The 265,141-nt window shown below is 42.1% G+C and overlaps 3 protein-coding genes, 1 long non-coding RNA gene and 1 other non-coding gene across 11 annotated transcripts; 3 read left to right on the top strand and 2 right to left on the bottom strand.

Moving 5' to 3' along the window:
- Nucleotides 1-1,026: 1,026 nt before the first annotated feature.
- LOC129023585 (U8 small nucleolar RNA) lies at nt 1,027-1,154 on the bottom strand. The gene has a single exon (XR_008496851.1). It is a non-coding gene; the product is annotated as a U8 small nucleolar RNA (small nucleolar RNA).
- A 114,657-nt stretch (nt 1,155-115,811) lies between these two features.
- TARBP1 (TAR (HIV-1) RNA binding protein 1) lies at nt 115,812-206,497 on the top strand. Of its 6 annotated transcripts, none has more exons than XM_054482589.2 (30): nt 115,812-116,818; nt 122,205-122,302; nt 123,761-123,830; nt 127,370-127,518; nt 129,315-129,367; nt 131,198-131,295; nt 134,698-134,833; nt 135,775-135,871; nt 137,270-137,359; nt 144,224-144,362; nt 146,206-146,305; nt 147,817-147,989; nt 157,444-157,541; nt 163,996-164,157; nt 167,291-167,505; nt 167,916-168,177; nt 168,268-168,456; nt 169,837-170,027; nt 170,215-170,286; nt 171,794-171,914; nt 176,759-176,869; nt 178,995-179,144; nt 186,616-186,702; nt 191,053-191,249; nt 197,729-197,810; nt 199,786-199,957; nt 204,048-204,239; nt 204,399-204,523; nt 205,334-205,470; nt 206,087-206,497. In XM_054482589.2, exons 1-30 carry the CDS (start codon nt 115,888-115,890, stop codon nt 206,253-206,255), a joined length of 4,866 nt encoding a protein of 1,621 aa, XP_054338564.1. In that variant the 5' UTR covers nt 115,812-115,887; the 3' UTR covers nt 206,256-206,497. The 6 variants fall into 6 exon arrangements, 4 of the variants coding, with proteins under 4 accessions (XP_054338564.1, XP_063527077.1, XP_063527079.1 ...); XM_063671007.1 differs by having other exon boundaries at nt 115,831-116,818; nt 146,209-146,305; XM_063671009.1 differs by lacking the exon at nt 170,215-170,286 and having other exon boundaries at nt 115,831-116,818.
- Nucleotides 206,498-213,477: 6,980 nt separating this feature from the next.
- On the bottom strand, nt 213,478-224,093 carry LOC129033692 (cytochrome c oxidase assembly factor 6 homolog). 2 transcript variants are annotated; one of them, XM_063671025.1, is made up of 3 exons: nt 223,777-224,093; nt 223,417-223,577; nt 213,478-214,090 (listed from the first exon to the last, which is right to left on the bottom strand). In XM_063671025.1, exons 1-3 carry the CDS (start codon nt 223,868-223,870, stop codon nt 213,995-213,997), a joined length of 351 nt encoding a protein of 116 aa, XP_063527095.1. In that variant the 5' UTR covers nt 223,871-224,093; the 3' UTR covers nt 213,478-213,994. The 2 variants fall into 2 exon arrangements, with proteins under 2 accessions (XP_063527095.1, XP_063527097.1); XM_063671027.1 differs by having other exon boundaries at nt 223,943-224,076.
- LOC129033698 (uncharacterized) lies at nt 224,089-224,810 on the top strand. The gene is made up of 2 exons (XR_008501653.2): nt 224,089-224,308; nt 224,567-224,810. It is a non-coding gene; the product is annotated as an uncharacterized LOC129033698 (long non-coding RNA).
- A 15,841-nt stretch (nt 224,811-240,651) lies between these two features.
- Nucleotides 240,652-241,141, top strand: LOC129033704 (small ribosomal subunit protein uS19-like). Its single transcript, XM_054482618.2, has one exon. It carries the CDS (start codon nt 240,666-240,668, stop codon nt 241,101-241,103), a length of 438 nt encoding a protein of 145 aa, XP_054338593.1. The 5' UTR covers nt 240,652-240,665; the 3' UTR covers nt 241,104-241,141.
- The last annotated feature ends 24,000 nt before the right edge of the window (nt 241,142-265,141 follow it).

The following is a 265,141-nucleotide window of genomic DNA, read 5'->3' on the forward strand; positions in this document are numbered from 1 at the left end:
TCTACCTCGGGAGAGAATGCTGAGGGTAGCAGCCATGAGGTGGGGCTGGCCAGGCAGGATAGAGAAAGAGCAGAGCTCAGCGGATCTAAAATTAAGGGGGCTTTGGGATGTTGAGCAAACACAGGGACCCCACAAATGCTGTTCAGCCAGGACAGAGGGTCCGCACAGACAGACCTGGATCAAAAAAAAAAAAAAAAAAAACAGAAAGAAGCAGTCAGAGGGCATATGGTAACCACATCAGAGTCCCAATCAGAAGGGTGATGTGTCTTGAGATGCTTTTACAGGTGCAGAGTTTAGGGGGATTTAAGATAAAGCAGGAGAAAGTAGGCAGGAAGCAGTTCTTGTGGCATAGGATGGTGACTGCTTTGCTCAGGCTCAGCCTGCAACAGTGGTGGGACTTGATTCTGATTGCTGGGTCACAGGTGGGTGCTGCTGCCATCTGATCAGTCACTGTGGTCTTCTACCTTCTGGCATGGGAAGAGACAGAGGGCGGTGCGGGTAGGGCAAGACTCACTTAACAGCTCCTTGGGTGGTCTTAAGAGCACGTTAGCAGCAGTTCTTTGTGTTTTGAAAGATTCTGCTAAGTGGACATAGTACAGTGTCATGGTTAAAGGCCTGACTGCTTTCAAATCCCAGCTCCACCATGGCTTAGCTGTGTGTCCTTGGAAATACATTTTGTTCTTTTATCTTTTTTTTTTTTTTTTTTTTTTTTGAGATGGAGTCTCACTCTGTTGCCCAGGCTGGAGTTCAGTGGCACGATCTCGGATCACTGCAAGCTCTGCCTCCCGGGTTCACGCCATTCTCCTGCCTCAGCCTCCCGAGTAGCTGGGACTACAGGCGCCTGCCACCATGCTCGGCTAATTTTTTGTATTTTTTGTAGAGATGGGGTTTCACCATGTTAGCCAGGATGGTCTCGATCTCCTGACCTCGTGATCCGCCTGCCTCGGCCTCCCAAAGTGTTGGGATTACAGGTGTGAGCCACGGCGCCTGGCCTACTTTTTGTTCTTTAAGAGATTGTCAGGAAGAATCAGATAGAAGCAATCAGGGTGTGTGAGACCTGATTATGAAGCAGACATTAATCATATCATGTGACTCCAATCATCAGGTCCTAATACTGTCCTCCAAACACAGGTAAGGATTATCCCACCTGACAATGGATAAGTTCTTTGATGTCTCTAAACCTCAGTCTTCTCATCTGTAGGATGGGAAAAATAATAGTACCTGTTTCTTAAATTCATTGTGAGGGTTAAATGAAGCAATGTGCAAAGTCTCCTTGAGTCTGTGATATTATATATGTGGGGTCTTATTATTTATCCCAAAGCAGGAAGCATCAGAGTTCTGGGAAGGTGACTTAACCTCACCTGCTCTTCGTCTCACACAGCCTTCCCACTCAGGTCTTCTGTGGATAGAGTTCCTCTGAGAGTATTTTTTTTTTTTTTTTTTTTTTTACCAGATGGAAACTTGCTCTGTCATCCAGGCTGGAGTGCAATGGCATGATCTCAGCTCACTGCAGCCTCTGCCTTCTGGGTTTAAGCGATTCTCCAGCCTCAGCCTCCTGAGTAGCTGGGACTATAGGCACATGCCACCACACATGGCTAAGTTTTGTATTTTTAGTAGAGACAGGATTTCGCCATGTTGCCCAGGCTGGTCTTGAACTCCCGAACTCAAAGCAATCCACCTGCCTTGGCCTCCCAAAGTGCTGGGATTACAGGCGTGAACCACAGCGCCTGGCCAATCTTCTTTGAACGCCTATTTAACACCCTCAAGCTTCAGAGACCCCTCTCCAGACCCCTACTTGGTGGAACCCATCCCTTCCACTTCCAGTGGTAATGGATTTCTGGTTCTCTGTCCTGTTTGTGCTCTGCAGACTCTGCTCTAAGTCTTCAGTTGCAAGTCTGCATGCCTCTGCTCTGTTCAGGCTCCTACAAGCCCCACTGTGGGGAGCTCTGGTCCCTTTTTGGCTATGGGGAAGAGAAGCAAGAAAGGGCACCATGTTCTAGGAGTCAGAGAGAGTTGGTTTGGAGAATTTTAAGGCTGCTTTAGTTTTGGTTCTGTCTCTCCCTAGCAGCAAGGGCTAAGGTCAGTTTTATGCTAAATTAACTAAATGTATATTTCACTCATCACACCCTAGCTATGGAGGAACACTAATGCTTATATTATAGAATTATGAGCATGAAAACACTCTGCAAACTCTTAAGTAACATAAAAATGCTGACTTTTATTGTCTAACTTGGGATTTTCTACCCGAGCTTTGCTTTAGTGATGAAGTTGGGAACCTCCTTTTCTTACACAACATTTTTACAACTATCAAGACGACTGATTAACTCTTCTCTGACCACCTGAAATATGTATCCAACACAGTTCTTCCGAATCCTGAGCTCGTCCTGAGGACGCCGCCTTTTCTGTGAGCTGCTTCTCATGGCTTTGGTGCAGTTATAAGTCACTGGGTCACGTTTCTGCACTGCCTTGCAGATATGCTCTACTCAAGTTTGCCATGAGGTCCACAGCGGGAGCCAGGAGGTCAAAGGCACCAGAAGAGACCACAGCCTTCCTCCTAGCAAGGCTGGGAAGACCTGCCAGGCTAGCTGCCCTTTACTTTAGTCCCCATAGAAAGGCCACCAGAGACAAAGTCTGAATATAGAAACAGAAGGAGGCTGGTTCCTTTGGGCACATCTGACAAGAGATTGGAAATACTTCTACTAATTGGGGGCCTATACAAATGAGTGTCTCATTTCAATGTGTGGTCAAGATTCAATGTAAGATTGCTAAGATGGGAGCTATGGCCTACCTGCCTTGTCTTCCTTAAGCCATAATAAATGCGTTTATAAGACACCATGGGGGCATAGGGAAGATATAGTCACTCTGCCAGGAGAGAGGTAGCAAGGGGGAGGGGTTCATAGAGGAAGAGACACTGAAACTCCTTTGCTTTGGGTTCCCAGGTCCCACCATGAAGGTTCACATCCGCCCCAGTCCCCAGGCTAACCCAAGCATGAAGTGGACTTTTGAGGGACCTCTTCCAGTCCCAAGATCATCTTGTAGCTCTGAGTTCCCTTGTGGCTCCCTGGGTTTCCTTCCCTGCCAAGCCCCAGGGCTACTGTCCTTAGGAAAGTCTTCTAGGTGGCTCCAGGCCCCTAGATCACACCTCTCAGCTACTTCTTCCCTCTCTGGACCCATGTTGGGCAAGTCCATCGGACAGGACTGTGCCTTGGCCCACGCCTAAGCTCTATTTGGTTGCCCGGTCCCCACATCCTTAGGTCTCTTCTAGGACTGGAGATCTACCATAAGCCCCAGTACAGTGAAGAGGACTCTGCTGCTTGCCTTGTTTTCTGCCCAGCATCTCCTAGGGGATGGAGTTCTGTCCAGGTTCCCTGTCACCATACCACGCCTTCCTGTTGAGTCTCTGCTACCTCATCTTGGGCTCCATGATGCCAACCACTTTCTGGACTGTGTCTGAGACTCTTGGAGCTTAGGATGCTGCACCTCATCCCAGCCCATCATCTCCCAAATCAGATTTTGCCACCAAATCAGTTGAACCAGTGCCTGTCCCTTCCTAGTAAACAAGTTTGGTGCCACTGTATAAGTCAGGGCTCTCCAGAGCCTGACTAATATACAGAACCAATAGGATAGAGAAAGAGAGAGACCGATTTTAAGGAATTGGCTAATGTGATTGTGGAGACTGGAAAGTCTAACATCTGTAGAGCAGGCCAGCATGCTGGAATTTTGTTGTGGAGTTCATGCTGCAGTCTTCAGTCTGAAAATCTGCAGGCTAGAAACTTAAGCAGGACATTTATGCTGTAAACTTGAGGTCCCGTTCCTTCTTCTTCAGGAAACCTCAGTCTTTGTTTTAAAGGTCCTCAGCTGACTGGATGAGGGTAATTTGCTTTACTTGAAGTCTACTGGTCTAAATATTACATTTTAAAATACTTTCAAGGCAACATCTAGACTGGTGTTTGGCCAACTGGGCACCATAGCCTAGCCAAGTTGACACATAACATTAACCATTATGGCCACTTTCCAAGTTTCCTTTTCCATCCCCAGACAATGACGCCTCTACCAGTTGTGATGCTTTCAAGGGCAAAAATCACAGAAAATCCTACTCAAATAGGCTTAAACTATAAAGAGAACTTAATGGCTCTGGGAACTAATAAAATCTACAGTCAGGTAGGCCCTAGGTCTGACTTGCTTAAGGTTTAAGCATCTTCTTTCTCTGATTCTCGTGTCTGTACCTTCACTGTGTTGATACTATCTTCAGGCAGGCTTCCCTCCTGCTTACAAGATGATGCACTTTCTCTTTCACATCCAAGAGGAAAGAGGGCAAAGCATTCCTTCTAGAACAAGTCCCAAGCTTCCCTCTGATTGGCTCAGTCCTGACATCATCATTGTGGGCAAGGAAAAGCTCTGCTCTGATTGGCTCAGGTCTGCCCATGCCCTAACCAATCCCAGGGCAAAGGCATGGGATTGCCCTGACTAGCATCTAGTTAGGAGTCTTTCCCTGCAATTGGGAGTAGGATCAGTCCCACCACAATAAACGGCTGCTGCACAGTGGCTGAGGAATGGACTGGATGTTGGGAGATAAACTTAGTACTCCACATCAGCCTCCAAAGCAGGGCTGCCTGGAAAGAAGGGTGTTCCCTGTGTGGATATCAGGGCAGTATCAGTACAGCATGGCGGAGTGGGGTCGTGGCTAGTGGACATGTGCTCACTTCAGATGTCCTTGTCCCTGATCTGTTTGCCCCTCCCTCTGACACTGAGGGAGTGCTCACCTCAACAGGATTAAACTCCTAGCAGCTGGCTTTACAACTGCGGGATTTGGGATGTTGCTGGGAGCCACCCAGAGCTGAGGTGCATGATTCACGCTGTTCTGATTAGTGGCTTGGCAGGGACAAAGAATGAAGGAGGAAGGTGGCTTAGAGACAAGTTGGGGCAGCCCAGAAGAGGGGGTTCTTTGAGATTTTGATCTGTAGTTTGTTTTTGTTTAAAAAACCAACAACTGAGGTGGGAAGACTCACATCTTAACAAGTTGTAAAATGCCTCCTCCACCCCATCCTCTGTCTAGGCCTCTTCCCTCTTTACTGTGCTGCCACTGCAGTCTCTGGCACAGGCACGTCACACAGAAAGCCAAGGGAGGGAGGGTGATGCAGCCTTGCCGAAAAGCACACCGGTTCCTCGTGCACAGTGAGATGGGAGCGCACGGCCTGTTGGTGTGGGCGGCCCCGGCGCCGCCTCGTACACTAGGTGTTACCATCAGTCTTTGAACAAGGGCCATCCACTGTCTGAGCAGACACACGCCAGGTACCTGTGTACCACGTTGGAACTGAGAAAGACCACGAGAAAAAAAACAACAACCCAGCAGAGCTTTTTGTGGCCTCAGTATCACTCTGGGCGAGTGAGAGAGGCATTTGGGGACCAAACATGGCTGGGATTAAACGAGGGCGTTGCTACCTCAACAGGTACATAATTCTAAATTGTGCGAGGGGAAAAAGTCATCCTGTTGACTCCGAACAAAATGATTTATGGTTTACAAAGCTGTTTTGCCTCTGTCGGGTCATTTAATCCTCATAACTGCCTCTAAGAAACACTTTTACAGAACAGAAAACTGAGGCAAAGCTGAGCGACTTGCTTTAAATTATATATAGTTATAAAGTGAAGCTGATCTAACTCTAATCCCATTTTCTTCTTTTTGCTATTTGAGAGTTACATTTTTTTTTTTTTGGCCCTATCAGTACAGGGAATATTAGTTAAGACGTGCCATGGAATGGATTATACAAATCCCCCAAACCCCTTTGCTTACAGACGGGTTTATACTCATTCTTCATGCTTAGCTTGCTAATGTAGGAGTCACATGTTACTGTTGTCTTTATTCTCCTGGTTTAATCAGGAAAACGAGCCAGAAGAGCTGAAATGATTAGCTTGGGATCGTTAGAAGAGGAAAGAATTTATATTCACAGTGACTGTATTTCTAGTCCATTGATTAGGTAATTTTGCTTTTATGAATCAATTGTCATGATTGCTATGCTGAATAAAATGTGGAATTGCGATCACAAAGAAAACATAAATTATTTAGTTTTAAAATACATACTATCTATGCATGGGCCTAAATAGTCAATGGAATATTTCTATTTCCTCTTCCTGATTTTTATTTAGGTTTCCTCAAGGGGCACTCACATAGGTCCCTCAGTTCTCCTGTGGCAGGTAGCAGTGTGATTCAACAACATGCAATGTCCTGCCATGTGACATTATTAATTAACTCTCATTGACAGCCCCGTTGTACATGCAGGTTGATTATTCAAATTCAATACAGTGTGGTTTAGGGGAAACATCAGAGACTACACATACCTTGAATCTGGGGCTCCAATTCCGAAGGCAAGGTGATTTCTAGAAATATGTATGATCACCTTTGGAGAGTCTAGTAACAAATGCACCAGCAAACTCATCTCTTATTAATGTGTTAATTTTTTTTCCCTAGGGTATATAAAGGTCATTTCATAAATTGCACATTTCACACTGATTAATCTTCATGGATTATCTCTTGCTATAGCAAATATGATAATGTCCAACAATTGCAATTAATAATCATGGAACTTTACTTCATGAGAGGATGTTTTGAAAGCCAAATAATCACTGTTAAGAGGATAGCAGAAAATTGGATAGGGCAGAATAGAAGTGGAAGAAAGAGGAGCGAATAGAGAAACACATAGAAATGGATGTAGTGCTTAGGATACTCAAACATTGAAAGGTCTGGGTTTAGGAATTAAAAACAAAGGAGGTATTTGGCTTAACCACTATGGGATTTTTCTTTTTTCTTTGATTTTTTTTTTTTTGAGACAGAGTCTCATCCTGTCGCCCAGGCTGGAGTGCAATGGCACAATCTTGGCTCACTGCAACCTCTGCCTCCCAGGTTCAAGCGATTCTCCTGCCTCAGCCTCCTGAGTAGCTGGGATTACAGGCACGTGCCATGATGCCCAGCTAATTTTTTGTATCTTTAGTAGAGACAGAGTTTCACCACGTTGAACAGGCTGGTCTCGAACTTCTGACCTCGTGATCTGCCTGCCCTTGGCCTCCCAAAGTGCTGGGATTACAGGCGTAAACCCCGCGCCTAGCCACTGCTATGGGATTTTAAGGATTCTAGATATAAAATATTTCATGGATTAAGTCATTTGACAAACATCTATTGTGTGCCTCCTATGTGTGTGGTACTGGAGGTTTTAGATTATTATGATCCAACGGTCTTATAGCCTACTGCAAAAGGACGAGAGAGAGAGAGAGAGAGAGAGTTGATGAACACGAAGGAAAAGGAGAAAGAGAAGGAGAAAGAAAAAGCAGAAATGAAAGTAGCAGCAGCAGCCAATGTCAGCAAAATCCCCATTGCAAGCCCTCATTTTTCCCAAGCAAAATACGTATAATGTTTCTGAACTAACACTTTCCCCAATTTTCTTCGGCAAAGGTTAGTCAATCATGAACACAAGCATAATATGAAAGTTCTTCTCTCCAGCAGGTACCGCGAGAAACGCAAGTTAAGATTCACATTCTGTTCCCAAAGAATGTAGAGCCTATTTGGCAATTTCAAGCTAATGCACACTCAATTATGAATCCAGTGTGAGATAGCACGCACGCAGGTGTGGAGCGGTAGGATTTGGATTAGGGGTGCATGGTAGTTACAGAGGGGAGTGAAAGGGAAAAGGAGGTTTTCATGGAGAAGACAGACTCAAGTGAGATCTGAGAGGAGGGACATGAGCGGCGGGACAAAGAGACAGAAATTAGCATCCTATATTTTGGGACGCAAGAAGGACTGTCTACATGATGGGAAGTAAATAGGAAAAGATGAAACTTCCAGGGGCCCAGAAACTCATGCACAGGGAGGGGCCAAGAATTCAGTGTGGCCCATGATGAAAGTGGCAAGTCAGGCAGCTGACCCTGGAACAAGGTGGGGATAGGGTTAAGGCTGCCAACAGGCCAGTAAGATAACTCAATTCTGAGCAACTGGACCAGGATGGCTGCAGAGAAGGAGCAGATGAGACATTTCAAAGAAGGGGCTGATACGACTCAGAATCTGACCTGTTTAAGGGCATGGACAAGAAGGGGGCTTCAACGATGACTCCAGGGTTGCAAATGTGGGTCATTTATGAGAATGGAAGAACCACCCAATCTTGGAAGAAGTCTAAATGCCTAGATGAGCATATAAGAATGACTTGCTGTTATGCCGGGACATGCCGCAAAGCAGAAGAAGATCTTCCTCTCCTCCCCCTACCTCCAGGGTTGGGCAAGAATGGTAGTGGGTGATGTTAAAGAACATCAGACAGGAAATGGACCAGGTTGCCGAGGGTCCAGGTCGGGCTGAGCAGAGCTGGGGCCGAGGAGTTCTGGGTCGAGGAGACTGAGAGTCCAGACTGGAGGACGAAGATGAACACAGCAACTAAGCAGAGTAGATTTCATGGTCAGCAGCCCAAACAGAAGTTTCCTTGGTGCTCAGGATGTGTGTGTAGAGGAGTCTTTTGGTTATGTAGTCTGTAGATCCATTTTTGTATTTGTGCTGTCCAAGCAGTGCTTTTCCATTCATTCCTCCACTGACTCACGCATTCGACACACGTGATTTATCATTCACATGCACCAGGCACTTTGCTGGGTGCCAGGGCAAAAAGAAAGAAGCCAGGCCCTCAAGAAGCTCCCAGCCTACACAGGAGGGCACAGATACACAGACTTTCAGAACTCAAGACAGAAGCAGTAAGTCCAAGAAAACTATCTGAAATAACCACTTGGGATATTTTCTCAGAAATTAACCAAAGGGATGTTGTGTTGAACTGGGATTGAAGAGGGTCAAGAGCTCAGAGCTCTTCCCTTGGGAATTCTCAGCAGGAGGAGCAAAAGCAGAGGGTGGCAGGATTGAGGGTTAGAAACATGTGTCAGTGTATCCGAGAATCCAGGGCTGTTGTCACAGCAGTTTGAGGAGGCTGAGCAGACCCTACAGGAATCCGGTGTGGCCTCTGAGAGGCTAAGATACAGAGCACAGGCTTTTTGAATTGAAGGGTAAAATTGAGCAAACGAGAACTGGCTCATTTTTATTTTCATCAATCAGGACCCTTTTAAATCCTATTTCATGGGTATATAGTAATGTCACGAAATGCAGATTTTATTTTCATCAATTGATGCCATAGAGAGAGAGGACTCCAGAGAGTAAGCTCACATCTCCCTGCAGAGGTTCCTGGCTGCGGGCCAGATACCATTCTTTAAGAACCAAGCGTCAAGTAAAGGCAAGCTCTCCAGCAATTCTGCTTCCTGCGGACAAGGAGAAAACAAGGAAGGCCCTGAGAGAAGAACTTTCCCTGGTGGTGGAGACTTGAGCTCCATTCAGCAGCTTAGATGTTCCCCCTGTCTCTCCAGCATGACTGCCAGGCTCTTACCAGCTTGGAAAGGAGCCAGGAGATGGGTGCCCCCTCCTCTAGGGCCAGTCCTTAGGTCTATGATAACACTGTGACATTTCATCCCTGACACTTCTGCCTGACTTCGCCTCTACCCCCACCCAGAGATATCCCTGAGTCCTAGATGCATTGCTGTAGGCTTAGGGAGAGGTGCAGGAAAAGGAATGAAGCTTAGCAAGGTTGCTAACAGCCCAGGTTTGGGCATTAAAAAAAATGGATTGGAATTATGTGTCCACAACGTGATTCACTATTTAATCCTGGACAAGTTAGTTTCTGAGTCTCTGTTCCCTTTGTAGACTGGGCATAAGCTGGTACCAGTCTCATAGGGACTTTGTACATATTGAATGAGATGAGTTATGTAAATTGTGTCGTACTGTGTCTGCTGCCTAGGAAATGCTCACTGCACGATCCTTGGTATTATTAAGAATGTAGCTCTCCATGTTGTATGTGAGTTCGAGGACTAAGCAGCGTTGCCTATACCCTTCTTTCCTTCTCTCCCCTGGCAACTCAACTCAAATACCCATTGCTGAAATGGTAACTTCATTAATAGGTTGAATGATCTATGAAGAATGTCTACTGTACAGAATAGTTTTCACTTTGCTGCCTTGTCTTCCTGCTAATTTTCTGGTTAATCTGGCAATTTGAACAAGAATATACTCCCTCCTTCCCCCACCCCCCCACGGCGCGTGCGCGCTCACACACACACACACACACACACACACACACACACACACACACACACCGGAAGATGGACGTGTGGGCAGCTGGAGAGGTGGGGTCATGGCAGACCAGAGGTCAATGCTGCCCTGTAGGAGAGCCCACAGAAGAAAGAGGCTCTTTGCCAAAGGAGATTTTTATTTTACTGTCTCCAAAAGGTAAGAGAACCCTTCCAATATTTTTTTTTTCTTTTTGCTTACCGTCTCACAATTTAAACATAGGACACTGAATGGTCAGAACCTTGGCCCACCCCCAAGTGCCCGGGACCTGTTGCCAGAACCAGGAGTTTGAGTTCCTGCCCAGTAGGCTTGTAACCTGAACTTTCTGTTTCTAAACTCCCGGTTCTTAGTAGCCGGCGCAAATTCTGGGCCACAAAATTCTGAGAATTATTGCACTTGTCAGCTGCTAAGTCACATGCCCTTCAGCCTGGTCCCTGCTAGTGGGATAATAGTACTTTTGTTAAAGCCTATGAATTTCACTGTCACATAAAAATGGGTATCCCTAATAATACCATCCAAGGCTTGCCATAATCACCCAGAAATATACCGTCAGGCCTGTCATAATTAATCAATTTTCAGGATCCCCCAGGGTCTCCAAGTACAATGACTGGTAGCAAATTAATAGAGACTTTGGATCATCCCATTTAACTTCATCAGGAAACTGACCCCATGATGAAAATTTAGTTTAATTAGGATAATAGCTCATATTTAAAGAGTGCCTCAAAGCAAAAGAAGCCCACAGATTTTTGTCTCTTAATTTTCAAAGCAGTGCCACATATCACTTAGAGCCAACTTCTAGGGAACAGGCACATTTATCCCCATTTTATGGATGAGAAAACCTAGCTACATGTGAACAAGAACAAGGACTACAGAGCTAGGGGCTGAGAGCATGAGTCCGGCGATCCAGATCACACTGGATTTGCTTAGTGTATGTCTGTGAACTATGAGCAGCACAAAAATATATACGGACTGACATTTTTGAGCACATATTTAATGAATAGGGTATCCTGTGTACATGGCAAAGCCATAAATAGATATCAGAAGTGGAATGTCAGAGTGGACAAATATAGTCTATAGCTTGTGCTCAGCAATGCTAGACGCCCCCACAGAGCCCCATGCTGGTCTGTTTGGAAGCCTTTTTTTTTTTTTTAGGTTCAGTTCCATGATAGTACAAAGAGCCTTCTGTTATGGTCTCAACACTACTATTTATACCCTGTGACCCATTAAGCACTGATTCCTTGGTTGGGGTTCACCCAACATCTCAAGAGAAAAAAAAAGAGGGAAAAAATAGCCTGACTGGAAAAAAAAAAAGTAGTTCTCATTTACAATACTTGAGTCAAGAATTTGGAAACATGACCCCAGCCAAAGCTTTCCGAGCCATCGTATCAAATGTTGTTATTTTTGGGTAGCTTGAAAATAAGGCTGGTTGAGGAGTGGATAAGGAGCCTCAGTGGCTATGGCAGGAAGAGGGGTAGGACGGGTGAGGGATGACAGGGAGGGGGTCTGTTGGAGAAGGTCCCGCCTGGGCCTGGGGATGTCAGCTGCTGGGCTGGCCCCAGAGCCTCCTGGGGAGGAATGGGAGAACTTCACCTGGGAGTGGATGTGAGATGTCACCTTGGCCCTCTATGTTTCCCAGAGGTACCTTGGCACTGTTGCCCTTCCAAGTACCCGGGGTAAAGACATTCAGTTAAGTTCAACCTTCCCGCCCCCGGTTTGTTTTTATTTCAATAGACAACATTGTCCATGACAGTGAATTGCCTCTCCCTGTTTGGGAAAGTTGCCTGCCCGTGATATTTTTATGCTCTGTCTGCAGTGGGTGAAAGGGAATCCTGGCTTAAGATATCACCGGTAGGGTAATGCACTCCTCCAGCCCCACAAAGTTGTGACCACGTCAGAACTGAGACACTGCCCATCTTTGGAAATACAACTCACTCGCTCTGTTCTCCCTTCCATCTCGATGTGTTCAAACACACACATGTGTGCACTCACACATACACACACACGCATGCATGCACACACGTGTGCACACACACACAGTGGGCTCAGAGGCCAGATGGCTATCTGCTGTGTCATGGACCTTTAATACATATTTGAGAATTATTCTGGAGGAGCATGAGGGAAAACTAAGATATCAAATAGACTTTCCAGAGAATATAGAGACAGGAAGCCTAAACTCGATTCTTGCATTATTCACATGCCCTCAGAGTTACCTTAGATGAAAAAGTCTTTAAAATATTTAGACTCAATTCCTCTTTGTAAAAAAAAATCAATGTCTAACTGCCTATGAACTCTGCAAAATATGAGATTGTCTATTCTTGGCACAAGGTTCAGGTTTTTGTGCCTTGCAGACTTTGCTTCTAACTGACCCGGCCACACGGTCCTCTGTGTATCCACCCAGCCTTCCCGTAGAAATTTCACCTGTCCTGTAATCAGCACGAATACTAAATTCTTCATCCAGCTTTCTGCAGGCCCCCAAGTGCAGACGGACAGTCTCCCACCTCTAGACACTCACTGTACCTTTTGCTACTTAGCACATTCATGCTTTTTACCTTTTAAAGGGTGTGTTTCCCATCCTTATAAGAGACGATGAAATCCCAAAAGACAAAAACTATTCTGTCCACCGCTGATGTCTCTCAGGTTGTTCCCACAGTCCCTTGCCTTGATTGGCATTTGCATTATGTGGGCCAGTCCCAGTGCCAGCCAGGACCGTGGTCATGTCGAAAGAAGCTGCCCCACTCATGGGTTCAGCTGAGAGGAGCCCAGCCTGCTCCAATGGGCAATAAACAAAGACCACGAGTGGGATGAAACCAGGATGGAGGCTCACAGCATAGCGCTGGAACACAAAATATAGCATCTCACCTAATTGACAGGGAGTCACAAGAAGCCTTGCTGAGTAAATAAATGTTTGAGTTGGGACTGGAGGCTGAGGAGGAGTGACATGGTTTGGCTGTGTCCCCACCCAAATCTCATCTTGAATTGTAGCTCCCATAATCCCCTTGTGTCGTGGGAGGGACCCGGTGGGAGTTAATTGAATCATGGGGGCAGGTTCTTCCCATGTTGTTCTCCTGATAGTGAATAAGCCTTATGAGAAGTGATGGTTTTACAAAAGGGAGCTCCCGTGCAGATGCTCTCTTGCCTGTCACCGTGTAAAACGTGACTTTGTTCCTCATTCACCTTCCACCATAATTGTGAGGCCTCCCCAGCTATGTGGAACTGTGAGTCCATTAAACTTCCTTTCTTTATACGTTACCCAGTCTTGGGTATGTCTTTATTACCAATGTGAGAACAGACTAATACAGGGAGTTAACTGGTCAACCAAATGATTGGCAGAGGTGTGCAGGCAGAGAGAGGATCTGCTCCAAGCCAGACACACACTCTAGAAAGGAAAACAAATGTGTTAGATTGGATAAGAGAAAATAAAGGAAATTGGTAAGAGATGGATTGGGAAAGGAGCAATCCTAAATTTTGGATGTTCTTATCAGCCAAATTAAGGAGTTTTACTCTAATTTAAGGACAATGGAAAACTATTGTGTTAAGTAGAAGGGAGAGTCTAGGTTGCTTGTGTCCAAAGTAATGTAATTAACATTGTGCTCTATAGTGTTTGTAAATGGATAAATGAATATTTATCATCAGTTAACCATAGCAGAGGACCCTGGTGACTCCTGCTCCAATGTGTTAGTTTATGTTATATTTTTCCATTTGAGAATCTTCCAAAATGTGTCAGCGTAAACAAAAGTTATCTTTCTGTCAAGAACTTAATTCCTCATCAAAGTACGTATAGTATGAATGGACAAGCATATTCACTTGTACCTGAAGAACCATGAGTTGCCCCCTCTCTTAAAAAGTATCTTTCTCATTTCCCTTTGATAGATAAACTTGGCTCTTTTCATTAGCCTTCTAGAACTTTGAGTAGAGCCATGAATCTATAATCTCTGGTACAGAATGATCAAACATTTTTCAACACATACTAGAAAAGATATTATGAATTTAATCTACAGCCATTTTTAGCAAGTAATATGGTTTTCTGCCTTCATAATGGGAAGTGTGGTCTCGGGCCACATGTATAGTGAAGGTTGACTAACAGCCATATTCCTCAGAGAGCATGTAGTTTGTCCTCATAGTGGTACTAGGTGTATTGCAATTTTATGTAAATACAATTTTCAGGAGATTCTATCTCCTTGACCCAGATACTTCTTCTCCAATACTAGTTTGTCCCATTTTCCTAGGAATTTTGTCTTGCATTTGGCTCTTTTGACTGATTCTTGGTGGTCTGTGTATAGTTTGAATAGTACAACTCTTAAGACACAAGATATTGGCCAGATGCAGTGGCTGACACCTGTAATCCCAATACATTGGGAGGCCAAGGTAGGAGGATTGCTTGAGGCAAGACATTCAAGACCAATCTGGGCAACATAGGGGGAAACTCTGTCTCTACAAAAAATAAAAACGATAGGAAGGGAATGGTGACACATACCTGTAGTCCCAGCTACTTGGGAGGCTGAGGTGGGAGGATTGCTTGAGTCCAGGGGTTGGAGGCTGCAGTGAGCCATGACCATACCACTGCATTCCAACCTCAGTAATGTTTGAGTTTGGAGACCCTGTCTCTAAACAACAACAAGAAGAGATATGAGATGTTGGTACCTTATAAATTGTTTCTTTCATAGATGATAGGAAAAAAGAAGCTTACTATTTTTATTCCCATCTAGAATAATTATACTGGAACTGTATCTGCACATGCAAGAAAAAAAGCCTTTATGTTGTTGGTACATGTGAATTACTACTATGGAAGGAAGACATATAAATCTTCATCTATGCCTCTCCCTCCTGATAACATCTAGCGTCAAGAGTTGGTTTCTGCCCAATGCAGCGGAAAGTCAGATGGCTGAAAGGAAGGAAAGATCACAGGTACTCTCTACAGCAGCTGTGTGATGACGAGATCTGCTTAAGGCTGTGTCTGGAGATTCTGGAGACTCAGGAGAGGCTGTAGGTCTTAGCCTCTAACCTCTAATTTGGAAACACCTGCCACTACTTGATGTCAGTAAGGTCTGGGGCAACCCCCAGGAGATGTCTAGCCTAACTCTAAAATCTTTTTTATTCCTGAAGCATCCTTTCTGAAACATGCATTTTTTCCAATTTAATTGATCTAGGTAGAAGAAAGGCTGACCCTAGCAAAGATAAGACTTATTTCTTCTAAAAAGAAAAAAGTTGTATGCAACTCCCAAGAACGCTTCCTTCTGCAGCATTGGGAGAGAGAGGTGGAAGTCACTGGTGTCCCTGCCCCCTCACAGTCCCCCTGCCCATGTGCTCCTGTGCCCTGGAAGGACTCCTTGTGCTGAGTGGCACATTATACGGGTTCAGGAGGCACAGCACAGGCAGCCATTGGGTTTCTGAGCCAGAGAGGAAGGTGTATTCCTCAGATGCAGCCACCAGGAGGGCATTTCTGCCACCGTTGTTTTCTCAGGCCCAGGTACATCACTAGCATATGGATACATTCATCCCACACTCCTGCTCTTTTCTGTCTGTTCCTCCGCAGAAGCTAATATCCATTTCCTCTTTCCCCTGATCCCTGTCCCTGTCCCTGTTGTCCCGCTCCACAAATACTCACAGATGAGGGGTCCAGATGAAGGACTTTCCATACCCACAGGCAATCACTGTCCTTGTGACCTAGCCTGTGATTCCTGTAAGAGTCACCTAAAATTCCAGGTGATATTCGTAAAACATAAGCTAAAATTGTTCATGCAAGCCAAATAATAATGCCAGCCCCAGGTCTTATCATAACTGCACTCAGAAGAAATTAGGCTTGCCCTTGTAGAGTCCTATAGGCCAGTGCATCTCAAACTTTTAGGAGCCTGTGAAAATCCAGATTCCGAGTCAGCAGGTCCAGGGTGGGGCCTGAGAGTCTATGTTTTCAACAAGCTTGTGGGCCACGCTGGTGCTGCTGGTCTGAGCATTACCCTTTCAGTGGGAAGGTATAGATCTCCAGCTCCTGGGAAGCCTGTGTCAGATCTGATTTGACCCTATATGCTCAGTGCTTGGCACTGTACCTGGCACTGTGCCACGTATGTGTGTGTGTGTGTTGGGGTGTGGAAGGAAGGGAGAAAGGAAGAAAAGAAAGAGAGGTGAAAAGAGAGAGTGAAGGTGTAAGTTTTCCATTGAGTAAATCTTTTCTGTTCTTGATATTTACCACCTATTAAAAACCAAGACAGGCACAGGTGAGGCAGAGGTGCAGTAAGGCTAGTGGAAGCTTCTTAAAAGATAATGTCTTCCCAGCATATTCGTAGATGTGCGTGTGGCCCTCAAGGCTTGCTTCCGAATTGGCACGTCCCTGTGCGGATGCCAGCGTTCTCTCAAAGTTGGGGGAGCTATGGCATACTCACAGGCACTGGTCACTGAAGAGAGGACACATTTAAATCATAGGCTGCTTTTATCTCGAGCTCACTGACCAAGTGGCTCCAGGTCTGGGGAACATTTGAGGAACAGCACTTTCTTTAGGAAGTGGTAGGACTTTTCTGTTTGCAGAATTTGTATGAAAGCCTAAAGACTCTCAGATATTTTCATCTCTGCTCCTCCTAATGTATAAGACAAGGCTAAAATGCTTGATCTACAAAATGCATCTTGCCAACAGCCAGCAATGGAGACTCTCCTCTACCATGGTAGCTTTCCTCTTTTCTTTTCTTTTTTTTTTTTTGAGATGGAGTCTTGCTCTGTCGCCCAGGCTGGAGTGTAGTGGCATGATCTTCACTCACTGCAACCTCCTGGGTTCAAGCGATTCTCCTGCCTCAGCCTCCTAAGTGGCTGGGATTACAGGCGTGTGCCACCACGCCCAGCTAATTTTTGTATTTTTAGTAGAGACGGGGTTTCACCATGTTGGTCAGGCTGGTCTCGAACTCCTAACCTCGTGATCTGCCCATCTCGGCGTCCCAAAGTGCTGGGATTACAGGTGTGAACCAGCACGCCCGGCCGCTTTCCTCTTAAAGACTGCACAGAGCCAGGAAGGCGGTGGGGGAATAGACGTGTTACATAAACAATTAGGTGTTATGCCTGTTCGCAAATTATGTGAACTTTTGCTAAAATTGTTATTTTATTGTTTTCAGAAAAAAAATTGCATTCTAAATAAATCATATATTTTTATTATAAAATTAACCTGGCCAGGCATGGTGGTGCATGCATAGTCCTAACATTCAGGAGGCTGTGGGAGGATTGCCTGAGCCTGTTCAGGGTTACAGTGAGCTGTGATTGAACCACTGCACTCCAGCCTGGACAACAGAGCGAGACCCTGTCCCTGTTTCTAAAAAAAGAAAAAAAGAAATTAATCTAATCCAAAACCATTTTAAAAATAGAAAAAAACAAAAACAAAAAGGGAAAAAAGTCATTCCAATACATTAATGTTTACTACGTTAAACACAACTTCTAAGAATATTTAGCTATATTTTCTTCGTCTTTTTTTCTGTGTGTTTTTTCATGTGTATACTAATTTTTACATAATCATGACATGTGATATGTGTAATTTTATATGGTACTTTTAAAATTTAACAATGTATCTGTCAGAAGAATTTCCCGTCTGTCATAAGTATTTATGATACCTTCAAAACCATCATTTTCACTTTCTTCATGATTGTCCATTCAATGGCTGTCTCAAAGTTTATTAACTGAGTCACTAATGCAGTTGTGTATTAGGTCTTTAGGTTGTTTTGAAGGTTTTACAAATATAATTGTGCTAAAAATGTAATTTTGGAAGTGCCTGTTTGTACATGCATATAGAGATTTAGATTATCCTAACCAGCTTGAAATCCAAAACAGATACATTGATCCAGATTTTTAAAACAGATGTGTAACAGGCAACATAATAAAAGCATTCAACAAATGGTCTCTATGAAACAAACAGGGAATAGACAAAGTTGAGGCTCCTCAGCCTCTGCTAAGGAGAAAGGATGAAGCGGCCAGGGCCCAGGCTGCAGAGGGATTTGAGGTCCGAGAGGCCAGGGGAGTGACCACTCACCACACTCGGCAACCAGTTGACCCATAACTTCTCCCTGTGTGCCAGCCTCCTCATGGAAACTGGGTAGCAGTACCTACCTCGAAGGGTTTAGTAAGGGTGAATGAAATACACAAAAGCACTTGGGACAATGCCTGTTCCAATGTGAGCTCTCAATAAAAGTTAGAAAACACAGCCGGGCACGGTGGCTCACGCCTGTAATCCCAGCACTTTGGGAGGCCAAGGCGGGAGGATCACTTGAGGTCAGGAGTTCCAGACCAGCCTGACCAACATGGCGAAACTCTGTCTCTACTAAAATACAAAAATTAGCCTGGCATGATGGCAGGTGCCTGTAATCATAGCTACTTGGGAGGCTGAGATGGGAGAATCGCTTGAACCTGGGAGATGGTGGTTGCCGTGAGCCGAGATCGCACCACTGCACCCTAGCCTGGGCGGCTAAGCAACTCCGTCTCAGGAAAAAAAAAAAAAAAAAGTTAGAAAACACCATGGTGGGCAGGCGTGGTGGCTCATGCCTGTAATCCCAGCACTTTGGGAGGCTGAGGCTGGTGGATCATGAGGTCAAGAGATTGAGACCATCCTGGCCAACATGGTGAAACTCCGTCTCTACGAAGAATACAAAAATTAGCTGGGTGTGGTGGCATGAGCCTGTACTCCCAGCTACTCAGGAGCCTGAGGCAGAAGAATTGCTTGAACCTGGGAGGCAGAGGCTGCGGTGAGCCAAGATCGTACCACTGCACTCCAGCCTGGTGACAGAGCGAGACTCCATCTCAGAAAAAAAAAAAAGAAAACACCATGGATCATGGTGTGGCCGGGTGCGGTGGCTCACGCCTGTAATCCCAGCACTTTGGGAGGCCAAGGCAGCTGGATCACTTGAGGTCAGGAGTTCAAGACCAGCCTGGCCAACATGGTGAAACCCCATCTTTACTAAAAATACAAAAAAAAAAAAATAGCCAGGCATTGTGGTGGGTGCCTGTAATCCCAGCTACTTGGGAGGCTGAGGGAGGAGAATTGCTTGAACCTGGGAGGCAGAGATTGCAGTGAGCCAAGATCACGCCACTGCACTCCAGCCTGGGCGATGAAGCAAGATTCCATCTCAAAAAAAAAAAAAAAAAAAAGGAGGAAAACACTGTGGTGCCAGCATTCACAGTGGTCAGGGAAGCTGCTCCTGCCTTTATTTGTGGGGGCCTGGGGCACAGATGCTATGTGTGTAGATATTAAAAAGATAAACAAAGAAAATAAACCGCTAAGTATGTTCCATCCTTCCATCTTGACAAATATTCTTTTATCACAAAAGGTACAAAATACGTGTAAAGCTGTGATATAATGGATGTAAAATATGACAAGAATTAGCAAAATCTCAAGGAGAAAAGAGTCTGATCATTTGTGAGCCTGTCTGGGATGTTATTCAGCTAGCAATGTTTGGATGAGTAATAAGAATAAACACATATAAATTCATTAAATCTCATATATTTATTAATACAATTTATTTTCTTGCCTTCCTTTCAGAAAAATCACTGATTATATTCTTACAATCAAAATTTTCACACAGTCTGTGTTCCATTGATAGCAATAATCTAACAGATTGAAAATAAATGTAATTATATTAAAATATACACAATTTGAGTGCATTTTCATCAATATGTAAATCAATGTTAATATAAAAAACTAAAGATTTAATTATTTTTGATGTCTCAAAATGTTCTTTTTCCTCTCAAATATTCAAAATTATCCATTATAACCAAAATGGAAATTAATAAGTATCAAAAATTAGAATAAAATTATTTAAACAGATCTGAAGAGTTTTTAATCCTTAAATGATTTAATTACATTTTATTGCATATTTTTATGAAAAGAAAACGATTTGTAATTCTAGCAAAGTCCATTTAGTTGCTAATGTAAAGAACTGATTTTGTACTTCACACATATTATATCTACAACTATATTTATGTATAAAGGTAAGAGAAATAGGAGTTATGTACTATTACAAAATGTTAGCCACAGTGTGTGTGAACTATTGCATCTACTGTGTGCAATATTTTAGTACCTCTGGAATCCTGAATTAGAATGGGAAGAGAAGTGAGAAAACGAACTCTTGGCTCTATTGGGAAATAGTTCTTTATTATGCAAGAATCTGTCACATCCTTGCTGTATGATAGGAAGACTCTCACAAGGTAGTGAGTTTGTCTTTTCTTATCAGCACTTCTGATGCTCACATCCTCTCCACACTCTAAAGTGGTGTGCATTTCTGAAGTCAACAGCAGGTTGCACAGACACCTCAGTAGTTGGATACGGTTGCCTTTTTTTGCAAAGGCAAGATGCAAGGACAGGCAATGTGAGGAAACGTCCCTGGGGCCTGAGCAGCATTGCCCAAAGAGTGGATGTTGAGATTGCAGGTTGCTGTGGCTGCACTGAACGCTGGGGCTCAAGTGATGGGGTGTCTGTGTGCACGTTAATAAGTGCATGTGTGTATGCCTGTGTGATGTCTAGGGGCTATTTAAAGTGTGAGAACTGGCTCAGGGCCTCCCTTGCCCTGAAGGCAACACTACAGAAAATAAACAAGTGTTACTATGGACAAATATTTATTGGGATTATTTTTTCTGCAGTGCACAAATCCTTCTTACAAATATCATTATCCAGATTTTTTTTCGCTTGTTGACTTTGAATCTATTCTGAGTGTTTCTCAGTTCCTTACCCATCTTAAATGACTTGACTTTTAAACATTGAGCCTATGTCAGTTTTGACATCCATTTGTTACAGAAAATAGAAGAGAGAGGGATCCCTCCTTTCTCATCACCAGGGCCAATTCCAAATTTGACAGCCCATCCTAAAACAGGGCTGCATATCTGGAGAGAAGTCTCATGATACGGAACAGAGGGGCGAAAGCCCAGAGGAGGAGAAATAGGTTGAAATGCAACTCAGAGTCCCCGCTGCGTTCATTAAGAATCTCTTTGAATCACGATGCTTTTTTCATGATCTTTGGAGCTGCTGAGTTTTGCTTCCTACCAGAAGCCTCCAGCCGTTTGTCAGGGACAAGACTCCAATAAAATAAGGGGAAAGTGTGGTTGAATAGGAGGCAGTTGTTTCTGCAGCCCAGGTGGTGGTATAATGATATCATTGTCTGTAGGTCTGGGACTCTGGGCCCTGGGGCAGAGGCAGGGCGGCAACCTGAGCTGCCTGGCAGAGATGTCAGAATCCGCAGAGGTGAGCCCACCAGCCGGGAGTGGTCATTTGTCCAGTTGTCTATGAAAGAGTATCAGGTAATGCACTAACCCTGAATTCTTCCAGTAAAATCACCACCTTTTTCTCTAGAAGTTTTTTATATTGCTGATCTTTGATTTCTAGATAGACTACACCGGTTTTTTTTTTTTTTTTTTTTTTTTTAAGATAGAGTCTCACTCTGTTGCTCAGTTGTTGCTCAGGCTGGAGTGCAGAGGCATGATCTCAGCTCACTGCAACCTCCACCTCCTGGGTTCAAGTGATTCTCCTGCCTCAGCCTCCCGAGTAGCTGGGAATACAGGCATGCATCACCACGCCTGGCCTGTATTTTTAGTAGAGACGGGGGTTGGCCATGTTGGCCAGGCTGGTCTTCAACTCCTGACCTCGTGATCTGCCTGCCTCAGCCTCCCTAAGTGCTGGGATTACAGGCATGAGCCACCGTGCCCGTCCAGCTCACACTGTATTTTTAAAAGCCCTCTCTCTACCCTGGATTTAGTCCACTGTCTGAATGTCATCATTTCAAAATCATAATTTTCCTTCTTATTGGGTTAAGGCAGTGACTTCATTTGCAGTCTACCTTAGGTTATAAATTCTCCTCTCCAAAGTACGTTTTAGGGTAGGGTCTCAATATACTATCTGTTGCTTTATATATATTATGATTAAATAACTACTTTCTATAACATCAATATATATTTATTTCAGGAATATAAAGGTTGTTGGGAAGGCAGGGAGAAGGGAAAGAGAATAAATCTGTGGTCCAACTGGGAGATGATAAATCACCTCCACAAATCTTTCTGGAGAGCCCACTACATATTTGATGCTGTTGCGGTGCTGGGATCAGGGGTGTGTCTTCTCCCCAAGCTGCTCATAATCTAGTTGGGAAGGCAAACCAAGCTCACAGATAATTGTCATTTAAGGGAGACTAAGGTGAAGTTATTAAAGAAATACGGTCCAAACACTGTTTACAGCTATTTGTACGGATCAAGCAACATTTCCTGGCAAAAGTGTTTGAAGAGAAGTGAATGAGCATGGTCCCAGAGGCCAGAAAACACAGAGGGCCAAGAAGCAGCACACTTTGATCTCAGCCACATTGGATACAGCTTGGGAGGCGAGGCTGAGACATGTGCACTTCATTTGGTAGGCAGTGGGGAGCATGCAGTTTTTAAGCACGGAGAGGATATGATAAGAGCTTCATTTAGGAAGATAAATCTGGCAGCAATGTGTATGACAGATTAAAGTCAAAGAGGTAGGAGATAAAGAGGCCTGTCAGAAGTTATTATGGCATCTTTGCATAGAAGAAATGAGGGTCTGAGCTGAGAGGAAAAAAATAGGACAGTGAGCCAAGGCCTCCTGGGTTTACTTGTAGGGATATACCCTGTCAAGACCTAATGATGCTCCTGTTCCTGCCTGTGTCTGCTTGTGTGTTTCACATGCATACATTTCAAGCATGTCTTTTGCCCATTATGCCTGGCCCATGTAAATAACATGGTCAGCAGGTCTTGGGTCCCAGGTTAGGTCGCTCATAGGCATTGCTGGGATAGTAGAATGGTCAAGCGAAGGCTTGGACTAGAAATACAGCCCCATTGTTGGCTGAAGGTATAGGCGAATCCCATAACACGGTAATGAACACCCCAGAACATTCTGGTGGACTGAAAAGGAAAAGAAAACAATACACATATGGCAGTGTCAAAAACCATGTGGGCAGGAAAACCAAATCCTGGGAAACATTTAATACCACATTCTACATGAGGCCCCACTCTGCCAGTCGGGAGGAGGAGGCCAGCCCAGAGATACTGAACACACTTCTGTGTTTTGCTGGATCCCTGGAAATCAGAGTCTGAGGCTGCAGTGTGCAAGCCAAGATGTTTATTGGAGAGTGCTTTGGGGTCCACATCTGTCGGGGTGAAGGATGCAGAATTGGGGGAAAAAGAGAGGTTGAACCATGAAACAGGTGCAACAGAGACCTCGCCCAATCCCTGGGGAGCTCTGGATTGAGATTGGCCCTTCCCAGTTGGCCCCAATTAGGGCTAGCAGGCAGGGCCTTTGTATTCTGCATTGACCAATTACTGAAGTTGGGGGGGGGGGTCCTCCCAGGAAGGGGGATTAACCCCAGCCAGGTGGCTCCCATTAGCCAAGGGCAAGGCCTAGAGAGGGTCTCAGCTGTGAACACTCAGCAGCCAACTCTCCTTTGCAGCAGAGAGAATGAGGGCCCTGTGGAGAGTTCTTCGGAGAGATCTGAGGGCACTGTGGCATCCAATTACGTCATCTACTTTCTGGGGATGGGCTTTGTCTCTTTTGAGAATCTTGGGAAAGAGGCCAGCAGAGGGAATGTTATTACCTAGAGCTCTGCCCTTCTCAAAGCTGAAGGACTGTGCAAAGCCAGCATCTGGGGGGCGTGAGGTGACAAGGCCAGGGAATCTGAGCTGGACAGCCTAGGGAAAGGTCGCTGAGGGTGGTGGCAGGGGTGAGGGCCTGCGGCCAGGCAGCTTGGTCTTCAGCCTGCCACTTACTAGCAATGTGACCTTGGGCAAATTGCTTCATCTTTGTCCCTCAGTTTCTTCTTTTGTCAAACAGGGACAAAAATAGTTCTTACCTCATAGAATTGTTGTGAGACTAAATGAGATAATGCATGCAAAGTGCTTACTGCTAGCCCATAATAAGTAGGGCCCAGTTGAGGGTGGCTGCTAGTATCATTCTCTATTGTTCAAAATTATAATGAAATAGGTTGCCTAACTCGGAGAAGGGCCTTAGACAAATACTGGGAGCCAGAGTCCTAATCCAAGAGGTTGGAAAGATAGGAAAATTGGAGCAAACACAGAAGCAAAAGGTGTGTGTTCGTGCAGAGGAGCCTCAACAAATACCCAAGAGAAAGGCTGATGTTCCATTGACTTTGATGATGTGTTTTCCACCAGATAATATAGCAGAAGCAGCCTCATTTTCAAAAGCCAAGAGGAAAACAGAACACCTTCTTGTTGAGAAAGTTACTGTGTTCTTTATTTTACTCTATTCCTTTAGTTGGATTTAATCACAAACTTCTCCTTCCCACTGAGTTTTCTTTATCTTGGATTCCAAGTCCTGGCTTTGCCACCCACCATCTGTGGGCCTTGGGGAAGTCACATCACCTTTCTGACTCTTGATTTCCTCATCTATAAAATCAGATGAATAATGCCTGGTCGTATTTGGTGGTTGTGAGATTCCGATGAGAAATTATATCTGGAAATCATTTGCAAACTGTAAGACGCAAGACCAATGTCGCTATCATTAGGATTGTTCTGCCGATTGTTTTTTTGCTTTTCTGGATGTAAGGCTCGTAATCAACAGAGGCTGGAGTGGAAAGCCACAGTAATGAACAAGAAGGCTATGGGAAAACTGGGGTGAAAACGGTCTCTATAGTAGCTTTCCCGTCTGAGTGAGGAACTCCAGCTGGCCCGCAGCCCCGGTTCCCGCTCGTGCCTCTCCCTCCACACCTCCCTGCAAGCTGAGGGAGTGGGCTCCAGCCTTGGCCAGCCCAGAAAGGGGCTCCCACAGTGCAGCGGTGGGCTGAAGGGCTCCTCAAGTGCCACCAAAGTAGGAGCCCAGGCAGAGGAGGCGCCGAGAGCGAGCGAGGGCTGTGAGGACTGCCAGCACGCTGTCACCTCTCAATACTATGTTTTGTCCCTTCATGAATAAAAGGTCTGTTTCATGCCAGACCCAGTTTGAGGCCTTTAAGATAGAGGGAAATATAAGATATCATAAGATATCATCCATTCTGTCAAGGTATTCATGACACATCTGTTTGGTTATATGAATTAAATTCTATTTCCATAGGTAGCAAAAGAGGTCCACAGGTTCACCCACACTCCATCCCCCAGTCCCCAGACTATCTAGATAAAGCCCTCTTGGGAACATGAGGCTCCTGCCAGGTGTCTGTCATCCCGAATTATTGCCATTTGGGGTATGGCAGACATCTCACCTGCGGGGTGGTGATACCCAAGTGTGACACACACTCACACACAGGTTTAACATCCTAATTAAATTGGAGTTGGAGAGTGGAGTCATCTTATGAGCATAAATGTTAACCTTTAATGGATTTTAATTTATTAATCTTTCTTTTTTGAAAAGTTTTTTTCTGGTCTAGTTAAAAAAAAATTGTCTTTTGGCCCAGCACGGTGGCTCACGCCTGTAATCCCAACACTTTGGGAGGTCGAGGTGGGCAGATCACGAGGTCAAGAGATCGAGACTATCCTGGCCAACATGGTGAAACCCCATCTCTACTAAAAATACAAAAATTTTAGCTGGGCGTGGTGGCATGCGCTTGTAGTCCCAGCTACTTGGGAGGCTGAGGCAAGAGAATTGCTTGAACCCAGAAGGCAGAGGTTGCAGTGAGCCAAGATCGTGCCACTGCACTCCAGCCTGGTGACAGAGCAAGACTCCATCTCAAAAAAAAAAAAAAAAAAAAAAAGTCTTTCTTCTGCTCCGTGGTCAAAAAGTTTGAGAGGTTTCCTTCTGAGATTTAAGTCTGAAATCTAATTAGTATTGATGTCTAGGGAGTATGAAGTAGGGATCTAATATCTTTTCCTCCATATGTATATGTATTTTTAACATAAAGGACATTTCCAAAATGATAGGAAATATGAATGTGTTGGGAGAAAGAAAAAAACAAACAGATTTGGGTTAGAGATTATAGGAGGTTAAGAAGACTAGGTCAGTCCTCAGAGTTGATTAGGATGAAACCTTTCAGGCCAAGGGGTAATGATGTCATTTTCTTACTCCTCTGCCCCTCTTGGCATGTGTCATTTTTATTTTAATTCAGCTTCCATATTGATTGCATGAGTCCATGATCCAAGCTGGGTCATAGTGGTGAAGAGGAGCAGTTAAATAATAACCATGCTATCAATTTGTTCATTTGCCTTAAAAATGCCTATTGAGCATCTGGTACTGGTATATAACAAGGGATAAGTGTAATTTCTGCCCTCATGGAACTTGCCCTCTAAATATCAGCACACAAATGCAGTGTAGTTTCATAAATAGATGTGAGCATCACATATTCATGAAATTATCATAGTTAACAAAGTTACTCTCATATATGATCCCCGTTTCTATGTCTAATTGAGGCTCAGGGACTTGTCCAAGGTAACACAGCGAATTAGCATTGAGTGAGAACTAGAACCTAGATTTTTCTTTTAGTTCAGGGTTTTTTCAACTTTTCTGTTTCCCAGCATAATCTCAATTTGCTGATGGCTTTTATTGTACAATTAAATCTCCTGCTTTATTAAATCTGTCTCTATTTATCTACCAATCAACCTCTCATTCATCTATCCATTTATCTGTCCATTTATCTATTCATTTTTCTATACATTCATTTATCTCTGTATTATCTGACCATCTACTTCCCTATCTGGGTAGATGGAGTTGGTGGTGAAAAAAGTATCGGAAAAGATTTGAGGCTACCTGAATTCAGCTAGATCCCAGGCTTATTCCTAGCTAGTTGCCTAACATTAAGCCAGTTACCCTGTATATTTGCAAATCAGTTTTCACATCTATGAAATGAAGATTTTGGACCAATTTTTTTTTTTTTTTTTTTTTTTTTTTTGAGATGGAGTTTCACTCTTGTTGCCCAGGCTGGAGTGCAATGGCGCAATCTCAGTTCACCGCAACCTCTGCCTCCTGGGTTCAAGCAATTCTCCTGCCTCAGCCTCCCGAGTAGCTGGGATTACAGGCATGTGCCACCATGTCTGGCTAATTTTTTGTATTTTTAGTAGAGACAGGATTTTTCCATGTTGGTCAGCCTGGTCTCGAGCTCCTGACCTCAGGTGATCTACTCGCCTCGGCCTCCCAAAGTGCTGGGATTACAGGCATGAGCCAACACGCCTGGCCATACCAAATGTTTTTTTAAAGTGTGATCTGGGTCTAATATGATGTCTAAGTTCATTTTGTGCTGCTGTAACAGAATAACTGAGACTAGGTGATTTAACTCATGGTTCTGGGGGTTGGCAAGTTCAAGACTGAGGGGCTGCATCCGGTGAGGTCCTTCTTGCTGTGTCATCCCCTGGTTGAAGGCAAAAAGGCAGAGCGTGTGCATGAGAGAGAGAGAGAGAGAGACAGACAGAAGGAAAGGAATTTGAACTCATCCTTTTATCAGGACCCAAATCCCTCCAAAGTGAACCCACTCCAGCAATAACAGCATTAATTCATTCATGAAGACAAAGCCCTCACAGCCTGATCACCTCCTTAAGGTCTAATCTCTCAACACTATTGCTTTGGGGACTCAGTTTCCAACACATAAACTTTGGGGGACATATTCAAACCATGGTACATGATTTCATATTAACTTGATTTTTCAAAGTATTGTCTCTGTTAATACTCCTTTAATTCACTAATAGGTAACTTCACATTTGTACACCTGTTGTCTACAGCTAACTCCCAGGCCCCTTCTCTGTTCTATTGATTAGGCTTCTTTGATTGCAACTAAGAAAAACACAATTTAGGCTTGGCGTGGTGGCTCATGCCTGTAATCCCAGCACTTTAGGAGGCTGAGGCGGGTAGATCACTTGAGGTCAGGAGTTCAAGACCAGCCTGGCTAACATGGCAAAACCCCATCTCTACTAAAAATACAAAAATTAGCTGGGTGTGGTGGTGCACGTCTGTAGTCTCAACTATTCAGGAGGCTGAGGGACAAGAATTGCTTGAACCCTGGGGTGGAGTTTGCAGTGAGCCAAGCTCATACCACTGCACTCCAGCCTGGGCAACAGAGCGAGACTCCATCAAAATAAAATAAAATAAAACTCAAACTCACTTATACAAGCACAAGACTCTATTGGCTTATATAGTTGGAAGTACTGGGTTGATCAGAATTGAAGCAGTAACTAATAGAACCAGGGCCTCTGGACTGGAACTAGGAATTCTAAGTGAGCATATCTCATCTCTATCTGTATTTTATGATTTTCTGCTTCTCTTTATTTATAGAGCTCATTCTCCTCTACTGCAGAAAGGCTTTGCCCACACAACAGAAATATGGCTCCTGGCCTCTCCAGCTAAGCAACTCCAGTAGAAAAATTCCTTCTCATGTTGTGTGTACATCAGTACAAAGGGAAGGATTCTGGCCATTCTCTACGTATGATTGGGACGTTGGATGATTCTGGAGAGGGTTCCTGTAAGCTACAGCCCCAGTACAAACCTGTAGAATACGGGAAGGAAAGTTCTCCCTCAAAAAGGATGCTGAAGAGCAATAGTTTTTAAAAATATTCTTTACTACCATTAATCAAATAATAAGGGGCTTATGGGCAGAAATATCAGCAGGGGAAAATTAAGGCAGAGTAATTGTTAGGATTACAGACCCTGGAAACGCTTTCCTGGGTGAATTCCAGCCTCACACTTATAAGCTGTGGGACCAAATTACAAGACCTTTTTAAGCCTCACTTATTTCACCTACAAAAAAAGAGACCAATGTTCCCTATGTCAGTAAATTACCATGAGGATTAAATTGATATAAAATGCCAAGCACAAAGTAATGATTAGAACGGTTGGCTATTGCTGCTTCTATCACTATATTGCTATTAGTATTAAGATCATACAACAGGTACATAGTAAATGCTAGAGTCTGAACTAAAGCAATGCCCCCTGATGCCTGACCTAAAGCACTTCCTACTACAGTGTGAATTAGAGCAGGTGAGCATTGGAGAGCAGCAGGTAAAACAGTAGCAGAGGTGAGTTAAGCAGGATTATGCTGCTGACATTTCTAGATCCTTGCCAGAGGCCAAGTGTCCAGTGACCTCTTCTTTATTTCTTACTTTATAATTACTATTATCACCCATTTTATAGAAGAGGAAACTGAGGCCTAGAATGATTAACTTGCTAGCAGGGGCACCCACCTAGGAGGCAGTGGAAGCTCTCCTTTAGGACCTTGCTGAGGCATTAGTAGAATAAGCAGGTTCCTTAGTGCTCTGGCTAGACAGGATGAACGCTTGTTTCTTTTGTCACTGCACTTGCCTAGTGGGCTGTCCAGCTCATGGTTGGCACTCAGTCTTTTCAAAGAACAAATGTCAGCCATGACAACTGATGAGGAAGAAAGCAGAAAAACGTAGAACTCAGACTCCACCAAGGTGTATGTTAGTTTGAAGTTATAGATAAGTTTCCCTCAAATAAATGTCACTATAGCCACTATTTTGTGAATTAGATGCCGCACTTCCACGCAAACTTGGAACTGATTTTTGTTGCAAGAATGAACTTAGATCTACCTAAGACTTCGCCATTCTCATTTTATACAATCCAGAAATTTCAAAATAATAAGTATATGCTAGGTCATCTGTAGACCTGTTTCTCTTTGTTACTCAACCCCACCTTCTAACAGTCTGCTCTGAATTTCTGTAGGCTGTATCATTCTGTACCTGCAGGAGAGCGGTGACTCAGCCTGTGGAATAACTCCCTTTCCCTCATTATGACATGTCACCTTTATTTCATTGCTGTGGCATGTTTCTTGCCCTGTGGCTGAAAAACAAGGCAACCCAGTCAGGAAACCAAAGCAGATTCTCTACTTCTGAGTCAAAGCGTGAGGTCTGCCAATCTAGACCTAGAAGACATGCTCTTACACTTTGCTTAATCCTCCAAGGAAGTTGTTTTTCTCTTCCTCAACCCCATCCCTTCCCTCCCTCCAAGCCCCCAAGAAGGCATAACTATGGAACTATTTTTACCGGAAAAATCCAGGGGACGAGATATTTTAGGTTGCATTTATCAAAACAGTGAATGTTCAGATTGTTGGCTTATTTAAACATTAAATATTTGTTTCTGCAAGGATTGATTTATCTGCTGTTGGTAGCACTGGGTTACACGCTAGGATTCTATGAGTTACACACTAGGTTTCTATGACTGCATTGCCGCTGGATTGTCAGGCTCTCTGTGGTCACGGAGACAGCCTGGATAATGAATGAATAGAAATGTCAGGGCTTTGAGATTTTCGAGCCCCCTTTCCTTATCTGGAAATGGGGATTAAAAAATAACTCCTTTTAGGGTTGTTGTAAATGAGAATATATGTAAAGTACATGTAAGAAGATATCTCTTATCTATATCAAAGTAATCTTTCCTATTGACTTGCTGTGTAACCCTCACCACGATACTGGTTTCTGCCTTAATTGTCCCAAATGATAAAACAGAGATAATTATATTTGCCTCTAAATCATGTTTTCAAAAACTTGAACTAATGAAAATATAAATTAGTATAAATTTTCTGGAGGCAATTTAGTTTTATCTATCAAAAAAATTATATATATATATATGCATGTGTGTGTATATATCTCCTTTAATACAATTTTACTTTAGGAATTTGTTATAAAAAACTAATCAGATATTATTCCTAAGTATGTTAATCATGACATTGTTTATAATATGAACAATTACAACAACCTACAAATCCTACAATAGAAGATTGGTTAGGTAAATTATTACACATCATTATATAAAAGAATATCATTTATGCAGTCAGTAAAAATCATGTTGTGGAATAATATTTATTTTTATGGCAAATGTGTGTTCTGTAAACAGCAAACAGCCAAAAGGATACACTGGTATTTTTAATAAATAAGAAATGCACATACATATGTGGAAAAAAACACTGGAAGTCACACACTGAAACATTCATCATAATGCTCTTTGGCTGAAATCCAAGTGACTTTTGCTGTCTTCTTTTGTGCTTTTCTGTGTTTTACAAGTTTTCTTTATTTCTCTAATTAGAAAAAAAGATCTTAAAATATGCTGTTAAGCAAATCTCATTTTCAAATGAGCATTATAGTTTAATCCATTATCTCTACCTTTAAAATGCTTTAGAACTACTTAGACAAAACTTTGCAGGCTGGGCGTGGTGGCTCATGCCTGTAATCCCACACTTTGGGAGGCCGAGGCGGGCAGATCACAAGGTCAGGAGTTCAAGACCAGCCTGGCCAACATGGTGAAACACTGTCTCTACTAAAATCACAAAAATTAGCTGAGTGTGGTGGCGTGCACCTGTAATCCCAGCTGCTGGGGAAGCTGAGGCAGGAGAATTGCTTGAACCCCGGAGGCAGAGGTTGCAGTGAGCCAAGATTGTGCCATTGCACTCCAGCCTGGGCAACAAGAGCGAAACTCCATCTCAAAAAAAAAAAAAAAAAAAAAAAACTTTGTAAATGTAGGCATTGAAACAAAGCTGAAAGGAAACAGCTCAAAATGTTGACAACGCTACCTGCGTGTCATGGTTCATAGGTGATTTCATGTTTGCATGTTATATTTTGTGTTTTCAAAGTGTCTACACTCTGCATGTATAACTTTTATACAGCAGAAAAGTGCTAGTAAAATGTCTGTTGAATAATTATTATTTATAAAGAGCAATATTTTCTGAATGTCTTCTGTGAAAGCCACTTTATTCAGGCTTTTATCTTAGCTGAATTTAGTTTATCTTGCACTCAGTTTAACTGGCTCAAAGAAAGCCCCTGTTTCTCAGTTGCACACTGCCTATTTTGAACAAAACCAAATTTCTTTTTAAAATATTTCATTCCTACTTAGGGTCATTTTAATTTGCAATACCGAGTTGTTCAAAGCTCAAGCCCCAAGATGCCTGAGGGAACACAGCGCTCAAGCACAGCCAGCCAAACCGGAGGAAGGCCTGAAAACCTTCCAGGCCCGTCTGGCCTCGTGGGATTGTCAGATGGATTCTAGATCAAAGGGGTTTCGGTAAATGCATTAACTCTAGGCTCTTGCTTTCCCCTAAGCCTGGGATCCACTGGATGCTTGCCCATTTGGGCTGAGACCTATGGTGGCTGTTTTTGGAGCAAGGGTATCTTGAGGTCACATCTAAAGCACTGATTTTTATGTCTGGTAAAACAACCAGAATGTGTTTACTAACATGAATGATAATTCCAAGGTCAATTCTGGGTTTCTAGCAAAAGAAAAAAAAAATCATTCATATTCAGGATAGGTATAAAGAGTAAACAAAGTTATAGGTCTAGTGCTGAAACTCCCTGTGTGGTAACTACTCTACAGATGCCTCTCTATGACCCCTCTTCAATGCACACCCCATCCTCTCACCAACAAACTGGATCTTATCCTGGACATACGATGGGCAAATAAATTTGGGACCAGATAACGTTTGCCCCCATCTTTTTTCTTTTATTAAAGGACAAGAGTTACTTTTAGTTTTTGAGGAATCTTTATACTATTTTCTTTTTTTTTGAGACGGAGTCTCGCTCTGTCGCCCAAACCGGAACACAGTGGTGCGATCTCGGCTCACTGCAGCCTCTTCCTTCTGGGTTCAAGTGGGATTACAGGTGCACGCCACCACGCCTGGCTAATTTTTTTGTATTTTTAGCAGAGACGAGGTTTCACCATGTTGACCAGGCTGGTCTTGAACTCTAGACCTCAAGCTATCAGCCTCTCTTGGCCTCCCGAAGTGCTGGGAGTACAGCTGTGAGCCACTGTGCCTGGCCTCAGAAGTTACTTTTATATTCAAAAAAGACTCTTACTGACAGATGTGAGCAATGATAATGTGTTCTTAGAATAAACACCACCACAGATTTTTTTAAAATGAAAAGCAATAAAACTAACAAAGTATTTCAGCTGGTGGTACCACAGGGAACTCGGTTGTTCAGGCCAGAAATCTGGGAGTCACACTGGCCTTCCCCCTCTCCTTCAACCCCATCTCTAATTCCAAATCATCGCTTAGTTTTCTCTAGACCATTCCCTTCTCCAGTTGCCTACTGGTGTCCTAGCCTGGTTCTCATGACAGCCTAGCTTGGCCCCCTGTATCTGCGTGCAGGGGGACCTTTGCCCTTTTCCTAGAGTAGACCTGGTGGAATGCAGACCTAACTACTTCATTCCTGCTTAAATCCTTTCCTGACTTGGGTAAAACCTGAGCTCCTGGACATGACATTTGGAGACCTCAGGGATGTAGCCTTCCCATATCTCTCTAGCCCCTCTACCACTCTACTGCCCACCTCCAACCTCAGCAACACCTGAACTTCCCGTAGCTCCCTGTACCCCAGTGGGGCTGGGCCCATAAGTGCACAGTGAAATTGCAGTGCCTCTTGTTCAAAACACAGATTCAAAGCTAAAATTACCAAGAATTTCAAAATGGCAACCACAATGCATTAAACCGCAAGCACAGGGCCTGTGTGCATTCTCAGGCCACACATATATGGCCCTCAGGTGTCTTCACTTCTGCTCTCCTGCCCCTCCAGTGCTTTGCCTAGAATGTCCTGCGCAGTCTCAACTCCTACTCTCTCCTCTTTCTCCATCAGCTGTAAGAATCACTTGGCTCAGGGATTGGTGCCCAGAAGTCTCCCCAACTTCCCTTTCCATGACCTCAGGCCTGGAGCTGGGGTGGGGATTCCTGCTCAGTACTCTCTCTAGACCAGCAATTCCCAAAGGGTGATCCCTTTGGATCACCATCTACTACATAAGCACCTGGGATGGTTGTTAAAAATAAATCTGACTGGGTATGGTGGCTCACACCTGTAGTCCCAGCAGTTTGGGAGGCCAAACAGGGAGAATCATTTGAGGTCAGGAGTTCATCACTAGCCTAGGAAACATAGCGAAACCCCGTCTCTACAAAACATTAAAAAATTAGCCAGGCATGGCTGTGCATGCCTGTCGTCCCAGCTACTCGGGAGGCTGAGGAAGAGGATGGCTTGAACCCGGGAGGTGGAGGTTACAGTGAGCTGAGATCACACCACTGCACTCCAGCCTGAGTGACAGAGCAAGACCCCGTCTCTAAAATAGAAATAAATAAATGAGAATGAATCTGAATCTCAGGGGACAGGGCCTAGGCCTCTGCCCTTTAAAAGGTCATCCATAGAGCTCTTCGCATGCTGAGATTTGAGAATGAGTGTGCATAGCACACAGGCTCCTCGTCAGGGTCTGTGCTCCATTCTTTTGCTTTCTTCACATCTAGCACCATGCCAGGCAGGCAGGCGCTTGCTTGATGTCCACGCCTACCTGTGGGATGCAGCTAGCCTCTTCCAGCTTGAAGTCTGGTTTCAGAATCCCACCTGTACTTCTTGATGACAATCCTGCGTCCTCACGGGGAGTTAATGCATCTCTGCATGTCCGCAATGGCTGGGCCACCGGGGGTCCCCAAGAGTGACCCGTGGGGTTGGCACTTCCTGGATGGGGCCGCCAGCTGGTCTGTGCTGGGTCCTTGGCTTCCATTATCCTGCACCCTGAAGTGAAACTCAGCTTGTGCCTTGGCTTCCTGGGAGCTCCAGAAGGGAGGAGAGAGAGGACACTCTCTCCATAGCTGTGTGTGTGACAGGGCATCTCATTTTCTCCGAGGCTGAGAGCCCTCGTGTGAGTCTCCAGGCAGGCTGCGGGCCAAGGAGACTGCAAACGGTGCCACAAGGCCCAACACTGGCAGCATTTCCTCAGCTGTCTCCCTCTTCTTCTTCAACGAAGAGATGGCATCAGGAAATGAACTAAAAACCCGGGGGCCTGGCTCTGGCTCGTGTCAGGCCCAGAGAGAGTGAGAGGCAGCAGTGAGTTCAGCTGTGGCCGTGTTTGCCCTGGTCCTGGCCCCAGGGCTGGGAGTGTTGATCATAGAATCCAGGGAGTTGTGCCCCAAGCCCAGAGCCAGCCCAGTCCCTGTCCCCTCCAAGCCTGGGAGGCAAAGCAGCACCCACAATGCTGTGCTGGCTGTCTCTTGCACAATGGGTGCAGGCTGCCTCCTGCCCAAGGCCCCAACACAGGGTGCTGGGCATTTCCTTCTGCTGGGCTTAGGGCTTCCTGACCTCAAGGGGAAGAGTCTACCTGGGGGTGGTGGGTGTGCAGAGGGAGAGCAATTGGCCTGAAATGTTTGGCCACCATTCATTCCTGTCTTCCCTGGTAGAGTGCCAGTGCTGGCAGGTGCAGCTCAGTGATCAAACACTCATTCCGCTGCAAGAGTTTCCTCTAGGCTGGGCTCACCCTTGGCTTAGCCCTGAGGTCCCAGCCGGCCACACTCCCAAGACCAGCCCACAGCCCTCCTGGATCAATGAACGTCTCCATGAGCAGGCCAGCAGGGGCCCTTGGGTCTCCCCACTGCCCTCCTGCAAGGCATCAAGGGTCCCCTTGAGCAGCAGCCTCTCTTTTTTTATTTTTTGAGATGGAGTTTCACTTTTGTTGCCCAGGCTGATGTGCAATGGTGCGATTTCGGCTCATTGCAACTTCTGCCTCCTGGGTTTAAGCGATTGTCCTGCCTCAGCCTCCCAAGTAGCTGGGATTACAGGCATGCGCCACCATGCCTAGCTAAGTTTTTGTATTTTTAGTAGAGATGGGGTTTCACTATGTTGGCCAGGCTGGTCTCAAACTCCTGACCTCAGGTGATCCACCCACCTCAGCCTCCCAAAGTGCTGGGATTACAGGCGTGAGCCACTGCACCCGGCTGAACAGCAGCCTCTCTTGTCCCTATTTGGAGGTGTAAGCACCAGAAACTAGAGGACAGCTTCACAAAAACTTGGTCCTCTCCCTCCTGTTTTGATTAGATCCAAAGTGCTTTCACTCTGTTTCAAAAATATTTTTGGTTTATTTATGGCTGTTGTTTCAAAGATGAGCTCTTTCTAATTAAGGGCATGATCAGATTAGGACCCCATGCCAGCCAAACTAGGCAAAACGTCTGGGCCTCCAGGAAGCCGGTACAGGGAGGAGAGCGCTGCGGTTCCCTCAGCATGAAGGAGGATAGGTTGCCCCATGGACCATTAAGCAATTGTCTGGGAGCCAGTTGTCTGGTGGTCTGTGTATGGTTGCCTGAGTAAGCAGATGTCTCACAGATCAGGAGATAATCAAGCCACTTACATATCTAGTGCTTCAGCCATGCACAGTCTCTCACTATCCCCCTGAAGTTTTCCTTAATCGTGACCATCATCACCCAATAATCATAGCTTAAATTCATGGAGTGCTTGATATGCGCAAGGCATGGTGTGCAAGGCACGGTCTGGAGACTTATAGGGTTTCATTAAACGCCATAATAACCCAGAAGTGTTGCGGTTGTTAGCACTATTGATAAATGGGGTGACTGAGGCTTGGAGGTGGGGGTAACCAGTCCAAAGTCAGACAGATGGGAAGGTTTAGACTGCACCCGATGCTGCAGCCATAGTGAACCTTGGCAGGTACTGTTCCCTTAGTGGGTCTCACCACAGGCCCCTTCCCTTGTGCACCCTGCTCAGTTAGCAGAAGAAGCAATCAGTCCTCCGCCACCCTGTAGCCCTGCCTCAGCTGTCTGTAGCATTTCTGCCACCTATGGTTTTACACACACACACACACACACAGAGATAGAGAAAGAGACAGATATATATATTATATATATTTATATATATACACACAGGTATATATATATATACCTATATATGATATATATACATATACATATATATGTGTGTATACATATCATATATACAGGTATATACATATATATGTATATACATACTATATATACAGGTATATACATACTATATATACAGGTATATACATATATGTATATATATACTATATATACAGGTATATACATATATGTATATATATACTATATATACAGGTATATACATATATGTATATATATACTATATATACAGGTATATACATATATGTATATATATACTATATATACAGGTATATATATATGTATATATATACACATATATACATATATGTATATGTAGATATAGCTATAGATATATACAGGTATATATAGATATATAGATATATACACAGGTATATATATATGTGTGTGTGTATATATCTATATATATACACACCAGTGTGCGTATATATCTATATATCTATATATATATGATTTGGTCTTTGCCCTGGTTCCTGACACAGAACTCCTAAAACCCTTGGAATGTCCTGAGTGATGGGAGTGCCTTTTGTTATTGATAATAAGCCTTTTTGGTACACCTGGGTTTAGGCTGATGAGATGCTCACAGGGGTTACCCAAGCATCATCCACCCCACCTCCAGAGAGAGGAGGGGGGCTGGGAGTTGCATTCAACCACCAATGGCCAGTGATTGCATCAATGATAACTACCTAATGAAACTGCTATGAAAAACTCTAAAGGAGCTGGGCACCTGGCTCACCCCTGTAATCCCAGCACTTTGAGAGGCCAAAGCAGGAGGATCATTTGAGCCCAGAAGTTTGAGACCAGCCTGGACAACACAGAGAGACTGTGTCTCTACAAATAATTTTTAAAAATTAGCCAGATGTGGTGTCATGTGCTTGTAGTCCCAACTACTCAGGAGGCTGAGGCAAGAGGATCACCAGAGCCTAGGAGATCAAGGCTGCACTGAGCCGTGATCATGCCACTACACTCCAGTCCGGGCAACAGAGCAAGACTTTGTCTCAAAAACAAACACACACACACACAAACAAAAAGCCCAAAACAACTCTAAACCATGGAGTTTGAGGAGCTTCCAGGTTGCTGAAGACATCTGCCGGCAGCGAGGGTGGTGTGCCCCGTCTCCATGGGGACAGAGGCTCTCCTGTGCTCAGAACCTTCCAGACCTCATTCTCTGTACCTCTTCATCTGGCTGCTCGTTTGTATCCTTTATAATAAACTGTAATGTAAGTATAGCATTTTCCTGAGGTTCATGTTCATAGTGAATTACTGAACCTGATGGGGGCTCGAAAGTTGGCTGGGCAGAAGTCTAAGTAGCTTGCTGTTTTTGTCTGTTTGGGTTGCTATACAAAACCTCAGACCGGGTAATTTATGAACAACAGAAATGTATTGCTCATTCTTCTGAGGCTGGCAAGTCCAAGACGAAGGTGCCAGCAGATTCAATGTCTGGTGAGGGCTTTTTCCTCATAAACGGCAGCTTCTATGTGTCCTCTCATGGCTGAAGGGGTGAATGAGCTGCTTCTAGCCTCTTTCCTAAGAGTCCCATTCATAAGGACTCCACCCTCATGACCCAATCCCCACACAAAGACCCCACCTCTTAACACTATTGCAGTGGGGAATAGGTCAACATGGATTTCAGAAGAACACAAACATTCACACCATAGCACATGGGACCCTGTTTGTGCCTGGCATCTGAAATGGGAGCTGTTTTGTTGGGCTGAGCCCTTAATCTGAGGGGTCTGGGCTCAATCCGGGTAGTTAGTGTCAGAAATGAATTGACTTGTAGGACACCCAGATGGTGTTGGAGAATCTGAGAACTGATTGGTTGTTGTTGGAAAAACCACCACACCCCTCTACTGAACTGTGAGCTTCACAGGTCCAGAGTGGGACTGGAGTTGCTGTTTCAAGAACATCAGGCCGGGCGCAGTGGCTCACACCTGTAATCCCAGCACTTTGGAAGGCTGAGGCGTGTGGATCACCTGAGGTCAGGAGTTCCAGACCAGCCTGACCAATGTGGTGTAACCTCGTCTCTACTAAAAATACAAAAATTAGCTGGGTGTGGTGGCGGGCGCCTGTAATCCCAGCTACTTGAGCAGCTGAGGCAGGAGAATCGCTTGAACCCAGGAGGTGGAGGTTGCAGTAAGCTGAGATTGCACCACTGCACTCCAGCCTGAGCAGCAAGAGTGAAACTCTGTCTCAAAAAAAACAAAAACAAACAAACAAAAAAAAGAACATCAGGGGTCGGCACAGTGCCACAGTGCCACAGTGCCTGCCACACCATAGGTGCTGATTTGACCCATTGATCAGCAATTTCAGGCTCTTAGTCTCCAGGTTTGGTTCCCGAAATGTCTTCCTCTTCAGTTGAGTTAATGAAACAGATATGTCCTGGGTTGGTCATGGGAAACATGGTCTTCAAGTGACGGGTGTTAGTGAGTTTCAGGGCACAACGCCTAAGGTCACATCGATTGTTGGTGACATAACAAGGACCCATCACCTCAGTCTCAGGACTGGGACGCAGTCCCTCAACCTCACTGCCTTTCAGCTTTCCAAAGTGTCCTTCCTTATTTGAAGTCACAGCGGTTCCATAGCACCAACACAGAATCACGTCGCCGTGAAGCTGTAGCAGCGTGCCTTCGGACACCTGATGAAAATGGTCTCCTGCTGTGTGTCATCCCCATTCCAGACTCCGAGTTGGATACTTTTTTCCCCATAAGGCGGTATAATTGACCCTTACATGCAGGCTTTCCCCTCCCACTGAATGTTGTGTATCTCAGGCCTATGAGACTCAAATCCTCTCTCCTCTGAAGATGCACAGAGCTCAAGGCAGGTTGGGAGGGAGATGGTTCCAGAAAGGCCCTTGCTGCTGTCAGCAGCTTCCAGGGCAGAGACGATTCACTGGGGTGGGCAGTTCCTGAGCATGGAGGCCAGCTGGGTATCCATCCTCAGCTCCTTCCTCTCCTGGAAATGACTTCTTCAAAAGGGTCTGTGTCAGCCTTGCTGGTGGGGAGGCCTGCTCTGAGCCTCTGGGGTTGTTGGAAGGTGGAGCGGGGGTGGGGGAGGGGTGAGGAGGAGGCCTGGAAAGCTGCCATCGGAGTGCGGCTGGTGACAGCAAGAATCTATCAATCTTGCCTGCAGAGCCAAATATGGTGCTGGGGCTCAATAGGTAATAAACAATGGTCACATTGCAGGCTGGACAAGGAGAGACATTACAGATGAGACGGAGGGCAGGCCTGATGTCACCACGTGTGCGGTCCTGGCTGGTGCTGACTGCACCGCCCCTCCCGGCTCACCCCAGGGTGCAAGGAGTCCATATTTGTCCTTGTTGAGTCCACATGTGTTTTCATTTATTTTTTTAAATTTTTTGTACAGACAGGGTCCCGCTGTATTGCCCAGGCTGGTCTCAAACCCTGGCCTCAAGCAATCCTCCTGCCTCAGCCTCCCAAAGTGCTGGGATTGCAGTCGTGAGTCACTGCGCAGGCCCTCACATATGTTTTTCCTTGTTGTGCTCAAAAGGGGGAAACTGAGTCCTGCTTTTCATGTTGAAGGTGTATTCTTGGCGCTGTGCCATAGCTCCTAGGCTCTCAGAGGCATGGCATGGATTGAGCCCTGTCTCACTGTCTTCACTTGCTTTCGGTAGCATCATCTGCTCATTGCCAGACTCTTAGCAGTGATGAGAGCACATATTATTACTGGAAATGGCCAGAACTGGCAAGTTTTTTTTAGCATAAATGGTTTAAGCACACATTATTAAAATCTCAGTTTTAGCTATTCCAGGATAGCTGTTTGTAGAGAGCTGGGGAACACGCAGACCTGAGGACAGCTTGGCTGGAGAGGCAAACAGTTGCACATAAACGTCTGAGAAGGAGCACTATGTTTTCTAGCCCAGGGCCAAATAGTCAGCAAGTCAAGGATGTGAGGCAGGGGCCCGGGAAGACGTCAGTGGTGTCTTTCTGCACAATAGCTTCACGCATTGGCTTCACCAATAGGGTGAGATCTATTCCTTTTTCTTGTGCGTCTGTGTGTATTGGGGCTTTTTCTTAACAATCAGATTTACCTGGAGCTCGTGTCTCATATAATCACACAGAAAAATGGCAGTGGGGGAGGTAGCATCACATCCTGCTGAGAAGAGCACAGGACTCTGATCCAGAAAGAATGGACTTCGAACCCCAGCTGTGCCCAAGATCAACCGTGAGACCTTAGAGCAGTCAACTAACTCATTGAGCTTCATCTGCTTGTCCATACAACGGGGGACTCCCGTCTGCTCAGCAGGGCATTGTGAGAATCAGAAATAGCTCTCGAAAGAGCCCAACATAGTAGGTTTTCAACAGAATATAGTTGCTCTTGAAGCGAACGTGGGTTCTTCTAAACTGAAATGATTAACTGCCTGGAGGTGGTTAATGGCTAGGAACTCTGCTTACCCCTGCTGTACATTTTTGTGGTTCAGAGCTCTTTCCAACAGGCTGTGGCTTTAAAAATGCAGATAGCTCCTGCTAAAGAGATAAAGCTTTCCTGAGGAAGCTAAAGGGCATCCTGTTCTGATTAGCACTGACTCTGTCTGGACTGTAATGCCTGCGCCTGCGTCAGTCACAGAATGCTGAGCAGGGATCCGGAGGCTGCTTTGAAATGTGATTGCAGGCCTGACCATGAGACTAGAATACATCACTATCATTCTGTCGGTCATCCTCAAGGAAAATCCACTAAAGGTTTCAGAAAAAAAGCCTGGGCAGGGGTCTGCAGCCTGCCACGTGGGAGCCTGAAGTAGGGATGGCCAAGATGCATCTCCTGGGCTGCCCTGGAAGTGACAAGCTTCCCGGTGTGTCAGGACAATGTGGCTGCCACACGGTGCAGGGAGGGATAGTTGCCATATGCAGGCCACATCGACCGTGCATGCTGATCTGACCCAGTGTTGTTTACTCTGCAATCACTGTCTGAATGAAAAATCAGGAGATCCATGCACATTTGCTTCACGTTGTTCGGGATGGAAAAATCCTCATCCTTTGTCCACGAAGAAAAATATCTGTGAGGCCATCAGTCTAAGCTTTAAAGGTCGTGGAGGGAAAAGGTACCAGCGCTGTCTAACTCTGCTGGACCAAATCCGTGAGGGGAATGAGGTAAAAATGGGAAATGAATCAGGACATCTAAAAAGAGAGGCAAACCATTATTAATGCAAGAGTGGGACTCAACCTAAAATTCTACTTATTAGCCTTCATTGTAGGCTTGCAATTCATATGTCTCCCACAATGAAGCTACATTAAGAATAGTAGATTAAATAAATAAATAAAGAGTAATGGAAGAATGTGATGATTGCCATTTATCACCCATAAAGATCCACGTTTCTATTCTGTGGAAAAAAATCAGTGATCTAAATATTAACCAGTAGCGCACATTACAAACACTTACTTATATATTATGATCACCATAAAGTCATTACAACAGAAATAAAAACTGTTTTTTATTTTAACTATTAATATTCATCAAATGTTAATGAAAATACCTAACAAATAATTATGAAAAACACATTGCTTAAGTAATAAAGATGAAAGAGATGATAATCGTTGTGAATATTTAATCTGCAAAATAAAGAACATACCATTAATAAGACTTAATTATGTCATTAAATATTTAACTTTACTTTCTCTACTAAATTTTGCTTGCATTTTGCATATTTTAAATGTAAAAAGCTTCTTAATAAGATTTGCAGTTTCAGCAACATAAAATGCCCGACCATTTAAGTTTGACTTACTGTCTTCATCAAATTGGTCAAACATCATTTTATTTATCATTAAGTGAAATGAACAACCCTCTTTGCTGTTTATTACAAGTTACGCTTTATCCATAAGGGGAGTTTAATAATTGATTCCAGGTTTATACACACAAAAATGATGTTTTATAACGGTGAAGAAAATAAATTGCTTTCCTTTTCCATTTTTTTTTTCAGTATCACACAATCTCCTACATTCCCTACTGTTTGTGTAGGAGAATATAGATCTGATTTGACCTTAGCGTGCTGTAGAATAAGTTCTACACCATTCACAATTAAATCCATTCAGTTCCTCACAATTGACCCCCATCACTTATAACTCTGGCTTCGGAGAAATCTCATTTCTTTGGTTTAAGATCAAAGAGAGTTGGCCGGGTATAGTGGCTCCTGCCTGTTAATACCAGCACTTTGGGAGGTTGAGGCAGGAGGATTGCTTGAGGCCAGGAGTTTGAGACCTGCCTGGGCAACATAGCAAGACCGACCCTGTCGCTACAAAAAATTTAAAAATTAGCCCACTGTGGTGGCGTGTGTCTGTAGTCCCAGCTGCTCAGGGAGGCTGAGGTGGCAGGATCACCTGAGCCCAGGAATTCAAGGCTGCAGTGATCTGTGATCACGCCACTGTGCTCCAGCCTGGGTGACAGAGCGAGAACTTGTCTCTGAAAAAAGATGACAGAGGCCGGGCATGGTGGCTCACGCCTGTTTTCCCAGCACTTTGGGAGGCTGAGGCGGGTGGATCACTTGAGGTCAGGAGTTCGAGACCAGCCTGGCCAACATGGTGAAACCCCATCTCTACTAAAAATACAAACATTAGCCGGGCATGGTGGCGCATGCCTGTAATCCCAGCTACTCGGGAGGCTGAGGCACGAGAATTGCTTGAACACGAGAGATGGAGGTTGCAGTGAGCTGAGACTGCACCACTGCACTCCAGCCTGGGCAACAGAGCACGACTCGGCCTAAAAAAATAAAATAAAATGACAGAGAGCAAGTTAGATTCCTACTACTGCCGATCCGCAGTCAAGGGTAGTCTCAGATCTCTCGAACTTACGTCAACACAAAGCCAGGGTCTCCCTCTCAGGTGTCCAACATGGGGCCTGGCTGTCTCTCCCACTGTCTCCTCCCACCCCCCTTTGGGACCTGGGCCTCGGATGACCAGAAGCTGGGTGGGCGGAGCACAGGTACTCTGAGGCAGCGTCAGGCATCTCTGTGCATTGGGACAGGCAAAGCTTTCTCATCTGTGAATCTGCATCTTCTGCATTCCTGGTGAGGCAGCCGAGGCAGTGGGGTAAATGCCCATGCTAGCCTTGTCCTTTGCTGGCTAAGACATAAAGACCTCTTTGTTGGAAGCAGAAGGAGAATCCTGACATGACTGCTGCTTGGGCAGTACCTCAACCTGGCTCTGAGGGCTAAGGGGGGCAGCTGGACAAGGTGCAGGTTGGCCCAGGCCTGAGGGCCTCTCTCAGGATACAGGAAACTTCAGAGCTAAAACCAAGGATGGTTCCAGACAATGCTGGAGGGCTGGTCACCCCTACAGTGTCTCTGATCTGTGAGGCTCACAACAGTCCTGGATGAGACCTGGAGGGGCAGACCAAGTGGAAGACAAAGAAGTCTGTTTGAAAAGGCCTCTTCCTGCCCTGGCAACGGCTGGAAAGAACAGGAAAAGGCAGGGGGAAAGCCTGAAGTCCCAAGGAGAAATACAATGTTTCCGTCCTTGGGCATGGACAGGGGTCTGGAGCTCGGTGCTTCATCCGTTTGGGAATTCCATTACCTAGTCTCCAGGGCTCTCTGGCGGCTTGAGCCCCCAGATGCTCTGGTGGAGGCTGTGGGCCGCTCCTCCACCCTCCTCCCGCCTGGCTGTCGGCCGCTGCTGCCTGTGCAGGAGGCTCATCGCTATGCCAGGGCTGTAGGTCTGCTCAAAGCTTCCCAGTCACCAGAAACATGTTCCTCTGGGGCTGCCTTTCCCACTTGGCTGGCGGTGCCTGACTTGCATGTGAAACCGGCCCTTGGGGGCAGTAGGCTGGCGTGTCAACCTCTCAATGCTAGACCAACAGACCCGGCCAGACTCTCAAGGCAGCCTCAGCCTGCCCTTTCTTCAGAAGAACACATGGGGTCTTTTTAGAAGAGCCATTGTGAGAGATGCTAAAATTTCAACTTTGTAAGAACCAACAATGACCAGAATAATAATGGGGCACATCTCCCTGATGCTACATGCTTTCACTTGTCTTAGAAGGGAGCTTTTTCTCTTTTTGTTTTTTGAGACAGTTTTACTCTGTTGCCCCAGGCTGGAGTACAGTGGCGCAATCTCGGCTCTCACTGCAACATCCACCTCCTGGGTTCAAGCGATTCTCCTGCTTCAGCCTCCCACGTAGCTGGGATTACAGGTGTGCGCCACCATGCCCAGCTAATTCTTGTATTTTTAGTAGAGACGGGGTTTCACCATGTTGGCCAGGCTGGTCTCAAACTCCTGACCTCCGGTGTTCGGCCCTCCTAGACCTCCCAAAGTGCTGGGATTACAGGTATGAGGCATTGCACCCGGCCGAAGGGAGCCAATTTTTGTGACATCTGTGGTTTCCCACTGTGCCTTGAGCTGCAGAAGCCAGGCAGGCCCCAGGGCTGCTGGTCCACTGGTGGTGTTGGAGGTGCTGCTAGAGGGGCTCGGCCCCTGCAGTGTTAAATGCACAGGCTGAAGCTCATCTTGTCAATCATCAAGATGCTGATTGAATGTCCCCAGGGGATTCCGAGACTGGGCCTTGTGACTTTAGGTGCTGTTGAAGGTCTGATCACTCCTGCACACAGCCTGCCATTTCCCAGGGATTTAAGGGTCTGCTTGGGACTGCCACTTCCACATTGTCCTCCTTGGTCTCCCCGCTGAGCTGGGGCTTCTTCTCCAGGGTCTCCTGCCACTCTGCATAAATCCATCACTGCTCTTACTCCTGGAAGAGCAGGTGACCCTTGAACAAATGGGGGTTAGGGGCACCAACCCCTTAACAGCAGAAAATCCACATATAACTTTTGCCTTTCTCAGAACTTAACTACTAGTAGTCTATTTTGACCAGAAGCCTTGCTGATAACATAAACAGTTGATTAACATGCATTTTGTATGTTCTAGGTATTAGACACTATTCTCATAAGAAAGTGAGCTAGAGAAAAGAAAATCATAAAGAAGAGAAAATATACTCGCTCATCATGAAGTGGAAGCGGATCATCTTAAAGGTCTTCATTCTTGGTGTCTTCATGTCAAGTAGGCTGAGGAGGAGGAGGGGGAGGAGGAGGAGGAGGGGGAGGAGGAGGAGGAGGGGGAGGAGGAGGAGGGGGAGGAGGAGGAGGAGGGGGAGGAGGAGGACGGGGAGGAGGGGGAGGGGGAGGGGGAGGAGGGGGAGGGGGAGGAGGGGGAGGGGAGGGGGAGGGGAGGAGGGGGAGGGGGAGGGGGAGGGGAGGAGGGGGAGGGGAGGAAGGGGAGGGGGAGGGGGAGGGGGAGGAGGGGGAGGAGGGGGAGGGGGAGGGGGAGGAGGGGGAGGAGGGGGAGGGGGAGGGGAAGGAGGACGGAGAGGAGGAGGGGGAGGAGGGGAAGGAGGAGGGGGAGGAGGGGGAGGTAGAGGGGAAGGAGGATGGGGAGGAGGAGGGGGAGGAGGGGGAGGGGGAGGGATTGGGGATTGGTCTTGCCATCTCAGGGTGGCGGAGGCAAAAGAAAATCCAGGTATAAGTGGACCGTGCAGCTGTAACTTGTGTTGTTCAAGGATCAACTGTGTAGACTTTTCTCCTTCTCTAGACATGGGACTTCAAGATAGAATGGACCCTCTGTCATCATTTTTGCATCTCCAACAGCCACAACAGTGCTTTATATACAGAAAATGACCAATAAATACCTATCAAATGCATTGAGTAATGGAGAATGCCTTTCCCTCCTTTGAATCACAGCTTAAGGGATTACCTCTTCCAGGAAGCCTTTTGGGTTCACGGAGGGCACCTTCACCTTTCAGTATAATCCTAACCCTCTCTTGTTTTTGAAAAGAGTTAATGGGGCATAATTAATAGTCATATCTAATAGTTACTAAGCACTTACGACCTGCCAGGCTGTGTTGTAAGCACTTTACTTGCATTCCTTTACTTGGTTCTGATAATAATCTGCTGAATTAAGTTATATTACTATCATTCCCACTTTGCAGATGATGAAACTGAGGCACAGAGAGGTTAAAAAACTTATTTAAGGCTGGGCATGGTGGCTCACACACCCGTAATCCCAGCACTTCGGGAGGCTGAGGTGGGAGGATCACCTGAGGTCAGGAGTTTGAGGCCAGCCTGGCCAACATGGCGAAATCCCGTCTCTACTAAAAATACAAAAATTAGCCAGGTGTGGTGGTGCATGCCTGTAATCCCACTGCTCTGGAGGCTGAGGCAGGAGAATCACTTAAACCCGGGAGGCAGAGCTTGTGGTGAGCCAAGATAGCATCACTGTACTCCAGCCTGGATGACAGAGTGAGACTCCATCTCAAAAGAAAAAAAGAAACTAACTTAAGTTGACATATGGCCAAAGTGGAGAAAGGATGAAACCCACCCAGTCTGACTTTAGGCCTGCTTACGCATGCTGTCCTGCTGTCTCTGAGTTTTATTTGGGCTGCATATTGAATAAATGACTAAAAATCTAGAGCGGTGGTGACAGAACTTTCTAGTATGCAGAAATGTTTTATATCTGAAATGTCCAATCAGTAGCCACTAGCCTTATGTGGTCACTGAGCACCCGAAATGTGGCTAGTGTTTCTGAGAAAGTAAATTTTCGAATTTTAATTAATGCAAATTTAAATAGCCACATGAGTTTAGTGGCTACTGTATGGGACAATGCCACTCTAGGAGAGAGAGGGTCTATTTTAAAAATTTTAATTATTATGGGTACATAATAGTTGTCTATATTTATGGGGTATATACAATGTTTTCATATAGGCCTATGATGTGTAATAATCAAATCAGGGTAATTGGGGTATCCATCACCTATCATTTCTTTGTGCTAGGAACGTTTCAATTCCATTTTAAAATATACAATAAATTATTGTTAACTATAGTCACCCTACTGTGCTACCAAATACTAGATCTTATTTATAAGGAAGGACATATTTTAATTTTCTTCTCTAAACATCTTACCATGTAGCCCATTGTCATCAAAAGAAGGACCCTTTCTGAATGGCTGAATATTAGTATCTCTCTGTATTGGGGAAACATCCAGTGATCAGCCTGGAGTGAATAAGTGAAACAAACTCAATCTTAGTCCTTGAAGTTTCCTTTCTACTCAAGTGGCTTTCTGAGTACATGAAAAATGTACAATTCTAGTTTCTTCACTCACAGAGGCCTGGAGAAGATTAGGTGCTCAACGGAAGTCTGGCGAACTAGAGCTGGGATAAGGGACAGGAAGGAGCTTCCCTTATCAATGCTAGACCTGGTCTTGGGCATTCTCTTATTCCATCCCCAAAACAATTGAGGGACCCACCTTCAATTGTAAAATAGGATTCCCATCTCACAGCTGAGGAAAACTCAGAAAGGTTAAGAAACTCCTTCAGAGAGAGGCACTCAGAAAGAGAGCTGTGGTTTCAGCTGGGTTTGTGTGATTCCAGTGGCCATGGATTGTGGTTGGAGGATGAGGGGTCACTGTCCAATGGTAAAGGGAGGTACTCGAGGCTGAACATCTGTTCAAAGAGTGAGTGTGTGAAATTATCGCTCCCATAGTGATGCAAGGCACGTGGTTAGAGTCAGTGCCTGAGCCAGAGACCTGTTTCCTTCCTTCCTTCCTTCTTTCCATTTTCCCTCCCTTTCCTTGGCCCTCCCTTCCTCCCTCCTTCCCTCCCTCTTGCTTTCTATCTCTTTCTCTCTCTCTTTCCCTCTCTCTCTCTCATACACATAACACACATAATAATAAATCCAGATTTCAAAGATTCAGAATGAAAGGGTATAAAATATCTCATCAATAATCTCTGAATTGATTTTGTTGAAATGATCATATTTTGGATATACCAGGGTTAAATAACATGACACAGAAATTATATTAAAGTTTATTTAACCTGCTTCTTTACTTTTTGGATGTGACTACTAGAATATTGTAAATTCCATAGTGGGCCAGGTGAGGTGGTTCACGCCTGTAATCCCAGTGCTTTGGGAGACCGAGGTGGAAAGATCGCTCGAGGCCAGGATTTTGAGACCATCCATCTCTATAAAAAATTTAAAAATTAGCTGGGTGTGATGTCTCACACCTGTAGTCCCAGCTACTTGGGAGGCTGAGGTGGGAGGATCGCTAGAGCCCAGGAGTTCAAGGCTTCAGTGAGCTATGATTGACTCACTGCACTCCAGCCTAGGTGACAAAGTGAAACCCTGTCTCTATAGAAATAATAATAAACAAATAAATTGCATCGTGGCTCACATTATATTTCTATTGGACAGACTGGTCTACAGGATTGCGTGTATGAGTCTGCATGAAACACCAATGACTTGTCAAAACTCTCCTCAGCCTGAGCAAATGATTTCATCCCATTAATACCCACACTGAAACAAAGTGAAACTGGCTAAGTACGCACAGACTTCGGCCTCTGCCTGGTCCGTGGCCCCTCTTGGGCATGATGCTCAGGACACCAGCTGGAATTGCTCACATTTTTTCCCTCTGCACACAGAGTACTTGAAGCTCTGTCATTTCTTTGCCTTGAATGGCACTAGCATTTCTTTCTTGAGCAAGGTGCTTCGTCATTCCTCTGAGGAAGGCAGGTGATGAAACCGTGACACAGAAAAATGGCCAGCTCCCTCCAAGGCCATTCCCAAAGGCCATGGCCGAGCTGAGCCAAGCATGCCATCTACCATGAAGCTGACCACCCTCAACTGCCTGGACATTCTTTTCTGGCTAACGATCTTACGGCAGGTGGACAGATTCAACACACAGGCTTCCAGGGGAAAGGATGGTGATGTCTGATAGTCTCTGACCCCTCCCATGATCATAGTGTTCAACCCTCCCTGGGCTCAGTGACTTATTTCCTCCTCTTGGAGGTGGGAAGTGCTATAGTATTCCTCTTTGATTATTTAAAAGTGGTATATGCCTTTTACTCTTTCCTCTTTATATCCAGCCCTCTCCTTTCTTTGTGCTGCTTTTACACCAGTTTCCATAGTAACAACCTCTATTGTATCCCTGACTGAGAAGAGAAATCATGCAGATGTTCGAAGGGATACAACACCTTCCAGCAGCTATTTTGATGCACTGGCTCCTTATCTCCCTCACTATTTTTCTCGTCCTTCTCATCTCCTTACTGCTACCCCTTCCTCCAAATACTTACGAACCCATCCCAAGCTCCCTGTCTCCCCAGTGTGAGCCTGGGGGAGTGGGCAGGGAGAATGAGAGTGCTGGCAGAGGAGGGAGAGGCCTCATTATGAATCTTAATCTTTCAGGTGGCTTCAGACAGAATGACAGGCACCAGTCCCAGACAGGACACGCACAACACAAAAGCTATGGGAGGTAGAATCAAAAGTACCAGAGCCCAAGAGCCGTGGAAGATGGCTCTCCTATTGCCATCAGACAAGCACCCTTACCTGAATGCTTGCAGAATAAACAGACTAAACAGACTGCCTGAACTATCTGTGCCACCAACCCCACCCCGCTCGCCCCTGCCCCAGCCTCATGAATAGCTCCTGCACCATATCTGTGAGTTTGAAGGTCTGTCTTCCTTCTATGCATTTCCCTTGGAGAGATCAGCCACCTTTTCTGATGGGCAGGGCAGAGATGGAAATACAGCACACACACACACACACACACACACATACACACACACCAGGGCTTTGAAGACCTGCAACAACAGAGTTGCCCACCTTTCCTCCAGCAGCCAGGCTCAGGCGGCCACCTGGGAAGGCAGGAGGAATGGGGGTTCATCAGTCATCTCCCGAAATTGTTTGATGAGTTCTTTGCACCATTCCTCCTTGGAACTGGACATGATTCTTTTGATTACACAAGCCTGACAGCCGATCATAATAACCATGTAACTGAAGAGAACCTATTCCTGTCCAGCGGCATTATTTGTTCACCTAAAGCAAAGCCTGAGCTATATTTAGCATATGATGTCAGCGGGTTGTTTGGATTCTTGGAAATTGGCAGGAAGCCACCTCTCACATGATATATGAAATCACTGATAAATGCTTCTTTTCACCAAAAGAAAAACAGCTTAATAAATGTGGCCCTTTTCTGCTTTCATCTTCCCTCCCTTCCCTTGGCCCTCCCTCCCTCCCTCCCTCTCCTGCACCCTCCTTCCTTCCAGCCAGCCCCTCTCCCTCCACTGCCTCCCACCCCTGCCACATCTGGGATTTGTCTTTCTGTGGCACAGCTCAGCAGAGCCTGTGAAGTGGAAATGAGTTGCTCAGTATCACAGATCAAAATGAGGCTGTTGGGATGCTCAGGATGTTTTTTTCCTCTCCTCAAGCCTGGAAGGCTGCCAAAGTGCTCGTGAATCAGACGCACATGCACAAAAAGGCAAATCTATACGGCAGTGGCTTTATGGGGCCTGGTATTGACGGCGTAGCACTAGCTCTGGGTTGCTGTTTTGCAGGCGAGAATGGGAAATAGATAGTGATTCAGGACTGCCATTAAGTGTGGAAACAGCTCCTGTACAGATTGTGTGTAATAAACCCAGCACAGAGAGAAGCTGTAAGAAGCTCTGGATTTGCTGCCCTGGATCAGCCACGAGGCCCATCATATTCAAGCTCCCGATAGGTGTGGTGGTTAATACCTGGTGCTCTATCTTCCCCATCCGGCACTGAGTCCATTATACTAAAGCTGTCAGAGGGGTTGGAAGGGGTTGTGTGTGTGGAATTAAATTAATTCTTGCCCTCCTGTGGAGATCAGTTTATATGGCCTGAAGCACAAGATTTAATTACCCTTATCTTAGCTCGTGTAAAAACCAACGTCATTATTGATCATGGATTCACGAGGTCCCTTTCACAATCAGCTGTAACATTTAACTCAGTGACCCCCTGCAGGCCACGGGAAATGGGCGAGCAGCAGCTCCCAGTGGTGGTTTATTGACATTTATTTGTCCTCAGCTTCATCCAGTGGCCTCCTGTCTGCCACTGGAAGATACTGTGAAGACAAGAGAGGGGCTTGTTTCCGCCCTTTAGTATCTTGGATACCTTCATGATTGTCCCTTCTAACACAGGCTCTGTCAAGGCCAAGCAATCCTGGCATGGGTGATATCAGCCGGCCTATGAGGGACCTGCAGAGTTTCAAAAACAGCACCGTGACACTGACTGCAACTGGCCTTTCTCCCACATCCACACATGCGCAGAGCTAGCTCGTCTTCATCCTGGATGGGAGAGAAAAACAAAAAGGAAGGAGGAGGGAGGGAGAGCAAACCATGTCTGTATTCTTGATGTAACTGCCTCGATTTTTTACTGGGATGAGGAATGGATGCAGCAATGAATAGACAGGTGAACAGACAAACAGGTGAATGGACGGATGCTTACATTAATTAATCAACAGTGAGAAATCCCACAAAATGAACACTGGTTGTAGGAAAAAGCTGTTCTTCCAACCAGTCTTCTAATTAGCATTCATCTGGGTCTCTATATAGAAACTGCAGATGAGCGGAGGGCTGTATTTTAATTGGAATTATTTTTTTTTCTTGCTTAAAATGAGGGGTATTGGACCCGGATGCCCTGTTAGATCCCTTTCAGCCTCTGAAATTATAAGGTTCTGTAATTCTGTGATTCTGCAACTTTATGAATCACTCAGGGTAAATTAACTTTTTTCTGGAAAGTAACTGTCCTCCTCTTCCCCTCGGTGCAGCGAGCGAGCTCTGCTCTGAGCTAGGGTCCTATCCTCAGACATGGATGCTTCTGGAATCCTTCCTGCATGGGGGATTGAGACTTCTCTGGGACCTGAAGAGCCAATAAATACTCCTCTTCTGGATGGACATTTGTCCTCACCAAGAACACAGCTCATCTGGGCTCTCTGGAGGGCCAGGATAGTGTTTATAATGATGATGACAATTTCTGTTTTATGCAAAGAACAATTCTTTTAGCCTAAGCTGCTCAAGAAGTTTGCCATCATTTCTATCAGCCCCAGATCTCACATAGAATAGCACCATCGCATCTGGCAGAGCACCACGTGACAGGGACAAATAACTCACTCGCCCATCTCTGGGCCAGGGCTGGCCCACAGTTTCCCTGGCACTGGGCTGCAATCACAGTCTGTCTCATCACATTACCTCGGAGGAGGTGCAGGAAGCCCAGGCAAGGTCGGGAGAGAGATGGAGAAAGTTGAAAGATTTAGTATTCTCACAGTTGCCTGGGAGAACACAGCACAGCGTGCAGGGCCATATGGGGAAGCCTCGGGGTGGGTCAGGAGCCAGAGGGAGAGTGGGACAGCGGCAGGAGCCTTTAGTGTGGTTTCCATGGGAAGGAAAAGCAAGGCAGGGTGTGCAGGCTCAGGACCAGCTAGGTATGTTTGCAAGTGGCACCCCTGCGAAATTCACCTTTACTGTGACTGTTAGAGTGTAGACTTTAACGTTATCTGAGGACTCCAGATGTCTGTGGGTATATTAGCCAAGGTTCTCCAGAGAAACAGAATCAATAGAATGCATGTGCAGAGCAGAGGGATAGGGGAAGAGAGGGAGAGAGAGAGAGATTTTAAGGAATTGGCTCACATTATTACAGAGGCTGAAAAGTCCAAAATCTCCAGCAGGCTGGAGACCCAGGGAGGAGATGATGTTGCGGTTCAAGTTAGAAGACCGTCCACTGGCAGAATTCTCTTCCTAGGGTCAGGCTTGGCTCTACTGGAGCCTTCAGTTGATTGGATGAGGCCCACCTGCATCATGGAGGGCCACCTGCTTTGCTTAAAGCCTGCTGATTTAAATGTTAATCTCTTTCAGAAACACTCCCACAGAAACATTCAGAATAATGTTAGACCACACATCCAGGCACCACAGCCCAGCCAACTTGACACGTAAAGTTAACCATTGCAACGGGTGAGTCACAATTGGCTTAGGTTGGCTAATAGGGCCTTAGGTGGATGTCAACGCATCACTTTACAGAAATTAAAAGCATGGTTAATACCGAGTCATTGATTCCTTACAGGGGTAGCTCTTGTGGGGCAGGATCTGTGACAGGGCCTCACTTCCCAATACCTTCACCCAGGTGACTTCACGCTTCCCTTGGGAAGGCACCTTGTAGCTTACAAAATGCACTCACTTCCACTATCTGATTATCTGATTCTCCCAACAGCCGGCAAGGTCAGCCTTATTATCCTCATCTCAGAGACATGAGAACATGCATGGGGAGGTGAGGTGACTTGGACAACTTGCGAGTGAAGGAAGTCAGACTGGATTCCATCTTCACATTCCAAATGCCAGGAGCTGGCATGCAGTGAGCGATTGCCTGTGTCAGGCACACTTTCTGTGCTTCTTTTGTACTAACTTGATTTTTCAGAACAACTCAATGAAGGAGCCATTACTGTTTAACAGGCAGGGAAACTGAGGCACTCTCAGTGTATCACACAAGGTGGGCTGGCATCTGGGGCCAGCTTGGAGTCCAGAATCTTCATCACCTCGCTCCTGCCTCCCACACAGCCCGGGCAATGCCCTGTCCCCCCATCCCCAACCCCAGCACACTGCCGCCTACCCACACCTCTTAGCCTATCTTCGGAGACTGTTAGCAATCACCCTTTGAGCACGTGTAACTGAGGGATAGCATAAAGATTTGGAAATGGAAAACAGAGAAATCCTCAAAGTGGAACAAACTCTCAGAATGACGCTGGGGCTCCCCAAAGCAAGCACCACCTCCTCAAACAACCTGTCTAGGCGTGGTCCCAGTTGACCCAGCTTATCAGGAGGGGCTCCAGATGCAGCTTCCCTGTGGAGCATCTCTGGTCTGAAAGCAGGGTCCCTTTTTGTTGTCCTCGCATTACACACTGGGCCCTGCTATTGCCTTTGTAATGATCTGCCCAACATGGGAAACACATTCATTCAAGAAACATTTGCTGAGTTCCAGGCACTGTGCTGGGGGCCAAGAACTGAGAGACGGAGGAAGGTAGCCCTGGCCTCAAGGCAGTCTCAGGCTAACCAAAGAGACAGACCTGCCAACAAGGTAGTACCAACCCGATGGCCGTACCAACCTGATGACCAGGCAGCTGGCCCTGCCTCCCCATTAAGGCCTCCAGAAAGCACCCTGGACCCACAGAGTGAGGCACCATCAGCTCTGCCTAAGGGATGCTGGCAGTTCTGTGGGGAGAGAGAAGGTGGCCTAGAGCTGAAAGACAGTCCACAGATGCAAGAAGGGGCAAGGGCAGCTGGCAGAGGGAACAGCACGTGCAAAGACACGGAGGCATGAGAGCATTTAGTTTTGCTCAGCTGGAGCACACAGCATGTGGAGCCAGGGCCAGAAAGACACCAAAGGCATTCAGGCTAGGTGGTAAACAGCCTGAGGGCCCACCAAAGAGCTTGGATCTGTTCTTCTAAAAACACCCTTCCTGGCCCTTGTGCAATCTTGCCATTGTTTCAGAAGCCTTGCGAACAATGTGTGAAGGTCTCTGCAATCCTCCAGGGAGTTACAGAGTCCTGGGAAGGAGCCTGGGGCTGGATGTTGACTCCTGACCTCCAGGAATTTATAATCTAGGTGAGAGCAAGATTAAGTATGTGAAATATTAGCGGCCATCCTGGGAGAAAAATGAAATGTCAGGCAGTGTGGCCAGGATAGTTAAGTGCAGTGAGAGGTGGTGAAGGGATGGGATTAGGGTGCTTCCATGTGCAGATTAATAAATCAGAAAAAGTTCTTGCTTCCTGCTTCTAAACTGGGCAAAGCCCTCACCACTGGCCTCTCTGTGAGACCCTGTAGTTTTATTCTTAGAGGATTTTCCAAGCACAGCCTCATCAGCTCTCTTCAGCGTGGAGGCTATTTTTTCCTTTTGGCCAGTACCTATTAACTTACCCTTCTCCCAGAATTTCACCTTCCTCAGCTGAACCTGATCTGTTCCCCCAATGCATTAAGTCCATCCAGGGTTTCAGACCCTCCTACTTTTGGGGTTTGCCTAAAACCACCCCAATTCCTCTCCATAATGCAGGCTGGGGGATAAAGATATTCTAATAAACGCTTGGATGATGGAGATGTCAAGTGTGAGATTTTCTGTTTAAAGGAGCTCTCTGTTTCTGCCAAAGCTGGCAATTTATTATGAATTCCTTTGAATGCACTTGTTTGTACCTGGTGGAGATTCCCTTGAAGTGTGGATCAGTGTTTCCTGTGTTGTTGCTTCAGAGCAAAGTGGTGTCTTTGTGTGTGTCTATTACAAACACATTAACCACACGTGTGTCCCATCTTCTCCCTTACACCACGCAGCTAGGGTGATTGAAACACGACATTTTATACTCAAAAGCAAATTACAGCAAGGAATTAGTGTGAAATTACTATCCTCCTCTCAGAGTTCCTTTTTAAAAGTCAGCAGCAGCGCTCAGGATGAAAGTTGGCCTGTCAAACAAGTCCATTCAAGCTTGCAATTCCGCTGTCATTTGCCCGACGGGCTTGTGATAAAGAGCACGGGAAAAAAAATCTGCCAAAAATAGTGCCACTGAGAAACCTAAACCACGGCAAACTCAAGGGCCAACACCACCCGCTGCACAGCCCTCTCGGATAGGACGGCCGCCTCACGGGCTTGTTCTGACAGAGATGTCGTGTTCCAGGGTGTGTGACCTCAGATTTCAGCACCAGAAAGACTTGGAGAGGAAGGCCCTGGAAGAGCTGCCTCTGTGAATCCCCGAAGAAAGGGAAGGGAGAACAAAGTTTATGCTGAACATCTTGACTTCCCAAACAGCATGTTGAGGCAGCCCCACGGCGGACAGGTTTTGCAGCAGGCCTGGGATTCACCCGGGACTGCCGCAGCCCGGAGATTCATCTAGAAAGAATATAACAAGTCTCCTTCTCCCTGGTGCCCATGTTACTCCCTGTTGCTACTCTTTCCGAGCCTTCAGTTCCCTGGGTGGTACCCTCAAGTGTGAAAGAGGGAGTGCCCCTTGGAAGCTGGGGCACGATTTAGGCCCAGGAGAAAATGGAAGCAAATCCATCAACCGGTGAGCTGTTAAAGAGGCCATGCGCCTGGTAGCAAGAGCTCTGGATCAAAGGACATGTGCGTGCATCCCATTCCTGGCTGTCTTGCCAGCCCTCAGGGGAGGTGGGCAGGCCGACTTCCCAGCTCTGTGCCTCTGCTCCCAGAAGGAAGACAGGAGACCTCTCCTGCCAGTTCACTGTGAGGGTTAATGCTCTGAGAAGCGACAGGACATGTCTGTATACAGATTCTGACTTCGCTGTTTCAGCTCATATTTATCATGCTCCTGGGGGTGCCCTTTGACCATCCTAACCACCCTGACAGATAGGTATCCTGAGCTCCAGTTTATAGGTGAGACCATCGAGTCTCAGAAAGGTTAACTAACCTGCCCCAGTTAACACTGCTGGGAGGTGGCTGAGCCAATAATGAAATCCAGGTCTTTGGGTTCTAAGTCCAGTGCCTGCTATAAAAGGAATTTCTCCAGCCTGTTTCAGAGGCAGTGGCTGCCGTGCAAATGCAATCTGTTTTCACCTCCAACACGTCACATCTCTGGGCAGAGATTTTGTTCCCACCTTTGTTGTTGTTCTGATGTCCCACCACGCATTTGCTGTGAGGAACAACTTGCATCATGAACCAGATTTTAAAGTTGTTGCAAATATTTATCTAGCAACCATAAAACCTGATTTGTGTTTTGTTTATTAGCATGCCAAATGAAGCCACGGAAGGGGCTGTGAGGATTGCAATGTGGTACACATTTCTGGGTAAAAGGTTCTTAGAGGGGCCACAGCTAAAAGGCAATCTATTGTTTAATAGGCCCCAATGACAACCACAATAATCAATGTAGTTATTATCATGATTGTCGTCACTGCTAGATCTTACATCTTTGTGGCACTCTGATCACTAGCTAATCAGGGCATTCACCTGGGCCTGGCTTGCCCTATTCTCACTGTCTGTCTTTTTTTTGTCACTCATCACAGACTCCTGCAAGCAGAGTAACCCTTGGGGAGGTTTCCCCCGGGACCCTTTTTCTGGCATGCTTAAACAGCTGTCACACTGTCCCAGTTGTTTTTCAAGAAGAAAGTCCCCAGGGTTTTACTGAGGCAGACTTGAACTTGACCTCGTCGTGTTGATTGGTTCACTTTTGCTTCCCCCTGGAAAGAGGGGTGCCAAACCCTGGGTGCCCATGGGTGGATCCTGGCAGCCTTCTACGTTACAGCTCATCACCTGTTTTTTTCTACCCAGAACATGCGTTTGGACATGTAAGGATTTCAGTGGTTCCTGCAAAGCAAACTTCTCTGGAGGAGCCCGAGAGACCTCTTCTGTACAGAACAGGCTTACACCCCATAGGCAGTCTGTCAGCAACACATTTTAAAGGGGAGCACATAGGTAATGCATTAGGTAGGGTGGTGTGAGGAAGGGGATCATTCAGCACTTGGTCCTGAATGTTATTTGCCAGGTACTTTTAAATAACTTCTGTTAGCTATTACTCCTAAACATCCTTAGGGAGTGGGTAGGAATTGTCCTCCTTTTGAGAATAAAGAAACCAAGAGACAAACGTCTTCAGGGACACATCCAAGAAGGAAGAAGAGCTGAGAGCCTTTAGTAGTGAGGGTTACCCTTAGCTACCGTCCTCTGTCCTCCTTGGCCCCATGGGCACCCAGCAAACACACTGTGGGGGACGAATTCTGGAGTGCGGCTTTCATCCAGGAATTGTCTAAAACACTAACTCACTGAGAGATGGGATCTCAGTCATTCTCACACAGCAAACGCAGGCTGAAAGAAGTAAGCTATCCGCAGCAAATCACAGGATGAATTAGCGCCCGATAAGCAGGGAGAAAGAAGGCTTCTTCCTCCCCATCCACTCCCTGGGCCAGCTTTGAAGAAAGATATATTTTTAAATGCAAGCCTCGTAGAGAAAATGTTCCCTAGCACGTCCCCATAGCCTACTAATGGGGCAGTTGTTGGCAGCCAGTACCATCAGCCCATGCTCAGGATTGTGTTTGCAATTTTTATTTCTATTCTCGGCCCCTGGTATATGATAGGGGTTGCTGTCCCTGGAGACTTCAGGGCACTGATGAAAAAGATTTCAGTAGGTTCTTGCCTTGCTCTCAATTCAAGACTGATTTTGTTCAGACTTTGGGCCTGTAGGCCTGAGGTCATTTACTGAGTTAGTAACCGTTTTTTTTGTTTGTTTGTTTGTTTTTGTTTTTTTTTTAATTATTATTCTTCACACAGACTCCACGTAAACTGCCCGATGCTTCCCAGAAGGCTGGCGGCCCCTGCATCGCCCTGAACTGAAGAGGAGCTGAAGTCACAGAAAGCCAGCCACTACTCGATTGCCCAAGAAGCAGCCGTCGCACTGGCCCAGCTTCACAGCGGCTCTCGAGTGCTGAGAAAACCCACTGGAAGGGCTTCCTTTCCCTACTCTGCACATGAGAATAGCCATTCCTGTGTCAGTTTTGCTTCTTTCTGGGCACTCTGATTAGGATTTATTTCCTTAGCTAGAGAAAATAAAGGGACCTTACAAGGCCTAATTAGAGCGACTCCTCTCTGATGTGTTCAAGACACCCTGCTGAATTGGACTGGCGAGTCCCTGTGTATTGTTATTATTGTTGTTTTAAAGAAGCCATTTCTGACCAGGGTGGCTGAAGGAGACGCCCTTTGTCGGCCTCTCATAGTCCTGGCCCTCGCCAAGGGAACTGTTCCTGAACTGCTGTGTTTATTTGAGTTATGTAATATAAACAGCTCCAAGGAGATGGGCTCCTCCACTTTTGTTTTTAGACTCAGCCTCCAGTTGCCCTCTGCAGAGCTTGTCGCTTGGGTGGTTTCCTCCAGCATTCTTTGCTTTGCTGCTGGAGAACAAAATAGCCCTGCCTTGACCCTTCTCGGGGACCAGCCCTTTCCTTCCAATGGCCCAGCAGTGAAAGTGAGGGGCAGCTTATGCTAACCTCTGCCAGGGCTTGAGGGCCCGTCCAAACTCAACAAAGAGGAATTGGGGGTGGGTATGACTTTCCCTGTGACTTCTTCACTGATACGTTTCCTCTAAGTCCAGAGCATCCCCAGAACATTTCAAACATAATCCCACTTTGTATACGTATTCACACCTGACTTTTCAGGGGTGCATCCGGTGTGTAAAACCCATGACTATTGTTAGGAAGGTAAGTTCAAAAGATGTGGTAGATACCAGCCCCGCATTACTTTACTATTCACATCTGCTGAAATCACACATTTTCAAGGCATGTCCTTGCTAATTAGAGCAAGCTCATGGTTTAGCCCCCTAATGGCTCCACACAACAGAGAAACACTAAATCTTTTCTCTCAGAGTCTGGCTTGGCACAATGGCATCCGAGGTACAGTGGGATTATAACACATTTTTAGCAATAGGTTTCTTAAAACAACTCTCGAAGTGTTGAGTCTCTTATTCCTTCATTTACATGGTTGTCTTAAAGCAGATAACAAATAGTTTCAGAAGAGTTATTAACTCTGAAATTTCTTATTGCAGGTTCCATCTCCTTCTATAGAATTTCATTTTGCAACATTCCCTCTCGCTCTCGAATCACCCCAACACACATGCTCATTATCTCATTATCTATCAGGGTCACCCAGCAACCCTGGGGTAAGAAAGATGTCCTTTTCATCTCTTTAGAACTGTGAGTCTGGCGGAGAGGGGATTAGAGAGGTGGGAGGCACAGAGGTTTGGAGAAGCAGGTCCCTGGAGGCCCAAACAGCACGAATGACCTTGAATGGAGCAAGGGGGAGAATCTGCCAGCCACATTTATTTTCCCATCGGATTCCCGGAAAACTTACAAAATATCTATATTACAGCAATGAGAAGGACCCAAATAGAATTGGAGATTTTTGTATTAAGAAATACTTCAAGATCTACCAGTCGGAGCCCAGTTGGGGCCGCCAACAAAGCCACACAGTGTCCTCTTGTCTCTTACAGCCTTTTAGAATCTCTATGTATTTTTCGAGCAGCAGCAGCAGCAGCTTCCAACTCTTGCACATTCGCTAATTTGCCAAGTCCGCAAAGCTGCCCTGCTGTCTCTTTCTGCATTTCCCTCTTTCAAGGTCAAACTCCAGTGCACCTCAAACTTCCAGTGCTTTCCAGTGTGGTATGAGCCTCTGCCTGCAGGGCCCCTCCCCTGAAGGGCGGGAGTCACGGGGGGCCAGGATCCTTGTGAGGAGCCCAGAGGAAATCTGTGCAGGCCTTGACTTTCTCACACATATTTCAGATGTGCAGGGGTGTGATTGTAAACAGCATCTTCAGAGCCGGCCTCCCCACCCGTGTCCTGTTCGTATCACCCTAGGGGTTCCAGTAATAGGGCGTAAAAGCAAACAAAGAAAAACAGTAATCTGGTGTTCCAATTGCATTTTTTGTTTTTAGAAAATGTTAATGATAGGTTATTTGATTACCCTAGGTTTGGCCCCACGCGCTCTTGATTAAGCACATCTGGTATTTAGTAACAATATAAGTAGCAGGAGTTTTTTTGGCACTTGAAAAGCAGCTCATCCAATGTTGCCATGCAGTTTGGAAACTCGTCAGTGAGGCCAGCCAAACTTGTGGAGATACAAGACTTTTTCTGCAGGCTGGGCAGCTGGCCAGAACAGCTAAAAAATGTGAATTGGCTAAGAACTGCTGCCACGCAAACACTTCTGGAAATTTCTGTGCTTGGGCCTGCCAAATCCATTATGCACAACATGAATTACAAGAGTTTCTATCTCTCCAAGCAGTTGCTTTTTGAGCTTAATTCTCCTATACGCTTTATGAAACGCCACACACACAACCAAAAATGAGAAAAACACCCCCAAATCCACTACCATCCTTTTTTTTTCTGTCTTTTTCCATTTGGGTTGCCAAGCTCACAGCTTTTCCTGAATTAGGAGAAATAGCCTCAAACTTTGGTTTGAATTACATTAAATCTAAATGTGGGAGGCAATTGTGCTTCCTGGAAATTCTAGAAAGGAAGGATGTTTCGCATCAAAGAGACAGCCTAATATCTAGGTAGGAAAAACAATAAAATGCAACAAAAGAGCTTGGAAGGGGAAAAACATATACGCCCTGTTCATGTCCAGCCGTTGGGATTTTGGCCTTGCGGGAAGATTTTGCTCAGACTAGAAAGAAACCCTGTGAGCGGAACGTGCCTGTCTTGTGCTTGAGACTACGGCCCTGCTTCGAGATGCACTGAGCCCGATGTCTTGGGTTTCTAGTCACATCCCTGCAGACTGTCAACCACATGGGCCATTTTGGAAGCAGGGTGTGCCAAGCAGGTCAAAGGGAGAGCATGCAGGAAAGACAGCCAGTCCTTCCAGTCCAATCCTGCTTCTTCCCATGCCTTCCCTCCCTTCCAGGGCTGAGAAAGGTTTGCATCATGTATTTTCTGAATCCAAATTGAAACTTGTCTTTTGCTGGTGATTCAGATGTGCAGGATTACTCAGACTCTGCCTAGGATTGTTTTGAAGGGCCTGCAGCTCCACTCCTATTCTCCAGAAGCACTGGAATGACATTATTCATAGGGCACACATAATAGCTAATATGAGATAATCACATTAGCACATTCTGAGACATAAAGTACAGCTAAATCCTTCCAATTCCCACTAGGTGTAATGCTGTCTTGACACACAGCCTTTTTCATGATAACCGTAAGGTCACTTCTCCATCATCCCTCCCCGATCCCTTTATTTTCTGGAGTATCTTTTGTCTTAGATACTCCTGTCAATTTCAGCCAATCAAAACTGACGTATTCTAAGAGCTAAGGGTGCCATTCCATCAAGTTGCTACTCGAGCTTGCTTCTCAGTTTCTCTCTCTGTTGGGAGAAAGGCTGTGTTTGCAGGTGGCCATCCTCCCAGGGCATGGCAGAGCCCAGTACGGCAGAAATGTCATGGGATTTGGCATCAGGTTCTGGCTTGGACACTTGTAACTTTGTGTCCTCACTTCTAAAATGGGAACAGGAACGCCTTCCTCACAGCACAGTCATGAGGAACCACATGTAATGATAATTATGCAACTGCTTTGCAAACAGTAAAGCAATATACGAATACGGCTTGTCATTATTATCTTGCAAGGCCTAATTGTAGAAATCTGACCACTTATGTTACTGTGAACATGATATAGAGAGTGTGGGTCAAGACAGTCAGTGCCGGTGCAGAATGCAATGTGGGAATGTATTACAGCTGACAATGCCAAGTGATTGTTGATTTCTGCAGCTGATGCAGGTTGACCTCTCTCAAGAATAATTTTTAAAGTGTGTCACTTGCTCCTCTCTTTCTTTCTCTGTCTGACTTTCTGTCTCTGCCTCTCTGTCTCTCTCTGCCTCTCTGTCTCTCTTTCTCTGTCTGTCTCTTTCTTTCTGTGTTTCTCTGTCTCTCTTCCCCTCTCTCTGTCTCTCTCTGTCTCTGCCTGTTTCTCTTTCTCTGTGCCTCATTGTCTCTCTCTGTCTCTGTCTCTCTCTCTCTCTCTCTCTCTGTGTGTGTGTGTGTGCGTGTGTGTAGGTGTGTGTGTCTTTCTCTCTCTTTTCCTTCAGGAAATCAATTGGTAGAAATCACTATTCATATGCCAGTTTACTGTATTGACCTAAGAATGAAGGTGAGGTCACCAGTGCTAATTAAATTTCCTTTCCCATAGTGAACTGTATCCCAGAACTGGAGTTCACACTAAGCAGTTAAACAGGTTTGGGCATTCGAAAAAAAAAAAAATGCTGGGGCCCCAAGAAAGCACTCTTGGCCTCATTTCTATTTGGCTCACATTGCCTGTCCTGTTCTTGGCTTAAATTTGGATCACAGGACACATTTTCTCATTTTCCTTTTCTCATGTTCCTGGATCTTTGTTGTAGAATTGTAGGAAACACAGAGTCAGGAGAGTCAGCCAAAAAGTATTTCTCCCCTCCCTGGAAGGTCTCGGGCCCTGCTCAGACACCACATGCGCAGGGCCGACTGCATTCCCACGGCGACAGCCTCCTGGCTAGCATCATGACTGTTGTTTTCCTCGCGGTGGCCATAGCTTTTGGATTTTACATTCAGATTGGTTCAAGGGGCTTTTTACTTTCTCTGTTTGAAGGAAGCCATCCTCTTGATCCCCAGTCAGCGTGGCGTCCTCTCAGCAACCGCTCCTGGTCTTGCTTTGACTCCTGTGCTCCCGGGCTGCCGAGAACACATCTGGAGCTTTTAAATCAGGGTGAGTCCCAGCCACTGAGGAAACACTGAATAAAAAGGCCACCGCTGAGGAGCTGCAGGGGCACAGACGGAGCCTGGGAGCAGGGCTGACCATGGGGAAGAAGGGGAGGTGGGGAAGAAGGGGAGATGGGGAAGAAGGCCCGGCCACCTCCACTGCTGCAGCCACAGCGACAACAGTCAACAGTGACAGGCCCTGCCAGCCACACACTGCAGAGTCTGTGGCTCTCCCTGTTAAGAGCAGTCGGCGCTGACGTTCAGCGAGGTCATGAGGATACTCACAGAACTTTCTGGAATAAGGGTCAGGCTGCAAAGCATTCCCCAGACATTGTAACATCCGGCCAGTCACTCGTGGCATTTAGCTTTTAGGTTCATCTCTGTGAATAATCATCACAAATATTTACTGAGCATCCTTCATCTCCTGGAAGCCTCGTGGATTATCTTGCTGAATCCTCACCACAGTAGCCCGCTGAGGGAGGTGCTATCATCGTCCCTGTTTTTCAAGGGAGAGAACCAAGATTTGGGCAGGTGCAGTGACCTGGGGCGGTGTGGGGGGTGGGGGTGGGGTCTATTTCTGGCAGTCCTCCTTACCCTCATCCTGATTTAATAATGCTGTTTCTGCGTTTACTGCAAAATGGGCTCCCCCAGGGGTTACCCACAGAGACACATTTTCTCTTTTCTCCTCCACTCATGAGCTCAGCTGCGTGCTACATTATCTGCCTTGTCTTCCCAGGCGTATTTTAACTTCTGCAGAGCAGACTGAAACTATGTCCACCAGGCCAGGGCTTTCATTGCACCCACCCAACTCTCTCCTGTCCCTGCCCCTACCTCATCCTATCAGCTAGCCGTCACAACAGCAACCGGAAAATCCCACACTTTCATTAATAAAGCTAATATTAGAAAGAATCACTAAAAGTTAAGCTTTAGGGTCAAATCCATTGATAAGTGTTTAATACACTGACCATTTCATCTGACATTTTTTTTTAATTTTAAAATTAATTGTTTATTGTTTATTTTTTAGAGACAGGGTCTCACTCCAGAGTGGAGTATAGTGGTGCAAACATAGCTCACTGCAGCCTCCAACTCCTGGGCTCAAACAATCTCCTTGCTTCAGCCTCCCAAGTAGCTGGGACTACAGGTACATGCCACCATACCTGACTAATTTTTGTTGTTGTTGTTGTTTTTTTTTTTTAGGGACAGGGTCTTGCTATGTTGCCCAAGCTGATCTTGAACTCCTGGCCTCAAGCAATCCTAATAGTTCGGTCTCCCAAATTGCTGAGATTATGGGTACAAGCCACTGCACCTGGACTTCTTCTGACATTATAAAGCAAAGAGTATTTTCAAGAGCTGATGCTACTTGTGCATATTCCATATTTGCTGAGCGCCTACTGTTGTGCTTACTGTGTCCCCACTAAGTGCCAGGCACAGTTTTCAGCACTGCTTTAAAGTGTCTACAAGCTTAGAAAGAGCATAGGCATCTCTTGAAATCCAGTGTTCTAGGGAAAGTTTTTCCTGTGGTTTTGCACAGAACCCACCACTTCCTGTCCAAGTGGGAGAGAAATTAAAAATGCCTTCTTGGAATAACTATCTGATGTGTCTAAATACGATTGCTGATGTTAGCAACAGGACCTTCCTATTAGCAATTGGTTGGGCAACTGTATGTGTGAGGCAGGGAGAGAAAGAGGAAGAAAATACAGCTCTTACTATTGTTTCCAAATGGCAAGACTGGTTTTCCTACTACCTACTAACCAGTGTAGTTATTAGTGTTACATATCACCTCTGCATCTTATTTATGTAATATTCCAAGAAGCTAAAAAAAAAAACAACACTTTTTTTTTTTTTTTTTTTTTTTTACAAATCTTAGATTTTATGGACACTTGCTAAATTACGTTGAGTAGCCACCCCTTCCTAGATCATAACTGCTGTGTAACAAATTGTCATACATTTAGCAGTTTAAAACACTACACATTTACTCACAGCTTCCATGGGCCACGAGTGTGGGGATGAGTGACTGGGTCCTCTGCTCAGGGTCTCTTACAAGTCTCCATCAATGTTTCAGTTGGGGCTGGGGTCTCATCTGAGGCTCAGGGTCCTCACTCAAGGTCACAGGGCAGAATTCATTTATTTCAATCTACAGATCTCATGGCAGCTTGCTTTTTCAAAGACAGCAAGGGAGAGAGTGAATCTGCTGCTTTTAGTGTCTGACCTCTCAATCTTCTTTTAAATGGCTCATCTGATTAGGGCAGACCCACCCACGATATCTCTCTTTTGATTAACTTACAGTCAACTCATTAGAGATCCTAATTACATCCGCAAAAATCCCCTCACCTTTGCCTGATAATGTAACATCACCATGGGGGCAATATCCCATCACTTTTGCCATATACTATTGGCTAGAAGCAAATTAAGGTCCTGCTACCACTCAAGGGGAGGGGATTACACAAGGGCATGGGACATCAGGGGTCATCTTCGAATTCTGGCAACCAGAATAAGCTACCTGTGGATAGAAGTGTTGTCATACGTATTTTTTGTTCAGTCATTATGCTTAGCAGAGAAATAGGCACACAGCAGAAAAATAACTGGTACGGAGAATTTAGTGATTGGAAATGAATTAATATTTTTAAGACACAAAGTTTCTTGCAGAGCACACTCTGAAAAAGGTCATTTTTTTACCCCTCAATATGTCTTAATGGGTTGAGGTAGAGAGAAGCGTGGATAGGTATCAATCACAAGAGCACACAGGCTAAAAAAAAGAAAAAATGAGCTGGGACATCTAAGTTCAACTTCCACTTCCTGCTATGCAAGCTGGCTGACCTTTTCCTATCTGGAAAGTGGGAGAAGTAGTTCCTGTCCTCCCTTACAGGGCTGCTGAGCAGGCAGAATGAGATGATGGGCTGAGAGGGCTTGGAAAGAACAAACTGTGGGTACAAAAGTCTTATTGTCCTGGCCCGGATTGCTAAGGAGATGGTGGTTAATAATATGCTGCTATCTCGTAAGGTAAATGCGTGATCACATAGCCAAGAGTCGCCTTTTTTTTCTAATGATCACAGTAAGACCTTCTGGAGAGACAGTCCAAGTCTCTCCAGTACAATGGAAAATTGCATTTTCTATGCACACATCCGAGGGGAAAGTGACCCCTCCAACGTTCTTCTCAGTTTTACCCCAAAGTTGAGCTCTGGGTCAAAAATCTCTCAAGCAGCCTCCACAGCTGACTTCCACAGTCCCTGTGTGTCTCTGCAAGGAACACAAAGGAAGTGAGATAGTGGAAAGTCTGGGGCCATCTTCTGTCACACGAGAATTCCCTCTCAGTTAGCCGGGGTGTGCAGCTGCACAGAAGGAAGGCAGCCATGCAGCTCCAGTCCAGGCTGGGAGAGAGCTTTGTAGATCCATCTCCCACTGAGCAGGCCTCCCTCCTGCAAGGAGAGACTCTACCGATAATGTGTTAAGATCAGATTAATGCAGGAAATACACATGAAATAAATAATAACAGTGTAATAACAGTGGCTGTCATTGCAATGGTTATTTCTGTTAAAAATATGAGATCTACACTACAGATTTCTTAGGATAATTTTGCCCTTACTTAAAAGAGACTGACAGATGTACTTTATAAAAATGAAAATAATTTAACAAATAAAGAATTGGAGAATATTGACTCACCACTCATTTTCCTTGTTTAATCATTGCCTTTTTTTTTTTTTTTTTTTTTTTTACTTAGAAACAGCAAGTAAGTTTGTTTTTGTTTTTTTAAAAAAACAGATAGGGAAATTCTACCCTCCCCATCTCTTACCCTCTCCTCAGTTCCCTCCAAGCTGCCATTATCGACAAGGCTGTGCTTGGGTTCTAAATTCTCCAGGAAACAACATTATTTAAATGTCACTCTGGGGCTGTTGTCGTGAAAAGAAAACAAGGGTTTTAAATGATATGGAAGCCAGCTCGGTTTATGATTTGCACACCTCAAAGCTTTAGGTTAATGGAAACATCCCAACACCACTATCCCACGGTGATGTTGCTGACTCTTCAGAAAGAACATTCACTTAAGAGAGAGAGAACCTGCATTCTTTCTCTCGTATTCCTGCATCAAGCTAAACATGCATTCTAGAACATGAAGCAGTTTGAGAAAACCACCTTGCTTTTGAGTTACACGTCTAATATTTTTGCATTTGAGATGCTTAACATACAACTTATGTGAGACAGGGACACCTATAAACATGGCAAGGTAAGAAACAGAAAGCGTAAGAACTGCTTGGTCTGAACTATGGACTTTCTTGGAATTTTTAAATGAGGGGCTCTTGTTTTTAAAAGCCATGTTGACAAACTGATACTATATTTTTAGCATGCCTTGAATAGAAAACATGCAAGATATGTGAACAATATATTTCCAAATATGTCACATATTTATAAAACACAGTAAATGCATGACAGATTGAGTAGGCTATGTGGAAAAAATAACAGCTGTGGTACACCCTATTTCTTAGCAAATTCATACACAACAAATGACATTCATGTCCAATGTTTTCCAAAATCTATTTTTAACCATTTTAGAAAAAGAGTTAGAGAATGAAGACAAAAGTTTGCAAAAGAAAAATCAGAAGATGAGTGTAAATTTAAGTGACATGTCATGTAATTATCATGTATAAAACTAGCTCTGAATTTTTCCCAGCATGCAGCTGTTTGATGGAAATGATATTAAATGAAGCATTAAAAGTGATCTGCATTTTTAGGTGGGCTGGAATGTCGTATATGAGGGAAAGCATATAGAAAGCTCCAGAATATAAAACATACAGTATATGTGCCAATGATGTGAAGATTTACTTTGATGGGGTAGAGTTTGCATCAAAGGTCAATGAGAAACATGGTTTGCAGCAACAAAGACAAGATCAAGTTCGGCATTGAGAAAGCTCCTAGAAGTCAGACCAGGGATGCTCTGATTTAAATCTTGTGCCATCGAGGTCCATGGTCACTTCTGAAGCAGGGAGTGAGCGTGGGAAATCGTGTTTTTAAGGTGATGGTTTTAGTAGCTATGGATACGATAGGGGCAAGTAACCTTTAAGGATAATGGTGTGAATCCTTTAATTCTGCAATATAGATCTGTGAGATTTACAAATCATTTCCAAAACCTTAATCTTATTTGAGTCATAGAACAACCCTGTAAAGCAGACAAGAAAAATGTAATCATGGCCGGGCATGGTGGCTCACACCTGTAATCCCAGCACTTTGGGAGGCTGAGGTGGGCGGATCACTTGGGGTGAGGAGTTCCAGACCAGCCTGGCCAATAGGGTGAAACCCCATCTCTACTAAAAATGCAAAAATTAGATGGGCATGGTGGCACGTGCCTGTAGTCCCAGCTACTTGGGAGGCTGAGACAAGAGAATCGCTTGAACCGGGGAGGCAACGTTGCAGTGAGCCAAGATCGCACCACTGCACTCCAGCCTGGGAGACAGTGAGACTCCATCTCAAAAAAAAAGATTTAATTATTTGTACCTTCCTCACAAAGAAACCAAGCACTTGTGACTTCTTCGGGGACACAAAAAAAGGCAGGTCCAGTCCTAATAACCAAGTTATTTGTTTACTTAGGTGATATCTAGGAGAGATGGGATTTCAGGTATTTTTGGCTTCCTCTTCTTTTTAGTTTTTCCCCCTGAATTTTCTACAATGAACAAATATTATTTTATAACCATAAAAATGGCATTAAATATTATTGCTTCAAAAAAGGGAAGAAATTCTCATCCTCATGCCTTCAAGCCCAGCTATTTCTCAGCTCCTTACTTAAAACTGGAATTGACTTCCCTGTGCCATCCATTCCTAGCTTCTGCCCCAGGCAGGAGGAGCTGGACTCAAAGAATATACGACTCTATTCACCAGGCCAAGCTGCTGAAAGGTAACATAGAATGGACAGGGCTATGAGTCTGGAGAACTGAATTTGCATCTTAATTTCTACAGAATGGGAAATTCCTTCATTTTCTTGCACCCTTGTTTCCTGTTCTGTATCCTTTCTGCCCAACAGGAAGTGTTTCAAGATGCTGAAGCAAACATTGCCTTATCAAAGAAAGGTGATACTAAAGCTACATTTTCATGGGAGACTATTACAATTTCAAAATACTACAGTTGAGTGTTGTGTTTAGCCTTGGCCTGATCAGAGGGAGACTTTGGGCAGCAGGAATGTGGGGAGGGGAAGAGAGGCTGGGTGGGTATGAGGGATGCTAGAAATCGAGGTGTGTCCCTTGAGTTGAAATTGAACTAATCAGCAGGCAGCCTAAGTTTTCCCTGACCCTTCCCTTATGAGCTCTGCTCCAATGGGATGTTCCTGACTAATGGGCATGCCATAGAAACTTAAGCAAGGAGGCCTTCTCATCTAGCGGCCTAGATAATCATAGATGGCCTGCTTCCTTGAACTTGGGCGAGCAACTTGGCCTCTCAATTTCCCACTTTCTCTACCTGTAAATAAATTATCTTACTGGGAGGTGGGGGATAACTGAAATCAAATTTCTAAAGGATTTTTAACTCCTTAGAATTCACCAGTTTTAACCTTGGGGTGGGGGGCCCTGGATCCCTTTGAGAATCTAATGATATCTATGAGCCCTTCTCCCAGAAAAATATGTACATACCCATCAGCTTTTCATGTAATTTACAAGGTTTATAAAGCTTATCTGTAAACTTCTCATAGGCTGAAAGCAAAATAAAACCTACCTTAAAAGAAAAGCGCAATAAACATATAAAATATTAATAGTGTGTCATTTCTACCCTGTAACTGCCATCTTTGTGGGCTTGATTGACAAGTCTATTGCCCTATGTTATCATAGTTATGCTCATTTTATTATTATTAAAAATAGCTTGGTTATCTTTGTTGGTGCTCATTCCACCCCCATACCACCTTTTTTTGGCGGGTTGCAAGGGGAACGTTTGAATATTTTCTACTTTGAAGGCTTTGGAACCAAGGATGTATTTGCTATTGGTCTTTTGTCTAGGACAACATAGATTCCTTCCATCTAGGTATAATCTTGTAAATAAGTAAGAATATGCATAATTGAATTGAGTTTTTAAAATGAGTTCTTTATTGCTCTTGGACAGTTAAAATTGCTATGCCTGAGAGAAAAAATGAAAAGTGGCCCCGCCAACACATTACAGGAGACACTTAACATAAGCATTCAATCCATGACTGATTAAAATTTGTGTAATTATTATTCTTATTATTTATTCTAAAATAACTGAAAAGCAGCGGTCTTGAAGAAAGAAGTTTTTAAAAAGTGATATTTTACGCATAGGTTTAAAAGGAATCAGCCCATTTATTCAATAATGAAAAAGATCATTATTTTCACATTCCCACCTAATGTCTTCTGTTTTCTTCCATCATTATTTAGCTCAGCTGGGAATTAGGCATATTCTTTAGTTATGCTTTAAAAAAAGAACTGGTCTTATGAAATAGCAATATCTTTCCTAGACAACTGGCTATACTCCACATGGAGACACCTGAGTGCATAATGTTTTTTTTTTGTACAATGTATAGGTTTGCAGCACACCAGAATCTGGGGTTTTCTCTCTCTCTCTCTCTGTATATATATATATATATATACACACACACACACACACGCACACACGTATTTTTTCCCTTTACTATCTTCTATAAAAGGATTCTGCTATTGATTGCAACTGACTGAGCTGCTTGAGTTGATATCTAAGCAACGCTAACCCAGATAGGGATTAGCATTACATCAGCCGTCAGGCGAGGGAAACTGGCAGCCTGCCAGCCTGTAAAAACGGAACGCGTTTGCGTCACTGTTCCCTTGGTGATGCTTCTTGGAGCCTTGTCAGCTGTCCCCTGAGGTTGTTTCCTTAATATGTCAACAGACATTCCTGAATCTTTAATGCTGAATAGCTCTTTTCCTTTTCCAAAAACACTTAGGTGACCAAGCAGCTCATGTGTCCTGTTGCTATGATCTTTGAAAATGTATTTCTTTCATGAAATAGGTGTTTGTTCTATTCAAAACATTTGAGGGGATTTAAGAAGGTTTAGATTTCTGCTTCTCCATGTTAAAGGACCTATTTTTGCAGAAACAGGGCAGCCAGCTTAGAGCTGAGAGCTGCCTCTCTGCTTTTATCATTCTTAGGAAAAGCCCTTATTCCCTCACCAGCTTACCCAAACCCTCCAATTATCCTGTTACAGTGTGACATTCATTGAACAAAACGGTCGGTTGAAAGACCCGACTGGAATTTGCCCCCATTTATGACTTGCTCTCTGACCTGATCTGAGAATGCCTGTCCACTGCTCACTGCAAGCCACCAACAAGAAAGACTTGTCAACCGTTGCCCATGTGAAATCTCTTTCCTCCTTTTCCCGGCATCTTTATTCACTGTCCCAGTAGCTTGAGCTCCATGTTCATCTTGGCATATTTTACATTGAAAAGTACCATCTGCAAGGAGCAAAGGGAGCCTCGAACTCAAGTTCCTTCCTTCTCTCTCAGCAAGAACACGTAATGCGTGGTAGTTGAGGTGTTTTCCCTGTGCACACCCCTCCAGACTGTTATGCAGTTGCTACAGCAGTTAATCACAGTCAATGGTTTAAGCAGCTTCAATGTGCAGATGAGTCATTTGGGTTTTGGGGGGTTATTAAATGCGGAGTGGGGGTGTTATTAAATGCACTTAATCCCTAGTGACCATCATGAGTGACTGAGAAAAGAGCCACTGTCCCGAGTGAGCTTGAGAGCTGGACTCCACCATCCAAGGGGCACCGTTGGTGGAGTCTTGTCCTTTGGTGCTTTTGTGGCCAGCAAATCTGCCTTCGGGCTGGGACTCCCAAGACTGCTGCTTCCTCACTCTGCCAGCTGCTGTAACCATCGCTATTTCTGTTCCACAATTCATGTGCCCCCAGTGCCCTTCCCCTGGAGCTCTTGCATCAGCCTCTCTGAAGAAGGTTCTCTCCCATGAACCCCGGAAGAATGGAAACAGAGTTGCCCAGAAGTAGAGAGATTCAGAATTGCTGGGTTTCAGAGTTGAAAAAACGTTTAAAGTGAAACCTAAGCTTCTCATTTCACTTGAAAAATAAAAATCTGGACCAGGCCCGATGGCAAACGCCTGTAATCCCAGCACTTTGGGAGGCCAAGGTGGGCAGATCACCTGAGGTCAGGAGTTCGAGACCAGCCTGGCCAACATGATGAAACCCCATCTCTACTAAAAATATAAAAATTAGCCAGGCGTGGTGGTGCATGCCTGTAATCCCAGCTACTCGGGAGGCTGAGGCAGGAGAACTGCTTGAACCCAAAAGACAGAGGTTATAGTGAGCCAACACAGTGCCATTGCACTCCAGCCTAGGTGACAGAGTGAGACTCTGCCTCAAAAAAAAAAAAAAAAAGAAAGAAAGAAAGAAAGAAAAAGAAAAGAAAAGAAAAAGAAAAAGAAAAATCTGAAGTCCAGAGAAGTCCAATGACTTCACAGGTGCGGCCAAGTTGGCATCAGACCTGGGGCCAGAACCCATGTCCCTGCACTGGCCCTTGCCCTGTTCAGTACAGCAGCCCATGAGTGTCCAGGGGTAGGGCAGGGCTGGGCAGACTGTGGGCCCCATTGCCCTGTCCAGTGGAGCGAAAAGCTCTAGGACCAGCAAGCTGCGTGCAGCATGAGGGTGAGCAGTAATCATGGGGTGCACTTCTAGGGGAGTCGCCTGAGCACAGCTCAATTTTTTCCCCTTAGCTGAGTGCCCACAAGAGAGCTCTTTTCTCTCTACTCCACTTAGACTCCACCTAGCTGAGGCATGCTGTTCCTAAGGTGGCATGCATCCCGTGGCAGGAATGGAGAGGCAGCAAGGGGCAGGCCAAAAGAGAACCTGGACTGTCCTGGGGACAGCATTTAACTAGAATTACTCTCTTTTCCGTGGGACCCAGGAGGGAAAAATAGTATAGGCACATGCAAAGAGGTGGGAAGGAGCCTTTGAGCCTAACATACAGCCTACACATCCTGAGTATGGTCTCCTCACTTTTCTCTTCTCCCAAACTCCATGGGTGCCCCGTGGGCGGAGATACTGAATGACTGGCTGAGCTGGGCAACTATGGTTCAGAGCAAAATCTCTGGGTTAGACCCCTTGAGTTTCGCTTGGTTGCTATGTGATGTTGGGCAAGCATTTATCCTCTCTAAGCCTCGGTTTCCTCATCTATAAAATGGAGATAATATTATTTATTTTAAGGAATGTCATAAGGATTAAATGAGATAAATTCTATAGTGTGTTTGGCAAAGTGCCTGGCACAATAGTGATTAGTACACCTTAGTCACTGCAATTGTTATCACTTACAGAACAGCTTTTGGAGAGAGTTCCTAATGCAGTTTATAAATACACATCTTTTCAGTGATCAGGTGGGAAGGCATGAGCAATCAATATACCAGCTTGGTGAACAACAAGGGAAGCTGCAGACATGGCGGACAGCTTGGTGGAAACAACACAAACTACCTAGCCCCTGACAAAGCTGCATAGCAACCTCAATCCCATGTAAGGGTTAGAGCCAGCCCACCCTTGCCAGGGAGCCCACAAGTCTATTTTTAATGGCCTACAACCCTAGCTCTGGGCACTTGGTTCTAACATGCAGTGTAACGATCGGAGGTAGCTGTGGCAAAAGAGATAAAAGAAGCACAAAATTAATAATGGTTAGCATATTCACAGCACATTGCCATTTAGGCAGGGCTTTAATGATCTCTGCAGGGTAGCCAGTGTAGTGTTTCTTACCATCACATTTTTATAGATGAAAAACAAATCCTCAGGCTCAGGGACTTGTCTCAGACTGAAGAGCAAATAACCATTGGGAATTAGGCCTCAACTCTCCTCCCTCGAAATCTTCCTCCCTCACCACATGTTACACTGCCAAACATACACAGGCTTACACACACAGGTGCTCACATATATGCATGTGTGCACACACACGTACAAGCACACTCATACACATGCATAGACACGTGCTTAAAAACATGTGTGCACACACACATACAGACGCACCCATACACATACATAGACACATGCACACACGTGCATGCATGCACAAGTACACTCACACACCTACCTACACACAAGCACACACACGGTGAGTGACAATGGGCATGAGGTATACGCACTGGCAAGTGCTAGGTCTGTGCTGCTGTTACTGGTGGCAGGTACCCGAGTTATTGCAAGGTACCTGTGGCGAATCCCTACGGGTTTGCAGCAACTTCAGTTCTTGCCTTCTCAGAAGAAAGAATTCGACTGAGGAACATGAAGTAGAAGGAGAGGCCGAGGCAAGTTTCAGAGCAGGAGGGAAAGTTTATTAAAAAGCTTTAGAAGAGTAAGGAAAGGAAAGAAAGGAAAGAAAAGAAGGGGCTGGGCGGGGTGGCTCGCGCCTGTAATCCTGGCACTTTGGGAGGCTAGGTGGGCGGATCACCTGAGATCAGGAGTTTGAGATCAGCCTGGTCAACATGGAGAAACCCCGTCTCTACTAAAAATACAAATATTAGCCAAGTGTGGCGGGGGGCACCTGTGGTGCTTGGGAGGCTGAGGCAGGAGAATCGCTTGAACCTGGGAGGCGGAGGTTGCAGGGAGCCGAGATGGCACCACTGCACTCCATCCTTGGCGACAGAGTGAGACTCTATCTCAAAAAAAACAAAAAGCACAACTCGGAAGAAGGCCAAGCAGGTGAGTTGAGAAATCAAGTGCTCAGCTTGCCTCTTGACTTTGGGTTTTATGCGTGGGCATACTTCCGGGATCTTGCTGGGAAGCTGGTGATCAGTTTCAGGCATTTGCTATCTATTAGGAGACAGCCTTTCCCTGGCACGAGCTGTGACTAATTATTACTTTAGAGAAATGGTTAACAGCCACCTGCCCATCACCTGATGGTCGCGCTGCACTCCTGGTGTATGTCTGTGGGGCCCTCGCCTGCCCTGTCACACTTGACTAGCTACCTACTGTGACACTACACTTGTTCTAGCTCCCTGGGATTCTTCAATGGGGTGGTTGCACAGCCTCCCTGGCCCTCACTGAGGATCCCATACACCAGTTCACTAACCAGAGCTTTGGCTTCCCTCAAGGGTCTGGGGCTGAGGGCCTGGACACAAGAAAGACTGGGACATCCTCCTTCATGTTTCCCAGTGTTTCTGTTGCCATCGTGAAAACAGCGTGCTGATTTGGGAACCAACCTTTCTCTCTCAGGCTTTGGAATGAGTCATTTGGCAAATAGCTTCATGTGGGAATTACAAATCTCTCATGTCACCTATGGAAATCCTAGTCTTTAGAAACCACAGTGGGGTCTTTCTGTCTTTCCATTCTCCTCACTCCTGCGGTGGCTGCAGGGATGTGGAATCACATATCTCAACTGCGTGACACACGTCCAGTCGGCATGCAGTAGCATACATTTAGTTCAGCTGGGAGGCGGCTGGGAGGTGCCATTTCTGCTGCTAACCCAATTTCTCTACTATCGGGGGCAACCTTTCCTCTCCTGCCTCTGACTCAACAAACCAATTTTAGATTTGGCCAGCTGACGCCCAGAGCGAGCTAGGGATCTGCCACAATGCTCATCTCTGCGTTTCCTCTGGTGCCAAGAGAAAGACTTTATTTGGGAATACTTGGGACATATTTTGAGGGAAAATTTTCTTGCTGTGAGTTCCATACAGGTTTTGGGGGTTTCTTTTATTCTTTGGAGGATAAAAATCATTACAATAAAACCATCAATCTTTTTATGCCTGTGATATGTATGTTCTTTTCATGGTTGATTTATTGAACATTTTCCCAAGAGACAAGAAAGTAGCTCATAATTTTTTAATAGCAAACTTCCATCCCAGTGACTGCCACACACATGAATTCACTCCAGACGTATTTATTGAGCACCTTCTGTAGTTCAGGTACTGTTCAGGGAGCTGAGGATATGGCAGTGAATGGCACAGACACAGTTCTTGTCTTTAGGAAATTTATATTCCAGGAATAGCTAAAAATAAATTTTATAGATAGGTCATAGACCAAAACCAGAATTAAGGTCAATCCATGAAGCATCACTTGAACTTGATGGCCTATTTTTATTCATACATTTTAAAGTGTTGTTATCAAATCACTTATTGGTGACTCGAAGGCGGGGACTGCGGCTAAGAATTGAGTCCTTAGAAGAGGACTGAGAAGCTAACATAATTTAGATAGTTCATTTTTTCTTTCTTTTTTTCCTTTTCCTTTTTTTTTTTTTTTTTGAGATGGAGTCTCTCTCTGTCACCAGGCTGGAGCGCAGTGGCACAATCTCGGCCCACTGCAACTTCCAGCTCCCTGGTTCAAGCGATTCTCCTGCCTCAGCCTCTGGAGTAGCTGGGATTACAGGCACACGCCACCATGCCCAGCTAATTTTTGTATTTTTAGTAGAGACAGGGTTTCACCATGTTGGCCAGGATGGTCTCGATCTTCTGACCTCATGATCTGCCTGCCTCGGCCTCCCAAAGTGCTGGGATTACAGTCGTGAGCCACTGCGCCCAGCCCAGATAGTTCATTTTTTTCTTTAGGGATGTAGAGAACAACTATTTATAAACTACTTATTTTTGTAAATCTGGCCTCTAGTTGATTTTAATTGGTGGCTCATTCATTGACTCATTCATTTATCTATTGAATGCTGTGGTGGGCCAGGCACTATGCTCTGTGTGAAAACACAAAGTATAATGGTCCCTGTCCTCAAGGAACTCATAATCTTGTAAGGAAAGTAGACATGGAGACAATTGGATTGTTGTGGTGCAGCCTGTGTTAAATAATATATGTGAGGTGGGGGTAATCAGCTCCACCGGCATGGGCAAGGGGAGGACAGACTTTTCCAGGGCGGAGATGACTTGTGAACTGTGTCTTTAAAGACACCTACAAATCTAATAAGAGCCAGTGCCTTGTCTCCATTCATTTCTCTTCAACCTTTGTCCTATGGCTGCTGTAAGGGATTTGGCCACATTATCCGGCCACCAACAAACAACGAAACCAGCCCTTCTATTGAGTAAGCTACTTAGTATTCTATTTTGTGCAATCAGAGATTAAATTCCAAATTCACTGACACTGAAGATGAAACGGCTAATTATACACAGTAATTGCATTTAAAATCCATGCCTTTGAATGACTGATGAAATCTTTTTTAAAGGCTCCTGAAACTCAGTGCACTCAGCAACTGTCTGTGGTTAAGGGGTAGTATATTTTCAGTTTTGTCATGTGTAGGCACAGCTTCCTAAGCACGTCCTTTCCTTGAATTCAGTCTGTGCATTTAAAGGAATACTTTTGCTACCCTTGATCTGTACTTCACAGTCATTCATCTGACGTAAATCAGAAAAAGAGAAGTGTATAGGTGCATACAGGTGCATATAAGTGCATATAAGTGTATATGTACCTTTAAGGAAAGAAAGTGAGACAGACAAGGTGAAAAGTATTAGGCTGGCTGTAGTAAACAGTCCTCAATGTACATGTGTATTAAAACATCACATTGCGGCCAGGTGCGATGGCTCACGCCTATAATCCCAGCACTCTGGGAGGCCGAGGTGGGTGGATCACATCAGGAGTTCGAGACCAGCCTGACCAAACATGGTAAAACCCCGTCTCTACTAAAAATACAAAAATTAGCTGGGAGTGGTGGTGTGCGCCTGTAATCCCAGCTACTCAGGAGGCTGAGGCCGGAGAATCACTGGAACCCAGGAGGCAGAGGTTGCAGTGAGCCGAGATCGCGCCACTGCACGCCAGCCTGGGCAACAGAGCAAGACTCTGTCTCAAAAACAGAAACAAAAACATCACATTGTATACTTTACATATATATATTTTTTATAAAAATAAACAATTTTTTAAAGATAAAAAGAAAGCTGGGTGCGGTGGCTCATGCCTGTAAACCCAGCACTTTGGGAGTTCAAGGCCGGCAGATCACTTAAGGTCAGGAGTTTGAGACCAGCCTGGCCAACATGTTGAAACCTTGGCTCTACTAAAAATACAAAAATTAGTTGGTCGTAGTGGTGGGCACTTGTAATCCCAGTTACTCGGGAAGCTGAGGCAGGAGAGTCGCTGGAACACAGGAGGCAGAGGTTGCAGTGAGCAGAGATTGCACCACTGAACTCTAGCCCAGGCGACAGAGCAAGACAGCAGCTCAAAAAAAAAAAAAAAGAAAAAGAAAAGAAAAAGAAATAGTAAGATAACATAAGTGTAAGTATAGATTCTAGTAAGATAACATGAATTGATAATAATTGTATAATTGTGTGATAACATTATAGTAAATTTTATTTTTAAAGTTTTCTATATAATATTTTTAAATGTATAATTTAAACTTTTAGAATTTATAGTGTTTTAAATATATACTTGAGACTCTGCAGTGTTCTTACTCATCACTTGAGTCATTAGTTATGAAAATGTATTCAGTCATTTATTGGAATTTATTCATTGAATCCATTATTCATTATAAACACCTGGGGAAATGGAAGGTACATCGTCCTTACCTATTGTTTTTGCCTAAGCCCATGCTTCTGCTGTGGAATGCAACTCAGAACATGGCTGTGTTTTCGAAGGGCATTCAGTTTAGTTTTCTCCCAACTTTATTGCTAGTTGAGGCTTCTGGAACTGTTTCAATTGGATGCAAAATGAAGGAAGTTGTGTCAGATGAATCATTTCACTGTGTGTTGCTTTACAGAATCACTTCCCCTGCATAATTAATAAAAGATTGACAGGAAGAATGTCCCCGGAATAATTAGCAGGCAGTTTCCGAATGGGAACTTTTGTTTTTCTCATGGTTCAGTCAAACTGAGCACCTAGTTTTTGCCATTTGAGGATTTTTGACAGAGACAGAGGCAACCTTAGAACCACTGCAAAGCTGGTTTTTGTTAGAACACAGCACATGTATTTATGGAGCAACAATTCCCAGTCCTCCTTACCATAAAAACACCATGGAAAATCTTCAGGGTGACCTCCTGCAAGAGGCCCTGCCCAACTGCTAAAGCTGCCTCTCCAGAGTCCCTTGTTCCTCACACTGGTTTTGCATTTTGTAGCTCTGACTCGCATCTTTGTAATGAGGTGAAGTTTCTAGCTTCTAGGTAAATAAGTCAGGCACTGCAAAGTCAAGTGGCATAAAGTATTTTTGTCTTGTCTTTGCATAAAATGGCATGAAAATGTTTTCAGAGACAATGCCAAGAGTCCTAAATCCTGCTTGGTGAAAAAACACTTAGAGCTCACACTACATCCAATAGCTTTGAACCCTACAAACTAATCTGGGGACAACAAACTCAGTTGCTCGTTGGGTGAAAATGCCGATCTGATTAGCAACCCTTGTTTTTTCTTACTGTGGTTTTAATAATTTTGCTTTTAAACTACTTTTGTTCCTTTTTGCAATTATCTTTTCATATGTGTTTTATTTCAGCAGGATAATGTTTTCCGACTCAACTGTCAGACTGGTATACATTGCAAGTTGATTTTAGAATCCTGATAATCTTGGCCGGGTTCCGGTGGCTCACGCCTGTAATCCCAGCACTTTGGGAGGCCAAGGCAGGTGGATCACCCGAGGTCAGGAGTTCAAGACCAGTCTTGCCAACATGGTGAAACCCCATCTCTACTAAAAATACAAAAATTAGCTGGGTGTGGTGGCATACTCCTGTAGTCCCAGCTACTCTGGAGGCTGAGGCAGGGGAATCACTTGAACCCAGGAGGCGGAGATTGCAGTGAGACGAGATGGTGCCACTGCACTCAAGCCTGGGCAACAGAGCAAGACTCTGTCTCAAACAACAACAACAACAACAACAAAAAAGAATCCTGCTAATCTTGTTAATATTAAAAATAAAACTCTGGCACTAATCAGGTTTGTGACCCCCTGCAAGTCAGCCGAATGCTTTGAACCTCAGTTTTCCCAAGTGTAAAATGAGGGATTTGCACTAGAATATTTCTAGTTCCCTTCAGTGCCTACACTCTGTGATTCTGAAGCATGCCTGGGTTGGGTTTGAGCAGAACTGTTCACAGATTTCTTGTTGAGGTCACTGAGGGCTCCCTGTCTGTACTGTCCCCTCCAGTGCTACCCTCCCTCTCTCCTGTCTCCATCTCTCCTCCACCTCTATCTAGGAGCTCAACACCCAGCCTTTCATGGGTCTGCTCCCTGTAGCCCAAGAGCTAAGACCCACAGGCCACATGGAGGAGGCCCACCTTCTCAGTGGGGAACTCTGGGTTGCCACTGGGCCATCCTCAGCTTGACCCTGATTTGTACCCCCCGACCCACCCCCCAGCACCTAGGGAACCTCATTCCAGCAAGATGAGACTCTGCATCTTCTGAGATGAAAACAAATTCAGTGGTCTTCCAACTTCCACCTAGGAACCCTGAGACCAGAAGACATAAATACACCTCTCTGGCCAGAGGTGAGAGATTTCTTTGAAAACTGGTGTTAGATTTTAAAAGCTCATGGAAAGTTTGCATTTCATTCCATACTAGACCAATTTGTTTTCATATAAAAATGTTGTTTTTTAAAAAAATGGAGAAGCTAACCAACAAGTAACTCTAAAGCTCCAGGAAATGTGCTAAGTTTGCCCATGGCTGGGAATACTTTTAGATCCCCATCGCCCCTCCTCTGCCCCCATCCCTTTCAGGATCTGCCTCTTTGAACATGTATTCCAGTTTGAGAAACATGGAAAGAGAGCAAGGAACCATTTGTGCAGCTGAAAGAAGGACTAGTTGCATTTCTTTTTTTTTTTTTTTTTTGATACGGAGTCTCACTCTGTCACCCAGGCTGGAGTGCAGTGGCGCGATCTCGGCTCACTGCAAGCTCCGCCTCCCCGGTTCGCGCCATTCTCCTGCCTCAGCCTCCCAAGTAGCTGGGACTACAGGCACCCGCCACCACGCCCAGCTAATTTTTTTTTTTTTTTTTTTTTTTTGTATTTTTAGTAGAGATGGAGTTTCACCGTGTTAGCCAGGATGGTCTCAATCTCCTGACCTCGTGATCCACCCACCTCGGCCTCCCAAAGTGCTGGGATTACAGGCGTGAGCCAACGCGCCCGGCCCCTAGTTGCATTTCTTGAGACTCATGGAATCCTCCTTTTTTTTTGGAGATGGAGTCTTGCTTTGTCACCGAGGCTGGAGTGCAGTGGCATGACCTAGGCTCATTGCAATCTCTGCTTCCCAGGTTCAAGCGATTCTCCTGCCTCAGCCTCCCGAGTAGCTGGGATAACAGGCACACGCCACCACACCCAGCTAAGTTTTTTTTGTATTTTTAGTAGAGACGGAGTTTCACCATGTTGGTCAGGCTGGTCTCAAACTCCTGACCTCAGATGATCTGCCTGCCTCGGCCTCCCAAAGTGCTGAGACAACAGGTGTGAGCCACCGCACCCAGCCTCCCCTTCTTATATAGGTGCATTTTACGTGCATTTAATGATACATGTACATTTTAGTGATTTTTTTTTTCTTTAACCACTTGGTAGGGAGGGGAGCACTCTGAGGGGGTGCTTTGGGGCACATGAAGTTTCTCATTTTCTTCCAGGCCATGCGAGGTGTTGGGGTGGCCGGCTTTGCGGGGGCTCTGGGCTGCTCCAGATGAGTCAGATCCATCCCTGCCCAGGGTTTCTTCTCACCTGGGACACTGGGGTATTCTGTTCATCTCTCCCAGTGCTTATTAACTTTTTCGACCTTGTTGGAAACTTTGCTATTTTCACAGTCTGTGGAACTGAAACTTTATGTTTCACAATTTACATGGCGAATTTTATGTATTTATGATTATTCTATCACATGTCTACCAGGGTTTTGTTTGGTTTTTGGCCCTGGGAAGGAAGGGGAAGCACTGCCCTCTGGACAGTCAGCCCAGATCTCCCGTTGGGTGGGGTCTGAGGGAGGGACTGTCCATTTGAATACTGAGGAGACAGCAAATACTGCAGAGCAGGGGGCCGCTGTGGAGTTAGATGAAGATATATCTGAGAATATAGTAATTTGAAATTGGTCTTTCACAAGGCACCATCTCAGCTTCAGTGAGAATGGCTATTATCAAAAAGAGAAAACTAACAAATGCTGGCAAAGATAAGGAGAAACGGGAACCCTCATATACTGTAAACAGTTTGGAGGTTCCTCAAAAACCTAAAAATAGAACTACCATATGATCCAGCAATCGCGTTGCTGGGAATATATTTAAAAGAAAGGAAATCAATATATCGAAGAGATACCTGCATTTCCATGTTTATTGAGGTACTATGCACAATAACCAAAATATAGAATCGACTTAAGTGTCCCTCAAAGGATGAATAAAGGAAATGTAGTATACATACACCATGGAATATTATTTAGACATAAAACGGAATGAAATCCTGTTATTTGCAGTAACGTGGATGGAGCTGGAGGACATTAAGAAAAATAGACCAGGCTTAGAAAGACAAATAATACATGCTCTCGCTCACATATGGGAGCAAAAAATTTTGATCTCTTGGAGGTAGAGAGTAGAATGGTGGTTATCTGAGGCTGGGAAGCATAGTGGGGAGGGTGGTATTAAGAAGGGTTGGTTAGGCCGGGCACGGTGGCTCACACCTGGAATCCCAGCACTTTGGAAGGCCGAGGCAGGTGGATCCCTTGAGGTCAGGAGTTCGAGACCAGCCTGGCCAACATGGTGAATCACCACCTCTACCAAAAATACAAAAATTAACCAGGCGTGGTGGTGGGCACCTGTAATCGCAGCTTCTCAGGAGGCTGAGGCAAGAGAATCACTTGAACCTTGGAGGCAGAGGTCGCAGTGCATTGAGATGGCACCACTGCACTCCAGCTTGGGCGATAGAGCGAGACTCAGTCTCAAACAAACAAACAAACAAAAAGCAAGAAGGGCTGGTTGGGGACTGGAGGGAGGTGAGGAAGGTTAATGGGTACAAAAAGATAGAAAGAGTAATACCTACAACCTACTATTTGATAGCATGAACAGGGTGACTATAGTCAATAATAACTTAATTGTACATTTTTTTCCCCCGAGATGGAGTTTCACTCTTGTTGCCCAGGCTGGAGTGCACTGGCGCGATCTCAGCACACTGAAACCTCCGCTTCCCGGATTCAAGCAATTCTCCTGCCTCAGCCTCTTGAGCAGCTGGGATTACAGGCGTCTGCCACCACGCTCGGCTAATTTTTTGTATTTTTAATAGAGATGGAGTTTCATCATGTTGGCCAGGCTGGTCTTGAACTCCCGATCTCAGGTGATCCACCCACCTCGGCCTCCCAAAGTGCTGGGATTACAGGCATGCGCCACCATGTCTAGCCAATTGTATATTTTAAAATGAAAAAAGGCTGGGCGTGGTGGCTCGCGTCTGTAATCCCAGCACTTTGGGAGACCAAGGCGTGTGGATCACTTGAGGTCAGGAGTTCGAGACCAGCCTGACCAACACGGTGAAGCCCCGTCTCTACCAAAAATACAAAAATTAGACAGGCATGGTGATGTGCACTTGTAGTCCCAGCTACTTAGGAGGCTGAGGCAGGAGAATTGCTTGAACCTGGAAGGTGGAAGTTGCAGTGAGCAGAGATCACGCCACTGCACTCCAGCCTGGGTGACACAGTGAGGCTCCATCTCAAAATAAATAAATAAATTAATTAATTAAATAAAATGAAAAAAGAAGAGTTGGTTAATTGGTACAAACATTCTGTTAGATAGAAGGAATAAGATCTAGTGTTCAATAGCACCGTAAAGAAAGGCCGGGTGCCGTGGCTCATGCCTGTAATCCCAGCACTTTGGGAGGCTGAGGCGGGTGGATCATGAGGTCAGGAGTTCAAGACCAACCTGGCCAAGATGGAGGAACCCCGTCTCTGCTAAAAATACAAAAATTAGCCGGGCGTGGTGGTGCGTGCCTGTAGTCCCTGCTACTCGGGAGGCTGAGGTAGGAGAATCACTTGAACCCAGTGGGCGGAGGTTTCAGTGAGCTGAGATGGCGCCACTGCACTCCAGCCTGGGCGACAGAGTGAGACTCTGTCTCAAAATAAATAAATACATAAATAAAATTAAAAATAAATAAATAAAAATACCACTGTAGAGTGACTAAACAATTATTTATTGTATATTTCGAAATAGCTAGAAGGGAGAAGATTTGGAATGTTCTCAACACAAAGAAATAATAAATGTTTGAGGTGACGGATATTCCAATTACCCAGATTTCATCATTACACTTCGTATGCGTGTATCAAGAAAAAAGAGCAATTAAAAAAAGAAATTGGTATTTCAGATCAAAGCCAAGTGTGGCCCTAGCTGCACCCCAGCACCCTCAGCTGCTCAGTTACAGCAGCGTGCTATAAGGGTCCTACCTCACCAGGGGGTGTGGGAGCACTTGGACTGATTTTATGTCAGGACATGAGTGCTAAGTATTATTACAGTAATATGAAGAGAGCCACTATTAGCATTTGTAAGCCCCAGGGATACTTGAAAATCAGAAACTCACAGAGGTGCTGGGAATGGCTGCCTGAGAGCTGGGAAACCTAGTTACTTATGCGCCATCACCAAGCTGCCAGCACTGAACTCATCATGGTGCAGAGAATTTGGATTGCATCAGCCTGAAAGGGGGCTGGGGATCTAGAAGGGGTGTCTTTTTCTATGTGTTTATTTAGTCAACAAATATCGACTGAGTGTCAGCATTTGCTCCTGGCAGTGGGTGAAGGTAACCTCTGATGCAGCCAGCCTCCAGGGAGGGAGGGATAAGCCTGAGGGTGGGGCTGTTGGGGAGCTGGCAAGAAGCTGAAAGGCTTGTGGGGCAGATGGACAGAAAAGCATTTTGTGAAATGAATGAATAAGTGAATAAAAAAGGCCAGCAGGTAGACGGTCTAAATAGGGCTGGGGTAGATCCAGGATAGTTAGGGGCAGAAAACCCATGGGAAATCACTGGGTGGGAGAGTGTGCAGCCTCAGAGGTACAGCACACGTGGTGGAAGTCCCGGGTGTAGACCCGGGTTATTCAAAAGAATCCAGCTGCACAAAAAGGCAGGGAGAACAGGGCAAGGCCAGGCTCTGGGAAATAAGCTGGCCCAAGTAGCTTTTTTTGTTTGTTTGTTTTTGTTTTTTTGAGACGAAGTTTCGCTCTTGTTGCCCAGGCTGGAGTACAATGGCACGATCTCGGCTCACCGCAACCTCCACCTCCTGGGTTCAAGCAATTCTCCTGCCTCAGCCTCCCAAGTAGCTGGGATTACAGGCATGTGCCTCCGTGCCCGGCTAATTTTGTATTTTTAGTAGAGACGGGGTTTCATCATGTTGGTCAGGCTGGTCTCGAACTCCCCACCTCAGGTGATCTGCCCACCTCGGCCTCCCAAAGTGCTGGGATTACAAGCGTGAGCCACCGCGCCCAGCCCCAAGTAGCTTTTCTAAGCAACAATGTCAAATCCTCTGTTCACCCACCCAGTCCCATAAACCTCCCACTCTGCAGCCTGATCTTCTCTCCTCTGCTTTCCCAGCAGCAGATTTTGGGACCTAGTCTTCCATCTCCATTCCAGCTCCATGTGTTATAAGTAGTTTCTCATTTAACCCTCATGTCAACAACTTGGTTGTTGGCACTGGCCAGGCTTTCAGATGAGGAACCTAGGCTCAGAGAGGTTAAGTACTTTGCCCAAAGTCACACGGCTAGTAAATATGAGAACTAGGATTCACTCATTATTAAGAAGCTTCATCTCGGCCAGGTGCGGTGGCACACACTTGTAATCCCAGCACTTTGGGAGGCTGAGGCAGGCAGATCACAAGGTCAAGAGATTGAGACCATCCTGGCCAATATGGTGAGACCCCATCTCTACTAAAAATACAAAAATTGGCTGGGCGTGGTGGCGCGTGGAGGCTGAGGCAGGAGAATTGGTTGAACCCGGGAGGCGGAGCTTGCAGTGAGCCGAGATTACACCACTGCACTCCAGCCTGGTGACAGAGCGAGACTCCATCTCAAAAAAAAAAAAAAAAAAAAAAGCTTCATCTCAATGACTTCCCAATCCCTCCCAACTCGGAGGTTCTGTGTGTCTATGGAATGCCTTGGTGAAAGGAAAGAACACAAGCTTTGAAGTCAGACATACCTGGTCTGAAGTGGGACATACCTGGTCTGACTTCAAAGCCTGTGTTCTTTCTCTTTCACCAGGGCATCCTATAGACTGACAGAACCTCCAAGTTGGGAGGGATTGGGAGGTCATTGAGATGAATCTTCTAAATAATGAGTGATTCAGTTTTCCAGCACTCTCCATAAGCTGAAAGCTGGAATATGTGGCTGTGTTCTTGCTTAGTCAAGTGGCAAACAAGGGCAGAAAGAAAGAGGAAGAGAGGGAAGGAAGAAGGAAAGGAATGAAGAAGGGTGGAAGGGAGAGAACAAAAGTTCAGCTTCAATGAACGTATCGTATTTTGAATTTTTTTGATGGAACAGTCTAGAAAGAGTTATTTTAGTTTCACCATGCCTGAACATCTTGCAATTTATGTTTAGCTTTCTTTTTTTTTCTTTGTCCTGGTCTCTTTACCTTAACTTGGCAATGTGCTCTTTTCTTCCCAGGCAAGACTTTGCCTCCTTATGATAAAGGTTCTAATTTGCTTCCTAGTAATAATGCTCCTCCACCACATCTCCCATGTGGCCCAATGTCAGGATCAGCCCAGGGGAGCACCCACCTTGGCCTGCCCAGGCTCCTGAGCAAGACTAAACCAGAAAGCAGGTAGAAAATAGGCTGCACGCACCTCCGCAGCTGATTTAGGGAAGCGTAGGACCTTCCTGGTATCTGGTACCTTAGGGAAACATATCCAATAGCATGAAGTTGAAATCGGTTGCAATTAGGTGAACTGGTTACATCATGCGCGATGTGAGGAAAACAGCCCTGCAGACCTTGAGTAGCAGTAACACTGTCTAAATCAAGTTTGTTCAACCCGCGGCCCAACACAAATTCAGAAACTTTCTTAAAACACGATGAGATTTTTTTGCAATTTTTTTTTTAAGCTCATCAGCTGTCGTTAGTGTTAGTGTATTTTATATGTGGCCCAAGACAGTTCTTCTTCTTCCAGAGTGGCCCAGGAAAGCCAAAAGACTGGACACCCCTAATCTAAGTCTTTTGCAGATTTTGCGGATTTGAGGGCTTTTGTTGTGTTTATCTTGGGGCCTCTCTGGAGTTCCAGGTCAGTAGGGTCGGGGGGGAAGCCTGCAGGCAACAACTTCCAAGGAACCCTGGGAGCGGGGCGGGGAGGGGGGTGGTGGGACAGGACCAGCACTGCAGATGGGCACCTCCTCGTGCCTAGAAATATGTGAAGCAGCACAGGGCTCTAAGAGCACAAGAAGACATGCTTCCTGCCCTCTGGTGACTTAGGATCTAGGCCAAGGACCAATTAGAAGACAATTAAGGACTTAACTGTGAGAGAAATCAACTCTAAGGGTAATAGGAATTTGCAAATAGAAAAGACTTCCGTGGCTGTGGATTGGAAAGATTCGAGGAAGGACTTGAAGCCCGGGAAGGATTTGGGTGGAGTGGAAAGAAGGGCACCAGGGCAGGGTTAAGGGAGTAGAGGAGGCAGAAAGACGGAAAGTCCTCATTAGGGTGCAACAAATCAAAATAGAAAATAGCCTGTAATCCCAGCTGCTCGGGAGGCTGAGGTGGGAGAATCGCTTGAACCTGGGAGGCAGAGGTTGCAGTGAGCTGAGATGGCACCATTGCACTCCAGCCTGGGCGAAACAGCAAGACTCTATAAAAAAAAAAACAATAAAAAAAAATAGGAAATAACGACACTTTACACTCATCACAGTTCTCCAAAGTAATTTTTATATATTGTCTCCTGTAATTTTCACAATGCGTTTGGGAATATACAACCCTCTTCTCTGGGCATAGCTGGTTGGGGTGAGGGTGGGACATCTGACTTCAAGTGGACCATTACGTCTCTCCCACTCCCACTGGACTTTTGGATTTGCAAGCTGAGGGAGGTTCAAATTATCATCTTAAAAGAATTGTTTTATTTCCATAGGTTTTTGGGGAACAGGCGGTTTTTGTTGTTGTTGTTGTTGTTGTTTGTTTGTTTATTTGTTTTTTGAGACGGAGTCTCACTCTGTTGCCAAGCTGGAGCACAGTTGCGCCATCTCAGCTCACTGCAACCTCCTCCTCCCAGGTTCAAGCAATTCCCCCGCCTCAGCCTCCTGAGTAGCTGGGACTACAGGTGTGCACCACCACGCCCGGCTAGTTTTTTGTATTTTAGTAGAGACGGGGTTTCACCCTGTTGGCCAGGATTGTCTTAATCTCCTGACCTCGTGATCTGCCCGCCTCAGCCTACCAGAGTGCTGGGATTACAGGCGTGAGCCACTGCGGCCGGCCATGAGTAAGTTCTTTAGTGGTGATTTGTGAGATTTTGGTGCACCCATCACCCAAGCAGTATATATTGAAGAGGGAGGTTCAAATTAGTTTCTTCCAGGCGGCTAAAGCTGTAGGAGGCAAAGTTTGGAAGAATGGAAAAAGTAGAGGCACCTGGTCTAATGGAAGGGAGAGAGAGAGGAATGGAAGAAGAAGCTTGTGTTCAGATATTCAGAGGGGGGCAGGAAAGAAAAATAAAGATCTGCCAATGTTAGAATCTAGGGCCAAGTTGGATTGAGACATCCCACAATTCTTACACCAAAGACCCATTTTTACTGAGTCATGTTGAGTTTCTCCTTTCAATAAAAACATTCCTAACTAATACACACCTTGTCTCATTTCATTATGCAATAGTCCTTCTAACAAGATTAGTTTCATCATTTCCCTTTTATGGGCCACTTAGGTTTCAAGAAAGAAATGAGACTCAGTGAGAAATGTGCCCAAATCATCATTAACTGGTATGTGATTGAATCTTGATTCAAATCCAGATCTGATTTCAAAGCCCAGGGTCTTCAACTGCTCCCCCATAGCACTGTCTTCATTTCTTAGGAGTGCCAGGAACAAAGCACTGCAAACTGGGTGGCTTGAAACAACACAAGTTTATTGTCTCACAGTTCTGGAGACTAGAAATCTGAGATAAAGGTGTCAGCAGGACCCGCTCCCTCTGAAACCTGCAGGGGAGGGTCCTTCCTTGCCTCTTTTAGCTTCTGGTGATGCCGATAACCCTAGGTGCTCCTTGACTTGTAGCTGCAGCACTTCAATCTCTGTCTTCCCATGGCCTGCCCCCTCCTGTGTCTGTGTCTCAGCATCTCTCCTCCTTTAGTAAGTGCACCAGTCATATTGAATTAAGGGCCCTCTCTACTCCAGCATACCTCATCTTAACTTGGCTACATCTGCAAAGATCCTGTGTCCAAATAAGGTCATGTTGACAGGTACTGAGGTTAGGACTTCAGCATTTCTTCTTGGGAAACACAATGCAACCCATCATGTGGTTCCAGAGAATGAAATCTAACTGAAAAAAGAACTGAGGCCAAAAGATGCAGCGAATTACCCAGGTGGCTGAGCCAGTAAGTGGTCAGCCAGAGCTCACACTAGCTCTCTCTCTCTCTCTCTCTCTCTCTCCCTCTGCTCTGTTCTCTTTCATGTTATGGCTGGGATAGTATGGTGAAAGGAAGACATCTTGGACCCCCCAAATCACTAAGGAAAACTCAAGCCCAGAACTGCTTAGGACGAACCTGCCTCCCATTCTATTCACAGTCACTCCTCTGCTCCCGAGATAGATGCATATCTGATTTCCCTCCTTTGGAAAGGCTAATCAGAAACTCAAAAGAATGGATCACCTGTCTGTGACCTGGCAGTTCCCTCCCACTTTGAGTCTTCCTGCCTTGCTTCAAGTTGTCCCACCTTTCCAGACTGAACCAATGTACTTCTTACATATATTGATTGATGTCTCATGTCTCCCTAAATGTATAAAACCAAGCGGTGCCCTGATCACCTTGGGCACATGTCATCAGGACTTCCTGAGGCCGTGTCACGGGCATGTCCTCAACCTTGGCAAAATAAACTTTCCAAATTAACTGAGACCTAGCTCAAATTTTTGGGGTTCACAGTGTATTAGTCTGTTCTCATGCTGCTAATGAAGACATATCCGAGACTGGGTAATTTATAAAGGAAAAAGGGTTAATGGACTCACAGTTCCACCTAGCTGAGGAGGCCTCACAATCATGGCAGAAGGCAAAGGAGGAGCAGTCACATCTTACATGGCAGCAGGCAAGAGAGAGCTTGTGTAGGGGAACTCCCATTTATAAAACCATCAGATCTCATGAGACTTATTCACTGTCACAAGAATAGCATGGAAAGACCTACCCCCATGATTCAATTACCTCCCACTGGGTCCTTCCCATGACACATGGGAATTATGGGAGCTACAATTCAAGATGAGATTTGCATGGGGACACAGCCAACCCATATCAGATAGGTAAAGATACCTTATAGGCATAGGAGAAAGGTCACAGAAAATAATATAAATTTGAGATGTTTTGACAAAAAGCAGATATTTAAATCTTTGATGAGCTTGCTAAAACAGAGCATAAAGAAGCTAAAAGGACAATGGGAACAAGGAGTGAGGAAAAAAGAGGAGCTAGCAATCAAAATACAGCAATTGGTTTATTCAGTTGTTCATTCATCCCATTATTAAATGGGCACAGTGGAGTGTCACTCATCTAGTAAATTTTCAGTGTGTGGTGGCCATTATAAATGTGTATTTGTGTGTTTAAATGCATGGGTGACATTTGTTTTCTCCTGTCCTCTGTTATACGTCTTTGGATAATTCCAAAAGATGACTTGGCTTTATAGTCTTGCAAGAACTAAGATTTTTGGCCTGAAGCTTAGTCTTGGCCATCAGTAGTAAATTTAAAACTAACATCCCTCAGGAAGTACTAGAATTAGCTAAACAAGGGAAGGAAAAAATGGATAAAGTCAGTGACTAATAATAGTACAGATAATGTGACAATTCAGTTCATCTCTGGAAACTCCTAGCAAACAGTCATCTCCAAAATACCCTTCATATTTTCATTAACAGGCCTTGGTTAAGTGTCCATCACCTTCGAGATCTCCATAGTCACTTTATTCTCCAGAAAGCAACAGAACAACCAGCTAATGGCAGAGGGAATTCCATGAGAACATGGATTATTACATCATCTGGACTTAGGAAACTTATGGTATTTTTAGGGGATATAATCTAGGAACCTCCAGAAAAAGTGAGGATGTGTTACAAAATCCTGGATTAAGCACCAGGTGCTTAAAATGAAACACCTTTCCTGTTCCCGAATTTTCTCTCCCTTTTCCTTTCTGACCCTAATGGCTCATTTTTTTAATCTCCTCCCCCAGTGCCCAGGACTGCATTACCCACTTCCTGGAGCCCAGAGCCTCGAACTTTTGGAGGCATGCCCACACCCTGACATTATATCAGGCATGTTCACATGTACCCACCTCCCACATGAACAGGTAACTAATAAGAGCTGAGTTCCAGCATGGTTGGTATGTTAGCACACTACACTTTTAGACTTTTGATTAGACATGTATTAACTTAACATATTTTCTTTTTATATGTTAATAACAATAAAGTACCCTCTTGAAAAAATTAATACATTGGCATTCCTTAGTTTGGACTTCACCCTCTGACCTACCTGTCCTGGCTGACCTCTCACTACAGACAAGGCACATTTGTAGATAAGTGAGTCTCTCTCTGTCTCTCTCTCAATATCAAATAATATTTAGAGAGGCAGTTATTAATTAATCAAGGGCTTATTATCCAGTTTGAACTGGGGCCAGGTTCTTGATTTTCTCCTTTGTTACTTTCTCCCAGCCTTGTGGATGTTGGGGCCACCACTGCCAGCCAGCAAGGGAAGAAAGTGATTACTTTTTTACATAGCAGTCATAGGAGTTCAAATGCTAATTCTTTTTTTCTTTCTTTCTTTTTTTTTTTGAGATGGAGTCTCATTCTGTCACCCAGGCTGGAGTGTAGTGGTGCGATCTTGACTCACTGCAACCTATGCTTCCTGGGTTCAAGTGAGTCTACTGCCTCAGCCTCCTGACTACTTGGGATTACAGGCATGTGCCACGACACCTGGCTAATTTTTTTTTTTTTTTTTTTGTATTTTTTGTAGAGATGGGGTTTCACCATGTTGCCCAGGCTGGTCTCGAACTCCTGACCTCAAGTGATCCACGTGCCTTGGCCTCCCAAAGTGCTGGGATTACAGGCATGAGCCACCGCGCCCGGCCCCAAACATAAATTCTTTCAAGGTCTTTCAATAGTCACCATACCTGGATCCTTCCTAATTCCTCTAATTCCACTAATTAAACTGGATTATCTCAAGCTAATCATATACAGGATCTTAATGATTTAAAACAAAACAAAACACTCTCTACCTGGCCATGCCATGTGAAGGACATTTGATCCTCTATCCTGGCGTGTGTGTGTGTGTCAGAGAGAGAGAGAGGTGTCATCTAACATACCCTCTACATGTATATGAACAATCTTTGGAGGTGCACAAATAGGCTAGCCCAGTGACCTGCCTCGCAAGAATGCTTTGAGGAGTTACTAGTTACAGGATATAAGATACTACAGAAACCTAAATTGTTTCTGAAAATGCTAAACAATAAGACATTTCTCAAAAGGGCCTCAGTCCCTTCAGTATTTTACAGGAATTCCAACTCTAGCAGCTTTACACAGGCATTATCACTTAATTACCAATAAAAATCTCACTAGCAACTTCCATAACTTCATTTGCAAATGAATATGCATACCTCCTAAATCATTCCCTCCTTTTCTCTCTCTCTCTCCCCAAGTTATTCCCTGACTGGCTCTGAGAGACTCCACAGCAGCTGGGGTTTGTAGAGGCCCCCCATTTCCAGGTGTCCTTCCAGACCAGCATGCACTCCGGGACATGTCAATACCACGTTGATGGAATTGTGCCTGATTCCCACTCAAACCCATCCATCCCTCCTGGTATTGGTGGGGGTCGACACATGACAGAAACCTGGCTCCATTTGCTTGAAAGGTTCACAAACCATAGTGAACTTTTTTGTTTGGTTTTGTTTTGTTTGGCTCTGTTGCCAGCCTGGAGTACAGTGGCGCGATCTCGGCTCACTGCAACCTCTGCCTCCCGGGTTCAAGCGATTCTCTTGCCTCAGCCTCCCAAATAGCTGGGACTACAGGCGCGTGCCACTTTGCCCACCTAATTTTTGTAGTTTTAGTAGAGACGGGGTTTCACCATGTTGGCCAGGATGGTTTCCATCTCTTGACCTCATGATCCGCCCACCTTGGTCTCCCAAAGTGCTGTGATTACAGGCATGAGTCACCATGCCCGGCCCCCATAGTGAACTTCTTGTGATCCAAGGCTAAGTTTCCAGTATGTAATGAAAACTGAAACCTGGTTTTGAGTTTCCAAATTCACACAGAGCCAGTCATGATGGAAGATGTGTGAGGTAGCAAGGGTGAGCAGCACCACGGCACAACCAAGACACTCAGCACTTGGTTCTATTTCTAGCTCTGCCACCTCCTTGCTATGTGGCCCGAGGCTGGTCACCTGCTCTCACTTAGTTACCTTTCCCTAGTATTGGGGGAGAGCGGAGCTTTTTACCTTATCATTCCAGGACCTGAGGATGTGTATGCTGAAACAGTAGCATTTCTCTGAATCTCTTTGAATTACAGTGCACATATCTTCAGGATATCAGAGACATCCCATCCGTACCAACATGTGCCTTCTTTTCCTAGTCATTTTTCTTCAACTATTCCCGTTTGAGCTGGGCTAAGAGAACAACAGTCTGGACTCATTCCTTAGGTGCATTGTTGGTCTTCTCACAGACTTAAATATATACATCTGTCCCACTTTTAGAGAAAATAGGAACAAAATCTATTACATGTATTTTAGGCCCTCTATCTGAATTCTGAAGTCTTTCTCTGACTTCTTTTTCAGCTTCAGCTTTTGATTTCAGGCACATTCACACCTGTTTAGCTTTCAACTTACAGAGAATGCTGGAAAAGAGATTCATGCATTATTTAGAGCATTCATCTAAATGCCCTCCCAGATCCCTTCTAACTCCATGAGGTCCCATGAGTCTGTGAAATGCATGGGCAAAGGAAGAGGAACTGAGGCTTTGAAATCAGATATACCTAGTTCCAATTCCTAGTTCTCAAGTTTACTAGTTGTGTGACTTTGGGTGAGCTGCTTAACCTCATAGGAGCCTAGGGTCCTCATCTAAAAACCTGGGCCAGTGCCAACTACCAAGCCATGACTGTGAGGATTAAATGAGACATTACTTCCATAAAAACATGGAACAGAGTGTGAGGCATACAGCAGGTGCCAAGGTAGATATTAGATCCTGCTTTTCATTACTGGTGCAAGTTTCTAATGGGTCAAACATGTAGGCTGTTGTATATTTGAATATTACTTCAGTCTTCACTTCCACGGTTTTATTTCAAAAAGAGAAAGAAAGAAGGAAATAAACAGTAACCGTCAGAGGCCCTTCGGAAATCATCACCCATCCATTGAAATGTGCTTTCCATTCAAAAACTACCTTATTAATTATTCATTGCCTTTGGAACTGAAAATGAGAACAGAGCTTAAGACCCAGAGTTGGACAAGAACAGTGTTCCAACTGCTTGATTTCTGTCATTTCCTGGTATCTACGCAGTACATCCCAAATCTGAGATTTGCAGTTTTGGGAGTCGAGCGAACTTTAGGCTTGATGATCAGTCAGGTTTAGTCAGGTTTAGCCAATGCCCTGGAATGACTGTTCTCTTTACTTTCATTTCCACTCCCGGCACCGCATTTCTGGGGGATTGTTTCACTGCATGGGTGGCCCCAGTCCCTTGGCCTTCAGCCTTATGGCTCATTCCACCGCTCTGGGCAAGCCATAACCACCCGAACATGCAAGTCTTTCTTTCGTGTCCCAGTGGCATGAGTAACATCATTAACTCTTCAGGGCTAAGGTTTGGGATTAGGTAAAAATCTTACATCCCCCTGTGTTTGCAGTCAGAACACCAGAGTAACAGAGTGTTTGCGGGGCTTGTTTTCACGCCAGAAATGAGGTTGCCCTGACACACAATCCTTGAGATGTTTTTTCCCTAACGATTGTACTTCACCGAGATCGTGGGTTACAAAATGGAAGCTCAGTGCTTCCTGCTTCGAGTTCCAGTAGAACAAACGTGCAAGAGACTCCTCGGCTTGGAAACTCTTCAAACCAGGGAAAGGCTGCTGATGTGTCCCCAGGAGGGGAAGGGCAGGAGGAGCACAGTTGTGCAGGGGGGTGCACAACTTTAGGAAGATGACCTTCCTAAAGTGTAAAAAGGCTGGGGAAAGACACATTTCCCAAGGCCTGGGGCCAGTGCGGGCACAAACGCGAGGCTGGCACACGTGCATTGCGGATTCCGTACGCCATCTGGTGGCTTCAGGCTGACATTGGGCGCACCATCCGGGCTTTTACCCCATTGACAGACTTCATAGAAGGAACCCATTGTGGGCGTTTAAGTTCTGCTGGAAGTGATCACCAGGGCCCCCAAAGGAAGACACCAAGGGCCAGATGTTCCGAATTCCACTCCTTATTCTACAACTGGATACTGAAAACCTCAGGTTCTCTTTGACAAGGGGGCACTGATCCTTCCTTCAGGACCAGCCTTCCTATCACACAGCAACATGAGCACTCGGCTCTGGGCAGTCTGGCCCCTCTGTGCCTTGCTTTCCACATCATGGCGCCACATGATGGGCCACAGGAGTCTTCCCTTTGCCCCTACCTGGAAGGCGTGTATTCCCTTCCAGCCTTGTGAATCCCACAGTTCTCAAGGCTCAGTCCACAGGCATCTTTATATCCTTAGAATATTTGCCTCATATTTTGTTCATACTAGTGTTTCCAAAGTGTGTTCCAAAAATGATGGTGTTATTAATCAGAATTGTATCTCTTTTTGAAAAGGCATTCAACGTTTGGGAAAGTCAGGGTTACGCAAAGGTTGAACAGACCTGATTGCAGGATATCTCAGGAGCATGACACATACTGAGAATGTAGTGGATTTCTAAGAAGGAACTACAGTTTGCTATAGTTTCTAAACTTGTTTGACATCAAAACCTTCCTCCTATCTCCACCTTTGAAATGTATCTTGCAAATATCGCATTTAATAGAACAATTTTAAGGAAAAATAGCATCCTGTTCACTTGACCCAAGATTATGTAGCTATCTTTTTAAAACTGGAAGACATCTGCATTCGTTTGCTAGGGCTATTATATTGCCTCACAGTTGTGGATGCTGAAGGTCCAAGACCAATGTGTTGGCAGGGTTGATTTCTTCTGAGGCCCCTCTCCTTGGCTTATAGATGGTCGCCTTCTCTCTGTGTTACCACAAGGTCTTCCCTCTGTGCCTATCTGTGTCCTAGTTGCCTTCTCTTTTTCTCCATTATTTCTTCTTCTTCTCCTTCTTCTCCTTCTCCTTCTTCTCCTTCTTCTCCTTCTCCTTCTTCTTTTTCTTTTTTGAGATGGGGGTCTCACTATGTTGCCCAGGCTGGTCTCAAACTCCTGAGCTCAAGTGATCCTTCTGCCTCAGCCTCCCAAAGTGCTGAGATTACAGGAATGAGCCACTGTGCCCAGTCCTAATTTTCTCTTCTTATAAGGACATCGGTCATATTGGGTTAGGACCCACCAACATGACCTCATTTTACCTTAATCACCCTTTTAATGTCCCTATGTCCAACTACAGTTACATTCAGAGGTACTAGGGGTTAGGACTTTAACAAAGGAATTTTGGGGAGCCACAATTCAGCCCGTAACAACATCTTATTTTTGTATCTGTAGGGTAAAATGTATGCGTCAATGGAAAATTATGCATTATTTAGAGCAGGTTGGCAAACTACAACCAGTGAGCCAGATCCAGCTGGCCACCTGTGTTTGTAAATAAAGTTTATTGGCACACAGCAGCATTCACCCTTCACATATTGTCTAAGATTACTTGCATGTTCAATGGCAGTTGAGTATCTGTACAAAAACCATATGGCTTGCAAAACCAAAAACATTTACAATCTAGCCCTTTATAGGAAAAGGTCTAGAACCCACCCACCCTTCAGGGTTATCTAATTTTGATCCTATAGGGGCTCTGCACCTTTCACGGCCTTTGAGCTATTTTACAACTCAATAAGTTGTAGATCATGGATAACAATGCAAAACAATCCTTGACCACAGACAAGAAGCAGCCAGTTTTGCCTCAGTTTACTTATTCCTTTCAGTATCCTTATCAATAAATGTGTGTCTTCTTTGGATTATCTTTTGAACTGGCTGTAGCATCTTGCAGTTTCCTCATTATTAATGAATTGAATAAATCTTTAACTTTCTTTTTTTAGTATCTGTACGAGTCATAATTTTACCTTTGTTTTGAAAAAGTGTCCTTTAAAATATCAATGTTAGGTTTCTTGAGTGTGATAATGGCATTGGGATTATAAAAGACAATGTTTTTGCTCTTAGGAGTACATATTAAGGCACTTAAGGTGTGTCACGCACATCCACGTGAAGAGAGTCCACCAACAGGCTTTGTGTGAGCAACAAGGCTGTTCACGTGACAAGGTGAAGTGTCATCATCCTTACAATTTGTTTTCAAATGGTTCGGCATATATGAATACAAATGTGTGTGTGTCTGTACATACTCACACATACATCACATATATAGGAGGAAAGACGGAGAAAGAGAAGGAAAATTGGTAAACTATAAACAACTAGTGAATCTAGGTGAAGTATGGTGCCCTTGAATGGTGTGTTATTCATTGAACTTTTCCATACGTTTGACAATTTTCAAAGTAAAAAACAGGGCAAGGGGGGATAAGTTTATGTCATATTCCTCATTAAGCGTGTTGTCAGCTTCATGTCCTATTCTTCTAGATGTTTTTCCAGTACTTCAGAGATTAGCCAATTATAGATGTTTGTTAGTAGTCTGACTTTTTGCAGTGGGTACTGCAAGTAAGAAAAAGTAAATGATTGGGAGGCCGAGGCCGGCCAATTGCTTGAGTCCAGGAGTTCGAGACCAGCCTAGGCAACATGGAGAAACCTCAGGTCTACAAAAAATAAAACAAAATTAGCTGGGTATGGTGGCATATGCTTGTAGTCCCAGCTACTAGGGAGGCTGAGGTGGGTGGATGGCTTGAGCCCAGGAGATCGAGGCTGCAGTGAGCTGTGATCTTGCGACTGCACTCCAGCATGTCTCAAAAAAAAAAAAAAAAAAAAAAAAGAAAGGAAATGACACATGAAACATTAATGTTTCTACTGTCGCATGGCTCAATTTCTTCTAGAATTCTTAATAGTAACAAGCAAAGAAGATGTTAAAGTAGAATTTTTTTTTAAGCTAGTTATATCCTATTCCTAAAGAATGCTCTTTAAAAAATAAAATCTTATGGCCGGGTGTGGTGGCTCACACCTGTAATCCCAGCACTTTGGGAGGCCTAGGCTGGCAGATCACCTGAGGCCAGGAGTTCAAGACCAACCTGGCCAATATGGTGAAACCCTGCCTCTACTTAAAAAATACAAAAATTAGCCAGGTGTGGTAGCGGGTGCCTGTAGTCCCAGCTACTCAGGAGGCTGAGGAAGAGGAATCGCTGGAACCCAGGAGGCGGAGGTTGCAGTCAGCTGAGATCACGCCACTGCACTCCAGCCTGGGTGACAGAGTGTGACTCCATCTCAAAAAAAAAAAAAAAAGAAGAAGAGAAAAGAGAGAGAGAGGAAAGAAAGAAAGAGAGAAAGAAAGGAAGGGAAGGGAGATCTTTTAGGACAAACTCTGGACGTGAGGACCTCTTACACGGTGCTCATGTTCAAGCTTAAGGCGTTGCTTTTTGTAGTGTGTTTGGGGTGGAGGTGGAGGTTAAAGTTTGTGTCCCTCAATGACTGTATAGTTTTGCACACCCTCCCCACCCCACCCCAGCTTGACATCATGGTCTTAATACAGTTAGAGACCTCATTCGTTGCAATTTGACTGCTGCTTGAGCCGGAACTGTAAGATTCAAGCTCTTTGCATACTTAGAGGTATGAATAGTGCGGTAACAATGAGGAAAGAAAGTAAGCTAAATTCTCAAACATTGTGTCATTTAGCATGAAGGTTTAAGATTGAAACTTTCTGCCTGAGGGAAGCAGAAAAAAAATGAGTTTGTACAGAATGCTTCCTGTTTCTGAATGTAAAAGGCACACTAAAAATAGCTAAAGGGACTGAGTCGCCTAGAGGCTTCTTGAGTTGCCCAGTGGGAGTTCCTGCTCGGAGAGGCTGTCCTTCAAAACTGCTGCTGGGAACAGCCCTGAGACCGTTGGTGTGTGATGCAGAGCTCTCCTGGGTGGATTTCATTTGGTCACAAGGAAGCAGGAGATGAAGCAGATGGAGATGTTTCTTCATGGAAGGATCCCCTAGGGGAAGAAATGTTTTACCTCTGACAGAGGCTGACAGTCCAGAAGGTAGAGGCACATTGTGGGCTCAGAGACCAGATCTTGCTGAAATCAGGGTCAACCAATCACAAACGGGCACTAACCTCAAAGAAAGAGTCCTTTCTTTCCATGGCCACTGACACGGTGTCATTTAAGACCTTGATTTTTTCTTGTCTGGGCTATTGCCACAGCCTCCTCTCTAGGCCCTCTGTCTCCAGTTTCCCCTCCTTCTCCAGTTCATCCTACATATGGACTCTGGTGGGATTTTTCTGTAGCCTAATTTAGTTCAGGTGCTTCTGTCTATGTTTAACTTAACTTAATTTTTTAACAAATCAGACAACCAACTAACCAACCAATTTACCAAGCAAGCAAGCAAACAAAAACCCTCCAGTGGGTCTTCATCTTTTATTGACTTGACCTAAGCACCTTACCCAGTCCTGTTAACTAGTTCTGTCTTTTTAATCACATCAGTCACCACTTATTTATTTACTCCACTGAAAGCTGCAGACAGAGGGGTGGGGGGCATTTTCCTGTCTCTTTGGGGTGTCAGAGACTGTCATATTTAGGTTTCTGAACCCCCATAGTTTTAGTATAGTGTAATTCCCAGAATCAGGATTCAAGAAAAAGCCTTTGAGGGTATATTTACAAAATAATTGCAGGCAGGGCCTTGGCTATCTGCATACCCATATCCATAGCAGCATTATTCATAATAGTCAAAAGGTGGAAGCAATTCAAGAGTTCACTGATGGATGAATGGATACACAAAACATGGCACACATACGATGAAATATCATTCAGCCTTAGGAAGAAAGGAAGTTCGGATGCATGCTACAACATGGATGAACCTTGAGGACATTACATTAAGTGAAATAAGCCAGTCACAAAAGGGCAAATACTGTGTGATTCTACTAATATGAGGTACCTAGGGGAGTCATATTCATAGAGGAGAGAGAAAGTGGTCACCAGGGGCTGGGGAAGTGGGGAATCAGGAGTCAGTTTTTAATAGGCAGAGAGTTTCAATTTTGCAAGATGGTTGCACAACAATATGAATGTACTTAATGCCACTGACCTGTTCCCTTAAACATGGTTAAGATGGTAAATTTTAAGTTATGTGTATTTTACTAATTTTTTTTTTTAAAGAAGAAAAGAAGGAATAACCCTGGAATGTTGAATCAAGGAGTTGGTGAATGATTTCTGCTACACATTTGGGATCCTACTCTTTCGACCTAATGGTTATACTTTTGAACATGCAAATCAAAGCAATCACCATTCCCTCTTCCCCTCAAACAACCCTACAGTCGCTTCCCACCTAGAATGAGTCTGATATTCATGGCTGATTGTCCTACTGGGCCTGGGATGCCCACCTGTCCCGCCTCCTCTGTCAACTCCATTCGTTTGGCCTTCCCCACTCACCTTCTTCCCTCCTCCCACCTGCCTTGGGGTTTCCACATAGTTTCCCCTGGGGGTGGGGGAGGCTTTTTACTCAATTCTAGTCTAGTTGACTCCCTCTTTCTGTAGATATTAACTGACATACTATTACAGGAAAGGGGTCCCGATCCAGACCCCAAGAAAGGGTTCTTGGGTTTCGCACAAGAAAGAATTCAAGGCATGTCCATGAAGTGAAAGCACGTTTATTAGAAAAGTGAAGGAATAAAGAATTGCGACTCTGTAGACAGAGCAGCCCTGAGGGTTGCTGGTTGCCCATTTTTATGGTTATTTCTTGATGATATGCTAAACAAGGGGTGGATTATTCATGGATCCCCTTTTTAGAGCATCTAGGGTAACTTCCTGATGTTGCCATGGCATTTGTAAACTGTTGTGGTGCTGGTGGGACTGTATTAGTGAGGACAACCAGAGGTCACTCTCATCGCCCTCTTGGTTTTGGCCAGCTTATTTACTGCAACCTGTTTTATCAGCAAGGTCTCTATCACCTGTGTCTTGTGCTGACCTCCTATCTCATCCTGTGACTTAGAACGCCTTCACCATCTGGGAACGCAGCCCAGTAGGTCTCAGCCTCATTTTACCCAGCCCCTACTCAAGATAAAGTTGCTCTGGTTCAAACACCTCTGAAAATACCATTGATCAGAGAAGCCAGTCCTACTGCACAGACTGGGGTGAAGCATCATCATAGGCTCTCAGCACGTTCTTTGCTTCTTTTGCATAGCGGTTGTTATAAAATCATTAATTTGGCCAGGCACGGTGGCTCATGCCTGTAATCCCAGGACTTTGGGAGGCTGAGGTGGGCAGATCACCTGAAGTCAGGAGTTCGAGACCAGCCTGGCCAATATGGTGAAACCCTGTCTCTACTAAAAATGCAAAAATTAACCAGGCCTAGTGACAGGCACCTGTAACCCCAGTTATTTGGGAGGCTGAGGCAGGAGAATTGTTTGAACCCCAGAGGTAGAGGTTGCAGTGAGCCGAGATTGCTCCACTGCCCTCCAGCCTGGGTGACAGAGTCTCCCTGTGTCTCAAATAAATAAATAAAAATAAAATTATTAATTTTCCATAAAATTATTGGACTATTCTACAGACTGAATGTTGTGTCCCCTCACATTCACATGTCAAAATCTTAACCCTCAAGTGGGGCCTTTGGGAGGTAATCAGGTCATAAAGGCAGAGCCCTCATAAATGGGATTAGTGCCCTTATATTAAAAAAAACCCAGAGAGCTGCCTTGCCCCTTCTGCTGTGTGAGAATACACTGAAAAGTCAGCCCTCTGCAACCTAGAAGAGGGCCCTCACCAGACACCAAATGTGTCACTGCTCTGATCTAGGATTTCCCAGCCTCCAGAACTGTGGAAAATAGATTTCTGTTGTTTATAAGTGACCCAGTCTATGATATTGTCTTCTAGCAGCCAAACAGACAAAGATAAGCTAGACTGTAAGCTCCCTGGGGAGGCCAGGGATAGTGACTGCCCCAATATAGTACCTGGAGCATCACAGGCATGCCAATATCCGCTGGATCTCACATTGTTCTTACCGATCTTGACACTTTTTTACATCTTCAGGGGCATGAAAAGTGCTAAGAACCTAGGCAACGTAAATTCATTTGAGTGTAGCCATTGGATGGCCCCTGGCACAAAAAAAGGGGGCAAAGTTATTAGCAGCAACAAGCTCTTCAAAAACCACCGCTGGCTGGGCGTGGTGGCTCACGCCTGTAATCCCAGCACTTTGGGAAGGCGAGGCGGGTGGGTCACCTGAGGTCAGGAGTTCGAGACCAGCCTGACCAACATGGAGAAACCCTGTCTCTATTAAAAATACAAAATTAGCTGGGCATGGTGGTTCATGCCTGTAATCCCAGCTACTCAGGAGACTGAGGCAGGAGAATCGCTTGAACCCGGGAGGCGGAGGTTGCAGTGAGCCAAGATTGTACCATTGCACTCCAGCCTGGGCAATAAGAGCAAAACTCCGTCTCAAAACAAACAAACAAACAAACCCACCACTACAGTTCCCAACTGGTGGGCATCAGTATTTATAGAGAACTGTGGTTGAGTGCTAAACTGCATAGCCCTGCTCATTCATATAGACATTAATATTTTTCGTAGTGTCATCTCTAGCTATGAAAAGAAATTGCCCAAAGAATACTAGATTTGGTGCTAGTGTACTGATACCTAGATTTTCAAACTGAATGCAAATAAGATCAAGGACTATTTCTTTTACTTCCTTTACAGCCAAACCCAGCATTTTGCTCCTCCTAGCAAAAGGAATTGGGTGGGGACGATGGGGCAGTACATTTTGCAATAACTTACTATTATCATTCTCTCACTGTTTCTTTGTCCTTTAACACTTTTGCTTACACAGCCCCCCTCCCTCACTCCACCTACCCCCAAAGTCTTCTTGGTCTAGTTTCAGGTCTCCTGCTGGTAAGACGCTCAGGCTTTTTGTGTTCTTATCTGCTGCCAGATAAGGGGTGGGATGCTCTGTGTGTATCTCTCTCTCTCTCTCTCTCTCTGTGTGTTTGTTTGTGTGTGTGTGTGTGTGTGTGTGTGTGTGTAAAGGAGTGAGGAGGAGGTCTTCAATTTTGAGGATGGAGGAGGGAAACAGGAAGAGGTTTCTTCCAAGGTTTAGTCTCTGGGTAAAGTATCTAAGAAACAATTCATCCTTTCACATTGAAAAAACCTACCTCCTGCTGGTATATCTCCTTTATGGCCTTATGCTACGCACCTGGCTGTCTCCTTCCCATGCCTGGCTCACATGACAAGCTCCCTTCTTTTTCCTGAGCCTGGGTAGGTGCTGGCACAGGGAAAGGGGGAGGAAGATAAACCTGCCCTGTCACGGGGCTTTTGTGAAATGCACAGGGCGTATACAGAAGACAGAGGTGGAAATCCACCTTGACTAATTGACTGCTAGATTGAAAAAAGTTAAATAGTTAAATAGCACCTATTTCCTACAGACTCAGAAACATTGAAGTATTTATTAGCTGATGGGAGCAACACTGAACTTAAAAAATGAAACCACTCATCATTAGAAAGATATGAGATTACCCGCTTGAACCTGGGAGGCAGAGGTTGTGGTGAGCCGAGATCACGCCACTGCACTCCAGCCTGGTCAACAGAGCGAGACTCCGTCTCAAACCCAGCTTAAAAACACACCAGTCTGGCCAGGCGAGGTGGCTCATGCCTGTAATCCCAGCACTTTGGGAGGCCGAGGCATGCGGATCACCTGAGGTTGGGAGTTCGAGACCAGGCTGACCAACATGGAGAAACCCCATCTCTACTAAAAATACAGACACACACAAAATTAGCTGGGTGTGGTGGCGCATGCCTATAATCCCAGCTACTTAGGAGACTGAGGTAGGAGAATCACTTGAATCTGGGAGGCGGAGGTTGCGGTGAGCCAAGATTGCGCCATTGCACTCTAGCCTGGGCAACAAGAGCAAAACTCTGTCTCAAAATAATAATAATAATAGTAACAATAATACATAAAAATAAAAAAATAAAAACACATCAATCTTTAAACTGAACATCTCCACACTTTCAGCAAAGATGTCTTTTCCTTTTCACTTTATGGCATTTGATAAACAATGTTTTCAGAAGAACTTAAAAGTTTGGGAACTCTTGTGTAGTAGAATTCTTCAGAAAAACAGAACCAATAAGATGTATGCATATATAGAAAGAGATTTGTTATAAGGAATTGGCCCACGCGATTATGGAGGCTGGCAAGTCCAAATGTGCACTATTGGCTGGCAGCCTGGAGACCCAGGAGAGCTAACAGTGCAGATGAAGTTCAAAGGCTGTCTACTGGTGGAATTCCTCTTTGCTTGGGAGGCTGATCTTTCTGTTCTATTCACATTTTCAACTGATTGCATGAGGCCCACCCACGCTATGGAGGGCAATCTGTCTTACTTAGAGTTCGCCAGTGTAGTGTTACTGTCATCCTAAAACATCCTCACTTACAAAGAAAGAACCCAGCAGACAACATGTTTAAGTGGGAAGAAAACATAGATGCCACACTGCAGGAGAACTAGGACAAAGCCTGCAAACTGCCTTGCAGAGGTGACTGATGCCAATGGCATCTGTTTTGTGAGGTGTAAGCCACTTTCACCCTAACTAAGTAGAAAAAAAAAACCCCAAAACCCATACACTACCTCAAGCGGGAAACGTTGAAAACTGTTTCAGTAGCTCACCTTAAGAGCCTGTCACACCCTCCTGAGGAATAAGCAACATCTGCTTAATAGGCAGTCAGTGCCCTCTGGCTCTGAGTCCTGGCACAAAAATTTAAAACTCTTTGCCAGACCCTCTCTACAGATACCTACTTACAAAGTAGGGAAAGGGAATTCCCAGTATTCCAGGAAAAGCTATTAGTACCTCCGTAGCTCCAGTTATTGGTGATGATTTGATTGGCCTGATATGTCCAAGTCTCTGGCTAAATGGAGCAGGTAAAACCTGTTTGGAAGCGCTTTCTCTAGACTTCAATTGCTTATCAGTGGGCTAGCAAAATAAAGACAGCCGGTAATGGATTTCACCTCCTTCTTTATTGCAAATGCAGGTATTAAAGACCCCTCTGGCATGCTCACACTGGCGAGAACTCCTTGGGCTTCAACTTCTCCCCGCAGTGATGTGCTGCCTTCTATGGCATCACAATTCATCATTTAATAGGAATCCTTGTGTGACTGAATCTATTGCCATCTCTTTCCTCTGTCAGAAGCAGAAGAGTGAGCAATTCTGACAGTGGCAGAGAGCCTGAGAATTCTGATTTTGCCTCAGAAGCAGGCTGGATGGGCAGGCTTAATCCTGCACTCTCTGCCTGACAAACCCTTATGGATTTGACTGAAGACTAAAGAAGCAAGACCCAGGACCGGAAGGAGCTTCCATGGATTACCTTACAGATATTGACACGGTGCAGCCCACTTAAACATAGGTTTTTTTTTTTTTGGTTTGTTTGCAGAAAAGCAAAAAAAAAAAAAAAAGGAAATGAAAGTAGCTAGTAGCAGGAGTAAGAACTTTTTTTTTCTTTTTAAAATGCTTTTAGATTGTGTTTAAAAGACAAACTGATGGGAAATTTGGTGACTCCAATTGTTCATAGCAGTTTTACTGGAGTCTCAGGCGACACACACAGAAGCCGTATATGAGCATGGTCTTGGAGACACCATGACAGTGGGCGGGCCACCCTTTCCTCCCTTTAGTTAGTCCAGTGAACCTCTAAGTAGTCCGTGCTTCTCTTTATGTCCCTCAGCCAAAGAGCAAGGCCGACCAAGCCACGGTGACACAGTATCTACATATAATGGAATGATTTGCTGAATGTTGAAAGGATGGCTTATCCCAATACTTAACTATTTTCCCTCCTTTCCTTGGCAATTTGCTATGCATGTCTGCCACGTGAGTGGGGAACATGTGAGTAAGACCAGCAGTTCTCAATCCACTTGTGGAACCTTAAAAAAATATATAGACGATTGTGCCCTGTACTCAGAGTTTCTAGATGAATTGGTCTGGGGTGAGGCCCAGGCATTCAGTGTGAACATGTGTCTCCCAGTGATTAAAGATTTCTGGTGATTCTATTTGCTTTCTGTTTCTTTATAGGTCTAAACGATCAAGTCTGGGCAACAGTGAATGTCAGTTTCAAGGCAGAAATTATGGTGGCAATCAGTCAGGAAGAGGCCCCTAACCCTGGTAAGAGTGAGGTGGTCAAAACTAATGGAGCTAGCAGGACTAAACGATAAGCAACTGGGTGGGAGTACTGTACCAGACAGAAATATAGAAAACTCAACAAGGGAAGCTTGAACAAACAGGGACTTATTTTTCTCATATTATAGACTATCAAGAAATAGATATTTGCTAGCATTGGTTGAATGGCTTCAAGGAACCCAGGTTCCCTCTGCGTTTTCTCCCCTGCAACTTTTCGTGTGGTGTTTGTCATCTTGTGCTTGTTCTCTCATGGGTTCAAGTTGGCAGCTATAAGTCCAGAGAGCACTCTGTGATCAGGCAGGAAGGAACAGAGGAGAACTGTGGCAACAATGGTTTCTTTCCTTTTATCAGAAGCAAAAGCTTTCCCAGACACATCCCTAGCAGACTGCTGCTTATGTCTCATTGTCCAAGAGTAGGACACAGACAGCACCCATTACCCAACTTGTAATGATGGTTGGACAAGCAGGGAACAGGCCTGTCCTGTTTGCTGCCTAAACATAAGCCATTGGCCAAGGGCCAGTATGTTGCCATCCTGAGCAAAAAGAGGGTTTGACAGCAAGGGAGAAGGGAGGATGGTTGTGGGGTTAATAATGAATGGTGTCTGCCACAGATCCCCACTGGGAATTTGAGTTTTCTAGATATCACGCTTACCATAAACGTGTTAATAATTCTGCAGCTGCATTTTTCCACGGAGGTTCTCTGAGGGCTTTCAGGGGGAACATCACAAGGCAAAAATTTCAGACAGAGCCTATCAAGAATCTCCTTCCCTTTCTTAGAGCCTTAAACAGCTGAAAGCTATAGCTGAAGTCTTGCTATGTAATTGCTATTTCCTTTCTTTTTATACTTGTTTTCCACTTTGTAACTATGAACATTTAGTTGAAAGGATGGAAAAAGCACACTGCACTGACAACAGCACCATCTAATGTCCAGAGAAATGTCAGCTTCTGAACAGATGCTAGTGTTTGGTTATGCAACTGCCTGTGCATTCCGGACCATGAATGCATGCAAGATTTGTGCATTTAAGAAGTATCTTTTCAGTGGGGTTGGAGCTTTGTGTACCTCTCTCAGGTCAACATTGTCATCATTCATTACATAGTCCTATAGCCCTCACAGTGCCATGGCGCCCTTGCCCAGTGCTTCCCTCATGGTATTACAAAAGACTGTTAAGCACCTGCAGTGTGTGCCTTGAAAATCCCAAACCGTGAGTCCATGCAAATACTCTTTTTATTTTGTAGAGACAGGGTCTCACTCTGTTACCCAGGCTGGAATGCAGTGGTGTAATCACAGCTCACTGCAGCCTCAATCTCCTAGGCTCAAGTGATCCTTTTGCCTCAGGCTTCCAAGTAGCTGGGACTATAGGCACATACCACCACACCCAGCTTTCTTTTTTTTTTTTTTTTTTTTGGTAGAGACAGGGTCTCCCTATGTTGCCCCGGCTGGCCTCAAATTCCTGGCCTCAAGGGATTTTCCTGCCTCTGCCTCACAGTGCTGGGATTACAGGTAAGAGCCACCATGCCTGGCCCCATGCAAACACTCGTGAGGGAAGGAGATATTTGAGAGAATATTTATCTGGATCAGCTTCCCTGACTCATGCTTTCTATTTCCCTTTTACTCTTGCTCCTTTCTCCATTACCCTTACTAAGAAGGAAGCAGTGTCCATTTCAAGTTCGGAAAGTGAGAAGAGTCAGAATTAAAGTCAGAGATGCAGCAGAGCAATCGCATCTATAGGTGCACCATTTCAGATCAGAAGGAAATAAAAAGATAGCCATTTTTAGACACCTTATGGTGAGTTTTAAAATATAAGGTGTAGACAATAACACCTCTACATTCGAAGTTTGTTGGAACCAGTGTAGTCAGAGCTGTGGGATCCAGAGGTGGAGGAGGGATCTCAGGGCAGAAAATGACTCCTTGGAGGCCCCTGCTGGACATTCCCATCCAGGATGACAAAGGCACAGGCTTCTTTTTTATTTGATTTGATTTGATTTTTATTTTTGAGACGGAGTTTTGCTCTTGTTGCCCAGGCTGAAGTGCAATGGCGCGATCTTGGCTCACCGCAACCTTTGCCTCCTGGGTTCAAGCGATTCTCCTGTCTCAGCCTCCCGAGTAGCTGGGATTACAGGCACATGTCACCATGCCCGGCTAATTTTTGCATTTTTAGTAGAGACGGGGTTTCATTATATTGGTCAGGCTGGTCTCGAACTCCTGACCTCAGGTGATCTGCATGCCTCGGCCTCCCAAAGTGCTGGGATTACAGGCATGAGCCACCGTGCCCAGAGCACAGGCCTCTTTTTAAAAACTGTACATATTTGTTGCCCGAGGAAACAGAGGATGCGGCTGATTTTGGGTGTAAGGCAGCAGTCCTCAACCTTTTTGGCACCGGGGACCAGGTTTCGTGGAAGACAATTTTTCCATGGAGCGGGGAAGGTGGGGGTGGCTGCTGATTTGATAGGAGGCGGAGCTCAGGTGGTAAGAGAATCTAAGGCCACTGCTGATTTGATAGGAGGTGGAGCTCAGGTGGTAATGCCCACTCGCCTGCAGCTCACCTTCTCCTGTGCAGTCTGGGTCCTAACAGGTCACGGAGGGGTAGCGGTTCATGGCCCAGGGGTTAGGGACCCCTGGTGTAAGGGATACGTGAGCTAGACTGAAGTAACTAAACTCTACTACTTTAAAGGGAGAAAAACTCAGACACTCGTCCGTAGTACACCTGCTTTTGATGTTAAAATAACAGTTACAACCCTAATTCATCTATGGATGAAGCAGGAAAATTGCAAGGAATGAGGAAAGAAAACTATTCTAAATCCTATTCACATATGGCTTCCAATGCAACTATTCATCTCCATGAGGATGCGGAGGGGTAGCTGGCTGTTCACACGCTGGACCTCCTCTGTGTATCAAAGCTGCGTATTGTTTCATGTTGAACCAGACCACAACGATTTCAGCTTGCAAATGTTCATGTTTCAAGGGTAATTATGTCACTAGAAATTTTCCAGCTGATTAACTTAGAATTCTATCACTATAAAATGCTGAATTTTTATTCATCCAGGTTAAGTACTTATTGAGTAACTAACATGCTTCTGGTAATAATGTTGATATTTAGTATACAAATGAATTAAAGCAAAATCCCAATTTTTTTGCGGGGGGGGACATTGTTTTTTTTTGAGATGGAGTCTCACTCTGTCGCCCAGGCTGGAGTGCAGTGGCGCAATCTCAGCTCACTGCAACCTCCGCCTCCAGGTCCAAGGGATTCTCCTGCCTCAGCCTCCTGAGTAGCTGGGACTACAGGCGCATGCCACCATGCCCGGCTAAGTTTTTGTATTTTTAGTAGAGACGGGGTTTCACCATGTTGGGCAGGCTGGTCTCGAACTCTTGACCTCAAATGATCCGCCCACCTCGGCTTCCCAAAGTGCTGGGATTACAAGCGTGAGCCACCGCGCCCAGCCAAAATCCCAGTTCTTAAGGGGCACATAAGTAGTTGCAGAAACTACACCTCCATCCATTCATACAACCATAATTTACTGAGTACCTACTATGTGCTAGACATCTACGATCTAGAATTTCTACAGGCAGTACACCGGACGTGGCAATTGTATATTTTTCTTTTTGGATGTTTTGGAGGTATTGCAGAAAAGTGCACAGCCTTTGAGTCAGACAGCTCTGCTGCTTTTTTCATCCTGTGATATCAGTGCAAGTAACTGAACCTCTCCTATCTTCAGTTTCCTCACCTGTAAAATAAGAAAAGTAAAAACACTTCGTTTATGAGTTGTTTTGAGGGTGAAGTGCAATAATATATACAGATAGATATTACCATGTCTGGTCTTCAATAAGTGTGGTAACGATTAGCCATTATTATTACTACAATTAAAAGTTTGAGGAAGGCTGGGCGCAGTGGCTTATGCCTATAACACTTTGGGAGGCTGAGGTGGGCAGATCACTTGAAGTCAGGAGTTCAAGACCAGCCTGGCCAACATGGTGAAACCCCATCTCTACTAAAAATACAAAAATTAGCTGGGTGTGGTAGTGCACGCCTGTAATCCCAGCTACTCAGGAGGCTGAGGCAGGAGAATTGTTTGAATCCGGGAGGCAGAGGTTGCAGTGAGCTGAGATTGTGCCACTGCCCTGTAGCTTGGGCAACAGAGTGAGACTTCGTCTCAAAAAAAAAAAAAAAAAACTTTGGAGAATACAGAAATAGAAGTAAGTTATGACCAGGGGCATTATGAATGGCTTCTTAGAGAGATGCCTTAAAATTTGGGTCTTCATAGAGGAGGAGATGGCTATTCACTCAGTAAGTATTACTGGGCTGGGCGCAGTGGCTCACGCCTGTAATCCCAGCACTTTGGGAGGCCCAGGCAGGTGGATCTCCTGAGGTCAGGAGTTCGAGACCAGCCTGGCAAACCTGGTGAAACTCCGTCTCTACTAAAAATACAAAAATTAGCTGGGCGTGGTGGTGGGTGCCTGTAATCCCAGCTACTCTGGAGGCTGAGGCAGGAGAATCACTTGAACCCTGGAGGCGGAGGTTGCAGTGAGCTGAGATTGCGCCATTGCACTCTAGCCTGGGTGACAGGGCGAGACTCCATCTACAAAAAAAAAAAAAAAAAAAAAAAAAAAAAGCGTTACTGAAGTGTGATATGTCTGAGATGAGGTAGTGGCATGAGTATAATAACAGACAAAACCTCATACCCCATGCCTAGCCCTCAAATTGCTTAGAGGGGAGGAGTAGGGGGCAGAGAAATAACCTGCAATTGCAACACAGTGTGACCATTGATGTGTTAGTGACATGCCAGGATGTTTGGGGAATTTGAAAGAGGGTCACCTAATTTAACTGGGGTGTTAGTGGCAGGAGAAAGGTATTAAGAAATGACTTTCTGGAGAGATAACATTTGAACTTTGTCTTGAAAGAAAAAAAAAGTCAGGTGGAGAATGGGTAAGCGCTTTCCAAAAGAGAGAAGGGCTTTTGAAAAAACGCAAAGAAAAGTGAGAGCACACATGTTTTAGGGACTTCAAAATTAAGGTGTAAATGGGGCTTGTCAGGAGTGTGAAGATGGAGAATTAGGCAGGCGTTCCATCTTGAGGCATCTTGGATGACATGCTAAGAAACTCAACCATGATTCTGAGGGCTCTGGGTAGCCAATGATGTAATTTTAGGAAGATCATCCTAGTACCAATATGGAGTATGTATTACATTACCAGGGGCACTAGGAATGGCTTCTTAGAGAGATGCCTTGAAATTTGGGTCTTCATAAAGGAGTAGGAGATGGCTATTCACTCGATAAGCGTTACTTAAATGTGATATAGCTGGGAGTGGGGTAGGTGGTGATTGCTATTATCTTGGCAAGAAATGAGGAGGGTCTAAAACTAAGGTTTTAGTGGGGCACAGAGAGGAGGGATCACCGAGAGATTTAGAAAGTTGCGTGGAAACTTTGAGGAGTGATTGCATGTGAGAATCAAGTAGGAAGTGTATTGGTTCCCAGGTTTTTGACTTGGGCAACTTGGGAATGATCGCCATTTCCCTAAACAGGGAATTCCTGGGAAGAAGAACATCGGTGGGGAGTAATGATGCTGGGGGACGGGATGAAGGGAATGAGGTTAGATTTGTAAAAGTGGAGACTGAGAATGATGTCCTGAATAATATTCAAATGAAGACGTGTGGTAGGCAGTTGGAGAAATAGGTTTCGAGCTACCTCCTAAGGATAAGTCTCAGGAGAGAGACCTAGGCTGGAGATATAGATTTTTTTTATCATTAGCATGTAAATGGTAATCAGATCTATAGTGTTAATGAAGTTATTCAGAGAAAATTTACAGATTGAGGAGAAGAGAGACCTGAAGATAAAACCCTAGAAATATCGCTATGGACAGGTCAGGAAGAAAAATAAGATGCTGAAAGAAAGGGAGAAGAAACAGCTGAGGAAGCAGAGAAAAGAAAGAACAGGACGAAGTCATCGATGAAAACCAGAGTGAGATAGTGTTTCAAGAAATAGGAAATACTCCAGAGTCCATTCAGGTAAGAACGAAAAAGGGCAGCTCTGGCAATTAGGAATCGCTGCCCACATTGGTGAATCAGAAAAGTGGTGTTGTGGGAAATATCCCGGGAGAGAAGACAGTGCAAACATGTTGTGGGCAAGGAGGAGAGTTCCACATGCCTGACATGGGGCAGAGAAGGGGAAATCAGGCTATGAGGCCAGCTGGCTTTTCCCCAATCCCAATAAGTCTCCAATGCCGTGCTCTGCAGTTGGGCTTTATTCTGAAGGCAACAGAGAATAAAACACATAGGCCAACTTGTTTTTATTTTTTTTTAGTATAAGTCATTTTTCAAGATTGAGGTAAACTTTTTTTTTTTTTTTTTTTTTTTTTTTTTTTGAGACCAAGTCTCACTCTGTCGCCAGGCTGGAGTGCAGTGGTGTGATCTTGGCTCACTGCAACCTCTGCCTCCTGGGTTCAAGCGATTCTCCTGCCTCAGCCTCCCGAGTAGCTGGGATTACAGGTGTGCACCACCACGCCTGGCTAATTTTTTTGTATTTCAGTAGAGATGGGGTTTCACCATGTTGGCCAGGATGGTCTCAATCTCCTGACCTCGTGATCCACCTGCCTCGGCCTCCCAAAGTGCTGGGATTACAGGCGTGAGCCACTGCGCCTGGCTGATTGAGGTAAATTTTCTGCAGAGTGAAATGCATAGATCTTAAGGGTTCAGTTCAAGGAGTCTTGACAAATGTGTAACAACACCCTGATCAACATAAAATATTTTCATCACCCCAGAAAGTTCCCTTGTGCCCAATTCTAGTCAAATCTCTACTCCCTATATGCAACTACTGTTCTCATTTCTATCCTTCAGATTACTTTTGTCTATTCTTGGATTTCATATAAATGAAATCACAAGGATGTAAACTTTGTGACTGGCTTCTTTTGTTTAACATCTTGTTTCTGAGACTTATCCATGTTGAGCGGATTAGCAATTCATTGTCTTATTGCTGGGAGCATTATTATATAGATAGATCACAATTTTTTATTCATTCTTCTATTTGATGCACATGTAGGTTGTTACCTAACACCTACCAGGTGTTATAGCTTTTGGCTATAACGAATAATGTTGTCAAAAACATTCTTCTGCAAGCTTTTTTTTTTTTTGAAACATGTTTCCATTTATTTTAGGTAATTACCTGGGGGTGAAATCGCTGAATCATAAAGTAGCTATATTATAACTTTATGAGAAACAGTTTCTAAAGTGACTGTACCATTTTCATGCCCACCAGTAATGTATGAGAATTCCAGTTGCTCCATACCCTTGGTCTTTGCCATTTAGTGTTTTCGAGCTTTTAAATGTTAGCCATTCTCATCAGTATGAAGTGGTATCTCATTGTGGGTTTAATTTGCATTTCTCTGATGACTAATGATGTTGAACACTTTTCCAAGTGCTTATCATTTGTGTATCTTCATTTGTTAAGTGCTCAAGACATTTGCCCATTTATATTTGTTAGATATATGTGGAGAGAAATGATAGTTTTCTGCCCATTTTATGTTGAAGGTAATTGATATTTACTGACACATGTTAAAAGGGCTTAAAATAGAACCATTTATGCATTTTGTCAATGAAAAACGGAATGACTGAAATATGAAAAAAGTCTTGCCTGTGTAATGTCAGATAACCTTAAAGTCAGATAACTTTATATAAAAATAACTGTAAATTTAAATAACTAATTTTTGTCTTATACATTATGTTATTATATGTCAAGCTCTTTGAAGTTGGGACCCTGTTTTCTCTATTGACTAAGGGGCAGATCTTTATGTTTAGTAGCGAAGAAAACTCCATGTCACTGATCCAGTTTGTCTCAAATTGAGCCAGGAACCAAATCCGCACCATGCATGCTGAGGTGAGGTTTTCTGTTTCTCTGTTTAGCAATGGATGCTGTCAGAAATACAGAAAAGACAGACACAGGGACTATTTTTGAGTTTGCACATGGGAGCACATGCATTGTGTGGGAGGCTGTGCATCCTGGAGTCATCTTGGGCACTTGGTTGTGAGGGCTGGCGTGGGCATCTTGGTTTTAGCTGAATCCTAGCACATTGCTATAGGTACCTCTAAGGCAGGAGAATAGGGCCTGGAGGCAGGGAACCTAAAAACTCCCGAGAACCAAATCAGGTAGAAACACTTCAACTATGACAGGAAATATCCTCTTCATTTACATAGGGAGTACACCAAGTAAATAACTTTGTAACTTCATTTTATCCTCTTCATTTACGTAGTGTGTACACCAAGTAACCAATTGAAACCTCTATTGGTATTTAAACCCCAGACAATTCTGTAACCAGCCCCCCTTGAGGGGCTTGCTCGGGTCTGCCCCCACCCTGTGGAGTGTACTTTTTCAATAAATCTCTGCTTTTGTGGCTTCATTCTGTCTTTGCTTTGTTTGTGCGTTTTGTCCAATTCTTGGACCTGGACACCATCCACCAGTAACACTTCTCACTCCTGGCCTTACGTCTAAATCATTCTTGTGTTTTCATGACTTATTTTTAACGCAGATGTCCAGAACCAATTTCAGACCTACTGTGTCAGTCTCTTTGTGGATGGTGCCCAGCATGCAACGTTTGGAAAATAACCTAAAGTGATTCTGCTGTGCACCTTCTGTGAACTGGTTTATGCTCACAGGCACGCCTGATTTAGGATCCCGGGCAGACCAACCCCCAATCATGAATCGATGAAGCTGCTGTAGATACTACATTAACTTTAACGAGGGCCTCGTTTCTCCTAAAAATAGGAGACCAGGTGGGTTCTATCTAGGCAGGGTTGGTGGCAGGGACCCAAGGGACGCTGAGCTGGACCAAGCCGGGCTGGGATCCCCCTCTCTGCGGCCGCGCGCCCGGCTCCGTCGGCGCACGCGCACGCAGGGGCCGGCCGGTCCTGTGCGCACGCATCGCGCACGCCTGCGCCTTCCTTTGGGAGCCCGGGCCGGTGGCGCGGGCGCTCGGCAAATGGAGTGGGTGCTCGCGGAAGCGCTGCTCTCGCAGAGCCGGGATCCCCGGGCCCTGCTTGGGGCGCTGTGCCAAGGGGAGGCATCCGCGGAGCGCGTGGAGACGCTGCGCTTCCTTCTGCAGCGGCTCGAGGACGAGGAGGCGCGCGGGAGCGGGGGCGCAGGCGCGCTCCCGGAGGCGGCGCGCGAGGTGGCTGCAGGGTACCTCGTGCCACTGCTGCGGAGCCTGCGCCGACGCCCCGAGGGCGGCCCGGACCCCAGTCTACAGCCTCGCCACCGCCGGCGCGTGCTGAGGGCGGCGGGCGCGGCCCTGCATTCGTGCGTCCGCCTGGCCGGGCGTCCGCAGCTGGCGGCCGCGCTGGCTGAGGAGGCGCTGCGCGATCTGCTCGCCGGGTGGCGCGCGCCTGGCGCCGAGGCTGCCGTGGAAGTGCTCGCAGCCGTCGGGCCCTGTTTGCGGCCCCGCGACGACGGGCCGCTGCTGGAGCGCGTGGCGGGGGCCGCCGTCGCCTTGGCGCTGGGCGGGGGCGGGGACGGGGATGAGGCCGGGCCTGCCGAGGACGCGGCGGCGCTGGTGGCCGGGCGACTGCTGCCAGTGCTGGTCCAATGCGGCGGGGCGGCGCTGTGGGCCGTGTGGGGCGGGCTGGCCGCGCCCGGGGTGTCCCCGGGGTCCGGCCGCGTAGAGGAGAAGCTGTTGGTCCTGAGCGCCCTGGCCGAGAAGCTGCTGCCCGAGCCCGGCGGCGACCGCGCCCGCGGCGCGCGCGAGGCGGGCCCGGACGCCCGGCGCTGCTGGCGCTTCTGGAGGACGGTGCAGGCGGGGCTGGGCCAGGCGGACGCCCTGACGCGCAAGCGAGCGCGCTACCTGCTGCAGAGGGCGGTAGAGGTATCGGCGGAGCTGGGGGCCGACTGCACCTGCGGGCCCCAGGAAGGAAACGGTACCTGCCTCTTTGCCCCCCAGCCTAGTGCTGCCTACTTGGCTGCCCCGGAGGGGAGCCTTCCTGCTTCCGAAAACTAGCTTATCGGGGTCGTCACTCCGATCCATGCAGAATTTGGTTTTTCCGGGTTGCTCCCCTAAAGCCTGAAAACCTTTGGAACCCCTTCTCGTGGGTGTTCTCTGAAGTCACAAATCACTGCAGTTGGGAACGTTCTGACCCGGAGCCGGCGGAATACAGCACCCGTGGAATAGTTTAGGAAGATGATGGAGCCCGTGCAAGATTTTACAGACCAAAATCTGCACTGTATCATGGTAGATTCATCCCAATAGAAACGGTTGATATCTATCAAGTTGAAAGAAAAATTATTTGTTATTTATCTGTACTGACCAGTGAATTGAGTCTTGAGTGTTAGAATTAAGTCAATAGAGGCTATCACACTCTTGAAATTTACCCTGGTAATTAGGAACAGGATTTACTAATATTTGTTAAACATGTTTCTTAAGTCGACCTTTTGAGTGTATTTTTGCCATTGATTTAATAGAATGAATCAGATTTTATTTTTTAACTTTTTGAGCTGTGCTCCCTACTATGTGCAAGAGTAATGAAACAGCAAGGCCTTCAAGTTGTTATGTTACTGTTGATTGGTTTGACTTCAGTCATGTTAAATTTGCGTTTAAACTATCAAAGTACAAAGTAGATTGACTCAAAATTGTCTCAAGAGAATATTTCTACTTTTTCAACGGTAGCTGACCATTTATTACAGGTAAAGGATTTTTGTTTGGCTGAAGTTGTGAGGTTATATTTTCAAGTAATTTTAAAACATTAGATAGTAAATATTTGAACAGTCCACAGATGGGTGTGATCATCCCTGAGAGTTTTCACTGGAAAACATTTTAAAAATCATCAAAAGTTAAAACATTCATTTATTTGCATGAGTTAGTTATTCTGCAGTTGGTTTTTTTCTTTGTTTGTTTGTTTTTTGTTTTTTTTTTGTTTTTTTATGGCGTTTCGCTCTTGCTGCCCAGGCTGGAATGCAATGGCACAATTTCCGCTCACCGCAACCTCCACTTCCTGGGTTCAAGCGGTTCTCCTGCCTCAGCCTCCAGAGTAGCTGGGATTACAGGCATGCGCCACCACGCCCGACTAATTTTGTATTTTTAGTAGAGATGGGGTTTCACCATGTTGGTCAGGCTGGCCTCAAACTCCCCACCTCAGGTGATCTGCCCGCCTTGGCCTCCCAAAGCGCTGGGATTACAGGCGTGAGCCACCGCGCCCGGCCAGTTATTTTGCAGTTTTAAGGATAAGCAATGGTGTTTCCATGCTTCCTGCAACTCCCATTTCTCTGTTACAGAAAGCAAATCCTGTGGCCTCTTAACGGAATATTTTAGGATTTACCCCTGTGTCTTGACATAGTATATCTTGGTTATATCATAAAATATATTGTCACAGTTAAAATGTTGGTTAAATGTGTGTTCAGCATTTATAAAATTATGACTGTAAATGCTGCTCACAGGTGATCTGTGTAGGAAACTGATCATTTTTCTCTTCCTGCAAGTTTTTCATATGATTTTGACATTTTAAAATGTGTTCGGTTCTTTCTATACTTACCATGAATTCCTCCTTAAATTCTTAACCAGTTGACTAAATCTTTCCTCTACAAAATCAGATCATCAGAGGTTTTCCTGAAGAAGTTTCTCCCAGAGTCCCCTTACATGCCCAGATGTGGCAGGTTTCTCCCTGTGCCTGGTGCACAGACCTCACGCTTACCCCGGGATTCCCTTCACCCGGGTGTTCTGTTGAATCTCATTTCCTGTAGTTCATATCTTTCTCTTTTTTGCTTTACTCACTTGTGTCAGTGCAGTGCATTCTCTAGCAGTTTCCTGAAATAGGATTTTTTTAAGGTCTTGTTTGTCTGATAATTCCATCAAATGCTCCTTTATGTCTGCCATCATGTTTTTCTCTCATTTCCATTTGACACTTTTGGAGTTTCTCTCCTGAAAATCCCCATCTGCTCATCTGTTTATTCATATTGTTTACCTTTTCCACAAGATCCTTTAGCATATCAATTATAGTTATCTGCAAGTTCGATACCTGGACCATCTAAGTTTGGCTTTGTTTTCTGTTGTAGTGTTTGGCTATGGAGTCGCTTTTTTTAATGTCTCACTATAATAACAGTAGAGATGGAAGTAAATATTTCTGCCTAGGGATAGGCACCCTTACTTTGTGGCGTTGAGTTAGTCTAGTTTGTAGTTGAGCTGGGTTTGGCGTTGGTTGCTGTATTTGTTTTCAGTGCCCTTTACAAACTTTTCCCAGATTTTGTGGCTACTTGCTTAGCTGAAGCCTGGAATCTCGAAAGGTTTTTCTCCAGCCTGGGAGGCCTGTGCCACCGATGGAGGTCTTCAGCCAAGGCTTCATCCCTCCCTCAGGAGTAGACTGCTAATGCTTGTTCCCTGGTGCAAGAGATGAGGCAGGGGCTTTTCATTTCTTCCATTGCAGGCTTGTATTAGGCCCCATGTGTCTGAGCATCAGCATTCCTGCTCTTTCGCTATCTCTGCTCCCTCTCCAGTGGCAATAATCATTGCCTCCAACTTAGGGGTGCATTTAGTTTCATGGTCCTAACCTGTGGCAGCTGCATTCTGCGTGTGTGTCTGTGGTAGGTCTTGGGTGTAGCGTCCTGCCCTCATCCAGCACCTGCAGACCAGCTTTGTATCAGTGCAGGATATCTGGCAGTAGGGGGTTTCCTTCCCCTTCCACAGCATAAGATGCATTCGCCAAGTATCAGTGCCGGTGAAGGGAGCAGGTTCTATCCCTGCCCTAGAGGCAGCCAACTTTTGCTTGTATCAAGGCAGGGACAAGGGTGAGAGTGTGGGAGGGTTTCCTGCCCCTCCACAAGGGGCAGACAGCTTTGGCCTCCTGTCGGAGAAGGGTCCAGGGGGCAGGCACGTTTTGGCAGTTGATCACCATCTTGTACTCCTGCAGGGCATGGCTAGGCCTCTCTAGTTAGTCCTGCTGCCCTGGGTGGCTGCGCCTCTGAAGATCTCCTGCCCTGGCCACAGTGTCTCTCGAGAGCACCGGGGCAGGCTTGAAGAAAAGAGCTGGTGAATGGATGTGGACTCCCTCAGCAAGCTGTCAGGCTAGCCCACCTTGGTCTTTAAAAACTTGTCAAAATGCCATTTTTAAAACTGCTTTTTGGGTGACCATGTGTTGCTCCTGTGCCAGAGGTAGAACAGATAAGTGGCCTTTCCATTCTTGGAACGGCTTCCTTCCTTTTAGAATTCAGACCACCTGGTTGCATTGTGACCTCAGCTCTGATGCTCCCACCACCCGCCGCACAACAGTTTAGGATTTTGTAGATTTTTCAGACTTTCCTCTTTGTATGACAGTAACGATCTCCTATGGTTTTCTATATCCTAATCAGCAGCTGAAACCATACATATCTAAATGCTTTTATTTTGTCCTCATATTTCACTGATGGTTTGACTGAGGGTAGAATTCGAGCCTGGAAGATATTTCCATGCAAAATTTTAAAGGTATCGATCTATTGTCCCAGAAGCTAGAGCTTCCATTATTGCTGTTGAGAAATCTGAAACCATTCTGAATCCTGTTTATTCATACAGGAACTGTTTTTCTCTATGGAAGTGTGTAGGATCAGTGGCTCTAGCATTCTGAAATTTCACAGCTTTGATAGGGGTCTATTTTCATCCTTGTGCTGGGCACTTCCTGGACCTGTGCATCTGGAAATCATGTTCTTCAGTTCTGGGAAATTTTCTAGAATATTTTGTGGATTATTTCGTCCCTTTCTGTTTTCTGTTCTTTTTTTAGATATTGAACTTCCTGGACTTTCTTGAAAGCATCTTTTCTCTCCTAAGGATTTTCTATGATTTTGGATTGAGTTTTTTTGTTTTTTTTTTAATGTCCCCTTTTGTGTGTGTGTGTGTGTGTGTGTGTGTGTGTGTGTTTTAGAGACAAATCCTCTCTCTTGCCCAGGCTAGGGTGCAGTGGCATGATTATAGCTCACTGTAACTTCAAAATACTGGGCTCAAGTGATCCTCTCATCTCAGCCTCCGGAGAAGCTGGTACGATAGGTGTGCACCACCATGCCCTGATAATTTTTTAAATTTCTTTGTAGAGACAGGGTCTTGCTATGTTGTACCAGGCTGGTCTCAAGCTCCTGGCCTCAAGCAATCCTCCTGCCTCAGCCTCCCAAAGTGTTGGGATTACAGGCATGAGCCACCATGCCTGGTCAGAATGTCCCCTTTTTAATAATATCCTGTTCTTATAATACTACTGTCTTCTTAAGATATTACTGAAAGCTCTTTTAAAAGTTTTCTTCTCCCTGTGTAATTTTGTTTTCTCCAATTTCCTCTTCCCACTCCATTTGTTTTGGTCTTGATCTTTAGTGTAGAGGTTTCCCCAGCTGTCTGATGATTCTTACATCTCTATTTATGTTTAAGGATAAGAAATCAAAATTGGGTTTAAAGCTCTAAGCCCGTGAGTGGTGCTGTTGACTGAACTTCACCATAAGGTGATTTGGCCAAGCCATTTCATTAGGGAATCTTTGATATATTTTCAGATCTTTCCTCCTGGGCTGGCCAGATTCTGTAGAGAACATCTTCCAGTTGCCTGATGCATAGTGAGGGCCTGGCCAGCATTCTGGGACCTGAGGGGGCAGGTAGAGAGGAGTCTCAGCACCCAGGGTGCACACGTGTTCGCTGAATCCCCTTTGTCAGTAGGACTAATGTCTGCTGTGTCCTGGCATTCAGAGACCCACTATTTTACCTTCTCCAGAAAAGCAATTCTAGTCTTTTTCCTGTTCAGGACATAGGAAAGGGGCCTGGGGATGTGACTGTTTCTTAAACACTGAACACATCCTCTTTGGTTTAGCCTCACTTTTCACTCCACTTACCAGAGTAACTTTTGCAGCCACTTCCTTTGGTTCCGGGGGATTTTGCAGCATAAATCAAATTGTTTCCTGGCTTTCCCTTTGTCAACTTAAAATTCTCATGACTTGAGTCAACTTGGTTTTCATCTGATTTTCAGATTCTGTATTTTATTGCTGTTGTCTGCCCCCTATGTTCTCCATTCTTTTGGGGTTTTGCCCTTGAAAAATCCTTTACTGTTATAGTGAGATTCTTAGGGAGAGAAAGTAGAGTTTATATGTGCAAATCTGCCATTTTTACCCAGAACTCCAAAACAGTAATCTTAGTGTAAAAAAATTATCTCCCTCTGAGATTCCCAAGCCCCCTATCCAGGCTCTGATACGGGGCACCTCCATTATTAGAGAATCCATTTGGTAATAGTGGCATTATTTTAAGAACTGCTGTCGTTGAGAAACTTATGAAATTTGCAAAAGGAAGAACTAATTTTCTTTTTTAAACCATATCAGGCCCAAGTCTGTTTTGGTGGTCTGAGAAGAAAAAAGATGAGCTTCTAAAGTTTTGGGAAAATTATATTTTAATTATGGAGACTTTAGAAGGAAATCAGGTAAGTGTTTTTCTATTTTAGCAAATCCTACAGTAGATAACAATTTTTCTTTTTTAAAAACACTCATTAAAAGCAATACAAAAAGACTAACTCAGATATAGCTGGTGATGATAGAATCCAAGTATACTTTGTTTTCTGGCATAAATGCAACTTAAGAGTGTAAGTTGTTTCAGGAAGTTAAAGAATACTTTCAGTTGACATAAATTATTCAAAAATTTGATCTTCCCTTGCCATTCTAAAACTTTAACGTTTATCAGTATCAGTATCACCCAAATGGCTTATTATAAAGTATAAATTGCCATGCCCTGTCCTCAGACTTTCTGGTTCAGTAGGTCGGGGTGGGGCCTGGGACTTTTGAGGTTTTTTTTTTTTTTTTTTTTTTTGAGACAGAGTCTTGCTTTCTCGCCCAGGCTGGGGTTCAGCGGCATGATCTCAGCTCACTGCAACATCCGCCTCCTGGGTTCAAGTGATTCTCCTGCCTCAGCCTCCCAAGTAGCTGGGACTGCAGCCACGACACTGGCTAATTTTTGTGTTTTTAGTAGAGATGGGGTTCCACCATGTTGGCCAGGCTGGTCTTGAACTCCTGACCTCAAGTAATCCACCCGCCTTGGCCTCCCAAAGCGCTGGGATTACAGGCGTGAGCCACCGCACCCGGCCAGGACTTTGAGTTTTTTACAAGTTCCCAGGTAATATGTATGCTGCTGTTCTGGGAACTACACTTTGAGAACCATGGTTTCCATTCTGCAGGTTGGGGACCACAGAGGTGCCAGCCATCTGTGGAGTCATTGTGAGGTGTCAATCCAAATGTGCACCAAACCTTGTTTGTGGACTTGAAGTAAATAATTACTTACATGTGCTAAATGTGTATAGATGCAAGGATGAGGAGTAAAGAAAAAGCATTTCTAAATTCAAATTAACTTTTATGGTTTTCTTTAATCAGTAGATCCATAAAACCCCCATTAGTTATTTAGAAACCCAAATTTATCCATATTTTGAAGGATATGTAAATTAAACTCAAGCAAACGTGTCAGCAACTTTGGCTACATGGTATTAAGAACATGGAACTCCGAATTGGCCCTTCTAAGCGTGTGCAGCCATGAACAACTTGAGTGACTAGAGAAAACATTTCAGTGTTTTTTTTCTGTTTGTAATATCTTAGTATTGGCAGTCCTACCTGCCTCCCAGCACAGTTGAGGATTCTATGACATGATTTATGATAATCACTATATAAATGGTAGACTTTAATGTAGCTATAATGTGGTTATGTTCATTAGCTTTGCCATACTCAGTCTTACATACCTGAATCATACTATTGTTTGAAAAACTGGATAAATCAGGCTCTTTCTACATATGTTTTATAGAAACGGAAGAGCTACTGTTAAATAAAGAGATGAAAATTGCCTGACATTTTTCAAGATGCATTTTCATTTCGTATGATTTTTTTGCTCTTATTTTTAGATACATGTTATAAAGCCAGTTTTACCAAAGGTAAACAATCTGTTTGAATATGCGGTGTCAGAGGAAAACGGTAATAATTACTTTTATTTGATTTTTTAATAACATTTATGGTTTTCCCCCGATTTTGTAACTAATTCCTGTTCATTGTAGAGAATTTTGAAAAACTATAAAAGCGTACAGAAGAAAATATAATCATCTTGTAATTCTGCCACCAAGAGATAACAGCTGTTACCATTCCAGATGCACACCTTCTGGATCATGTTGTTCATGTTTATCTCACTTAGCATAATAACTATATCCATCTACTCATATCCTTAAATCGTCTTTAAGAGCACAATTTTGGGCCAGGTGTGGTGGCTCATGCCTGTAATCTCAGCAGTTTGGGAGGCAGAGGTGGGCGGATCACCTGAGGTCAGGAGTTCAAGACCAGCCTGGCCAACATAGTGAAACTCCGTCTCTACTAAAAATACAAAAATTAGCCAGGCATGGTGGTGCGTGCCTGTAGTCCCAGCTACTCGAGAGGCTGAGGCAGGAGAATCGCTCGAATCCAGGAGGCGGAGGTTGCAGTGAGCTGAGATCACGCCGCTGCACTCCAGCCTGGTGACAGAGCAAGACTTCGTCTCAAAAAAAAAAAAAAAAAAAAAAGAACACAATTTAAAATAGCCACAGAATTTTCTACAATTAAGAGATATGGTTAATTTTTTAAACCGTTGATGATGGAAAATTTCAGACATTTATAGAATGAGAAGAGCATGTGTGACGCACTTACCACCCTCTTTAATAACGATCCTCTCACTGCCAGCCTTGCTTAGTGTATCCTATGTAGCCTTCCCTGTTCCCTTCTCACTAAATGGTTTTGAAGCACATCCCTAGATAGCCTATCATTTTATCTGTGAATATTTCAGCACATTTCTTTAAAAGATAAGGACTCATCGATACGGTTTCAATGATGACATAGTCTGTGGTTTTAATAATTGCTCTTTTTATTTTGTTTTTGAGATGTGGAGTCTTGCAATCTGTTGCCCAGGCTGGAGTGCAGTGGGATGATCTCGGCTCACTGCAACCTCTGCCTCCCGGGTTCAAGCAGTTTTTTTGCCTCAGCCTCCCAAGCAGCTGAGATTACAGGCATGCGCCACCACACCTGGCTAATTTTTGTATTTTTAGTAGAGACGGGGTTTTGCCGTGTTGGCCAGGCTGGTCTCAAACTCCTAACCTCAGGTGATCCACCTGCCTCAGCCTCCCAAAGTGCTGGGATTACAGGCATGAGCCACCGTGCCTGGCCAATAATCACTCTTTGATGTGAATATATCTTTTTAACTGGTTTCCATTCTTATTCACTTAGTATATCTTTTCCAGTGTTTCTTAAGTTTTCAGTTATTGTTCTGTATCTTGTACTTCTTAGGAAGAGAAAATTCCGGAATATAATTTTAAATATGTTTATAAGCCCTTGGTCACTATATTATGAGAGCTTTTTAGGAGATACACAATGAAGCTGGAGCTTCCTAAATGTATTTTATAAAATTAAGTTTAGATTAATGAAATAGCTAAATGCAGCCCAATAGTGTTTTGGCCTGTGTTCATAGGAATGATGAAATGCCACATTATTGTGTTTACACATGAGAATTAACCTAGGTAAATGGTTTTTAGTGCCTACTCTAGATAATTAGAATTTAATAGTTTGACCCCTTAGGAATTGAGCTTTATTCAGCTGATTGCTGTAGTTGTTTTCTGATACACTGGGATTTTTCACAGACCATAAGCATCTACAGTTGCACCTGGGGCTAGAATTTAATTGAATCTTGTTGTGACTTCACTTATGCATTTACCATTAAAACGATGCTCTTATTACCACATTTTGCCCACAGCTCTTGAGAAACCAAATCAAATAGCAGTGACTGATTTTGAAAAATTACCATTGCCAAAGAGTTGAACAAGCATCTTGGTATAAATTACAAATAATGGATTAATTTATTTATAGAATGTCATGAGTTAAAAATGCTGAGTATTTTTCTCTAATAGAATTAAAAGATATTTCAAAAGAGTTAGAAAAATATCTCTAAGATATTTATTTATTCCATGTTTTTGATTTGCTCACTCATTTATATATTTACTGAATAAATATTTACTTAGTGTCCAGTACATGCTATCAGGTTGGTGCGAAAGTCATTGCGGTTTTTGTCTTTTTTTTTTTTTTTTGTAATGGCAAAAACTGCAACGACTTTTGCACCAACCTAGTAATTATTGAGGGTAAAATGGTGAGAGAGATGTGGTATTTTTCAACTGACTTTTGTGTTTTCCATGAAAAAATAGTTTTGATCGTAAGATATATGAGGGGAACAGACAAGGGACTGATGAAATGGACTCAAGGGTGAGTGGGGTAGTCAGGGAAGGCCTGTCTTACGATGACATCTAAGCTGAGTCCAGGCTGAGGAGGCACCACCTGGGACACAAGCCCTGAGATGGGAGCAGCTGTAGGAGGCAGAACAGAAGGACCAGCAGGGCTGCAGCAGAGTTGGTGTGTGGAGTGGGGGATGAGGTTGGAGTGGCAGTCAAGGTCAGTTCATGCCTTGTTTGGACTTCATTTTAAGAACAATGAGGAGATGTTGAAGGATTTTAAGCAGAGGCTTGACAATTTCATATTTCTGTGTGAAAAATGGATTGAAGTGGGATAAGAGAAGAATTGGTTGAAACTATTCCAAATCTGAAGTTCCAACCTGCATGCATGGGGTAACATTTAATTTTTGTACACTGTAGCAGTTACAGCATTCGTTTACACTCTTTCTTATTTTTTCAAGACAGAGTCTCACTCTGTTGCCCAGGCAGGAGTGCAGTGGCGGGGTCTGGGCTCACTCTAACCTCTGCCTCCCAAGTTCAAGGGTTCAAGTGATTCTCGTGTCTCAGCCCCTCCCCCACCAGTAGCTGGGCTTACAGGCATGCACCACCACGCCTGGCTGATTTCTGTGTTTTTAGTAGAGATGGAGTTTTGCCATGTTGGCCAGGCTGGTCTCAAACTCCTGGCCTCATGTGATCCATCTGGCTCGGCCTCCCAAAGTGCTTGGATTACAGGCATGAGCCACCATGCCTGGCCCATTTACAGTCTTTCAAAATTAAGCTGCCTGAATACGGAATACTGAATACCAAAATTATTTTGGTAAACATACTCGGATGTGACTAAAAACAGTCTGGGTGCGGTGGCTCATACCTGTAATCCCAGTGCTTTGGCAGGCCGAGGATGGAGGATCACTTGAACTCAGGAGTTTGAGACCAACCTGGGCAACATTCTGAGACCATGTTTCTAAAAAATATTTTAAAAATTGTCTGGGCGTGGTTTGCATACCTGTAGTCCTACTAGGAAACTACTCAGGAAGCTGAGGCAGGAGGATCGCTTGAGTCCTGGAATTTGAAGCTGCAGTGAGCTAGAATTTTGCAACTGCACTGCAGTCTGGGTGACATAGTGAGAACCTGTCTCTCAAAAAACAGTAACAAAAACTTTTTTGTAGTGTTATAATGAAGTTATTGTGTTTGTTTGTACATTATTTATGAGTATGTAGTCTTGATGGTGAAATGAAGACAGAATCAGATGTCAACATTAGATGTTTGTTTCCACAGGATGTTGGCTCTTTCACTCATCCTGGCATATGTGTATTTATAAAAGAATGTTTGAAAGTGAAAACAAAATCCTGACCAAAGAAGGTGTTATCCATTTTTTGGAGCTGTATGAAACAAAGATTCTTCCATTTTCACCAGAATTTTCTGAGGTAATGACACCCTATCCCCTTCCTTGCTTCCATTGTTGAAAGGTGAGAGGTAAAAATACACTAGGATTCTGTATCAGCAAGTAACATTTTGTAGATTTGCATCCAACAAATCACATTTCTCTAAACCCAGCTTTCCTATTTGGAAAAAGCTTATGTTGTTTCTCAACAAGCCAAACGGTAGAACTGCCTGTATTATTACCATTGTGAAAAAGTAGTTGTATATTATCGATATTCAGAACAGCATTAAATCAAGAATCGTAAGCATAAGTCAAGTTTTCACTATATGAAAACTGGTATAGAAGCTATCAGATGATGCTGTTCTCACTGTTCTGAGCCACTGATGACTGTTATTTGTTTAGTGATGCTACTGCCCCAGTTCTGACTCAATGAATTGCTGTTGTCTACTATATTGAAATAGAGATTGCCTTCTAAGCAATATTTATTAGAATCTATACTTCCATTTGTCAGAAACTACGTGAGGCAGAGACAGTGGGAGTTATAGCTGTGATTTTAAGTTCTATGGTGCCATGTGAGTCCCATGATGACTTCCTTAGGTAGAGTAATCTACCTCTGATTTAGAGGTAACCTAAGTCAATTTTTTTCTTCTTTTTCTTGCAATAGCTGTTTTTTTTTTTGAGATGGCGTCTCATGCCTGTCACCCAGACTGGAGTGCAGTGGCGTGATCTTGGCTCACTGCAACCTCCGCTTCCCAGGTTCAAGGGATCCCCCTGCCTCAGCCTCCTGAGTAGCTGGGATTACAGGTGGGTGCCACCACACCTGGCTAATTTTTGTATTTTTAGTGGAGATGGAGTTCCACCATGTTGGCTAGGCTGGTCTCGAACTCCTGGCCTCAAGTGATCCACCTGCCTTGGCCTCCCAAAGTGCTGGGATTACAGGCGTGAACCACTGTGCCCGGCTTCTTCTTCTTTTTTTTTTTTAAAAGAATGTTTGAATTTATTTCTCAGATAGTGATATATATTTTTTTTTTTTTTTGAGGCAGAGTCTCACTCTGTTGCCCAGGCTGGAGTGCAGTGTCGTGATCTCGGCTCACTGCAGCCTCTGCCTCCCAGATTTAAGGGATTCTTATGCCTCAGCCTCCCAAGTAGCTGGGACTACAGGTGCACGCCACCATGCCTGGCTCAGTTTTGTAATTTTAGTAGAGACAGGGTTTTGCCATGTTGGCCAGGCTGGTCTCAAAATCCTGGCCTCAAGGGATCTGCCCACCTCAGCCTCCCAAAGTGCTGGGATTACAGGTGTGAGCCACTGCACCAGCTTAAGTCAGTTTTTTCTAATTATTTTAATATATGCTATGGTATATTGATAGGCATCATGTTTCTACATTCTATTATTTCTGCACTTCATGTAAGCTTGCTTTTCTGACCAGTATCTAATAGTAATTTTTGAGTATAATTTTTTCCTCTTTATCCTCTAGGCATAGGGTCTTAAATTTTCTCTTGAGTATCTTTTTGGTTTTCCTGTCATTACCTTTATTTTCTAGCATATGTTTCTTCTTTGGCTTCCTTCCTTCTTTCTTGACCCAACACATGAACTCTCTTTTTAGCATGGCATAAATTTTAATCAGGTGGGAAAATTCTGTACTTACTTTGTTTTTCTGGTAGAATTAAGCTTCCCCTCCAGGACCAGCACTAAATTTAGCCTGCAGCATAAGAGATCAGCTTTCTTATAGCAGGTCTTCTGTAAGCCTGTGTAGGATGTTCAATCAGGGAAGCTGACTTCAAAATTGCATTTACAACTAAGTTTCAATTACATGTCTTTTTTTTTTTTTTTTTTTTTAGTTTATTATTGGACCATTAATGGATGCACTTTCAGAGAGCTCTCTGTATAGCAGGTAAAGAGACATTATGTTATGATGTATTTGATACATACATTTCATGTTAGGAGACATGACCAGATTGTTTCATGCATTTGGCACATACAGTATGTTGCTGAATAGACAGTCGAGTTTTTCTTATCATGTGGTCCTTTTTCTATTTGTTATTCTTCTTGCATTCTGATTTGCATCAAGTGTTTCTCCTTTGTTTTTTCTTGTTTCCTTTTTCTGCCTTGAGCTCCTCTATTCTTGGGCTGTTGGAAACTATGTCTTCTACAGCACACTTTCTTCTCCCTACTGCTGCTTCCTGCTCTCTTGGAAGTTGTAATGACTTTGACTAACCAACACTTTAAACTTATTTTCCTTTTTCTTTTAACTTAGTTTTACACTTAGAGAAAAGTCTTGAGAAGTTGTAATGATTTTGACTAACCAACACTTTAAACTTATTTTCCTTTTTCTTATAACTTAGTTTTACACTTACAGAAAAGTCTTGAGAATAATCCAAAGAATTCTCATTTCTCTTTCACCCATATTCCCTGAGTGTTAAGGTTTTACTGCATTTGCTTGATCGTTGCCTCTCCCTGTGTGTGCATCTTTCTTAGCTTTGTCTACTGACCAGACTTACTCATTTATATCTGTTTGAGTGCCTGTCTGTCCGCCATCCATCCATCCATCCAATCCATCCATCCAATCCATCCATCCATCCATCCATCCGTTCACCCATCCATCCATATTAAGAACCATGAATTCACACCAGGACGTCCAGTTTTAGTTCAGTACTGCAAGGTTCATTCTAACCTTTTCCTTTCCGTATCTGGCAGTGGCTGCTGTTATTCATCCTGTCTCTACTTATAGGCCATAGTTGTGTTTTGAAAAGGTTGACAGTGAGAAGTTTGTCAGGATTGTACCTTAGCCTCATTTTTTTGAGCAGCATTTATGACTCTTGAATTCTATCTTCAAAAATTCCCCCTGCTCTTGAAATTGTGTTATCTTTCTAATATTAACTAAATTTATAGTTCTGTCTTGCTGTTCAGTATGCCCTCTAAACAGAACTACCTCCCCCCACCAGCCAATTTCTTGAAACATTTTTAATTAGTCTGTGCCACGTTATATTAATATTTAGTCCTGTTTAATAATATTGAAAGAGCATAGCAACACTTGATTTGCCAATTATTTTTGGTTTTCAGATAACTCATTACTATTGAATAGTTTTCTGAAGCAATTAGACAGCTGGAGAGCAGTAAAACCAATGAAAAGATCTTGGTGTTTTCTAAGAGTTGACAAACACATTTATTATGAAATGCCTTCAGTTTTCTAGCACTCTGATGTGTTCAATTAGCAGATAATGTTCCTGGAAGAAACATGTAGCAGAAAAAATGTGACTTTAGTAGATGTTAACAATTAAATGCTCTTGCAAAAGTAATTTATTACTAATATATGTCTTTGCTATGAATGTTACTTCTTTTGTTTTAGACCTAAAGATTTAAAGTTATTGGATTACGTGTTGGGAACAATAAAATATAATTTAAAATTATCATTTCAGGCTCTTATTTTTTATGATACTATTTAGCAAGATTCATATATGTGGAAGGGAAAGTCATAAAAAGGAAATCCTTAGTAAAGTAGGTTATTAACTCATGTCCATTTTCCTACAAGGTCCTGATGTTTCTGTAATCAGAAAGATTCTCAGAATTTTACTGAAAAATGAAATGCAGGTTCAGAAAAATAAGACTGTCTGATTGTTTTATTGTTGAAAGACTTTTGGGCCATGGTCCATTTAGGCTAGTTTTAGTGTAATCAGTTGTAAATAAATGTTAAATGTTTGTTTTCCCCACTCTCTGTTTGTAGGTCCCCAGGCCAGCCGATAGGAAGCTGTTCTCCATTGGGACTGAAATTACAGAAGTTTTTAGTCACTTATATTTCTCTTCTTCCAGAAGAAATAAAGAGTATGTGTCAGTAAAGGGTTTTTTTTTTAAATGCTTTAGCTTACAGTTTCTTTTTTTTTTTTAGCAAATTGGTTATAAACACCATCAACTATTATAATAAATATTTTCAAAATGGTTTCCTTTTCCAGGATATGCATATTTTCTCAGAATTATACAGTATCTTTTTTGAGTACACGCTTTAGTCATTGTGTATGACATATTACCAGTATTGGCATGAGTAGCATGGAGGTAATTTTAGAAGGTGTGCTGCAATTTAGCCATCGTTTCTAATTGTCTACTATTCAGTTTCAAGAATTGGTAAAATATATTCAAGAAATAGGGAACCTTGTAAACAGAATACTCATTGTGGCAAGTTGTCCCTTTATAGATATTAACTTAGAAAGATAAGAAAGAAAAAATAAGCCAGGTGCAATGGCTCCCACCTGGAATCCCAGCACTTTGGGAGGCCGAGGCAGGCAGATCACCTGAGGTCAGGAGTTCAAGACCAACCTGGCCAGCACAGTGAAACTCTGTCTTCACTAAAAATACAAAAATTATCCGGGCATGATGGTGTGTACCTGTAGTCCCAGCTACTTGGGAGGCTGAAGCAGGAGAATCACTTGAACCCAGGAGGCGGTGGTTGCAGTTAGCCGAGATTGTGCCAGTGTACTCTAGCCTGGGTGACAGAGCAAGACTGTCTCAAAAAAAAAAAAACACTTGTTTCAGGTAAGACCTTGTCCTAGAACCATCCCCCATCTTCAGGTTGGAGATGTATTGTTCATTCTAATGAGGTAGGTGGAAAGCACAGCACAAAAGCACTGTGATTTTTGTTTGCTGAGCAGCAGCAGGACCTACTCTGCTTTGTGAGTCCTTGTGTTACTCCCACCTTTGTGATTTATAAAGTGAGCCTAGGTATGAAATACGTATTTTTTTCTTTTGTATTTAATCTGGCAAATAGGATGACAAGATGGCCAATGGTAATGTCTATTCAAACGTCAGAAAAAAGGGAAAATATGGTCTATATATCATGACTTTAAATTTATAGAAAATTGATTGTTTTGATTACTTTTTCTTTGAAAAAATGAGTTAATGGGGAAGGTGGGGAAGATAACTGTTAGAGTCATTCTTTTTTTTTTTTTTTGAGATGGAGTCTTGCTCTGTCGTCAGGCTGGAGTGCAGTGGTGCGATCTCAGCTCACTGCAGCCTCCGCCTCCTGGGTTCAAGTGATTCTCCTGCCTCAGCCTCCCAAGTAGCTGGGACTACAGGCATGCACCACCACGCCCAGCTAATTTTTGTATTCTTAGTGGAGACAGGGTTTCACCGTGTTGGCCAGTATGGTCTCGATCTTTTGACCTCGTGATCTGCCCACCTCGGCCTCCCAAAATGCTGGGATTACAGGCGTGAGCCACCATACACAGCCTAGAGTCATTCTTTAGTTTGGTAGATTTCAGGAGTTTAATTAAGCATCTGGGCTGCAGCCATATGGGGATGAATTTGTCAGCCACATTGCTGCCTTACATGTCAGTAGCACACGTGAGTGAGGTGATGTCAGTCAGGGCTTCCTAGAATTTGAGAGCCAGGTGTTTGTGGTCCAAGACCAGGCATATCACAGATGCTTGGTAAATATGTTGAGTCAATGTGAAATAGAAACTTGGCCATTGCCATCTTCCTAGTGTCATGAGTGAAGTGTTAGGCAAAAGATGGGATTTACCGAATTTAGTTAGTGCAAATGGAAGAAAGAAAAATTGAGGCCAGGGAGTTCAAAAAGCGCAGTTAAAACATTAGTCATTTTTCAGTCACCAGTTTTCAGTGAATGTCTTCTGTGTATTCTGAATGTCTTTTGTGCTAGGTATTTCGAAAGATACAAAATCCGCATAATATCCTTTTAGGAGCTTCTGAGGATTTCTTGAAAGTCATTCTACAACTATGTGAGAAAACAGACATTTTCACTAACTGCATGAGCTGAGGGTCCTTGACAAATCACACATTAGCAGAGAGGACAGAATGAAGCACTATCCCTTTGTATCTCAAAATAGAAATATAAATGATCGTAATTAAATCCAAGGTAGTCAAGAAACAGCCTAGGAGAAAGATGTTACTGTTTGCAGATACTAGAGGCCACTAACCATCAATACTTCCCAATACTTCCTATCCTGTTTTTCCTTCACATCTCAAGTAGAAGAATGGCTTCTAATCATAAACAATTTTATCTTTTACCGGCCGGGTGTGGTGGCTGACGCCTGTAATCTCAGCACTTTGGGAGGCTGAGGCGGGCAGATCACCTGAGGTCGGGAGTTTGAGACCAGCCCGCCAACATGGCCAAACCCCGTCTCTACTAAAAATACAAAAATTAGCCGGGCGTGGTGGCACATACCTATAATCCCAGCTACTCAGGAGGCTGAGGCAGGAGAATCGCTTGAACCCAGGAGGCGGAGGTTGTAGTAGTAAGCCAAGATCAAGCCACTGCACTTCAGCCTGGGCAACAGAGTGAGACTCTGTCTCAAAAAGAAAAAAATTACCTTTTAAAAAAATACAGCTTCATGGGTATCAGAATCCCTATAGTATAGTAGAATACTTATCTTACTAAAATAGGAGTGAAATTAGATTAACTTTTACAACACCTTTATTGAGATAGAATTCACCCGTTTAAACCATTTGATTTAGTGGTGTTTAGTGTATTCACAAAGTTGTACAGCTATTACCACTGTCTAATTCCTGAATATTTTGATCACCCTCAAAAAGAAACCCCAGGTGTGTTAATAGTCGCTTCTCATTCTCTTCTACCCGTAGCTCCTGGCAGCCACTGATCCTCTTTGTCTCTATAGATTTGCATATTCTCAACATTTCATGTCAGTGGAATCATACGATACGTGGCTTTTTGTGTCTGGCTTCTTTCACTAGCATAGTGTTTTCAAGGTTTATCCGTGTTGTGGCATGTATCAGCATTTCATTCCTTTTTGTGGCTGAATAGTATTTCACTGTATAGATATTTCACATTTTGTTCATTCATTCATTGGTAGATATTTGGATTATTTTCACTTTTAACTATTTGAGTAATGCTGTTATGAATGTTCATGTACAAGTTTCTGTATGAACACATCTTCAGTTCTCTTGGATAGATACCTAGAAGTAGAATTGCCGGATCATGTGGTCCTTCTGTTTAAGTTTTGGAGGAACTGCCATACTGTTTTCCACAGCGGCTGCACCGTTTTACATTCCCACCAGCATTGTGTGAGGGTTCTGGGTTCTCCACATCCTCCCCAACTCTGAGTATTGTCTGTCCTTTAGATTATAGCCATCCAAGTGTGTGGGAAGTGGAGCCTCACTGTGGTTTTGACTTGTATTTCCCTAATATCTAATGGTGTTGAGCTTCTTTTCATGTGCTTATTGGCAACAGTGATAATTTAAAACTTTTTCTTTCAGGTAGCTTCCTATTGAAGTTTATTCGGAAGATGACAAGTAGGCATTGGTGTGCTGTTCCCATTTTGTTTCTATCTAAGGCTTTGGCAAATGTCCCAAGATATAAGGCCCTGGGTATAGATGGGCTTCTTGCTCTCAGGTAATTTACTCTGTATGTGTACTTGTATGGTTATTTGCCATGACTTTCCATCAATATATATATTTTCTCCTCTGCTTTAGTCTACAGTAAATGGATATAGTTAATATTGTCATTGGGATGTTTGGGCTCTTAATTTTACATAAGAAAAAAATTAAAAAATGTATTATTCATATAGTTGAACTTATTTTGTTTTACAAATTACTAGTTTAAATGTGTACTGAAGTATGTGCTGTTGAATTTTGACCTCTTTAAATAAGGCCAGTAAGTTTTTTTTTAAATTACATTCATAAGTAGAAAGCTAAAGATAAAATATCAAACAATAATATTTAATAGAAAGTATTTAAAAAATATTGGTAAAAAGGAATTTTGAGGAGATGAAAAAAAGAAAAAGTATTTCAGTAAATATAAGCTTTTTTAAAAGCATCTTCATTTATGGTTTTTTTTTTTTTTGAGCTGGAGTCTCGCTCTGTCACCCAGGCTGGAGTGCAGTGGTGCGATCTCGGCTCACTGCAACCTCTGCCTTCTGGATTCAAGCGATTCTCGTGTCTTAGCCTCCTAAGTAGCTGGGATTACAGGTGTGCGCCATTACTCCCGACTACTTTTTGTATTTTCAGTAGAGACAAGATTTCACCATGTTGGCCAGGCTGGTCTCAAACTCCTGACCTCAGGTGACCTGTCCGCCTCAATCTCTCAAGGTGCTGGGATTACAGGTGTGAGCCACTGTGCCCGGCCTATAGTCTTATTTTTAAAAGAGACTTGTTTTATAGTAAAATTGAGCTCTAATAGAGGCCATAATGGGAAATAACAGCTTTGAAATTCTGCAGACTTTCTGCATTAGAAAGTGTAATTGTTATAAATCAACTTAATTTGTGTTGATAATCACAAATTATCAGAATTGTCTTTGGGAATACGGAACTGCATTTTTTGTGTTTCGATGTCAGGGATGTTATTCATTGCACTATGATCACACATCAGATTCTCCTGAGAGGGGCAGCCCAATGCTACCTTCTTCAAACAGCTATGAATTTGCTAGATGTGGTAAGTTTCTCTTTTGTTACTTCCATTTACAAGTCTTTCTTAGTAAGTGGATGTACAGAAATGAGTTAACATAGCAGACCTATGATACTACCATTAGAAAGGCCTGCTTGTAAGGTTGGTCCTTGGCTGGCACTGGGACCTTGGATTTTGGGAGGATTTACACTATCCTAACTGCTAAGAGTGGCTTATTGTATCTAAAGTGTTTGTTCAATGTGGTTTATGCTGAAAACCTGCTTTCTTTCTGGGAGTCTGGAATTTCAGTATGTATGAGGCAAAAGGTGCCTGCATGAGCAGGTCCCAGGAAAAGCCCGAGGCACTGAGTCTCTATTGAGCTTCCCTGGTAGACAGACTTTCACTGTCACCACTTGTTGCTGGGGGAGCTAAGCGTGTCCTGGGTGGCCCACTGGGAGAGGACTCTTGGAGCTTATGCCTCGTTCCCTCTATACATTTCCCCTCATCTTCGCCTGTATCGACATTCAAGTAATATATATGGTGTGTATTCTGTGCTTTTTACAAAGCCTCAGTAAATATTGCTTACTACAGGGGTCAGCAAACTGTTTCTGTGCAGTGCCAGGTAGCAAACATTTTTTAAGCTTTGCAGCTGGCTTCATGATCTGTGTTGCAACTTCTGAACTAAATAAACAGGCATTGGCTATGTTCCAAAAAAGCTATTTACAAAACAGGCCGTGAGTAGTTTTTGCCAATGCCTGGCCTAGATAGAGCAAGGTATCTTAATTCAAGATGCACAACCTTAAGGGAATGAAAGACCTAGGTGGTTTTCTTAGGGGGTCATTTGTATGTCATTGAAAATAATCACTTTTTTTTTTTTTTTTTTTTTTTGAGACAGAGTTTTGCTCTTGTCTCCCAGACTAGAGTGCGATGGCGCAATCTTGGCTCAATGCAACCTCCGCCTCCCAGGTTCAAGTGGTTCTCCTGCCTCAGCCTCCCAAGTAGCTGGGATTACAGGCACCTGCCACTACACCTGGCTAATTTTTGTATTTTTAGTAGAGACGGGGGTTTTGCCATATTGGCCAGGCTGGCCTCGAACTCCTGACCTCAGGTGATCCACCTGCCTCGGGCTCCCAATGTGCTGGGATTACAGGCGTGAGCCACCGCGCCTGTCCTTACATTTTGATTGAAAGTAATTTCTTCTTATAGAAGAAATTTTTTTTTTTTTTAAAGATTGTGACCGTCTTTAAGATAGTAACCTCAATTTTAAGTTAACGTGGTATCTTTATGTTAAAAGTTGAATAATATTTTCTTTTTATTTGCTTTCTTTTGATTTAGCTAATGATAACCTACTTTAAATAGTAGAATTGGTTGCCTTCACAGTGGTTTTAGTTTATTCAATTAAACATTTTAATGAGTAATTTTTAAAACCTTTCCTGCCGTGCCCAGGAGAAAGTGTCACTTTCTGATGTCTCAACTTTTCTCATGTCTCTGAGACAAGAGGAATCCTTAGGACGAGGAACTTCATTGTGGACAGAGGTGAGATCGAAGATAATTTAATAAAGTCTTTGAAAACTATAAAAAATGGTTTTCTGAATGAATTTCTTAGTAGCCATTTATATAAAATATAATGATTGCTTTGTTATCTGTCAATAGAGACTTTGAAATATTGTATATTTGCTTTGAGTGGACTTAACTAATTCTGCTAAGATGCTTATGGAGAGGTGGGAGAGAGGAAAATGTTTGCTAAGATGCTTATGGAGAGGCGGGAGAGAGGAAAATGTCTGCTAAGATGCTTATGGAGAGGTGGGAGAGAGGAAAATGTTTGCAGTAGAGATAGACCTGTTTAGAAGAAAAGATATTGCTAGTGGGCAGATCTCAACTCTGGATGAGATGCATTAGGAATAATGACGATGTTAGGCTCAAACACAGTAAGTGACACAAACTTCTCTCTTTTTTCTGTCATTGAATGGCCCGTTCCTCCACCCAGTTGTTCAGTCCTACGTTTTCATAATTCTGAGTTTGTCCTGACTTTTTACATCCAATTCATCATGAAACCCTCCTGTCTCATAAACATCTTTCTTCTTCTCCATGCCGCACTGTGGCTCTAGCTCAGACCCTCCTCATGTGAAGCTTCTTCCCTTGTGATGATGTCTTGCTGATGTCGCGTCCCTGGCCTCCAGACCTCTTACTGTGCCACCCTTTTCCTCAGGACTCTTCAGGGCCAGCCTTCTCCCTCTTTTTGTAAACCACGGGGTTTAGTTTATACAACTAACTTCAGTGCTTATTTGTTATTTATGTGGTTGAGTTCTGATCTTTGTCCCCTCTGGGTTATATAGTTTTTGAGAAATGAAGAAGGGGCAAATTGTGGCCTTTAAAAAATAGAATTTCGTTTTATTTTCTTGATCACAATGCATCTAATTATGTGGAATTTGAAAAATATAGAAACATATAAAGAAAATAAAAATCATCTGTAATGCCTAGCATCAAACTAAATTCATATTTTTTGGTTTAGTTTTTAATTCTTTTTCCCTATGAATATACGTATTCTCTTACTTGCTTTCTCATTATAGATAAGTATATGTGTATTTAAAATAATACATATGATCTTTCTAAATATAGATTAAACTGTTTTAAATTTTATTTTTTTGTATTCACATATATGAGCATTTTAGCATGTTAAGTAATTTTTCAATATGTAGTAAAAATGCAGTTGATTGTATCTTTTAAAATTTATTGAATTAGTTCCTTTTCTTGGACTTTGTTTCAAAGTTTTTGCTTTTATAAATAACACTGGGCTGGGCACAGTGGCACTTTGGGAGGCTGAGGTGGGCAGATCACTTGAGGCCAGGAGTTCGAGACCAGCCTGGCCAGCATGGCGAAACCCCATCTCTACTAAAAGTACAAAAATTATCCGGGCATGGTGGTGTGTGCCTGTAGTCTCAGCTACTTGGGAGGCTGAGACAGGAGAATTGCTTGAATCCGGGAGGCAGAGGTTGCAGTGAGCTGAGATCATGCCACTGCACTCCAGCATGCACGACAGAGTGAGGCCCTGTCTCAAAAAGTAAATAACATTGGGAGGAACTTATTCCTATATGTTTTTATTTATACCTGTTTTTTAGGATAAATTCATAAAATTGAATTTGCTGTATTTCAGTAATTTTAAGGTTCTTGATACAGATTGAGAGAGGTTTCAAAGTATGACAGTGGACATCCACTTTATCTACAGTGATACAATACCAAATGTATCAGCATGTTAAATTCTTTGCCACTTTGGTAGATAAAACACAGCATTTGGTGACTTTGTTTGCATTACTCTGATCACTGTTTTTTAAAACATTTTTTCATGTCTTTGTAGTATTTCTTTTGTGAATTGTCTATTATTGTCCTTTCCCCATTTTGTTTTGGGATTTTAGTGTTTTTTTTTTTTTCTTTTTTACTTGATTTGTAAGTGCTCTTTTTATATTAAGGGTATTGACAAGTTGTTATACCTACTGCAAATAATTTTTTTTTAGTTCCTTTTTAAAAAATTTAGCTTTGCTTGCTGAATGGGTAATGAATTTACGTGATTTGAAGATTAAAACTACTGGTCAGAAGTGTCTTTATTTCTGTTTTGCTCTTCTGTCTTGCCTTGATCCTTATCCTACCCCACCCCATCCCCAAACAAAGGTGTTTTTGATATAGACTCTGCTTACTACCTTGCAAGTTTTCATTAAAATGTATATTCATAGTGATTTCTTTATCTCAGTAGGCAAAGACCCTTCTTAGTCTTTTTTTGTAAAGTAAAGCTTGTATAGTATTTTGTAAAGTAAAGCTTGCATAGTATTCCATCTGGTGGTTGTACCATTGTTTATTCAACTTCCCCCATTGCCGAACTGTTGAGTTGTCTAGTCTTGTGGCTTTTACAGACAATGCCACAATAAATGAATAGTCTGCAGGTACATCTGCAGAATGGAGTCCTAGAATTGGGATTGCTGGTCAGAGGTTGGGTGTGTAATCTTTCTGGGGATTGCCCAGTTTCCCTCCGTAGTTTCCTATGGCTGCTGTAATAAATTACCACTAGCTTGGTGGCTTAAAATAACATACATTTATTCCCTTATAGTTCTGGAGGCCAGAAGTCTGCAATCCGTTTCACTCGTCTGTAATTAAGATTCTGGCTGGCCTGTGCTTCCTTGTAGGGGCAAGTCCGCTTCCTCATCTTCTGGAGCTGTATTGCTTGGATTTCTCGGCTCATGGTCTTTTCTCCATCTTCAAAACCAGCAGCCTGGCATCTCGAGATCTCTGCTTCGTCTTCATATCACATTCTTCTCTTCTGTTTCTGTGGCCAAATCTGCCTCTGCCTTCCTTTTATGAGGACACTTAGGGTTACATTGGGCCCCCTCAAATAATCCAGCATAATGTCCCCATCTGAGAATACTTAATCTGCAAAGCTCCTTTTGCTGCATAAGGTAACATTCACAGGTTCCGGGATTAGGACCTCGGTATCTTTGCGGCCTACATAGGGTTGCAGGAGTTTCACAGGGTATGATAGTGCCTGTTGGGAAGCAGGATTTTTTACCACTCTGAAGGATGGGAAAGGGCATTTCAGTGTAATTTTAATTTATCATTCTCTTATAATTTGTAAGTTCAGGCATCTTTTCAGTTTCATTTTGATTTTTGATTTTGTTTAGTTTTTTCCCGGTAGCTTTTTACTTATGAAAATTTAAAAAATTCTTAGAAGAGTATAATGAACTCTCATGTACCCATCATCCATCATCTACCATTGCTGCTCATGGCCGGTCTTCTTTGACCTGGACCTCCTACTCTCCGTTCCTCTCCCAATTATTTTGAATCAAATCCTATCAAATCTTATTTTTCATCTATAAATGTTTGAATATGTACTGCTAAAAGATAAGGAGTTTAAAGGGCTTAAAAAATAAGCCTTTATCACACCTAAAAAAACTAACAGTGTTTTTAAAATTTATTTTCTTTCTGTTTGGTCAGATGTCCAATTTTGTTTGTTCAGGTATTCAAATAAGGCCTATTCACTGCAGCTAGTAGGCATAGCTTTAAAATTGTGGACTCCAATCCAGCTGGAATTTATTTTGTTGTATGAGTTGTGAGGTTTAAAAGAGAAAATTCATGTAAAAAAGCTTTAGGCTACCGTTAGCCCATATTTAATATAAATATCTAGTATTACTAATGTCTTTTCGCCCTGGTTTAAGGAGTGAGGCATTTGCCTGTTGTATTGTTTATTTGTTTTTAAGGAGCCAGCTCTTAGATTTCTTTATCTGTTCCCCTTGATTTTTCAGTTCTGTAGTGCATCAGTGTCTGTTTTCATCTTTGACTCTCTTTTCGTTTGTTTTGCCTGTCTCCTAATGTCTTGGAGTCATTTATTGAGAACTATGTATTGCACATCTCCCACAGGCCAACCACTGTGCTGAGTGTTAGGAATACAGTGGTCAGTGAGAGAAACATGTTGACCACCCTCAGGAAGCTTATAGTTGGTGGTTTATAGCTGAATGCAGATTTCAATTCTTTTTTTGTTTGAAAGCACTTACATATATATATATGTGTGTGTGTGTGTAGATTTGACTGTATCCTATAACTTTTGTTACGTAGTGTTCTCATTATTATCTAATTATCTAGTTACTATGTTAAGTCATGTAAAATCATTGATATTCAGTCATTTTAAACCTATAGAAATGGCGTTTTCATGTAGCTCACCCTAAATAGTTTTTTAATTAATAGACTTTATTTTTTGAAACAGTGTTTGGTTTCCAGAAAAATTAAGCAGAAAGTGCAGAGAGTTCCAGCCAGGCATAGTGGTTCATGCCTGTAATCCCAGCACTTTGGGAGGCCCAGGTGGGCAGATGGCTTGAGCTCAGGAGTTCGAGACCAGCCTTGGTAACATAGCGAGACCCTGTCTCAGTATATTTTAAAAATAAAGTAATAATTTAAAAAAAATCACACAAAAAAAGTACGGAGAGTTTCCACATACTCCCACACCACTCTTCCCATCCCTACACACAATTTCCCCTGTTGTTAACGTTTTGTATTAGTGTGGTTCATTTGTTACAATTGATGACCCCCATATTGATTACTATTAATGACTAAAGGTCATAGTTTACATTAGGGTTCACTCTTCACATTGTACATTCCATGGGCTTTGACAGACTTGTCATACAGAATAGTCTCACTGCCCCCAGAAATTCTCTGTGCTCTGCCTGTTCATCCCTCCTTTCCCCCAAACCTTGGCAGCTTGATCTTTTTATTCTCTGTAGTTTTGTCTTTTCCATAATGCCACATAGTTGGAATCATACAGGACCCGGCCTTTTCAGATTGGCTCTTTCCCTTAGTAATATGCACTTAAGGTTCATTCCTGTGTTTTCATGGCTTGATAGCTCATTTTTTTTTTAGTGCTTACTAAGACTTCATTATCTGGATGTACCACAGTTTATTTATCCATTCACTTACTGAAGGACACCTTGGTTGCTTCCAGGTTTTGGCAGTTGTGAGTAAGACTACTATAAACATCTTTGTGCAGGTTTTTGTGTGGATATAACTTTTCAACTATTTGGCTAAATACCAAGGAGCACAGTTGCCAGATTGAGTGGTAAGATTATGTTTAGTTTTATGAGAAATTGCCAAGCTGCCTTTCGAACCATACTATTTTACATTCCCACCAGCAAAGAATGAGAGTTCTTACTGCCCCACATTCTCTTCAGCATTTGGTTTGTCAGCGTTCTGGATTTTAGCCACTCCAGTAGCTATATAGTGGTGTTTTATTGTTTTAATTCCAAATCCCTGAAAATAGATGATACTGAGCATTTTGTATATGCTGTTTACCATCTGTATGTCTTCTTTGGTGAGGTATCCAGTTCTTTTGCACATTTTTAAATTAGGTTGTGTGTTTTCTTACGGTGAGGTTTTAAAAGTTCTTTGAATACTTTGGATACCAGTCCTTTATCAGATATGTGTTTTGCAAATATTTTCTCCCAGTCTGTGGCTTGTCCTCTCATTCTCTTTATGTGTCCAAATAGATTTTTGAGACTTGTATTTTAATGGGGAATCAAGGGAGCCTGCCTACCCAGAGACTGCCATTTAGATGTCATTTTAAACCATAAGTCTGACATGAAAAGTCTTTGAAGGGAAAATATTCTGAATTTTGTGACAGATTTGATAGAGGGAAAGAAAAAAATCAAATATGAATTAGAGTTTGGTTGTCAAAAATAATTTTGGTACAGCAGAATCATGCCTGTGGAAATACAAGATTTGAAAAGCCTCACGTATTTTGTAGCAATAATTAGGCAATGTAGTCTGGCCAGTTTTAGAGGAATGCAAAGAAAAGTGTATACTGTTAAAAGATAAATACCGGCTGACCTCGCTGTTAGACAATAATATCTTAAGATTATCCGACTTGATAAAGACCTACACAGAACAACCTCCTTTAGCGTCATTGACTTGCTCACTCATTGTACCTGTGTGGTGTCTTTTAGTCCTGACCACTTCGTTCATCCAGTCATTCATCAGTTTTGTCTTTGGTCAGGTGATGTATTCTTCCTTTGCTTCCTTATAGTAAACTTTGGGTAACCCTAATGGACACAAAAAATAATTTTTCAAAAATGCTTACTTTTTAGAAAGACTCATTTCATAATTATTTTCTTCATATTTAAACTCAGTTATTGAATTTGCTTATTAAGACAGATACTATAAAAAGGAAATTGAGAACATATTTAGATTTTAAAACAAAAGTTTCACCATTACACGTGACCAAAGATGAGTTGTGAAATTATGTGACTTTTATTTGCAAACCTTCTAAGAGATGTAATGGAGAAGACCTTGGACAGTGTTTCTCTTTTAAATTAATACACAGTATTTTAATATGCACGTATGATAGAAAATAAACTTGTGAGGAGGGTAGGAACTTGGATTATAACTTAAATTTCAAATTCTACATTCTCTCAAAGATAAAACTTCTTGTTTTAGCATGTGAAGCTGGAAGAAGTTTTAGTTGAAGGTTGTAATTTGTTTTATGTAATGCATTATTTTTTATAGCGATCTTTACCTCATTGAAGTGTACATTTTATATAAGGTACGTTAGAAATTCTTGCCTGTTAATGAAGTTTATACATTCTTTGAAGGAGATTAGAAAACACACACACACACACACACGTGTATATATATATATCACATATATATATCACACGCATACATATACATATACATGCATATATATATACACATAGTTTTTTTGTTTTTACTGTCTGTGGAACTCAAGTATGATAGTAAATGGTTTGTTACTTTATATTCAATTATTTAAATTTGGTTTATTGTGAAAGAAAGAAAATTGGCTTAAGGAGATTAGAAACCCTTTGTTTGGTTAGGTTTTTAAAATAAAGTAGTAACTGTTTTCTTTTCCAGCTGTGTGACTGGCTACGTGTTAATGAAAGCTATTTTAAGCCATCCCCAACGTGTAGCTCCATTGGACTTCACAAGACATCTTTAAATGCTTATGTGAAGAGCCTTGTTCAAGAGTATGTTAAGTCATCTGCTTGGGAAAGTAAGTCTGCAATCATTTTTATGGATTGATATAACCAAAATATTTTCAAAGAACTTTTAACTAGTTTTTCAGACTGAGAGTCAGGCTTTATGAAATATATGATGATTTATTGATGCCAAACTTGTATTTCAGTAAAATAATGTGGAAAAAAAAGTAAAGATACTGTCTCCTAACTTGCATTAATACTTTATCTGTTCTGAGACTTGAGATTTTAAATTATGTTTAAGGAAGCTAATAAGTTGCCAGAGTTAAGAAGTGGACACAAAGTTATTTATTTATTCTACAGTTACTGTGTCCTTGTGAACTAGATACTGCAGATATGGTTTTGGAGCCTCTGTAGTGGAAATATGTGCATTGGAAATATGTGTTTATCTTTTTCGTTTTTAAAGCACATTTAGTATGAACTGATTATGGAAAACAATTTTAAACAAAAGCTGTGTTTAAAAGGATAGTTTTTTTAGTTTCTTTTTCAGCAGATACTTTGCAACATCAATTTTACAAAGATCCTTTCTTTGAGGAAATATATAAGACAACATTAGAGAAGCACTCTTAACAGATTCATTAATTAGGATTCTTTTTACATTCCTAATGCTTCCTTTTCATTAAAGTCATTGGTGATAATTTAGAAAAATTGCATCTTCGAATTTAACATGTCTTAAATTTCCTAGCTTTGTCTCACACAAAGTCATTTTCATCTCCTGATTTCTTTAATCTGACATGGAATAGGTCTTAAATGATCAGATAATTATCCTTCCAAAATGCATGAGTTTATTCTTCTTGGAACATTTCTCTTTTGTGTTTTAGTCTTTTTTGTCTGTCTGTGTCTAGTAAATGTCCTATGCTGTTACATTGGAAGATTATTTGAAGTAAATATGTTAGTCTCTATTAAAGTAGACATAAACTGGGGGATCAGATAGAGGCCTGAGAGACCATGCATGGCCTTTGTGTCTTCATTCATTTAATCTCATTTCTGGTCACATTTTAGGGAACACTCGTCTCAGCTGAAATACTAGAATTGCCTCTTACGGAGTTACCTTGCATCTACTCTTGCTTCGTCTACAATATCTTTTCTACATGGTACCTAGATAAATCTTTTCAAAATATAAATTTTGATCTTAGACATTTTTCCTCCACTTCTTTGTATATATTCCCTTTAACCTTCAGTGGCTTTCTATTGCGTTTAGGGCAGAGACAAAGGTCCTCTGCATGGCTTGCAAGGTTTCCCGGTCTCTCCCTGCCTGTTATGCCACTTCAGTTTTTGCTACTCCCTGTCACTTAGTGCACACATGAGCATCCTTCTGTTTTCTGGAATATGGTATGCCTTCTTCTGCCAGAAGACCTTTGATGTGCTCTTCCTTCTGTCTAGAAAGTTCTTGTGTCCCTTCATCTTTCCTCTTGAGTCGTCACACTCAGCCCAATTGTCATTTCTTCAGGGAAACTTCCTCTTACTCTCTGGATGAGGGCACGTCTTCCTAGTGTAGACTCCACTAGCACCGTGTACTTCTCCTTCGTAGCCCTCACTGTAATTGCAGTTTTCTATGTATTCTTTGATAATGCTTTTCTCCTGTACTCTAAATTCCATGAGCACAGGAAACACTGTGTCTGCAGCACCCAGGTAATTGCATGGCATGTAGCAGGCACACAAATTTCTTTTTTGTTCATGTTGAAATAGATATGTATAATAATGAGCCATGCTCTAGGGTGTTCTACTGTAGTTCATCTCAGTTGTATTTCTCTCATAATTTAATATTAATAAGGCATAATCGTTTAGTGGGTTTTTTTGAAGCATCATCCTTGAAGGATTTTGTTAATGCTTTGCAAACCTTAACTGTTGTTATTTAAGCAGGAGAAAACTGCTTTATGCCTGATTGGTTTGAAGCCAAGCTTGTTTCTCTGATGGTCTTGCTGGCTGTGGATGTGGAAGGAATGAAGACTCAATATGGGTAATTGTTTCTATAATTGAAAAGAAAGCCTATTTAAAAAAATCCTGATGAGAATTATGATGTGTATTCAGATTTTTGAATGATTGAAGTGAGTTGATCACAAGGTATCAAGGGAGATTACTAGAACATTAACAGTATACCGAAGAAATGTTTAAAGTTAATAACAAATAGGAATAAGGGCATATTAGTGCTTTTAAATTGGTAAATTAAATGTTAATCTTAACAATTTAATGTTAATTAGATGGCCAGGCACAGTAGCTCATACCTGTAATCCCAGCACTTTGGGAGGCCAAGACAGGCAGATCACCTGAGGTCAGGAGTTTGAGGCCAGACTGGCCAACATGGTGAAACCCTGTCTCTACTAAAAATACAACAATCAGCCGGGCGTGGTGGTGCATGTCTGTAGTCCCAACTACTAGAGAGGCTAAGGCGGGAAGATCACTGAACTGGGTGGTGGTGGTTGCAGTGAGCCAAGATTGCACCCTTGCACTCCAGCCTGGACCACAGAGTGAGACTCCGTCTGAAAAAAATTTAATGTTAAATTAGAGAAGATTAAAAAACCATATACAATAATCACTGGTTTTATATCAGAATATTAGAAATAGATTACAAGATTCCAGTATAAGTTTAGGTAAAGAGATTTACTGGATTTGACTCCTTTGTAAAATACATAATTAAAAAAAACGGTAATAAAGATAAAACACTCTTATTTATATTTTGTGAGAATGGAAGCAGGTCGATTTTCACTAGATTATAGTTTTGCAATAAGCAGCATCATTAGGTAGATCAGGTAGGATATTTGCATGACATACAGTTAATTTGATTTACATCAGATCTCTTTTCTAGACAAAGATTTTGTACCGAAGTTGGTTATCCAGTCTGGGAAAATAAGTGAGACCCCGTCTCTACAAAAATTAAAAAATTAGCCGGACATGGTGGCTCACACCTGTGGTCCCAGCTACTTAGGAGGCTGATGTGGGAAGATTACTTGAGCCTGGGAGGTTGAGGCCACAGTGAGCTGTGATCACACCACAGCACTCCAGCCTGGGTGACAGAGTGAGACCCCATCTCAAAAAAAAAAAAAAAAAAAAGTTGGTTAACAGTTTTTAATAAATCCTTAGGTGTTTTTTTTTTTTTTTTTGGATTTTTAAAAACATGTTCTAGTTCCTTGACTAACTTATGTTTGTTTTGGTTTTATATTTTTGAATTATGGAAGCAGGGTCTCATCAATTTAATTTACACATAAATTGGGTATAGGATTTCCTTCCTGCTGGTGCCTGGCATTGAGGACAGTGGTTCTTCCCTGTGCTTTCTTTAGTGAGTCGCCACCCTCACGGGAAAGCACGGACCGGAAGATGAGTCCTCATAGCTGCTGGTTGTCTGGGTCTTTCGTGAGAGTAACTTTGTCTAATTGGATCCATTAGCTAACCAGTTTTCACCCAATTATAGGTGGGAAGCAATTCGCTTATGCTTTTGAAATGGTTGATGTTGGCATGTCTTTTAATGTCTAGCGGAAAGCAGAGAACAGAGAATGTATTGCGGATATTCTTAGACCCTCTTCTGGATGTGCTTATGAAGTTTGGTACCAATGCCTACATGCCCTTGCTGAAGACTGACAGATGCCTTCAGTTGCTGTTGAAGCTGTTGAACACATGCAGGTTGAAAGGTTCTAGTGCCCAAGATGGTGAGGATAAGTTGTTTCTCTTGGTATCTTGCTTGATATAGCATTGGTATTTAGAGTTCTAGAGAGGAAACTTCTGTCTTTTTAAAATAAAAAGAAAACTTTTTATGTAATTTAGAAATTATATATATTTAAGAAATTATATAATTATGTATTAAGAAATTATATAATTTAAGAAAAATATTTATTGAGTATCTCCCAGTGGTGCTGGGGATACAGTGGTGAAGGAGCAACCATCTGTTCTCGTGAGTTGACATTCTAGTGGTTTACATGTGTTGGTTACTATAATGTAATTTCATTTGCTTTTTAAAAAAATTTATGCATGCTTATTGATTTCTAGAACATTTAAAATGATCACTATTTTGTATATGTTTAAGCAGGATCCATTTCTGATTGCCACTCTGCTAAAGCATGAGAATGGCAGTAATTTTATAATTACTTGTTTTAAAATATGTTCATCTCTGAGTACCTTTTAAGCAGAAAATACTTCACAGAGAAAGTTAGTGATAATAGTAGAAGCATTGAGCTCTTTCTTCTCTCCTTAAACTAAGGTATGTAAAATAGCAGTTGAAAACCCGTAGACATCAGAGATGAGAGTAGTGACAGGTGAACCTCCCAGTCCTTCCTGACCAGTCTCGTTTGCAGTTTTAGAAATTTCCTATTTAAAAATTCTAGAGGAGCATTAGTATTAGGTTGAACCTGAGAATAGAATTGATACGATTATATTTTAATATATGCTTATGAAATATCCTGTTTTTTTGATAATGATAGTAGCAGAACCAAATGCTATGAAAATACAGTAACTTTTTATAAGACTTTCAACTCCTTAAGGGCATACATTTGAATTCACTGGAGCTGTCCGACTATTTACTCCTATGCTCAGTGCTTTCAGTGTAGAACTGGGTCACATGTGCCCTTGAAAAAGTGCCATAATTTTGGATACAAACAAAAGAATGTGTGATATGTAAGTTATATATAAGTTAGGATGCAAAGTAATTAAACACCTGTGTACTCACATGCAACCTAAGAACGAATTTACCTGTTTAGTGCCCTCTTGTTACTCTTTGTCTGCCTATTTTGAATTTTATTACATCCATGAATTTTAGAAAAGGATTTTAGCGCATGTATAGATATTCCTCAAGAAGATATTATTTTTTAAACTACTTTATTGATATATAATTGATGTGTTAAAGGCTTTACATATTTAATGTATGCAACTCGATGAGTCTGGGGATAGGTGTACACCCCTGAAACCATCACCACCATCAAGGCCATAGATGTATCCTGCACCTCCCAAAGTTTTCCTCCCGCTCCTATTATTATTACTATTTGTAATAAGAAGACTTAACCTAAGATCTGGCCTCTTATCAAGTATGAGTTAGAGATAGAAACTTGGGAGCCATTAACATACAGGTGGTATTTAAAGTCATGAGACTGGATGAGAGTGTTAGGGGAGCAAGCGTAGACAGAGAAGGGGTCCAAGTACCTTGGGGACATCAATGTCCAGAGGTTAGGGAGGTGAAGATGAACAGCAGAGGATACCTAAGGGAATTTACAGCCAGAGAAGAGGAAAACCAGGAAGCCAGCGAAGAACGTGTTTCCAGGAGGAGGGCAGGATCCCACACCAGAGGCTGCTGATGCCCTGACAGAAGGACTGGGAATTGACCATCCAATTTAGCAACATGGAAATCAGTGGCGACCTCGACAGAAGCAATTTGGGGCAGTGGTGGGGGCCACTCAGGGAGAAAAATGAAAATAGTGAGTAAAATAGCAAGTTTTTTATGTAGAGCAGCAGAGAAATGGGGCCGTTGGTGGTGAGGAACAAGAAGTTGTTTTTGTTTCCTTAAGAGGTGAATATAACCATGTTTATGTGCTGATGGAAATAATTTCATTGAGGGAAGGTTTGAAGACATAAAGGGGTGGTATTTGCTGACTGGCATCCAAGCATAGGTGAGAGTATATGGAATCCAGGGCACAAGTGGTTCTAGAAGGTTCTAGAAGGAGCACTGATAGAGGTAGGTGCAGGTAGTGGGTGGATATAGGAGGTCGTAGAAGTTCTTTTCTAATTTATTCTGTTTTTTTTAAGGAAAGAGGAGATAGAGTGAGGGTGGGGGTGGAAGTGTTGGCAGTGTGAAGACAGGGTATAAGCATCTGTCTGGGAAAGAGGCTCTGTGAGTGCTCTAAGGCAGTTCTCTAGGATTGCTGGGTTTGCTGAGCACGCCCTTGAGGTTGCGATCGTGAATTCACAGTGACGGTAGTCCAGACGGCTGTTTTCCTCCAGCCTGTGATGTGCAATACCACTTTACTGTGCCTAATCAGATGAGATTCAGGGATTGTCATTCTGCAGATAACAGTTTTTATAAAATGATGTTTCCATGATTATATGTTTAATCTGAAATAACTGTATAAGGTTTACTTTTAAATTTGAGGAAACATACTTTTAGTTACAATATAGCTTCCCTTTCATTACACTGGATTATATGAGCCTTCAATAATTATGACTGCTTCTGTCCTCACTACTGGCTGAATTTGTCACTTTGGTGGGTCTGGTCTTCTTTGCTGAGTCTCGCTTTTTTCGTGGGAGTAATCTCTTGTCTATTGAACTTTTCTTCCTGACATAGCTTTTTATACATAGTTAGTTTTATGCATAGATAGTTTTATACATAAAGTAAAATTTACATTTTCACTATATTTAAGTGTACAGTTCTGTGACATAGAGTGCGTTCACACTGTTGTGCAGCCTTCACCATCATCCATCTCCAATTTTCCTCTTCCTGAACTGGAACTCTGTACCTGTGAAACCCTAATTCCCCATTTTCCTCTTTCCCCAGGCCCTGGCAATCACCATTCTATTTTCTGTCTCTATGAGTTTGACTCCTCTGGGTACCTCCTAGAAGTGGAATCACACAGCATTTGTCCTTTTGTGTCTGACTTATTTTTATTTCACTGAACATTGTGTCTTCTGGGTCCATCCATGTTGTAGCATGTATCATGCTTTGATTCCTTCTAAAGGCCAAATAATATTCTGTTGTTTGGCTAGATTATAATTGGTTATCCATTCATCTGTTGATGAACAATTGGATTTTTTTCACCTTCTCTTTTGTGAATAATGCTACTGTGAACATGGGTGTACAAATGTCTGAGTCTCTGCTTTCAATTCTCTTGGAAGTGGAATTTCTGCATCATATGGTAATTCTGTTTAATTTTTTGAGGAACTGCCATACACTTTTCCACAGTGGCTGCACCATTTTACATTTTCACCAGTAGTGCACAAGGGTTCCAGTTTTTCCATATCCTCTCCAACACTCGTTAATGGGCTTTTAAAAATAATAGCCATCCTAATGGGTATAAAGTGCTACTTCATCATGATTTTGACTGTGATTGCTTTTTGACTAATTCTGGTACCACTTCTTTTGGGACTCAGTTTACTACTATAAATTATATGAGGCATAGACTAGGAAACCAAACCATAATTTTTTTTTTTTTGAGACGGAGTTTCGCTCTTGTTGCCCAGGCTGGAGTGCAATGGTGCGATCTCGGCTCACCGCAACCTTTGTCTCCCAGGTTCAAGTGATTGTCCTGCCTCAGCCTCCTGAGTAGCTGAGATTACAGGCATGCGCCACCATGCCTGGCTAATTTTGTATTTTTATTAGAGACAGGGTTTCTGCATGTTGGTCAGGCTGGTCTCGAACTCCCAACCTTAGGTAATCTGCCTGCCTCGGCCTCCCAAAGTGCTAGGATTACAGGCATGAGTCATTGTAACTGGCCCCAAACCATGATTTTTATTCTGGCTTGAACTTTTGCCCACAGTTTGTATATTGTGACAGGGTGTTAAATTCAGAGATGTGGTAGTGACCAGGGAATGTGCCTTGAGGGTGAGATACAGGCTCTTCTGTATTGCGGTGATTAAGAGGAGCCACTGGGGTTGGGATGATAATATTGGATGCCTTGAAGGCAGCTACTTTTCTTCAAGTCTTTTTGTTCTCTCTTCTCCAAGGCCTAAGCTTTCCCTTGAAATCTCAAATTTATTTTAATTGAATGGGTTTGATTATATATGAGGAAGGTAAATCTATTTTATGCTATTAATGTAAGTTTGATATTTAAGGAGTTGACTATATATATAGGAGAAAGAAAAGGCAGAAAGAGTAGTATGGAATATGGAAGACAAGAGTATTCTGTTTTTCCCATATTCATTGGTTATAGTTTTTAATTTTTTAATAAAGGCTTTTACTTTCCAATCATTTGCTGGTGGCTTCTTGACCTGGCAAGTGACTTATGAGATACTCCAGAGGCTATATAATATAGCCCCTGGGTAACATGAAAATTTAAAATTAATTTTTAATGTATGTAATCTCTTAATGAACACTTCTCAGAGTGATAGATACAGCATTTTATGAAGTGTCTATTAAATCTTCTGCCAAGTTAGTTCTTTGTCAGATATGTGGTTTGCACATATTTTCTTCTTGTCTGCAGCTTATCTTTTCATTTTCTCAACAGTGTCCTTTGCAGAGCCAAAGTTTTTATTCTGATGAAATCCAGTTTATTTTTGTTTTGTTTTATGGATAGTGCAGTAGGTATTACGACTGAGAACTCTGCCTTAGCCCCAGGTCATATAGGATTTTTCTCCTTCATTTATTATTTTACTTTTAGACTTACGATTTTTTCAGGGTTAATTTCTAAGGCGTAAGGTTTAGGTCAAGGTTAGTTTTTTTGCCTTTGCTGGTGTAGTTGTACCAGCACCATTTGTTGGAGAGACTGAGTATCCTTTTTCTGTTGAATTGTTTTGTACTTTTGTCAAAAATTAATTGGCCGTGATGGAAACAATCCAAAGTAGATGGGTAGATGAATGGATAATATGTGGTTTATGCATACTCAGCCATAAAAAGCAATGAAGTAGTAATACATGTTACAACATGGGTAAACCTTGAAAACATTATCTTAAGGGAAAGGTGATCACTAAAGACCACGTATTATATGATCTCATTTAAATGAAATGTCTGGAATAGGCAAATCTACAGAGACAGAAAGTAGATTGGGGTTGCTTAGGGCTGGGAGAAAATAGGGGTTAAGGGCCCAATGATTTAAAGGGTATGAGGTTTCTCTTTGAGGTGATGAAATGTTCTAATATTGACTGTGATGATGGTTGTCCATATCTGTGACTATACAAGAAACTATTGAATTAGATACCTTTAATGGGGGAATTGAATGCTCTGTGAATTCTATCTCAAAAAATTGTTTACAAATAATTAATTTGGCTGTATTTGTGTTGATGTAATTCTGGACTCTTCTGTTCTTTTGATCTAAGTGTTTATTCCTTTGCCAATACCACAAGGTTTTGGTTACTGTAGATTTATAATAAGTCTTAAAACAGGTAGTGTGGTTCTTTTGAATTCTTTTTTGTCCAAAAATATTTTTGGCTATTCTAGTTCCTTTACCTTTCCATATAAATTATATCATCAACTTATATGTACCTACAAAAAAAAAGTCCTGCTGGGATCTTGACTGGAATTGCATTAAATGCATAGATCAGTTTGTGGAGAATTGCTTTCTTGTGCTGAAACTTTTAATGCATGAATATGGTATTTCCGTACATTTATTTATTTATTTATTTATTTATTTATTTATTTATTTAGAGACAGGGTCTTACTTTGTCACCCAGGCTGGAGTACAGTGGTGCAATCTCAGCTCACTGCAGCCTCCACCTCCCATGTTCAAGCAATCCTGCTGCCTCAGCCCCCCAAGTAGGTGGGACTGCAGGCGCTCACCACCATGCCTGGTTAATTTTTGTATTTTTAGTAGAGATGGGGTTTCGCCGTGTTGTCCAGTCTGGTCTCAAACTCCTGACCTCAGGTATCTGCCCACCTCAGCCTCCCAGAGTGCTGGGATTACAGGTATGAGCCACCGCGCCTGGCCTGTCTCTGCATTTACTTAGGTTGTCTGTGATTTTTTTCATCAGTTTTATAGTTTTCAGCATATAGATCTTACACAGGTTTTGTAAGATTTATAACTATTTCTTTTGAGGGGAAGCTGTTGTAAATGATAGTTTTTAAAATTTCAATTTTTAACTGTATGTTACTAGTATATAGAAATATGATTGATTTTGGTATGTTGACCTTGTGTCCTGTGACCTTGCTGAAGGACGTAATTCTAGGAGTTTGTTTGTTTGAAGGTTCCTTGGGATTTTCTTTGTAGACAATCATGTCATCTGTGAATAGGGGCAGTAGAATTGTCTGTAGTATTCCCTTACCCTTTTAATGCCTGTCGGGTCTGTAGTGTTAGCTCTGTCTTTTTATTCCTAATAGTGATAATTTGTGTGTGTGTGTGTGTGTGTGTGTGTGTGTGTGCTTACTCATGTGCACTCTCTCTCTGCCCCTGTCTCTGGCTTGCTAGTGGTTTATCATTTTACTGACCTTTTCAAAGAACCAGCTTTTGGTTTCATTGATTTTTTTATAGATTTTTTTTGGTCAATTTCATTGATTTCTGTTGTTTGGTTCTTTCTGCTTGCGTTTGGTTTATTTTGCCTTTTTTTCCTTTTAGTGTTAAGGCAGAAGCATAGATTGTTGATTTTAGACCTTACTTGTTTTCTGAAATGACAGTGCTATTAATTTTCCTCCAAGTGTTGCTTTAACTATATCCCACAAATTTTGGCATGTTGCATTTTCAGCTCAAAATATTTTCTAACTTTCCTTGAAGCTTTCTCTTTGACCCATGAATTATTTAGAACATCTTTGGAGACTTTCCTATTATCTTTCTGTTACTGCTTTCTAATTTAATTACATTGTGGTCACAGAGCATATGTCATATTATTTCAGTTTTTAAAATTGTTTTAAGTTTATGTGGAATATGGCCTATCTTGGTGAATGTTTCATGTACTCTGGAAAAGAATATTATTTTACTAGTGGCTGACGTGTTCAATAAATGTCAGTTATATCCAAGAGTTTTCATGGTGTTTTTTAGTTCCATATCCTTGCTGATTTTCTGTTTATTCCTTGTATCTATTACTGAGAGAGGAACCTTGAAATCTCTGTTGCCCAGGCTGGAGTGCAATGGTGTGATCTTGGCTCACTGCAACCTTCGCCTCCTGGGTTCAAGTGATTCTCCTGCCTCAGTCTACCGAGTAGCTGGGATTACAGGTGCCTGCCATCATGCCTGGCTAATTTTTGTATTTTTAGTAGAAATGAGGTTTCACCATGTTGGCCAGGTTAGTCTCGAACTCTTGACCTCAGGTGATTCACCCACCTTGGCCTCCCAAAGTCCTAAGATTACAGGCGTGAGCCACCACACTGGGCCTTTGTTTTTCATTTCTCTCTTTCCTCTTTTGGGCAGTTTGAACATTATTTAGTATTCCATTTAAATTCAGCCTTTTTTTTTTTTTGTGGTTGCCTTAGGATTGCAGTACATATACTTTGTACAGTCTGTTTGAAATTAATATTTACCACTTGAAGTGAATATGGAAACCTCCCTTCTGATAGGGCCCTTCCCCATCTCCCCTATCTATGGTAGTTGTCTTATGTTTACATTTGTTGAAAACCCTACAAGACAACGTTATAATTTTTGCTTTTAACCAACAAATAAATTTTAAAGAACTCAAGAGAAAAGGGCCTGTTATATTTACTTAGATGTTTACAGGTCTCTTTTGCTCTTCCTTTGTTCCTGATATTCCAAATTTCCCTATGGCATCATGTCCTTTTTGTTCAAAAAAACTTCTTTTAGCATTTCTTTTGGAACACATTTGTTGCAATGAATTCTCTTAGTTTCCCTCATCTGAGAATATCTTTATTTCCCCTTCATTTCTGAAGGATATTTTTTCTGGATATAAAATCCTGGTTTGATAGATCTTATCTTTCATCAGTTTAAAAGTGCTGTTCCATTTGCCTCTGGTTTCTCGTGAGAACTCCATAGTAGTCAGGTTGTTCTTTGGCAATGTCATTTGTCTCTGTTTTCAAGATTGTTTTTTCATCAAGCTTGTTTTTAGCAGTTTGGTTGCCCTTTGTCTGGGCATGAATTTCTTTGGATGTATCCTTTTAGATTTCCCTGAAACTTCTTGAATCTGTAGGTTTATACCCTTTATCAGATTTGGAAGGTTTTCAGCCGTGTCTTTATTCAGATACTTCTTCAGCCCCACTGTCTTTCTCTTTTCCTTCTGGGGCTGTGATGGCATGAAAAAATAAGATCGTTGTTATTATCCCACAGATCTCTAGTTCTGCTTCTTTTTTCAACCAGTTTTCTCTCTGTTGTTCAGACGTCATATTTTTGTTGATCTGTTTTCAAGTTCACTGACTCCTCTCGCATCTCCTTTGTTATTCATCCCATTCAGTGAATTTATTTCAGTTATTGTACTTTGCAATTTTAAAGTTTCTATTTGGTTTTTCTATATATCTTCTGTTTCTTTGCTGAGGATTTCTAGTTTCCATTTCCTTCAAGATTGTCATTGATTGCTTGCTAAAGCATTTTTATTAGAGCTGCTTTAATGATTTTTGTCAAACGATTCTAACACCCAAGTCATCTTGTTGGTGTTATCTCTAGATTTTTTTTTTCCATATCAGCTGGGGTTTTCCTGGTTCTTCATATGTTTAGTAATTTTGGATTATATCCTAGCTGTTTTGAATATTGTAATATGAAACTCTGAATCTTGTTTAAATCCTGTGGAGAATGTTGATACTGTTGTCCAGTACACAGTCAACCTGGTTAGGTTGAGGCCTCGCATTCTGACTTAGCTTCTGTGGGTGCTGCTTCTGCTGTCAGTTTTGTCTTCACCTCCTTTGCCATGCTCTTTGGACCCATGCCACATGCATTCCATCTGTTGGCCGCTCTGGGAACTGGCCAGTGGGCAACTCTGTTCATTCAGTCCTGAAAGTCTGTGCTGTGCTGATTAGCATCAGATCCGTGCATGTGCAGCTTGGAGGTGAGCCCAGGAGTTCATAAACAGCTTTCCGACGCCGCTTTCCTGCATCCCTCCTTCTCTGGAATCCAGTACTCACTGTCTGCTCTCCTGGAGTTCTCTTGTTTCATTCCCTGACCAGAAAGCTGGCCCCCATTCTGCTGCCCACCTTGTTGACTGCTTCTGCATCTGGTTATAATTGGGAGGAGGACCAGAGGGAGAAACATTAGTAAACTCACCACTGTTCAGTATTACTTCTCTCTGAATCCACCTGCTATTTTTTCCTTGTAGAGTTTTCAAATAGCTCCTTCATGCATTCTGTCTAGGTTTTCTAGCTGTGTTCAGTGGTGGAGGGAAGAGTGTCCCTGATCCAGCCTACCCACAACTGGAACTCCTAAGTGACTTAAGATTAAGCATAGCTTTCCCCATGGGGTGAATGATTATTATATTATTGCAATTTATTTTTGGCAAATGATTCACGTGCTTAGCCCAGTTGTACATTTACTGGAATATCTGGTGTGTTTTGTACCAAAGAACTGCTATCATTTTAGTTGCATGCTTCTTTCCCCCATACAGATGAGGTGTCTACTGTTCTTCAGAACTTTGTCATGTCTACTACAGAGAGCATTTCTGAATTTATTCTCAGAAGACTTACTATGAATGAGCTAAATAGTGTAAGTATTCATTGGAATAACTTTGTTTTTCATTTCTTTCATTCTTTTCACCAATATTTGAGTGATCACTGACACTGTATTAAATTGAAAAGAAAAATTAATTTTCTCAAGAAGCAGTCTTAGGAAGCAGCAAAAAAAACCTTAGACTTTGGAGTCTCCTAGTTCCAATTCCGTCTGTATTGTTAGCTATGACCTTGGGCAAGTTACATAGGTCTTCTGAGCCTCACTCCATTTACATCCAAGGGTTCAAATGATGTAACATATTTGAAGTACTCACACATTCAATGCATTTTGGGGCCCATATCCCGAGATTCTGATGTGGCAGCTTTGAGACCAGACCCTGAGTGGGGTTGCGTGTGTGTTAAAGCTCCATCAGTGATTCTTAAATACAATTAGGTTTTAGGTATAGAGGATGCTCTGTGACTGTAGCTGTCTTCTCCATCTCTAGACTGTACATAATTTGTTCTTTGGGACATCTAAACAAGCTTTTCCCCTGAAAGAATACCTTGAAAATACCAGTTCTTATATGAATGTCTGTTAATTTTTTGTTTGTTTGTTTAAAATCTCTAGGGACAAATGTTGAAATGATTTGAATGCTTACATTGCCAATAAAATGAGAAAACATTCTTACTTTAAAAACTTTTATTTAAATACCCATTAAATATTAATACATTTGTTTGATAGCTTACGCAGGTATGAAAATATAAAAATACAAGTATTCAACTGAAAGACTTGAGATTTTATTATAGAAAGGCAAGGAAACTATTATGAAAATCTCTTTGGAGTGGGGAATATTTATCTGTATCTTCCTTAATTTTTATCAAGCAGTCATTAATATGAATTCTAGTACACCTAAATTTTTAGGAAGGCATTTATTTATTTTTAATTTCTGTGGGTACAGAGTCAGTGTATGTATTTAACCAAGAAGTCATTTAAATATCTAAGTAACTTTAAAATTTAAGTTTTGCTCCAATACCACTTTTTATCCTCAGTATTATTTTTACCTTTTTGTATGAGAAATTTCCAAACATATATAAAAGAAGTTTAATGACCCTCCCTTGTGCTTATATGATGACCCATTATATAACATGTTTTTGTTTGTTTGGATTTTGAAGCTAAAAATAACTTAAAGGGAGAGCTTGATGTTATTTTATCTTTTAGATGCAAAGATTTTAAAAAATAATTCCATATATGATAGTTTTAAGTTGTTTTGAAAGAGCCATTCTTTAATAAATTAATTAGAATTCCCACTTAAGTACGTTTGTTTAGTAGCTTAGAGTTTAATAAAATTCTTTTCCCACACTTTCCCCTGTCAGCAGTGTGCTGGTCAGTGTTTAATGACTGACTCTCCAGGGGAAAAAAGAGCCTGCCTCTGTAGTATTTACTAATTTCCACAGCCGATTTCAACCTGCCAATGTGAGGCCACTGAATTGGAAAAAGAGGTGATCTTTGGTCTTTGCGATGCTGGTTGGGTCTGCTGCTACGCCACTGCCTCTCTTATTTCACAGAGGAAATAATGGCTGTCAGGCAGGAATGCTCTCAATTTCCAGTTGCCAGATGTATTTACGCTATACGCTTACCCACACGTGAATTCATCCTCCCTGTCTTCCCTTTGTTACAAGAGAGTAAGGAAATTGGGATTTCATCCGTCTCCATTTTCTTAAGCACTTTACACTATTGATTGTCTTCTTTCTTTCTTGTGTTTTCAACTACTACTTTTCTCCTGAATTCTTTTCATGAGCATTTTAACAGGTTTAAGCGTCCCTCATTTTATTTATTTATTTATTTTTTATTTTTCTGAGACGGAGTCTCGCTTTGTCACCCAGGCTGTGGTACAGTGGCACGATCTCGGCCCACTGCAACCTCCACCTCCCGGGTTCAAGCAGTCTCCTGCCTCAGCCTCCCGAGTAGCTGGTATTACAGGCAAGCACCACCGTGCCCGGCTGATTTTTGTATTTTTAGTAGAGACGGAGTTTCACTATGTTGGTCAGGCTGGTTTTGAACCCCTGACCTCAGGTGATCTGCCTGCCTTGACCTCCCAAAGTGCTGGGTTTACAGGCGTGAGCCACTGCACCCAGCCAGGGATCCCTCATTTTTTAAAAAATTTTATTATTATTATACATTAAGTTTTAGGGTACATGTGCACAACGTGCAGGTTTATTACATATGTATACATGTGCCATGTTGGTGTGCTGCACCCATTAACTCATCATTTAGCATTAGGTATATCTCCTAATGCTATCCCTCCCCGCCCCCACCCCACAACAGTCCCTAGTGTGTGATGTTCCCCTTCCTGTGTCCATGTGTTCTCATTGTTCAGTTCCCACCTATGAGTGTGAACATGCGGTGTTTGGTTTTTTGTCCTTGCGATAGTTTGCTGAGAATGATGGTTTCCAGTTTCATCCATGTCCCTACAAAGGACATGAACTCATCATTTTTTATGGCTGCATAGTATTCCATTATGTATATGTGCCACATTTTCTTAATCCAGTCTATCATTGTTGGACATTTGGGTTGGTTCCAAGTCTTTGCTATTGTGAATAGTGCCACTATAAACATACGTGTGCAAAACTAGAAAATCTAGAAGAAATGGATAAATTCCTCGACACATACATCCTCCCAAGACTAAACCAGGAAGAAGTTGAATCTCAGAATAGACCAATAACAGGCTCTGAAATTGAGGCAATAATCAATAGCTTACCAACCAAAAAAAGTCCAGGACCAGATGGATTCACAGCCAAATTCTACCAGAGGTACAAAGAGGAGCTGGTACCATTCCTTCTGAAACCATTCCAGTCAATAGAAAAAGAGGGAATCCTCCCTAACTCATTTTATGAGGCCAGCATCATCCTGATACCAAAGCCTGGCAGAGACACAATCAAAAAAGAGAATTTTAGACCAATATCCTTGATGAACATCGATGCAAAAATCCTCAATAAAATACTGGCAAACCGAATCCAGCAGCACATCAAAAAGCTTATCCACCATGATCAAGTGGGCTTCATCCCTGGGATGCAAGGCTGGTTCAACATACGCAAATCAATAAATGCAATCCAGCATATAAACAGAACCAAAGACAAAAACCACATGATTATCTCAATAGATGCAGAAAAGGCCTTTGACAAAATTCAGCAACCCTTCATGCTAAAAACTCTCAGTAAATTAGGTATTGATGGGACGTATCTCAAAATAATAAGAGCTATCTATGACAAACCCACAGCCAATATCATACTGAATGGGCAAAAACTGGAAGCATTCCCTTTGAAAACGGGCACAAGATAGGAATGCCCTCTCTCACCAACATAGTGTTGGAAGTTCTGGCCAGGGCAATCAGGCAGGAGAAGGAAATAAAGGATATTCAATTAGGAAAAGAGGAAGTCAAATTGTCCCTGTTTGCAGATGACATGGTTGTATATCTAGAAAACCCAATCATCTCAGCCCAAAATCTCCTCAAGCTGGTAAGCAACTTCAGCAAAGTCTCAGGATACAAAATCAATGTACGAAAATCGCAAGCATTCTTATACACCAATAACAGACAAACAGAGCCAAATCATGAGTGAACTCCCATTCACAATTGCTTCAAAGAGAATAAAATACCTAGGAATCCAACTTACAAGGGATGTGAAGGACCTCTTCAAGGAGAACTACAAACCACTGCTCAATTAAATAGGATACAAACAAATGGAAGAACATTCCATGCTCATGGGTAGGAAGAATCCATATCGTAAAAATGGCCATACTGCCCGAGGTAATTTCTAGATTCAGTGCCATCACCATCAAGCTACCAATGACTTTCTTCACAGAACTGGAAAAAACTACTTTAAAGTTCATATGGAACCAAAAAGCCCTCATCGCCAAGTCAATCCTAAGCCAAAAGAACAAAGCTGGAGGCATCATGCTACCTGACTTCAAACTATACTACAAGGCTACAGTAACCAAAACAGCATGGTACTAGTACCAAAACAGAGATATAGACCAATGGAACAGAACAGAACCCTCAGAAATAATGCCGCATATCTACAACTATCTGATCTTTGACAAACCTGAGAAAAATAAGCAATGGGGAAAGGATTCCCTATTTAATAAATGGTGCTGGGAAAACTGGCTAGCCATATGTAGAAAGCTGAAACTGGATCCCTTCCTTATACCTTATACAAAAATTAATTCAAGATGGATTAAAGACTTACATGTTAGACCTAAAACCATAAAAACCCTAGAAGGAAACCTAGGCATTACCATTCAGGAGATAGGCATGGGCAAGGTCTTCATGTCTAAAACACCAAAAGCAATGGCAACAAAAGCCAAAATTGATAAATGGGATCTAATTAAACTAAAGAGCTTCTGCACAGCAAAAGAAACTACCATCAGAGTGAACAGGCAACCTACAGAATGGGAGAAAATTTTTGCAACCTACTCATCTGACAAAGAGCTAATATCCAGAATCTACAATGAACTCAAATTTACAAGAAAAAAACAAACAACCCCATCAAAAAGTGGGCGAAGAATATGAACAGACACTTCTCAAAAGAAGACATTTATGCAGCCAAAAAACACATGAAAAAATGCTCATCATCACTGGCCATCAGAGAAATGCAAATCAAAACCACAATGAGATACCATCTCACACCAGTTAGAGTGGCGATCATTAAAAAGTCAGCAAACAACAGGTGCTGGAGAGGATGTGGAGAAATAGGAACACTTTTACACTGTTGGTGGGACTGTAAACTAGTTCAACCATTGTGGAAGTCAGTGTGGCGATTCCTCAGGGATCTAGAACTAGAAATACCATTTGATCCAGCCATCCCATTACTGGGTATATACCCAAAGGGTCCATCATTTTAAAAGAACCCTCTCTCAATTTCATGTTCCCTTCTAGCACCCTATGTCCTTCTGTTTAAGCAGACTCAATTTAATTCTAATTTGACTTTTATCTTTGTTACAACACAGAAATGACTCTCACTAAAGTTGTCAGCGACTCTTCTCCATAAACTTAATGGATACTTTCTAAACTGTATTTTTCTTTATTCTTTAGTTCCAGTGAACACTGGTGACCACCTCCCCCTTGAAACACTGCTTAACTTCTATGATGTCATTCTCTCATGCTTCTCCTGCCCCAGCGCCTGCATCTTTCTGGCCATTATTTCCATTTCTTCTTTGAATGTCCATTCTCTGCTCCCTAACCTTTGAAGCCAGAGCTCTTTAAAGCTTGTCCCTGACCCCTTCTTTTCTCATTCTCTCCCCTGTCAGTTGATGATCTCATCTACATCCCCAGCTTCAGTTCTGCCAGGGACCCTCAAATCTCTGTCTCCACCTCAGACCACCCTTCTGAGCTTAACGCCCATAGTCGCTTGCTCTATGATGGTGTCAGTCGAATTTCTCACACTGTTCAAAACTGACTCCCTCATCATAAGTCCTAAAGGAGGTTCTCCAGGTTACAGTCTCAGTGAATATCCCACCATCCTGCCAGTTTCTTAAGCCAAAAACTTAGGAATCCTCCCTGGCACCTTCATCCCTCACTCTTGCCCTTTTGTTCAGTCTTGTAATCGTTACCTTCTATCTGCACTGTATCCCAGCACCGGCAAAGTGCTTGGCGTCCAGTGGTTGCTCAGTAAAAACTGATTAAATTACTTCCTGTGTGCTTTCTACGTGCCATAGGAGGCCTCTTCTGGTATAGTAATAATATATTAATATAGTAATAATTTCTCCCATTGATTCCTTCAGAAACCCTGTGATGGATAAATATTACTATCTATATTATGGACGAGGACAAGGTTAGGCAGTGACTGTGCGTTCAGCACAATTATGGCACATTTCACAATTAAGTCATCCATCTCCCCACCTGGATTATGAGATCTTAACATAATAAGGCTTAGTAATGAAGAGTTAAATAACTTGTCCTATGTCACAGGGCTAGCGCATAGTAGAGCTGAACCCATTTTTTTCTGGGTTTGTGAGTCAAAAAGTTTGCATTTAATGCTGTCCCTCTTACTGGCTCTGAGCTATTGGGCAAGTTGTTTAACCTCTCTGAAACTTAGTCGTCTTATGAAAGTGGGGCAGTGATCTTTTTTGTGAGAAGTGATTTTTGTAAACAGTGGCAGTAGTCATTGCAATAACCGTTACCAGTATTATTTATGATGTACTAGCCCTGGGACGTAAGAATTGGTAGATGGTAATTTCTGCCATCTAAGGTCTCCCTCATAGGTGGGGAGACAGATGACTCAATTGTGAAATGCACCATAATTGTGCTAAATGCACAGTCACTGTGCAAGCACAGAGAAGGAAGTCCTTAGCTCTGCGTGGGAGGTTATGGAAGGCTGCTTGGAGAAAAGAACTTATTTTCTCATCAGTGTCTTGTTGTGGTCCTTTAAGTAAACTTTTCCTGCCTGAAGGCTTGTAGTTTTGTGAAAATCATGGACCTTGCTTGTACCCTTAAGTGTTTTAATCCTTGTCTTAGGTTTCAGATCTGGACCGTTGCCATTTATACCTGATGGTGTTAACTGAGCTTATAAATCTGCATTTGAAGGTTGGGTGGAAAAGGGGTAACCCTATTTGGAGAGTTATTTCTCTTTTGAAAAATGCGTCCATTCAGCATCTTCAAGAGATGGACAGTGGACAGGTAAGCCTCTTTGATTCAAGGTTTGTAGTTATCTTGAATAAGGCATCCAGGGAATACATACTCAGTTCTTATACACTATTTTGATACCATACAAAGCGTTAACTAAAATTCAGTTTTAAAATAGTACCCTCTGGTGATAAGATGTGGTTAAGATTGATACTCTTTTTTTTTTTTGGAGATGGAGTCTCGCTGTGTCACCCAGGCTGGGGTGCAGTGGCACCATCTTGGCTCACTGCAACCTCCACCTCCTGGGTTCAAGTGATTCTCCTGCCTCAGCCTCCTGAGTAGCTGGGATTACAGGTGTGTGCCACCATTGCTGGCTAATTTTTCTATTTTTTAGTGGAGACGGGTTTTACCATGTTAACCAGGCTAGTCTCGAACTCCTGACCTCGTGATCCGCCTGCCTCGGCCTCCCAAAGTGCTGGGATTACAGGTGGTACTCTTAATATAATATTAAACATGTAAGAGGCATAGATCTTAAAATCATTTAGATACAGACATTTCATCTGTACTAGGTCTTTTGTCCAAACGTGTCCAGTAAAGGACATTTTATAGTCTGACATCATTGCCCTCCATGCTTGGCTTCCTACCTCATTTTTCAGCCTAGCTGTCCACTGTCCACTGCCTTTCCCCCTCCTTCCCACAGTGCCGTGACGTTGCAGCCACTCTAGGCTACTTAGAGTTTTACAAATCACAAGCGTGTGTCCTATCTTCCTCATGGAGGCTGTCATTCAGTCTGGTCCCTCCATGGAGAATGAGTGCCCTCTCCTCCAGCATACACTTGGCAGCATCTGGTCTCCCCTTTTATGGACCAACTGGAATCTCTTTTCTCTTAGAGGTCTTCTTCGATTAGTATCTCACTCTCTTTCATCTTCCTGTCGCTCTTTATGCCTCATTTATAGTGTGTATTTCCATCTTTCTTGTTTTTGGAGTAATGTATGCATATATATCTTTTCTATATATATATATTTTTTTTTGAAACAGAGTCTCGCTCTGTCACTCAGACCGAGTGCAGTGGTGTGATCTTGGCTCACTGCAGTCTCAGCCTCCTGGGTTCAAGCAATTCTCCTATCTCAACCTCCCGAGTAGCTGGGACTGCCACCATGCCCGGCTAATTTTTGTATTTTTAGTAAAGATGGGGTTTTGCCATGTTGGCCAGGGTGGTCTCGAACTCTTGACTTCAAGCAATTTGCCTGTCTCAGCCTCCTGAAGTTCTGGGATTGTAGGTGTGAGCCGTGAGCCACCACGCCTGGCCTCAAGGCATAGCTTTTTTTTTTTTTTTTTGGAGATGGAGTTTCGCTCTTTTGCCAAGGCTGGAGTGCAGTGGTGCAATTGGTTCAGTGCAACCTCAGCCCCCCAGGTTCAAGCGATTCTCCTGCCTCAGCCTCCCGAGTAGCTGGGATTGTAGGTGCCCGCCACCATGCCTGGCTAATTTTTGTATTTTTAGTAGAGATGGAGTTTCACCATGTTGGCCAGGCTGGTTTCAAACTCCTGACCTAGGTGATCCACCCTCCTTGGCCTCCCAAAATGCTGGGATTACAGGCGTGAGCCACCACGCCTGGCCAAGGCATATCTTAAACATGGCACAATAAGGCTTAGTAATGAAGAGCACAGGCTTTGGAGTTAGGGTTGCTGGGTTTGAATTCTGGCTTTATTTTTGCTAACTGTGTGACCTACATTATTTAACCCCTCTGTGCCTCATTTACTGCACCTGCAAAATGGGGATTATAGAGCTGATGTGGGAATTAAAGAAAGCTCATACATGTTAAGTCTTTAGAACTGTACCTGGCAGATAGAAAGTCCTCAATAAAAGTTAGCCATTTTCACTTAACATGTGGTAAGAGTTTAATTAGTTGAACTCAATCAGTCTAACTAGTCTGGGCTACTAAGAAAAACAAGAAGGTACTCGATTGCTTTAATAATTTAATTTAATTCTAGGAGGAAATGATAAAGATGATGATTAATATTTCAGCATCCTGTCTAGTACCTATTAGTTTGTTAGTGTTATGGAAGAACATTGGGAGTTCTAAATATACAACCAAACCATGAACCATGCCACAGTAACTCTTATTCTTAAAAATCGGCTTCCTTTAGTAATTCACCGAATTACATTAAGGTTAGCAGGGACCATAGTTGGCTCAAAGGTAACACTAAATTCTATTTCATATGTTGGCAGTGTCGATACTTAAAATTTTTCTGTAGAGATGGTTGATTTATTTTTGGAGAGTGAGAGAGGGGTATGGAATAAGTAGAAATTTCCTTTCTGATACAGATATTACTGGTTAGCAGTATTTGAGGGAACTGCTGTAATCTCTCAGTGCTGTTGTTTTCTGTGTCTGACTTCTTGCCTGCACTCCTAGCTTGGTGAGAGATTGTTGATTTTCTCTTTAAGTATAGACCAGGTTGTCTTGGCTACCCTCCTTTCCTCCATGTAGAGTTCCAAGTGTTTTACATGCAGTAACCCATTTGCTTAATCTTCACAATAACCCCGTGAAGTAGATTCTGTTACTGTCCCCATTTTACAGATGAGAAAACTAAGGTGTAGTATGTCTATTCATACTGGTAGTAGCACAGAGCTAGGATTCAGACCTGGGCTTTGTGGTTCCTGAGTCCAGCTCTTAACTGCTGGGCTATGTGACTTCTCCAAAAGTAGCGTGCAGCTGATTGAAGGAATTATTTGTAACCTGGAGCCTTTTATTTATTTATTTTTTTTACCATGTTTCAGCAGACAGTTAAAATAAGGCTCACCCATAGGAACGCTGCATGCAAATGTGTATGCGAGTAGGAGAAAGGTCGAGAAGGACTTACTCACACACAGCTTTGGGTTCTGTACGTAGTGAATCTGTCATGTACTAGTTCCAGGTACCTGTTTACCAAATGAAAAGATCCCATTGTTGTCTTAATCTAAATTGCTGAGTTCTTATTGCTACTTTAAAACTGTTCACTGCCAATCTATAGAGAAGCAGTGGAAGTGAATGTTGTGTGTTGGATTTCCTTTTATTTCTCCTGATATTCAGGAGGAGGCAGGAAGAGGGAAAAGGAGAGCTTGAGCTATCCATAAACTGGCAACTGAGGTCCTTACTGATTAAGACTTGCGCCTATTAAATAAAACATTGTCACATTTCCTTTTCAGGAGCCAACACTTGGAAGTCAGATTCAGAGAGTGGTGAGCATGGCTGCCTTGGCCATGGTGTGTGAAGCCATAGACCAGAAGCCTGAGCTGCAGCTGGACTCTCTCCATGCTGGGCCCCTGGAAAGCTTCCTTTCCTCTCTTCAGCTCAATCAGACGCTGCAGAAGCCCCACGCAGAGGAGCAGAGCAGTTATGCTCACCCCTCGGAGTGCAGCAGGTACAGGGAAGGTTAAGGCTTAAAAATCCGTTTATGTTGTTGTCATCGTGGGTTCATGATTGCGCAACGTTGCTTATAAAGTTATAGAATTTTGGAGCTGAAGCTCCATTCAGGATGAAAGTGTGGTATAACATTATTCATCTCTGTTACTGGAGACTTGCTGACTTTTCTGCATCTAGTTTTCACTGAATCATTTAAGATGAGCAAAAGTACCTACTTTCAGAGAAGTTAGAAAATTAAGGTTTATGTGGTTTCCCTAGTTTTTGGTAGATAGGCTGTTTGATAATGACCATTTATATCTGTAAACCACCCCCCCCCCCCCCACCTTTAGAAAGGATAGTGTGCTACGTGCAAAAGACGTGAAGGCAAATTGGGGAAGTATGGCCTAGTAACTTTATTTTTTATTTCAGTGTTTTGGAAGAATCGTCATCTTCCCAAGGATGGGGAAAAATAGTTGCACAATATATTCATGATCAATGGGTGTGCCTCTCTTTCCTGTTGAAAAAATATCACACCCTTATACCAACCACCGGGAGTGAAATTCTGGAACCGTTTCTACCTTCCGTTCAAATGCCAATAAGGACTTTGCAGTCTGCACTAGAAGCCCTCACAGTTCTTTCTTCTGATCAAGTTTTACCAGTGTTCCATTGCTTGAAAGTGTTGGTTCCCAAGGTAAGATAGAGTGAAACATGAATTGAACAGTAACTATAGGAGTGGCGATCAAGTTTCTGAAATAAGTATGTATTTTTTTTTTCCTACCAGCTTCTGACTTCCTCTGAATCACTCTGCATAGAGTCTTTTGACATGGCTTGGAAAATTATATCTTCTTTAAGCAACACTCAGCTGATATTCTGGCCTAATTTAAAAGCTTTTGTTCAGTTTGTTTTTGATAACAAAGTTCTTACCATTGCTGCCAAAATCAAGGGCCAGGCATATTTCAAAATAAAAGAGGTAACTAACTTTCTTTTCTTTTTGCTTTTCTTTTCATGTGTGTGAGCTTCAGCACATGAGGAACATGAGAGTTATATTCGTAGTTAGATTTCTGGTTCTTTATTCCTTCAGTCAAAAATATTTTTGAACCTTCTTAAATATCAAGAGTAAGAATGAGAAAATCTGACAGATGTAGAAGAGAAGGTACAAAACGGTAGCCTGGAGCCACATCTGCCTCAGAAATGGTTTGTTTGGTTCATACAGTGTTTAAAATTTTGATTACCTGGCAACTTATAATTGTTGGGAAATCTGGCCAGGCGCGGTGGCTCATGCCTGTGATCCCACCACTTTGAGAGGCCAAGGCGGGCGGATCACCTGAGGTCAGGAGTTCGAAACAAGCCTGGCCAACGTGGCAAAACCCCGTCTCTACTAAAAATACAAAAATTAGCTGGGTGTGGTGGCGCACGCCTGTAATCCCAGCTACTCAGGAGGCTGAGGCAGGAGAATTGCTTGAACCCAGGAGGCGGAGGTTGCAGTGAGCTGAGATCACGCCACTGCACTCCAGCCTGGGCAACAGAGCAAGACTCTGTCTCAAAAAAAAAAAAAAAAAAAAAAAAAAAGTTGAGAAATCTGTATGAAAAACTGGATTTCTTGGAAATGAGGTAATCTAGCAACACTGGTCATTCCTCCATGACAGTGTAATTGATTGCTGGGTTGAGTAGGAGTTGGCATGCTCTTTCCACAATTGGTCTCATTTCACCGGGATACTTGAAGGCAAATGTCAGGCGCCATTTGTCATTGCACTTTGGCTGAGGTTTGTGTGTGTGTGTGTAGAGAAATATTTTTCTGACTGTAACCCTTGTCAGAAGGTCTTGCTGGTTTCTGGAGGTATTTTCGTTTGCAGCCACTGAGATAGGAACATACCAAGGTGGAATTCCAGTGTACCTCCTCATCCCCAGGGGAACAGGGAGAGTCAGATTCCGTTATTTCTCTGCAGCCCTGTGCTGCCTTTCTTGGTCCTTTTCTGCCCCACAGTACATAGTTAGAGACGCTGGTCTTTGCTGCCTCAGCCAAAGGAAGGCCACTGGCAAAATGCAAACAAAGGAAGCTGAACGTGTGTGTGGTGAGGTGTTTTCCTCTTTGATTCTGCTGCTTTGGCAGTTGTTTCTCTTGAAGTGTCCTGGATGAATATCACTATCAGTAAAATTTTATTTATTTTTATTATCAAGAGATGAAAGAGCATTCTGATTATTGATCATCTTGCAAAGTTATTCTAACAGTAATGAATTTAACAGTTTTTAGACTATTCATGATTATGTTGAAACTAAGTAACAGTTTTTAGCAGCACTGATTTTTTTAAAACTAAATCAAGGATAAAATGACCATTGTATTTTATTCCAGATTATGTACAAGATAATTGAAATGTCTGCCATAAAGACTGGAGTCTTCAATACACTGATAAGTTACTGCTGTCAGTCTTGGATAGTGTCTGCTTCAAATGTGTCCCAAGGATCTTTATCAAGTGCTAAAAATTATAGCGAACTTATCCTTGAGGCTTGTATATTTGGAACTGTGTTTAGGCGTGATCAAAGGTAAAAGATGCTATTATTTCAACTGGTCATAACTTGTATTAAGTGCCTACTTGGGTATAGAATTATGTCTTTGTTTTGAGGCTTTCAATTAAAAGAATATAAATTATTAGTTAACTTTAACCTTGGGGATTTAATTTTTTTTCTATTTAAAACCTGTTGTTCTTTATCAAATGTTTTTTATGGAAAGACTTGTTCAGGATGTACAGACCTTCATAGAAAACCTTGGACATGACTGTGCGGCAAATATTGTTATGGAAAAGTAAGTATGGTAGATTTTCTCTGTCTTCACATAAATGAGATATTAAAAATTTAACATCATATGACATTCTGTATTTGCTAAATTTAATAAGTGACATCTAATATATTAATAAGATGGGATGAACCTTCAAAAGTATGTTAGAAATTATAGTCCCTTGCTAATATATTGTCTTTACATCTTTCAGTATTCACTAGAATTTGATAAAATTTTAAAAGTTTTTAGTGCAGACTCCAGCATAAACAAGGAAATGACTATGGAGAGCTTAAAGCCCCTGTCTTTCTTTTGCGGGGATGGGATGATCATCAGCACAGACACTTTATTCTCCAGTCCTTTTTTTGGCAGTAAAGTTTAATATGAAATTAAAATTCACCATTTAACAAGTTGGTATGTTACACACAAAAATAGAATTACTCTTGGAACAGACTCTAAAGTTTTTGGTTTTTTAAAAACTCTATTGAGGTATGATTGACATGTAAAAAGCTGTACATAGTTAATATGTACAACTTGATGAGTGTGGGGATAGGCCCTAAAGTTTTGATTTCTGGGATAAAACTATTTTTATCTAACCACTGAATTAATTTTTTTGGAGCTTGTCAAATAGCTTTTTTTCAAGTTTTATTTTTTCACATGGCTTTCAAAAATGTGTATGTGTGTTTATAGAGATGATTAAAATAGCATTGTATCATTCACTCTCATTTTAGAGTTTAGGACATCAAATGATTATAATATTTAGTTATCATAAAGTATTTATTATTCTGAAAGCCCTAACTATGTTTTAAATCATCTGTCACTCCTCATTAAATATGTACATTTTTTTCATTGTTTTTAGTTATTTTTTCTTGGCTGGCTTAGTGTGGCAATAAAAGTCAATTTTTCTAGTTGGTGGTTGCCAAATAATTTGATTTTGATTTCTACTAGACAGTTACTTTGTTGTTAAATTAAAATATTTATTCACATTATAACAATTATAATGGAATGTGAACATACTGACGATTTCACTTAATTTATCTTTCCACATTTGGCTACTGAAAATGCCGGGTGTTGAGAGCACACAGTGCTTCCTGAGTTTGCCCCTCAGTTGGAGAATGTGCACCGATAGTGCATGGTAGAGACAGGCCATTGACGTGTTTGATGTGTATTCATGCCCCTGAGTGAATGGAGGTATCTGTGGTCCTCTTTCAGGGACAGGCTCATGAGCTGTGATCTGTTTTGTCCACAGATACGGTATTATTGAACTAGGTTCAGCAGCGTGTGCATTGATTCTCCAGAAATCTGAATGAATTTGTGCTCATTCATACTTTCTGTATAGACCCTCCTTGTAATATATTCATTTGTTATCTTCTGTTATCTATTCTAAATTAAAAAGTATTGTCATTAAGTATGGACCTATTTAATTTTAGAAAACTTTGAGAGGTTTTGATCATGTAATGATATTTGAAACTAATATTTGATGTTATTTTTCTGTTTTCAAAATGTATTAACATAATGTATCATTTAATTTTTTTAGTACTAAGAGAGAAGACCATTATGTGAGAATTTGTGCTATCAAATTCCTGTGTTTATTAGATGGCTCCAATATGTCCCACAAGTTGTTTATGGAGGATCTTGCAATCAAGCTATTAGATAAAGTAAGTGTATTTTACTTTAAATTATCTTTGTTTTTAACAGTCAGAGGTCAACATTTGCTCTTTATGTTGCTAGAATATGTACTTCTAAATATCTTTTGTCAGGAGAAAACACAAAGTTTATGTTCTGTATTTTTAATTCAGTCTTGATTAGGGCTGGTCACACTGTAGCTCACGCCTGTAATCCTAGCACTTTGGGAGGCTGAGGCAGCAGAATTGTTTGAGGCCAGGAGTTTGCGACCAGCTGGGGCAACATAGTGAGACCTTGTCTCTACAAAAAGAAAAAAAGAAAAAAAATCTTGGTTAGTAATTGTCCAACTCAAGTTTGGTTTTAGAGAACAATAATGGTAATGTTTTTCCTGTACCATCTGTACTTCACTCTGTATTTTCCAGTGCCAGTCAAACCTGGTTATGTTTTTTGTTTGTTCGTTTGTTTTTTCTTTTTTTGAGACAGTCTTTCTCTGTCGCCCACGCTGGAGTGCAATGGCATGATCTCGGATCTCGGCTCACTGCAACCTCCGCCTCCCCGGTTCAAGTGATTCTCCTGCCTCAGCCACCCAAGTAGCTGGGATTATAGGCACCCACCACTATGCCCAGTGAATTTTTTTTTTTTTGAGATGGAGTTTTGCTCTTGTTGCCCAGGCTGGAGTGCAAAGGCGCGATCTTGGCTCATTGCAACCTCTGCCTCCTGGATTCAAGCGATTCTCCTGTCTCAGCCTCCCGAGTAGCTGGGATTACAGACATGCGCCACCATGCCCGGCTAATTTTGTATTTTTAGTAGAGACAGGGTTTCTCCATGTTGGTCAGGCTGGTCTCGAACTCCCGACCTCAGATGATCCACCCTCCTTGGCCTCCCAAAGTGCTGGGATTACAGGCATGAGCCACTGCGCCTGGCCTAATTTTTGTATTTTTAGTAGAGACAGGGTTTCACCATGTTGGCCAGGATGGTCTCGAACTCCTGGCCTCAGGTGATCCTCTTGCCTTGGCCTCCCAAAGTGCTGGGATTAGAGGTGTGAGCTACTGTGCTTGGCCCCAGTTATGTTTAGAGTGCTATATTCGTATATTGCTTTCTGTAAGAAATGGAATGAAAAAGTAAAAACTGAGAAAATGGCATCAAATGTTAGGAATTGATTGCTGTGATTTGAGAGCCCATGAAAGATTACCCCAGGATTTGCTTCCATTGTAATATATTGTTATTTCTAGATCTGGGTGTGTGATGTTTGTCTAAGATTGATGAAAATTCCTTATTTATTCAGATAAAAACAATCCAGTTAGGTTGTTTTTGAGCCTGCTAAATCATTTCTAAATGAACACTCTAGTGTCTGAAGAACAGGTTTAATAAATCTGGGGACAAGTTAGATAGGAAGGGGTAGAGTTGAGCATGGTGCTCTGTTCCCCATGTAATGTTTAAATGACAGATACAGTTACCTGGCATTTAAAGCCGAGGTCAGCGGAGTGCCTGGTCTGCTTTCTGACCTTGGTGTGGATGTATGGATGACTACAGAACTCATGGAAGTCCATCTGCTAAAACAGCAGTATTCATCATACTCTTATTTTCTGAAGGTAGCAGGTCAGCTTTATTATATAAAACCTTGGAAATATTTTTTATGCAACAATTCCCTCTCTGTAGTGTTGGAGTCAAGGAAGATGGCCCAGAGGAAATAGTATGTTATTGATTTTCTAGAAGATGAGTAGAGTTTAAAGTGATGGGAGCTGGAGACGGGTATTCTATCAGAACAAAAATACATGTTATAATATATATTTCGCTATTTAGATAAGGGGTCAGGGCTAGACATGGTGGCTTACGCCTGTAATCCTTGCACTTTGGGAGGCCAAGGCAGGAGGATTGCTTGAGGTCAGTAGTTTGAAACCAGCCTGGGCAACACAGTGAGTGAGACTATGTCTCTAAAAAAAAAAAAAAAAATTTGAGAAAAAAGAGAGAGGGGTCAGGAGGGTCTAATCAGGTGACATTTGGGCTGAGCTCTGGATGAATTAAGGAGGACACCTGGAGAGGATGCTGTCCGGAGACCAAGCGAGGAAAGGAGGTGCTGTGGAGGACAAGGAGGTTGCAGGCCGGCCATTAGATTCAGCTGTCTCGGTCACCTCGACAAAGGCGTTTTGTGGTGGGATGAGAATCTAAGTAGAAACAGTTCAGAAGAAAATGGGAGTTTAGCGAGTGGAGACAGTGAGTATAGAGTCTCTTAGGAGTTTGCCCTAGAAAAGGGGGAATAAAAGGGGTCGTTCCTGGAGAGTCGAACCTGGAGTTAAAGAAGGGGCTTTTTAAAGATGGGAGATAATTAGAGCGTGTTTGTATGTAGAGAGGGAAAAATGACAGGGAGAGGCCGGCAATAATCACATAGGCAAAATACTAGCCACTTGTACCCACTGGGATGGCTATCAAGAAAACAAACTAAAAATAATGAGCATTGGTGAGGATGTAGCAAAATTGGAACCCTCATGCATCACTAATGGGAATACAGAACGGTGCAGCTGCTTTGGAAAACGGACTTGAAAAAGCAAAATGCTTGTCTAGAGCAGTAATTCTTAAAGTGTGGTCTCTGGATCAGCAACATCAGCATCCCTGGGAACTTGTTAGAAATGCATATTCCTAGGCCCTGTCCCCAGTCTACTGAATCAGAAGCTCTGGGGGTGGTGCCCAGCACTCTGTTTTAATGAGCCCTTGTGATTCTGGAGCTGATACAGTTTAAGAACTGTTGGTCTAGCAATAATGAAGGCCCAGATACAGCTGGAATACATATTTTTAAATGTTTAATTTTTGTGAGTCTATAGTAGGTGTATATATTTATGGGGTATATGAGATATTTTGATATAGGCATACCATGTGTAATAATTACATCAGGTAAATGAGATATCTGTCACCTCAAGCATTTATCCTTTATGTTACAAACAATCCAGTTATACTGTTAGTTATTTTAAAATGTACAATAACTTACTGTAGACTGTAGCCACCCTGTTGTACTATCAAATACTAGATCTTATTCATTCTAAATATATTTTTATACTCATTAGCCATCCCCACACCCTCCCCCTACCACCACTACCCCTCCCAGCCTCTGTGGCAACCATCATTCTGTTTTCTGTCTCCATGAGTTCAATCGTTTTATTTTTTAGCTCCCACAAGTAAGTGAAAACATGCAAAGTTTGTCTTTTTGTGCCTGGCTTATTTCACCGAACATAATGACCTCCAGTTCCATCCATGTTGTTGCAGATGACAGGATCTCATTCTTTTTTATGGCTGAATAGTACTCCATTGTGTGGAATACATATTTTTAATGAAGTCATTTGTGGCTGGTGATTTTTACTTTCTTCAGTAGTACCTGGCCATGAGTTAAACAGACTAGTAGAGAAAAGATATTCTGAGTAAAGGAGCACACTGAGTGGAACAAGTAGAAAGACAGAAGAAGATTCTGAGCTGAAAGGGAATTTTAGAATTCTCAACTTCCAGTTGAGGGTGGTGACTTGGTGAGGTCCTAAGGGCAGCTTTCTTGACATGAAGATGCTTCTCCTGAATGCATGAATGATCCACCCTACTGATTCCATTTTTAGCTGCATTGAGGTTGAGCAGTATGTGAAACCTAAACACACCTATATCAGAAGAAAATTTCTTAAGAGAAATTATATGGAGATTATGAGATTTTAAACATCATTGGGAGTCATTAAAATCTGTATTAATCTAGCTATCGTCATGAAACTTTATGTACACTAAAATGCAGAGAACTAGATTATGGAAGAAGAAAGGTCAGAGAAGTTATGAAGTAGATGAGGATCATCTGCATTATGTGAAAATGGTTTTGGAGGTGGTGAATGACTTCACCTTTAAGACATTTGAGAATGTTGACATACTCTTCAGTGCCATCTTGCTTTATGGCCAAAGCACTAATAGTTACGGTGATAAAAGCAAACCTTGCAGCTGGCTGAATTTAGGCGGCACAAGCCATGAAAAGCCAGGGAGAGCTCTCTGTTACTAGGAAAGGCTCAGTGCCACCATTTTTTTGTGTCTAGAGACACGTCATGCGTAGAGATGCCTTGCACTGTCCATGTACTGGGGTGGCTTCTGTCTTAGTGGTGTTTGCATCAGACTGTAGATACCAGTATTCCAAATGTGAATATGACACGGGGGCACAAGGTGAGAAGTGCCTGTGAGGTACATGGTAATATGTGGCCATGTATGTCCTGTATCTCAATCTCTTTTCGCCCCTGGAACCCATAGCTCCCAGTTTTTTGGCCCCCTTCTAATTTTAAAAACACTTAGCCAGGCGCCATGGCTCATGCCTGTAATCCTAGCACTTTGGGAGGCTGAGGCGGGTGGAACACCTGAGGTCAGGAGCTCGAGGCCAGCCTGGCCAACATGGTGAAACCCCATCTCTACTAAAAATACAGAAGTTAGCCGGGTGTGTTGGCATGCGCCTGTAATCCCAGCTACTCGGGAGGCTGAGGCAGGAGAATTGCTGGAACTCGGGAGGTGGAGGTTGCAGTGAGCTGAGATCACGCCACTGCACTCCAGCCTGGGCAACAGAGTGAGACTCCATCTCAAACAAACAAACAAACAAACAAAAAACATATTAGTTAAAAGCAACTAAGTTCAGTGTTTGAAGTGTTTTGTTTAAAAAATTTTTTATTTTTCTTAATCACTCAGCCCAAAATGTCAATGTTTGAAATATTTTAAGGTGCCATTCTTTTTCTCGTCCTCCTAACTGCTTTTTGGGGGAACAAAAAGCCCTTGTGCCTAATTTAAGCCTCTTACATTTCAAGTTGTCATTGATTTTTTCATTAATCACAAATTCAATAGATAATTTAATATCGACTCCCTCCCTTCTCCTTTCCAGGATGAATTAGTGTCCAAGTCCAAAAAACGCTACTATGTGAATTCTCTACAACACAGAGTGAAAAACCGAGTGTGGCAGACTCTGCTGGTACTTTTCCCTAGACTTGATCAGGTATCATATTTTTATTATATTTGTACCTTTGAAGCATATGATTTCATGACTGAACTATTTTGCAGAAACTATCATATACTGTTTTAAAATTGAAAAAGATAATGTTTAAAATTTATTCTGCAGTTCTTAAAATTGAAGTCATTCAAAAGTTTTTATTAACAAAGAGAATACCAAGGCAAGTAGGTATTGTAGAAATAAGTTAGAAGTGGGTTTACATGACCCCATTTAATATTTTTTCCCTTCAGTATTTTAATGTGACATTTTAACTGTTTAAAGTCTGATTTGCCATTTGATTAGAAAATGCAAATACTTAACTCCCAATTTTCTGTAGCTACTTTATTTTGGAGTGTTACACTGTTTTGGATTATCTGTACTGTAGAAACCAGGCAAATTGTATCATTTAGGATGGGAATATTGTTTCACATGGTGGATTTCCTTGCCCTTGACTTCATGAATAGTGTGACCATATAAACCAGCTTAAGGAAAGACCAAGTATCTTACAACAAAGTATCTTCATCCAAAGTTACCTTTTCTCTTCCCTGAGGAGGCAAGAAACAGTTGAATGGACCATCTGATTTTTCTAACCATCTTTGCTTAATATTCCTGTTGAGAAAATAGATCATCATTATGAGAAAGTGATGGTATATAACTCATGCAATTTTTAAAAACATTTTTCAATGCAAAAAACATCCTTCAGACATTAAAATTTCCTACTGTCCTGCCTACCTTCTTTTAAATGTGAGAGAATTAAAAAATATATATACTAGCCTCTTTCTTTACAATCTTATGAAGTCTTATATCTGTGAGAGAGAAATATTTCAGTAACAGTGTAAGTTTATAAGTATATTAAAATAAAACTATTTGGAATAATTTAAGAGGAAATAGCTTAAAGAATTGCTTCTGGGGAGTAGTTTTGATGGATGTTGGGGTGGGGGAGGTTGCTATTTTTCATCATAGGTCTTTTAGTATTATTTGATTTAAAGTATGTCATTAAACATAAGGATGCATTTAAAAAGGAAACATTTTAGACATGCTCAACTAGATTACTGAAAGCATTTTTTTCTTAGAATGGAGAGGGTCTCCTAGAGAGAAGGGTAATGTTGGAGAGGGTGGGGAAATGTCTGAGCAGGCACACCTGCAAGGAAAAGGAAAGCTAGCAGTCTGTTATGGAGCTCAGAGTTGTAAACTGTTATATCTTATGGTTTTGTTTAACCCTCATAATAGTCTTCCAAGGTAGGCCATACATATTCTCATTTTGCACTAAGAGCACTGCAGTTGAGAGAGGTTAGGTGTCCTGCCTGAGAGGTTGCACAGCTAGTGGCAAATGATAGAGGCGGAATTCAAAATGAAGCCTAACTACAAAATGTATGCTCCACTTTATGACACTATCTCAGGGCTTAAAATGAGCCCTTCTGCTCTTTTTCTACTAAGTAGAAATTCTTGTAAGGTAGATTTTTCTTCTTTAAAATAAAGAAATGTACATAATACATATTACTTTTATATGCTTATATAAGTAGATATTGTTTTTCACCTGCTACTTAGATAGGTTCCGTCCCCCGATAGAAATACAGTTTTGAAGAGGGAAAGATGAATTTGGAGCTCAAGGTCTTAGCCAGAGAACAGTGCGGTAGTTGTGGGGCAACACAGACCATGAGGGCAGGAGGACGACGAGCCTGAACAGAGGGCTCAGTGGCCCGAGACCTGCCCCTCTGGGATGCTGTTTCCCGCCTGCTGACTTCAGTCTCTGTACCATCCCTTGTTACAAGGTTTAAGCCCTGGCATCTTGGCAGATCTTGATTTGAACCTGAATTCTTCCACTTGCTAGGTATGTGACTTTGGGAAGGTTATTCAGCTTTTCTGAGTCTTTTCCTTTCCCTGTAAAAATACAGGTGATGAATAACCTTCCTTATAGATAGAACTGATGTCCAGGTAAATTATAAAGTACTGAATGAAGGTACTTCATCATTATATTTTAATCAGTAGTTTTTAGAGTCCTTGCTTGGAGAGCTGTAGATCCAGTAAATTACTTACGATAAAAACTTTAAGCTATTTTATTTTAAATGGAGACTATTTTTAAATTAAAATGAATAACTGTAACTGTTTAATTGTGAACTTTTTTTCTCAGAATTTCTTGAATGGAATTATTGACAGGATTTTCCAGGCTGGTTTCACCAACAATCAAGCATCCATAAAATATTTTATAGAATGGATTATTATATTGATTCTTCATAAATTCCCTCAGTTTCTTCCAAAGTTCTGGGATTGTTTTTCTTATGTAAGTAAAGAATATTTTTTATATATTTTTAAGCTAAGACATGATTTTGACAATGCTGGGAGATTTGTTTCACTTAAATAGTTGTTTTTGACTCTCAGTTGCCTTAATGTATTGACATCATAAGTTATGTTTTGCAAGATCTGAATTAATTCAGAAGACAGAAATCCCTGGCATTCATTTTGAATATTTCATAGTTTTTGAGAGCTGTTCTGTTCAACAAAATAAAGATGGAAAAGGCGTTTGTCATTAAGAAGTAAGGGAAATAGGTGCATTCTATATTCTTATTTACCAAGCAATGTCTTTGTGTGATCTTAGGAACATGAACGATGAGGGATTTATTGCATTCCTTAAAATTAAAAAAAGGTTTTGGGAGATTTGAAACATAATGTAGAAAGAATAGAAGTAATATCAATTCATTTCCTTTCTTGTTTCGTCTGTACCCTCACACACTCCCCTAATCGCTTTCCAACTTTTCTCGTATATTGAAAATCATTTTTAAGGAATTGATACTAAAATTAGTGATAAGAGTTTATCATTGCTGGCTTCCTGACAAAGAGCAAATTGTTTCCAAGAATCAGTTCTAAATCTTGAATTCTTTCTTTTGGTTCCCAAATTCACCTTTCCCTTTCATAATAGATGATCTTGTCTTCTACTTTATGTGAAAATGGAGGTGACTTCCTCAAAATATCTCTTTCTCCATTTCTTCCTATTTCAGGAAAGATATCCTTATTCTTTTTTTTTCACATCTATCCCCTGTGACCTGTTTGTGTCTCCTTAGGGACCTCACCGAATTCTTCACGCTTGTTCTGTTGACTTTTCCTCCACCCAGCTATCATCCAGTGTCTTCCTTTCTTTACAGTTAAACTTCAATGTGTGATCTTTGCCTTCCTCAAATCACTACGGTCCACTCTATTTTCAACAGTGATACATCAAGGATTTCATCTGAGCTGCAGACAGACTTTCTCTTTTACTCCATGCTCCCCACTTTAATTTCACGCCTTCCCGTTGATGGTAGCTTTCTCCACAGCTGATCCTCACACTGCGGTCAACTTCATAATTCCCTTCCTGTTGTGCTGATAACTTCTCTATTTCCTTCACGTGCTTGCTTCTCTCTCCCAACCCTTATGCTTGGTTTTATCTGAAGAGTCGCTGGTTAGCCTGTCTGCTTCTGTTTCTGCACTTCCTTAGCATAGTAAAGCCCATCTCGGCCAGTCCCTGCTTCTCCAGCCACCCGCAGGGCCTTTCCATAATCACTTCAAACTTCACCCTGTGTTAAACTAAACTGGTAATAGCATCTGGCCCTGAAATTGGCTCCCCTTTCTGATGTCTTTCATTCTCCCAGTCTCCTAGCTTAAAACCTGGGTGTCACCATAAGCAGCAGAAACAGCAGCCTCACCATAATCCTCAAAGATAGGTTGGAGTTTTTACCCTTATGAAGAAAACAACGATTAAGTCAGTCGTCACACCACTAAGAAATGACAATGCTTTGGCCAGGCGTGGTGGCTCATGCCTGTAATCCCAACACTTTTAGAGACTGAGGTGGGAGAATTACTTGAGGTCAGGAGTTTGAGACCAGCCTGACCAACATGTGGTCCCAGGTACTTGGGAGGCTGAGGTAGGAGAATAGCTTGAACCCAGGGAGGCAGAGGTTGCAATGAGCCGAGATCGCGCCACTTGCACTACAGATGGCATCAAAGTGAGACTCCATCTCAAAATTTTCACCTCTTCCCAGGCTCCTCTGGCTCATCTTCATGTTCCTATAATGAAGAAACAGATTCTGTTATTTTCCTTGAATTGCTTTTTAGATCCATAGCTTTATTAACGTAGTTTGTTCATGTCAACTCTCAAATGGGTTAGTGCTGCCCCAGGAATTCTCACAAAGGGCAGGTTGGTTCTGGTGTACCCCCAAAACTTCTGGTGCTCCCATCCACAGTAGTGCCAGTTGTTACTTTTATTTGCTTAGCTCAGCCTCTCACTTGTCATTAGACCTTGTATATTCTCTTCAAATCTGATTTTACCTGTGGACATTAGTCAGAGTTTTTGATGTAGGCAAAGGAAGGTTTTGCTGATGGAATCAAAACGGGATTCAAAAAAGCTAGTGGGGAAGAAGGGAGTAGTAGGTAGCTTACAGAACGCCGGGAAGGCTACAGAATCAGACCTGGAAAATTGGCAGGAACAGGGGAGGCTCAGTGGCTTCCAGAAGTGCAGCCACAGGCAGGCCAGAGAGAGCTGGTTCACTGGGGACATTACCCCACTGGACACACAGTGCCTTCAGCAGGGCTTTGCTGTAGCCAGCTGTATACCTGCTGTCTCTGCTGCCTGCAGTGGAGGAGGGTTTTCTGTGAGCTCTGCTCCTCTTAAGTTTTAAGTTCTCAATTTAGAAATCATAACTGGGGTCTTTGGAACCAGGTCAGGTGCCTTCTTGTTAGTGGCAAGGAGGCTGGGAAGATGAATACCTGGCATTTTTCAGTGTCCCCCAACACTCATAAGATGGAAGAATTCCCTAAACTTGGAAGGGGATTCAGGATAGATATCAAAGAAAAGGGCAGTTGTCCACTACACCCTTTTCCTCCTTTATTCAAAGCAAATTACCTTAACCTTTATTTTTTAGGGAAAATAACAGTTGCCACTTAGGAATACGTATATCTTCTCTAGAGCAATCAGACAAATCTGCCTATGTCAGTATCCATCTGAGATTTCTTCCTTTTACCATAAAGGAGTAGAATCTTCTCCAGTGCCAGAGTAATTCTTCCACTGGGTCTTTGGCCCTCTTCCCTCCTGTCTTCTCAGACATTTGTTGCTATCAGCCTGTCTTCTATCCTCAGTCTCTCCTTAGCCAAATGGTCCCATTGGCTTTTCAGCAGGCTCGAGTTGCATCCATTTTCTGTGGATATTTACACCGGATGTTTTCTCGTCCCTCTCCTATAATCACCCTTGCTCTCTACTATTTCATCGTCAGACTTCCTGAAAGAGGTGCCTGTGTTCCAGAGGTTTAGTTTTTTTTAAATTTACTAATTTTATTTATTTTTTTGAGATGGAGTCTCGCTCTGTCGCCCAGGCTGGAGTGCAGTGGTGCGATCTCAGCTCACTGCAACCTCTGCCTCCCGGCTTTAAGCAATTCTCTTGCCTCAGCCTCCTGAGTAGCTGGGACTACAGGTGTGCACCACCATGCCCAGCTAATTTTTGTATTTTTAGTAGAGATGGGGTTTTACCATGTTGGCCAGGCTGGTCTTGAACTCCTGACCTCAGGTGATCTGCCTGCTTCGGCCTCCCAAAGTGCTGGGATTACAGGCATGAGCCACCGCGCCCAGCCTTATTTTTTCACATCCTTCCCAACCCACTCTTGAATCCATGGTAGACCAGCTTCCAGTTCAGTCACTTCTCAGAAGACACTGTTGCAGGAGTCAAGAGTGACTGACTGACGAGTCGGTGGTCAGCCTTCGTCTTCTTCTGTCAGCCACATGCATGCTGCTGACCATTTTCTTATTCTTGGTTCTAGTGACACACACTTTTCTGGTTCCTCCTGCCCTCTTTTCTGTGTCCTTTCCAGGCTTTTCCTTCCCTGCCCACCTCTTAAACGGTGGTGCTTCTCTAGGGCTAGGTTTTTTTTTTTATTATTATTTTCTTATTTTTGTAGTCAGTCTTATCTGTGTTGTGGATTCACATATTACCTGATGTGAATGACTTACTCATTAGTATTTGTATGCCACACATCTTCCCCTGACTCTAGATCAGGGGTTGGCAGGCTACAGCCAAATTTGGCCTGGCAGAGTTATATTGGAACACAGCCATGCCCATGCATTTTCATATTGTCTGTGGCTGTGTTTGTGCTAACATGGCAGAGTTGAACAGTTGCAACAGAGACTGTGTGGCCCGCAAAGCTGTGTTTTTATGTATTGCTTGGCCCTTTACAGAACAAGTTTTCTGACCCTTGCTGTAGACGTTTTCCTTGTAGATGATTTTCCCTTAGACTAAATCGCCTAAAACGTAGATGTGTAATACTGAGTGCCTTATTTTTTGCCTCAAACTTGATCTTCTTCCTACTGTAGTGAATACCACCACTATCTATACAGTTGCACAAACCAGAAACCTTGACACTTTCCATGCTCTGTATCTGATTTGTGACCAGGTCCTGATCTTTCTGCCTGAATATTTCTGAGTTCTCTCTCATCTGTCTCTGCCATTGTATCTCAGTTGATGCTACTGTCATCCTTGCAGTGGTTCCCTCACTGGGCTGCCTACATCCACTCTTGGCTCTGTTTCCATCTGCTCTCCACCCTGAAGCCCAGGCAGGGTTTCCATGGTGAGAATTTCAACAGGTGACCCCACCTGCTGAAGACAGTGTCTTACGTCGTCTCAGGATGAAGACTATGCTCCTTGGAGTGTCCCGTAAGGCTTGCGTGATCTTAGGCCTCTTTGCTCTCTAGTCTCTCTGTGTGGTCCATTCTCAATTCACTACACCAGGCACACTGATTGTCTGTTTTCCGTTGCTAGAACTCTCCAAAGCTTAATGGTGTAAACAATGTGTTTTGTTTTGTTTTGTTTTTGAAACGGAGTTTCGTTCTTGTCACCCAAGCTAGAGTGCAATGGCACAATCTTGGCTCACTGCAACCTCTGCCTCCCGGGTTCAAGCGATTCTCCTGCTTCAGCCTCCTGAGTAGCCGGGATTACAGGTGCATGCCACCACACCCGGCTAAATAATTTTTGTATTTTTAGTATAGATGGGGTTTCGCCATGTTGCCTCGGCCTCCCAAAGTGCTGGGATTACAGGCGTGAGCCACTGCCTTTTTTTCATGATGTGTGTGTTGTCTGGGCCTGGCTGGGCAGTTTGCTCCTTGTGGTGTCTGCTGGGGCTGGGACTTCCAAATGGCTCCTTCGCTCACATATTTGTCACCTCAGCTGCAATGGCAGGAGCAGCTCTGGTGGCTGGGCATCGCTCCCACTCCGTGTCTCCAGCAGGGTAGCGGGACCTCTTTATATTCAGTTCTCCAAGAATGAGCATTCCAGCGGGTTGGGGGTCGAGGGGGCGCGGGCGGGTCATGTCCTGACGTGCAAGTGCTCATCCAACCTCTGGATGCATCAGGCTTGCTAATGTTCACCAGCCAAAGCAAATCACATGACCATCCCTGCTGGGGTGGAAGGGGCCTACATCGGGCATGTGTAGGGAGGGTTGGTTGACCGGAGGTCACCCGAGATAACTGAGTACCACACTGACCTTTTCAGTCTTTCCTGCTTATCACCAGTCCTTTTGGTTTCAGGCTATTGCACATGTTGTGCCCTTTACACAAAATGGTCTTCTTTCTTCTCTTTATCTAGATAACTCTCTCTCCCTTCACATCTCAGTTCACGTGTCTTCTTTATTTGTTTTTGAAACAGTCTTGCTCTGTCACCTGGCGATTATAGATCACTGCAGCCTTGAACAACTGGGCTCAAATGATCCTCCCGCCTCAGCCCCCTAGGTAGCTGGGACTACAAGCACCTGCCACCACGCCTGGCCAATTTTTTTTTTTTAATTTTTATAGAGATGAGGTCTTGTTATGTTGCCTGGGCTGGTCATGAGCCACTGCACCTGGCCCATATTGTCTTTTTTTTTTTTTTTTTTTTTTTTTTTTGAGACGGAGTCTGTCTCTGTCACCCAGGCTGGAGTGCAGTGGTGTGATCTCGGCTCACTGCAACCTCCATCTCCTGGGTTCAAGTGATTCTCCTGCCTCAGCCTCCCAGGTAACTGGGATTACAGGCACCCACCGCCATGCCCAGCTAATTTTTGTATTTTTAGTAGAGACATGGTTTTACCATACTGGCCAGGCTGGTATCGAACTCCTGACATTGTGATCTACCTGCCTCGGCCTCCCAAAGTGCTGGGATTACACGCATGAGCCACAGCGCCCGGGCCCATATTGTCATTCTTAAAGGAAGTTACCTCCCCGAGTATTTAGATCCCCTTATTTTAGGTTTTCATAGCACATAAATAGTACTGCTTACAGTTAGAATTTTAATCTGATTTGATTTTTATCTTCTGCAGTAGATTTTTAAGTTACAGGAACTTGTTTCTATAGTAACTGTCATGTAAAAGACATTCAGTAACTGTTAATTAAATAAAGGAATTAAATAATCATCTGATTTGCCTCTTGGATTGGTTTCCAAACTGGTCTACCTGCTTATATGCTCTTTTCTTTCCAATCTGTCTGGCATTTATCAGTTTATTATCACTAAAATAATGTATTATTCCAAAACCACTATGATTATAGAATAATAATAGTTTCAGATTCCAGTTGAACAGTCTTTTTAAAAAATTTTCCCTAAGATAGCTGATTAAGTCTTCTATAGGTTTTCCGCTATAGCTTTGTAAAGCCTCTACAATATGATTCCATTTAACTTTTGAGCCTTATCTCCATCACTCCCTGCCAAACTGGCTTTGTCTCCTCTTGCTGCCTTTCTCTTAAGTTTGCCTCTGTGTCTTTGTTCTTATTCACTTATCTCTTCTCTAACCTTCCTGCTCCTTCTCCAGGCCAGTCCTTCCCATCCTGAAGGCCTCGCCTCTCCTGAAGTGAGCATGCCCTTGGCTCTGCCACGTATAATCAACCCTTGGTATCCATGGGGGATTGGTTCCAGGCCCCCCACAGATGCCAAAACCTGAGGATGCTCAAGTCCTTTATTTAAAATGGCATAGTAGTTGCACGTAACTGACGTGTATCCTCCCATATACTTTAATAATCTTAGATTACTTATAATGTCTAGTACAATGTACATGCTATGTAAATCTCTGTTATACAGTTTTAAATTTTATTTTCATTACTTTTTAATTGCGTTGTGTTTTTTAAATTTTTTATTTCTTTAAATATTTTTCATCCACGGTTGGTTGAACTCATAGATGCAGAACTCGTGCATACAGAGGGCACACTGTACTTTATTTTATTTTATTTTATTTTTGAGACAGGGTCTTACTCTGTTGCCCATGCTGAAGTGCAGTGGCACGATCTCAGCTAACTGCAACCTCTGCCTCCTGGGTTCAGGCAATTATTCCACCTCAGCCTCCGCAGTAGCTGGGACTACAGGTGCGTGCTACCACGCCCAGCGAATTTTTGTATTTTTTGGTAGAGACAGTTTCACCATGTTGGCCAAGCTGATCTCAAACCCCTGGCCTCAAATGATCCACCCACCTCAGCCTCCCAAAGTGTTGGGATTATAGGCGTGAGCCACTGTGCCCCGCTGTACTTAGAGTTGAGTTATTCGGTACTTCATGTGACCTCCTGATTTTTGTGTGCACTAGCATTTGGCTCTAGGAAATTATTTCCTTTGCTTTCCGTCCTGTGCCTGCTGCCGGAGCCCCCTTCCCACCCAGACCCTGGGCTGTTCCAGGGAAGAGGCCGCCTCCCATCCTGGGCCCTCATAGAGTCCAGCCTGGCACTTACACATGCATGGCTCACAGTAAGCTTTGAATGAATATTTGTTTGTCTGATTATTTTTTCAGGGTGAAGAAAATCTTAAAACAAGCATTTGTACATTTTTAGCAGTTTTATCACATTTGGACATTATTACTCAAAATATTCCAGAAAAGGTGAGTTTAAGTTGTTTGTAAGAATTTAAACTTGACTATAGAAAAGAATTGTGTGTATTTGTACCAATTTTTTATATGTAGAGCATTCCTGTGATTTTTGCAATTTTTCCCTTTCCTTTCCACTGCCCTGCTAATGTGCACATGTGTTAGACACAAATACCCAGTAAATGGGAATTACCCATTTACATGCAAACGCACTGAGGTGTGCTTGAGTACATACCAAATTTATAGACAAATTACTGAGTAAGTTTTTGTTGATACTTGTATAAAATTAATAATTATTTATAATTCTTAGGATTAGGATTACTTAGGATTCTTTAAACAGGACTTCCCTTACCTTCTTTGACTGAATGGTAGTTATTTAACAAATGCTCGTGCAAAGAAACTTAGGGCCAGACTATTAAAAGCTGTTGGGTAATTGAAGGTGATATAAAATGACTATCATCATTTGGAGTGTGCAGTACAGTTACTTCATGTTTCTCAGGTTTAGAACAATTTCCCCAGTAAGTTCTCACACAGATAAGCAGAAATCATAACTAATTTTGGTTAATCACTGTGGCAACTGTTGAAGAATTTAGGAGAACCTGCCAGTAAGATTTGGAATAAGATTCTATATTATTGCATCCACAGAAAAGAATGTACTGATATACTATAAACTCTAGGAGAAAACTTAATTGAAATAGTGTTATTAAGTGTTGAAAGTGCCATAAAAATATAAGGGAAAATAAGCTTTCCTAGAATTTTTCAGTGTTCTAGTTTTTAAACAGTGATATGATTTTTATTAACCTATTTCATCCATTCTAAGACAGGCCTTTCTCCACACTGCATTTTAACCTCTAAAATCATGGTAACACTTTTAAATTGATGGTGTCTTCCAGTATGTATCAGCCAGATGGCAGTGTGTTACAGTTCCAGGAAAACTCATTCACATCTTCCCTAAGATCAAGAAGGCTCTGACATCAGATAAGATCAAATGTTGTCTTTCTGTTTTAAATATGTGCAGGAAAGAGATTTGCTTACAATCTATTGAGAAAGCTAAAACAGAGCAGACGTTGTCCTGTTGCAGGGTAGATGAATAGCCTAAGAATAGTTTAGACAAATTCTGAAAATGAATTTACCTTAGAAGATGTTCATGTTAGATCTGGTAAAAATAACATGTTATTTTTCCGTCAAGCCCTTTTTGTACTTGCTGTTTATTACATATTTTAGATTTATTTTTTATTTTCGAAACATCCAAAAAGGAACGCTAATTAGTAGAATGGAATAATTTCCATTTCAACACCTTAGGAAAAAAAAAAACTGACTTGACATACCTAAGAAAAGGCCAAACTGATTTACTTTGTCAGTCTCTTCATTTCTGATACGTAAAGTCCATTGTTACCTAGATAAATATAGGGTTGATTTCTTGGAAGCAGTCACTTAAGACTTTCCATTTTCTTCAGAGCGTCTTACTTAACCTGCATATGGGATCTGTACTGAGCAATTAGAGATTCAAAACAATTGTCACACACGACAGAGGTTGTAACCGCCCAATAGGTTCACCTTTTCTGCCGCCTACACAGAGCTGATTTATTAAGACAGGAATTGCAATAGAGAAAGAGTACACAGAGCTGCTTGTGCAGGAGACTGGAGTCATTATTACTCAAATAGATCTCCCTGAGCATTCGGGGATCAGAGTTTTTAAGGATAATTTGGTGGGAGGGGGAAGGCCAGTGAGTCAAGGGTGTTGATTGGTTGGGTCGGAGATGAAATCATAGGGAATTGAGGTGTCCTTTTGTGCTCAGTCAGTTCCAGGGTGGGGGCCACGAGATCAGATGAGCCAGTTAATCGATGTGGGTGGTGCTAGCTGATCCATCGAGTGCAGGTCTGCAAAATATCTCAAGCACTGACATAGGAGCAGTTTAGGGAGGGTCAGAATCTTGTAGCTTCCAGCTACATGACTTCTAAACCATAATTTCTAATCTTGAGGCTAATTTGTTAGTCCTACAAAGGAAATCTAGTCCCCAGACAAGAAGGGGGTTTGTCTTGGGAAAGGGCTGTTATCATCTTTGTTTTAAACTATAAGCTAAACTAAGTTCCTCCCAAAGTTTGTTGAGCCTACACCCAGGAATGAACAAGGACAGCTTGCAGGTTAGAAGCAAGATGGAGTTGGTTAGGTCAGATTTCTTTCCCCACCTCAGTTACAATTTTGCAAAGGCGATATCAGAATCAGAGCACCGAGTGTTCCTATAAAAGGAAAAAAAAAACCTTTCTTAATTATGCTCATAGTTGTGTATTGTACTGTCAGCTTGCTCATTGTATAAAATGAGCAGACATGAGAATTCACGAGCAGAGCTTTTTACACTGATACGTATGAAAGCATCATTTACGTCCTGAAAGCCCCAGCCGAGCGATCGCTGGCAGCACCAACATTTTTGAGTGTGGGCTCCATAGGAAGCACTGTTTTCTCTATTGAGAATTATAGTGGGTTTTTTTCATTTACGAGTAATGTATACCTAGCTCCAAGATCTTGGTTGCTAACACCATTCTCCAATAAAACGAACCAGGGATCGCTGGAGAAATAGCTGGTTCTAAAACTAGGGCAGAAAGTATACAAGATGAGCCTGGAGCATCTTGTGGAGTCAGAAAGCAAGGCAGAGCTTTATACATACACACAGTGATGTGAGATGGGCATGCAGAGGGAAGGTGTTCCCAGTGGCTAAAGCTGAAACAGTGTGAGCAACAAAATAAAGTAGTATTGGATCACAACCCAAAGAATAAAATAAGTATCCTTGAGCCCACACCAATATAAATAAATGATTGAATCAATAAATGAGTCCAGGCACGGTGGCTCATGCCTGCAATCCCGCACTTTGGGAGGCCAAGGCAGGCAGATCACGTGAGGTCAGGAGTTCGAGACCAGCCTGGCCAACATGGTGAAACCCTGTCTCTACTAAAAATACAAAAATTAGCCAGGCATGGTGGCTCATGCCTATAATCCCAGCTACTTGGGAGGCGAGGCAGGAGAATCGCTTGAACCCGGGAGGCAGAAATTGCAATGAGCCGAGATCGCGCTACTGCACTCCGGCCTGGGCGACAGAGCAAGACTCCGTTTAAAAAAAAAAAAAAAAGGGATGGACAAGACAAATCTCTTGTAAAAAAAATTACAAGTAATTTTTATAGAAGCTCTGCCCTGAGGGAGGGGGAGCGTGACTTCTCACTCCTCCAGTGTGGGCTGCACAAGTGACTTCCTTCCAAATGGGATCGTTATAACAAAAGACTATAACAAGGGCTATGGGAGTTATAAGACAGGAATTGTGGACAAAAACCAGTGTATATCATAACATCACACCTTGTAATGTTGACAGTACAGTCACTGACCTTTGATAAATGTTGATGACATGTTGAGTAAAGGAATGAGAGAAAGAGGATTGTTTATATCTGTTTTTATCCTTCTCAGAGAAACTTTGGGTAACTGAAGTGTTTGATCAGCCATGCTGATGCCTTTGGTAAACTATTGTGTGAATATGGTTGTTTTGAATTGGTCAGTAGAAACTGGGCTGCCAGGTGCAACCGGTAAGCATTTCCACGCGAGCCTTAGGGGAGAAGTGCAGTTGGTGGGAGCATCAAAATAGCTTCTGATATTTCGTTAAAAGTTTGGGTCCATCTGGTTCCTTCAGTAGTATATGTCACTTCCTTTGACCTTCAGTGTCCATTGAACCATGTGATTTTAGAAAGCAAGGGATTGCTTGAAATCTCTGGGCTGTGAAGACTAAAGTTCACAGGAAAAGACTAGAAGGAAATTTAAACAGTTTTATTATTTTCCCCCTCACTTCTTAATTTTCCTGCCACTACTCAGTACTGTGTGGGTCCAGGATCACCATTAGGGAAGACGGAGTAGCTCAGAAATCAGTAGCAAGGAGGACAGCACTTTGTGTGGTATCTTGCTCTAGGAGCATTTTCAAGCCATCAGAAGTGGGACTCTTGAAGACTATTTCTGACTTTTTCAGCACAAATTAAGATAATAAGTGATGGAGGCTCCATTTGAAAAACACTGTGGTTGCATAATGGCTAGCATAAAACGTACTTTTTTCAAGTTAACTCAAGTACTAGAGTATGGGGGTGGGGGGAAATGTACCGCAGCGTTAATGAAAACTAGAGCTGAGAGAATGTGTTTTCCTTGAGTAAATTGCAAATGCCAGTGCGCCGCATTTGTCCAGGAGGGAAGAATGAGGGGCCCTGGTAGCAAAGCTAGTGGAAGAAGTTTTACTAGGAGCAGTTGTATCATTCGTGTACTTTTTTTGTGTCATACAAGTGAGAGTAAAATGGTCCGTGTCTGTGTTTTGAGGAATTTTTTGCCTTTCTTTTCAGAAACTAATTCTGAAGCAAGCCCTTATTGTTGTGCTGCAGTGGTGTTTCAATCACAATTTTAGTGTTCGACTGTATGCTTTAGTTGCTCTTAAGAAACTCTGGACTGTGTGTAAAGTGTTAAGTGTTGAAGAATTTGATGCCCTGACTCCTGTGATTGAATCCAGCCTCCATCAAGTGGAAAGCATGCACGGAGCAGGGTAAGGAACCCTCGTCGCCCTCGTCACCCTTATCGCCCTCACTCTCCTCCAGCAGGGCCCACAGGGAGGGGGCGGTGCCCATGCCGCGTCAGCTTCTCCTTCCATATCCTCCTGCTGCCGTCCTGGAGCATCGAGGGCTCGGACTGGGCCAGGCGTAAGCAGCTCACTTTGGGGTGTAGTTAATTACAGTTCATTGTCAGCTCCACCTTGACCTCTTATTGCCCTTTTATCCTCAATCCTTTATTGTACAAATAATCTTTTACATACTTGTACATGTTTTTCTTCAGTATAGCTAAATGTCATCCTCTGTTGTTTGAGAACTGCTTAGAAGTGGCACGACCTGACTTTAAAGACATACTCTTAATCTCTCAGCTCTACTAGTTATAGCTAAAGGCTTTTTTCTTTTCTAAGAGAACTCTCCTATTCCGCAGACAAAATCATACATGGAAGCTCAGTATCAAGCAAGTGACGTAGATGGGGTGAGGGAGCGGTGCAGGACCCAGTGTCTGTGAAGCCCCCACGGTGGTTCCCATGTCTGCCTCTCTTTCCCCGCACCTCTCAGGGTGCAGAAGCAGGCTGCAGTGTCATAAGCATCTCCAGGTCTCTGCGCTTGTTTCCTCATCTCTGAGGTGGTGCTGTTTTGCCTTTTTATTATTATCATAGATTATTGCCATCCAAGAATTCTGGATTTTTTTTTTTAATTTTAGAGACACAGGTAATATCAACCAACATAAAAGATTTTTCATCTTAAAAGCTGAAAAAGCACCCACTAATTTATATACACAAATGTTTAAGTGTTGGAAGCAGCATAATAGGCAAATGAAATAGCATTTGGAAATAGCATTCTAACATGTAGAAGTCTTGGCCGTGACCATTAAGTTATTTGTACATGGTACAAATAAGACTGAGTCATTGTGTAGCTTCATATGGGGCTGGGGCGAGGGTACCTCCCTGGCCACAATGTAGCTTTCTACCTCCCTTCACTTTTGATGCATTTGTTGAAAAGAGGCATTTGGGCATTAAGTGGGTAAGGGAGGTTTTAGGGGCTTGGGAGAAAGATATTTGATAAATACAAATAAATACTAAAATGGAGAAAAGAGAAAAGTGAATAGCATGAGATAAAACAGGGGAATAGCAGGAGAGAAAGAGAGTTAGCTGTCGGGAGATGGGTTCCAGAGGGGGGACAGAGAGCAGAGATGGGAATGGATTCCTGGTACATCGTGCACAGTTCTGTGTACTGGAGAATGACCTCCCTGTGCCTGGCCCAGCAAAGGCTGGTCATCAAAATTAGTCATTCAGTGTAGCATTGCCAGGGACCCCTAAAATTCCAACTGTCCTCTGAAAACTAAAAATCTTGATCTTTTCAAGGGACCTTAAATGTCTTATTTCTCCTTGGTGTATGGTGTATTTCCTATTATTTGGTGAACACATGGCTGAGTTTACATGTGTAGATTTGAACATTAATATTTCTCAGGATCGCATTTGCATTATCGTGCAATAATCCAAACTCAAGCTACCAAAGTTGCTCCTAATCATATTTTATTATGTAATTTAATGAACTTACGTGCTACTTGGTTTGATGGTTAGAGATAGGTAACCAGGGGACAGCGGGTATAGTTACCGCATAGACTTTCAGCCCTTCCTTAATGGAAGGGAGTTTGAGGGAATTGCCATAATTTAACATGCAGATAGGCATTTGTCAGCTTGTAGTTTTCTCTATGATTAGATGGTGAGTGATTATTTGGTATTGAGACATTTTGATCCTGGTTGTTGATCTTATTCTAAGTTTCTTGGTAGCTGTGTTTTGATTTCTAAAAGCAATTGGCTTCACTCATATTTTTTATTAAGCAATAAAACGCGCTTTAAAAAAATAACTTAAAAAATCTCAGTACCAGGTAGGAGATATAGCCAATCAAAATAAGGCATCCGGCTGGGTGCAGTGGCTCACGCCTGTAATCCCAGCACTTTGGGAGGCCAAGGCAGGCGGATCGCCTGAGGTCAGGAGTTCGAGACCAGCCTGGCCAACATGGTGAAACCCTGTCTGTCTCTACTAAAAATACAAAAATTAGCTGGGCATGGTGGCAGGCGCCTGTAATCTCAGCTACTCAGGAGGCTGAGGCGGGAGAATCTCTTGAACCTGGGAGGTGGAGGTTGCAGTGAGCTGAGATCGCGCCACTGCACTCCAGCCTCGGCAACAGAGCAAGACTCTGTCTCAAAAATAAATAAACAAATAAATAAGGCACCCTGGGCATTAAGCCACCTCTATTCTGTGATTGCATACCTCCTTGGGATTGGCTTGTGACAGGCACAAGGCCAGGTGCTGGGGGTTAGCCAGGTAGATGAGCCTCTTTCTTCATGTGACTCACAGTCAAATGGGAATAGACATCAAGTAATCAGAGCAATTTTTAGAAGTTTTAAAATAAATCACAGAAAAGTAAATGTGGTGATGAGGAAATACAGACTATTCAGTCTGGGTGGTTTAGGGAAAGCCTTTCTAAGTAACATGATGTTTACATTAAAATCTAAAGCATGACTAGGAGCTAGGTCAATGAAGACTGAAGGAAAGAGATTTCTGTGCAGAAGACGCTGTGTTTGGGAACGGCCAGCCCCACTTGATTTGCCCAGAGCTTTAACTAAAGCAAGCTTGGTCTGGCTGAGGGAGGCAACAGAGTAGTCACAAGATGGAGGGAGCCAGGGCCGGGCTTGGGTTGATGTTGAGTGAATTGGGAAGCCAGCAAAAAGTGAAACTTGAGAATGACATCATCCAGTTTTCTTTTGCATTAAAGTGTGAAGAGCAGATCGGAGGTGAGCAAGACAGAGTGGGAGGAAAACTGTGATTTAGATTAGTATGAGATTATTAGAGGGACAGAGAAATGGACAGGCTTTGAGGTAAGGTAAATAAGAGCCTAAAGTACTTACTGGATTTATCAAGAACCATTCGATAGCATAATTAGGGGATTGAAACCAAATTAAAATAGGTACAAGAGGGGGCCAGGTGCAGTGGCTCTCGCCTGTAATCCCAGCACTTTGGGAGGCCGAGGTGAGTGGATTGCTTGAGCCCAGGAGTTCAAGATCAGCCTGGGCAACATGGCAAAACCCTGTTCTCTATAAAAATAATAATAAAAAAAAAGTTAGCAGGGTATGGTGGCATGCACCTGTAGTCCCAGCACCTCGGGAGGCTGAGGTGAGAGAATCACCTGAGCCCAAGAAGTTGAGGCTGCAGTGAGCGGAGATTGCACCACTGCATTCCAGCCTGGCAACCGAGTGAGACCCTGTCTCAAAAAAAAAAAAAAAAAAAAAAAAAAAGTCCAAATGCGGATAGGATGATACATTAACATATATTACATCAGAGTGGTAGGTTTATTGGTGTCTATAATTTTCTTTACCTGAATATTTGAAATATTTAAAATATTTCATGTCTTTAACTTTTCAAAAAATGGGTGATAAGGAGGGTGAGACACAGTCAACTGATTTAGAAAATTCTCTCAAAAAATAGTATATTAGAAAGTTCAAAAGCTGATGGTGGAGGTGCTGTCAAAAGAGGGCTTCTGTTTCATTTTTGGTAACAGTAGTTGTTTTTAAGTGATATTCATAGGAAGTTGAACAGTGCAGAAAGGCATCAAATAAAAACAAGACAGTCTCCTTCCTCCTCCTACCAAAGGTGAAACTCCAGTAAACTTGCTTTTCTTTTTATTATTATTATTATTATTATACTTTAAGTTTTAGGGTACATGTGCACAATGTGCAGGTTAGTTACATATGTATACATGTGCCATGCTGGTGTGCTGCACCCGTTAACTCGCCATTTAGCATTAGGTATATCTCCTAATGCTATCCCACCACCCTAACAGTCCCCAGAGTGTGATGTTCCCCTTCCTGGGTCCATGTGGTCTCATTGTTCAATTCCCATCTATGAGTGAGAACATGCGGTGTTTGGTTTTTTGTCCTTGCGATAGTTTACTGAGAATGATGATTTCCAATTTCATCCATGTCCTACAAAGGACATGAACTCATCATTTTTTATGGCTGCATAGTATTCCATGGTGTATATGTGCCACATTTTCTTAATCCAGTCTATCATTGTTGGACATTTGGGGTGGTTCCAAGTCTTTGCTATTGTGAATAGTGCCGCAATAAACATACGTGTGCATGTGTCTTTATAGCAGCATGATTTATAGTCCTTTGGGTATATACCCAGTAATGGGATGGCTGGGTCAAATGGTATTTCTAGTTCTAGATCCCTGAGGAATCGCCACACTGACTTCCACAATGGTTGAACTAGTTTACAGTCCCACCAACAGTGTAAAAGTGTTCCTATTTCTCCACATCCTCTCCAGCACCTGTTGTTTCCTGACTTTTTAATGATCGCCATTCTAACTGGTGTGAGATGGTATCTCATTGTGGTTTTGATTTGCATTTCTCTGATGGCCAGTGATGATGAGCATTTTTTCATGTGTCTTTTGGCTGTATAAATGTCTTCTTTTGAGAAGTGTCTGTTCATATCCTTTGCCCACTTTTTGATGGGGTTGTTTGTTTTTTTCTTGTACAAAATCAATGTACAAAAATCACAAGCATTCTTATACACCAGTAACAGACAAACAGCCAAATTGTGAGTGAACTCCCATTCACAATTGCTTCAAAGAGAATAAAATACTTAGGAATCCAACTTACAAGGGACGTGAAGGACCTCTTCAAGGAGAACTACAAACCACTGCTCAATGAAATAAAAGAGGATACAAACAAATGGAAGAACATTCCATGCTCATGGGTAGGAAGAATCAATATCCTGAAAATGGCCATACTGCCCAAGGTAATTTATAGATTCAATGCCGTCCCCATCAAGCTACCAATGACTTTCTTCACAGAATTGGAAAAAACTACTTTAAAGTTCATATGGAACCAAAAAAGAGCCCACATCGCCAAGTCAATCCTAAGCCAAAAGAACAAAGCTGGAGGCATCACGCTACCTGACTTCAAACTATACTACAAGGCTACAGTAACCAAAACAGCATGGTACTGGTACCAAAACAGAGATATAGATCAATGGAACAGAATAGAGCCCTCAGAAATAATGCCACATATCTACAACTATCTGATCTTTGACAAACCTGAGAAAAATAAGCAATGGGGAAAGGATTCCCTATTTAGTAAATGGTGCTGGGAAAACTGGCTAGCCATACGTAGAAAGCTGAAACTGGATCCCTTCCTTACACCTTATACAAAAATTAATTCAAGATGGATTAAAGACTTAAACGTTAGACCTAAAACCATAAAAACCCTAGAAGAAAACCTAGGCAATACCATTCAGGACATAGGCATGGGCAAGGACTTCATGTCTAAAACACCAAAAGCAATGGCAACAAAAGCCAAAATTGACAAATGGGATCTAATTAAACTAAAAAGCTTCTGCACAGCAAAAGAAACTACCATCAGAGTGAACAGGCAACCTACAGAATAGGAGAAAATTTTTGCAACCTACTCATCTGACAAAGGGCTAATATCCAGAATCTACAATGAACTCCAACAAATTTACAAGAAAAAAACTTGCTTTTCTTTTAACAGATACCTAATATTCCATTTGCCTTAGGTTATCGCTTGAGTCCACTACTGATGGACACTTTAATAAGGTTTTGTTTTGTTTTTTAAGACTAGATATAAAAGCCCTTTTGAAAAGGCTGAAGGAAAGGCTAGGATAGAGAAGAGGGGAAATGCAGAAGTTGGGAGAGATAGGGCAAAACCCAGGGGAATGGGATCTGCTGGGGGCAGGGTATTGCCATTTGAAGAAAGACTCTTGACAGTGAAGGAGAAAAGAGGACAGGTGAGTAAGGAGGTGGCAGGATGAAGAAAGATCTCTCACTCCTGTCTCCTGTGATGTGTGACGCATGGCTGTCTGCTGATAGTGAGAGGGTCGGGGAGGGCATAGGCACTCCAGGGAGTGAAGAAGATACATTGGCCAAGGCAGGAGCGTGATCTTGCCAGAAAAATGTCTTGAAATTGCTGCTTAGTTTATGGGTTGATGATCATGAATTTTATCTGAAACCTGCCTGCCATATTGTATAACTTTTATCCCTACCTTTTTTGCCTTTTAAGACGTAAACTTGACAACAGATGTTTTAAAAATTTAAACCCTGCTCATAGTAAATTTGTTTGGTTTGTGAAAGTAGGTACAGCTTGACTGCATGGTATGAGTCTTTGGAGTAGAAAAAGTGTCTTTTATGTAATGGTTTTCTCTCCTGGAAAAAAGAGTTTTCTGCCAGACATAGGTTTAAGGTTCCATTTCAAAATGTGAAATTTAGTAAGTGTCAGTTTTTAAAGTATGTATTGATCTTGGAGAGGTGTGTATAAATCTTAGGATAAAGTTCATAAAATTTTCTGTTCCTTCTCAACTCTGCAGCCCCCCTTTAAGATACTGAATTGATTCTCCCCTCACCAGAGTTGTTTCATTTGTCTGTGGCTCATACCATATTTTTAATCCTTAGGAATGCCAAGAAGAATTGGCAACGCATTCAAGAGCATTTCTTTTTTGCAACATTTCACCCACTCGAGGATTACTGTCTAGAGGTGAGTAGAGAATATCATTTGTAAATTCTCTACTGTATCTTTAATCCTGATGCTTCCTTTCTGCTTTTGTTGAAGGGTTGTGATTAGGGTAAAGTTATTGTCTTACTTACAAACATCACCTTAACATTTTAAAGTTCTAAGTTTAACTTTGTCACTTTATGCAGATGACTTGCTTTCATTTCACTCTTAAGCAGTGAAAATTGGCTAGTCATTTTCACTTTCTATTTCTCAGGCAGTGTCTGGCTTGTAAACAATGGAAGGGAATATTTAACTCTAAACAGAAATCTGTTCTGACATTAAAAGGAAATGAGTGAGAACATTTGTGCAGGTGAGATTTCATTGTACTGAAGCCCATTGTTAATGAAAGAACAAAAAGATATACTCTTTTGTTAATGGCAATTTTTAGGTTCTGGGTAATGAAAATTGTATAGGAGATGATACATCACCTCAGTGACTGTAACAAAATGTGCTTATATAATTTTAAGAACCATAAACATGCTTATTATAACATGTAAATTAATTCAATATGTAAATCAGTAGACATTGCATAAATTATGTTACCTTTTCCCTTTTTCAACTGTAATTATAATGTGCCACTCTTGAATTTAAATCATTGACATAGGGCTTTTCCTCTGAAGAACTTATAAGTTATTGGTAACTTAAGCTACTGTACATAAGCAATTTTTTTGGTGGATTACTAAGATTATTGATAAACTGATCTTTAAAAAAGTATAGATCTATATATTGCAAGATATGCATCTTAGAACACTAATGTGTATTTTCTGCTGCTTCACTGCAAATATCATTTAGGATTTTTCAAAGATTTTAATATGCTCTGCTCTGTGTCCTTTAGCGCCCAGAATGCTTTGTCCGGCATCTTTCTGCAGGACTCCTCTAGTCACTCTATAGTGTTAAGTCAACCTTTTTCTATTCAGTCCTCCAACAGGAGTAAGTCCTTTGCCTCCCTCCTGCCCTCCCTCATCCTTACGTTTGACCACCTCACTCTCATATGTTTTATGATTTATTCTCCAGTCATGAAATGAAGTAAAAGTGTATGTGTAAATAAAATAATGGGGCTTAATTGTTCACAGGAACTGTATCTCTTCATGTATTTGGAGCTGTACTTAGTGCCCCCTTAATCAACATGTAGTCGTGATCATTGTGCCAGTTTAAGTTTGCACAGATATAGCTAGCATGAAGAAAACCATATTCATTCTAAAACCTTTCATGAAGACATGTGCATTGCTGCTAAGGGTATTGTTTCATTTTTAAGTTGCCTGTTACTTGGACCTCTGCTTCCTATGTACTTTTTTCACTGTTGGTTGTTTTTATGGTTCAGTTCTTTTAATAGGTAAGAAAAGCAAAGGAGGATCGCTTATGCGATGACTGTTTACAGTGGTGTCAGACTATGCCGTTTTCATGAACACTTTAATATGCTGTTGTAATCTGATTTTATCCTCTTCTTACAAATGAGGAAGTTGAAGCCAAGAAAGGCTGAATCACTTGCCTAACGTCACACAACTAATTATATTAGTCAAACCAGAATTCAGATTCTAAATTTATCTAATGGGTATGAGAGTGAAAGGCTTATCATGAAAAGAGCTTGAACTTGATTGCCTTTGGAGGTATTTAGTTGTCAGTAAATTGCACTTTCCAAATACTGTCCATCGTTAGAACTGATGACTTCTGAAACACTGTTTTTATGAGTCACATACTGGTTTATTACACACAGTTAGAAGTACCGGAGTACAAGTTCTGCCTCCCCTCAGGGATTCCCTAAATTAATCCCCTAATTTCTGAGAAGATGAGAAATATATATAGACAGTTGCTATAAGATATAAATGAAAGTATATAGTTTGAGCAGATGTAATAGTTTGGAGAATATATCATTAATAATTAAGTTGTATTTTCCATGTTATATATTTCTTTGTTATTTTTAAGGGAAGAAATTTAGATTTTATAATTCTCTTTTCAGACCATATTTTACATCCTTCCACGCCTTTCAGGCCTTATTGAAGATGAGTGGATCACCATTGATAAATTTACCAGATTCACTGATGTTCCTTTAGATGCGGGATTTCAGTGGTACCTTTCTCAAACTCAACTTAGTAAACTAAAACCAGGTGACTGGTCTCAGCAAGACATAGGTAAAAAATAATTTTCATTTTATTTTTTCCCCTTGTTGATCTGGTTAGATTTTTTTGATTTAAGTTACTAAGGACAGGTAGTTAATAATAATATCACTTTCATTGACATGGTGAACTCTGCCTTTCCACTTAGGGAAAAGACAGTGAAAAAGTGTGGTATAACTTTGACTAACACTTTTAGTGAAAGTTAGCTTTAAAGCTATTTAAAAAAAAAAGCCAAAGAAAGCCCGATCTGCTTTATATAAAGCTGATGGCCAGTGGCCTCCCTTTTAAGTAGTATTGTTCATTAACACTCATTGCTTTTCTACTGTATATTTCTGTAAAAATAAACATTTCCAAAAGGACCAAATGATGAAATCTCTTTTTTTGTCCTTCGTAGGAATAAAGCAGAGCTCTTGATTCTGGTCCCCTCTTGGTTGGTTGGACGTCGCTTCGTGTTATCCCTTCTCCTCTGTCTCACCCTTCCCTGTACACAGACTCCTTTCCACCAGCTTCCTCTGGGACCCACATTCCTCTCCTCCCCCTCCCACTCCCTCTCCTCCCCCTCCCACTCCCTCTCCTCCCTCTCCTCCCCCTCTCCGTTTCCCCCTCCTCCCCCTTCCCTACTCCCTTCTCCCCCTCCCTTCCCTCTCCCCATTCCCCTCCCGTCCCCCTCCCCTCCTCCTCCTCCTCCTCCCTCCTCCTCCTCCTCCCTCCTCCTCCTCCTCCTCCTCCCTCCTCCTCCTCCTCCTCCTCTTCCCCTTCACAGTCAAGCTGTCCTAAAAACCCAAGGATCAGGTTCCCTAACTCAATTTAAAAATGACAGCTAACCGTCTTAATGACCGTAGGCTATCTTCTTTCTGTCAGCCAATTACCACCTTTGAAACATCTTTCAGGAAATTAGAAATTTTCTTTCAGTTTCCTTTACACAGTCCGAGTGGACAGATGGATGCTGCCCTCAGATTGCACCTGCCCTTTCTGTGCCACGTGTTTGCTGGTCTCCCACCATCCTGCCTTTCCTCCTCACTCTGACGCTTCTCGCTCTGAGTCCCTCACATGCCCCTGACATCAATGCTTCTCCAAACTTTTCATGTCTTCAGGACTCACATGTGACTTGTTGAAAATTCAGATTCCATGTCCCACCCTTAGATTTTTTTTTCTTTTTTTTAAAGGCCAATTATGGGTCTGGAACCACCCTTAGTTTAATTCAGTATCTCTGGAGGAGAGTTCTGGGAAAATGCAATTTTTTCAGGCCTCTGGATGGTTCACTAATGTGTTTTAAGACATACTGTCCTAAATGTATTCATTCAACAAAGATTGATTGATTGTCTCCTGCATGTTAGACATGAGACCCAGTCCCTGCCTCATAGAGCCCACGTTCTTACAGAGGAGACAACAGGGAACACGTACCTAACACAGTGTCTGGTAGTAGAAGTACCGTGAAAAAACAAAGCAGGGTGAAGAGAGGGACGGAGGGTGAGAAAGACCTTTCTAAGGAGTTGACATTGAGCAGAGACCCCAAGGAAGTACGGGAAAGGCAAGGCAAAGTCTGTCGCGGCGAGAGCTTTACTGGAAAAGGAAAAGCAACTGTGAAGATTCTAGAGCAAAGGACAGTGACAGGAGGCACTTCCCAGTGCGGTTGGGTAGAGCCTGGGAGGAGAGGGAAGAGAGATGGCGTTGTAGACAGCTGTCCAGTTCTGCGTAAAGCGGAGCAGGGAGATACAGCATTACTGGAATGGCAGAATGGCTAACGAGGTCTGTCTGTTCTGCCTGTTTTTAGTAAAGAGGGGCATGTTGTAATAGGGTTTCCATGCTGAGGCTTAAATGTTAGTATCCCCCTAATTTTTTTTCTTTTTTATAAAAGTTTTACTTCATTTTTAATTGACAAATAATAAGTGTACATATTTATGGGGTATAGTGTGATGTTTTCATGCATATATACATTGTGTAATGGTCAAATCAGGATAATTAGCATATCTGTCACCTCTCACGTTTGTGATGAGAACATGGAAAATCCTCTCTTCTAGCTATTCGGAAGTATACATACATTATTGTTACCTATAGTCATCTTACTGTGTACTAGAACACAAGAGCTTATTCCTGACTGACTAACTTTGTACCCTCTGACCAACCTCTCCTCCTGCCACTGAAGGTTTTCACTGGCCCAGTCTTCTTCTCACTCTTCATGTTCTCCCAGAACACATTTATTAATGTCCCCAACTTGAAACTACCGCCTGTGTAACTATAACTTTCAAATCCTTATCTGCTGCCCAGCCTCTGTCCTGAACAGACTGGACATTAGCACCGGGATATTCCTTAAGCTCTTGAAATATCACCATATCCAAATTCAGTTTGCCTTTCTGCCCAAAAGTGCCTGCTCTGTATGCCCTATTAATGGTATCGCTCAATCATCATGGAAATCATTCTTGTCCTGTTTTTGCTCTTGCCACATCCGTTACCCAGTCTTGGTGATTTCACTTCCCAAAGCTGCCTCCTCTTCCTCTTCTTTAGCCCCTCTTGCCTTGTCTTCATTTAGACTGGCATTGTCTTTACCTGGACTAGTACAAAAGCCCCTTAATGGTTTCTAGCCTTCACATAGCTATTAAAAGAGATTTTTCTAAAACACACAGCAGTACTGTTACTCTCCTTAAAATTTTTTAATGGCTTTCATCTGTGGAATAATTTTTTTTTCTTTGAGACGGAGTCTCGCTCTGTCTCTCAGGCTGCAGGCTGGAGTGCAGTGGCACGATCTCAGCTCACTGCAATGTCTGCCTCATGGGTTCAAGTGATTCTCGTGTCTCAGCCTCCCTAGTAGCTGGGATTACAGGCGTCCACCACCACGCCTGGGTAATGTTTGTATTTTTAGTGGAAATGGGGTTTCGCTGTGTTGGCCAGGCTGGCCTCAAACTCCTGACCTCAGGTGATCCTCCCGCCTTGGCCTCCCAAAGTGTTGGGATTATAGGCATCCACCACCACGCCTGGCTAATGTTTGTATTTTTAGTAGAGTTGGGGTTTTGCCATGTTGGCCAGGCTGGTCTCAAACTCCTGACCTCAGGTAATCCTCCCACCTTGGCCTCCCAAAGTGCTGGGATTACAGGCATGAGCCACCATGCCTGGCCAATAGAATAAATTCTGTATCATTGTATGCAAAGCCCTTTGGTTTGAGCCATCTCCCTTCACTCCATTGCAGGCCGTGCACTAAACCAAGGTACTTGCTGCTGCCTGAAGCATGTTGCGCCTACATCCCATGCATGTGCACATGCTGTATCTACTGTCTGCTTTGCAAACTTTACCTTCCTTCCCGTGAGCCTTCCGGGGTCTTACCCTTTGCTTCTCCCTCCCCTAGACATTAGTAACCCCTTTCTGTGTGAGCATTACTTTCACTGTTGTACTGTGTTACAGTTATTTGCATGTCTGTCCTATCCTAAGTGAACTAAGTGCTCCTTGATTGCTCAGAAAGCAGTTTGGAGTAGGACAGAGTTGAGGAAGAGCCTGAGAGGTAGAGTCTCAGTCCTGTACTACAGAGATGAAAACACTGCAGTCAGATAAGCTAGTAACGTTCTGTGTCCTCATCACTTTTGTCAAGAGATAACTGCTTTATACAACATCCTCCATTTTAGAAAAGTTACTCCAAGCACTTGTAAAATTATTTTAGATATTTTTATTATATTGTTTTCAGAAATACAGTCTTTCCATAGAAAATCCCAATCTAATATACTGTTGTTTGTAAGATACATCAGTATTTTATGTACTTCCAAGGAAAAAAATGTTACCAAACTATGATACTCTGGATTCTAAGATGTGTCTCAATTTCAGATATGCTAAAATGTGAAAAAATGTGTATCTCATGTTTCCATGTTTCTCATGTTTCCATAATTATCATAATATATTGGTTAGTAAAGCTGATTTTGAAAACTTAAAATTACTACTACAAATGGGAATTGTGTCTGAATCCAACTGAAGTTTTTTAGTTAATGCTTTGTTAAATCTCATTCTAAATTATCTCATTCTAAATTATTTCACATTCTTAAAAATACATATACATGTATACATAAATGTATAGAGATTCAGATTTATTTATATGTGGGATTGTTTTCTTTTTCCTTCCCAGGTAGTAATTTGGTCGAAGCAGATAACCAAGCGGAGTGGACCGATGTTCAGAAGAAGATTATCCCGTGGAACAGTCGTGTTCCTGACTTAGACCTGGAGCTCCTGTTTCAGGATCGTGCTGCCAGACTTGGAAAGTCAATTAGTAGACTCATCGTCGTGGCCTCGCTCATTGACAAACCGACCAATTTAGGAGGTAAAGTTGGAGTTTTCCGGGAGCTTTGCCTGAAAGCTTTTGGTCTTCAACATTTTTTAATTAATCCACTGCCACGGGAGCTTCAAAGGAATGTATGCGACATGTTGAGCTTAGCATTGTGTTGGGAACAATCTTAATGATTCCAGGTGTTCTGTGCAGGACTGTGCAGGACCTGTGAGGTATTTGGGGCTTCAGTGCTCGTTATTGGCAGCCTTCAGTGTATCAGCGACAAACAGTTTCAGCACCTCAGTGTCTCTGCAGAACAGTGGCTTCCTCTAGTGGAGGTGGGTGGAAAGTAATTTATTATTAAAGTTCTTAAAACAAGCCCGCACATGTACCCGTGAACCTAAAATAAAAGTTTTAAAAAAAGTTTGTATTTGTAAAAATATTTTGTAGTGCTCTATCTTTGTGTATTAGTCCTTTTGCATAATTTATAATAGTACAGTCTTTAATAATTTAAGAACAGTGTTTAAAAATAACATACAGCTCACTTCTGTTTTTCTACTTATTTTTTTATAGGTCACATTTTTAGAAATCATCAATAATGTAGAATTCTGTGCAGTAAAACATATCCTGTTACAGCCCACTCTTGATTTAGGAATAATTCTTAGAAATTTGTATCATGTTAGCCAGGTGTGGTGGCTCACGCCTGTAATCCCAGCACTTTGGGGGGCCAAGGCGGGCGGATCACGAACTCAGGAGATCGAGACCGTCCTGGCTAACACAGTGAAACCCCATCTCTACTAAAAAATTTAAAAAAAAAAAAATTAGCTGGGCATGGTGGTGGGCACCTGTAGTCCCAGCTGCTTGGGAGGCTGAGGCAGGAGAATGGCGTGAGCCTGGGAGGCGGAGCTTGCAGTGAGCCAAGATCACGCCACTGCACTCCAGCCTGGGCGACACAGCAAGACTCCACCTCAAAAAAAAAAAAAAAGAAATTTATGTCATGTTGGGAGAGTTCTTTTTTATAACGTATAATTCTGTCCTTTTTCTTTTAAAAAGGGTTAAGTTTAGGTTAATATGTTGTTTAACTCTAATTTACTCCAAGCAGGGCTATAACTGAATGAATATTCTGTTCTTTTTAAACTAATATTCAGGTAAAACCACCTCAGCTAATTGATTATCTGCAGCAGAAGAAAACAGAAGGTTATACCATCATTGGAGTGGAACAAACTGCCAAAAGTTTAGACTTAACCCAATATTGCTTTCCTGAGAAATCTCTACTCTTGTTGGGGTAAGAAGCTTCTCGTGTCCATAGTATATTCTCTGAGCCCCAGACTACTGGAAGATGTTACCTTGTTTTTTTTTTTTGAGATGGAGTCTCACTGTAGCCCAGGCTGGAGTGTAGTGGCACAATCTCGGCTCACTACAACCTCTGCCTCATGGGCTCAAGCAATTCTCAGGCCTCAGCCTCCCAAGTAGCTGGGATTACAGGCATGCTCCACCAGACCCAGGGTTTCACCATGTTGGCCAGGCTGGTCTCGAACTCCTGACCTCAAGTGATCCTCCTGCCTTGGCCTCCATGGTAAGATTACAGGCATGAGCCACCGTGCCTGCCTAGAAGATGTTACCTTTCTGTTTTACAGTTTACCCTGACTCCTGCTCATACCTGCACTTTTCTTTGATTTGTAACATTTATAAGAAGCCCCCTGGGCTTTCCTTTTATTTCATCTCTCTGGCATGGCCAGCTGAACATGGAATTGACCCATCAGTCTTTTTTTTACACTCTTATTTATTTCCCAGCACTACAGACTTCATTTGTTAATGTTTCTTTTAGTAACATTCAGAATATCAAAGAGAAAAATTGTTTGTTACAGGAAAACTAACCTTTCTTCCATTTTCTTCCTCAGAAATGAACGTGAGGGAATTCCAGCAAATCTGATCCAGCAGTTGGACGTTTGTGTGGAAATTCCTCAACAGGGCATTATCCGTTCCCTGAACGTCCACGTGAGTGGAGCCCTGCTGATCTGGGAGTACACCAGGCAGCAGCTGCTCTCACACGGAGATAACAAGCCATGATGTGCCTTCCTCAGTGAACCGCTGGTGCTGTTCAAACTTTTTTTAAAAAAACTATTTGAACTAAAGAAACAGATTCTGAAATTTATTGTGATAATTTGTATTTCTTTTTTCTTGCAATTTAATGCCAAAAGTTTGCCATGTGCCTTAAACATATTACTATATATTTTCCCCTTTAATAGACACTTTTTGTTAAATTGTATTCTTCCTTTAATAAAATATTTTAAGCAATTGTGGAAATAAAACAATGGATTTTTTTAAGAGATAATTTATTTCCTAGAAATGCCTGTTGTCAGAAATGTGGACTATGATAAAGCAGAGTTAAAGCAGCGATCATCTGTGAACACTCATACCCTTGAGTCATACGGAGACCGGGGAGGTTGAGGCAAAGATTCCGAATGAAGAGGGGTCGTCAGCCTCTGTGCCGCTTTCCATCTCTGTACTCCCCTCGGGAAGCACGTTTGGCAGGATGCAGAGCCAGCGTCCGTGTGAGGCTCAGAATGCTCAGGTAATAGGTTTTAAATTATTTTTAAAGCCATGAATTAGGCCATAATCATTCACAGTAAGTTTATGGCCAGGTGCAGTGGCTCACGCCCCCCACACTTGGGAGGCCAAGGCGGGTGGATCACCTGAGCTCAGGAATTTGAGACCAGCCTGGCCAACATGGTGAAACCCTGTCTCTACTAAAAATACAGAAATTAGCTGGGTGTGGTGACATGCACCTGTAATCCCAGCTACTTGGGAGGCTGAGGCAGGAGAATTGCTTGAACCTGGGAGGCAGAGGCTGCAGTGAGCTGAGATTGTGCCAGTGCACTCCAGCCTGAATGAGAGAATGAGACTCCATCTCAAAAAAAAAAAAAAAAAAGTTTATATGAAGTTTTTCATATCACCTTTGCACACAGAGATCAAATAGTGGTTAGAAATAGTCTATATTCTGACAACTATGAACAGGGACCTAAAGGAGTTGAATTACTCCTGTATATCTTTATCGCAACAGAATGGAACCTATAAGTGTTGATTGACTGTTTCTGTTCTTTCAATTATTTTTCCTCTGGCATTTATTACTTAATTATTTATGAGTAACTATTTATCACTACCCAGCAATGAACTTCAATTATATCTGGGTCCTTTTTAATAATATTTAAATTTGAGCCCATTACCTGTAAATATTTTCTTCTGTAGTTTTCTTTAGAAATAACTGTTTTGCAGAAGGGTTGCAAAGAGAGTACACAAAGTTTTCATACACCCTTCACCCACATGCCTCTAATGTGATCTTAATAACCATGGTAACCATCAAAGCTAAGAAATTAACCATTGATAGTGGTTCTCTTCACTAGACTATAGGCTTTATTCAGATCTCCCATTTTCCACTCTGTTTTCCACTCTGTTTTCTGCCCCAGGAGCCAACCCAGGATACCACATTGTATGTCCCCTTAGTCTCCTCATATCTCTGACAGATCTTCAGTCTTTCCTTGTTTTTCCATGACCTGGACACTTTTGAAGAGTACTGGCCAAGTATTCTGTGAATGTCCCATAATTTGTGTTTGTCTGGTGTTTTCTCATTAGACTGAGGTTGTGGGTTTTAAGGAAGAACATGCCAGTGGTCAGGTGCCTTCCCATCACATCGTGTTAGGTGGCTCATGGCACTCGCAGGACGGACTACCCCCATCAGTGGGTGAAGGCTGCGCTTGCCACATTCTTCTCTGTGAAGTTGCTGCCTGTCTCCTTAGTCTGTTAAAAGTGAGTGACTAGGCTGGGCGCGGTGGCTCACGCCTGTAATCCCAGCACTTTGGGATGCTGATGCGGGCAGATCACGAGGTCAGGAGATCGAGACTATCCTGGCTAACATGGTGAAACCCTGTCTCTACTAAAAATACAAAAAATTAGCCAGGCATGGTGGCGGGTGCCTGTAGTCCCAGCTACTCAGGGAGCTGAGGCAGGAGAATGGTGTGAACCCGGGAGGCGGAGCTTGCAGTGAGCCGAGATCGTGCCACTGCACTCCAGCCTGGGCGACAGAGTAAGACTCTGTCTCAAAAAAAAAAAAAAAAAAAAAAAAGTGAATGACTAAGCCCAGTCTATACTAAAGGGTAGGGAATGTAAACTGTCGGAGGGAGGAGTATCAAATAATTCAGGGGCACCTGTTAAAATTACTACAGTAATTAATATTTGGGGGAGTACTTGGATGCTATGCAAATTACAAGCCTGGTCAGTGGATGGAGCTAGGGGATCTGTGTATGTCTACCAACCCATGTATGTACATAGCTATAGATGTTTCTGCCTTTATCAGTCTAGATAGGTGAACATAAACGTGACTTCGTACTGACATCTCTGACACAATCCAGCACCACAGGATTCATTCTAACATTCACCTCTTGCTTTTAACTGCTTTTTCTGACCTAGACCTGGTTCTCATTATCTATATTTACTTATTTGTTCAATCCTAATATAAACGTAGTTTCAGAATTGCAAATTTAGCAACTGTGTACAGTTCTTTTTGTCTGTAGCCTTACAGTATCTGGTCAAAACACCATTTTCCAGTTACCTAGGTCAGTCCCTTTCTTACCCACCTCTTTGAAAAGGGTTATGTCATATATTTTATAATACAACTAGACTCATCACAACCTGCATTCCATATTGTAATCCCACCAATATCCTGGTTGATTTTATTTGTGCATTCAGGTCACTCTTTATAGTGCACAGTCTGGGTTTTGACAAGTGTGAACTCATGAATCTGTCACCACAGTGCCATAGTTTTGTCACCCAAAGTTTACTTGGGTAACCCCTTCATAGTCAACCCCTTTCCTCATCCCAACCATTGGTAACTACTGATCTGTTCTCTATTCTTTAGTTTCACCTTTTCCAGAATATTATAAATCACAGCATATAATATGTAGCCTTTTGGATCTGGCTTCTTCACATAGGAAAGTGCATTTAAAGCTCATCTATGTTGTGTGAATCAGAAGTTCATTTTTCCTTATTGCTGAGTGGTATCCCATTGCATAGATGTATCACAGTTTATCCATTCCTCTGTTGTAGGCATCTGGGTTGTTTCAAGGTTTTGGTGATTATGAATAAAGCTGCTTTGAATAAATATTCATATACAGGTTTTGTTTTCAGTTCATTTGGTGAAATACCTAGGAGTGTGATTACTGGGTCATAAGGTAAGTGTATGTTTAACTCTGTAAAAAAGCTGTTTTCCAGAGGGGCTTTATTTTTTGCCTAGCCAGCAGCAGTGAATGACTGTTGCTCTGCATCCTCGGCAGCACTTGGTGTTGTCAACTTTTTAATTTAAGCCACTCTTAAGAGGTGTGTAGTGATTATGTAATTGTGGTATTAATTTGCATTACTCTAATGTTTAGTAACGTGGAGCATCTTTTCATATACTTTTCAGAGTATACCTTCTAAGAAGTATGTACAAAATCTTATTTTTTAAACTGGATTGTTTTTCTTATTTTGAGAATTACAAGATTTATTCTGGATGCAAGTTCCTCATAAAATATATGATTTGCAAACATTGTCTCTCAGTCTGTAATTTATCTTAATTATTTTAAGAGTATCTTTTGCAGAGCAAAAGTTTTTAATTTTGATAAAGTCCAATTTAGCTTTTACTTGTATGGATTGTGCTTTTGATGCTTTATCTGAAAATTCATTTCCAAACACAAGATCATGCAGAACTTCTTCATATTTTCTTCAAGTTTTATAGTTTTACATTTTACATTTAGCTCTATGATCCATTTTGAGTTAATTTTTGTACCAAGTGTGAGGATGTTAAAGTTTATTTTTTGGTGTATTTGGATATCCAATTTTTTAGCACTATTTGGAGAAAAGATTATCCTTTCTCTTTTGAAATGCCTTTTTACTTCTCTGTTGAAATGCCTTTGTACTTCTGTCCAAACACAGTTGACTATTATATGGGTCTCTATTGTTCCATTAAACTATATCTTTCGTTTTGCCCATACCATACTGTGTTGATTACTGTACCTTTCAAATATGTCTTGAAATCAAGTAATGTGAATCCTCCAACTTTGTTCTTCCTTTTAGAATTGACTATTTTAGTTCCTTCACTTTTCCATATAAATTTTAGAATCAGCTTGTCAGTATCTACAAAAAAGCTTATTGAGATTTTGATTGGGGTTGTATTGGACCTATAAATCAAATTCGAGAGAATTTAACCATATCTTAACAAAAGTGAGTCTTCTAATCCATGAACACAGTACTGTCGTCCCTCAGTATCCACGATGGATTGGCTCCAAGACCCTCTGCAGATACCAAATTCTGCAGATGCTCAAGTTTCTTATATAAAATGGTATAGTATTTGCATATAATCTATACATATCCTCCTTTATACAGGCATACCTCATTTTATTGCACTTGATTTATTGTGCTTCACAGATAATGCATTTTTTACAAATTGAAGATTTGTGGCAACCTTGTGTCAAGCAAATCTATCTGTGCCATTTTCCCAACAGCATGTGTCTCTCTGTTTTGCTAATTCTCACAGTATTTCATATGTTTTCATTGCTTCATCTATTATGGTGATCTGTGATCAGTGATCTTTGATGTTACTTTTATAATTGCTTTGGGGTGCCACAAACTGCAACCATATAAGATGGTGAACTTAACTGATAAATGTGTGTGTTCTGGCCAGGTGCGGTGGCTCACTCCTGTAATCCCAGCACTTTGGGAGGCTGAGGCGGGCGGATCCCTTGAGGTCAGGAGTTTGAGACCAGCCTGGCCAACATGGTGAAACCCCGTCTCTACTAAAAATACAAAAATTAACTGGGCATGGTGGCATGTGCCTGTAGTCCCAGCTACTCAGGAAGCTGAGGCAGGAGAATCGCTTGAACCCAGGAGGCAGAGGTTGCAGTGAGCCGAGATCATACCACTGCACTGCAGCCTGGTGACAGAGCAAGACTCGTCTCAAAAAAAAAAAAGTGTGTGTGTTCTGACTGCTTCTCTCACTGGCTGCCATCTGTCTCTTTCTCCTCAGGCGTCCCTATTCCCTGAGACAACAATATTGAAATTAGGCCAATTAATAACACTACTGATGGCCTCTAAAGTGTTCAAGTGAAAGGAAAAGTGGCACGTCTCTCGCTTTAAATCAAAAGCTAGAAATGAAAGAGCTTAGTGAGGAAGCCATGTCAAAAGCTGACACAGGCCAAAAGCTAGGCCTCTTGCACCAAATGCTTAGCCAAGTTGTGAATGCAAAGGAAAAGTTCTTGAAATTAAAAGTGCGACTCCAGTGAACACATAAATAAAGTGAAAGTCTTATTGCTGATATGGAGAAAGTTAGATTTTTTGGATAGACGATCAAACCAGCCACAATATTCCCTTAAACCAAAGCCTTATCCAGAGCAAAGCCCTAGTTGTCTTCAATTTTATAAAGGCTGAGAGGTGAGGAAGCTACAGCAGAAAACTGTGAAGCTAGCAGACGCTGGTTAATGAAGCGAGAGGAAAGAAGCTATCGCCAAAAAAGAGCAAGGTGAAGAAGCAAGTGCTCGTGCAGAAGCTGCAGCAAATCATCCACATCTAGCCAAGATCACTGATGAAGGTGGCCACACTACAGATTTTCAATGTCGATGAAACAGCCTTCTTTTGGAAGAGGATGCCATCTAGGACTTTCAGAGCTAGAGAGGAGAAGTCAATGCGTGGCTTCAAAGTTTTAAAGGACAGGCAACTTGTTAGAGGCTAATAATGCAGCAGGTGACTTCAGGTTGGAGGAAGGAACTGCAGATGTGGTAGAAATAACAAGAGAACTAGAATTAGAAGTGAAGCCTGGTTGGGCGCAGTGGCTCACGCCTGTAATTCTAGCATTGGGAGGCCGAGGTGGGCAGATCCTCACTTGAGGTGAGGAGTTTGAGACCAGCCTGGCTAACATGGTGAAACCGCATCTCTACCAAAAAATACAAAAATTAGCCAGGTGTGGTACGCCTCTCTAGTCCCAGCTACTCGGGAGGCTGTGGTGGGAGAATCGTTTGAACCCAGGAAGCAGAGGTTGCAGTGCGCCAAGATCGCACCATTGCACTCCAGCCTGAGTGACAGAGTGAGATCCTGTCTCAAAAAAAAAAAAAAAAAAAAAAAAAGCCTGATGTGACAATTGCGGCAATCTCATGATCCTGAATGCATGAGAAGTTGCTTCTTATGGATGAACAAAGAAAATGATTTCTTGAGATGGAACCTATTCCTGGTGAAGATGCCGTGAATACTGTTGAAATAACAAAGCATTTAGAATATGACATAAACTCAGGTGATAAAGCAGCAGCAGGGTTTAAGAGGATTGACTCCAATTGAAGTAGTTCTACTACAGGTAAAATACTATCAAACAGCATTGCACGCTACAGAGAAATCTTGTGAAATGAAGAGTCAATCAATACAGCAAACTTAATTGTCTTAAGAAATTGCCATAGCCACCCCAAACTTCAGCATCCACCCCCCACCTTGATCAGTCCGCAGCCATCAACATCGAGGCAAGACCGTCTACCAGCAAAAGGATGACAACTCGCTGAAGACTCAGAGAATCTTTAGCATTTTTTAGTAATAAAGTATTTTAAAATTAAGGTATATACATTGAGTAGACATAATGCTATTGCACACTTACTAGACAACAGTATAAACGTAACTTTTATGTGTACTGGAAAACCAAAACATTTGTGTAACCCACTCTATTGTGATATTCACTTTAATGCAGTGGTCTGTAACCAAACCTGCAATATCTTTGAGGTATGCCTGCACTTTAAATCATCTCGATTACTTATAATACCTAATACAATGTAAATAGGTGTTATACTGGATTTTTAAAATTTTATTATTTTTACTTTTTTGTTTTTCCTTTTCCCAAATATTTTCTGTTCGGGGTTGAATCCATGGATGCAGAACCCAGAGGGCCAACTGTATACCTCTCCATTTAATTTGATGTAGTCTGCTTCCAAGTGTTTTCTAGTTCTCAGCATAGAGGCCTCCATATATTAGATTTATACCTAAGTATTCCTTTAATTTTTTTTGGTGCTATTCACAGATGGTATTTTTAAGTTTTAAATTCCAATTGTTTATTGCTGATATATAGGAATATAATTTTCCTTGTGTATGCTAACCTTGTTTCCTGCAACTTTTCTATGATTGACTTATAGTTCTAGGAGCTCTTTTTGTGCATCCATTGGTACATTACATAAGATAGTATTATATGTGAGTAGAGCTAGTTTTCTTTCTTCCTTCCAAGTGTGTATGCTTTTTCTTTTTTGTCTCACTGGACTAGCTAGATATCCAGTTACTGTCCCAACATTAAGTGTTGATATTAGCTATGGGCTTTTTTATAGATGGCTTTTATTATTTTACTTGTGTATTTTAAATTCACCCTTCTTCCTTATAAACCTTCCACAAACCCTCATCATTTCTCACTTGGGTTGTTGTAATAGCTCTTGCCTGTATTAAAATGCTAACTCCCATTTATTTCACTTCTATGTATATTATAAATTTTATCTGCCTACTACCCATCCTCTAATTAAAAACAAAACAAAAAAAAGTACATGTGTTTATAACAGGTTTTACTTTTTTTCTTAGAGATTACTAAATACCATTTTATTTCATTTCTTCACAGATCTTCTGGTTCTTGATCATCTTAATTATCAAGTGTCATATATAGGGAACAAGCATTGATGTTCACTATGATTCAAACTATTACTGTCCCATAGTCAGTGGAGCTTTTTTAATGTCCAGAAAGAATACTTTCAATCTTTATGAACAGCCTAGGATTTTGCAGTTGTTTCTGAAGGCTCAAATTGTCCTGCTTCAAATTTTTCTTTGAATTTTAAGTAGTCTCTTCTTTTATCGAAATATTTTATCTGTTGGAAAAAAAAGGATTTGAAATAAGGGCAAGTTATGCAGCTTAGAAAAGCAAACGCACAGATTTAAATGTAACATTATTCAACATAAATTTAAGTGATTTATATTCTAGAACCATTTTCTCTGTGTGTGTGTGTGTGTGTGTGTGTGTGTGTCAGTTGTAACTATGAATGATGTTTTTCTTTTTTCTTTTTTTTTATTATACTTTAAGTTTTAGGGTACATGAGCACAACGTGCAGGTTAGTTACATATGTATACATGTGCCATGTTGGTGTGCTGCACCCAGTAACTTGTCATTTAACATTAGGTATATCGCCTAATGCTGTCCCTCCCCCCTCCCCCCACCCCACAACAGGCCCCGGTGTGTGATGTTCCCTTTCCTGTGTCCATGTGTTCTCATTGTCTAGAACCATTTTGAATTGAGGCATTTGATGAATAAGTCTCTGAGGAGAGTACAGACCAGTGAATCCTAATCCTTTTTGGATTATAGACCATGTTGAGAATTTGAATAACTCAGGAACCTTCTCAAGAAATGGACCCATGTGCACACAGGTCAGGCTTGCTGGCGAGTTGAGTCCACAGAGCTCTCAGGTAGGTCAGAAGGCTTCAAATGAGAACACATTGGACCATTTTTCTTACTTCCCTTCCCTTCCTTCCATTCCCTTCCCTCCCTCCCTCCCTTCCTTCCTTCTCTCTCTCTCTCTTTCTTTCTTGACAGAGAGTCTCGCTCTGTTACCCAGGCTGGAGTGCAGTGGAGCAATCTTGGCTCACTGCAACCACCGCCTCCCAGGTTCAAGCTATTCTCTGGCCTCAGCCTCCCAAGTAGCTGCAATTACAGGCACCTGCTACATGCCCGGCTACTTTTTTTGTATTTTTAGTAGTGATGGGGTTTTGCCATCTTGGCCAGGCTGGTCTCGAACTCCTGACCTCAAGTGATCCACCTGCCTTGGCCTCTCAAAGTGCTGGGATTACAGACGTGAGCCACCATACTGAGCCTGGACCATTTTTCTTATCAACTCTAAATTCATCTTCATTGTCAGACCAGAAAACACTAGTTCTTTTGTTAAAAGCCTTTCTTAGGATTTAATTCTTAAATATTTCAGTGGTGCTTGTAAGTAAAAATTATCTTGGACTGCAAATGTAAAAATCTGCCCTGCGCTGTATCAATCAAGCTGGGATAACAGACACACACAAAGTCAGCTGGAAGGAAACATGTCTCCCAAGGGTGTGCTACAGCCACGGAGTGTGCTAATAGATCCGTTATTTGAGTGACTACTGGTTTCTTATTCATTGGGAAATCTTGTTCTCTAAAATCATCAACTACCAGAAATTTGCTGTTTGAAGTCTTATCTGTAAGAAGGAAACATCCCACTTTTGTCTAGAAGATCTAAGGCGCCCTGACACAGAAGCAGCCTTGATCTCCAACCCAGCTTCAGGATGTCAAATAACATTACTCAACGTGAACATGACACTCAATCTTTTAACTTCAAAGAAAGAAAACCCTGGTCCACTTTTCAATCCAGAGCTGACGATGACACCTATGCTTTGTACTGAGGTTGTCAAAACACCATTTCATTTAAATTTTACCTAAACTCCATTCTTCCCCTAAACTTCTAACAACTCTCTTTTTCTTTGTTGGTGAGAGGCCCACAGTTCTCTGGTGTGTGGTCTTCCTGGTTACAAGCATTCATAAATCAGACTATAGATTCATCCCTGGTGGTCTCAGGCTGATTGGGCTAGGATGGATGTTATATAAGGATACCAAAGGAAGAAGTGGACATTGCCCTTAACATTTTTGTGACAAATTAATAGATGTTTGCATCTCCTGTCACATCTCCAACTGCCTAAGACAACTCCATTTAGAGGTCCTACTGACATTGCAGTCCCAACTTGTCCAGAACTTTGCTCCTCTCCAAACATGTTTCTCCTCTAATACCTATTTCAATGAATGCATCACATCCACCTAGACACTTAGATCTCTTTTCCCCTCTTCACTGCCACAGCACAAACCCTCATCATTTCTCACTTGGGTTGCTGTAACAGCTCTTTCACTGGCTTCTCTATTTCCAGGCTCAACCATCCTTAATCCACCTGTCCCAGGCTGCCAGAGTATCATCTTTCTGAAACCCAAATTTGATCAGGTCACTTGCTTGTTTGAAGATCTTTCAAGGTATCCATATTGCCTTTAAGGTTTGTAAGACAAACAAGGCCACTGATGGCTTCATCCCTGCCCACCTGTCCATCCTCTCTGAATTTACCAGCAGTCCCTGAACTGTTTGTCCTACAGAGCTACCCCATGCTCATTTCCTGTGCATCTTGACTCCATGCCTTTGCATATTACCACATTCTGCCCGGAAAGCTCTCCTCCCTAGCCCTCACCTTCTCTTTCAACCAACAGCCTAAACCCTCAACACATGGTCCTTTCTCTAAAAGGCTAATGAATCAACAAGGATTCGTTGAGAAATACTGTATACACAAACGCGAGTGGTCTCTAAACCACTGAATAAGACCCAGGACAGTAGTGTGAATGCCAAAATACTGGGATTTCTGAGGCATTTCAAAGTTTTATAGAAAAAAGACAATATATGAATTTGATATTAAGATCACAGATCTTGGATATCTGGTTGCTCTGTTTGTGGAACTTTGTTAGATGATGCTAGAATGATAGCCCTGATCCCTGCTCCTAAGTTAGGAACAATAGGAACCTTTTTGTTTTGTTTTTTTTGAGACAGAGTCTCACACTGTCACCCAAGCTGGAGTGCAGTGGCGTGATCTCGGCTCACTGTAACCTCTGCCTACCGGGTTCCAGTGATTCTCCTGCCTCAGCCTCCTGAGTAGCTGGGACCACAGGCGCATGCCACCATGCCTGGCTAATTTTCGTATTTTTAGTGGAGATGGGGTTTCACCATGTTGGCCAGGCTGGTCTCGAACTCCTGACCTCAGGCGATCCACCCGCCTTGGGAGTGGTGTCTCACGCCTGTAATCCCAGAAGACTTTCAATAGGACCATTATACACATCATACTGATGAGTGCTATAAAACAGATATGTGAGTACTAGAGAGAACTAATTTGTTTTGGTAATAGCTAGCATATTAGTTGTATGGCATATTTATTTTGTAATAAGCATGTATTTTTGGTGTTTTGGGATAGAATTACTCATTCTAAATCCCAATTTGGTGGTACTATTTTTATCTTTATTTTGTGGCTGTGACATCAGCTAAGTAAAAGATCCAAATTTTGAAATCATAGACATTCAAATCCTCTCTCTACTACTTTACTGGTTGGCTGGTCTAAGACAAATTATTTTACCTTTCTGAGCCTTAGTTCCTATTGTATAAAGCAGATACAACAGTACCTCACAAGACTGAATGAAAATTAAAGGCAACAAAAACAAAGCGTCTCATTCAGAATGCACTCAAAAGATATTTCCATTTACTTGCCCTCGCGTGTGCCTCCCCACCCTTATGCATACGTATCTCTGGAAAAACTTTTCAGCTTTTATTCTATGGCAATTGAGTGGGACTTTGACAAGGTAATACTTGAAAAGAGAGCACAGGTGAACAGGGAGCAAAGAACCGACAGTGAAGGGCAGGCTGAGAAATAACTCAGTTATGGACTAAGAAAGAACAGTGGTGCAGAAGAAAATGGGTGCAAATGGGAAACGGGCTATCACTGTCAAATGCTGCAGAAGTCAATGGGAATAATTTACTATACTACCTGCTTCCCTTCTTCGTTGCAGTCATCTACAACTTTGCAGGTCACCATCTGATATGGTTAGGCTTTGTGTCCCCACCCAAATCTCATCTTGAATTGTAATCCCCATAATCGCCACTTGTCAAGGACGAGACCAGGTGAAGGTAACTGAATCACCGGGGTAGTTTCTCCCATGCTGTTCTTGTGACAGTGAGTGAGTTCTCATAAGATCAGATGGTTTTATAAGGGGCTCTTCCCCCTTTGTTTGGCACTTCTCCTTCCTGCCACCTTGTGAAGAAGGTGCCTTGCTTCCTCTTCGCCTTCCACCATGATTCTAAGTTTCCTGAGGCCTCCCCAGCCATGCTGAACTGTGAGTCAATTAAACCTCTTTCCTTTATAAATTAACCAGTCTCAGGCAGTTCTTTATAGCAGTATGAAAACGGACTAATACACCATCATTTTCTCCAACAATAATCAGGTCACAACTCGTGGGTACTCAGGTCAAAACTCGCGAGTAATTTCAGTGTCCACATACTGGTCTTTTCAATACCGTGACCTCTCAGTTCCTTGACCTCTTCAATGATCTCATCCTCCAACCTACCTTACTCCCAGGATCAAAGCTTCTATCTTGTCTTCATAACAAACAGAACCTTCCATAATTCCAACTGTGAGAATCCCATTCTCCAACCCCTACCTCTGAACATTCCCTCATGGACTTCATGCCAACAGCCTACCAGTCCCACCACCTTTCCACTGATTGTCTTCCCTCTCATGGCCTCACTTCCCTCCTTACTCCTAAACCCAAAGCTCTCCAATAGCTTCCTGTATTACTAAGAGTAAAAGCACCAACCATGGCCGGGCACAGTGGCTCACACCTATAATCCCAGCACTTTGGGAGGCTGAGATGGGCAGATCGCTTGAATCCAGGAGTTCAAGACCAGCCTGGGCAATATGGCAAAGATCACACCACTGCACTCCAGCCTGGGCAACAAAGTGAGACTGTCTCAAAAAAATAAAAATAAATAAAAATAAAAAAGTACCTCCCTGGCCTCCCATCTCTTGGCTCTAACTTATGCTGTTTTCTTCTTACTGTCCCTTAAACACATCAGTGCAGGTTTTTGTTGCTGTTTTTTTTGTTTGTTTTGTTTTGTTTTTTTTAAAAAAAACAAAACAAAAAAAAACTGAGTCTTGTATGGTCGCCCAGGCTGGAATGCAGTGGCATAATCTCAGCTTACTGGAACCTCCACCTCCCGGGTTCAAGCAATTCTCCTGCCTCAGCCTCCCAAATAGTTGGGATTACAGGCGCCCACCATCACACCCAGCTAATTTTTGTATTTTTAGTAGAGACTGGGTTTTGCCATGTTGGTCAGGCTGGTCTCAAATCCTGACCTCAGGTGATCCGCCCGCCTCGGCCTCCCAAAGTGCTGGGATTACAGGCATGAGCCACTGCTCCTAGCCCATCAGTGCAGGTTTCTGGCTGTTTCATTCTCTCTGCCTGGAATCCTCTTCACCAGGTATCTGCCTATCTGTTCCCTAACTTTTTTCATAACTTTGTAAAAACAGTTTCTGTATAAATAAAACCTTTCTTGACCATCCTACTTAAACCTGTACCCTTGTTTGATTTTTCATCCTATCACTTATTACCATTTAACATCCTTTTAATTCTACTACTTGTCTCTCTCCCCATACTAGAATGTATGGTACATGAGGGCTGAGCACTTTGTCTATTTTTCCTTGCTGTATTTTCCTATGGCACATAGGAGGTGCTCAATAGATATTTGTGGAATGACTAAACGAACAGGATATGCACCAAAAAAATGACTGTGGAGCTGAAGTAGGGCCATCATCTATATTTGGGAGATTTTTTTTCTATATCATTTCATTAAAATGGGCAGGTTATATGTTCTTGAACTTTTCTTTAATAAATACTCTTTTTACAAAACACGTGAATGTGTTACTTTTCTTGTCAGAAGGGGAACACTGAGTCTTCACTCTAGATCCATTAACTGTAATACTCCTTCCCCTGGACAACACAAGTGCTTTAACTGATGATGAACACAGTCATTCCTCTCCTTCACCCCCTGGCAGCAAGACTGGCTACAGAGAGCTTGCACTCAGCTCTGCGGTTCTACGGGTGAGTTTTATAGGTACACACCCCATGTGGGGGTGCTGTGGTAGCTTCATGCTGCCTGCATCTGGACAGGTGAGGTAATGGCCACTATTGGGCCTCTGTCCAGATTCCCTCTGCAAACCTATGCACCCACTCCCCGCTGCGCTGGGCAGTGGCTAACACCAGATGGCTGCCCCCTTCTCCAGAGAGCTGCCCTTCAGCCAATGCCAATGACTGGCAGGCACAAAAGCCATGAATTATGGTACAATTTACACTCCAGAGCTTCCAGAAGGATCAGACTGAAGCTGGACAGCAGCTGAGCTCACAGCCCTAACTTATCTAGTCTCCCTCCTGAGAACACTCCAATAATTCAGTCAAGGCTGACACGCAGGTCCCGGGTCCTAAGTTGATGCTGGTGTCTTTCTCTGAAGCTGGAAGCATGGGAGGAGAGGCCTACTGGGTGCAGGTCATGAGTGTGGGCCCTGCTAACCTGATGGGATTAATGTCCTTATAAGAAGAGGAAGAGCCGGGTGCAGTGGCTCACACCTGTAATCCCAGCACTTTAGGAGGCCGAGGCGGGTGGAACAAGAGGTCAGGAGTTCAAGACCAGCCTGGCCAAGATGGTGAAACCCCATCTCTACTAAAACTACAAAAAGTAACTGGGTGTGGTGGCGGGCGCTTGTAATCCCAGCTACTCAGGAGGCTGAGGCAGGAGAACTGCTTGAACCTGGGCAGCAGAGGTTGCAGTGAGCTGAGATCACACCACTGCACTCCAGCCTGGGTGACAGAGTGAGATTCTGTCTCAAAAACAAAAAAAAAAAAGAGGAGAAAGAGACTGGACCGACCTCTCTGTCTCTCTCTGCTGGGTGGGAACACAGCAAGAAGGTAGCTGTCTTAACAAGTCAGGATGAGGGCCCTCATCACAAACTGACCATGTTGGCATGCTGATCTCGGACCTCCAGCCTCCAAAACTGTGAGAAATAAATTTCTGTAAGGTATTTTGTTATGACAGCCTGGGCTAAGATAGGCATCAACACATAAGCTGGGACTTCAAGCCATGGCTGTAAACAGGATTGCCTTGGACCAGTGAGTAGCAGAGAAGGGAGCTCTAATGAACACGGGCATTTAACAGACTCACAGCAAGGCATTCCAAAGAGCGGTGGCTGCTAGACATGAATGAAGAAACTGGGTGAGAGAACTGTAAAGGGACCCAAGGAGACAGGGCTTTTGTATTCAACTAGACTTGAATTATAACTCAGTTTCTAGAACAACATGAGACTTGTGCAAGCTATTTTCATGGATCCTTTTCTTGCACGGTAGGCACAGGAAGAAGTATGTGGGGTCTGGAATCAGACTACTGAGCTCAAATCCAGGCTCTGTGACTACAAGTGACTTCATGTCAATGTACCCTTACCTATAAAACCGCTAAGAGAGTTCCACGAGAGATAAATAAGATAGATGACACATTTCAAGTGTGTAGAGTGTAGAAGATGTACTCAATTCATGTTAGCAGTGACTAGGACGCAGTCACCTGGAGAGAGGTTGGGGCCTCAGAGGACGGCACCCAGTCTGCTTGAGTGGGAGAGATGTACAATCAAGAACCAAATGGCTGGCTGTAAAAACCCTTTCTGACAGACTGGAATGTGCCCCGGAAGTGTGGGAGTGGGAGCCATCAGGCTGGAGAAAAAGCAGTGGGTTGCAGGAGGAGACAGAGGATAAAAGTGGGATCGAAGGGGAACTCCTTAAACCTGGAGTTCCTCTCAATGCATCTGTCTAATGGGAAAACTACAGATGTATAATATTTTCTGCTAGAATCATTATCTAATTCAATCATAGAGTCCCACATTGATCAGTTTTCAGTTTACATGTCAAGTTATGCATTTTGTTGTCATAACAATCCCATGAGATAGGTTGTATCAGGCTGGTTTTACAGATGAAGAGTTCATCTAAAGCAATGTCTGGCCAGACATGGTGACTCAATGCCTGTTAATCCCAGTGCTTTGGGAGGTCGAGGTGGGAAGATCACTTGAGCCCAGGAGTTGGAGACCAGCCTGGGCAACATAGTAAGATCCTGTCTTTACAAAATATTTTAAAAAATTAGCCAGGCATGGTGGCAGATGCCTATAGTGCCAGCTTCTCAGGAGGTTTAGACAGGAGATCGCTTGAGGCCAGGAGGTCAAGGCTGCAGTGAGCTATGATCATGCCACTGCACTCAAGCCAGGGTGACAGATTGAGAACCTGTCTCTAAAAATTAAAGAAAGAAAAATAAAGTAATTTCTGTTCACTGCGTTCATCCCCAGCTCAGCCACCAATATGATCCCCCCCCCTGCATCACAGCCTTCTTGTGGCCTCCTTCAAAGCCTCTTAAAGGTTTGAGGTATGAGAAGGTAAAACCCCTAAAACCACTTCAACTCTAAAATTATCTGTTTTCCAACTACATGGTATATTTTGGAGCAGCATAAGACAGTGAAAAAGCACAGACAAATCCAAGTTCAAATCCCACACCAGCCAGTTAGGCCTGCCTTAAAATTACAGTTTTGTCACTTGCTGAGTAGTAACAAGAGTTACTTCAATGCTCTGAGCTTCAGTTGCCTCCTCTGGAGATAGAGAATAACAACGTCTTGCTCTGTGGCCCAGGCTGGAATGCAGTGGCATGATCTTGGCTCACTGCAACCTCCACCTCGTGGGTCCTGGTTCAAGCAATTCTCCTGCCTCAGCCTCCTGAGTAGCTGGGATTAGAGGCACGTGCCACCATGCCCAACTATTTTTTTTTTTTTTGTATTTTTAGTAGAGATGGGGTTTCACTGTGTTGACCAGGCTGGTCTTGAACTCCTGACCTTGTGATCTGCACGCCTCGGCCTCCCCAAAGTGCTGGGATTACAGGCGTGAGCCACTGCACCCAGCCAACAACACCTATCTTAACAGGTATTGGTGAAGATGAAAATATCAAGCACTTAGCACACACGGCCCCTTACTAACCTCAGTAGTAGTCCCCTTTCCAATCCCCCCTTATACTAAGGACAGGGAATACAGCGCTTCAATGCCTGTCAGGGAGACAGAATCCACCATATGAACCTTTTCTTTCTTCTGCTTACCAAACTCCTTTCTTTATATTTTGGGTATATGATGACTTACAGGATTTTGGGTGAGCAACTGGGAATGCTTTATTTCTGACAGTAGCTCTAGGTCAATAATTTTGCCAACTCCTGCCCAAGATTAAATACTACCCCTTCAGAAGATCCTGGAAAAGTCTACCAGTGAAATGAACTGGAATCTTTTGGTTATTGTTCATATGTTTGTTGTGTTTTTCGACGCTCTTTAATGTGTCAGTTGACATTCTCCAAAGATCTACCTGAGGTAAGGGCATCAAATAAGGCTGAATTACCAGGCAAGGTTTTCTCTGCGCCTCAAAGAAACTGTTAATTGACATGCCTCAGAGAGTGCTTCATGTCAGCCTACCACTCACAGCATAAGCTCGATGTATCTTAACAGGGAAGAGAAACACATCAAAGTGTGACTTACCCACTGTTGGGGACAACTTGATTCGAAAGAGCTTCTTAACTTCTTGCATTGAGAAGCATCCTCTAAGTTCTCATCTAAACACTTCCAGTACTCATCCCGGGCCCCCCAGCAGACCTGTCTTTGCTTCATAGATGGGGCTGCCATTCCTACTGCGATGAAGCCTGTTGGCCAAAATAACATTTGAGATTAACAATGAACTTTGTAATCTGAAGAGAAGGTAAGGAAAGAGGAAAACTGTCAATCTCCTCTTCCTTTAAAACTAAAAAAAAAAAAGCATGCTTCGGGATTTTGATGATGCAACTGAACCCAATCAGTTCTCAGTGGCAGCATAAGACCACCCGCTCTTGAGGCTTATCTCACACTGTGTGATTTGATCCCTGCTGGGGCGGCCGCGTGGGCTCAGAAAGCCCGGCTGAGAACTGTGGCTCTGTCCCAGTCGCTTAGGGCAGCTCATTTCTCTCCGAGCCCGTTTCCCACCAGTAAAGCAGGGACAGCAGTGCCTAGTTTACAGGGTTACTGTTCGAACCTAAGCGCCGTAGAAACAGGTGTGTGGGGGCCACAATCACCAAGCAGGCGATTGGAGTGCCACCCCGTTTTGCACAGGAGGAACCCGCGGCTCGGGGACAGTAAGGGACCTCCCGGGCCCATAGTCCACGCGCGCCCCACCCGGACCCATCAGCAAGCCGACCTCTCTGCCCGCCCACGTCCGGCTTCCTTTCGATGTCGACGGGAGGAAAGGGTCACGCAGGCCACCAACCGGCGGTGGAGGGCGCGGTGCCGAGTCCTGCCACTGCAGGGTCGCCCCGCTGGCTCGAGCTCTAGAAGCGTAGACCTCCCCAACCGCAAAAAGCAATTCAGCGGCGAAATCGCGGACTCTTTTGACCCTTCCGAGGTACCATTTACTTTCCAAAGAAGGGCGGGACTTCCTGTTTCGCTTTTATCTGTAAGACCAACTTCCGGCCTTCAAGGGCAAGAAGGGTATATACGTATATATCATCGCACAGTGTGTCGCGGAAGGCTTGATATGCTAGTCCCGCGGGACAAGGCGAGCCGAGGAGTTTGTGTGGAAGTTTGCACCTGAGAGTGCGAGAGCTGGACGGAGTGTTACAAAGCCGTGATGCCTTCTCGTTTTGTTTTGTTTTTGATACAGGGTCTCGCTCTTCCGCCCAGTCTTGAGTGCAGTGGTGAGAACAGGGCTTACTGCAGCCTCAAAATCCTGGACCCAAAAGATCCTCCCACCTCAGCCTGCCTCCCAGGTAGCTGGGACTACAGGCGCACACCACCATCGCTTCTTGGATTAAAAGAAAAGGATGAAACGGGCCCCAGAAAGAGGCGGTGACGTCCCAGAACCCATGGCAGGGGAGTTGGGAAAATAAATATTTGTATTGTTTTAATCTCCCTTGTGGCTTTTTTTAACCCCCGAAACAGCAAGGTATTTTTAAAAGGGATGAAGAGAATTGCTTCAAATTTTTTGAGACGTTATTTTTAATATGTGAGTTAATATCTTAGAAACAAAATGAACAAGAAAAAAATTTTTTAAAAATATATATGAGTTAATATCTCAGCAGAATCTTTATTAAAAAGCATGTTTATGGTCAGTCATCTGGCACGCCGTTCTCTTTTCCATCTGCTCCATCATCTAGTTCTAAAACATTTATATAAGATACGCAATTTACAATTTTGCACTCAGTGCAGTTTGATCCATTCCAAATTCAATATATGCAGACTTTTCAGGGTGGCGATGTGAGACTAAGTACCACCAAATATGTGTTCTGCAATATAGAAAGTATTTCTCCCATAGTTAATGCACTCTAATAGTGGAGTTACTTTAGCTTTACCAGAGCCACCCCCTTCTTTTACATCATGTCTATCGACGTCAGTTTACATATAGATATCTTTTAAATATGACTGATGGGATATAAAAGGAATGAAAGGAAAGAGTCTTAGATGACTTCTGAGTCTAAAAAGGAAATGTGTTTTAAATTTAAAATTTATAAGTACTTAATGAAAAACACATATGAAACAAAGTGAAGCGACAGAATTACAAAGAAAAAAATGCCTGGTCATATTGGGTAATTTTAACAGGCCTTTCTCACTAATTGTTAAGACTAGCAAGAGAAAAATTAAGGATATAGGAAACGTGAATAACATGATGTAAAAACGACGCAATTAATATGTACAGAACAACATGACCAAAATCAGAATGTAGTTTTTTGAAAGCAGACACATCACCACAGTCAGCCACATACTTAGTTATAAAGCAACTCAACAAATTTTGAAAATTGAAATAATTGTCATTTTTTACTACAGTGCATTTAAGAGAGAAATCAATAAAGAACTGTAAAAACAAGTCTGAATGACACAGAGACAGAGTCAATGGTATTGAGAAAATATTTTGAACTGAACCATAAAATACAATAGCAACACCTGTGGGATGAAACTAAAGCAGCACTTAGAGGGACATTTATAGCCATAAGTAAGTGTATTAGAAGAGTCTGAAAAGTCTTGAGCTGAAAATCCCTTTTCAAGAAGTTAGAAAAAGGACAGCAAAATAAGACAGAAAACAGAAGGACAGAAATAATGTTAAGAGCAGAAATTAACGAAATGGAAAATAAAAGCAGTGGTGTACCAGAGCCAGCCTGTACTGGCATGGGAGAGCCAATTGTGCACACCTCTTGGCAAGTCCATGATCAATAACATCAAATAAGTAGCTTGAAGTCACCCATGATGGGACTGTTTACACTATGGAACTCAACAAACAAGCCAGGATTTTGTTTTATGTTTGGAGCCAATTCAAATAAGTAGCTTGAAGTCAACCATGATGGGACTGTTTACACTATGGAAATCAACAAACAAGCCAGGATTTTATGTTTGGAGCTAATTCACTAGCACACCACAGCACAGAATAGGTTGAAAGAAACCAAAAGTTGATTTTTTTGGGAAAAAAAAAATTAAAATTGGCAAACCTTTAATAGCTATAAAAGGAGGGATGTCAACAATCTTTATCAAGAATGGAAACTAGAAATACTACAGACATCAAAAAAGTTAGATAATCTTGTAAACAATTTAGTGCAAATAAGATTTAGATGACTGTACAAATTTCAAGAAAAACAAGTAATTCAAAAATAGAGAAACTATTACATAATTTGAATGAGTAGTGAAGAATCTTCATACACACAAATACCAGGTACATGGCTCCACCAGTAAGTTCCTACAAACTTTGAAATAATTCCATTCTTACTGAATAAGGCTACCATAACTTTTGTACTAATTATAAAATCCCCAAACCTCTGAAACACCGAACACTTTGGAACTCATTTGGTGAAAAATATGACTTAAAGTAACATAAGGCTCTTTATACTTGTTATTAACATTATCACTTAGGTGACTGCATATGCTTTTCTATAGAGATATTAATGTATTTCATTATGGGTACCGTCCCAGTTCTTGTTGAGAATATTATACAATATATGTTGTATGTTTCATCCTACCCTTCTAATATTTAAAATAGTCTATATTTCAAACATCTGGCTCCAGGGATTTCAGATAAGTTATGTGGACCTATATAAGGAAAAATCTTTATGACTTAGGTTAAGAGGAATTTTTAGCCATAAAGGAAAGGCTCAGTAATTATCAAATGATGTGGCTGGGCGCGGTGGCTCATGCCTGTAGTCCCAGCACTTTGGGAGGCTGAGGCAGACGGATCATGAGGTCAGCAGTTCGAGACCAGCCTGGCCAACATGGTGAAACCCCGTCTCTAACAAAGATACAAAAAATTAGCCAGACATGGTGGTGTGTGCCTGTAATCCCAGCTACTCAGGAGGCTGATGCAGGAGAATTGCTTGAACCCGGGAGGCGGAGGTTGCAGTGAGCTGAGATCGTGCCATTGCACTCCAGCCTGGGCGACAGGGAGAGACTCTGTCAAAAAAAAAAAAAAAGATGTATTACATACATAAAAATATTGGGCTACATAAAAGTAATGGACTTTTGTTTACCAAACAATACCATGAAGCAAGTGAAAAAATTAGTACCCAGAATATACAAATAACACAAATCAATAAGAAACAGACTTGCCCATTTTGAAAATGGGCAAAAAGCTTAAATAGGCACAGCACCAAATGCAAATGACTAATATATGAAAGGACCAACATTCTCATTAGTAACTATAGAAAGGAACATGAAAATAACAATGCAGTACTATTAGACACCCACCAGATCAAAAAATAATTTAAAAGTCTGACAGAAACAAGTTTTAAGGAAGAAGCAAGGAATATCCTCATACACTGTGGTAGCATAAATTGATACAATCAGGGAAAACAGTGTGGCATTATCTAGTAAGATTGAATTATCTAGTAAGATTGAAGATACACATTCACTGTGACTCAGCAACTCTACAGAATTTCCTGTACATGTGCATTTTTGTAATAGCTGAAACCATTATGCAACCCAAACTTGTATCAACAATAGAATGGATAAATTATGGTGTAGTCATACTGTGAAATATAATACAGCAACAAAGAGAAACAAACGATTATTTACAATAACATGGTGAATTGCCATACTGAGACAACCAATGAATACAGAATGTTTCCACTTACATAAAGTTCAAAAACGGGCAGAACTCTACTATATTGTTTAAAATACAGTCATAAGTAGTAAAACTATAAAGAAAAGCTAAGAAATGATTATCACAAATGTTCCTCTCTAGGATGAGAAAGGAGATATGATCAGGGAGGGGCACATGACAGGGCTCCTGGGATGTGGAGAATGTTTTATTTATGGACCTGAGTGTTCGCTTTATAATTATTCTTTAAATAAACTGTACATATATGTTTTATTCACTTTTCCATAGGAATGTATATCTCACAATTTCTAAACAAACAAAAATGAGTAATTGACCTGAGGAAGGTCATCTTTAATAAATTTGATTTACAGAAAGGGAAAAATAGTGGTCATACAGAATATTTGCAGTGTTATTACTAAATTTTTAATGAATTTAGTATCTTAAGTGCTCTTCGAGGTCAAAAGTTAGTGGTCTCTAGTGCTAAATGCCACCGTGCACCTAAGCAATTCCTAGTGGTCTGTGGTAAGCTTAAGGGATAGACAAGGAACATATTACCAGAGAGATGCAGTGAGTTGCAATAACATTCCCCACCTTACCCCTGAAGAAGTCTAGTTCGCCAACTGGGAAATGCTGGTTTCACTAACAGAGCAAAAACAAACTAGAAGAGAGGAATTTTCAGGTGTTGATAAGAAAAAGAAAATTAACACAGGATAACAATTGCAAAGACCATTTCACCTTACAAAATCTTAAAGATTAAAATGGAAGAATGTGGGTGCTATAAAATGATTTCAAGTGTGCTGTTTTGACACAAAGAGGGTGTAATCACCCAGCCTATGTTTGGAGGAGAGAGGAGGCGAGGAGGAGTCAGTGTGAAGAGGTGGAAGACGTGTTGTGCTGGGTTGCCATCCAGAGGAAATTTCGAGTGGGTGCTCTCTAGTCGGAACGAAGTAGATCCCCAAACCACTGGTGGGCAGGGCCAGACAGACCCAGTCGCACTGAAAATGTATGTGTTGTTTTTCTGTTGCTGCCCACAGACTTTTATTTATAATCTGTACTGTTACAAAGCAGTTATCACAGACACCTACTCACGGACACAAACCGGAGAACGATTCCCTTGACTTCAGTGTTGCTACAGCGATCTTCTGAATTTCTTCTAGATCTCTGTGCTGTCTCCTTGCCTTCCTCAACCCCCTTAACTATAGGTATACACCAAGATGCTGTCCCTTCATTTCTGTCTCTCTCTCTCTTGCTCTCCTCTCTCTCTCTGCATTGCTTTAGTTGGTGAGTCGATTCACTCTGATAGTTTCAGTTAGCCCTTCTGTCACAAAGACTTGCAAGACTATGTTTTGGTCCTTAAAAGAACCTTTGTGACAGTTTTCTTGTTCCACATCCCTACTAGATATCTTTACTAGTTTATCTTTCCATCATTCCAAGACGTTCAGAACTGGACTCGATGTTTTCTCTCTAGAAGTGCTGCTCTTCTTAAGCTGTTCCTTTTCATCAGTTCCACAAGTCCTTTGTCTTCCCATTAGAAGACTTCCAATTCTCTTTTATGCTCCCTGCTCTGTATTTACATAGCCAATTCATTTCACAGACATTATGCATCTGTGCAGTGCCAGCCTCCATGGTAGGCCTTGGGGATAAAGACAAATAAGAGGCCAGTGGCTCATGCCTGTAATTCCAGCACTTTGGGAGGCCGAGGTGGGTGGATCACGAGGTCAGGAGATCGAGACCATCCCGGCTAACAGGGTGAAACCCTGTCTCTACTAAAAATACAAAGAATTAGCCAGGCATGGTGGCAGGTGCCTGTAGTCCCAGCTACTCGGGAGGTTAAGGCAGGAGAATGGCATGAACCTGGGAGGCGGAGGTTGCAGTGAGCTGAGATCGTGCCACTGCACTCCAGCCTGGGCAACAGAGCGAGACTCCGTCTCAAAAAGAAAAAAAAAAGACAAATAAGGTAGGTCTCAGCCTTTGAGAAGCTCAGTCTAGCGGAGGACATGGACCATATTATCCTCTAATAAAGGGCAATGAGAGCTATGATAGAGGCGGGCACCCAATGCAATGGGTGTCCAGAACAGGAGTTTGCCAAGAGAACTCAAAATGGGGAACACAGGTGGTATTAGAAACAGCACAGTGCAATGGAGAAGAGTATTGTGTTCAGAGGCAGTCTACGCTTGAATTCTATTTCCTCCAGTGTCAAGCTGTGCAACCTTGGTCAGGTTACTGAATTTTTATATACATTGGTTCCCTCAACTGAAAATGTGAGTGGTAATATAGACCTTAGGTTTCTTGTGAAAGTTAAATGAAACAAGCCATGCAAAGCACTTAGAACAGTGTCTAGCACATTAAAAAATTTCATTCATTCAACATACATACATACATACATATATAGATATATATATAGAGAGAGACAGAGAGCACTTACTATGTGCTGTTTTAGGGGCTTGGAAGACATCAGAGAACATATTGATAAAAATTCCTACCTTCATGGAATGTGCATTTTAGCAGGGAGACAATAAGCAATAAACATAAAAAACAAAGTATATGTAGTATGTTAGGTAAGTGTTATAGCAAAAAGAAAAAAGAAAATGTTAATTATTAATATTACTCTATTATAGAAGTCACTTCATCTTAGACTTAAAGGAAGAGAAGTCTTATGAACAGAATAATGTTTCATCTCATCTAAGATGCATTCATCATAAGTTGCACCATTATTATTATATTATTATTATTAATTATTATTATTATTATTCTTGAGACAGAGTCTCACTCTGTCCACCAGGCTGCAGTGCAGTGGCCTGATCTCGGCTCACTGCAACCTCTGCCTCCCGGGTTCAAGTGATTCTCCTGCCCAGCCTCCCAAGTAGCTGGGACAACAGGCGCGTACTACCACGCCTGGCTAATTTTTTGAATTTTTAGCAGAGACGGGGTTTCACTGTATTAGCCAGGATGGTCTCGATCTCCTGACCTTGTGACCTGCCCGCCTCGGCCTCCCAAAGTGCTGGGATTACAAGTGTGAGTCACCACACCCAGCCTGCACCATTATTTTATATACCACTAGGAAAAGAAAAAACATTGCCAAATTGAGTATAACACAATGCTCTTTATTATCGAGGATTTTTCTTTTTGTTTTTGAGACAGAGTCTTGCTCTGTTGCCCAGGTTGGAGTGCAGTGGCATGATCTCGGCTCACTGCAACCTCCGCCTCCCGGATTCAAGCTATTCTCATGCCTCAGCCTCCCAGGTAGCTGGGATTACAGGCGCCCAGTACCACACCCAGCTAATTTTTGTATTTTTAGTAGAGATGGGGTTTCTCCATGTTGGCCAAACTGGTCTCAAACTCCTGACCTCAAGTGATCCACCTGCCTCAGCCTCCCAAAATGCTGGGATTACAGACATGAGCCACCGCGTCCAGCCCCACCTAGGATTTTTATCTTAAACATTAAAACCTATTTAGACATATTTAGGCATGGATTATTTTCATTGTATTATACTTTTAAATACATTAAAATGAAAATAAAAGCAGAAATTGATTAAGGTATTCCTAAAACTTCTTTATATTTAGTCCTCTAAATCACTTTTTGATTCAGTCAGAAATGTCTTCCCTTCCCTTTCAGACAAAGCAAGCAGTAATACGAATGTCCAGAGATAGGGCAGAACCCGTTTCTTGAGAACAGTGAACAGCTTAGTATCCCTAGAACATAGGGTGCAGGATGGGTGTTTGTGGGAAAGAGGTGAGGAGGTCTCTTTATCATTGGAGCCTACTGTCCCCTGATTAAAAACAAATCTCACTCTTTTCTTCTTAATTCACAACATTCACGTATTCAACAGACACTTACTCAGTCCCTGGCCACATGGTGGTCCAGACACAGTCCTGGCCCCCAAGCTGCTTTCAAGCCCCCCATATCTGGGTCCTTGTATAACAGATTCTGATTCTTCTTGGCCTGAGGCTCCAGATTCTTTCTCTTGCATCCATCCTTGCCCTACTCTGCTGGGCAAGTCTTACACAAGTGCCACTTTCATCACATTGCTCTGATCCATCCTCAGGCATAAATGATGAACAGCTATTTGATTTCTCAGCCTGATATTAGGAGTCTCTAGTCTCTGCAATCTGACTCCAGCCTTCCATAGCCTGTTGGTTGTTCCCTGCTCCTTCTGTCAGGCCCCTTCTTGGCTGGTGCACCCACCCACTCATTCCCACATCTACGCTGGTTCTTACCTTTGCTCTCACCTTTGATGCTCTTCTCCAACCTGCTCAGCAACGAAATCTGATGCACTGGCCCATATCCTTTCAGAAACTTTCAGTGACAGGAGAGCACACTCATTTGGCCTTTTCCTGATGGCTTTTGTATTCCTAGCCAGTACAACACGTTCTGGAATTAGCCCTCTCCACAGCCAGGCACAGTGGCTCACGCCTGTAATCCCAGCAATTTGGGAGGCTGAGGCAGGTGGATCATTTGAGGTCAGGAGTTCGAGACAAGCCTGGCCAACATGGTGAAACCCTGTATCTACTAAAAAATACAAAAAATTAACTGGGTGTGGTGGCGCACACCTGTAATCTCAGCTACTCGGGAGGCTGAGGCATGGGAATCGTTTGAACCCGGGAGGCGGAGGTTGCAGTGAGCTGAGATCACACCGCTGCACTCAGCCTGGGCGACAGAGCGAGACTTTCTCTCAATAAATAAATAAATATAAATAAATAAATACATAAATAAATACAAATTAGCCCTCTCCATTTATTTCATGGTCTGTTTGATGTGAAATCCCTGCCCTCAGTTCTGCTTAGAGAAGGGGTTTGGTAATTTCCCATTTATTCCTTATAGTACATAATACCTTGTCGCTACATATGGGAAACACCTAAGACACAGCTGCCATTTGCATGAAGAATGCACAGTGAAAAGAGGAATTGGACTGCTTAATACATAATATCTCTCATTTGACACACAAAGGTTTATGGAGTGAGTGTGTCTTATGCACTATGCCTGATGTTCGGGGAAGCACAGCTCAATGAAATGCAATCTTTGCCTTTGATTTGTTCATAGTCTGGTGGGGAAGTCAGATATGAAAACCTAAAGTCACACTGTAATAAAAACTAATCCTGAGCTGTGGGCCGAGGATTGTGAGCACAGAGGATGGGGTAGCACATCCTTTCTGGGAGAATCAGAGGGGCCTTCACTGAGCAAGTGAACTTGGAGGCTACACTGAAGAAAGAGTGAAATGTTTCCCAGATAGAAAGGGAAAAGGAGGCATTTGAAGCAGAGATAAGTGCAAAGGCCTGAGAACCTAAAAGAACTTAGTGCCTTATTGTTCTCAGCCTCACTGAGTACTTCCTAATTTAGAGCCTTGCATTGGCTGACCCCTGGGGTTCCTCTACCTGCGGTGGTTTCTCCAACCACTTCTTCTCCTCCAAGTCTTGGCTTATCAAGTCCTAAGCAATTCTCCCTATTTAAATTAAAACCTGCTCCCACCTCCATTGGCCAATATCCCAACACCAGTTTTGAATATTCCATTCTCCATTGATTTAAGATATCAATTTCATCCATGAGAGCTTATATATATAGTTTATAATATTATAGCTGAGTAAATCTATTGATCAACTATATATGTATCTGTGTATCTATACATCTACCTAGTTAGCTATCAACCTATATGTATGTAGGTATATATTCTTTTTCTTTTTTTGAGACGGAGTCTTGCTCTGTCGCCCAGGCTGGAGTGCAGTGGCGCGATCTCAGCTCACCGCAATCTCTGCCTCTTGCGTTCAAGCGATTCTCATGCCTCAGCCTCCCGAGTAGCTGGGATTACAGACATGCGCCACTGCGCCCGGCTAATTTGTTGTATTTTTAGTAGAGATGGGGTTTCACCATATTGGCCAGGCTGGTCTCGAACTCCTGACCTCACATGATCCACCCGCCTTGGCCTCCCAAAGTGCTAGGATTGCAGACATGAGCCACCGCGCCCAGCCGTATGTATGTATTCATCCACCCATCCATCCATCATCCATCTATACAGCTAAGCTTGCATTGTGCTATTCACTCAAAACCCACACATTTTCATTGCTGTTGCTGTTATTAAATGATTTCTTAATTACTGAGAGAAGTATATTAAAATATGTCACAATTATTATATATTTGTCTCTTTGTTTATATTTCTAACAGTTATAGCTCACAGCTATCTTGTTAGGTATATACGATTATATATACCATCAACATACATTTCTTATTTACTCATTTAACATTTCTGGCCTTGAATTTTATTAACTGATATTAATATTACCTCATTTCCTTTCATTTTTCTAGCATTTCCCCTTAGCGTATCTTTTAAAAATCATTTATTTGCATCCTTTTTTGGGTCATTTTGTTTTAGTTTTAGTTTCACCTCTTGTACAGAGCATACGGTGACACTGAAAATTCTTCGGTGAGAATCTCTGTTTTTTTTTTTTTGAGACAGAGTCTTACTCTGTTGCCGGGCTGGAGTGCAGTGGCACAATCTTGGCTCACTGCAACCTCCACCTCCGGGTTCAGGTGATTCCCCAGCCTCAGCCTCCTATGTAGCTAGGCCTACAGGCACACGCCACTATGCCTGGCCAATTTTTATTTTGTATTTTAGTAGAGACGGAGTTTCAACACGTTGGCCAAAATGGTCTCGATCTCCTGACCTCATGATCCACCCACCTTGGCCTCCCAAAGTGCTGCGATTACAGGCGTGAGCCAGCGCGCCCAGCTGAGAATCTCTGTTCTTAATGGATGACTGTAACCTATTTTCATTTACAAGGATTACAATTGCATCCGAAATTATTCCAGTCTGACCAGGCCTGTTTCTGGTAGGTGGGAAAAGAGTATAAATGAGAACCCATGCCTCATATGCTTGGTACTTAAAAGTTATGAATCAAGCTGAAAATAAAATGATTTTTCCTGTACCTTGATAAGCGTACCTTCATAACAGCAACATTTAAAAAGATGTATAAAGGTATAGTTTTTATAAAGTTTCCAAAATGTCAAAGATGGCTGAATTTAATTATTATTACCCTTATCTGGGAGTCCTGTTGATGAGTCAGCAATATTTGATTGAGCAACAAAATAATCTATTCGAAAGTATGTATTCTGTAAAATGTATCTTTCTTGCCTTTGTTTCAGCAGAATTGTTAATTATGTTGTCAAAAGAAAGAGTTTCTAGATCCTGAGGTAGAACTTAGGTAAAAAATAAAATATAAAAAATAGAAGGAGTTTCACATAATTTGTATACAGATCTAAAAGAATTAAGAAGTAAATATAATTGTGTTCAAATTACACCAAATATATATTTATAAAAAATGTAAATTAAAGTAAATGTAAAGAATTTTTAAAAAGTTATTTTTACATATTTTCATGATGTGGTTATGCTAAAGTATTCAAACTTATCTATTAAAATCTATAAGGCAAAACCAGTGATAATCAAGGTCTATGAAGCAATAAATCATTATTATTATAATGAGTTGAGTTTTTATTTAATTTTCTAAACATTTAATTATATACTTACTAAATGCGTTTGTAAAAAATATTTACAAGTTTAGTGTACAAAGTTTGGCTGCCAATGTAACAAATTGGTATCATGTCTCACTCTAGACCTTTAAGCATACATCTCTAAGAGTATTATGAATTATTTAATAATAAAAATGTGGTTGGGCACTGTGGCTCATGCCTCTAATCCCAGCGCTTGGGAGGTCAAGGCGGGCAGATCACTTGAGGTCAGGAGTTCAAGACCAGCCTGACCAACATCGTGAAGCCCTGTCTCTACCAAAAGAATACAAAAATTAGTTGTGCATGGTCGTGCATGTCTGTTGTCCCAGCAAATCAGGAGGCTGAAGTGGGAGAATCTCTTGAACCTGGGAGGCAGAGGTTGCAGTGAGCTGAGATCACGCCACTGCACTCCACCCTGGGCAAGACAGCAAGACCCTTTTTTTTAAAAAAAAATTGCAAACTGTTCTGCAATTTCTGGGATCAACTATTATGAACATCACACTAATTTGTAAGTACCTCCAGAACCATGGATTGGACAAAAATGGGTGCTTGCCATTTCTGGGAAAATATATTTTGTCATACAGGAGTCTGTTACATTCATGCTACCTGAGAAGAAAGAGCTCACAAGTTAAATTTTCTTTTCTGTTACCAAAGCAATTCTGCCACGCAAGTCCTCCCTGCAAGCCAAAGAATCTACATACTGACATTAACAATGATACTACATGAAACTTTCATGGTATTTGGACATAGTTCCTGCTGTTTCAAGGTCCTAGGCCAGTCATGAGAGCTGATATTTAGAATTGTTACACATTGTAATACCTACATGACCTAGGTGAATTTCTATCCTGTCTTAACCCTGCTTATCTTTAGGAAACAGGATGCCTGAGGTCTGAATTTCCCCCTTGTGACCTAACTGACTAAGACTGGTGGGATCCAAGATGGCAGCTCACTTGACCTCTGAAGAACGTCTAACTTCATTATAGTCTAATGTCCATGCTAAATGACTCTCCCACCAGTGCCATGACAGTTGACAATCACCATGACAACAGCCAGAGGAAACCATGAAAGGACAAAAAGGAAAGCGCACTCTGGTTTTGAGCGGTTCTCTGCCCATTCCCATAAAAGACATGAATACTCCTCCTCTTGCTTTTAATGCTTAATTCCTTCATTAAAGATGCCCTATATTTGTGATGTACACACTTGCAAGAGCTATGAAATTGATTTGTGAGCCAAGCTCCCACTTCTCAATTCTACGGCCATCGAACAAAACCTGAACTGCTTGATGCTCACTTTTGTTTTTGTTTACTGGCTTCTGAACTGAACAGAGAAAGACCCCATTTTGGAAAGACAGACTTTGTCAGTAATAGGATCTCACATTCAGAGCTGAAGGCTAGATCCCATATGATAAAGCAACTTGTTCTTGCTCTTGTTTTACGCTATCTTTTGAAAACATTAATTACACCTTATTTTAGTTCTCTTACGTTCTTTTAATTTATAATTTATTCCTTTTCCCTAGATGGTAGTGCCTCTCACTTTTTGGTTTAATGTCTTCATTCATACTGTTGATCTTGCTTAAATGCTCGGTAAATTTTGTGGTCTATCTGTTCATGCTTGTGATTGCTAAATTATGTTTTATTTAGTACCCTGTCTCTTTTTGTAGAGAAAGGGTGGGAATTGCTCAGAACTGCCTGCTTTATGTTTTCATTTTAGTATGAGTTTTTTCTGGAGTTATGTAGAGCAAATGGTTCCTACTCCTGCTAACACTTTCACCTGTGTATGTGTTAAGTTGCAGTTTTTATTTGCTGTCTTCCCATAAGTAAAATCCCGTCTCCTTTCTATCCTAAAGAATTCCTCAACATTTCTGATACTCTATTTCCAGGACTTGAAGTGGGAGAGGAAGTAGGTACTTAATCTTAATCTAATCTCTTTCCTTTTCTTTCTTTTTTCTTTTCTTTTCTTTTTTTTGAAATAGAGTCTCACTCTGTCACCCATGCTGGAGTGCAATGGTGCTATCTCCGCTCACTGCAACCTCCACCCACCGGGTTCAAACGATTCTCCTGCCTCAGCCTCCTGAGTAGCTGGGGCTACAGGCGTGTGCCACCATACCTGGCTAATTTTAGTATGTTTAGTAGAGATGGGGTTTTACTATGTTGGCCAGGCTGGTCTGGAACTCCTGACCTCAAGTGATCCACCTGCCTCAGCCTCCCAAAGTGCTGGGATTATAGGCATGAGCCACTGTGCCCGGCCTTTTTCCTTACTTTTCCAAAACACTTTAAGAAATACCATAGTGAAGCAAAACAATAATGTTTACAGAAAACACAACTGCACAAACATAGCTGCCTCTCAAAATTAACCCTGTGATGAGTGATAGTGACACTCCGCAGGCTTCAGGTCAGTCCCTCTCCTTCTTAATGTTCACCTCCCACCTGACTCCCAGCCTATCCCTCATAGCAGCCAATATTCTATTATTTCCCACCATAACATAAGATGAAGGCATACTTTTGACCAGTTTGTCCCCTTTCCAGCCATGAGAGACCTAAGATTTGAGCTTTTTTGTCTCTTTATGTCTGAGGATGTATAGAGATTAATTAAGTTCCAGGGTGAGCAATGTGCTGTTACTGGCATAGTAAATAATACTTCAACACACTACAGGTGAAGCCCCTTCCCACCATTAGCCCACACTAGAGCAGTTCTTTAAGCATTCAATAATCAGAACCCACATAGAATGTTAATTGCCTCACATCTGTAACCAGAGAGTTATTCTGTCCTCTGGATAGTGTACCCTATGTTTTTATTAGCTTTTAGTGCCCACGATATTTGCACTTATTCTACTTATAGCAGCTACAACCCTAAGATGTGATTTTTCATTCATCGTGTTCCCCTGAAATGATTTTGGTTTGGCCACGAACAGAGGACTTCACATATATCACTTATTTATTTGTTTCATGAATACTTTTAAGAATGTAGTCTGCATAATTGAAACAGTTCTTGCCTTTAAGAGACTTGGAAGTTAATAAGAGGACTGACCAAGGTCACCAAGACATCCAATATGAGGCAGTGGTGTGAGATAGTTGGCACTCAAGGGCAGACTTGGTGCTTATTTGATTTTGGGGGACTGGGAACTGCTTCATGAAGGAAATAACTTTTGAGTTGAGCCAAACAGGATGAATAGGATTTTCAGAAACAGGTGGGGGACAGGCCGGCACCATCTTAGCTTGTTCAGGCTGCAATAACAATACCATAAACTGTGATATGATTTGGCTCTGTGTCTCCACCCAAATCTCCGTTGAATTGTGATCCGAACGTTGGAGGTGGGGCCTGGTGGGAGATGATTGGATCGATGGTTTCTAATGGTTTAGTACCATCCCCCTAGTGCTATCTTGTGTAGAGTTCTCAGAAGATCTGGTTATTTAAAAGTGTGTAGCACTTCCCCCTTTCCTCTTTCTCTCTCTCCTGCCACCACCTAAAAACACGCTTGCTTCCCTTTTACCTTCTGCCATGATTGTAAGTTTCCTGAGGCCTCCCTAGCCATGCCTCCTGTACAGCCTGTGGAACTGTGAGTCAGTTAAACCTTTCTTTCTTTATAAATTACCCAGTCTTAGGTAGCTCTTTATAGCAGTGTAGGAAAGACTAATACAAACTGGGTGGCTTATAAAAACTAAAAAATTATTTCTCAGAGTTCTGGAGGCTGGTAAGTCCAAGGCCAAGGAGCTGGCAGATTTGGTGTCTGGTGAGAGCCTGCTTCCTTGTTCCTGTGTCCTCAGAAGGTGGAAGAGGCAAGAGAGCTCTCTGGGGCCTCCTGTATAAGGGCACGAATTCCATACATGAGGACTCCACCCTCATGAACTAATCATCTCCCAAAGGCTTTACCTCCAATCCAAATACCCTCACATTGGGGATTAGATTGGGTATATGAATTTGGGGCTGGGCAACACAAACATTCAGTCTATAGCAAGAAGAAACAGGTAGTACGGTAGGGGCAAGATCTGGGAACAACAAGAAGCTCAGATAAAGAGAGGGGCATCTGTAGGGGAGTGGTGGGAGATACCAAAAAAATCCAGACAAGGTTCTAATGTAGAGGGTATTCAATGCCATGCTGACACATTAGGGCATTCAGTGGTCAGCAACAGAGAGCCACTGAAAGTAATTAAGCAGGAGAACAACATGCTTAAATATCTTGTTTATTATAGCCCATCATCTCAGTCTGAGCTCCTTTTGATCTTGAGTCTGTCATTCAAACTACAGAATTATCTCTTCTAGCACTGCCACCCCCTGCAGGTTTGACAGACATCTTCAACTATGCTTTTCTAACTAGACTATCAAAGCATACAAAATTCATAGCCCTCATCATATCCCTAACAGTGACTTCCCTCCAGGTTGGTGATTATTAAGAAACTTTGGGCTACGCTTATCTAACCACAGAATTCCCATGTATAATAGCATCCAGTCCATAGTTCTCAATGATAGTAGCAGATATTATTGATTACTTACTATGTAGTCAGTACACATGATTTACATTCATTATCTTATTTAAACCTTTCGCCAAGCCTCGGGGATGGGGCTCTTGACAATTACTGTGAGTTCCTTTAAATTGCAGTGCCTTTCCTGTCCCAGACATTTGAATCATCATTCTATGTTTTGAAGCTTGACTGAAAACTAAATACATTATGGATTTTACCAAATAAATCCTTCATAAAACCTTCAGGTATTTGTACCCCCTTTAATATCCATTTGGTTAATAGGAAGAGTTGTAGAATTCACAAGATCAATTAGAGACTTCATTTTTTGCTTGTGTTTTTTGAGGTTATATGAAACGTTTTAAATGTGACATGGGAGAACAGTGAAATAGAGTTTTAACTTAACCAGGATGCATGATTTTAAAAATCGAAGTAGACCTGAATTTCCTGAAAATTTTAAAATAATCTAGTAGTGCCAGCATGAACCTTAGTCACCTAGGCAATAGAGAAGGTTTTCATGGAAATCCATTGGTCTGTTTTAAATAAATATCTTGAATATTAATAGTATAAAAGAGCATTATCTAAGTAATACTGAAGCTTATTATCAGCTGAAACTTTGTTGATCATAATGGTTAGCCATTTATGCTCACATCTGTTAATAGTGGTGATTGCTTTCATCAGGAAAACAACCTTTAGATATGCAAATAGCTTTTTCTGAGGATCCGGCAAGATGGCAGAAGCAGAGCAGAAGAAGAAGCGGACCTTCCCCAAGTTCACCTACCGCGGCGTGGACCTGGACCAGCTGCTAGACATGTCCTACGAGGAGCTGATGCAGCTGTACAGTGCGCGCCAGCGGAGCCGGCTGAATCGGGGCCTGCGGCGGAAGCAGCACTGCCTGCTGAAGCGCCTGCGCAAGGCCAAGAAGGAGGCACCGCCCATGGAGAAGCCGGAAGTGGTGAAGACGCACCTGCGGGACATGATCATCCAGCCCGAGATGGTAGGCAGCATGGTGGGCGTCTACAACGGCAATACCTTCAACCAGGTGGAGATCAAGCCCGAGATGATTGGCCACTACCTGGGCGAGTTCTCCATCATCTACAAGCCCGTAAAGCAATGCCGGCCCGGCATCAGGGCCACCCACTCCTCCCGCTTCATCCCTCTCAAGTAGTGGCTCAGCTAATAAAGGCGCACATGGTTCCAAAAAAAAAAAAAAAAAAGATATGCAAATAAGTGTGGTAGCTAATATTCTGTCTCCTTTCCTTCACACCTCATAGATTCTCAATCCCCAGATGTATTTTCGTCTTTAGAGAAATAAAAGGTGTGTTTCCTAATTTTGTTATACTTTTGCATTAAGTTTAATGAGTTAAGTTATAAAACTTTTTCCATTTATACCGGTGGGGTTAGTAAATGGGCCTCTGGCCAGGAGCTATTATAGCCCCTAGGCTATTATCTCATGCTCTTCCAAGTACCAGAGATGGGTAGTGTAATGAAGGGCCTGGGGTCTGGTTCAGGACATGCTTTCTATTTTACAGAAGAGTTCTCAGAACAGAGTGTGCTCTGCTTTCTCTGGTTGCTCTGGGGACTTCTGTTCACTGAAATTGTTGCCTAACATTATACTAATGACTATTCCTTAAGAGCTGATTCTTAAGAAGGTAGGGCATGACCTATAGATTTCCTCGCAGACTTGGTACAATTCACAGGAAATAAACATAGAGAGGTGAATTACTTGTCAAAAATTACATTGCTACTAAATGGCAGATCCAGGATTTGAACCCCTAAGGTCCATTATAGAAAATGTGATGTATTATCTTGTGTGGTACTCTGGGGAGAGGCCGTGTTTACTTGGTAGGGACTTTGTCTCTTCTGTTTGGCCTTCAATTTCCTATCTAAAGTAAATGTGCTCTAAGTGTCAGCAAAGATAATCGGGCTTAATGGTGGAGCAGAAAGTTGGCCAAATATAGCAAATGTCACTGTATGAAGGAAGAGCTCATTAAGTCTCACTCAGCTACCTTTCAATAGGCAGAGGGCTTTTGGAAAGAAGGCCACCTTGTTTGGAATTAAGTTTTATTTTTATCATAGTAGTCTATGTATAAAGTTCATTTCATTTTTTATTTTTTTATTTTATTTTTATTTATTTATTTTTTGAGACAGTCTCACTCTGTCTCCCATGCTAGAGTGCAGTGGTGCAATTTTGGCTCACTGCAACCTCCATATCTGGGGTTCAAGCAATTCTCATGCCTCAGCCTCCTGAGTAGCTGGGACTATGGGCTTGCACCACCACGCCTAGCTAATTTTTGTATTTTTAGTAGAGATGGGGTTTTGCCATGTTGGCCAGGCTGGTCTCGAACTCCTGGCCTCAAGTGATCTACCTGCCTCAGCCTCCCTAATGTTGGGATTACAGGCATGAGCCACCACGCCTGGCCACAAAGTTTATTTTAAATCAAAGAGATCTATGAGGATTTTATGAAAGCCAATAGTCTATCCCCTATTTCACCCAATTTTCAACTCTTCTATTTTCCTTACCTCCACATTTCTATATAGAATATTTCTTAACTTTTCAAGTTTAGAGAACATATATTGACTTCCTACCATGTTCATGATAATATGATAAATACACATTTATTGAGTATTTACTTTATACCAAGTATTTTTATCAGTATATTTTATATATATATATATACAAACTCATTTTATCTTTACAATAACTCTTTGAAGTAAGTAGTATCATCTTCATTTTCCAGATGCAGAAACTGAAGTACAAAGAAGTTGAGTAACTTACCTAAGATCGTACAGCTAGTAGAAGGTGTCCTGGGATATGAAGCAAGGCAATTTGGCCAGGAAGTCCAAACTTTAAGCCATCTTTCTGTGCACCTGCCCTGCCCATTCCAGTTTACATTCTCTTCCTAACTACATTCCCTACATTCCTCTAATTTAATTTTGGTATGATTTTTGGTTAAATTAATTGTTATTCTTTACATTATTATGGTTATACCAATGAAGTGCACTGCTGAGCCATGTAATATACTACTTCTATGTTTTCTTTCTTTTTTCTCCTTCCTTTTCCCTGTGATTGATACTAGCCTTTTTGAGGGCCTGAATTTTTATCCACCTATTGTTAATTGTTTTCAATTATTTCACTGTTTCTCCCATGTGTATATTAACAATATGTTTCTATTCAGTCAAATAGCAATTGTATGTCTTTATTTCCTGGAAACTTCTTCCTTCTGCTTCAGTATGTAACGCTTGCTCTTTGTAAAAATTTCACTGGGAGACTTCCCTTTGTGTCAGATATCCTCTTTCCTGGATCCCGTGTCGTCTTCTTTCTTGTTTTAATTCATTGTTTTGGTAGAACATATTTTCCAATCTTCTTTTGAAAGGGTACATAGCGGGTATTTGAGCCCTTGAATATCTGAAAACATCTTTATCCTGTCCTTGTGCTTGATTGAGAGTTTAGCTGGCTCTAGAATTCTAAGCTGAAAATAATTTTCCCCCAGAATTTTGAAGGCATTTGATTATTTGTCCTCTGGCTTCTGATGCTGCTATTGAGAAATATGAAGCCATTCTGACTAATAATTTGTAAGTATTCTCTACTTATCTTTCTGGAAGTTTTCAGGATCTTCTTTGGTATTCTGAAACTTCACAATGACATCCCCTAATATGAGTCTCTTCCATATCTTTAGCTAGTGTGAGTATTGGTGAATATTTTTAATCTAGAGTCTCATGTCATTTGGTTCTGAGAAATTTCTTCCTCTCTCTTTTCTCTGTTCTGTATTTCTTGAACTATTAGTAGGATGTTGGATTTATTGGATTGATCCACTATTTTTTTCTTATATTCCATCTCTTCTAATTTTGTTTGTCTTCAAAGAGATTTAAATAAATATTTGAAATTTCTTCAGCTGCAAGTGACAAAGACTGAATGTCATGCGTTAAGCAAGATAGAAGTTTGTATCTCTCCCTTATGTAAAATTCAGAGGTAGGTTGCCCATTGTTGCTTTGCCAACTCTACTCCATGAAGGGATTCAGTCAGGCTCCTTTTATCTCCAAGTTTACCTCATGGTGTACACCAGTTATCTTTTTAAGAAAGTCTCTACAAGTTGCCATAAAGTACTTTTACTCACATCTCAAGAAGTAGTCACAAAGCCACACCTTGCTGCAAGGAGAGTGGAAAATGTAGCCTTTATTTTGGGTAGCTAGGAGGTTGGGAAAAAGTTCAAGGAGGATTACTTGGAAAAAGGTAAGAGCATATCTCAGATCTGCCATTACTCATTGATTCTGTCATATTTTCTACAGTGATGATCATGTTGTCGAGAATATAGACAGGTTTACTGTTTCCTTTCAATGTGGATACTTTTTATTTCTTTTTCCTAGCTTATTGCAATGGCTAAAACCTCTAGTACAATGTCTAATAGGAGTGTTGAGTGTCATCCTATTCTTGTTTCTGATTGTTGGTGGAAAGCATTCAATCTTTCACCATTAAGCAATATTAATTATATGCTTTTTGTAGATACCATTTATTAGGTTGATCCTTTTATTCTTACTTTTCTGAGAGATTTCATACATGGATATTGGCTTTTGTCAAAAGATTTTGTGTGTGTGTCTATTGATCATATGGTTTTCTTTTTAGTTTGGTAATATAGTGAGTTACATTAATTTATTTTATTTTATTTTTATTTTTTGAGGCAGAGTCTTGCTCTGTCACTCAGGCTAAAGTGCAGTGGTGTGACCTTGGCTCACTGCAACCTCTGCCTCCTGGGTTCAAGTGATTCTCCTGCATCAGCCTCCCGAATAGCTGGGACTACAGGTGTGTGCTACCATGCCTAGCTAATTTTTGGTAGAGACAGTCTTTGACTATGTTGGCTAGGCTGGTCTCGAACTCTTGACCTCAAGTGATCTGCCCACCTTGGCCTCCCAAAGTGCTGGGATTACAGGAGTGAGCTACCGCACCTGGCCTGATTGATTTTTAAATGTTACACCAGCCTTGCATTCCTGAGATAAACCCCATTTGGTCAGGATATATTATCCATTTTAGATATTCTTGAATTCAGTTTGCTAAACAATTATTAGAATGTTTGCATTCACTTTCATGAGATACATTGTTTCGTAGTTTCTTTTCTTGCAATATCTTTGCCTAGTGTTAATGCTGGACTCTTTATGAATTGAGAATTATTCCACCTTTTCAGTTTTCTGAAAGAGTTTATGTATAGTTGGTATTATTTCTTTCTTAAATATTTGGTAGAATTTATCAGTGAAGCCTTCTGAATCTGAAATTTTCTTTGTGGGAAATCTTTTAATTACAAATTTAATTTCTTTAATAGATATAGTGCTATTCAGGTTATGAATTCCCTCCTAGGTGAGCTTTGCAGTTTGTGTCTTTCAAGGAATTTGTCTATTTCATCTAACTTGTCAAATTTATTGGCATAAGTTTGTTCATAATACTCCCTTATCACCATTTTAATATCTGTGGAATCTATAGTGATATCACATCTCTCATTTCTGATATTGGCAACTTCTAATTTCTCTCTTTTTTTTGATTAGTCTGGCTAGAGGTTTATCAATTTTATTGACCTGCTCACTGACCAGTTTTTGGTTTAGCTGATTTTCTATTTTATTTATTTCCACTTTGATCTTTATTATTTCCCTATTCTGCTTACTTTGGGTTTAATTTTTTGTTTTGTAGTTTTTTAAAAATTGAAGCTGTGGTCAATGATCTGTCTTCTTTTTCTAATCTAGTACTTTAGTGCCAACATTTTCTAAGTTACGTTTTGGTTGCATTTCTCAAATTTTGATATACTGTATTTTATTTTCATTCAGTTAAAATGCTTTTTAATTTCTGTTTTGATTTCTTCTTTGATTTATGGGTTGCTTAGAAGTGTGTTGTTTAGGTTCCAAATATTTGCGGATTTTCCAGAGATCATTATGTTATTGATTTCTAATTAAATTCAATTGTAGAATGCTTACATTCTGTTTTATAGCTCAGAATATGGTCTGGTAAATGTTTCATGTATACTTGAAAGCAATGTTTATTCTTCTGTTGTTGGGTCAAGTGTTCTTTAAATATCAAGCAATTCAAGTTGGCTGATAGTGTTGCCAAATTTTCTATATCCTTGTTGATTTTCTATTGGTTCTAAATTATTGATGGAGTAGTATTGAAATCTCTGACTATAATTGTGTATTGGTCTATTTTTCTTTGTAGGTCTATTATTTTTTACTTCTTGTATTTTTAAACTCTCATTAGGAGCGTAAGTGTTTAGGATTGTTACATTCTTTTGATTAATTAACAACTTTATAATTATGAAATTACCTTCTTTATCTGTGATAATATTCTTTGCTTCGAAATCAACTTTTTTGATATTAATATGGCCCACTCTAGCTTTCTTTTGATTAATATTACCATAGTATATTGTTTTATTTTAACTGACTTATGTGTTTATATTTAAAATGCATTTCTTGTAGGATAAGTATAGTTGGGTTTATCTTTAATCCAATTTGAACACCTCTTTTACTTGAGGTAAACCTCTTTTACTTTGACTACTTATACTTTATGTTGATTATAAGTATGGTTAGGTTTAAATCTATGATCTTAAAATTTGGTTTTTGTTTGTCTCATTTGTTTTTTACCTCTTTTTGCCTTATTTTGGATTATTGAATATTTTATAATTTATTGCTCATTTACTGGCTCTTTTTTTCATTTCAGTGGTTGCTTTAGAAATTATAGCATACCTTTTTAATTTACCACATTCTATCTTTAATTAATCCTACATCAATTCATGTATAGTATAAGAACCTTACAACCTTAGTTTGACCTGATCAGTGGTCATGTAAATGGAATTATACAGTATGTGCTATTTTACGTCTGACTTCTTTTGCTCATAATGATTCTTATGAAAGTCATCTATGTTGTTAAATGTATCAGTAGTTTATTCTTTTGTATTGTTTGGTAATATCCCATTGTACGAATCCACCTTAGTATGTGTATCTGTTTATCGATAATGAATATGTGGGCTGTTTTCCGTCTTTAGCGTTTGTAAATAAGCTACTATGAACATTTTTCTATAGGCCTTTTTGTAGACATATGCATTCATTTTCTCCTAGATATATACCTAGGAGTAGAATTTCCAGGTCATAAATAAGTGTGTATCTAACTTGATTAGAAACTGCCAAACAGTTTTCTGAGATGGTTTTATCATTTTATACTGTGGATATTGGAGAGTTCACATCCTTATCAAAACTTGGTATTCTCAGTATTTTTTAATTCAGCCATTCTGGGAGGATAATAGTATATTACCGTGGTTTTAATTTTTATTTTTTTCTGGTGACTAATGATGGTAAGCTCCCTTTTTATAAAATGTACAACCTTCTCTTTGTTCTTCAGACATACTAACGCCACCCAGTCTATGTGCACCAAATTGCAATTATTCCTTCCCAAATAAAATATTTTAAATGTAGAGATTCATCTCTATATTTTATTTGACTTCAGTAAGTATAAGTTTGCATATATTCACAAATATAGTATCAGATATTCACAAATATAATATATTTTTCACTATGTTGACCAGGCTGGTCTCAAACTCCTGAGCTCAAGCAATCCACCCGCCTTTCCTTCCCGAAGTGCTGGGATTACATGTGTGAGACGCCAGCCACACCCGGCCTTCTTTCTTCTTTCTTCTTTGATTTTTAAAAAGATATGTATTTATTCTGCTCTGAAAGCTCTTATTCCCTGATTGTTTCTTTTTAAATATAACATCTCATCTTGCTTTTTTGGATGTAGTCTCTATCCCTCTGGGAACACTGATTATTGTGTGTTTTTGTTGTTGTCATCTTTTGCTTTCTGTTGTCTATTTCCATTTTTAGTTTGTTTACTCTTATCTCTGTTTTCTTCTAGCAGTCTTACTCAAACATTGGGTGATTCTTGGCTGGCTGTGAAGAGTCTGGTGCTGGGTGGTTGGTTTCTAGTTCTGCAGATGTTTAAGTGGAGCCAGTGCATTGGTAGGCTTCATTACACAGTGATCAAGAAGCAAACTAAGTTTTTTTGGGGACCTCACGTATCAATACCTAAACTTCTCTTCCCTAGCCCCTCAGTTTCTTTGAAATGGAATCTCTCAACATCTTGCCCGGGGTATAATAGCGAGGAGGGTGTAGGTGCCTGACACTGACCTTATGGAGTCAGGGCTGGAGAATGAGGCAGAAGGTAACACAAGTGAGCAGATAGACTTTCATTGAATTTCCTCGTGTGTAAATTCATGCCTTGTTCTGGTCTTTCAGCATACCCCCAAGTGCATAGTTTCTCAGGTTCTGTTTCTCCAGTGAATTCATTAATGCACTCCAAAATATTGACTACTATATGTCCGGTGATGTCCAAGATGCTGGGTATACAGCAGTGAGCAAAACAACATCTTTGATCTCATGGGCTTGGATGTCATTTGAGAGAGACAAACAAAAACAAAATCAACAAATTAATGTATACTGTATCACATGGAACTAATTAAAGAGGAATAAAGTAGGGTCGGGGGATAGAGAGTGACAGGGGGTAGTCTTTTTGTAGGCATAGGAAATCTCTCTGATGGGAGACCTAAAGGAAGTAAGGGAACAAGTCATGGAAGTATTTAGTGGAAGTGTATTCCAGATGGAGAAAACACAAATGCAAGACCCGAAGGTGAGAACGTCTGCCCATGCAAGGGCAGCGCTGTGTGTACTGATGAGGGGAGTGGGGCCTCCAGTTACTCTGTTTACAGAATTTCACCACTCTCCCTGGCTGCATTGCAAGCCCTCAGCCTCACCTGGTTCTGTACCTAACATATTTGACACTCAGAGTTGATCATTTTTAAAACCCTCCTCCTCTGTATAATAAAATTACTTGCAGTAATAATAATAGAGATAAATGATAATAATGATGAGAAAAACACAGTGAATATTTTCTTTATTGAATTTTGTATATAATCAAGAAAATGAAAGTAAAATAATTACAATACACAAAAGGGAAAAAACCTCAATGGATAGCACTTTTAATTATGTAGATATATTTTTTAAAACAAACAAATGTATTCCTAGATATTGAGCTATCAAAATAATGAATTAACCATTATGTTTATGTTCTCATGCCTTAACTCCTGCAGATTCTTCAGTGACCTTATAAAAATTTTTCTTCTATATATATTTATGATCTATAGATAGTATAGCCAGATATATCCTTTTATCTTCAATCATAGTTAATAAAAATACTTCTTATTAGTATAAACTTAAAATAATTCTTTTAAAAAGAATATATGAATATTTAGATTCATATTCATATAAAGATATATGAATCTTTAGAAAAAGGCTTAAGGATATGAAAGTTGATCATACAAATCGGGTCATTCTTGTCATACTCAACTAAATCAGAGTCACGAGGCTAAAGGGAAAAAGCACTCAGGGCACATGAAATTGATCCAAGAATGTAATTCTCTGCAAGTCTGGCTGCCGAACTGCCCGCTGTACCCTGAAACTGGCTTTATCTGATAGCTGCTGAAATAACTTGCTAAGACTCTTAGACACGTTTTCTCCACAACCATCACTCACCAATCAGAGCTTGCCAGCTCCCCAACACTTTACTGGTACCAGTGAACTTTCTGGAAAAACAATAAGTAACATTTCCCCTTTTTATAAAATGTGCAACCTTCTCTTTCTTCTTCAGATATACTGAAGGCCACCCGGTCTGTGTGCCCCAAATTCCTATTATTACGTCCTACATAAAATGTTTTAAATTTAGAGATTCATCTCTATATTTTATTTGACTTCAGTAAGTATAAGTTTGGTAGATATTCACAAAAATCCCATTTCACAATGAATTCCAGAAACTGCAATATGGTCCACATTTCTTTCTGGCTCAATTCTAGCAACTTTCAAACATCTCTGTAGTCAAAAAATCATTTCACTAGATTATTTCTATCTGAAAATTCATCATAAATTTCTTATATTTGTAAGAACTTCTAGAGGTTTTCTTTTGTAAAAATCAGAAGGGCCGGGCGCGGGGGCTCACACCTGTAATCCCAGGACTTTGGGTGGCTGAGGCGGGCAGGTAATGAAGTCAGGAGACCGAGACCATCCTAGCTAACACGGTGAAACCCCGTCTCTATTAAAAATACAAAAAATTAGCTGGGTGTGGTGGTGGGGGCCTGTAGTCCCAGCTACTTGGGAGGCTGAGGCAGGAGAATCACTTGAAGCTGGGAGGCAGAGATTGCAGTGAGCTGAGATCGCGCCATTGCACTCCAGTCTGGGCTACACAGTGAGACTCCGTCTCAAAAAAAAAAAAAAAAAAAAAATCAGAAAACATCACTGAATCATAGTGAACATTACCATTATTTAATTTGTTGCGTTACAGTGGATATTCAGTTCTTGGGGAAAATACTCAAGGTTTTGAGACATTGCCCTTGTGATTTTTTCTGGCAATGCGGCTGCTTTTGTAACTTCTCTTCGCACTCTTCTCTGAAATGTAATTATTTTTTCCATGTACATGTAAATTTTCTCACTTTATGTTGCATAGTTGCTAACCTGCACAAATTTTTTGCCTAGATTTTTAAGGTACAACTTTAAAGCTTGATGTTTTGCTGTACATTGTTTAAGCCTGAAATGTAGCTGTTTGCAAATATTTTTGTGTTTAATTAATCCTACCTAAAAGTTCACATCCAAAATCAAAAATCCAATAAATTATATCTCTGATATTTTTTTCTTGATTCTTTAATTTTGACAATTAACAAAAGAATAAATTTTACTATTAAATATTCAGTAATCAGTAAACTATTTCATGTGTAAACCAAAGTTTGTACTTACCAAAGAAAAATATTACACTGTGTAATTTTCTCTCTGTTTAATTTTACACACAGAGGCCTTCACCGGTCACACAGAACGAAAGAAGAATGGAAGTAACTCAAGTTCTGTTCTTTTGCCTTTACTGTCATTGTGCTATCATTGTCTTTCATTTTTTAGCTCTAGTATATTGTTTAAATGTAGCACTATGTAGTTCTACAGGTGTTGGAAAGACAGGAAGTATGTGGAAAGCCAGTGACAATGATTCTGATGCAACCTAAAAAGAAGAGACTCAGTGGTGTCTGGGTGTGCCAGGGACTGCTTGATAACTGGGAGTTCCCTGCATTCATCTCTGCATAGAATACAAGGCTTATTAAAGACTAAGGAGGCCAGGCGTGGTGGCTGTTGCCTGTAATCTCAGCACATTGGGAGGCCGAGGTGGGTGGATCATCTGAGGTCAGGAGTTCGAGACCAGGCTGGTCAACACGGTGAAACCCTGTCTCTACTAAAAATACAAAAAATTAGCCAGGCGTGGTGGTGGTCTCCTGTAATCCCAGCTACTCAGGAGGCTGAGGCAGGAGAATTGCTTGAATCCAGGAGGTGGAGGTGGCAGTGAGCCCAGATAGTGCCACTGCACTCCAGCCTGGGCAACAGAGTGAGACTCTGTTTCAAAAAAAAAAAAAAAAGACTAATAAATGTGCTGATTTGAAGCATATATATGTTTATATAAGCTATTGTGTATCTATATTGTGTGTGTGTATATATGTGTATGTTATTATATATATGTGTGTTTAAAACTCTGAAGACAAAACACTCTTTTAGTCTTCACTGGGCTTCTGCCTCCACCACCCTCACCCATTTAGGAGAGGCAAAATTTTACCTTTATCCTCTTAGGGTTTTTCAGCTGGGCCTTATAATTAAATCGACAAGACAGATCAACAGGAGAAAAGCAGACACATTTATTTAAGACAAGGTTTACATGACATGGGAGCCTTTAAAAGGAAATGAAGACCCAAAGATGCGGTTAGAGTCGAACACTTACATACTGAGTTGGACAAAGAGTAGTAAGTTGTAGAAAAATAACTAAATTTTATGGGGAGGCTAAAAGAAGTTAACAGTTATTTTAACAAGGTCTGTACAGAATTCCCTTGGCCTTGACTTTCTGCCCTTGATGATAAGAATGACATTTTCCTTCTGGTATGGGGAGGGCATCTTGTGCATGGTAATTTCATCTCTGGTTTTTAAGAAACAGAAGGAAGATCAGGCCAGGAGAGGTGGCTCCTGCCTGTAATCTCAGCACTTTGGGGGCCAAGGCGGGAGGACTGTGTAAGGCCGGGAGTTCAAGTACGGGAAGAAAGGTCAGAGTGAATTTTTTGTACTGACTGTTTTTCAAGTGCCTTTTACTCAAAATAGCCAATATGCCAGAGCAGCATATTTTAGGGTGGCATATTCTCAACACATGCTCTCAGGTTCTGGAGCCTGATGCTGCCCTGGTAGGGGGAATCCTGAGAGGACCCACTCCTCACTGGGCATCCTCTCCATGGGTACTTTCTCTCTTCTGTTGTTTAAAGTTCCCCTACAGCTGCTGCATGAACAAATATACATGGACAGACCTGAGCTCAACCCTCAGCCTGGTGCCAAATCCAGACAGATCCTCATCTGCAGCAGAGCCACTCAGCTGAGCCCAGCCTAAGTCAGCCAAAGTGCAATCGCCTGCAGACCGGTGAAAACGAGCAAACATTTGACTTTTCTTGTAAGCCACCAAATGGGAGGTGGGTTTGGTTGTAATTGTTGTTTTCTTTGTGGTAGGGTCTCACTCTATCACCTAGGCTGGAGTGCAGTGGCATAATCATGGATCACTGAAGCCTCGAACTCCTGGGCTCAGGTGATCCTCCCACCTCAGCCTGCCAAGCAGCTGGGACCACAGGCACACACCATCATGCCCGGCTAATTTTTTATCTTTTAAATAAAAAGTATTGTAGTGATGGGGTCTCACTACATTGCCCAGGCTGGTCTCAAACTCCTGGGCTCAAGTGATCCTCCTGCCTTTGCCTCCCACAGTGCTGAGATTATAGGTGTGAGACCTTGCAGAAGATGGCCGTCTGCAACCTGGAAGAGACCCTCGTTAGAGCCCAACCATGCTGGCACCCTGATCTTGGAGTTCTGTCCTCCAGAACTATGAAAAATAAGTTTGTTATAGCAGCTTGAACTAAGACAGCTGACTAAAAATTTTTTTAAAAAGTCCTGGTGCGGTGGCTCACGCCTGTAATCCCAGCACTTTGGTAGGCCGAGGTGGGCGGATCACGAGTTCAGGAGATTAAGACCATCCTGGCTAACATGGTGAAACCCCTCTCTAATAGAAATACCAACAATTAGCCAGGAGTGGTGAGGGGTGCCTGTAGTCCCAGCTACTCGGGAAGCTGAGGCAGGAGAATGGTGTGAACCCAGGAGGCGGAGCTTGCAGTGAGCTGAGATCATGCCACTACACTCTAGCCTGGGTGACACAGCAAGACTCCGTCTCAAAAAAAAAAAAAAAATTTTTTTTTTTAAAGCCTAGCTTGGCTGGGAGTGGTGGCTCATGCCTGTAATCTCAGCACTTTGGGAGTCTGAGGCAAGCAGATCATGAAGTCAGGAGTTCGAGACCAGTCTGGCCAACATGGTGAAACCCTGTCTCTACTAAAAATACAAAAAATTAGCCAGGCATGGTGGCATGTGCTTATAATCCCAGCTACTTGGGGAGCTGAGGCAGGAGAATCGCTTGAATCCAGGAGGCGGAGGTTGCAGTGAGCCGAGATCGCGCCATTGCCCTCCAGCCTGGGCAACAGGGCAAGACAACTCCATCTGAAAAAAAAAAAAAAAAAAAAAAGGCGTAGCTTTCCTATGTAACATTCTTTTAGGGGCACGCTGCAAGGAAGTCATTTAAGCTAATTCTGGTTATATAAATTAATGGGCTATATTAACTCAATGTGCGGCTCTTTCCAGATACTGGTTTTGAATTTCAAATAGAGCTTTCCAGAGGTGATGTACTATGCCTCAAAAGAGTGACTATCTCAGGGTTTTCCAGTGGCCAAGGTGGTAAGTGAATAGATACAGACATGCACTCCAAAGCAATTCTAAATTATCTTCTCTATTCCGCACTCAGTCAGAGGCTCAGAGGCCTACACAGACTGTAGTGAAAGAACAAGCCAATGGAATCACAATTGCTGCTATTTCTTGTTATTGGAAAGCTGAAACTGTATTGAATGTTTAATAAGTAGAACCTCAGAAGTAATGAATTGTGGCAAAACATCATATATGATGAAGAAATCGCTTTAGTTTTTAGTAGTAAATGTTTGCTTGTTTATTTTAGAGGTGGAGTCTCGGTATGTTGCCCAGGCTGGACTCAAAGTCCAGGGGCTCAAGTGATCTTCCCGCCTCTGCCTCCCCAATAGCTGAGACTGTAGACATGTGCGACCATGCTCAACTTCAGTATTGAATATTTAGAAAAACTCCCAGATTTATACATGAGAGTGACAGACTGCTACAGATGAAATGGTAAATGTATTGAGTCCTTAACATGTTTTTAAATACACATAGAATTTTTAGAATTGACTTGTTCATTGTTAGTGAAGTAGAAAATAACCTGGCAATGGCCTTAAAGAATCGTAGGATTCCCTATGGTTGAGTTGTTAGGAAATATGTAGCATTTCCTGCAAACATCTATTATTAATTCTAGTGTTAACAAAATCATCCATATAGTATACATTTCTGAGTTCCCATAAAAGTTAAAATAATTTCTATTTTTAGTTTTGACTTTTCTGCTTGCTGGCTTTTCATCAGACATTCACACTGAACTCTCTCTGCCAGAACTTGTCCAGGGAAGCAAAATGCCCTCCGTATTGATTCTTTGCTATTTGTGTTGTTGCTTGCTTGATTGATCTGGTCACATCTCTCTTTGGAAAGCAGCCTGCTCTCAGCTCCATTAGCTAATTACATGACCAGTGGCGCCCATGGACAGTCCCAGGTGGGATTCTAGGAGCAACCCGCCTCCACCTGCTCTGCTGGTGAGCAATTGCCCCTGGCGCTGCTCTCTGTGAACTGTTTAGACAGATGTCTGCTGCCTGCTCCCTGAGAGTCCCATCGTGGTGCTTTGTGAAGGAGAGACAGCACTTCAATGGGATGTTTGGCATACACTCCTTTTAGTCACAGTCAGCTTATGCATCAGTCAGAAAAGTGGATATTTGAAAGGAGTGTTTATGATTTGGGTGCTATATAGCTCTTCAGCTTCATGTTTTGTCATAGATATACATACACACTTTATGCACTGTTCAGTATATTTCTAAATATGCTTTCACCTGTCTCTATTGATCTCCCTATCATCTATCAATCATCTAATCAATATCTATCTATCTATCTATCTATCTATCTATCTATCTAATTTATGCACTTGTACCTCTAAACTCCCTATGGCAAGCGTAGCAATCTCAGAGACCCACAGAGCCAAGATACCTTAGGTCTGTTGAGGTTATTGTAACAAAATATTGTAGACTTGTGAAATTCCTTATAATCCTATGAACAACAGAAATATTTCTCACAGTTCTGGAAGCTGGGAAGTCCAAGATCAAGGCAAACAGCAGATTCTGTGTCTGATGAGGATCTATTTCCTGATTCATAGAGGGCCCCTTATCACTGTGTCCTCACATGGTGGCGGGAGCAAGGGAGCTGTCTGGGGCCTCTTTGTAGGGGCACTAATCCCATTCATGAAGCTTCTGCCCTAGGTGACTTAATCACCTTCCCAAAAGCTCCCTAGTCTCCGAATACCATCACCTTTAGGGTTAGGATTTTGACATATGAATTTTGGAGAGACACAAACATTCAGACCATAGCACCAGATAAATAGTGCAAGTGAGCAAAGGCCAGTGCAAATATACCTGCAGATACCTGTGAATAGCTCTGGCTGAAGAGTGTAGCCACAACTAGGGCTCAGCAGACTTTTGGTGTGAAATTCAGGCTTCAAATTGCTAGAAGCTTCATTCAAGAGAAATCTTTCAAGGGAAACCAGAAATCCATATTCTTATGTGAAATCTTCCAATTTAAAAATATTAGCTCAAATGTGTTTAAAAATGCAGTCAAATAAAACAACTCTGTGTCATCACTGTATGTAAAGCCAACTTGCATGCCACTAATTTTCAACTGCAGCTTACTATTTCTTACCTTCTTATTTTATTTATTTATTTATTTATTTGAGATGGAGTCTCACTCTGTCGCCCAGGCTGGAGTGCAGTGGTGCCATCTCGGCTCATTGCAAGCTCCGCCTCCCAGGTTCACACCATTCTCCTGCCTCAGCCTCCCAAGTAGCTGGGACTACAGGCGCCCGCCACCATACCGGATTAATTTTTTATATTTTTAGTAGAGACGGGGTTTCACTGTGTTAGCCAGGATGGTCTCGATCTCCTGACCTTGTGATCCACCCACCTCGGCCTCCCAAAGTGCTGGGATTACAGGCGTGAGCCACCGCGCCTGGCCACCTTCTTATTTTTATATATGCTATTCCCTCTGTTTTTAGTGCTCCTCTTCTATGCTATTTACTTTGAAAACTACTATTACTGCTACTATTACTACCAAAATGGCATCTACTCTTTAAAATCTTGCCCAGTCTCTTTCTTTTTATGGGGCATTAGTTAATTATAGTCGTACTCCACTTATCCTTGTATACATAACCTTCATAGTACTTATCACAATTTATTTTTTTACCTGTCTCTGCTAATAGCCCATGCTTTTTTTGTTAATTGTGGCAAAATTGATATAAATTTGCCATGTTAACCATTTTTAACTGTACAGTTTAGTGGCATTAATTACATTCACACTGTTATATAACTATTGCCACTATCTGTTTCTAAAAATTTTCATCCCAAGCAGAAATTCTCTACCCAGTAAGCAATGATTCCCTTTCACCCCTCCCTCAGGGTCCTGGTAAACTTTAATCTCCTTTCAGTCATTATGACAGAAAGTCCAGGGGTATCTCACATTCTAGTTACTTCCATAAGTGGAATCAGACAATATGTCACCTAGCATGATGTTTTCAAGATGCATCGTGTTGTAGTATGTATTAGAACTTCATCCCTTTTTATAGTTGAATAATATTCCATTGTGTGGATATATCACATTTGATTTATTCATTCTTCTGTTGATGAACACTGAGATTGTTCCTACTTTTTGGCTATTGTGAATAATGCTTCAATGAAATTGGTGTACAAGAATCTGTTTGAATCCCTGTTTTCAGTTCTTCTGGGTATACATTTAGGAGTGGAATTGCTAGGTCATATTGTAATTTGGTGTTTAGCTTTTTGACAAAGTTCAGAGCTTTTCCACAGTGGCTGCACCATGTTACATCCCCATCAGCAATTTACAAGTGTTCCAATTTTTTCATATCCTCACCCATATTTGTTATTTTCTATTTTTGAAAGATGGTTATTATAGTCATCCTAGTAAATATAAATTGGTATTTCTTTCTGATTTTCATTTCCCTAATGACTGAGGATGTTGAGCCCTCTTCTCCTATGCTTATTTACCATTTATACCTCTTCATTAGAAAATGTCTATTCAAGTTCTTTGCTTGTTTTTGAATTGAGCTGTTTGTCTTTATGTTGTTGAGTTTTAAGAGCTCTTTACATATTCTGGATACTAAGCTCTTACCAAACATATGATTTGAAAATATTTTCTGTCATTCTCTAAGATGTATTTTTATTTTCTTGATCATATCTTTTGATGCACAAATGTTTTAAATTTTGATAAAATCCAGCTTATCTATTTTTTCTTTTGTTGCTCATGTTATTGACATCATCTGAGATTCCATTGCCAAATCGAAGGTCATGAAGATTTACTTCTTTCTTCTAAGAGTTTTAAGGTTTTTGTTCACATGTGTAGGGTTTTTTCTTGAGCTATTTTGAATTAAATTTTTTATATGGCATAAGGTAGGGTTTGAACTGCCTTCCTTAATGCATATGAAAATGCAGTTGTCCTAATACGATTTGTTCGAGAGACTGCTTTTTTGCCATTGAGTGGGCTTGGCACCCTTACCAAAAATGAATCAACCATAGTTGTATAGGCTTATTTCTGGCTCTCAATTGTATTCCATTGGTTTATCTGTTTATCTGCATGCCAGTACCACACTGTTTTGATTACTATAGCTTTGTATTAAACTTTCAAATCTGAAATTGTGAATCCTTTTGCTTTGTTCTTGTTTTTCAAGATTGTTTTTATTATTTGGGCCTCTTGTAGTGCAATGTGAATTTGAGGATCAGCTTTTCCACTGTTACAGAAAAGGCTGTTGACATTTTACTACGGATTCAATTGAATCTGTAGATTGCATTGCATAATGCTGGCATCTTAACAATATTAAGTCTTCCTAAGCATAAACATTGGACATCTTTCTATTTATTTAGTTCTCCTGTGATTTCTTTCAGCAATGTTTTGTAGTTTTCAGTGTGCAAGTCCTTCACTACCTTGGTTAAATTTATTCCTAGGTATTTTATTCTTTCAGATGGCTATTGTAAATGGAATTGCCTTCTCAATTTCCAGTTTGGATTGTTCACTGAAGGTGTATGAAAATATAATTTATTTTTGTGTCTTGATCTTGTACTTTGAAGATTTTCTGAATTAGTAATTCTTACTATTGAATCAGTAATTCTCTAATTTCAATTGTATTTTTTTCTTTGACTCATTGGTTGTTTAAATGTGTGTTGTTTAATTTCTACAAATTTGTGAATTTTCCAGTTTTCCTTCTGTTATTGATTTCTAGTTTCATTCCATTGTGGTTGGAAAGAATAGTTTGGATAATTTCAATCTTTTAAAATTTATTGAACCTTGTTTTGTGGCCTACTATATGGTCTACCCTGGAGAGTGTTTCACAAGCATGTTAGAATAATGTGTATTCTGCTATTGTTGGGTGGAATGTTTTAAATATGTTTGTTAGGTCTAGTTGGTTAATAGTGTTGTTCAAGTCTTCTATTTTTTTATTGATCTTCTGCGTAGATGTTCTATGTATCATTGAAGATGATGTATTGAAGTCTACTACTATTATTGTAGTATTCTTGTATGTATATATTTCTTCAATTCCATGAATATTTGCTTCAAATGTTTTCGGGGACATATTGTTTGATGTGTATATCTTTATAATTGTTATACTTTCTTGATGAATTAACCTTTCTATCAATATGTATTGTCCTTCTTTGTCTCTTCTAACATTTTTTTACTTAAAAGACTATTTTGTCTGATAGTATAGCCACCCTAGCTTTCTTTTGACTCTTTGTATGGAATATTTTTTCCCATTTTTTTCACTTTCAATCTATTTGTGTTTGGTGATCTAAAGTGAGTCTCTTGTAGGCAGATAGATGGATCACAGGTTTTTTTAATCAAAAAATTCATTCTGTGAATTTGCCTCTTTTTTCTTTTTTGGAGAGCTTAATCCATTTACATTTAAAGTAATTACTCATTAGGAAGTACTTGTTTCTGGCTGGGTGTGGTGGCTCATGCCTGTAATCCCAGCACTTTGAGAGGCCAAGGTGGGCGGATCACTTGAGCTTGGGAGTTCGATACCAGCCAGAGCAATATGGCAAAACTCCATCTCTACCCTAAATTACAAAAATTAGCCTGGCATTGGTGGCAGGTGCCTGTAGTCCCAGCTACTTGGGAGGCTAAGGCACAAGAATCGCTTGAACCTGGGAGGTGGAGGTTGCAGTGAGCAGAGATAGTGCCACTCCACTTCAGCCTGGCTGACAGAGTGAGACTCTGTCTCAAAAAAAAAAAAAAAAGGAAAAAAAAGAGGAAGCACTTGTTTCTGCCATTTTGTTGTTTTCTGTATGTCTTCCACCTTTTTGTTTGCTGTTTTAGTTCTTTCAGCACTGAATTCTATTTTATTGGGTTGATTTTTTATAGTAATCCATTTTTATTCCCTTATTTTCTTTTGTACATATTCTATATTTTCTTTGTGTTTACCATGGATATTACACTTAACATCATAAATTTATAAAAATATATTTTGATTTGATATCAGCTTAACTTCAGATAGCATACTCAAACTCTCCTTCTGTATAGTTCCACCTTCCCCCTCTTTCTTACTTTTTTCTTTTTTTCCTTTTCTTCCCTAACCAATAGACCACCAGGGTATCCTCCTCTATATTTTATTTTATTTTTTTGGTCTCAACTTATATCTTTACACATTGTGTGTCCAATAGCATAAATTTATAATTTTTATTTGTCTTTCAAATTATGTAGAAAATAGAAAGTGAAGTTACAAGCCAAAAATACAATATTTGCTTTTATGTTTACCTATGTATTTATCCTTATCAGAGATCTTTATTTCTTCATAAAGTTATTGTCTAACATGTTTCCATTTCAACCTGAAGAACTCCATTTAGCATTTCTCGCAGGGCAGGTGTACAGGTAATAAACTATCTCAGCATTTGTTTAGCTAGGAATGTCTTAATTTCTCCCTCATTTTAAGGGAGGAATTTTTGATTTTTGTCAGCCCACTGTCTTCTAGCCTCCGCTGTTTCTGATGAGAAATCAGCTGTTATGTTATTGAGAATTCTTTGTATGTGACATGTCATTTCTCTCTTGTCTCTTTCAAGATTCTCTTTATCATTTGCTCTTGACAGCTGATTATAATGTTTGTCAGTGTGGGTCTCTTTAAGTTTATTGTACTTGAAGTTCATTAACTGCTTTGGATTTTAGATTCTTGTCTTCAAATTTGGGGAGTTTTCAGTCATAATTTCTTTAAACAATATTTATACCTGCCGCTATCTCTTTTTCTTTTGATTCCCATTATGTGTATTTTTGTCTACTTGATGGCGTCCCACAGGTCCCTTAGACTCTGTTAATTTTTCTTTATTCTTTTTTCTTTCTGCTCCTCAAACTTGACAATTCAATTGTCATATCTTCATGTTTGCTGATGCCTCTGCTTAAATCTGCTGCTGAACTCCTCTAGTAAAATTTTCTTTTTAGTTATTATACTTTTCAGCTTCAGAATTTCAGTTCTTTCCTCTTTATAATTTACATCTTTTTATTGATATTCACATTTTGTTCATACACAGTGTTACTGACTTAATTTTCTGACTTAGTTTTCTTTTACTGACTTAGTTTTCCTTTAGCTCATTGAGCATCCTTAACACAGTTGTTCTGAAGTTTTTATTTAGTAAGTAGGATGTTCAGAGTTTCTTGAGGACAGTTTCTGTTGATTTATTTTGTTTCTTTTGAATTGGTCATACTTTTCTTGTTCTTGTGATTTTTTTTTCAAAAAGTGGACATTTGTCTATCATAATGTGTAACTCCAGAAATCAGACTGTCTCCCTTCCCCAGGGTTTTCTGTGTTTTTCCTCTGTTTGTTTGTTTTTGATTGTTGAAAGCTGTAGTAGTCTATTTATCCAGTGACTTTCCCAAAATACTATTGCAAACACTGTATTCCTTGTCATGTGTGGTCACTGAAGTCTCTATTCCTTAGCTTGTGTTCAGCTAGTTTTTTGACAGAGATTTTTTTGGATCCATTTAAAAAAAATTTTGACAGCTAAACACAAAAACAACAAATAAACATTCAAAAAGCAAGAGAGAGAACAATACCTCTTATAGTCTTTGCAGATCGGATCTGTGCCAGTGCCATCCTTCAACATTTAGCTAAGCTTGCACTGAGCTCAGAGCTCAGCCCCAGGTTAAAGTTTAGGGTCTTAGTGAGAAGACCCAATGTTAAAGTATAGGGCTTTTATGAGCATGTGTTCTGTTGTAGGCTTGTACATGGCTTTCTAAATTCCCTAGTATACATGGCTGCTTTTGAATATTCTCCATTCACAGCAAAACTTAGCCCAGCTTTTGCTTTAGGCAATGTGATATATGTTTAATCTCTAATCTTTTGTTCCATACAGTCAGATGTATGTTTCAACTATAATTTTTTGTCCCAGGTTGTTAGTTCATTCTTCAGTGTTTTCGGTAATGTTTATCACTCTTTTAGCCTGAGTTCTCAGTTAAGCAAAACAGAGATGAGTGCCTTCCATCATTCCTTTACATAGTCCCCAGGCAAGTTAAAATGGATATATACAATAATTAGCGAATAAGGTCTACTCTGCTCTCTCTGGAGTCAGGGACCAGGGTTTCTCTCTAGGAACAAAGGATGCTGCTCCTTTAAGTACTGCTATGCTGGGGAGGGCATTGGAAAAGGGTAAGTAAAATTGTCATAAAACTTTCCTGCCATTTTGAAATGCCTTTTTCTTTATTCAGTGCTCACTTGGTTGCTGAAAACTTTTGACTGTTTTCCAGAGTTCTGACAAAGTTGGTGCCAGCAGTTCCTTCTTGTTTTTCTACGTTTCTTTTGAGGAATGAAATGCCTAATTCACCATTTTGCAGATGTCAGTCCAGTGCATGCTTCTTGAAAGCCGTATTCTGTGATTTTTAAATTTTCACTTCTAGCATTATGCTTAACACAAGAAAAGGGCCAAATAAACATTGAATAAACATGTCAATCTTGGTGAGCATCTCGGCTTACAGCAGTGGATGGGTGAGTGTCCAAGGCCTTTATTCTGCTGTCTGAGAACCCCAAAGCTCTGGAAGGACCTGACCTTTCTGAGTGGTGAAGAGTGAGTGTTGCACTCTAGGGGTGCAGACCAAATGGTGCAAGTAGGGGTGGGGGTGCAGGCAGGATGGCTGAGCAGAAGAGCCACAAGTGCTCAAAGCCAGAAAGTTGAGTATAGACATGGTATGTTGTATTCTATTTGTGATTATTCATTTTTAAATAGTTCATGATAATGTGTGAATGTAGGTAAACCAGTCAGCCATAATCTACATCCAGCCTTCAGGATGGCTTAAGCAGCACTATAAGTGATAGAAGTAGCTTTCGTGGAACAATCCAATTTTTATTCTTTGCATGCATAAGGTATACAATTGCCAAGCCCAACAGTCTACACACAGTGTCAACAAACCTTGTCCCATGGGCCAACTGTGGCCTACTAGAAGTTTTTAATAAATAAGTTTAATAATTGGAACATAGCTACTCTCCTCCATTTATGTAGTTGTCTTTGGTGACTTTCGCACTACAACAACAGAGTTGAATAATTGTGACAGAAGCCACATGGTTTGCAAAGCCTAAAATATTTACTCTCTGGTCCTTTACAGAAAAAAATTTGTGACTCCTCCCCGATAGCATGATACTTCTAGGACAGTTGGCAGGACATAAACAACATCCTTGCCTCAACCTTTTCTTCTCTTGAGTTTTAGGAACTATTTCTCCACTGCTATCTTGCTTTTTATGTTGTTATTGGGCTAGCAAATGCCAACCTGATTTTTTTCTTTTTTTAAAAAAACTTTTTAAGTGGTTTGATCTTTGATGGAGTCTGAGAGAAAATTTTTCCCATTTCTTAAAATCTAATGGTTTTACTAGGAGTATATTTTGGGGTTGACCATTCTGGTTCAGTTTTCTCAGTCATATTTTCAATCTTTTCTAGATAGACTCAGGCCTTCTTTTTTTCACACATTTTTTTGGGATTACTAATTTAAATACGATGCTCCATTGCTTTGTTTTCCTTGTAGGGGACTTCAAAGATTTATCTGTTGAAAATGTTGGATTTTCTTTGCTAAAGTTAAACAGCTAAAGACTTTTTTTTCTTTTTGCTCCTTTTTATCTATTTATTTTAATTCTCTTGATTTTTCTCATTCTTCTACTTAAATTTCTATAATTTCAGTCAAATCAGTTATCCCTAGGTACTTTACAAAGTCCACATTTCTGAGATGATCTTGTTTTTTCTTCAATTTATTTCCTGAGTTTGGTGAACTCTTATACACATTGCTCCACTTTTTTGTCTGTTTCACTTTTGAATTTTAAATTTCCAATTTAAAGTGTTCTTTGTTTTATACTTGCAAATGCTTAATGTTCAAGAAAATTTATTTCATGTGGTGGATCAAGAACTAGGGGAGGAAAATTAGAGATACTCAGGGCAGGAGTGGTTGAAGCTGCCTTGGCCTAGGATGGCTAATAAAGATTTTGCCAAGACTCAACATTGAATCCAAAGCAGAGGGCTTTTAGCTCTCAATAGACTTGCCCTAAAGGCTTGTGCACAGACAGTTTAGGAGTCAGAGCTTGGGTTGTGCAGGGATTTTTTTTTTTTTTGGATAGAGCTTTGGTGTCTTTGTTGGGGAAATAATTGAAATGACTCAGAGACATTGAAGGAAATTTAACAACAAAGGCCTTTCCCAGAATCTGAGTTTTGGGTTACATCAGGGGCCAAGAAATATCCCTCTATTTCACGAAGGACTTTTTTTTTTTTTTTTTTTTGAGATAGGGTCTCACTCTGTCACCCAGACTGGAGTGCAGTGGTACAATCTCAGGTTACTGCAACTTCCACCTCCTGGACTCCAGTGATCCTCCCATCTTAGCCTTTTGAATAGCTGGGACCACAGGCCACACCACCACACCCACCTAATTTTTGTATTTTTTGTAGAGACAGGGTTTCACCATGTTGCCCAGGCTGGTCTGAACTCCTGGACTCAAGTGATCCACCCGCCTTGGCCTCCCAAAGTGCTGGGATTACAGGCGTGAGCCACCGTGCCCATCCAGGAAGGACCACTTTAGATTCAGTCTTTCCGGGGCCCCTAGTGCAAACTCAAACACCAAACAGGCCCCTCGCAATATTCAACATAGACAACAGGTGTGACAAGGATTTCCATAGAAAATGGGGAAACTGAACCCATGTGCTGGTTTCTGGAAGTCTGAGGATACAGAGCTCACATTAAATAGGACCATCTCTATTCTTGGCCTGGTTTCTGGAAGTCTGAGGATACAGAGCTCGCATTAAATAGGACCATCTCTATTCTTGGCCTGGTTTCTGGAAGTCTGAGGATACAGAGTTCACATTAAAAAGGACAATCTCTATTCTTGGCTGTTTGATAACACTTTCATGAATCTTAGTATTTTGGGGCAAAATACTGGGATCATTTTGGATGAGATAGGTAACCTGAATAATGATTTGACAGGATCCTGGGAGGATTCTATGATGGTTGATGATGGGCCATGGCTGATACCTAAGCAGCTCACTTTTCACTGTCAGGGAGCATTGACAGGACTACAACTCTGTACAAATTATGTTTAATTATTTTGAAAGTTTAAAAAAGTCAATAAATATTTATATTTTACTGTTTGTATGGGATTCTGCTGTGTGCCTAGGGAAATAGAATAAGAAGCACAAAGCAAGATTTTCTTCTCCTTTCAAGGATATTTACATCTAGAAGGGGAGGTAAGTCTTCACTCTAGTGTAAGGCAGAAGAGACAGAGAAATTGTGGCAGTGGGGAGTGTCACCAAGTAGAAATATTAATTCTTGTGGGGAGAATGAGGAAGCTTTCATTAAGGAGGAAACATGTACAGTAGATATTTCAGGACATGTAGGGTTTGGTTAGGCAGAAAGAGA

Source organism: Pongo pygmaeus, chromosome 1 (assembly GCF_028885625.2).
Source record: "Pongo pygmaeus isolate AG05252 chromosome 1, NHGRI_mPonPyg2-v2.0_pri, whole genome shotgun sequence".
Lineage (NCBI taxonomy): Eukaryota > Metazoa > Chordata > Mammalia > Primates > Hominidae > Pongo > Pongo pygmaeus.

Bases quoted from the DNA above. Each gene is read 5' to 3' on its own strand.
- TARBP1 (XM_054482589.2), top strand. From the start codon at position 115,888: ATGGAGTGGGTGCTCGCGGAAGCGCTGCTCTCGCAGAGCCGGGATCCC. The intron at 157,542-163,995 runs GTAAGTATTCAT...TCCTTGTCTTAG, and splicing joins CTATGAATGAGCTAAATAGT to GTTTCAGATCTGGACCGTTG. The intron at 199,958-204,047 runs GTAAAAAATAAT...TTTCCTTCCCAG, and splicing joins CTGGTCTCAGCAAGACATAG to GTAGTAATTTGGTCGAAGCA.
- LOC129033704 (XM_054482618.2), top strand. From the start codon at position 240,666: ATGGCAGAAGCAGAGCAGAAGAAGAAGCGGACCTTCCCCAAGTTCACC.
- LOC129033692 (XM_063671025.1), bottom strand. From the start codon at position 223,870: ATGAGCTGCCCTAAGCGACTGGGACAGAGCCACAGTTCTCAGCCGGGC. The intron at 223,578-223,776 runs GTGAGATAAGCC...TTTGGCCAACAG, and splicing joins CAGGGATCAAATCACACAGT to GCTTCATCGCAGTAGGAATG. The intron at 214,091-223,416 runs GTAAGTCACACT...TTTTTCCAACAG, and splicing joins CAAGTTGTCCCCAACAGTGG to ATAAAATATTTCGATAAAAG.